Source organism: Balaenoptera acutorostrata, chromosome 10 (assembly GCF_949987535.1).
Source record: "Balaenoptera acutorostrata chromosome 10, mBalAcu1.1, whole genome shotgun sequence".
In the NCBI taxonomy this organism is placed as follows: Eukaryota; Metazoa; Chordata; class Mammalia; order Artiodactyla; family Balaenopteridae; genus Balaenoptera; species Balaenoptera acutorostrata.
Window position 1 is genome coordinate 40,607,957 of NC_080073.1, and position 256,615 is coordinate 40,864,571.

The window sequence follows — 256,615 nt, forward strand, 5'->3', positions numbered from 1 at the left end:
TTCCATCCAGTTTTGTAATCCACACTCCACTCCCCACAATTAATTGTTTACAAGGATTTTTAAATTGAGATTGATGGATACCTAATGGGGCCATGAATAGGCTTCTGAAGTCCATGAAACCCCAGTGAAATTCTATGTGAAATTATGGATGCAAACACACAGACATTTTGAGGGGAAGAAGATTCATAGTTTTCATCAGATTAACTAATCATGTTTTATTTTCACTAAACCACCATAATTGCCCTTCTCAAGGTCACCAATGCCCTCCATTGTTGCTAAATCCAATGGTCATTTCTCAGTTCTCATTTTATTTGACTGCTTTTAGTATGTAATACATATCATAACTTTCTTTTTTTTTAATTAATTAATTTATTTTTGGCTGCATTGGGTCTTTGTTGTTGGGTCTTCGTTGCAGTGCACGGGCTTCTCATTGCAGTGGCTTCTCTTGCTGTGGAGCATGGGCTCTAGACACGCAGGCTTCAGTAGTTGTGGCACGCAGGCTTCAGTAGTTGTGGCTCGTGGGCTCTAGAGCACAGACTCAGTAGTTGTGGCACACGGGCTTAGTTGCTCCGCGGCATGTGGGATCTTCTCAGACCAGGTCTCGAACCCGTGTCCCCTGCATTGGCAGGCAGATTCTCAACCACTGCGCCACCAGGGAAGTCCCCTCATAACTTTCTTTTCCTTGAAATTTTCTTATCTCTGCTTCCACAACACCATATTAATCTGATTTTCCTGATTTTTCCCTGGCCACTCCTCTTTTTTTTTTTAAGCATCTTTTCATCTTTATGACCATGAAATATTGGAAAGCCCTACGGACTTAATTTCTTTTCTATCTGCATTCAGACATAGAATCTCATGGCTATAAATATCTTCTCATCAAGCAACAAGCATCCTTTGCTATCCAAAAATAAGTGTCCTTTGATAGCCAAATCACTTAAATTCCGAATTTGAACAGTGAAATTTCAGATAGTGAGGGGTGCCATTGTTATCCAACATCATTTTGGTTTCTGAGTCTTGAAAAATAAGTGGGAATCTCTTCAGTTCCTGTGTTTGGGTTTCAGGAGTTGGGATGGTGAGGACACTCAGATACATTCGTGATTACCACATTTTTATGTCAAGCCTGGACCTCTCTTTTTTTTTTTTTTTAAATAAATCTTTTATTTATTTTATTTATTTATTTTTGGCTGTGCTGGGTCTTCGTTGCCGCACGCGGGCTTTCTCTAGTTGCAGTGAGCGGGGGCTACTCTTTGTTGCCATGCGCGGGCTTCTCATTGTGGTGGCTTCTCTTGTTGCAGAGCACAGGCTCTAGGTGCGCGGGCCTCAGTAGCTGTGGCTCGCGGGCTCTAGAGCACAGACTCAGTAGTTGTGGCGCACGGGCTTAGTTGCTCCGCGGCATGTGGGATCTTCCCGGACCAGGGCTTGAACCCGTGTCCCTTGCATTGACAGACGGATTCTTAACCACTGCGCCACCAAGGAAGTCCCCGGACCTCTCTTTAACTCTACACTCATCTGTCTAACTAACTGACATTTACATTTGGATGCTTAATAGACATCTCAGGCTTACATGGCCATTGTCAAGCTCCTGATATTCTCCCCTCACCAGCAACATCACCAATCTTCCCTCTTCCAACTTCTCAAGGCAAAAATGCTGGTGTCATAAGTAGCTCACCCTTTTATACCCCATGGCCAACTTGTTAGGAATTCTGTCAGCAACACCTACCATTTCCTGAATTTGATCATTTCTCAATCAATCTTCCCAAGCTACCACTATGTTGGTCCAATCAACTCTCCAAAAAGGTACTCCTGCTGGGGGCCCCCTGAAGTCAGTTCTCAGTTCAGCAGTCAATCAGCCCGTGATACTCCAACACTCTGGTGGCTTACCACCCTACACAGAATGAACAGCCTAGTCCTTACCACGACCTACCAGTCCTCATAAACTGGGTCCTATCACTTCCGTGTCCTCATCTCCTTCCACTGCCCCCCCTCATGCTTGCTGCTCCAGCACATTGGCCTCTATTCTGTTTCTTGAACTTTTCAGATGTGTTCTCCTCTCACTGCCTTTGCACTCGCTTTGCGCTTGGTGTGGAATGGTCTTCCCCAGGGCATTTGCTTGCTTCCTCAACTTCTCCAAGATTTTCTTCAAAAATCTTATATAAAATTTGTACCCCCCAACACCTGATGCCATTTTCCATGCATCATATTCTCCCCCTTAAACTTATCACTATCTAACATACTGTGTGTATATTTTACTACAATGCACTGGCTTGCTCCATAAGGACAGGGATTTTGATCTGTTTTGTTCCCTACTTTATTTCCATCACCTAGAACAGTGTCTAGTACATACTAAGCCCTCCATAGATTTTATTTTATTTATTAATTTTAATTTTATTTATTTATTTATTTATTTATTTATTTATTTATTTATTTATGTCTGCATTGGGTCTTTGTTGCTGCGCGTGGGCTTTCTCTAGTTGTGGCGAGCGGGGGCTACTCTTCGTTGTGGTGTGCGGGCTTCTCATTGAAGTGGCTTCTCTTATTGCGGAGCACGGGCTCTAGGCACGCAGGCTTCAGTAGTTGTGGCTCGTGGACTCTAGAGCACACGCTCAGTAGTTGTGGCACACGGGCTTAGTTGCTCCGCGGCATGTGGGATCTTCCTGGGCCAGGGATGGAACCTGTGTCCCCTGCATTGGCAGGCAGATTCTTAACCACTGTGCCACCAGGGAAGCCCCCTCCATAGATTTTAGATATTCTTCTGTTATTAATTTATTACAGGAGAAGAAAGTCCAACTTACTATGGCTAATCCATAAAGCAGACAGTTGAAGCTACAGTTGAGAGTGATGAGCAGCTTTGAACTCAGCATCTTCAACACTTGTCATCAGCGCACATTATTTCCTCTTCGTCCATCTATGTTGAGCAGAGCACTTTTCAAAAAGCCATGTAGGGGGAAGTCCCTGGAGGTCCAGTGGTTAGGACTCCATGCGTCTGTTGCAGGGCGCGAGGGTTTGATCCCTGCTTGGGGAACTAAGATCCTGCAAGCCGTGCAGTGCGGCCAGAAAAAAAAAAAAAAAAGCCATGTAGGAATGGCAACCTCAGGATACTTGTAAGGGTCACTTCCTGAACTTAATGGAGGTATGAACTTCATAAGTGTGCAGTAGGATATATCATGAGTGTCATGCCTCTTTAGTGCATTGCCAAAAGTCCTGGTTGTTGGCAGGAAGGTTGGAGGGTGATCATTTCCACGTGGATTACAGTTCCTAAACATTTTGTGTATAGAAGATAATGTCATGGAATCACCTCAGAAGAAATGGAGTGACCTATGGTTTCACTATGATATGTTTAGGTATGGCTTTTTTATTTCCTTGTTGGGGTACTTGGTCTCCTTGATTCTGAGGATTATTGTTGGAAATAAAGCAAAAATTATCAGTCATTATTTCTTCATATATTACTTCTGCTACATTCTCTTTCTTCTCTCCTTCTGGAAATCTAATTAAATACATGTTGGACCTTTACAGCCTCTATGTGCCTTACCCTGTACTCTTTATCTTTTCTTTTCTTCTTATTTCTCCGTGCTTCTTTCTAGATATTTCTTTTGATTTTCCAGTTTACCCAGCTGTGTCTAATTTGCTATTAAAACTACCCATCAACTTATCAATTTCAATTACCCGTAATGTGTTTTTCTTTTTTCTTTGTATTTTATTTATTTATTTATTTTTTAACATCTTTATTGGAGTATAATTGCTTTACAAGGGTGTGTTAGTTTCTGCTTTATAAAAAAGTGAATCAGCTATACGTACACATACATCCCCATATCTCCTCCCTCTTGCATCTCCCTCCCACCCTCCCTATCCCACCCCTCTAGGTGGACACAAAGCACCGAGCTGACCTCCCTGTGCTATGCAGCTGCTTCCCACTAGCTATCTATTTTACATTTGGTAGTGTATATATGTCCATGCCACTCTCTCACTTTGTCCCAGCTTACCCTTCCCCCTCCCCGTGTCCTCAAATCCATTCTCTACGTCTGCGTCTTTATTCCTGTCCTGCCCCTAGGTTCTTCAGAACCATTTTTCCTTTTTTTTAGATTCTGTATATGTGTGTTAGCATACAGTATTTATTTTTCGCTTTCTGACTCACTTCACTCTGTATGACAGTCTCTAGGTCCATCCACCTCACTACAAATAACTCAATTTCGTTTCTTTTTATGGCTGAGTAATATTCCATTGTATATATGTGCCACATCTTCTTTATCCATTCATCTGTCGATGGACACTTAGGTTGCTTCCATGTCCTGGCCATTGTAAATAAGCTGCGATGAACATTGTGGTACATGTGTTTTTCAATTTTAGAATTTCTATGTGCTTCTTTTCAAATCTGTTATGCTCTTTTTTGCTTAATAGTTTCTAGTTCTTTCCTGAAATTTTATTCTTTTTTTTTTTTTTTTGTCGTGCCACATGGCACGCAGGACCTTAGTTCCCCAACCAGGGATGTAACCTGTGCCCCCTGCAGTGGAAGCACGGAGTCTTAACCACTGGACTGCCAGGGAAGTCCCTCTTTCCTGAAATTTTAAATCTTGTCTCTCATGTCTTTAAATGAGTTAGATAGTTAATTTTAGGCTATATTTGACATCACATTATCTACAGCCCCTGAAGGTCTGTTAAAAAACCCCTCATGGGCTTCCCTGGTGACGCAGTGGTTAAGAATACTCCTGCCAATGCAGGGGACACAAGTTCGAGCCCTGGTCTGGGAAGATCCCACATGCCGTGGAGCAACTAAGCCCGTGTGCCACAACTACTGAGCCTGTGCTCTAGAGCTCATGAGCCACAACTACCGAGCCCGTGTGCCACAACTACTGAAGCCCGCATGCCTAGAGCCCATGCTCCACAACAAGAGAAGCCACCTCAATGAGAAGCCTGCGCACCACGATGAAGAGTAACCCCTGCTCGCTGCAACCAGAGAAAAGCCTGCACGCAGCAATGAAGACCCAATGCAGCCAAAAATAAAAAAATGAATGAAATAAAATAAATAAATTTATTAAAAAAAAGAAAAGAAAAAAACCCTCAGGCTCTGACACCTCAAGCCAGGCTGCTCTCTCTGTGGAGAGGCTTTTCTCACCTGTCTCAGGCTCTGATCAAACATGCCAGGCAGCTCTCCCATGTGAAATCCCTTCTCACTCCACCTAGGCGCTGATACCTCATGCCACGTTGCTCCTCTGTGTCCTGAGCACTCTCCTTACCACATTTGGGACCTGACATCCTGTGCTGGGTTGCCCCCACATGGATGCCCTCCTAACTATTCTTGGACTGCGACATCTCAGAAGGGACAGCCCCTCAATCACCGTGTGGATGCCCTTCTCACCAGGCTCAGACTATGACACCCCAATCTGGGCTGCCATAGCCTCCTTCCCTGTGCAAACAGATGCTCACAATAGCTTTTGGAATAAGTTGTTCAGGATAGGAAGGGAAGAGGAAGGAGAGAAAGAGAAATATTTAGTTTTTAAAAATCCAATCTGAAATGTTTGCATTTTAAGTGAAGCCTTTTGGTTCTAATAATTTTAATGCAATTACTGATAAATTTTGGGCATGAGCTACCATTCCGTTTTCTATTTTTCATTTGTCCCTATACTCAATTCCACTCTTTTATTGCCTGTTATTTTCTAACTCTACTATTATGGATGACATACAAGTCTCTACTCTTCTACTGGTTCACTAGAAATTAAACGTGCATCATTAATTTTCAAATATTAATGTTAATCAGTATCTTTACCTTCCTTCTTAGAATACTACCATTTCTCCACTCACAACTTATGTACTATTTTTGTTAAATATTTAAATTCTACGTTTTAAAACCCCACAAGACACACTTTGTTTTATGCAGTAAATATTGAGTTACCCACTGTTTACCACTTTCTTTGCCCTTCATTCCTTTTTGCGGGAATCATTTTTCTTCTGATGTACATCTTTTAGAATTTCTGCGGTTATACTAAAAGAATCTAATAGAGAATCACTTTTTATTTATCATGCTTGGGATTAGTTAGGCTTCTTGAATCTATGAATATCTGTAGTCATTTTTAGGTAACTCTCAATCATTATTTGGTTATCGCCTCTACTCTCTCTCTCATCCTCTGTGACTCCAGTTCCATGTATATTAGAACTTCTCACTGTATCTTCTTTCTTACCCTGTCCCCCTTGCCCCCTGCCTTCCATTTTTTGGTCTTTCTGAACTTCAAGACTTATTTCGTCTGACTTATCTCCCTAGTTCGCTGATTCTTTTGCTATGTCCAATCTACTGCTCAATATGTCCAGTGAGCTTATAATTTCATTTATTATATTTTCTCTTTGGCTCTTTTTCAAACCTATCACTTCTAACAGTTTTCCAATTATTGGATGAAAGTTTCAAACTTATATTTTATTTCTTAAAAATAAGCATATTAGAGAAGCCACCACAATGAGAAGCCCACGCACCGCAACGAAGAGTAGCCCCCGCTCGTTGCAACTAGAGAAAGCATGCGTGCAGCAATGAAGACCCAACACAGCCAAAAATAAATAAATAAAATAAATTAAAAAAAAAAAAGCATAGTACACCTTAAACTAATACATTTTATATGTCAATTATATCTCAATAAAGCTGAGAGAAAAAAGAAAAAAACCATAGTAGTTTTATGGATTATATCTAATAAATTCAATATTTGAAGTCCCTGTTTGTCTCATCTCTTTTTTTCCAAATTTTTAATTGTGGTAAAATACACATAAAATTTACAATGTTAACCATTTTTAAAATTTTTAATTGAGATATAATTGACATATAACATTATATTAATTTCAGGTGTACAACTTAATTCAATATTTGTATACACTGCAAAATGATCACCACAATAAGTCCAATTAATATTCATCAACTTACATAGTTACAAAAATTTTTTTCTTGTTATGACAAATTTTAAGGTCTACTCTCTTAGCAACTTTTAAATATGCAATACAGTATTATTAACTATAGTCACCATCCTGTACAGTACATCACCATGACTTATTTATTTTATAACTCAAAGTTTGTGCCTTTTGACCCTCTCCACCCATTTCTCCAACCCCTCACCCTCCACCTCTAGCAACCACCAATCTCTGTCCTCTGTATCTGTGAACTTGTATATGTTTTTGTTTTTGTTTTTAGACTCTGCATGTAAGGGCAATCCTGCGGTATTTGTCTTTTTCTGACTTATCTCACTTCACCATCTTAATCATTTAAAAAAAATTTTTAAAAATATTTAATTAATTAATTAATTTATTTTTCGCTGTGTTGGGTCTTTGTTGCTGTGCATGGGCTTTCTCTAGTTGCAGCGAGCGGGAGCTACTCTTCGTTGCAGTGCACAGGCTTCTCACTGCAGTGGCTTCTCTTGTTGTGGAGCACAGGTTCTAGGCACTCGGACTTCAGCTGTTGTGACGCGTGGTCCCAGTAGTAGTGGCTCGCAGGCTCTAGACTGCAGGCTCAGTAGTTGTGATGCACGGGCTTAGTTGCTCCGCGGCATGTGGGATCTTCCCAGACGAAGGCCCAAACCCGTGTCCCCTGCATTGGCAGGCAGATTCTTAATCACTGCGCCACTAGGGAAGTCCCATCTTAATCACTTTTAAGTGTACAATTCAGTGATATTAAATACATTCATCATGTTGTACAACCATTACCCCATCCATCTCCATATCTCTTTTCATCTTGTAAAATTGAAACTCTGTACTCATTAAGCAATAACTCCTCATTTTCTCCTCTCCCTTGTCACTGGCAATCACCATTCTACTGTCTGTGTTTATGATTTGACTACTCTAAGTGCCTCATATAAGTGGAATCATACACTATTTGTCTTTTTGTGACTGTTATTTTATTTAGTATAATATCCTCAAAGTTTATCCATGTTGTAGCATATGTCAGAATCACCTTCCTTTTTAAAACTGAATAATATTCCATTGTATGTATCATATTTTGCTTATCCATCCATCTGTGGATGGATACTTGGCTTTTGGCTACTGTGAATAATGCTATTATGAATGTGGTTGTACACATATTTCTTCAAGACCCTGCTTTTATTTTATTTTATTTTTATTTATTTTTTTTAAGACCCTGCTTTTAATTTTTTGGGTATATATCAAGAAGTAGAATTGCTGGATCACATGGTAATTCTATTCTTAATTTTCTGAGGAATCATCCACAGTGAGTGTAATATTTTACATTCTCACCAACAGTGCACAAGCATTCCAATTTCTCCACATCCTTGTCCATACTTATGATTTTCTGGGTTTTTTTAATAGTGGTCATCTTAATGGATGTAAGGTGGTACATCATTATACTTTTGATTTGCATTTCTCTGATGACTAAAGATGTTGACTGCCTTTTCATGTGCTTATTGTCCATTTGCATATCTTCCTTGGAGAACTGTCTAATCAAATCCTTTGCCAATTTTTGAATTTTTTTGTTCTTGCTGAGTTTTAGGAGTTCACAATGTATTCTGGATATAAATCCTTCATTATATGATTTGCAAATATTTCTCCCTCTCTCTGGGTTGCCTTTTTACTCTGTTGATATTCTTTTCTTAAAAAATATTTATTGGGGCTTCCCTGGTGGCACAGTGGTTGAGAATCTGCCTGCCAATGCAGGGAACATGGGTTCGAGCCCTGGTCTGGGAAGATCCCACATGCCGCGAAGCAACTGGGCCCGTGAGCCACAACTACTGAGCCTGCGCATCTGGAGCCTGTGCTCCGCAACAAGAGAGGCCACGACAGTGAGAGGCCCGCGCACCGCGATGAAGAGTGGCCCCCGCTTGCCACAACTAGAGAAAGCCCTCGCACAGAAATGAAGACCCAACACAGCCAAAAATAAATATAAAAAATAAAAATTAAAAAATATTTATTTATTTATTTGGGTGCACTGTGACTTTAGTTGCGGCACGTGGGATCTTTGGTTGGGGCATGAGGGATCTTTTAGTTGTAGCATGCGGGCTCTTAGGTGCGGCATGCAAGATCTAGTTCCCCGACTAGGGATTGAACTCAGGCCCCCTGCACTGGGATCCCAGAGTCTTAACCTCTGGACCACCAGGGAAGTCCCTGTTGATATTCTTTTGATGCAAAATTTTTAAAATTTTCATTAAGTCCAATTTGTCTACTTTTTCTTTTGTTGCCTGCACCTCTGATATCACATCCAATAAATCATTGTCTTGGGTGTCATATCCAAGGAATCATTGTCAAATCCAATGTCATGAAGCTTTTGCCCTATGTTTTCTCCCAAGAATTTTATAGTTTTATCTCTTATGTTGAGGTTTTTGATCCATTGTGAATTAATTTTTGTATACAGTGTGAGGTAAGGGTCCAACTTCATTCTTTTGCACGTAGTTATCTAGTTTAACCAGCACCAGTTGTTGAAAAGATTGTCCTTTCCCCATTGCACGGTCTTGGCACCCTTGTCAAAAAAATCATTTGACCATACACACAAAGTTTGTTCCTGGGCTCTCTATCCTTTCCATTGATCTATATGTCTGTCTTTATGCCAGTACCACACTGTTTTGATGAGTTTTGAAGTCAGGAAGTTGAGTTCTCCAAATTTATTGTTTTTTTTAACTTTTTTGTTTTGTTTTGTTTGTTTATTTTAGATTCTACATGAAGTTTAGGATGGGTTTTTCTATTTCTGCAAAAAACATCCCTGGGATTTTGATAGAGTTTGCATTGAATCTGTAGATTTCTTTGCGTATTGTAGACATTTTAAAATTATTAGGTTTTCCATACATGAACAGGGATATGTTTCCATTCATTTATGTCTTGTTTAATTTCTTTCATTGATGTTTTATAGTTTTCATTGTACAATTATTTTACCTTCTTGGTTACTTCCTAAGTGTTTTATTGTTTTTGATGCTATTGTAAATGAAATTGCTGTAATTTCCTTTTCAGATTGCTCATTATTAATATATAGACATGCAACTGATTTTTGTGTGTTGACTTTACATCCTGCTACTTTGCTGAAATCATGTATTAGTCATACAAGTTTTGTTGTAGAATCTTTAGGGCTTTCTATGTATAAGATCATATCATCTGCAAACAGATATCTTACTTCTTCCTTCAATTTGGATGCTTTTTATTTTTTTTCCTTGCCTAATTGTTCTGGCTAGAACTTCCAGTACTATGTTGAACAGAAGTGGTGAAAGCAGGCATCTCTGCCTTGCTCTTGATCTGAGAGGAAAACTTTGTCATTCACCATTGAGTATGATGTTCATTGTGGGTTTTTCTTACATGGCTGTTATTATAGTGAGATAGTTTCCTTCTATTCCTAGTTTGTTGAGTTTTTTTTTTTTTTAGATCATGGAAATGTGTTCAATTATGTCAAATTATTCTTCTGCATCAATTGAGATGATCATGTGTTTTTTCCCTTTATTTTCTTAATGTGGTATACTACACTGACTTCTGTATGCTGAACCACCTTGCATTCCAGGAATAAATCTCTTTTGGTGTAAAATCCTTGTAATATACTGCTGAATTTGGTTTGCTAGTATTTTGTTGAGGATTTTTTATCAGTATTCATAAGTGATATTTCTTGTAGTGACTTTGTCTGGTTTTGGGATCAGGGTAATGCTGGATTCATGGAAAGAGTCTAGAGTTGTTCCCTCCCTTCAGTTTTTTGGGAAAAGTTTGAGAAGGGTTGATATTAGTTCTTCTTTAAATGTTTGGTAGAATTCACCATTGAAGCCATCAAGTCTAGGCTTTTCTTTGTTGGGAAGTTTTTTTTGAATTTTATTTAATTTATTTTTTTACACAGCAGGTTCTTATTAGTTATTTATTTTATACATATTAGTGTATATATGTCAATCCCAATCTCTGTTGGGAGGTTTTTGATAACTGATTTAATAAGTGTATTATCTTGTTTTTTATGATTTATAAAAATGGATACATTGTTTTAGATCTAAATCATTTCAATTTTTTTTTTTAAGGAATTCCTTTATTTTTAAATTATTTATTTATTTATTTTTGTCTGTGTTGGGTCTTCGTTTCTGTGCAAGGGCTTTCTCTAGTTGCGGCAAGCGGGGGCCACTCTTCATCGTGGTGCGCGGGCCTCTCACTATCGCGGCCTCTCTTGTTGCGGAGCACAGGCTCCAGACACGCAGGCTTAGTAGTTGTGGCTCACGGGTCCTGTTGCTCCGCGGCATATGGGATCCTCCCAGACCAGGGCCCAAACCCATGTCCCCCGCATTGGCAGGCAGATTCTCAACCACTGCGCCACCAGGGAAGCCCTAAATCATTTCAATCTTGACCAGACTGCTTTTAATAATCATCTAATAAAATGTTATGTAATCTATTCCTCCGCAGCTTTGATATTATTCCTTGACTTAAATATTAACACTTTCATTTGAATTGAAAAATGAAGTAAGACTTTTTCTGACAAAAACAAATTTTTTGCTGATTTGACAATAATGACTGGCTTTGTCAATTAGGTTATATGACAGACATTTTCCATAAATTGAATAAGCTAAATGTTTGGCTCTAAGGTCTAGATGAAAATATACCTAATCCTTGTGATAAAAGTATTTTACCAAAAATATTGTAAAAGTTCAATGAAATAAGCAATATTGTGATTTTCTCAAGCAGATCTGAGTAAATTGATTTAAACAAGATGCTTCTAAGTTAAAGGTAATAGGTATAATAGTCTTTGTCAGGAGTCAACAAACTATAGCACAGGCCCAATCTGGCCTGCCACATATGCTTTTTTTTTTGTGGTAAAAAATATATAATAATATTTACCAATTTAACCACTTTTAAGTGCACAATTCAGTGACATTAAGTACAGTCACAATCTTGTGCAATCATTACTACTATCCATCTCTTAAACATTTTCATCATCCCAAACAAAAACTGTCTGCCTCCTGTTTTGTTTTTGTTTTTTTGGCTGTGTTGGATCTTCATTGCTGAGCGGGGGCTACTCTTCGTTGCAGTGCGCGGAATTCTCATTGCAGTGACTTCTCTTGTTGCGGAGCACGGGCTCTAGGTGTGTGGGCTTCAGTAGTTGTGGTGCATGGGCTCAGTAGTCGTGGCTTGCGGGCTCTAGAGAGCAGGCTCAGTAGTTGTGGCGCCCGGGCTTAGTTGCTCCGCGGCATGTGGGATCTTCCTGGACCAGGGCTCGAACCTGTGTCCCCTACATTGGCAGGCGGATTCTTAACCACTGCGCCACTGGGAAGCCCCTGCTACCTGTTTTTGTAAATAAAATTTTACTGGGAACACAGCCATGCTCACTCATTTATGTATTGTCTACAGCTGCTTTTGTGCTACAATGGTAGGGCTGAGTAGTTGTGACAGAGAACATATGGCCTGCAAGCCTAAAACATTTGCTATCTGACACTTTACAGAAAATATTTGCTAAACACTAGTCTTTGATACATTTTAGAGAAGCCTTTTGGTATCCTTCCCAGAAACTGAGAAAGCTAATGACTGTAACAACTGGCATCAATCATACAGTTTCCAATTCTTTTCTTTTCCTCAAAATTGAAGAAACCTAATCAACTCTTCACCTATTGAGCAATAAAAATACTTTTTGATAGATTGCTATGTGAATTTAGCTTGCAGTTTGGAGAGCTGTGTGAAAGGTACAGTTCACCGTTAAACACTTTAGCATGCATATTTTGAATGAGTTTAGTATTTGTTTAGTGTTCTTTTCTTTTGAGGGGAAATTTATAGTAAAATGCATAAATTTTCTTTACCATTCCATAATTGGTATACATCTGTGTAATACAAATCTATTTCAAACTACAACTTATTATCACCCCAGGAAATACCCTCATGTCCCTCCTTCCCCTCCACTCCCCAGAGGGAACCATACTTTAGAGTTTAGCCTGTTCTATAACTTCATATATATTGAATCATACTATATATATCCCTTTGGGTAAGATTTATTTCACTCAGTATAATATCTGTGAGATTCATCCATGATGTTGCATGTACCAAGTTTATTCCATTTGGTTGTTAGTTAATTTGTCAAATGGGTTCTTGCTCTTTTCATTATTGAGTTGTAAGAGTTCTTTCTATATTCTGGGTATGTCTCTTATCAGGTATATAATTTGCAAATATTTTCTCTCGTTCAGTGGGTTTTTTCATTTTCTTGTCGGTATACTTTGAAGCACAAAAGATTTTAATTTTGATGAAGTCCAATTTATTTTTTCTTTTGTTGTCCATGCATTTTTGTCCAGCCTTTCCTCCTCTACTCTATCATTCACAGTGCTGCAGTAGCTACTTCCTAATCGATAAATCTGGTCCTGTCATTCTCTCTGTTCAAGCTGGTTTTCTAATGCTTACAGGATATTCAAAACTCACTGCCACCCCAAATAACATCTCTGCTTCCACTCCATGGGCTTAAGGAGTTTCGCCAAGTATGCTTTCACACTTTAAAGACTTTGTTCCAGTTTTTTCACGTGTTTGAAATCTCCTTTCCTCCCTGATCACAGTGTCTTCATTCTTAAAAGTTGGTCTTAAAAACTCACAAGCAATTAGTCACTTGCTGTTCAGGGGTTAGATAGCATTAAGTTCAAAACCCCATAATGGCCAATCATATTTCGTTAATAATTTAAAATTATTTGCCTTCTGCCTCCCTGTAGGTCATTCACTCATTCATCAAATATTTATTGAACATCTGTTAGGTAACAGGCACTGTTCCCAGCACTGAAGGTACACCTGCGAACAAGTCAAGACTAGGGTCTCATGCAATTTATATGTAAAGTATTCAATAAGAAAATAAGTAAAATGCCAGGTCACGGTGAGTGTTACGCCGACAATGTCGAGTGAGAATGATTGTTCAAGATTGCATGGTCAGGGATCACTTTTCTGAAGTACCTTTAAGCTATGATTTGAAAGCGCCTGAGTGACAATCAGAGGGGAACAGCTGTTGCAAAGGGTGGCGGTCCCAAATAGGTGTTTACAAAGGACGACAGGGTCACTAGGTGCAGAAGGTCTGAGGTCAAGCAGGGCAGGCGCAGATTCCCATCCGGCGTGTGGGTTCCTCCGCCAGCACGCGACACCCTAAACGGGTTCTCCTCTCGGAGAATCTCACGCCAGCCCCTTTCTCCCCGGCGGTGGCGGACGATGACACAGAACCTCCGTGCAGTAGTAGATTGCATAACGATTCGACGCAGGTATCCGGGAAACAGCCACACACTCAGAAGCCGAAGCTGGGGGGCGGGAACTGTGCGCTGTCCTACAGCCTGGCGGAAGAGGCGGGGGAGGAGCTCGCCCTAGGCCCGCCCGGAGAGAGTGCTGCGCATGCGTATGCGTGTGCCCTCGTCAGGCGCCGGTCCCGAGAAGGGGTGGGGCCGGGCCTCCGTGCCGGAAGGGGGCTGACTGGGCGGGGCCGGGAGGCGGAGGTGGCGGCTGCGCGCGCGCGTGCGAACGAGGAACGCCGCGAGGGCCGGGGCGGGGCGGGCTGGGCGGTGGGGACGACGTACGGCGACGATGGCCGCGGCGGCGGGCGGCGGCGGGCTGGGGGCGACGGCGGGCGCCGCGGGTCTGGGAGGCGCGGCGGCGGCCGCGGGCCTGGCAGTTTATCGGCGGAAGGACGGGGGCCCGACCAGCAAGTTTTGGGAGAGCCCGGAGACGGTGTCCCAGCTGGATTCGGTGCGGGTCTGGCTGGGCAAGCACTACAAGAAGGTGGGTTCGCGCGCTCGTAGGGTCCGGGAGGCCACGCGACGGGGGCCGGGGGCGGCTCCTGGCCTCGCGGGCTTCTGGCCGCCCCTCCCCCCGCGCGCCACGAGGGACAACAAAGGCAGGCGCAGGGCCCGCCACGCCCCCGCGGTGCGCTCTCGGCGTCCGCGCGCCCGGGACTCCACTGGCCCTCGGAGCTCCGCTCTTGGGAGCCCATGCACCCCGGGCGAAAGCCCCTGCCTGCTCCTGCAGGAGCAGGTCGAGCTCAGCGACCCGGAGGGTGTGAATCTTACTCTTGTTGGCTGCTTTAGGTGTGTGAACAATGATTATTAAAACTGTCTGAGCCAGAGGTGTAAAAGCGGCAAGTTTTGTTTAGAGACTAGTCTTCAAAGTCAAGTGAGGTGATTAAGGTTTTACTACCTGCTGTTGGTATGCTAAAGACGGACTATGGACGATTGTACTCGGACGTTGGTTACAGCAGGTTAATATAATTACAATATTCATGAGAACTAATATTAAAAAATGACGGTTTTTACTTAACTACTTCTGGTTATGTATAGTGGGGGTGCAAGAGTTAATGTTCACTTGTGGCTAATGTGAGGCCTTCCCTGAGAACCCCATTCATGTTAGATCACCCCGCTTCATATCACCTTTGTTTTCTTCATACCACTTTTTGAGATTATTTTCATTTACCTGTTTGCTCTACCTTTGGAATGTAAGTTCCGCTGAGTCAGTGGTATTAAAAGTTGTAAGTTAGTCTCTTGTTTATAACAAATATTTTTTTAGCTTCCCCTTTATGTAACTACTTAGGAATGACTCCCTTAGAAGGTGTAAGGACGCGGACTGCCAAAAATACTCTCTTTGCCCCCAAATTTCCGGAACACCCTTTTCAGTTCTCTACTTCCCCCGTTGTGGACCATAGCCCTGGGGCAAGGACCTTGTTAGGCCTGTTCACTACAACGTGTCCCGGAACATGTTTGATCCTCATTGTCTCGCCTTTAGTAGTTGCTTAGTAAATATTTGTTGGAATGAATGAAAAGATAGTCTAGGAACCTACTCATTTGGGGTGTACAGCGCAGTGGAGCCTATCAGCTTTTGGAAGTTGTTAGGCATGGGCAGGGATCTTGGGTTCTTTTGCGTTCCATTGTGGTACTTTAATAAATGACCATTTCTTATCTGAGGTTTTAGGAAGTGAGAGGTGATATATATTTTTAGTTACAGTATATTTTTTGATTCTTTGACTTTTTCCCCCCTGAAATTTTGCAGTCACATTTGGGATTGTAGCTTTTTCTCATTTACATGTAGGTAGACAAGAATATTGTTTTCCCTTGTACAATGGTAAATTGGTCACTTTTTTGGTGTTGGCAATAGAGCTTCTGGTAGTAGCTAAGGGAATTGAGTATATTTATATTATTAAAGTATTGTTTATCATGTGCCCTTCAGCCAATACTTTGGATCTTAAGTTAATATACCTTAATGTATTTATTCCCCCCAGTCTGGATTTTTTACCCCAGTTTTATTGAGATATAATTGACATATAATATTGTATTACTTTATCAATGTAGCTTTAACAAAGAGAAATAGGCGGAATATTCCTTTGGATAGCAAGGAAGGGAAAAGAAAAAGGGAAATACAGTAATAGTAATTTCTACCTCTCCAAACTCTGTGCATTTCTTTGCGCCCAATTTTAAGAGGGCAGCTTTAGGCTTGGATAATCTTTAAAAGATTTGTTTGGGTGGGTGAGGAAGTGGCTGTGAGGCTGATTGCAGGATTTGTCCCAAAGTGTTGAAGACAGTAGGCTAGTGTTGGCTCAGTGTGCCTGAGGCCTTAAAGACAAAGTTAAAGTTAGGTTTGACCTCTCAGTGTTTCATAAAGCTAGAGTGTGTTTCTTGGGCCTACGCAGATTAAGAATTGTATATCCCTTGGGCCTGACAGTCAGAATCCTATCAGCCTCTGAGAGTGGTGTTGGTGTGGTGAAAATATTTACCAGAAGGTTCTTTGCTTCCTCTGTACAGGATATATCTCTACCTGGTATACACATTGATAGGTTTTAACTAAACTTTTCTGTTGCATTTAATAGTGTGTTTTCAAATTCATAAATCTCAGCAAATAAATGAAATAAACATGACGTTGATAGTAGCATTTTTATTGATGGGTTTATGTATGCACTCAGTGAACAACTGAGCATCCATCTTACCCAGGCATTTAAAACATAAGTTACTTAAATCCTCACAGCAGTTCTGAATGATAAGATATTATTTACTTCATTTTCCACATGAGAGACACCTGAGGGTGGAGATTTAAGTAACTTCTCTAAGAATTACAGTTAGGAGTGGCAAATTTGGAATTCAAAGGTCTGCCTGGCTCCAAACCCCCCCCCCCCCTTTTTTTTTGGCTGCACATAATCCCTCTCTTTAAGGAACTGACAGTGTTGTGGAAAAGATAGACATAGGCACCTACTTATAAAACCCAAGTGATTTCAAATTAAAAGAGAACTTCCTTGTATCGTTTTTGTCTTCTGAATGCCTATAGGAGGTGCTCAGTAAATATTTGTTCCATGAATGAACAGATTAACTAGTATAGAAATCTGTTTATTTAGGCTTTGTTGATACATTTGGCTTAGCAGTACAGAAAGGAGAGTGAATACTTTTTGACTGGGATGAGCTTCAGCTAGCCAAAGGAGTCCAGAGGAGGTGACCACTTCAGGTACGCGGAAGCTGAAGCACAGAGAGGTTAACTGTTTGCCTGAGGTTGCATTTTCAGTCCACTAGCAGTGCGGAAGCTTGTTTATCTACCTAAGCTGCCTGCTTTGTATTACTGGGTGCATATCTTTCATCCTAACTTTTAAAGATATGTTTCTATCCATAGTTCAGAGTGATTTTCAGATGATAAAACCTTGTGAAGGTGAAGTATATCTATAAGCCATTAAGTTCCCAGGTAAGTTTCTTCCCGAAGTTTGGCTTGCCCCTGAAACAAGATTTAAGATTTTAGGATGATTTAAATAAAGATGCTTTGGATTTAACAAAGATTTCTAAAATAGAGTAGATTGCCCAAGGAAGGCATTTCAGTGCCCTTTACCTAAAGTATTTAACAGTTTAAGACTTTTTTTTTCCCAGATGGGACATCTGCTACAATAGAATTGTTTATGGATAAGTTAAACTTTTGATACTATATTAATGTCACAGGGAATATAAAGCAGATTTATTGATAACAACTTTCTAAACATATCCTCCTAACTTTCTTAATCAGAATACTTTGAGACTAAAAAATTTTTTGTTGTCTTAAGTAAAACATTCTGTTGAACTTTTTTTTGATCAAAAGATAAAATTTTTATGACTGAAGTAGTCTATATAATTATTAATTTTTTTTCCCTTTAATCAGGATTCATTATTTTGAAAGCTATTAAGAACTTTTTATGTTTAGGTGAGATTTTTGGAAGCAGTTGAAATGAACTTATGTCTGTATGGGATAGTGGAATGAGCATTACGTTAGGTTGGAAGACGTGAGTTCAGTACTCTTGGCTGCTAATTGGTGTCATTGAGCAGGTGACTTGATTTCCATGTTTTAATTTTTCATTTGTAAGTTGGGAGTAAGACTGTGACTCCCATAGACAGTTGTTCGAATCAAATGAGATAGTCCTCGAAGGTAGGATTATATAAATTTGAGGTGGTAGTGATACTTTTGCCATGTATCATTGGGTCCCCCTGCTTCATTCTTATTCGTTAAATAGAATGTTACTCTTTGAAATTTTTATAAGTCGATTTAAAATCTTATAGTCGTACATTGACTGCCTTTTGAGAGGGTATGAATCTGACATTAATTTATTAATGTCAGATTAATTTATTAGTTAAAAGTGTCATCTCTTGCATACATTTTAATGTTTGATCATTTTTGTGGGTGATTTGGAGAAAGTAAATGGAGTTAAAAATGTTTTATAGTTTAAAAATTGGATCTTAAAATACCTAATATAATCATTTTGATTGGGCTTTGCACCTGGCCATCTTTATTCTGAAACTGTAGGGTTGTCCACATGAAATCTTTCTCATTCTGAATGACAATAAATGAAGTGTGTAGATAGTAGTGAAGTTTAGAATATATACAAAGCTATGTATGTAAGTCATTAAAAATTACTTTTTGCCTGGAGGGTTGGTTTGTTTTTCTCCGAACAACCTTCCTCCAAATGGTGTCTTTCAGGTTTAGGATTTGGCGCTGTTCAGTTGTCTGCAGGTATATGAAAAATAAAAAGTTACGGTTATTAATTTTTCACGTTGCTTTACCATGTGCGGAAAAACTTGCAGTACATTATGTGATTCTTTTGAGAAGCTTGTACTTATTAAAGATTATAAAGTTATCTTGTGGGTATGTACAACATACTTTGCCAGTTCTGTGGGTTAGACTTGAAGAGTTTATTCCTTATTAAAGATTATACTATGTTGAGTATCACTGATTACTTTCAAAATTGAGTGTTACTTATTAAAGATTTACTATGTTGAGTAAATTGGAAAAAAAATCTGATGTTTTAAGTTTTCACTTGAAAGTTTATAGTCCTCAGAAAAGTAAACTTGGTTTTTATGGGAATTGGCATTGTAGGAAAGGGGAATTGTAAGAAGTTTTTAACATTTAAAAATTGCTTACCTGGTTTTTAACTTCTAAATTATAATAAAATTTGTTCTTTAACTGAGATATATGATAATATTTGAAGTGGATTTTTGAAAAAAAGTCCAGTGGTTCTTAAAGTGTAGTTCCCAGTCACGTAGTGTCATGTGGGAACTTGTTAGAAATGCAGATTCTTGGGCCCGACTTATTGAATTAGTAAGTGGGGCTAAAACTTGAGAACCATTATTTTAGACTAAGAGAATTGACATCTTACGTGCTTAATTGTATGAAACTTGTTTCCAGTTATTGGCTCGTGTCTGATATACTTGTTTCACTTTGTGGCCTTAAGGAAATGTGTTTTTACAGGACACCTTTAAATTAAATAAAAGGAAGCTATCTGTAAGGACAAAAAGGAGTAGTCTACAACAGGGATAGGCAGACTTTTTCTGTCAAGGGCAAGAGTAAATATTGAGGCTTTGCGGGCCATGCAGTCTCAGCTGCAACTGCTCAACTCTGCTCTTGCAGGAAAGCAGCCATAGACAATGTGCAAATGAATGAGTGTGCTGTGTTTTGATAAAACTTTATTTATGGACACTGACATTTGAATTTTATGTAATATTCATGTGTCATGAAATATTATTTTTCTTTTAATTTTTTCCCAGCCATTTAAAAAATGTAAAAACCATTCTTAGCTTGTGGGCCACACAGAAACAGGCAGTAGACTGGGTTTTACCAACCTTTGGTCTTGGGGATTTCATGTAAAATAAAGCATTCCGGACTTCCCTGGTGGTGCAGTGGTTAAGAATCCGCCTGCCAATGCAGGGGACACGGGTTCGAGCCCTGGTCTGGGAAGATCCCACATGCCGCAGAGCAACTAAGCCCATGTGCCACAACTACTGAGCCTGTGCTCTAGAGCCCGTGAGCCACAACTACTGAGCCCGCGTGCCTGGAGCCTGTGCTCCGCAACAAGAGAAGCCACGACAATGAGAAGCCCCACTCACCGCAACTAGAGAAAGCCTGCACGCAGCAACGAAGACCCAATGCAGCCAAAAATAAATAAAATTAAAAAAAAAAAAAAGCATTCCAGCAAAATACCAGTCTTCAGCAAAGTTAACCAGTCTTCAGCAAAGTTAACTGCATGCTGGTTGTTCTGTTTAGAGTGGAAAGCTAACATACCTGAACAAATAAAAATTTGCGAGGATACTAAGCTCTAAGAAGAATTGCCCTTTTATATTATGCTCTGTTTTTGATTGACAGTAGCACATCTTGAGAGCCAGTCAACTTAAGGCATAGTAATTAATGGTAGACTGTGTAGCTCATATTTTGCTGTATATGTATCCCTTAGACTTTATTTATTGCAATAGAAACATTATCTTGAAATGTTGGGTGGTACTGGGAAAGAGGTTTTTTCCAGGAAGAAAACTTTTAGTTTTTTTATGGAAGGAAGTATAGATGTTTTTTCCTGCTCAAAATTGGAGGTTAGAAGAAAAAAAAATGATGGCTTTTCAAAGTGATAGTGAATGCTTAATACTAAGTTAAATTTTTGCATTTAATTGAACTCAGTAATTTATGCTTTCCCTGTCACGTACCCTTTATCTTTCCTTGCTGTAATGCTTGCTTGCTGTCTACCACGAATTTGGCCTTCTTGACGTTATTCACATTAGCATGGATAACTTTTCATGTACGTTTGTTTTAAAAAAATTTTATTGTGGTAAAAAACTTACAAAATTTACCATCCTAACCATTTTTAAGTGCCTACACATGTATTTTTTTTAATGCATAAAAGCAACCATTTTATTATGCTTAGAGTTCCTGTGTGTCTGGAATTTGGATGGGCACAGTAAGGCCAATTGTCTCTGCTCAGTGGTGTCTGGGGCCTTGACTGGGGATGTTTGATGATTGGGGGTGACCTGACAGCTGGGGGCCACAATCACCTGGAATCATCTTTACTCATGTGTCTGGTGGTTGTGCTGTCAGTCTTCTGAACAGCAGCTGGGGCCTCTCCATGTGGCCTCTCAGTGTAGCCTGGGCTTCCTCAGTATGGTGATGTCAGGGTGGTTGGACTTCATTGTTGTTCAGGGCTCCAAAGGTGGGTGTCCCAAAAGAACTATATGGAAGCTGCATGATTTTTTTTTGATTTATCTTCAGAAGTCACACAGTATCACTTCTGTTGCATTTTAATGGTTTTAAGCGAGTCACTAAGGATGGTCCTGATTCAATAGAGGAGGGCCATAGATCCCCACCTCTTGTTGAGAGGAGTCAAAGAATTTGTGGACTTGTTTGAAAAACTGTAACACAGTTGGCTCTCTGGCCACATGCGAAATATAGTGGCCAGTATGTCTCATTCCATTATATTAGGTTGGCCAGAAAGTTCGTTCGGGTTTTTCTGTTACATCTTATGGAAAAACCTGAACAAACTTTTAGGCCAATTCAGTAGCATCAGGCTCAAGTTTGAGGTCCAGGATCTCACCATCTAATTTAGGTCCAGGTGCAGATGAGATGACACTTGGGTTTGGTTTCTTGGGCATAGTATTTCTCATTCTTAAGATCTGTTAACTGAAAGGATATGTTATCTGTCCCTCCCCACGGCTCCCAGTATTTGTTTATGTAAGTGTCTCAGACACTTAAAAATCTGCCACCAGGCCGGTACTTAGGTACTGGGAAGTAAGCTAACATTGTCTTCTGCACAGTTGTCCCAGTTTTTGAGTTTCTGTCTTTATCTTGCAGTATGTTCACGCGGATGCTCCTACCAATAAAGCACTGGCTGGGCTGGTGGTACAGCTTCTCCAGTTCCAGGAAGATGCCTTTGGGAAACATGTCACCAACCCGGCCTTCACCAAACTCCCTGTAAGTACATCAGCTTATCACACTGGAACATCTTCAGTTTCTGTACTCTTGGGTGCAGCCTACAGCTCTTTATTTTGATGTTGCTATCCTATAGAATAGGAAAAAGGAGGAATCGCTACAGAATTTTAGCTATAGGACATTATTGCTTTTGAACTGTAGGAAACATCTCTTTCAGGAGTCATTTAAAATTTGCATTAAACATCACAACAATTATTACCTAGACTTAACTGTTAACATTTTACTATGTTGTAGTTTCTTTATTGTCTTACTGTACTAAGTCTTTTCCATTTTTTTCTCCTGATTCAGTTCTTGTGGCTAGAATGTTGTTTCTTGGAATTTTTTTATATTTTGTAGGTGGGATTCTTCTGAGCTTATGTGAGAATATGATTCTGCTCTCCTTGCAGTTGGTATTTTGACTGAAAGTTTGGCTTGGTATAGAAATAGTGGGTTATGCCTTATTTCCTTTTGTAATTTGAAGGTTTTGTTCTTCTCTTAACATTTGATTTTGTACAGAAAAATCTGATACTACTTGTTGATTTTCCCCCTTTTTTTAATTTTTGAAATTTTATTTATTTATTTATTTATTTATGGCTGCATTGGGTCTTTGTTGCTACGCATGGGCTTTCTCTAGTTGCGGCGAGTGGGGGCCACTCTTTGTCGTGGTGCGCAGGCTTCTCATTGCAGTGGCTTCTCGCTGCGGAGCACGGGCTCTGGGTGTGCGGGCCTCAGTAGTCGTGGCATGCGGGCTCAGTAGTTATGGCTCGCCGGCTCTAGAGCGCAGGCTCAGTAGTTGTGGTGCACGGGCTTAGGTGCTCCGCGGCATGTGGGATCTTCCCGGACTGGGGCTCGAACCCATGTCCCCTACACTGGCAGGCGGATTCTTAACCACTGCGCCACCAGGGAAGTCCCTGATTTCCCCTTTTTTAATACTGATTTTTAAAATTCATAAATATGTCTAGTTGTTATAAGTCATGATCTGAAGACTCAGTTTTGTTTCTTTGGCTCAGGGAACATTCAGTCTGTTAGCCTTCTCTGCCATCCTGTATTTCTTTATATTTTTGAACTCTGATTGTACAGATATTAGATTTCCGGGAACTACCTGTGCTATGTTTTCCCATAATTTTTGTCTTTCATTTCTCTGATTCGGATTTTTGTAGTTTCCAGTCTGCTGTTTGTTGCCTCTACTGAATTTATTATTGGTAGACCTTTTATAAATCTCAAAAGCTTTTGATTTGTGTGTGCTTATTTCATCTCTAAACTTTTTGTTTTAATAACTCACTGATTTCTCAGATATAATTGAGAATAAAAAATATGGTTTTACTGATATTGCAGTAAATCTGTTCATTTCACTTATGGTATTTTTGCTCTCCAGACATTTATTTTCATTAAGTCAAATATATGGACGTTATTTTGTTGAATCACGTTGGGAAGTTTTCTCCACTTGTAGGTGATAAAGGATTCCAGCCATGTGTTGTTCTAGTATTTGTAGAAGAACAAATTTCTACACTATTTGTAGGTATCATTTTTTACATGTAACTCTGTTATCCATCAAGAATTTATCTTGATATTCATTGTGAGCAGTGGATCCAGTGCTCACAAAAAAAAAGAAAAGCAGTTTTATCTTTTTTCCATATGATTATCTGGTTAACCCAACAACATTTATTAAAGGGTGCTGCTTTTCTGCACTGATTTTTTTAAGATTTTTTTTGATGTGGATCTTTTTTTGTTAAATTTATTTTATTTTTGGCTGTGTTGGGTCTTCGTTGCTGTGTGCAAGCTTTTCTCTAGTTGGGGCGAGCAGGGGCTACTCTTCGTTGCGGAGCACAGGCTCTAGGCGTGTGGGCTTCAGTAGTTGTGGCACGGGCTCAGTATTTGTGGCGCATGGGCTTAGTTGCTCCGTGGCATGTGGGATCTTCCCAGACCAGGGCTCGAACCTGTGTCCCCTGCATTGACAGGCAGATTCTTAACCACTGTGCCACCAGGGAAGCCCTGATGTGGACCGTTTGTCTTTATTGAATTTGTTACAGTATTACTTCTGTTTTATATTTTGTTTTTTTGGCCGTGAGGCATGTGGGATCTTAGCTCCCTGACCAGGGATTGAACTAACACCCTCTGCATTGGAAGGTGAAGTTTGTTTTCTTTTCTTTTTTTTTTTAAATAATGTTTGTTTTTATACTGCTTTTATTTTATTTTAAAAAATATTTATTTATTTATTTATTTATTTATTTTTGACTTAGTTGGGTCTTAGTTGCAGCACGTGGACTCTTCCTTGTGGTGCGGGGGCTTCTCTCTAGTTGTGGCATGTGGGCTCAGTAGTTGCAGCACACGGGCTTAGTTGCCCCGTGGCATGTGGGATCTTAGTTCCCCAACCAGGGGTTGAACCCACGTCCCCTGCATTGGAAGGTGGATTCTTAACCACTGGACCTCCAGGGAAGTCCCTTCCTCACTGATTTGAGTTCAGCAAATATTTAGCATTTGATTATGTGCCAAGTTCTAAGAATTCAAGGAGTAATACAGTGTATTGTTGGTCTTCAGGGGACTTACTTACCCTCTGGTGACCTATATGAATAGAGCCTTTGACTTTCCTCATCTCAGGAAATGTTTTCCAAAGGAAAGGACATTTGAACTGAGTCCTGAAAGTAGAGTATGAGTTCTTTAGGGACATGCTGGAAGATCGGATTTTCAGGCAGTGATAGCAACATATAAAAGCCTAAAGGCTTTTTTTTTTTTTTTTTTCCACACACACACACTGTATTTTATTTTTACAAGAGATAAATAGACTGACACCAAGCATTGTACATGGATGACCACAACAAAAGCAACAATGATTGCAATTACCAAACATGAAACACACTCATACTATGTCATAATATTGACATTCAGTCCAGTAATCCTCCACTGTAACAGCTCCTTTACTTTGCAGTGAAACTTGATTTGTATATTCTTTGCCTCTGAGTCCTTGTGGGATTTTTTTTTTTAATTCAGACAGAAAGTCACAAAAATTATACTCATCCTCATCAGTTCACTCAGTCCCATGTAATTAATTTTTTTTTCATCTTGATCTTTTGTTAGCACTTTTATGAGTTCATCAGTTTTTCATTAGAGTTCTGAAAATGCTTATTCATTCAGTTCAGCAGTACAGTCAGTTACCAGAAACCTGTACTTGTCAGAGTCTTTTCCATGAATTTCTTGAAGATGAAACTCTTTTATAGGAACATATTTGCAGAATCGTCAGAGTACACCCAGAACTGTCTGTAAATGACAAAAGACTTAAAAATGACCATGGTTAAAGATTTGATGAAAGTTCATAATAATGCAGTTGACAAGAAAATTAGTTATTTCTGAGATATACATTTTAAAGTAATAACTAGGATTATTACTTATAACAATATACCAGAACATATAAGATTTTTAGAAGTTTCCTGTAATGTCTGAAACATTTGTATTAACATATTTCCATACATATTTCCATACAAATACAAATATAAGATTTTTAGAAATTTCATGTAATGTCTGAAACATTTATATTAACATATTTCCATACATATTTCCATACAAATACAAATATAAGATTTTTAGAAGCCTAAAGGCTTTTAATGTAGTTGCAAATAGTTCAACAGGGTTAGAACTGAGGACAGTAGGCAGAGATATGGGCCAGAATCAGTCATAAAATGACAGGTTTACTGTGTTAGAAGTGTGGCTTTTATCTTGAAAGTGATTGGGAAGCACAGCAAGGGGGTAGAACTTAGTGATTTTTTTTTTTTTTTTTGTCTGTATGGTGGGTGGGTTGTGGGGCTGAAATAAGAAAGAATTGACTGGGATGACTACACTGAGCAGATTCCTTTCTCACTAAGGTGGAAGCCAGAGTATAAAAGCAGGTTTCTGGAGAAAGGTACTCAGTTTAGTCTGTGTTGAGGTTGGCTCTCCTGTAGGTACCTCAGGTTTAGAAATCCTATAGGTAGTTGGAAATGAGATCTGGAGTTCTAGAAAACAGGTTGAATTAGAGGAAGAGATTAGGGAATTACCGGGTACTGGTTGAATTCACATTTGCAGAGCAAGATCATTCCTTTTATTTTAATTATTTTTTAGCTAATGCTTTCAAAATACCTATTTTTTTAAAAAAAATAATTAGTTTATTTATTTTTGGCTGTGTTGGGTCCTCGTTTCTGTGTGTGGGCTTTCTCTAGTTGTGGCGAGCGGGGGCCACTCCTCATCGCGGTGCGCGGGCTTCTCATTGTCGTGGCTTCTCCTGTTGCGGAGCGCAGGCTCTAGACGCGCAGGCTCAGTAGTTGTGGCCCACGGGCCCAGTTGCTCCGCAGCATGTGGGATCCTCCCAGACCAGGGCTCGAACCTCTGTCCCCTGCATTGGCAGGCAGATTCTTAACCACTGCGCCACCAGGGAAGCCCCAAAATACCTATTTCTTAATATGTGATTTAAGTTATATGTATGTGTAGTATATTAGCATTATAGTAAGTACATGCATATAGTTTATAAATACATTGTTAGATATTGAGGTACTTGCTCATTTTTTAACAAATGGGAACTACTCCACTGGATAATCAGCATATTTCATTTTCTGAACTATGTGACCAATTGAGGTTTTTGGGTAACTTAAAATTAATTGAAAGTAAAAATTTGCAAGAATAGTATAAAGAACTTTCACTTTCATTTAGAATCACGAAGTTTTAGCATTTAACCACATTTGCTTTAGCATTGTCTTTTTCTCTATGTCTTTGGGCATATTATTCTGAATCATTTGAAAGCTCCATGTTCCTTTACCTCCAAATACTTGAGTGTTTATTTTGTGTTCTCTTATATTATCAACTGGATTAGAGTTATCAAATCAGGAAGTGGTTGAAGTTTTCATCATTTAAAACACTGTAATATAATACTTATAGATTACATTTTATCAAGTATAAAATCATTTAGAATAAAATTTACATGTAGCTTTATATGAAGTATTATATGTAAGGTGATTCACATTGTGTTTTTGGTATTTCTAATTAGGATTGTATGAGTGTCTTAAAAAATAGTATTTACAAGGGACTTTATTTGTGGAATATTTAACTCCAGGGAAGTAAACCATTATTGTTTTTCCAGATTTTAAAGATTAGAGAAGAATATTTTTAGGAATAAACCAAAATTAAAAATAATTCATGACTTAGTGCCAGTGGGACCAGATATACTTCTTTTTCTCTCAGAATAGTGTTTAGCTTTTTTCCAAATGAAAGGGATTGATAAAATGTGTAATGGTGTAAAACAAAAATCGAGGAGAGAGACAATAAAGCAGAGAATGTTTTAGTGAAACATGTAAGCTATTTACATAAAAAGCTTTTTTTCCTGAATAAATTGGACTGGTGTAGGAGTTCACTCTTTGGGCTGTTTTTTTTGAAAATCAAAATGGAACTTTATGTACTAACTTCCTAAGTCATACTGGATATTAAACAGCTGGCTCAACATAGGGTAGGTTCTATCTAGTGCTGAGAAGTTAGAAAGATTTAGGGGGAAAAAGTACTTTGTAAGGCTAAAAATATATTGCATAGGTAAACATAATATGAATTGAAATATTTTTTACCTCCACAAGTAAAAATTCTTGTTATTCCATAATCCCTTCAAGGCTTAGTACATTTGCATGCATAGCACAAACATAATTGTAACTACAGGCTAGACAATTTTGTATTCTACTTTTTATATTTTTATTTTATTTATTTACTAAAAAATTTTTATTAAGAGTATAGTTGATTTATAATGTTGTGTTAGTTTCAGCTGTACAGCATAGTGATTCAGTTATATATATACATATATCCATTCTTTTTCAGATTCTTTTCCCATGTAGGTTATTATAGAAAATTGAGTGGAGTTCCCTCTGCTATACAGTAGGTCCTTGTTGGTTATCTATTTTAAGTTCATTTATATCATTTTAAAATTTTATTTTATTTTATTTTATTTATTTATTTATTCATTTTGGTTGCCCTAGGTCTTAGCTGCGGCATACAGGATCTTCATTGCGGCATGTGGGATCTTTAGTTGCGGCATGCGGACTTCTTAGTTGCAGCATGAGAACTCTTAGTTGTGGCATACATGTGGGATCTTGTTCCCCAGCCAGGGATCGAACCTGGGCCCCCTGCACTGGGAGCACAGGGTCTTAGCCACTGGACCACCAGGGAAGTCCCTATATCATTTTTTTAAATTAGATTGCACATATGAGTGATATCATATGATATTTGTCTTTCTCTGTCTGACTTACTTCACTTAGTATGAAAATCTCTAGGTCCATCCATGTTGCTGCAAATGGCATGATTTCATTCTTTTTTTATAGGTGAGTAATATTCCATTGTATATATATACCACATTTTCTTTATCCATCCACCTGTCAATGGATATAAAGTTGCTTCCATGTCTTGGTTATTGTAAATAGTGCTGCAGTGAACATTGGGGTGCATATATCTTTTTGAATTATGGTTTTCTTCAGATATATACACAGGAGTGGGATTGCTGGATCATGTGGTAGTTCTAATTTTAGATTTTTAAGGAACCTCCATGCTGTTCTCCATAGTGGCTGTACCAATTTACATTCCCACCAACAGTGTAGGAGGGTTCTCTTTTCTCCACACCCTCTCTGGTATTTATTGTTTGTAGACTTTTTTGTTTTTTTTTTTAAATGGCTGTGTTGGGTCTTCGTTTCTGTGCGAGGGCTTTCTCTAGTTGTGGCAAGTGGGGGCCACTCTTCATCGCAGTGCGCGGGCCTCTCACTCTCGCGGCCTCTGTTATTGCGGAGCACAGGCTCCAGACGTGCAGGCTCAGTAATTGTGGCTCATGGGCCCAGTTGCTCCATGGCATGTGGGATCCTCCCAGACCAGGGCTCGAACCCGTGTCCCCTGCATTGGCAGGCAGATTCTCAACCACTGCGCCACCAGAGAAGCCCTGATTGTAGACTTTTTGATGATGGCCGTCCTGACTGGGGTGAGGTAATACGTCATGGCAGTTTTGATCTGCATATCTCTGATAATTAGTGTGTATCCTTGCCTCCTTCGTCATGTGTTAATTGACCATAGGTGCGTGGGTCGTATTCTATCTTTTAAAATAGATCATAAGGGGACTTCCCTGGTGGCGCAGTGGTTAAGAATCCGCCTGCCAATGCAGGGGACACGGGTTTGAGCCCTGGTCCGGGAAGATCCCACATGCCGCGGAGCAACTAAGCCTGTGCGCCACAACTACTGAGCCTGCGCACCACAACTACTGAAGCCCGAGCGCCTAGAGCCCATGCTCTGCAACAAGAGAAGCCACTGCAGTGAGAAGCCCGTGCACCACAATGAAGAGTAGCTCCCACTGGAAGCAACTAGAGTAAGCCCACATGCAACAACAAAGACCCAATGCAGCCAAAAATAAATAAAATTAAATCTTAAAAAAAATAATAAAATAGATCATAAGGACCTATGTTTAAAAACAGCAAAGCTCTAAGATCTAGAAGACTACTAGAAGATCAAATCAGAGTCTAAAGAAGTTGAAGATTTTAATTTTAAATACGTTGATGTTTATAAATATGTTCAAGATTTGCAACTTGTCAACACTTAAAAAATTAATTATCAGGACTTCACTTATGGTCCAGTGGGTAAGACTCTGTGCTCCCTATGCAGGGGACCCAGGTTCAGTCCCTGGTTGGGGAACCAGATCCTGCATGCATGCCGCAACTAAGAGGTCACATGCCGCAACTAAGAAGTCCGCATGCCACACACAACTAAGAAGCCTGAGTGCTGCAACTAAGACCCGGCACAGCCAAAATAAATAAATAAATATTAAAAACGTTTTTAAAAATTATCATTTAATTTGCAACTGTGACTCTGCCATTCGCTAAATTTCAGAGTGGAGAGTCTGTCTTTTGGAACATGGGACTATAAAGAAGAATATGAGTATTGTCTATGTATGGGAAGTTAGCCCTTTAACTTTGTAGCTTAGAACTCTGATGAAAGTGGAATACAGGCAGACATTTAAGTGAATCGCATGGGACAGTTACTTCGTGGAGCAAGCACTTAGTTTCCTTCTTTTAAACTTATTTTAAAGTATAACATACAGAAAATGAATAAAGCAGATGTTGACATAAATAATTCCAAAGAGAACACCCATTTAACCACAACCCGGGTTAGAAATAGAACATTAACACCAATCCAGAAATTCTTATGTATTCCTTCCCCAATTAGAAACCCTTTTTTCCCCGAGTTGTAGTCTTTTCTTTGCTGTCCTTTGTATGTATTACTGTGTTTGTATGTGTCTCTGAACAAGATAGTGTAGTTTTGCTTGTCTTTGAGTCTTTCTTTTTGTTTATTTATTTATTTATTTTTGGGCTGCGTTGGGTCTTTGTTGCTGCGCACAGGCTTTCTCTAGTTGAGGTGAGCGGGCGCTACTCTTCGTTGCGGTGCTTGGACTTCTCATTGCAGTGGCTTCTCTTGTTGCGGAGCACGGGCTTTAGTCACGTGGGCTTCAGTAGTTGTGGCTCACGGGCTCCAGAGAGCAGGCACAGTAGTTGTGGTGCACGGGCTTAGTTGCTCTGCGTCATGTGGGATCTTCCCAGACCAGGGCTCCAACCCGTGTCCCCTGCATTGGCAGGCGGATTCGTAACCAGTGCACCACCCAGGAAGTCCCTTGTCTTTGAATCTTACGTGAATGGAATCATATGTATTCTTTTGTGCTGTGAGCCTTAGTGGAAGTATTTGCAAACATGAAAAAAGAAATTGAGCCAAAATGGGATAGTCCAGCGAAATGCTCAGTCATAATCCTGTAGATAAAACAAATTACTGTAGAAAAAAAAATAAGTCTCTGAAAAGTGTAATTAGGTAGCTTCTGGCTCTTGTCATTCACTGCCAGCAAGGGCAGTGAGCCTAAACGATCTAGCATGATCAGTTAGAGGTTGGTGGACTGCAAGGTATGGGCTGTTGTGTTGCAAGCCTGGACCTGTATGCCAGGCAGAGGACACGCTGGGCCAGGTGTTGACCAGGGCTCCAGAAAACTATCAGTATATGACTAGTGTTAATGGCAGGCCTGTAGTCCCGTCCATACCATGTGGATTCAGTAGTAGAAACCTTAGTTCACTGATATCATATTTCTCATTCATTTGGGTGATGTTTTATTTATTTATTTATTTAAACTTATTTCTTACTTTTTTTCATTTCCCTTTTTCTTTTCCCATAACGTTTCCCTCTCCAGCTGTGCCGAGGTATGATTGATGCACAGTAAATGTACATACTTAATATATAATGAGTTCAGATAATGAACATTTCCATCAACCCCAACAGTTTCTTCATAATCCATCTCCTTTCTACTTGTCTCGAGGCAATCACTGACATACAGATTCATTTACAGTATCATGAAATATATGTTAATGGATCCCACAGTATATATCCTTTTTTTCTTGCCTTGCTTCTTTCACTCAGCATACAGATTTTGAGATACGTATCATCTGTGTTGTTCTATTTATTGATAGTTTGTTCCTTTTTATTGTTGATTAGTATTCCATTGTAAGGTTAAACTACTATTTATTTATCCTTTCACTCTTTAATGGAATTTGGGTTTCCAGCTTTATAAGTAAAGCTCCTGTCAGTGTTACTGTCCAAGTCTTTCTGTGGACATGGTTTCATTTCTCCTGAGTAAATAGGTAGGAGTGGAATGTTTGGGTCATATGGTTGGTAACATTGAACTTTTTAAGAAACTGTCAAACTCTTTTCTGAAGTGGTTGTATCATTTTAGATACCATCCAGCAGTGTATGAGTTCCAAGTTCCTTTGCATTTTTTCCAACAGTTGTTATAATTAGTCTTTAAAATTTTATGTAAAGCATTAGATTCCACTACATATCCATGGAATTTGCATAATGACTAATGATGTTAAACATCTTTTTATGTGCTTGTTGACCATTTGTACATCTTCTTTTGTGTGTTGCCTATTTAAATAACTTTTTTTTTGATCCTCGAGACCACCCCCCACATTTAGCGAGTTGCTAGAAGGACTCATAGAACTCAGCATATAGTTACATTCAAAACTAAGATTTGGTACAGTAATGTAGTAAGTATACATAGCCTGATTACAAGGGAAAAAGACACAGGTGTAGTCTGCAGGAATCCATGCTGCAGGCTTCATTATGCTCTCCCTCATATGAGGGGGTCACATAGAGTGCACTCTTCCCCCAGCAGTGAAAATGTGGCAGCACGTATGCAGTGTTTCTGTCCATGGAAACCTTTTGCCTAGCACATACTACAGTTCCAGACTCCCAGAAGGAAACCAGATATCACAAACCTCATTGCTTGCATGAATAGTCTAGGCACAGTGAACCACTCTTCTTATTAGTTAACTGTTGACTAGTAATACTCTGAGAATCAATTCGTAGGTGCCAGCCGAAGACCAACTAGCAAGCAGGCATTACTGAGGATAGAAATCTCAGGCCTGCTGTGTTCTTTTCTGCACAGTTCTTTTTTTTTAAATAAATTTTTTTAAATTTGTATTTTTATAAATATAAGAATATAAATATATTTTTATTCTGGATACAGGTTCTTTATGATATATATATTGCAAAATTTCCTCTCAGTTTGTGATTTGACTTTTTGTTTCTTACCAGTATCTTTGTAAGAGCAAAAGTTTTAAATTTTGATAAAGCCCAATTTATCGATTGTTATGATTTGTGTTTTTTGTGTTCTAAGAAACCTTTGTATACCCCAAAGTTGCAGATTATTTCCTTTATTTCCTTCTAGAAATTTTATAGATTTAGGTTTTATATATATTGGGTTAATTTTTATGTTTAGTGTGAAGTAAGGGCTGAGGTTTTCTTTCCAGTGTGGATATCCAGTTATTTTATTTTATTTTATTTAAAAAATTTTTTACATTTAATTTTATTTATTTTTTTATACAGCAGGTTATCCAGTTATTTTAGAGCCACCGTTTGTGTTGAATTGCCTTGGCACATTGGTTGAAAATCAGTTTACCAGATGTGTTTGGGTCTGTATCTGGATTCCATTTTCTCCTGTTGATCTAAATGTCCATCTTTTTGCTCATACTAACTTTTTGATTACTATAACTTTATAATATTTCTTTTTTTCCTGATCTTTATGCTTTCTGTTTCTTTTTCTTGTGTCACTGCATTGGTTAGCACCTCTGACTCATTGAATAGAAATGGTTAAGGCAGGAATTCACACCTTATTCTAGTTCTTAGTGGAAAAACATTGTTTTGTACTGTTAAGTACAATGTTAACTGTAGGTTTTTCAAGTATGATCTTAATTTAGGTTGTGGAAATTGTCTACTATTCCTAGTTTGCTGAGAGCTTTTATTGTGAATGACTGTTGAATTTTGTCTTGTGCTTTCTGCATCTTTTGAGATGATCAGAAAGTTTTTCTCCTTTATTTTGTTAATATGGTGAATTTCAGTCATTCATTGATTTTCAGTTAGCCTGGTATTCCAAAATAAACTCTGTTTGATTATGATATATTATCCTTTTTATATATTACCAGGTTTGATTTGCTGGTATAAAAGTTTTCTTAAGATTGATTTACTTCTTCCTTGAATATTTCATAGAATTCACTAGTGAAATCATTTGGGCCTAGAGTTTTCTTTGTGGGAAGATTCTAATAACCAATTCAGTTTCTTTAACATATAGGATTAGATTCTGTTTCTTGTGTCAGTTTTGGTGAGTTGGATTTTTCAAGAAATTTGTTAGTTTCATTTAAATTAAAGTTAACGTAAATTTCATACCATTCTCTTACCTTTTTTATAGCAGTTGTAGCTTCACAGCAAAATGGAGTAGAAGGTATGGAGATTTCCCATATACCCCCTGCCCTCACATATGGGACATGGCCCTCCCCCATTATCAAAATCTGGCTTCAGCGTGTACATTTGTTACAGTTGATTGAACTTAACATTGACACATCATTATCATCCGACATCATAATTTACTTTAGGGTTCACTCTTTTTATTTTATTTTTATTTTTGGCTGTTTTGGGTCTTCATTGCTGTGCGCGGGCTTTCTGTAGTTGGCGGCGAGCGGGGCTACTTTTCGTTGCGGTGTGCGGGCTTCTCATTGAGTTGGCTTCTCTTGTTGTGGAGTGCGGGCTCTAGGCACGCAGGCTTTAGTATTTGTGGCATGCGGGCTCAGTAGTTGTGGCTCGCAGCCTCTAGAGCGCAGGCTCAGTAGTTGTGGCGCATGGATTTAGTTGCTCCGTGGCATATGGGATCTTCCCAGACCAGGGCTCGAACCCATGTCCCCTGTGTTAGCAGGTGGATTTTTTTTTTTTTTATAATTTTGGTATGTTGCTATTTTTTTAAAAAAAATTATTTATTTATTTATTTATTTTTGGCTGTGTTGGGTCTTCGTTTCTGTGCGAGGGCTTTCTCTAGTTGCGGCAAGTGGGGCCACTCTTCATCGCGGTGCGCGGGCCTCTCACTATCGCGGCCTCTCTTGTCGTGGAGCACAAGCTCCAGTCGCGCAGGCTCAGTAGTTGTGGCTCACGGGCCTAGTTGCTCCGCGGCATGTGGGATCCTCCCAGACCAAGGCTCGAACCCGTGTCACCTGCATTGGCAGGCAGATTCTCAACCCCTGCGCCATCAGGGAAGCCCCTAGCAGGCGGATTCTTAACCACTGCGCCACCTAGGAAGCCCCTTGGGGTTCACTCTTGGGGTAGGGCATTCTACAGGTTTTGACAAATGTATAAATGTCATGTACCTACCATTACAGTATCACACAGGATAGTTTCACTGCCCTAAAAGTCCTTTTCCTGTTCATCCCTTCTTCTCCCACTAACCCCTGACAACCACAGATCCTTTCACTATTTCCATAGTTGTGCCTTTCCAGAGTGTCATATAATTGGAATATATAGTATATAATCTTTTCAGGTTGGCTGTTCTCAGTAATTTGCATCTAAAGTTCCTCAGTGTCCTTTCATTGCTTGCTAGCTGTTTTCTTTTTAGCACTTAATAATATTCCATTCCTCTCCAGCATTGGGTTTTCTCAGTGTTCTGGGTTTGGGCCATTCTAATCAGTGTGTAGCTGTATCTCATTATTTCAGTTTGCATTTCCCTGATGGCATATAATGTGGAGCATCTTTTCATCTCCTGCATTTTTGAAGAACAGTTTTTCAGGACACAGACTTTTTGATTGACAGTTTTTCTTTGAGCATTTTATTTTATTTTATTTTTTAATTAATTTATTTATTTTTGGCAGCTTTGGGTCTTTGTGCAGCACACGGGCTTTCTCTAGTTGCATCGAGCGGGGGCTACTCTTCCTTTCAGTGCGCAGGCTTCTCATTGCCATGGCTTCTCTTGTTGCGGAGCACGGGCTCTAGACGCACGGGCTTCAGTAGTTGTGGCTCCCGGGCTCTAGAGCTCAGGCTCAGTAGTTGTGGTGCACAGGTTTAGTTGCTCCGCGGCATGTGGGATCTTCCTGGACCAGGGCTCGAACCCATGTCCCCTGCATTGGCAGGTGGATTCTTAACCACTGCGCCACCAGGGAAGTCTCTCTTTCAGCATTTTAAATAGCTCCTCTTGTTGCTTTCTGGCCTCCATGGTGTCTGAGTAGAAATTGGCTGTTAATCTTATTGACAGTTTCTTACATATGGTGGGTCATTTCTTTCTTGCTGCTTTTAAGAGTTTCTCTCTTTTTTTTTTTTTATAATGATAGTTCCCTATTTCTTTTTTTTTTTTTTTTTTAATTTTATAGCTACTTTATTTATTTATTTCTTTATTTTTGGCTGTGTTGGGTCTTCGGTTCGTGCGAGGGCTTTCTCTAGTTACGGCAAGTGGGGGCCACTCTTCATCGCAGTGCAGGGACCGCTCTTCATCGCGGCGCGCGGGCCTCTCACTATCGCGGCCCCTCCCGTTGCGGGGCACAGGCTCCAGACGCGCAGGCTCAGTAGTTGTGGCTCACGGGCCCAGCTGCTCCGTGGCATGTGGGATCTTCCCAGACCAGGGCTCGAACCCGTGTCCCCTGCATTAGCAGGCAGATTCTCAACCACTGCGCCACCAGGGAAGCCCAAGAGTTTCTCTTTGTCTTCTGAAATTTTGATTATAATATGTCTTGGTGTGGATCATTTTGAGTTTATTCTGCTTCAAGTCTGTTGAATTTCATGGATGTGTAAGTACATGTCTTTCATCAAATTTGGGAAGTTTTGGCCATAATTTCTACATGAATTTTTTGTTCTTTTCTCTCTTCATGTGTATATTGGTAAATTTGATGGTGTCCCACTGGACTGCCAGGGAATTCTCCATTCCTCTTTTACTTTTATTAGAAGATGTAGTGTGTATTTTTACCCAGCGTTTTTAGTTCTTTTCAGCTGGAAGGTTGGTCTGGATACTTAGCTCAGCATGTTTTCTATAGCTTTTTTTTTTTTTTTTTAATAAGAATAAAATTTTGGGCTTCCCTGGTGGCGCAGTGGTTGAGAATCCGCCTGCCAATGCAGGAGACACAGGTTTGAGCCCTGGTCCAGGAGGATCCCACATGCCGTGGAGCAACTAAGCCCGTGCGCCACAACTACCGAGCCTGCACTCTAGAGCCTGTGAGCCACAACTACTGAGGCTGCGTGCTGCAGCTGTTGAAGCCCGTGTGCCTAGAGCCTGTGCTCCACAAGAGAAGCCACCACGATGAGAAGCCTGCACATCGCAACAAAGAGTAGCCCCCGCTCACTGCAACTAGAGAAAGCCTGTGCGCAGCAACGAAGACCCAACACAGCCAAAATAAATAAATAAATAAAATAAATACATTTAAAAAAAAGAATAAAATTTCATTTTACTTTATTTTTTTTATTGAAGTATAGTTGATTTATGCTGTGTTAATTACTGCTGTACAACAAAGTGATTCAGTTATACATATATACTTTTTTTATATTCTTTTCTGTTATGACTTATCCTGGGATATTGAATATAGTTCTCTGTGCTGCTGAGTATAGTTCTCTGACCTTGTTGTTTATCCATTTTATATATAAAAGCTTACATCTGCTAACCCCCCCAAAATATGGAACACTTCACAAATTGCGAGTCATCCTTGTACAGGGGTCATGCTAATCTTCTCTGTATTGTTCCGATTTTAGTATGTGCTGCCACAGCAAGCACTCCTGTAATTTTTTTTAAAGCATTATTTTAGGTTTTGGAGATCAGCACTAAAATATGGTTGTCTTTAATCTGACTTCAGTCAGAAGTCTTGATAGACTTTAAAACCAGTTGATTTTGCCTAAAATAAAGCTCATTCATTTCTTTTTTTAAAAAATTAACTATTTTTTGGGCTGCGTTGGGTCTTAGTTGCGGCACGCGGGATCTCTACTTGAGGCGCGGGCTCAGTAGTTGTGGTGCACGGGCTTAGTTGCCCTGTGGCATGTGGGATCTTAGTTCCCCGAGCAGGGATTGAACCCACATCCCCTGCATTGGAAGGTGAATTTTTAATTACTGGACCACCAAGGAGGTCCTTCATTCATTTTTTAAAAAATTTAATTTAATTTATTTATTTTTGGTTGCATTGGGTCTTTGTCAGTGTATGTGGGCTTTCTCTAGTTGCGGCGAGCAGGGGCTACTCTTCATTGCAGTGCGTGGGCTTCTCATTGTGGTGGCTTCTCTTCATTGCAGAGCATGGGCTCTAGGTGCACGGGCTTCAGTAGTTGTGACATGTGGGCTCAGTAGTTGTGGCTTTTGGGCTCTAGAGTGCACGCTCAGTAATTGTGGCGCATGGGCTTAGTTGCTCCACAGCATGTGGGATCTTCCCAGACCAGGGCTCGAACCCGCATCCCCTGCATTGGCAGCTGGATTCTTAACCACTGTGCCACCAGGGAAGCCCCCTCATTCATTTTTTTCTTTTTTTTTTTTAATAAATGTATTTTATTTGTTTATCTTTGGCTATGTTGGGTCTTCATTGCTGCGCACGGGCTTTGTCTAGTTGTGGCAAGTAGGGGCTACTCTTCGTTGAGGTGCTCAAGCTTCTCATTGCAGTGGCTTCTCTTGTTGGCGGAGCACAGGCTCTAGGAGTGCGGACTTCAGTATTTGTGGCACACGGGCTCAGTAGTTGTGGCTTGCGGGCTCTAGAGTGCAGGCTCAGTGGTTGTGGTGCATGGGCTTAGTTGCTCCACGGCATGTGGGATCTTCCCAGACCAAGGATTGAACCTGTGTCCCCTGCATTGGCAGGCGGATTCTTAACCACTGCACCACCAGGGAAGCCCTCATTCATTTCTTAAATTGAAATAATGTAAGATACCGAATCTCCACCAAATAGTTTCTTGAACCAGGTGTTATGGGAAGAGCCCTGAGCTTAGGAATTAAATAGCCATATCCTACCACTCTGCAACCTTGTGTGAAGGCACTTCGACCTGTAGTACCATTTCTGGGAACGTGTTCCTTGCCCTGCTGATCCCATGGCATAGTTATTAGAATCATATGATGTGTGATAATAAAAGCTCTTTGAGAAATTAGAAGTAGTATGTAGTACTTTAAGACATAAAAAGTAGATTGCTGACTTGTCTAGCAAAAGTGTTTTTGGTAAAAGTAAAAATGTAGATGTAAGGCATACATATTATTTAAACATTTATTATGCTAGTTTGCTATCAACTCCAGCTCTTAAGGAAGGCCCCAAAGAGCCACGTCTTCTTGTTTCTCTTCAACTTATGTTCCAGAGATAGTGTATTTTGTGTAAATGAGCTGTGAACCTGAGAACTAACAGAATGCTGTAGTGCCCTTTGAATTAAAGCCAGATTTTTCAGTTGAACATTGATAAGACTTGCTTTATCTTCTTACTCACTGCAGGTGTTTAGTATGTATTTATTGGTTGATGTACCTTTGCTGTGTTGTTAGTAACTGTCTCAAAGACAGGGAGAGTGGAAGGCTCTTTAAAAAAATAAGCTAGAGAACCGAACCGTATTTACTTTCTGAAATTGAGCTTTTCTTAAAATATCTACAAAAATGTAAAGCTCAGTACGGACTGATTTTAAAGCAACTATCAGAACTCAGTGAAATGATTATTACTCTTCAAAAGGAAATATGTTGAGATTGGTACACATAGTTTCAAGGGACTATCATTAAAATATTTGGAATTGATTTTCAAATTGTCATAGGAACTTATATAGGGTTTTTATATCTATCTTTGGTGGAATGTAATGAATACTTTAAGGGTAAAATTTGTTGTCAAAGCCAGTTCTAACAAATAAGGTCATGTGATTGAACTGTGTAGTACTATTTTGGGACATTTTAAACAAGTCACAGTCTGTAGGCTCTCTCTCACTGATACTTTGGAATTTCTACCCATTAAGTGTGACTGACTTCATGGCAGGAATTCTCATGAACTTGGTCAGTCTGGTGTAGAGGAAAGGATGGGAGTTTGAGGACTGTCACTTCAATGATCTGTTTCCTTTGTTTGAGTCAATAAACCATGCTTTGTGCTAAATAAATTTTAGGGAAGGGCTTCCCTGGTGGCGCAGTGGTTGAGAATCTGCCTGCCAATGCAGGGGACACAGGTTCGAGCCCTGGTCTGGGAAGATCCCACATGCTGTGGAGCAACTAGGCCCGTGAGCCGCAATTACTGAGCCTGCGCGTCTGGAGCCTGTGCTCGGCAACAAGAGAGGCCGCGATAGTGAGAGGTCCGCGCACCGCGATGAAGAGTGGCCCCCACTTGCCGCAAGTAGAGGAAGCCCTCGCACAGAAACGAAGACCCAACACAGCCATAAATAAATAAATAAATAAATAAAATTAAAAAAAAAATTTTAGGGAAAAGGAAGTTAATAAGAAAAGGCTTAGAGTCGTCAGAAAAAGGAGTTGGATCTGATCCTTGGTTTTATAATTGTTCCCTTCAGAGTACCTGAGTGGCAGGAATAAATGGGTAGGTCTAAGAGGAATCTGTTGTCTTCAAATTTTTCACTTTGAACAGTTTTTCCTGATAGACTTCTTTTTGAGCTTTCTGCTCCTGAAAGTGTTCTGTGGCAAAGAAGCATTAGAAAACTAGGAATCAGTGAACATTATGGTCCCTACAGGTTTAAGTATTTTATTACCTGTATCTGAGAATGGTATTGTTTTGCCAAGATCATGCTAAATTCTAGGACTTTCGGAATGGGGGGAGGAAAAGACCAAGATTAGCATGTAAGTCTGAGAAGCAAGAACAAAAGTGCTTCTGGAGACAAATCACTCATCTTAGTCACCACAGGAGTGATACTACACTCTTGGAGTGACTGGAGAAGTTCCTGATGTCCATGGGGTCCAATCTAGCAGGGAGGGCAAAACTGTAGAGCCTTCAGACTGCCGCCTGGATCTCCTTAGAACAAGGACATTGTCTTACAAATACAGTTATCAAATTTAGGAAATTTAACATTGACACAACACCATTATCTACTATATAATCCGTCTTCACATTTCACCAATTATCTCAGAAATGTTTCTTATAAGAGCTAAACCAAGATCCCACATTTTAGTTATATCTCTTTAGTCTTGATTAATTTGAAATAGTTCAGCCTGTGTCTTTGTCATTCATGACTTAAATTTTTAACCACTGGACCACCTGTTCTTCATGACTTAAATTTTTGAAGCACACAGACAAATGTTAGATTTGTAAAATTCTTCCATGTTATTACATGTAGTTTGTTCATTCTGGTTATTGTTTAAGGGTTTGGCAAATTTTTTCTTAAAGGGACAAATGGTAAATATTTTAGGCTTGCAGGTATATGGACTCTGTCACAACTACCCAACTCTGTTGTAGCATAAAAAGCAGCCAAAGGCAATACCTACATGAGTAGGTGTGACTATGTTCAAATGAAAATTTTAAAAATGGGCAACTTGGTCATAATTTGGCATCCCTTGCTGCATAGTATTTCACTGTGGGCATATTGCACAATTTATTTATCCATTCTACCATTGATGGGTTTTTGGGGTTATTTCCAGTTTAGGGCTATTGCAAATAGTGCTGCTGTGAATATTTTTGCATATGTCTTCTGGTAATCATAGGTATTTATGTCAGTTACACTCCCACATGTGGAATTGCTGGGTCACAGGGGGTGCATGTTCAGCTTTAGCAGATATGGCCAGTTTTCCAGAACGCTTGTGCCAATTTATACTCCCACATGCAGTGTACAGTGTATAAGGGTTCTAATACTCTACTTTCTCACCAATGCTTGTAAGTTGTCTTTTTAATTTCAGTTTTTTGGCGGATTTGTGGTGATACACATTGTTTTGTAGTTGCTGATAACTAATGAAGTTGAGCACCCTTTTATATTTTGTACCATTGGGCTGTTCTCTTTTGTTTTCTACCAGTTTTTTAAAAAAATTAATTATTTTTGACTGCGTTGGGTGTTTGTTGCTGTGCGCGGGCTTTCTCTAGTTGTGGCAAGCGGGGGCTACTCTTCGTTGCAGTGCGTGGGCTTTTCATATCAGTGGCTTCTCTTGTTGCAGAGCACGGGCTCTAGGTGCACGGGCTCCAGTAGTTGTGGCACGCAGGCTCGGTAGTTGTGGCTCGCGGGCTCTAGAGCGCGGGCTCAGTAGTTGTGGTGCACGGGCTTAGTTGCTCTGCGGCATGTGGGATCTTCTCGGATCAGGGCTTGAACCTGTGTCCCCTGCATTGACAAGCGGATTCTTAACCACTGCACCACCAGGGAAGCCCCTGATGTGTTTCTCGAAGCTGAGGATTTATATCCTTTAAAATTTCTAGGAAACTTTAGCTTTTATTCTTCTGTGTCTAGTTGTCTAATTTTCTGTCAGCTGTGCTTTTACTTTCATTGGATGTTATTTGTTCTATGGGTTACATATATATATTTCTCAAGTCTTTCTGTCTTTTTAGTGTCGTTAATCACTTTATGTGTTCTAATTTTACAAGCCCTGTAGTGTTTTTTCTATTATCTGAAAATGTTAGGATTCTAATCTTGCTGTTAGCTTTGTTTGTTGACTTAAAAACACTTAATTATGTTTGAATTGTGGCCTGTCCTCTTTCAGTGGAAGTTTATTTGGGAATCCTGTTGATCTGGGTTGAGAATTTGCTCATTAAGAAGGCACTTCAGGGCTTCCCTGGTGGCGCCGTGGTTGAGAATCTGCCTGCTAATGCAGGGGACACGGGTTCGAGCCCTGGTCTGGGAGGATCCCACATGCCGCGGAGCGGCTGGGCCCGTGAGCCACAATTACTGAGCCTGCGCGTCTGGAGCCTGTTCTCCGCAACAAGAGAGGCTGTGACAGTGAGAGGCCCGCGCACCGTGATGAAGAGTGGCCCCTGCTTGCCACAACTGGAGAAAGCCCTAGCACAGAAACGAAGACCCAACATAGCAATCAATCAATCAATTAATAAAAAAAAAATAAAATAAAAAAAAAAAAAAAAGGCACTTCAGAGGACCCGCCAACTTTAGGACCAATTCTTTTTTTTTTTTTGGCCGCACCGTGCAGTATGCGGGATCTTAGTTCCCTTATTAGGGATGCAACGTGTGCCCCGTGCATTGGGAGTGCACAGTCTTAACCACTGGACCACCAGGGAAGTCCCTAGGACCAATTCTTTTGTTAATTTGGCATGGGGTTCCTAGACTAAGTATTGATAGTGTACATCTCCAACTCAAATTATCTTGAGGTGGAAGCTTGTTTTCCTTCTTAGTTTTTAGCTGGCAGATATTTTTTCCAGCTTATCCTTTCCCTAATGGTGCAACCTCTTGATACCCCTGGTGTTATGTGTGTATGTGTGTGATAGGTGATTGTCTTAGTTCTAATGTCCTCACTTGCATAGGTCTGTAGTCTTACTTCCTGACCCTGTAGAGAAACTCAAACCCTAGCATTTAGGTTATCAAGGTTGATGATATTACTTACCTATTTAATCCCATTATCCTCAGCCTCCTGTCACCCTAGAATTTTAGTTTTTAACTCAACAAGATTGCCACTTTGACTTTTAGTTTGAATTTTTTTTTTCTTCTTTTATTTTTGTCCCTGGGGATTTGTTCTCCTTCTAATTCAGCTACACATTTAAAATAATGTCTGTATTTTTTATCAAACATATATTTTTAGTGGTAGAGTTTTCTGGTTATTTAGTCTGCCATATTGCTAGAGCCAGCAACACCTTTTCATCTGTAAAATGGGGTGAAGACAGTGAACTTGTGAGGAGTAAATGAGGTAATATATATAAAGTGCCTCATGGTAAATTCTCAGTAATTGGTAGTAATTATAATACTTTTTGTTCTCCTCAAGAATAAGAATACTACACCAGTGATTACCTATGATTAGAGGTGATAATTATAACACTATTATCATTTCTTTTATTAATAAACTTGGGAAATGTTTCTAGAAAGCATTATTTTAACTCAAAGCAGTTAAAATACGTAAAGAAACTTATGGAATGTTTACTGTCATTGTACTTTGTGAGGTAAAAGGATTCTGGACTCTAAGTGATAGGATTTTTCCCCCATAACTGTTCTCAATTTATGAAGATGACTGTGATTTTCTGTGAACATTCTTGGTTTCTGGCTCATGTTCAGTTTCTGCTCCTTTATTCACTTCCTCACATCCGCCTTCTGGCACAGTCATTCATTGATAAACAGACCCAAACATGGCATTATAAATGTGTATATTCTAGTCACACAAACGTATACCATTGTCGTCCTTTTTACTGCACGTTGGCACTACCTTGTCTTTAATGAATAAGTCAAAAAATAAAGAAATAAGGACACTACGGCACAAATTTAAAGCACTTTTAAGTATTGCAGTTAGGTTTATCTTTTTTAAGGTTTACTCAGCTCAGCAGAATTTTAAATGGGCTGTATAAATAGGTAGGATGAGACCACTTTATATACATCCAGAATAAGATTAGATTAAATTTCCAATTTAGTCAGAGATGTAACAGCTTATCAAAAGGAGTGTGGTCACACAACTGGGAATAGAAGCAGCCTGTTAGAGCTGTCCCTGACCCCCAGAGTCTCTAATTGGGGTATGCAGCTGCTTAGATAACTCACGAAAGGCAGGCTGCCTTTGCTGGCTCTGGAAGGCTCAAGTTTCGGTACCCTATTATTCTTTAGGTTTTTCAGTACTAATCAAGAGGAATTTATTCTTAACCATCTGGCTTCTTTAGAGAATGTTTAAGAACTTGAGCTCTAATATTTGAGCCACATCCAGCGGCAGCTTGAGCAGGCCCTCTTCAGGGTGAGGGTAGTTGGGATGAGGATTGAATGAGGAAGTACAGTCAGGGGCCAGTGGGTGTCCCTGAGAAGTCTCTTGTCTCTGCCTCCAGCTTTCCATCTCCTGACTCTGGTCTACTACACTTTTATGTGGGTGATTCTGATACTGAGCTTGTCAGGAGGACCAGAATCCCAAATCCATTTCCATGCAAGCTCTAAGAATCCTTGATGTATGACAAGGTCCCTATTTGTTCTTTTGTTTCTTCTGCCACATCTTTAAGAATGTTTTTCTTATTGCACTTTATTACTGGAACTAGTACCCTTGACAGGTTTGTGAGTCTCCCTCTTTCCGTTTATTCAGATCTTACCATTAGAAAATTGAAGGTCTCAGTTTTCTACCTCTTCATTCATCACTTGTCCCTATAGTTGTTGATAGAAGTTATTTTGTCTGTCTTAAGCCTATATCTGATAATATTTTAATTTCTCAAATTAATCTGTTTAGAAATTGACTGTCACCTTAAATTACATGTAGAGATGTTTTATTGTGATCTGCTCAATATATATTTCTCAGTAGTTTGGATCTGAATTTTTAAATGATTTTAGTACAGTAAAACTGTTGAGAAAATTTTTATGGATTACCTACATTGTCAGGTACTCCGCTGAATATTGATGTTAAAGATTTGAATAAGACACTATTTCTGTCCTCAAGGAGTTCGAATAACAGATCTATAAACCAGTCATTTCTGTATTACGCTGCGAGTGGTGTGCATGTGTGCAACAGTGATATGCCCATGTGGTTGGCAAGAACATTTTAGCTCAATCTCTGGGCGGTTCAGAGAAGGATTAGTAGGAGAACTAAGTCTCATTCTACTCTAGTAGATACCTTAGCACATCATTCTAGTTTAAGTGCCAACACTACAAAATTTTAATATACATTTTCTCAGATAAATAACAAGTTGTCAATGATAAGACTTGCACCCAGATGCTTTTGTTTAGAATATGTAATGCAGCTTTTGGGATGTACCAGGAATAGTGTTGGGCAAAAAATTAGGAACTCAGAAACCCATGTAATGTTTAAAAAGCAATGAGATAACCAGACTGATCTGTGAGGCTTACTTGTCTGTTTAATTTGGAAGAGCTCATCTTAATGATTCTTAATATTTCTTATTTTAAAACATACTATTTATTTATTTTTAATTATAAAATAAACATAACAAAATTTACCATTTTAGTCATTTTTAAGTGTATAGTTCAGTGGCATTAAGTACATTTATGTTGTTGTGTGACTGTTACTACTATCCATCACCAGAACTTTGTCATTTTCCTAAATTGAAAACTCTGTACCCGTGAAACAATAACTTCCATTCCTCTCTCTCTCCAGATCCTACCAACCACCATTCTGTTTTTGTCTCTCTTAATATTTGATATCATATGTTTTTTTCATTATATTATTTTGTAATAATAGTTTTCAAAGGAAAAAATGAATGGTATATTTTTAACACTTCATCTTTTTTTTTTTTTTTACTGTTTTATATTTATTTTATTTATTTATTTTCTTTATCTTTTTGGCTGTCGGGTCTTAGTTGTGGCATGCGGGATCTTTGTTGCAGCATGCAGGATCTTTCATTGCGGTGTGGGCTCTTCTTTGTGGTGTGTGGGCTTCTCTCTGGTTGTGGTGCGTGGTTTCTAGAGCGCGTGGGCTCTGTAGTTTGTGGCATGTGGGCTCTCTCTTTGAGGCACATGCGCTCAGTAGTTGTGGCATGTGGGCTTAGTTGCCCCGTGGCACGTGGGATCTTAGTTCCCCGACAAGGGATCGAACGAACCCACGTCCCCTGCATTGGAAGGTGGATTCTTAACCACTGGACCACCAGGGAAGTCCCTAACACTTTATCTTATTAGCCTATTTGATGATCACATTTATATTAAATTTTTACTTCCAAAATATGGAAGTTATTCAGCATTTGATTTATTTGAGCTCTGCTTTTATAATCCATAAAGTGCAAATCTTTTTAAAATTGTTGCACAGATTTTAGCTATAACTTAAATGCATAGTTAAATATAGTTATACCATGTTTCAGTGGTCATTAAAATATTTTAAGAGTTCAGTTATAATTTTTCTAAAATTTAATGTCAGGAACCTAAATTGGAAAAAAAACCTAATGTATACTAATATTTCTTATTCAACAGGAGAACCATATTGGAAATTGTGTGTTACTGGAATTTTCCACATTTTGAAAATCAAATTTTAAATTTACCAGTAGAGTTTTGTAGTATATCAGTATTTTGTCCATTAGAGTTTTTTCTTTTTTTTCTTTTATTGAAGTATAGTTGATTACAGTGTTTCAGGTGTACAGCGAAGTGATTCAGTTATACATATGTACATATATATATATTTTTCAGATTCTTTTCCATTATAGGTTATTACAAGATATTGAATATGATTCCCTGTGCTATATAGTAGGTCCTTGTTGTTTACCTATTTTACACATCGTACTGTGTAGCTGTTAATCCCAAATTTTCAATTCATCCTTCCCCTTTGGTAACCATATGTTTGTTTTCTGTGTCTGTGAGTCTGTTTCTGTTTTGTGAATAAGTTCATTTGTATCTTTTTTTAAAAATGATTTTTATTTTTATTTTTTTTTTAATTTTTCTTTAATTTTTTGGCTGCACCACGTGGCATGCAGGATCTTAATTCCCCGACCAGGGATCGAACCCATGCCCCCTGCAGTGGAAGCTCAGAGTCCTAACCACTGGACCACTAGGGCATTCCCCATTTGTATCATTTTTTTTTTTTTTTTTTAGAGATTTTTTTTTATTTTATTTATTTATTTATTTATTTTAAATTTATTTATTTAATTAATTAATTTATTTATTTTTGGCTATGCTGGGTCTTCGGTTCGTGCGAGGGCTTTCTCTAGTTGCGGCAAGTGGGGGCCACTCTTCATCGCGGTGCGGGGACCGCTCTTCATCGCGGTGCGCGGGCCTTTCACTATCGCGGCCCCTCCCGTTGCGGGGCACAGGCTCCAGACGCGCAGGCTCAGCAGCTGTGGCTCACGGGCCCAGCCGCTCCGTGGCATGTGGGATCTTCCCAGACCAGGGCTCGAACCCGTGTCTCCTGCATTAGCAGGCAGATTCTCAACCACTGCGCCACCAGGGAAGCCCATGTATCATTTTTTTAAGATTCCACCTATGTGATATCATACGACATTTGTCTTTCTCAGTGTGACTTATTTCACTTAGTATGATAATCTCTAGGTCCATCCATGTAGCTCCAAATGGCATTATTTCATTCTTCTTTCTGGCTGAGTATTATCCAGTTTTGTGTGTGTTTGTGTGTGTATACACCACATCTTCTTTATCCATTCAACTGTTGATGGACATTTAGGTTGCTTCCATGTCTTGGCTATTGTAAATACTGCTGCTGTGAACATTGGGGTGCATGTATCTTTTCAAATTAGAGTTTTTCTCTGGCTATGTGCCCAGTAGTGGGATTGTTAGATCATATGGTAGTTCTATTTTTAATTTTTTAAGGAACCTCCTTACTATTCTCAGTAGTGGCTGCCCTGATTTATATTCCCACGAACAGCGTAGGAAGGTTCCCTTTTCTCCACACCCTCTCCAGCATTTATTGTTTGTAGACTTCTTTTTTCTTTTCTTTTTAAAATAAATTTATTTATTTATTATTTATTTTTGGCTGCATTGGGTATTTGTTGCTGCGCATGGGCTTTCTCTAGGTGTGGTGAGCTGGGGGCTACTCTTCGTTGTGGTGTGTGGGCTTCTTATTGCAGTGGCTTCTCTTCACAGGCTCTAGGCACACAGGCTTCGGTAGTTGCAGCACGCGGGCTCAGTACTTGCGGCTCGTGGGCTCTAGAGCACAGGCTCAGTAATTGTGACACACAGGCTTAGTTGCTCCGCGGCATGTAGGATCTTCCTGGACCAGGGATCGAACCCGTGTCCCCTGCATTGGCAGGCTGATTCTTAACCACTGCGCCACCAGGGAAGTCCCTCTTTGTAGACCTTTTTTTTTTTTTTTTAAGTATTTATTTATTTATTTATGGCTGTGTTGGGTCTTCGTTTCTGTGCGAGGGCTTTCTGTAGTTGTGGAAAGCGGGGGCCACTCTTCATCGCGGTGCGCGGGCCTCTCACTATTGCGGCCTCTCTTGTTGCCGAGCACAGGCTCCAGACGTGCAGGCTCAGTAATTGTGGCTCACGGGCCCAGCTGCTCCGCGGCACGTGGGATCTTCCCAGACCAGGGCTCGAACCCGTGTCCCCTGCATCGGCAGGCAGATTCTCAACCACTGCGCCACCAGGGAAGCCCTCTTTGTAGACTTTTTGATGATGGCCATTCAGACTGGTATGAGGTGATAGCTCATTTTAGTTTTGATTTGCATTTCTCTAATAATTTGTGATGTTGAGCATCTTTTCATATGCTTGTTGGCCATGTGTATGTATTCTTTTGAGATTCTCTACCCATTTTTTGATTGGGTTGTTTGAGCTGCATAAGCTGTTTTATATTCTGGAAATTAATCCCTTGCTTGAGTCACATTGTTTGCAAATATTTTCTCCCATTCCATAGGTTGTCTTTTCATTTTGTTTACGGTTTCCTCTGCTGTGCAAAAGCTTTTAAGTTTAATTAGGTCCCATTTGTTTATTGTTGCTTTTGTTTCCATTACTCTAGGAGATGGATCCAAAAAAATATTGCTGTGATTTAAATCAAAGAGTGTTCTGCCTATGTTTTCCTTTAGGCGTTTTATAGCATCTGGTGTTACATTTAGGTCTTTAATCCATTTTGAGTTTATTTTTGTATGTGGTGTTATAGAATGTTCTAATTTCATTCTTTTACATGTAGCTATCCGGTTTTCCCAGCACCACTTATTGAGACTGTCTTTTCTCCATTGTATATTCTTGCCTCCTTTGTCATAGATTAATTGACCATAAGTGCGTGAGTTTATTTCTGGGCTTTCTGTCCTGTTCCATTGATCTATGTGTCTGTTTTTGTGTCAGTACCATACTGTTTTGATTATTGTAGCATTGTAGTATAATCTGAAGTCAGGAAGTGTGATTCTTCCAGCTCCATTCTTCTTTCTCAAGATTGTTTTGGCTATTTAGGGTCTTCTGTGTTTCCATGCAAATAAAAAAGTTTTTTGTTTCAGTTCTGTGAAAAATGTCATTGGTAATTTGATAGGGATTGCATTGAAACTGTAGATTGCCTTGTATGGTCATTTTGACAATATTGATTTTTCCAATCCGGGAACACGGTATATCTTTCCATCTGCTTGTGTTATCTTCAGTTTCTTTCATTAGCATCTTACAATTTTCAGAGTATGGGTCTTTTGCCTCTTTAGGTAGGTTTATTCTTAGGTATTTTTACTCTTTTTGATGCGATGGTAAATAGGGTTGTTCCCTTAATTTCTCTTTCTGATCTTTTGTTGTTAATGTATAGAAATGCAACAGGTTTCTGTATATTAATTTTGTATTCTGCAACTTTACCGAATTCATTGATTAGCTCTAGTAGTTTTCTGGTAGTGTCTTTAGGATTTTTTTATGTATAGTACTATGTCATCTGCAAACAGTGACAGTTTTACTTCTTCCTTTCCAATTTGGATTCCTTTTATTTCTTTTACTTCTCTGATTGCTGTGTCTAGGACTTCCAAAACTATGTTGCAGAAAAGTGGTGAGAGTGGGCATCCTTGTCTCGTTCCTGATCTTAGAGGGAATGCTTTCAGCTTTTCACCATTGAGTATGATGTTAGCTATGGTCTGTCATATATGGCCTTTGTTATGTTGAGATATATTACCTCTATGCCCACTTTCTGGAGGGTTTTTATCAGAAATGGATGTTGAATTTTATCATAAGCTTTTTCTTCATCTGTTGTGGTGATCATATGGTTTTTATCCTTCAGTTTGTTATTGTGGTGTATCACGTTGATTGATTGCGGATATTGAAAAGTCCTTGCGTTTCTGGGATAAATCCCACTTGATCATGGCGTATGATCCTTTTAATGTACTGTTGGATTCGGTTTGCTAGTATTTTGTTGAGGATTTTTACATCTATGTTCATCAGTTATGTTGGCCTAAATTTTTTTTTAATAAATTTATTTATTTTATTTTTGGCTGCTTTGGGTCTTTGTTACTGTGCGCAGGCTTTCTCTAGTTGCGGCAAGTGGGGGGCTACTCTTTGTTGCGGCGCACAGGCTTCTCATTGCAGTGGCTTCTCTTGTTGCGGAGCACGGGCTCTAGGCTCGTGGGCTTGGTAGTTGTGGCTCGTGGGCTCTAGAGCGCAGGCTCAGTAGTTGTGGCTCGTGGGCTTAGTTGCTCCATGGCATGTGGGATCTTCCCAGACCAGGGCTCAAACCCATGTCCCCTGCATTGACAGGCAGATTCTTAACCACTGCGCCACCAGGGAAGCCCGGCCTAATATTTCTTATTGTACATTTTAAAAATCAGATCTTAAATTTACCAATGGAGTTGGTGGTATATCAGTATTTTGTACATTTAATGTTTTCTGCTGAAACAGTTTGATGTATATTTTGTAAATCTTGTTTTTCATAGACTGTTTACTTAAAGAAAGTTTTCTAAAGAAAATAGAAAAATTTCTTTTTACCTCAGTTTGTTCCAGAAGTATTTAAGGTTATTAAATTAGAAGTTGTTTATAACTTTGAGTTTATTAAGCTTAGAATTCAGACATGAGTAATTTTGTCAGAACTTTGATTTTTCTCATGTGAAACTTGTATCATTTTTTAGGCAAAATGTTTCATGGATTTCAAAGCTGGAGGCACCTTGTGTCACATTCTTGGGGCTGCTTACAAATATAAAAATGAACAGGGATGGTAAGTTTTTGTATTTATTTGCATGTTTTGCTGTGATATTGAAGTTTTTCAGTGTTAAACCTGTTCCTCCTTTGTATGGTGTTAGAGATTCTATAAGCACGTTATGATTAATATCCAGAGTATGTTGTCTTTTATCTAGAGCCCTAATTTACTTTTTGCCTACATCCAAGAAAAATATCAAACAAATGTTGCAGTTATTATGCGAGTTATTTTTCATATATGGCTGTATGTAGATAGTAGATGGATGTGCATTATTAGCAAATGGGAAGGTAGGCTCACTGTGAAATACATAAATGTGTATTATAATGTGCTGAAAGACACATTATGTATTGTTTTATTGATTAAATGAGCATGAGAGTTTGTTGTTATGAGAGGGTAGCCTTCTGTTTTTCAGTTCTGTTTTCAGCTCTGCTGTTGCAGCTCTTGCCAGAGTATTCCCTGATCTAGGATTGACAACATGTCTGGGTACTCTCATATGGTTTATACCCTCGCTCTGGTTTCCCAGTTGGAACTCTTCTCTTTACTGGTTTTCTTGTTCAGCTTGTATCTCTTCCAAGTCTGACCTGGACTCTTGAGGACAGAGTGTCAAAGTGAAATGTCTTTTCCTAAGTCATTGTGTAACTCGCTTTGTGTGCCAGTACAGTGAAATATTTTTATCTGAAAAGATTTAAGATGGTTTAGAAGGATATGTAAAATAAATCATCTTTAAATTAAAAATGGGGCCAAGAAAGAAGTAAAGGATAGAGTTAGAGACTTTAAGAGGAATGAGGAGTAAGAATTTTTCTAAGTCTTCTTCTCAGATTATACCAGAATTATCCTCTTTCCAATATAATTATACACCAGTTGCAGTACACACCTTCCCCCATCTCCTGTGACTTACACACTTGCAGTGAGTGGATCACTTATGTTCCAACAGTGCATGTTTTAGTAACTGCCCACCCATTTGGACATCTGAACAGTGGGCTATCATCTTGCTACTGCTTCTGACTTGCCCCACGCCCAACATACTGTTCTGAACCCTTGTTCTCCAGTCGAACCTCACAGTGTAGCTCCAAAGTTTGTTGATTTCCTCATTATGGCCATTCTCTTTTCCCGTTGTTTCTTTTTGTTTCTGCTTTCTTACTTACTTCCTGCTTCCTCTTAGCTTCCAGTTATGTCAGGGTGGAATGTCACGTATATGAGGTTGAGTGGGAACACATGAGGTTGAGTGGGAACACCTGGTAATTATTGGTATATTTGTGAATAGACTGTACAGATTAAGAGTCCAGAATTAGAGGGATTCCCCTGGTGGCACAGTGGTTAAGAATCAGCCTGCCAGTGCAGGGGACACAGGTTCAAACTCTGGTCTGGGAAGGTCCCACATGCCGCGGAGCAGCCAAACCCATGCGCTGCAACTACTGAGCCTGCACTCTAGAGCCCACGAGGCACAACTTCTGAGCCCGCGAGCCACAAGTACTGAGCCCACATGCCACAGCTACTGAAGCCTGCACGCCTAGAGCCCGTACTCTGCAACAAGAGAAGCCACCATAGTGAGAAGTCCATGTACTGCAACGAAGAGTAGCCCCCGCTTGCCGCGACTAGAGAAAGCCCCCCGTGCAGGAACAAAGACCCAATGCAGCCAAAAGTAAATAAATAAATTTATTTAAAAAAAAAAAGATTCTAAAATTAGTGTGTTTGAGTTTGATCTTTCTGGATATCTCTAAATAGTGTTAAAAAAAAAAAAAGGAACGTCTTACTTGTAGTGGTTTTTTTTTTCTTTTCTTTTTTAATAAATTTATTTATTTTATTTATTTATTTTTGGCTGTGTCGGGTCTTCGTTGTTGCCCGCACGCTTTTCTCTAGTTGAGGTGACTGGAGGCTACTCTTCGTTGCGGTGTGCGGGCTTCTCATTTGGGTGGCTTCTCTTGTTGCAGAGCACGGGCTCTAGGCATGCGGGCTTCAGTAGTTGTGGCTCACGGGCTCTAGAGTGCAGGCTCAGTAGTCGTGGTGCACGGGCTTCGTTGCTGTGTGGCATGTGGGATCTTCCCAAATCAGGGCTCGAGCCCGTGTCCACTGCATTGGCAGGCGGATTCTTAACTACTGCGCCACCAGGGAAGCCCTTATTTGTAGTTTTTCAAGTATAGTTATATATAACTGAGGGACAACAAGAAGGATGGTTTTGACATACTGTGGAAATCCAAAAACATTTCCTGAAGAAGAGATTAAATGCAACCAAGTTCAGCCCAGTAACAGAAAAGTAAATGTCAGTGCCCTCTTGTAGAGTGATTAGGACCTTGTTTATTCTCTTACAGTTCTAAACAGGTTGCTATATGTTGTAATCATAGTTAATGCCTTTCAAAGAGATTATTGAATGAAAATATTTTGTATTTTATTAGTTTTGCTTGGCAGTGGTAAACTAGGTTCAATGAACATAAAGTTTAGGATTAGTCTTTTTTTTTTAAAAATATTTATTTATTTATTTTGGCTGCACTGGGTCTTAGTTGTGGCACACGGGATCTTCGTTGCGGTATGTGGGATCTTTAGTTATGGCATGCGGACTTCTTAGTTGCAGCATGTGGACTTCATAGTCGCGGCATGCATGTGGGATCTAGTTACCTGCCCAGGGATCGAACCCAGGCCCCCTGCATTGGGAGCATGGATTCTTACTCACTGGACCACCAGGGAAGTCCCTAGGATTTGTCTTAACATGAGAAGTAACCTTTTATTTTTCCCTATGACACTATTTGCTACTGACATTTATTTCTTACAGACAAGGTCAGACCTTTTTGTTTAAGTTAGAATGATAATACTTTTCTTTCTACCTTAAGACTTGATTGTTCAACTTTTATTTCCTTCTTCAAAGTCTCCTTCAGATTAAAATATTTTGTTTCAGTTTTTACCACAGAAAGTCTCTGGTAGTGGCTTTCAACTTCTAGGCATCACTTGGAGTCCTTGTTAAAAATATAAATTACTGGGCTTTATGAACATAGAGTGTCATCTACTAAGCTTGGCATGAAAACAGAATCTGCATTTTCAAAAAGCACTCTAGATGATCCTAAGACCACACATTGAGAAATGCTGGTTAGTCAGGTTGTCATTTAAATGAAAATGTGGTTTAGACCTTTTAACTTGTGAAGAATTATCCATTTTGATAGTAGTTTAAAACACTGTTTTCTGTTAGTCATCTAGCTTTTTAATTAAAACACACACACACACACACACACACACACACACACACACACACACACACACACACACACACACACACACACACACACACACACAGCGAGCAAGCACCCCACGCAAGGGTTCAAACCAATTTCGTTATCCTCAAAGTCACATACCTAGTGGGATATAATTTTTTAGTCTACTTTTGTATAGTGGATCTCCCTCTTCTTCCCATATGTGCCTACCTATTTCCAGTCTCTATATCTAGGCTGTGTGCCATTCTTTTGGGATGCAGCATACTGGACCTCTTACTGGTGATGGTCTTCAGGCTTTTATAGCTTAGCCTCATTAAACAAAGCCCCTTACACTCGAGGCCCACTTTGGTCACTTCCCGTACAACTGTTTGCTGTACTGTTGCTATTTGCTTTGCTCCCAGCTCAGTGCATTTTTGTTTTGCCTTTTATTTTTATTTAAAAAAAAAATTTTTTTTTTTAAGTACATATTTTTTTTTAAATTAATTAATTTATTTTTGGCTGTGTTGGGTCTTCGCTTCTGTGTGAGGGCTTTCTCTAGTTGTGGCAAGTGGGGGCCACTCTTCATCGCGGTGCGCGGGCCTCTTACTATCGCGGCCTCTCTTGTTGCGGAGCACAGGCTTCACACGCGCAGGCTCAGTAATTGTGGCTCACGGGCCCAGTCGCTCCGCGGCGTGTGGGATCTTCCCAGACCAGGGCTCGAACCCGTGTGCCCTGCATTGGCAGGCAGATTCTCAACCACTGCGCCACCAGGGAAGCCCCTGTTTTGCCTTTTAGAAGTTTGCTTCTGAGGCCCTTTACACCACTTTCCCAGGAGTTAAACTCATTCGCTAGGATTCATTATTGATTAGTTTTATTCAGACTTTTTTATGCATGGCTGAGGATAAGAGAACATCTCTAACTATATTAACAAGAAGTAGCGAATTTAGAGTAATACAGCTAATAAGGCCTTTTTGACAGACAGTAGGTATTGTCTTAGATTGAAAGGCTGCTGCAAGACATTGCCTAGCAGATTCCCAGAGGAAAATAAAGCAGAAGACTCATTAATTAATAAACCCTCAATGGAGAGCTTATATTTACAGCCTAAATGGCCCAAAGTTTTAAGTTAGAAAGAAAGAAAATGTGTTCATATGTAGTCTTTCTCTATAGGTCTTAGGGTAATAATATCTCTTTCAATTTTTTTTTTCCCTTTTCTAGAGCCCTCCTATGAGGCCTGCCCAGTGCTAGCTTCACTCTGAAATTGTCAGATGGAAGCATAATTGTATTATGTTTCTTGTTATTTCAACTCAAGTTGAAATAACAAGAAACATAATACAGTTGCCAAATCATCTGCAAACAGAATTGTGCTGATTTATTGTCCTACCAAAATGTATTGAGAGTGTACTTTTTCCCTGGCCAATAGTTGTATTTATTTGTATTACCTCACCTTTTGATCTTGGCAGTCTGTGATAGAGTCAGAAAAAAGGTTTTACAGTTTTAGTTTAATTTGCATTTCCCTTTTGGGCAGGTTTGAGCATCTTTCCATATTATAAAAAGTAAAGTTTATTTATTTATTTATTTTTTTAATAAATATGTGCTTTTTTTTTTTTTTTTTTGTATAGCTACTTTATTTATTTATTTATTTATTTTTGGCTGTGTTGGGTCTTCGGTTCGTGCGAGGGCTTTCTCTAGTTGCGGCAAGTGGGGGCCACTCTTCATCGCGGTGCGGGGACCGCTCTTCATCGCGGTGCGCGGGCCTTTCACTATCGCGGCCCCTCCCGTTGCGGGGCACAGGCTCCAGACGCGCAGGCTCAGTAGTTGTGGCTCACGGGCCCAGCTGCTCCGTGGCATGTGGGATCTTCCCAGACCAGGGCTCGAACCCGTGTCCCCTGCATTAGCAGGCAGATTCTCAACCACTGCGCCACCAGGGAAGCCCAGTAAAGTTTATTTGAATACCCTTGGTAATTTCAGAATAAGTCAAATAAAATCTTTCAACTAAAGGTTATACTGTATTTACCTGATTTCTTTATTTCAAGTTTTCTTAATATTCATATATGTACTTTTGCTTACCTCGCATACTGCAGATTGAGGAAAACTTTAATGTGTCATGTTATCAAATCATTGTTTGGGAAACCATTTTAGTTTATTATTATGGAAAATATAAACTATACATAAAAGAAGAGAATAATATAATGAGCTGCCATGTCTAATCATGCATCTTCAGCTTAATAGAATTTCATCTGTAAATACTTCTCTGTGTATTTAGTTCTAAAATTAGATTTTAAAAAAGCATATTAGGGCTTCCCTGGTGACGCAGTGGTTGAGAGTCTGCCTGCCAATGCAGGGGACACGGGTCCGAGCCCTGGTCTGGGAAGATCCCACATGCCGCGGAGCAGCTGGGCCCGTGAGCCACAGCTGCTGAGCCTGCGCGTCTGGAGCCTGTGCTCCGCAACAAGAGAGGCCACGATAGTGAGAGGCCCGTGCACCGCGATGAAGAGTGGCCCCCGCTTGCCGCAACTGGAGAAAGCCCTCACACAGAAACGAAGACCCAACACAGCCATGAATAAATAAATAAAAAAAAAAAAAAAAAAAAAGGAATGCCCCATGTAGTAAACAGAAATCTATTAAAAAAAAAAAAAAAGGGCTTCCCTGGTGGCACAGTGGTTGAGAATCTGCCTGCCAATGCAGGGGACATGGGTTCGAGCCCTGGTCTGGGAAGATCCCACATGCCGTGGAGCAACTAGGCCCGTGAGCCACAATTACTGAGCCTATGTGTCTGGAGCCTGTGCTCCACAACAGGAGAGGCCGCGATAGTGAGAGGCCCGCGCACCGCGATGAAGAGTGGCCCCCCACTTGCCACAACTAGAGAAAGCCCTCACACAGAAACGAAGACCCAACACAGCCAAAAATAAATAATAAATAAATAATAAATAAATTAAAAAAAATTTGTTTAAAAAAAAAAAAGCATAGTAACAGTACCATTATCATAACCAAGAAAATTATCAATAAGTTTTCAATGTTATTTTTTTTTTAATTTTTATTTATTTATTTATTTATTTATGGGGGGCTGTGTTGGGTCTTCGTTTCTGTGCGAGGGCTTTCTCCAGCTGCAGCGAGTGGGGGCCACTCTTCATCGCGGTGCGCGGGCCTCTCACTGTCGCGGCCTCTCTTGTTGCGGAGCACAGGCTCCAGATGCACAGGCTCAGTAGTTGTGGCTCACGGGCCTAGTTGCTCCGTGGCATGTGGGATCTTCCCAGAACGGGGCTCGAACCCATGTCCCCTGCATTGGCAGGCAGATTCTCAACCACTGCGCCACCAGGGAAGCCCTCAATGTTATTAAATATCTACTTAGTGTTCAAGTTTCCCTTATTATCTCGTGAACATTTTTTATATTTTGTTTGAGTCAGTATCCAAACAAGATTCATACGTTGCAGTTGGTTCATATGACTCTTAAATCTCTGTTTAAAAATTTCTGATTTTCCTTCTCACTCTTCCTTCTTTTCCTCGAAAATAATTATTATTATTTTTTACAAAAACAGGTTGTCTTGTAGAATTGTATTATGTCCTAGATTTTGCTGATACATCCCCAAGAAGATCATTTACCGTAGTCTTAATTTCTAGTAAAGTGATAATTAGATCTGGAGGTGTGGTCTGATTCAGTTTCATTTTTTTTAGCAGTAACATAGACAGTGTTTTGTTTCTCCATCTGGAGGCATGTAATGTCTGGTTGTTTCTCTTTTTGTAATGGATAGTTGATGTTCAATGCCTAGAGTCATCTTATCTTTAAAGTTGTAAAACTTACCAGGTGGCAGTATTCTAATTTTGAAAAAGATTAGAATGTAGATATTCTAATGTGAAGGTATAGATCCTTACTGTTATTCAGATTATTCCTTGTTAGAGACTGTTTTTCTGTCATTCCTTCTTTATTTATTAGCTGGAATACTTTTCTAAAGAGAAACTTTTCTCTTCAGCAATTGGAAAGGCAGAATGAATTCTTGGTTCTTTCTCTGTTAACAGATTCATTTAGTTTTTTTTTTTTTTTTTTTTTTTTTAAAGGATTTTCTTATTTATTTATTTATTTTTTATTTTTGGCTGTGTTGGGTCTTCGGTTCGTGCGAGGGCTTTCTCCAGTTGCGGCAAGCGGGGGCCACTCCTCATCGCGGTGCGGGGACCGCCCTTCATCGCGGTGCGCGGGCCTTTCTCTATCGCGGCCCCTCCCGTCGCGGGGCACAGGCTCCAGACGCGCAGGCTCAGCAATTGTGGCTCACGGGCCCAGCTGCTCCGTGGCATGTGGGATCTTCCCAGACCAGGGCTCGAACCCGTGTCCCCTGCATTAGCAGGCAGATTCTCAACCACTGCGCCACCAGGGAAGCCCTCATTTAGTTTTTAATCTCCATTTGCAGACAAATCCACGCAGCCCTATTTTAATTTGTTTAATGGTTGCTTTCAAACTATTTCTCAGATTTCTAATAGAGATAATTCTTTTCAGCTCCAGTATCTGAATCATTTGTTAAGGAAGCAGTTTCTCTATGAATAATAAGTAAACTCTTTAAGTAAGCAGTTCTGTAAGTGATGCATTCCTGGATCTAGTCCTGTACTATCAGAAGCCCGTGAAAGAGCAACCCCTTCTTTAGAAAGGGGAGACACTCAAATGTCTCTACTTTTATTGTGCTGAAAGAACCAATGGAAAGCTGTCAGCTGTAATAGGGTTGTCCTGGTTAGTTGGTTGCTAATCTGTTGTCTTGCCACTTAATGCAGACTGCTTGGAATTTCTGACCTACTCCTTCCTCAAAAGAGGTTAGGGAAGAAGGATACTCAAAAACTTAAAAAAAAAAAAAAAATGGTGGGGTGAGCTTTAAGGAAAAGTTCTGTGTACCAAGGATAAATCAAGGTACAGTTATCTGGGATGGAGGTCCCTCTTATCTATAAATGTTATTTTAAAATCTAACTAGTTCTATTCTAAATTACCTATTTCTGGGCTTTAGTGGACACTTTGCTTAATTTCTTAATTGACATTACTTTAGGAAATGTTTCAGTCTTAGCACAGTAATGAAAAAGTCCTAATAAACAAATATTAGACCTCAGTCAGAATAAAGCCACACATTCCATTATCTACAGGGCTGTAAAGGTCAGAAAACCTGGTCCTTGTCCTCAAGGCATCTAATGCAATGTCTTATCAGCAAAATGACTGTGGCTGTAACAGCAGGGGCACATGATGTATTATATTAGTAACATGTAGGAAGACAGCAGTAGCTTCATAGAGGAAGAGACTTGAGGACTGATTCTGGAAGTGATAGTATCAAGCCCATTGAGTGGGTGGTGACATTCTAGAAAGGCTGCAGTTAGAAAGAAATGTTGGAGGTGTGGGGAGCATCTGCAGGATAAAACAGGATGACCTGAGGATTAAGAGCATGAGCTCTGGACTCAAACTGCTTAATCCTAGTTAGTGCATGGTAGTGATGATTTAAAAAAAAATTATAACCATGATTAACATTTATTGATCACTTACTAACAGATTAAGCATAAGCACTCTGCTAAGCTCTTAACATATATACTTCATTTAACCTTCACAAAAACCCTTAGGGCCCACTGTACTCGTGAAGAAATTGATCCTTGTATTAGTAGATCACTCAAGACTACATAAAGATGGGATCAGGATTAGAACCCATAGCAGTTTGACTCCACAGCCAACACTCTCAATCACTAAGCTATACTCCTCTCCCTGGAATTAAAATGGAACAAAAGCAAAGTAAATGTTGAATAAAAGATAATGAGGAAAGAAGCATTCAGATTTGTAAAGATTTAACCCTATGGAAATGACTAAGAATAGGCCAAGACAACACCCCCATGTTATGCTTGGGTACTTAGATAAAGAGACATTGGGGAAGGATTTCAAGTAAAGGTAAATAGACGGATTTTACCACATTTGGGACAATAGTAGGCTCTAAGAGAATTACAGGCATTGTTGAATTTGAACAGATGACTTTTAAGCATATGTAAAGTAGATAGACTTTCCATGTACTTGAAGAATGGTATAGTAGTTCACTGTCTTTGGATCTGTGGACTACTGTGTGATGTAAAATATCTTAGGTTTAAGGAAAACAGGGGATGCTTCTTGGAACTGGTAGATCATTTTAACTGGAGTAGATCTTAATGTCATAAAATTTAATGTTTTATGAAGGTGTTGACACTGATTTCTTATACTGCTGAGAGAATATCATACATTTTGTAGAGTGCTATTTTAATTTCCAAATATTTCCAACTCATTTGCACTGAATACTAAAACCAAGTTTTCACTTTTGTTTAAGGTGGGAGACAAATTAACTGATGATCTTCTTCTCTTACAGGCGGAGGTTTGATCTACAGAATCCATCGCGAATGGATCGTAATGTTGAAATGTTTATGAACATTGAAAAAACATTGGTGCAGGTAACTCAGAAAGTTAGATTATTAAAATTTTTTTCCTTTAGTATACTTTCAGTTCTAAGATTGGCTTTATTAGATTGCCAAAAGATCAAAGGAAGAAAAGTTTTCTGAAATCTATTGTTGTATTATTTTTATGGGTTTTTGGGGATTAGAGCTACAAAGAATGACTAAAACTTGTCATTTATAGAATATTTTTTCTTAAACTTTTGGTAAAATAATCTATGATATTTTTCTTTATTAATTTCACCTAATCCATTATTTGAATCTTTCACATTTAATATAAGTATTCTTTCATCCTACTAGTCCCTTGTGTATACAGTCATTTTCTTTGGATTTGTTTCATGGTTGTGCCATAAATATAAATCTTATTTCCCCAACTAGATTATAACCTGGAGAAGAGAACACTTAATTTTCTTCTTTTCTTTCTTAGTGTTTTTATTGATAGGTAATTTTTAGTGATCACTGAATTAACCTTCCTGGGGAGAGGCAGCTGGCAATTCTGCTAGGTATTATCATTAACTTAATGCCTGAAACTTCTCTCACAGACTATTAACTTGGAGAAATAACTGAGTGGTTTTTATTTTTTGGTTGATTTTTGGTGATAGTTTGGGGAGTTAATATGCATGTTTTAATCATTGCTACTTATAAGATTAGAAATGGGGGGAAAGAGCTATAATCCACAGTTTCGATATTTTAAGTAACTTAGATGATGAGCCAAAATGGGCATCCCTCCCCGTGTATTCTCCCCCAACCCCCACCTCCCAGGTTAGGTGAAAATGCTGCATTAGACTTAGACTGTTAAGGTAAGTTCAGGTAAATTGACTATGAGGATTAATTTATCAGTATGGTACCTTAATGAAAAAGATAATGAATTTCTCTAGGTCACAAGTCTCAGCAGTGTTTTGTGCAGGTGTACCTAGCTGCAGAGAAGGGATCTGGGAATGGCATTAAGTGGCCTGCTGAACACCTAGGTTTTATATTGAAATAAGACTTTTACATTCTCTACCAAAGTACATCTTCCTATTTTAAGCAGTATGGCTTTGAGTGCCAACTTTTGCCATTAGGGTAAATGCATAAATAATGTGACATTATTTCAAAACCAAAAGAATTTCAAAATCTGTTCTTTTATCCTCAGAGCAATTGTCTGACCAGACCCAACATCTACCTCATTCCAGACATTGATCTGAAGTTGGCTAACAAATTGAAAGATATAATCAAACGACATCAGGTAATATACATGATCACTTCAGAAGCATTGTGTAGTATAAAATTCTTATGAATCTCAGCTATAATACCTTTTGATATCTGTATATATATACATTAAGTGAAAGTTTTCTCTCTTTTGGTTCTTACAGTACCAAGTTTTCTTCTCTCTCCACTTACCTCCAGTTCTTAGCCTAGAATAGCATTTTCCCCCTAGCATTATTGAGATATAATTGACACATAACATGGGGTAAATTTAAGGTATAGAGTGTGATGATTTGATACATGTATGTATCCTAGAGTAGCATTTAATAAAGTCATTGGTATGGATTCATCATAGTCTTACTATGAAATATGTTTATGTAGAGTTAAAGAGACCAGCATACTGTGCATCACCATAATTATAAAGTCAAACAGAGTGAGAGCTGGTGACACAGTTGTTGGTAGGAGATCAGATACTACCTCAGGTAAACCTGCCTCCCCCCATTATATGTATTGTATTTATATTTGTAGCTTTGAAAAACTGGAAAATTCTGTTTTCCCCGTAAGCTTACCTTGTCTTGGTTTACATGTACCAGTGCTATATTCTGTCATCTTCACTTCCTTTCTCTAACTTCATTTTAGGTGAAGACCTTGCATATTTATGCATGTGTAGGTCTGTGACTACATATGTGGCTAAACTGTAAGCAGACTTTTGTCATGGTAAAGTAGCTGAGGATACTCAGAAGATAATTTTTTGAAATATAATCATTTGAATGACAGTTTTACCAATTCTTAGAATTAGTTGAGAAGCCTCATGAAATATCTGTCTTTTTTCTGCTGCAAGAGAAATTGCTGGTTAAATTATGTTTTAGCATCTAGTAAAATATCTTCCAAGTTCTCAAAGCAAATATTTCTAATATTGGGTTGGTCAATAAGTTCATTCGGGTTTTTGGTAAGATGGTACGGAAAAACCCGAACGAACTTTTTGGCCAACCCAGTACTTCTTAAAATTGGAGATTTAGTACAGTCTTTTTCCTACATATAACATCTGTACCAAAGAGAAGGGTAATAGGATTGTGCCTTCAGTTCAAGCAATCTGAAGTCCACTTCCTTTTTTTACTAGCATATGAATTTGAACAAATCACTTAACCTTTTCTCTTTTAGACTATCTATTGGAGTGACTGTCAAGTATAGCTTAATTACAGGTGGAATGTTAGAGGGCATAAGTGGAACAAGTTAACCAGCTGGTTGTTGATTTCAAGCTGAAATTATATACTCTTATTGCTACCAAATCATCCTGGGAAAAGTTTATGTGTTTTCCTACAATTTATACTGAACATTTATTGCTGTCATATTTCTTAAGAAATCTGACTTAGTGATTATTTTCTAGGGGTAACCTCCAGTGAGATATAAAGATCTTCCCGGTTTCATAGAATGTTAGGGAAGAGATCCTAAAAGCTAATAATAATACCATTATTGAATACTGATGATCAGGCGTTTGCATTTAAAATGCATTAATAACTCCATTGAGCACTTACAGTGTGCCTGTCACTGTTATTAGCTCATTGTGTCTATTAACTTAGTCCTAACAAAATTCTTGTGAAATAGGTTTTATTGTTACCAGTCTATTTCACAGAAGACACTGAAGCACAAAAAAATTAGATACTTGCCCATGTCATGTTAAGTAGTATATGGTGGAGCTAAGGTGCAAACCCAGGCCTGTCTGATGGACTCCAGAGGCCAAAGTCCTCAACAGTGTGCTCTTCTGACTGTTGCCTTGCACATTAGATGTCGACATCCCCTTTTCAGCCTCTCCTCTGGCTGTTAAAAGTGTACTCAAACACTTCTAGTGATTAAGAATTCCTTGCCTTATTTGGTACCTACTTCATCTTTATTTATTTTTTTTCTTAATCTTTAGATAGCCCTAAATATAAGAAGCTTAGAGTTTTCCTGCAGCTGAAAATAGCATTATTATATTTTTCTAATTATAGTATTTAGTAAATATTCATTGTCAAAGACAAAAATTAGGTAATATGTTAATGTGCTACTTACACCTGATTTTAAGACTTCTCATCATTCTTATGGTCTCTAGAATGAGCACTTTTGTGTCTGAATGACTTCCAAGTCATATTCTAGACTGTATGTAGTATTATTGCTGTGGCCTAGCTAGAACTTGACTTTAGCATTCTAACATTGACTTAAAACAACAGACACATACATACATGCTAGAGTGAAGTCAAATGTCTATCCTGTATGTATGTAGCCTTAGGTTATGTCTCATGGCCATAAACTTGCATTGATTTACTTCAAGTAATATTGATAATTTGTGATGACTTTGGAGTAACTTTCAGAATTAGTTGGAGGTATTCAAATTACTGATAAGGTTAGCCAGAGAGAGAGAGAGATTCAAAGAGAATTAGCTGGGGACTTCCCTGGCCGTCCAGTGGTTGAGACTTTGCCTTCTGTGCAGGGGGTATGGGTTCGATGCCTGGTTCCGGGAGCTAAGGTCCCACATGCCTCATGGCCAAAAAACCAAAACATAAAAAGCAGAAGCAATATTGTAAAAAATTCAATAAAAATTTAAAAAAAAATGGTCCACATCAAAAAAAGTCTTTAAAAAAAAAGCAACAAAGAAAATTAGCTAAGAGGTATTTGTATTATTTTCCTATTCAACGATGTAAACTGTGTCTATGGATAATTTATTTTTGTTTTTTCTTGTTAATCACCATCCCTTTCCTTGACTAAAAATAATGAAAATATTATAGTTTTAAAATACTGCTCTCAAAAAAGTATAAAGTAGAATAATGCCTTTATAATTCTTAGGCAGTTTGCATCTGGCGAGACGTCTCATAGTTTGTTTGCTATATGTTTTATTTTTACATTACTTCTTCATTTGCTTTCCAGGGGACATTTACTGATGAGAAGTCAAAAGCTTCCCACCACATTTATCCATATCCTTCCTCACAAGAGGATGGTAAGTTAGTTTTTGGTTATGAACTGATAAACTGATACTTTACTAGATTTTAAATTATATTAGCAGAGGTTTAAACAATATAACCAGCTTTAAAAAAATAAGAGACTTTCAAATATTAAATAAATATCATAGATGATTTAAATTTATAGTTTTTTTTTTTTTTGCTGAGTTAGGCTTAGCAAACTAATTCTGTGATGTCCAGTTTTCTGATCATTAGACTTATTTCTTTGTTGGTAATCATTATCTGGGTGTTAAGTCTAGGCAAGCATTATACATTATATGTTAACTATGTTAATGTTTGCTGTATCTCTTGTGTTCTGAAAATTAAGAGAAATTGCAAGACAGAAGAACATTTCTTGGGAAGATTGGCTTACTGACTGTCTAAACAGGGCCCCTCAGCAATATTTTTTAATTAATTAATTAATTAATACTATTTATTTATTTTTTATTGGTCTCAGGCAGCCAGCTCTTGGTTTCATTGAATTTCTCTAATGCTTTGCTCTTTTCTATTTGATTGATTGCCACTCTGATCTTTTATTTCCTTTCTGCTGCCTACTTTGGATTTAATTGTTGTTCTTTTTTTTAAATTAATTAATTTATTTTTGGCTGTGTTGGGTCTTCGTTGCTGTGCGCGGGCTTTCTCTAGTTGCAGAGAGGGGGAGCTACTCTTCTTTGAGGTGTGTGGGCTTCTCATTGCGGTGGCTACTCTTGTTGCGGAGCACAGGCTCTAGATGCGTGGGCTTCAGTAGTTGTGGCGTGTAGGCTCAGTAGTTGTGGCTCATGGGCTCTAGAGCACAGGCTTAGCAGTTGTGGTGCATGGGCTTAGTTGCTCCATGGCATGTGGGATCTTCCCGGACCAGGGCTCGAGCCCATGTCCGCTGCATTGGCAGACGGATTCTTAACCACTGCGCCACTAGGGAAGCCCTCAGCAATATTTTAATTTGGTGAATTTATAATGGTTCAGATTCTGATCTTCAACTCTGCTATCATAAAAGTTGATTTTGTCATTGGCCAGAGTTCATTAGATCTATGGAAACTGATTTGTGCTAACCATTCTTTCAAGGGTTGGAAAGTTGGGAAACAAACTATGAATTAACTAACACAGTTAATTAATTTAGATTGAGAAATAGATCTCTTATAGGGATCAAGTCTTCTTGTAAGCACAACATATCCATGTAGGACATCTATATAAGAAGCCAAATTATATCAGATTTGAATGGCTAATTGCCTGATGCTGAGTGTTTTTTCCTGACCAGTGCAGTTTTGCTAGAAGTTAATAACAAAAAGATTACAAGATTATCCCTGATGCTTGAAAATTAAGAAATATATTGCCATATAATCCTTGGGTCAAAGAAGAAATTACAAGGAAATAGAATATCTTTGGAGCTGAATAATTATGAAGTGAATAATAAAGTACAAGAACATTAAATTTTGTAGGATGCCGCTGAAGCTGTGCCCAGAGGGAAATTTATATCTTTAAATGCATATATTAGGAAAAAAGAAAGACTGAAAAATCAATGGTCCATAAGAAATTTATCTCAAGAAATTAGAAAACAACAGCAAGTTAAACCTAAAGGAAGAAGGAAATAAATAGTAAAGATAAGTGCAAAACTTTATGAAGTAGAAAATAATACAATAGCAAGGTGATCAGCAGTCTCAGAAATGGTTCTTAGAAAAAACTAATAAGGCTGTTAAAGTCATGCTGCAAATAAGCGAGAAAAAGAGAAAGAATAATGTCAAGAATGGAAGGGGGACATCACTACAGATCCAACAGATATTACAAACAGTTGTAAGAAGTTAGGTTGGTGCTTGCTTGCTTGCTTGCTTGTGTGTTTGGTGTCAAATCTAAGAAACTATTGCCTAATCCAGTGTCATGAAGTTTTACAACTGTCTTTTCTTCTAAGAGTTTTATAGTTTTAGCTGTGACATTTAAGTCTTTTCATAATCAGTTTTGTTGCTGAAAGCTTGGTTTTATTTGTAACAGTCACAATTTTAGCTCTGTGATTATGATGCTTTTATAAAGTGTGAAACTTCACTCTGCCTTCAGTGTTTAATTGGTAGTTTCTCAGATTTTATCCTGTTAGGTAATAGCAGTTGGTTTCCACTAGATGGAGGTGGTGAATAGCTGTTTATGATAGCCTTCTGTTGCTGGCTGACTCTTTTTCACTAATAAGGCTGTTATAAAACATCTAGGTTGTGAACTTTTTGGAAAAAAAATTGCCTTTTAACAAAAGATGTGAACTGTAATTGTTATATTTAGATACTTAATGATTCCTTATTCATGCTGGTTTTGTTTTTCTCCTTTGTTGAAGTACAGCCTCGATTACTATATAGTAATGCTTGCTTGGTATTGCTATCAGTAGTAATTATTAGGAGATGGCATTTAAATTTTAATTTTAATATATTGGAAGTTATTTTTTAATGTAAAATGTGATTCTTCACACTATAGGATTTACCTTAGAATAACTGGCTGTCAAGTAAATGCTGACTCTCAACGAAGCTTTGTTGGGCTACAGGTACTGTTTTAGATGAGTGTGCAGATGATAACAGTACCAGCCACAACACATTACAGACCATGTTGTAAAACCCTTGCAGATGCGGTATACCTTTTATGAAGATTAGTTAAGTTTAAAATAAAAGGTGACATTTAAGATATTAGTAATATTTTGAGTATGGCATGCTAGAAGGGGGTACAAATTAAGCAAAAGCATAGAGGCAGTAAACTATGAAATTTGAGGAAAAGCAAATGGCAAAGTTTGGCTGTGTGTCTTAGATAGTGGGAAATAAGTGGGTAGGTGAGAGGACCTGAGTCTGCTTTAAAGAGGCTTGTTTTTATTTGGTGGATGAGGGAGAGGGTAGACAAATTTTGATGATTTTGGTGAAGAGAAGCGTGCAACTATGGCTGTAGTAGGAAAATTTTCCTGGGAGCTGATTTCTGGGATACCAGATACAAGGAGACTGGTTAGAGAACAGGACCCATTGGGAAGCTCTGAATTAAATTGCTGAGTGAGGAGGTATGTTAATCATTGGATGGGATAAATTCATATATCAGGAGAGCAAAGGAGATAGGTGGCAAACCAGGATGGTCCATATCTTAATAGTCAAGGGAAAATAAGGAAAGGAAAGCATTTCCGAACAAATGAGGTGGGCATTGGAATTTTTCTACAAAGAAATCAAAGTGAAGCCTAAGACAGGGCATTTGGTCAGTCAGGAAATAATTTGGGAATGAAATTTCAGTAACTTGGAAATGAGAGCAAGTTGTAGAGTTGGTGGAATATCGCTGGTTTCCCAGGATGTATGGCAGGGAAAAGAAAGTGGAGGATGGCACCCACCAGACGGTTTGGGTTTTGTCTTTCAGTGGTGGCTTTACAGTGTATTTCTGGGCAGAGCAAAAGTAAATTGAAGCACATAGTTGAGTTGAGACCTGGTAGGGATAAAGGGCTTGGTTTAAGAACATAGGTTGAATTACTGGTTTTAGCAGAAGGAATATGTAGTTCCTCAGAGAAGAAAATAAGTGAAGAGAATTCTTAAAAATTGACATACTGTTTAGAAGAGGAAAACAGACTAAATCTTGTTCAAAATAAATTATTTAGATGGACAGATAAGTCCCTTCGGTTTTCTTATCTGTTCTTAGTTCTGTTTTCTTTTTGTTCATCTGACTTGATAATTTTAAATGGCCAGGTTTTTAAAAATTTTTATTTTATATTGGAGTATAGGTGATTAACAATGTTGTGTTAGTTTCAGGTATACAGAAAAGTGATTCAGTTATACATATACATGTATCTTCAAATGACCAGTGTTTGTGTTTGCTGTTTATTTCATCTGATTGGCCAGGTCTGATGTTGAACCCCTCTAGAGAATTTTTCAGTTTTGATATTATATTCTTCAACTCCAGAATTTCTGTTTGGTTCTTTTTTATAGTTTCAGTCTCTTTGTTGATGTTCTTAATATTGTTCATATATTGTTTTCCTAATTTTGTTTAGTTGTTTAACTGTGTTCTCTTGTAGTACCTTGAGCCTCTTTAAAATGGTTATTTTGAATTTGTCAGGTAATCCATAGATCTTTGTTTTTTTAGGGTTGGCTTTTGAGATTCATTTTATTCCTTTGATTGGGCCATTTTCCCTTTCTGTTTCTGTGTCTTGTTATTTTCTGCTGTGTTTATTTATTTATTTGTTTGTTGGCTGCATTGGGTCTTCGTTGAGGTGCATGGGCTTCTCGCTGTGGTGGCTTCTCTTGTTGCGGAGCACGGCTCTAGGTGCACGAACTTCAGTGTTTGTGGCATGCGGGCTCAGTAGTTGTGGCTCGTGGGCTCTAGAGCGCAGCCTCAGTAGTTGTAGTGCACGGGCTTAACTGCTCCATGGCATGTGGGATCTTCCTGGACCAGGGCTCGAACCCGTGTTCCCTGCATTGGCAGGTGGATTCTTTTTTTTTAAATTATTTATTTATTTATTTTATTTTTGGCTGTGTTGGGTCTTCGTTTCTGTGCGAGGGCCTTCTCTAGTTGTGGCAAGCGGGGGCACTCTTCATCGCGGTGCGCGGACCTCTCACTGTCGCGGTCTCTCTTGTTGCGGAGCACAGGCTCCAGACGCACAGGCTCAGCAGTTGTAGCTCATGGGCCCAGTTGCTCCGCGGCATGTGGGATCTTCCCAGACCAGGGCTCGAACCCGTGTCCCCTGCATTGGCAGGCGGATTCTCAACCACTGCACCACCAGGGAAGCCCGGCAGGCGGATTCTTAACCACTGCACCACCATGGAAGTCCCTTCTGCTGTGTTTGTTTTGTGCGTTCGAAAAAACAGCCACATCTCCCAGTCTTTATGGTCTGGCTTTGTACAGGGGAAGACCTTCACCAATCAGCTCAGCTTGAGATCCTGGCATCCCTCAAACAATTTCTGGGCTTGAGTATGTAATTTCTCAGTTAGAGAGGTTTGCTGTTTCCTCTTTCAGGAACTTATAATCTCTTGCTCTCTGTAGTGTCTGGCTGCTGTACCACAAGTTTGCTGTTGCTGCAACAAGCCACTGAGTGAACCCTCTTTGATCTCTGGGGTGCCCAGGCTTCCAGAGTATGCTGGTTCCCCATCAGCACTCTGAGTTAGTTAAGACAGAAACCTGTCCCTTGGGCAGCCCACCTAAAAGCCAGAACACTGGATATTTATTCCCTCTAATTTTTCCCTACCAAGGAAGAAGTTGGGTTCTGTGTGCTTTCTCCTGATCACAGCAAGCTGAGCCAGCCATCTGTGGCACTGTGGTTCTCTGGTGCTACAGTAAACCTCTGAGCTCTTTTTTCTTCTCTGTGACCACCACACATCCAAAATATGCCAGTTCCATTAGTGTTCCAAGTCAGGTGAGACAGACTAGTCCCTTGGCAGCCCCCTGAAAAGTAGGAACGTTGAACACACAACCGCTCTTCTTTTCAGCCCAAGGGAGAAGCTGAGAGCTGAGCTTTTCCTCCTGATCCTGCTGAGCTCTGCTGGCTTGGGGGAATTGTAATTGTGGTTGATATGAAATGACTTTTCTTACTGTTTCAATGCAGCTGTTCTCGACTTTGAGCTTACCTGGGGTAGTGCGACTTCTTAATTGGTTTCCAGGCTTTTTGGATGGTATATTGTTAAGTCGTCTCTGGTGGAACAAAGTCTGAGCCTTCCTATCTGTCACTTTGCTGACATCACTTCCTGTGTGTTATTCCCTTTTATGGTCAAATAACATTCCATTGTATGAATATACTACCTTTTGTTTAGTCAATGGAAAGTTGATGGACATTTATTTATAATAATAATGCCATTATGTTTATTTATGCACAAGTTATTGCGTGGACTTACGTTTCCAATTCTCTTATGTTTATACCTAGACAATGAATTGCTGAGTCATACTGGCAACTCTATGTTAAACATTTTGAGATACTGCCAACCTGTTTCCCAAAGTGGTTGTACCATTTTACAGTCCCATCAGCATTGTATGAAGATACCAATTTTGCTACATCCTCATCAACACTTTTTATTTCCTGGTTTTTAATATTAGCCTTTCTAGTGAGTGTCAGACAGTATCTTTTTGTGATTTTGATTTGCATTTCTCTAATTGTTAATGAGTTCGAAGTATCTTTGCATGTGCTTTTTGGACATTTGTATATCTTCTTTGGAGAAATGTCTATTCAGGTCCTTTGCCTATTTTTTGTTGGATTATTTGTCTTTTTATTGTTAGTTGCAAGAGCTGTTTATATATTCTGAGTTTGGACTAAATTTTACTTGAAAATTAAGGTTTTTTAAACTGATTCTGTGTAACTTATTGTCATCTCCGGGAATAGTGTGAATTCACATCTCTAACTTTTAGTTATTTCTGCTACTGGGAAAATTTTCAAAGACAGTCAGTCAGTGTCACAATCTTTATAAAAGTCAGCTGTAGAAAGGATAGATATCCTTTTTTCTTTACCTCCTAAAGCTGCACAACCTTTGAGATAGATTTTGTATTCTATGTAAAAGACAGCTCTTACTAGAGAGTCTCAGTATATTTTATTTATACAGAGCGAGTTCTGAAAGGCCCACTGGCCTTTTCACTTATTCCTTGGCCACCTTGGGATATCAGGTTAAGGAACAGGGCCTGATTTCTTTCAAGATAGTAAGGTGAGCAGTTGGATACTTAAAAAAGGGCATAGGCGTGTGGGCTTCATGGCTTCAGTCAGTGAAGGTGGGGCTATTTCATGTTGAAATTGGCAATGAGAAGCCAATTTTACTTGGCTGATTTCACTTAGTTTTTCTATTTTGCTATTATGTGAGCTTCAAGGGGCTTACCTCATCATTTCCCTTTTAGTACTAGAAACAAGTTTTCTAAGCTAAATTTAGACTCAAAGGAATCATAAGTACTGAAATGGAGATGTGATTCAACTGTGATTAAATCAACAAGAATCATGTGATTATATAAATTTGCACCTATCTTTGGTAAGGAAACTTGAAATCAGAATATCTACATTATGTGATCATATTGTTCACACTCTTGTTGGGAGGACTATATTAACACATAGGAAGTCATTAAAGAATAATAAAAATAGTATTACTGTTAAAACCTTTGATGTAGCACTATAAAGTGCTATAGGACACCAGAGAAAGTGGATCTGGAGGAAAAAGAGTAGTTGGTAAAACTTTCATCAAGGAGATGAAGCATGACTTACACCTTGAACAATGCGTAGTAATTGCAAAGCTTCACAGAAAAAGGGAGGAGAGGTTCTGTATGGGAAATGAGGCAGTAAAGAATATAGTGATATTGATTTGGATGGATCTGGAGACAAATAGGCAGGTGGATGGGAGGGGAGAGTATTTTAAATACTAAAGTAGACAGTTGGTTTTGTCAAGAGCGATGGATAATAGGCCTAGAATCTAGTAAGTCTGAATACACGGCTGAAAAACTTCCCCTTAGTATGGCGGATAACATTCAATTAGGAGGAAAGATTTTTGGGAGGAGCTTACTAGCAAACCAAAAACTCTAGGTAAAAGTTAAATCTAAGTAATAGTTTATTCATTTGTTTTGTCAGATTGACTAAAGTTTTTTCTTTTTCCTTTTCAGAAGAGTGGTTGAGACCTGTGATGAGAAAAGACAAGCAGGTGTTAGTGCATTGGGGGTTTTACCCAGACAGGTAATGTTGATATGTCCTTACATCTGGTATAAAGAGTTTTGTCAGTGCAAGCCAGAGTTATTTATATATAGTTTCGCTTTCTGAATAGGGACAATTTTGTTGATTTGTTTTAGTCATTGAACTCCCTTCTTTTGAGTATTCTCTTACTGACTTTCTTATTTATTAAGTTATAGAGTTCAATGAAGTCACAGGCTTTATTTATCTTAAACTGATATGTTTGCTGTGTTTGCCAAAACAGTCCTTCAGTACGGTATTAGACTGCTAATTTAGATTTGTTTCCTTTAAGAAATGAATTTTTCTTCCAGGTATTTTATGACTGGTTAGTTTTATTTTATTTATTGATTGATTTTTAAATACTTATGCCATTCTATTACGGATGAAATTATGTCTAAAATGAAGTATATATCATAACTCATACCGTGTTTTAGTATCTAAATGTGAATAAAGAATATTATAAACAAGAACAAATGTCAGTGAAAATGGTGGTTCTTGTTTAATTAAACTTATGCCTGCATAGGGGGCATTTAGGAATAAGGATAACCTTTCATGTACTTCATCTTCTTAAACCTACAGTAGAGCTGTTTAAGTGTTCATTTCACTATTTTCAAGTGGAGAGACTCTCCGTTGTGGGTTTTTCATGTCAGACCAGTCTTCTTTCATCTGTATCCACATCCACTTCTAGCCATACCATATTATTGGAAGCAAATCCCAAACATATCATTTCAATATTTCAGTAATAAGTATTTCAGTATGTATTTCTGAAAGATAAGGACTCATTAAAAAAAAAAAAAGCACAATACCACTGTCAAACCTAAAAAATTTAACAGAATTCCTTAATGTCAAATATCAAGTAATTGTTGTCATATGATATATTTGATTGATTGATAAGATTGATATTTGTTGGAATTAGAATTTAAACACATCTTGTGATTAGTTGATATGTTTCTTAAGTATTTTTCAGTTTATAGGTTCTCCCTGTGGGGAAGCCCACCCCTCCTTACAGTGTATTACTTAAGAAACCAGGTTGTTTGTCCTGCAGAGTTTACCACAGTGTGGAATTTTTTATGGCATCACTGTGGTGTATTTGAACATGTTTCTCCATTCTCTGGAGTTGATCAGAATCTATTTCAGTTTAGGGAAGGAACAAGACTTGCATAGGTGTGTGTTCTTCATCAGGAGACATATAATGTCTGGTTATGTGTTGTTTTGAAGTTAATCTATTTGAGTGACTTTATTTTACTTATAAATATATTTTTTGAGGAAGAAATACGTCTTTAGATATCTTCAAGTTTTTAAGAATATATTCACAGTTTTCATACAAGTTGACTTAATTAGAACCAAATCAAGTCAGCTTGCTTATCAACCTTTTTTGAACCATAATTGACCACTTTACATGAACTAACATTTTTTTTTAATTAATAATATTTAAGTAAATACTTTCTAGAGAACATTTCTTATCTCAAGGCTTTAGGTATTCATGGCACTATTAAAACAAACTTTTCAGTATCATAGAAACTATTACAGGAACTCAGCTTGCCTTTGAAACACTTCGGTGGAAACTCAAATTTATGACAAACTACATAAAGTATAGGATTGAAATGAATTTTATAGTAACACATTATAAGACATGTTAGCTTGTTTGCTAGCCTTTTGTTTATGTATCAAATAAACTATAATGGCTAGCTCATGTCCTGCCTTCTCAAGGGGCCTTGTTAGTTCACTTTCTTAACTATAGTTTGTGCCCTCACTTCTTATTGTAACATTTTCTTGTCAAGACTTAAAGAATATAAGGTTTTTAATTGTTTTACTCACCATTGCAGTCTTTACCTGGGTAGTTAATTAATTGGCAAAGGAACTTTTTTTCACCAGCTCATGTTTAGTTGTTCCTAGAAAACTTACCAGAGTACTGTTAATAGGTCTGTTGAGCTATACTTGTTCCAAATGCTTTTCAGCTGACTTCTGAGAAGTGGCTAAAGGAAGCCAATGCTTGTTACTGTACTTATATTTCATTTAGATATCACTTAGCTTTATAATAATTTATTGGCCAGTATAGGAGCGTTGATAAAGTTTTAATTTGGTAGGTAATTTTATGCTTATTTCAAAATTGTGGAGTAGGGGGAGTGATTTATATCAGTGAGTTGGATTTCACTGATAAGAGAACCATTGAGCAAAGACATGTGAAGATAGGAGGGAGTGAGCTAGATGGATATCTGGGTAATGAGGAGCATATGTAAAGGGCATGATGTGGCCACCGTCTGATATTCAAAGCATACCACTAAAGCCCATGTGGGTCGAATATAACATGAGTGAGGGGAGAGTACTAGGAGATGAGGTCATAGGACCAGACCATGAAGCCTTGGCAAACCACTGTACGGATTTTGACTTTAACTCTGAGTTCGGTGGGAGCTGGCAGGTTTTGAACAGTGAGTGATGTGGACTGACTTAGTTTTTAAAAGGATTGCTCTGGTTGCTGTGTGAAAAATGGACTCCCAGGGGCTTTGGGTCAACATGGAAGGGTGAGAAGTTATATAGATCCTAGACATATTTTGAAGGTGGAAGTGGTAGAAGTTGTTGATAGTTTGATTGTAGGATGTAATTGAGAGTGAAGTCAAGGATATCTTGCAAGGATTTTGGCCAGAACAACTGGAAAAGTGGAATTGGCATTTCCTGAGAGGAGGATGATTGGCTAGATCACATTGTTGGAGTTGGGATGGCATTATATGTTGAATTTTGAGTGTATCAGTATTAGGTTTGAAAGCTTTATTAGACACGTAATGAGAGATGTGGAATTGGCAGTTGAATTTATGAGTGCAGAATTCAGAGAATAGGGCAGGTATGAGATTTCAAGTCATCAGTATATGTTTGAAGGCATAGAACTGCATGAGATGATCATCAAGAGAATGAATAAGTAAGAGGATTGTTCCAAAAACTGAAACTTGGGGCCTTCCAGTGTTGAAGAGGTTTGGGAGGAGAGGAGAAACTGGCAGTGGAGACTGAAGAGAGAGGCTTGTGACTAGAAGGAATGCCAGATGATAGTACTGTCTTAGAGGACAAATAAGGGAAATGCTTTGAGGAGTGATCAACATGTTGAAATTCTGTGGACTGAGGCTTTTAAACTTTGGGTTTTATGATGTGAAGGTTACTGTAGACCTCTGCAGAAGAGTTTTCTTGTCAGAGTGTTAGAGATAAAAAGTATGTGATAATTTGCTATTACTGGATCCTAATAGTATTTCTAAAATGTATTTTTACCTCTTGATCAAAGTCTTTTTAGTGAATGAATTTGGGTTCTAATTTGTTTTTCCTTTTTTCATTTTCTTTACAGCTATGATACTTGGGTCCATAGTAATGATGTTGATGCGGAAATTGAAGATCCACCAATTCCAGAAAAGCCATGGAAGGTGAAAGATCCTTTTTAAAACAAAATTTATTCTTACATAACTTAATAGCCCTTCTTAGCTGTTCTCAACAACAATGTTTTAAAGAGATAGAATGATGATTCTTCCTTTCTTGTCATCCTATTAAGAGATACCTATGGTCATGAAGACCTCATTATCCAGGTCTTAGATCATATATCTGCAGTGATGTTTGAGGAGACCCCAAAGGAAAGTTAGATTGTGGTTTGAGATAGTTGAGAGTGTTAGGAGTGGAGATGGACATCGTTGATGATGTCATTTAGGAAGGCTGGAAGCAGTGCCTGCGTGGCTTTTATTATGATACAGACTTCTCTTACTAATCATTTCTATTATAATGGTTTCAACTTTTAACGTGGAAATAATTTTGAAAGTGCAGGACTAATACAAAACAAAGTACTGTTTTATACTCTTATTCCAGATTCCCGTTGTTAATTATTATTTTAAAAAAATATTTATATATTCATTTTTATTTGGTTGCGCCAGGTCTTAGTTGTGGCTCGTGGGCTCCTTAGTTACAGCACTCGGGGTCCTTAGTTGCAGCAGGTGGGCTCCTCATTTGTGGCCTGTGGGCTCCTTAGTTGCGGCATGTGAGCTCCTTAGTTGTGGAATGCTAACTCTTAGCGGCATGCGTGTGGGATCTAGTTTCCTGACCAGGTATCGAAACCAGGTCCCCTGCATTGGGAGCGCAGAGTCTTAACCACTGCACCACCAGGGAAGTACCCCCTGTTGTTAATTATTGAAATAATTTATTACCTGATAAAGGGCCCATACTCCATTTTCACCAATTGTCCCACTGATATAATAAGCTTTATACTTAGTTTTTCCCCTGATCCAAGATCCAGTTCAGGATCACACACTGCATTTAGTTGTCACATCTCTTTAGTCTACTTTAATCTGAAACTTTCAGCCCTTCTTTTTTCTTCTATGATATTGGCATTTTTGAAATACATAGGTCAGTTGTTGTTTTAGAATGTCCCTGAATTTTAGTTCATGTATTTCCTTCTTATTATATTCACGCTATGTATTTTTGGCTGCAGTACTCCATAACTAATATTGTGTCCTTCTCAGTGCATCATATTGGCAGCCTCATTTGTCCATTTGTCCATTTTTCCCATTATGGCTCATAGTTTGATCATTTGTGAAGGTACTGTCTGCCTGGTTTTCCCACTGTAACATTACCATTTTTCTCACTGACATTTAAAATATTTTATAGGGAAATACTTTGAGACTACATAAATATATTTTCTTCATTGAATTTGTGTCTGAAGGTTTGCTCATCCATTAATAATTTCTGTGACTGAATTAAGTTATTACTGGTGCTTTTCTAGTTCTATCCATTCCATCTGTGCTTGCAGTTGGCATTTTGCAGCAGGGACAAGCTTTCCCTTCTCCCTTTATGTGTGTCTGTGGTCTATGCATTCACAAAGCAGTGACATTACTACCATTCTTCATTTTGATGAATTATCTAAATTTGGCCAGTGGGAACGCCTTTAAGCCACCTCCTGTGACCTTTTGGCATTATTTGATGCATTTTTGCATACCTCCTACCTTCTGGGACAAAAAGATGTTCCAAACTCCTTTTTTTTTTTTTTTTAAATTAATTTATTTAATTTTTGTTTATTTTTGGCTGCGTTGGATCTTTGTTGCTGCGCTCAGGCTTTCTCTAGTTGCGGTGAGCGGGGGCTACTCTTTGTTTCAGTGTGTGGGCTTCTCCTCGGGCTCCAGGTGCACGGGCTTCAGCAGTTGTGGCTCACGGGCTCTAGAGCGCAGGCTCAGTAGTTGTGGTTCACGGGCTTAGTTGCTCCACAGCATGTGGGATCTTCCCGGACCAGGGCTTGAACCCGTGTCCCTTGCATTGGCAGGCAGATTCTTAACCACTGCGCCACCAGGGAAGCCCCCCAAACTCCTTTGTAATTTTCCCATGCCAGTCCCAGAATCAGTATTTTTACAGCGAGCTCTGCTCCTTTCCATGGGTGATTTTACATGATTTTTATTGACTTTTATATTGTGTAAGGAGCATTTAAATTGGATCAAAATGTTAGATTTTAGACCTGGTTCAACCTATTTCTAATTGTGTGACTTTCAGAAAGACAGCCTTTGAGCTTTAGATTCCATATGAGGAAAATGGGATTAACCAAAATTAGTCTTTTTTTTTTTTTTAAGACACTTTTTATTTGGAAATAACTTCAAACTTACAGAAAAGTTGCAAGAAAAAGAATAGTACATGGCACACCTGTATACCCTTTATCCAGATTTGCCTGTTAACATTTTACTCCCATTTTGATTTATCATTTATAGTCTGTATCTGTTTATAAATATGTTTTTTCTGAATCATTTGAAATAAAGATGCATATATAATGGGCCTTTACTCCAGTAAGTGTGCGTTTACTAGGAATAAGAAATTCTCATACATAAGCACAGTAATCAAGTTCATTAAATTTAACATTGATACAATATTTTAGTCTACTATCCATATTCCAGTGTTGCCACTTGACCCAGTAATTTTTTTTAAATTAATTTTTATTGGAGTATTGTTGATTTACAATGTTGTGTTAGTTTCTGCTGTACAGCAAAGTGAATCAGTTATACATAGACATATATCTACTCTTTTTAGACTCTCTTCCCGTATAGGTCATTACAGAGTATTGAGTAAAGTTCCCTGTGCTATACAGTAGGTCCTTATTAGTTTTCTGTTTTATATATATAGTAGTGTGTATATGTCAATCCCAATCTCCCAATTTGTACCCCCCGCTTTCCCCTTGGTAACTATAGTTTGTTTTCTACATCTGTGACTCTATTTCTATTTTCTAAATAGGTTCATTTGTACCATTTTTTTAGATTCCACATATAAGTGATATCATATGATATGTTTGTCTTTCTCTCTCTGACTTACTTCACTCAGTATGACAATCTCTAGATCCATCCATGTTGCTGTGAATGGCATTATTTCATTCTTTTTTATGGCTGAGTAGTATTGCATTGTATGTATGTACCACATCTTCTTTATCCATTTCTCCGTCAATGGACATTTCATTGCTTCCATGTCCTGGCTGTTGTGAATAGTGCTGCAATGAACATTGGGGTACATATATCTTTTCGAATTATGGTTTTCTCTGGATATATGCCCAGGAGTGGGATTGCTAGATCATATGGTAGTTCTATTTTTAGTTTTTTAAGGAACCTCCATACTGTTCTCTATAGTGGCTGTACCAATTTACATTCCCACCCACCATGTAGGAGGGTTCCCTTTTCTCCACATCCTCTCCAGCATTTATTGTTTGTAGATTTTTTGATGATGGCCTTTCTGACTCGTGTGAGGTGATGCCTCATTATAGCTTTGATTTGCATTTCTCTGATAATTAGTGATGTTGAACATCTTTTCATGTGCTTTTTGTCCATCTGAATGTCTTCTTTGGAGAAATGTCTATTTAGATCTTCTGTCCATTTGGGGGGCTTTTTTTTTTTGACGTAGAGCTACATGAGCTGTTTGTATATTTTGGAGATTAATCCCTTGTCGGTCACTTCGCTTGCAGATTTTTTTCTCCCATTCTGTGGGTTGTCTTTTCGTTTTGCTTATGGTTTCCTTCACTATGAAAAAGTTTTTAAGTTTAATTAGGTCCCATTTGTTTAATTTTGTTTTCGCTTTCATTACTCAAGGAGATGGATCCAAAAAGATCTTGTTGCAATTTATATTGGAGAGTTTTTCTGCCTATGTTTTCCTCTAAGAGTTTTATAGTACCCAGTCTTACATTTAAGTCTTTAATCCATTTTGATTAAAATGTTTTTTATAACATTTTTTGGGGAATTCCTTGGCAGTCCAGTGGTTAGGACTTGGCGCTTTCAATGCTGGGGCCACGTTCAAGCCCTGATTGGGGAACTAAGATCCCACGTGCTGCGCAGCCAAAACAAAACAAAAAAACCCATTTTTTTCCTATTACATAATTCTGTCTGATACCAGGTATTGAATTCCTCTGTCATGTCACTTTAGTTTCCTTTAATCTGTAACATTACCACAGTGTTTCCTTGCCTTTTACCATGTTTTTGAATTTCAGAAGAATACTTCTCATTTGGAATTTCTGATCTTTCCTTGTGGTTGATTCAGTCTCTGCAGTCTACTTAGAATGCTGCATGAGTGATGTGTCCTTCTCAGGGCATCATATTGGCAGGCATGCTGTGTCCATCTGCTCCTCACTGGTGATCTTTTTTTAAAAAAAAATATTTATTTATTTGGCTGTGCCAGGTCTTAGTTGCAGCACGTGGGATCTTCGTTGTGTCATGTGGGATATTTAGTTGTGGCGTGTGAACTCTTAGCTGCGGCATGTGGGATTTAGTTCCCTGACCAGGGATCAAACCCAGGCCCTGTACATTGGGAGCATGGAGTCTTAACCACTGGACCACCAGGGAAGTCCCTCCTCACTGGTGATCTTAATCACCCAGTTAAGGTGTTCTGTGATGGCTCCACTGTATGGTTACTTTTCCCCTCCATTTGCAACTTATAACCAATTTGTGAAAGATTCTTTAGACCATGGAGATATCCTCCTTCTCATCAAAATCCTCCATCACCCAGGTTTAGCATCCACTTGGAATTCTTGCCTGAACCAGTCTTTTCTTTGATGATTACACAGCGATACTTTTCCACTCCAGCCCTTCCCTACACATTTACCAGTTGGCTTTCAGAGTTCTCCTGTAAGCAAGAACCCTTCCTTTTCCCTCTTTTACGTATTTATTTATCTGTCTGTTGTCAGTGTGAATTCATGGAATTGTAATTTTTCAGTGGTCAGTAATTCATTACTTCATTATTTTGTGCTGAAGTTGTTTCATAGTTGGCTACTGGGAGCCCCTTCAGGCTGGCTTGTCATCCTTGTTTTTTTTTTTAAGATTTTTTGATGTGGACCATTTTTAAAGTCTTTATTGAATTTGTTACAGTATTGCTTCTGTTTTATGTTTTGGTGTTTTTGGCCATGAGGCATGTGGGATCTTAGCTCCCCGACCAGGGATCGAACCCGCGCCCCCTGCATTGGAAGGCGAAGTTTTAACCGCTTGACTGCCAAGGAAGTCCTTGGCTTGTCATCCTTGTGATGCACTTGTCATTTTTGAGCACCTCCTTTAGCGCATAGCAGGATGTTCCAGGTTCATTTAGTATCTTCCATTCCTCATGCCTAGAATCAGCTGTTTCTCTGAGGAGCTCTCATTTCTTTCAGTAGGAAAAGATATTAGAGACCACCATCTGGGTACAGGTATGCTCAGTGCTACTGAAGTATCTTTGCTTCTAGGTCCTTTCTATTCAGAGCTATTATGTATCTGTAAACTCAAATGCAAACAGTAGTTGAGTACACATATACGTGCATATACACATAATATATATATTTTAGAAATAATGAGGCCATAATGATACCTCCAGTTCTAATCTGTCCCCACAGTGTTCCTTTTTGCCCTCCCCTACTCCATATTTATATGTCTCTTCTTCCGAGAGTAAGAATCTTGGCTCCCAGCATCAACACATTTACCCGGTTCATGGATACGTTCAAATTAGTTTCAGAATTGCTTTGCCCCTGCCACTATCATAAACAAAAATACTAAAAGAGTTCAAGATATGTTTGTGGTTCTCCTGCTCCCCTAGCCCTCCCCAAGACTGAGGGTGTATTATATATTGGCAAATAGTGTGTTCATGAGTTACCTGGATGAACCTTTTTTCCCCTCCCTTCAGTGCGGTTGTTACTTATTTGAAGTATTGTTAGGTTTATTTCTTTCAGTTTGATTTCAGTTTTGGTGTTTCCTCTCCCTCTTCCCATCCAAGCTGGTTTAATTTTATATATATTTATTTTTTAAGATTTATTTATTATTTATTTAACTTATTTATTTTTGCCTGCGGCAGGTCTTAGTTGCCGCACGCAGGGTCATCATTGCAGTGCACAGGCTCTTCGTTGTGGTGTGCGGGCTTCTCTCTAGTGGCGTGTGGGTTTTTTCTCTTCTCTAGTTGTGGCATGCAGGCTCCACGGCACGTGGGCCCTGTAGTTGTGGTGTGTGGGTCCCAGAGCGCATGGACTCTGTAATTTGCAGCACACGGACTCTAGTTGAGGCATGTGAGCTCAGTAGTTGTGGCACGCGGGCTTAGTTGCCCCACGACATGTGGGATCTTAGTTTCCTGACCAGTGATCAAACCCACGTCACCTGCATTGTAAGTCAGATTCTTTACCACTGGACCACCAGGGATCTCCCTAGTTTTATGTTTTGAATATGTAGAATTCTAATGTGCTTTCAAAAAATGTATGCTTCCAAAAAATGTATACTTCCCCATGAGTTCGTTCTATTCCCATCTCCCCATTCCTTGTAGAATAAACTTACTATTTTCTGGCTTATCCTTCCTGTGTTTCTTTTTGCCAAAATATGTAGGTGTTTGCATATTTTTTTATTTCCCTCTTTTATACTTTGCCTTTTCTGCTTAATCTTTCCTGGAAACTCTTGGTGGTCATACCTTCACAGTGCTCCATTATACTTGGAAATGTGAATAGTTGCCATTATTTTAGAATTACAGACAAAGCTGCAATAAATAACCTTGTGCCGTATGTATTGTCTTATTTCTTTAAGGTGTATGGTCAAGGTAAATTTCTAGAATTAGAGTTGCTGTGTTGAGGAGTAAATGAAAATACATAGTTGTGTTAGATTCGTGCCTCTACCATGGGAGTCTGCACCATTTTGAATTCTTGTAAACAGTGAAGCCAGAGTGCCTCTTCCCTCATAGCCTCACCAAGAGAGTGTATGTTGTCAAGCATTTGAATTTTTGCAAATCCTGATATGTGAGAAATGGTATCTATGTTAATCTTAATTTGGTATCTCTTTTTGTGAGTGAAGTTGAACATCTTTTTGTATTTTCAAGGGTGTTTTTTAATGTTTTTTTTAAATTTTTTTCATCATTTTTGGGTAAGTTTTTTCTGTTGTCTCCTAGAGTAATAAAAGTTCTTTAAATGTTTAGAGTATATTGTAAATATTTAGTTGTATTTTTTAATTTAGTTATGGTGGGGTTTTTTTGTAGTTTTGTTTTGAATTGAAGTATAGTTGATTTACAGTGTTGTGCCAATCTCTGCTGTACAGCAGAGGGACCCAGTTATATACATAGAGACATTCTTTTCTTTTTTTAAAAATTTATTTATTTTTGGCTATGTTGGGTCTCCATTGCTGCACGCGGGCTTTCTCTAGTTGAGGCGAGCAGGGGATACTCTTCGTTGCGGTGTGTGGGCTTCTCATTGCGGTGGCTTCTCTTGTTGTGGAGCACAGGCTCTAGGCGCACAGGCTCAGTATTTGTGGCTTGCGGGCTCAGTAGTTGTGGCACGCGGGCTGTAGAGCGCAGGCTCAGTAGTTGCGGTGCACAAGCTTAGTTGCTTTGCGGCATGTGGGATCTTCCCAGACCAGGGCTCGAACCCGTGTCCCCTACATTGGCAGGCAGGTTCTTAACCGCTGTGCCACCAGGGAAGTCCGGGAAATGTTAAACTTTTAAAATCTGGCCTTTCTTTGTTAGAAATAAACTTTTTTACTTGACGTGTAGACTACAGAAAAATTTTTAACCATTTCTTTTTGTGTCTCCATGTATGGGTTACAAATAAGTGCTGAATCCTCATTTAGAGTGCCAGTGCAACAGTTGTTCCCTTGTGTGATGTTTCTGTGATTTTCACACCCACTCTCCCCCTGATTCCTGGGTATAATTTATTGGAATGACAAATTCTTATAAGGAATGAGGCAGCTGATAGCATTTCTTTGTCTTGTTTTTAGGAAAATAGAATGACTTTAAAAAAAACTATTTATTTATTTGGCTGCATTGGGTCTTCGTTGCTGCGCGCGGGCATTCTCTAGTTGTGGCGAGCGGGGGCCACTGTTCGTTGCAGTGTGCGTTCTTCTCATTGCAGTGGCTTCTCTTGTTGGGGAGCATGGGCTCCAGGCGAGCAGGCTTCAGTAGTTGTGGCGCATGGGCTCAGTAGTTGTGGCTCGTGGGCTCTAGGGCACAGGCTCAGTAGTTGTGGTGCACGGGCTTAGCTGCTCCACGGCATGTGGGATCTTCCCAGACCAGGGCTAGAACCCGTGTCCCCTGCATTGGCAGGCGGATTCTTAACCATGGGTCACCAAGGAAGTCCCTAGAATGACTTTTAAAGGGAAATGCAATAGCTAAAGAATGCCCACCCTGCAATAAAAGCAATTACAAATACTTTAAATCAGTGGTTTTCAAACTTTGTTGATCATGTATGTCCAAGAAAGCAAAATTAGGAACTACTTACTTTAAAAATATATATATATATATATATTTATTTATTTTATTTTTGGTTTTGTCGGGTCTTAGTTTTGGCATGTGGCATCTGTATTGCAACGTGTGGGATCTTTTGTTGCGACATGCGGGCTTCTCTCTAGTTGTGGCTCGCAAGCTCCAGAGCGCGTGGGTTCTGTAGTTGCGGCCTGCTGGCTCTCTAGTTGTGGCTCGCATGCTCAGTAGTTGCAGCGCACGGGGTTAGTTGCCCTGCAGCATGTAGGATCTTAGTTCCCTGACCAGGGATTGAACCCACATTCCCTGCATTGGAAGGTGGATTTTTAACCACTGGACCACCAGGGAAGTCCCCTACTTCGTTTTACGTTTGTTAAACATATAAAATTTTTCACTAGAAATTTAAATAGTTACTGAGTACATGGAATCTTTCATGTTTATTTATTTTTTTGCTTTTATGTTTGTATTTACAAACTAAATTTTAAAAATTTTTTTAACTTTTTAGTTTATATTGGAGTATAGCTGATTAACAATGTTGTGGTAGTTTCAGGTGCACAGCAAATGAGACTTAGCCATACATATATACATGTATTCATTCTCCCCCAGACTCCCCTCCCATCCAGGCTGCCACATAATATTGAGCAGAGTTCCCTGTGCTATACAATAGGTCCTTGTTGGTTATCCTTTTAAAATTAATTTATCATATTTAAATACTTTTTCTTAATGTATCCTATGAAGTCTAAATTCCAATTTGTGCTCACTGTTATCCATTTTAAGAATAAATGCATATGCTTTTCGTTAAAAGTCAAGTGTGTTATATACTTTATTTTTCTTCTTGAACCTGCATTTTTATTTTACCTTCAAGAGAATATAATCCTAGTATAATACTTTTTAATGCTTGAAGATCTTATCCCTGAAATCTAGAGAAAAGGAACTAACTAAGCATGTCTTTAGTCAGAATATTTGAACTGGAATTTTATTTTCTCTGTTATTGTATAAAACAATGCTTATGTATTGTTTTGTTGCTCTAGAGGAAATGTGATTGCTATGAGAAAGTTAGCACTTAATTTAAAATGTTAAATTGTGGATATTATTATTTATTAAATATGAATAATAAAACCAGATCACAGTTTTAAAAAACACCTGTGTACTTGCCACTCTCAAAAAAGAACATTACCATTACGTTTGAAACATTCCATGTTCATCCTTTGGCCTGCCCACTCAGAGCTAACCATTATTCTAAATGTTTGGCTTGTCTTTTTTATGTAGTTTTACCACACACACACACACACACACACACACACACACAAAACTACACAAATCCTGTTTTAGTTTTCACATTTAAAAAGCTTTAATATCAGTGTAATCATATTGTGTACTGTGGAGCGGCTAACCCCGTGTGCCACAACTACTGAGCCTGCGCTCTAGCGCCTGCGAGCCACAACTGCTGAGCCCACGTGCCACAACTACTGAAGCCCGCGTGCCTAGAGCCCGTGCTCCGCAACAAGAGAAGCCACTGCAATGAGAAACCCGCACACGGCAATGAAGAGTAGCCCCCGCTTGTCACAACTAGAGAAAGCCCCCACGCACAGCAACGAAGACCCAACTCAGCCAAAAATAAAAAATAAAATCAAATAAATAAATTTATTACAAAATAAAAATTAAAAAAATAGGTTTTCCTAGTAGCTTACCTTTTTGTTTTCTATCCCAAGGTCATCACGATATTGTCTTAAATCATCTTTAAAAATTCTTTAGTTTTGCCTTTCATATATAAAGATCTTTAATTTACCGGGAATTAATTTTTAAGCATGTTATGATGTAGGGAAAAAAAATTTTCCCCATATTCTGTTAGATCAGCTATAGTTTCAAGGTGGAAAAATATTGAAGCTGGATTTCTCTCCCCACTGATCCATGCCGTTTCTGTTAAAAGTAAATTTTTATGTATGTTGTGATTTGTTTCTTGGCTCTGTTATAAAGTTTTATTAGTTATTTGTTCTGACTTGAGTACTCCCACTTTTTTCTTCTTCAGGAGTCTTTTGGGTCTTTGCTGTTTTGTGTAAAGTTTAGAATCAGCTTGTTAAGGTCCATGTTAAACGAACTCATTGGGATTTTGATTGGAATTAAATTTAATCTGTAGAACAACTTGGAGAAAACTGACATCTTTACAATACTGAGCCTCTCAATTTGTGGAGGCAATTTATCTCCCAATTTATTTAGGTCTTTTATATCTTTCAGTAAAGTTGTATAATTTTCTTCACATTTCATTGATCATCTCAGAATAATCATATAGTAATTAAAGTATATTTTTGGAAAATTTTTTCTCTATTAAACCTCATATATGGAGTGTCAGTTGGGTAAAACTACTTTTCCTTTTACAGGGGTTGGCAAATTATAGCCACCTGTTTTTGTATATAAAATTGTATTAGATCACCACCAAACCCATTCATTTATGTATTTTCTGTGGCTGATTGCACACTATAGCAGCAGAGTTGAGTAGAGACAGAGAACATATGGCTTGCAAGCCTAAAATATTTAGTATCTGACCCCTTACCCGCCCCCCCCCCCCCCCAGTAAAAAGCATACCAATTCCTCCTATATTTGTGTTGTCCCTTTATGTTCAGGGAAGATGATTTTAAACAACAACAACAAAAACTACCTTTAAATGTAATCTGAGAGGTTATAACCAAACTATTCTCATTGAAAACTTGAAAAAAATGTGAACTGTGCTCTCTAATGTTAGAACTACTCAGTCTCCAGCATTGTCTAGCAGTTTCAAACATATATCTTTGTGTGTAGTCAAATCTAGACATCTGTCTAGTCAGAGTTAAGTTGTTACGTGGAAAAAAATGTTGATTAAAGGGATAAACTATATGACTTGTGAGCCATATAACATTGTAAAGTATTACGGAAGGAGTTTTAGAAACATACTGTGTTGAAGATCATAGTTGTCAGAAGTTTAGGACTGGGCTTGATAGCAGAGTTCACCATCGTATCATTTCATAGGTAAGGAAACTGGGTTACAGAACTTAGATAACTTTGCTGAAGGTTGCATAACCTATTATATTATTCTGACCCTAAGGTGTTTTTATGAGACAGGTAATAGAGCATAGTGGCATAAGAGCTTAGGCAGAACTCCGTGCAAAGCTTTGCCTCTTGGTAGGTAAGTAACTGGGCAGCTTGCTGACACTGTGTGCCCCAGTTTGCTGATTTGGAAAACTGGAGAGACTAACCTGCCTTGCTTAGCGGGATTAAACAAGATCATATTATATGTAAGGTGTTCAGCAGAGTGCCTGGCACAAATGATCATTAGTTGTCCATACTGTCCTAACATACTTTCTCAAGAGAATTCTCTCAAGGTCTTCTGGATAGTAAAGAATGTACAGTGTGAATATTCAGCTCTACTTTTAAAATATATACATACTTAGGAATAATTTGGAAAAGACTATTATGTTTTCGAATGCTGTGACATAAATTTTTCTGAATTAATTACTGAATTAAATTTTTCTGTAATTAATTACATCACTGAATTAATTTACCCTTTTCTTGAACATAGTCATGCCTTTAAATAGATTTTTTCTCTAATTAGCTTAAGGTTTCTCATGTGCTCTATTTATATCCTATTCTCATAATTTATACATATAGAAGTCTTTTCGAGTTACATTATTTAAGGTCTTGTATTCTCCTTGACGGGTATTAATTTTGTGTTTGTGTGTGTTACTGTGTAGCCCTAGTTTTGGGAGGAAAAGAGGCATGTAGTCAGGTCGATGTCATTCTTAAAGCAGTATATGATTCAGGCAATATCCTTAACAACCAATGTAGTAACGTTTCCTTTTTTTAGAATACAAGGGGGGAGCAGTGGGGAGCTTAGATTGACAAAATATTTTTATTGGCAAGTCCATATAGTCTCTTAGTGATTGCCATGTTGTAGGTTTTTACTTCTTGAAGACTTCATAGCTGTAGTTTCTGCTCTCTTTTGCTCTCTTTGCTCTCATGTTAGTATTTTAATGATTCTTGACTGGGCATGTTAATTGCAACACGCACACTGCAACACACACACACACTGCAACACACACACACACCACCCATGACTGAACAGCAGTCCCACACAGGAAAGAAGTCTAGTCCCCAATTCCAATTGTGCTCTCTTTGAGAAATACTGTTGAATAAATAGAAGTATTATATAGGCTAGGCCTGTGGTTTAAATATCTATATATATCTGTATCTACATGTGTATCTGTATAACATCCAGAGAACCCTTCCTTTTATTCTTAGAAACGTTAACAAAAAAAACACCAAAAATGAAAGAAGTGGCCATGTAAAGGACTGGAAAGAACCCCAAATCTGACTCTCACTTCTCCACCCTATCCCAACCTTGGCTGTCCCTGAAAGGCCTCTTTAGAGCACCATGTGTACTTGACAGGGCTGGGCAACATGTCAGTAAATGTCCTCTTTCATCATTTCTTAGAATGTTATCGAATGTATAAACCTAGAGACATTCCTTATGCCTAAAGCAATGATTTACTTTGGCCTTTTGCCTTTGAATGTTTCTGTCACTGATTTTTGTGAAGATGAAGATGCCATGATTAGTGAAATAAGCCAAATAGAGAAATACAAGTACTGCATGGTACCACTTATATGTGGAATCTTAAAGGAAAAAAAAAAAAAAGTCAAACTCCTAGAAACTGTAGAAAAGTGGTTGCCAGGGATTGGGGGGTAGGAGAAATAGGAAGCGGTTGGTAAAAGGTACCAATTTTCAGCTATAAGATAAATTAGGTCTGAGGAGCTAATGTCAAATGTGACAAAAGTTGATAACACTGTACTGTAAAGTTGAAATTTGCTAAGAGAGTAGACTTAAGTGTTCTCATGTGCACGCGCATGCACACGCACGCAAGATAAATATGTGAGGGGATGGATGTATTAACTCGCTGGGGGGGGGGTGAATCCTTTCACAATGTTTATGTATATCAAATCACAACGTACACCTTAAATATCTTACAGTTTTATTTTTCACTTACACCTAAATAAAGCTGAAATAAAGAAAAAAGATGACATGATTATCAAATTTCAGGGTCTTGGTTATCAAAGCCTCAGTCTACACAAAACCAGTCATGCTTTTTTTACTGTTTACTCAGTAAAAGACATGGAATAAAAATTAAAATAAGTTAAGTTGCCACTCATATGTCACTAATAGTCATATTTTTAAACTGTTCTATGCAGTTGAGGCTTTGAGTGTAATAAATCAGCTACTTTCATTTTGAATACTTTAAAAACTGTAGTGATTTATTATTTATGTAGATATTCATGCTTTGATGTGATTTTAGGTTCATGCAAAATGGATTTTGGACACTGATGTTTTCAATGAATGGATGAATGAGGAGGATTATGAGGTGGATGAGAACAGGAAGCCCGTGAGTTTGCGTCAGCGAATTTCAACAAAGAATGAAGAGGTATTTGGTTTGACACCATTTTTCTCACTTGGTGTTTTCTTCTTTCTTGGCCTGAATGTTATCAAATCTTCATTAATAAACTCTCAGCCATCAAGTGTATATAAAAGTTACAAAATGGCCATAACAACCATCTCAGGAGCTGGCATCCCCCAAAAAGGGGCATGAGAATCTCAGAGGGTCATTAAGATTTAAAGTGGCCCATGCAGTGTGCAAGGTAGTACAACTGATTTTGTTCTCTAGATCTGAGTATTAATTTTGTGAACTAAATGTCATTACAGGGTAATTTTAACTCTTTTTTCATTGGGGACACTTAAGATTTTTGCTTTTTGTTTTGTATTTTAGTTTTTGAAAAAATCTTTGAGACATATACTTTTAACCAATAATTTAGAAAGTGTAGTTCTTTCATACCTATTTTCAGCCCCGAGACTTTCTTACAAAAGTCTGTCACACACCATATATTCTTTATCTTTAAGAAAAAAATATTTAAAAACTGAGTCTTTTTCATGTCTTTTTATTTTTAGTTCATCCCTATTTGCTTTGGATATATTTTTTTTTTTTTTGCCTGCGTTGGGTCTTCGTTGCTGTGTGTGGGCTTTCTCTCATTGCGGCGAGTGGGGGCTATGCTTCATTGCAGCGCACAGGCTTCTCATTGTGGTGGCTTCTCTTGTTGCAGAGCACAGGCTCTAGGTGCGCTGGCTTCAGTAGTTGCAGTACACGGGCTCAGTAGTTGCGGCGCTCGGGCTGTAGAGTGCAGGCTCAGTAGTTGTGGCACACGAGCTTAATTGCTCCGCGGCATGTGGGATCTTCCTGGACCAGGCCTTGAACCCGTGTCCCTTGCATTGGCAGGCGGATTCTTAACCACGGCGCCACCAGGGAAGTCCCAATCATTAATTTTTTTTTTTTTAATAATATGTCTGGTTTTTTTTTTGGTTTTTTGTTTTTTAATTTATTATTTATTTATTTATTTATGGCTGTGTTGGGTCTTCGTTTCTGTGCGAGGGCTTTCTCTAGTTGCAGCAAGTAGGGGCCACTCTTCATCGCGGTGCGCGGGCCTCTCACTATTGAGGCCTCTCTTGTTGCGGAGCACAGGCTCCAGACGCGCAGGCTCAGTAATTATGGCTCACGGGCCCAGTTGCTCCGCGGCATGTGGGATCTTCCCAGACCAGGTCTCGAACCCGTGTCCCCTGCATTGGCAGGCAGATTCTCAACCACTGCGCCACCAGGGAAGCCCCCCAATCATTAATGTTTAATTGATGTTTTAATCTCTGATTCGTTTTTCAACCTCAGGTGCAATACTTTGGATCATTTTAGGTGTATTTTCTTTATTATGGTCTGTTTTATTAAATTGGTATTAAATTTATTATCTACAGGCTGACTTTTGTATATTGATGTATGGCCTGCAACTATGCTGAGCTCGTTTGTTAGCTCTAATAGTTTTTTTTGTGGATTCCTTGGGATTATCCATATATAAAATCATGTCATCTGCAAATAGGGATAGTTTTACGCCTGTGGGTTGACTTTTAAATCATAAATTGCAATCTTGTAAAATTTTACCTCTTTTGAGTCATTTTCTCTTATATTCCTTTTAATGATGAACTAGGAGTAGTTTCTGGTACATTTTCACAAGATCATTCAGCCAGTCTTTGTATTTCATTAATTTAATAGCATGTGTTTCATATTTTTCCAGTGGTTATTGAAAATGCTTTTCCCACCTGGGAACACAGAATTTGAACAGGAACAGTTTTTAGTTGTGAGGGGTTTGGGCATGTTTGTTTTATAGCATAGTTTGAATACCTGTGGGATGGTTCTAATATACCCATTGATGGTGCATCACTTGGAAGGTCAGGGAAAGTCTCCTGACTGCTTATGGTCCAGGATGCTTAATGTTGTGCCTTTCATTTCCTCTGAGCCATTGTTTTTGGTATTATCTTTGTGAAAACTCATCTTTGGACAAGGGTTTGTAGAAACTGAGGAGTCAGCAAAGCTAGCTGATATTTACTTCCATTTACTTCTTCCTAGCCAGTCAGAAGTCCAGAGAGAAGAGATAGAAAAGCATCAGCTAATGCTCGAAAGAGGAAACATTCACCTTCCCCTCCACCTCCCACACCGACAGAATCCCGGAAGAAGAGTGGGAAGAAAGGGTAAGAACTGCAACATGATTCAGAAGGCACTGAAACAGACTAAAGAACTTTGCAGATTTTTACATTTACATTGGATGTTTGTCTTACTTTGACTTGGTTGGAAGTCTTTGCTTTGATAGCTCATCTTGTTATGGGATGTTATCTGATGGGCATCTTATGTCATTTTTATACATTTCTATCTCCGAATAGAACGTTTTTTCTGTATCAATGTATGTATTGAGAAGTGTGACTGGTAAGGAATTTAAGAAATTATATTCACCAGAGTTACTGTCTTTCTCCAGTTTTACCACCTGTCCCATACATGATCCAAATGACTTATAGAGGAGTTGAACCTCTGTCTGCTCCATATTCTGCAAATTGCAGCAGTGTAGTGCCTTATTCAGTAAGTCACATTTGTACTTAGTGAATCTTGCTTGAGTGGAGATTTTGGTTTCTATTGAATAGGTTGTTGTGGGGATTAAGTGAGACTTTAAAGACCTTGCACAGTGCCTGGCCTGAAGTAGATACTTATAAATGGTAGACAATACATAATAATTTTATGATTATGTACTAAGTAGATAATTTCAGGGTTGTCTAGCTCAAAACATATTTTAGACTTTTTTTTTTTGATGTGGACCATTTTTAACGTCTTTATTGAATTTGTTACAATATTGCTTCTGTTTTATGTCTTTGGTTTTTTTGGCGGGGAGGCATGTGGGATCCTAGCTCCCCTACTAGGGATCGAACCCACACTCCCTGCATTGGAAGGCGAAGTCTTAACCACTGGACCACCAGGAAAGTCCCTCAAAATACATTTTAAGCAGTTTTTCAGAGGTTATAGTTTAGTTTTAGAAAATGACAGTTTGCAAAATTTATTCTTTTCATGTGGTAGTAAATTTCTCGATTTTCTGACTGTTATCAAGTAGATCTTTACAGTGCAGTCATCTTCTGTCTATCAGCTTCCTTTTGTGACTTTCTTCTCTCGCCAAATTTGCCTTTTGTTGCCCAGAACATGCCTTGAATCACGTTATTTCTTGAAGGTTAAGGTTACTTGAAGCATTCTTAACCATGCATAGAAGCTTTTAGGGAAGTTAAGAAACTCTTATTTAGTTTTATAAATAATATTAATGAGTCAGTTACAGTTATAAAAAGATTTTTGTTATTTTATCAAGTCACATGTACTGTGACATAAAAATTAAAACAACAAAATAGGTTTTTCTTGGGGATTATTGAGGGTAACCTTATCTCTTAAACTTGTATTCTGAAACTTACTGTTGATGTTTAGAGATTTCAGAGCTACCTGAGATCCTTGTAAAGAATATCATAACAACTTTTCCAAATGTTTCTGGGCCTGAAATAGATGCGCTACTCTCCCCTTTATGGGCTAAGATGGGCTGCCAGGACATGAGTTGTCCCAGAACCAAAATGTGATGTCTGGGATGCTCGCATTGGTGGCATTTAGCCTCTACTCTGAGTATAAACCCCACCAAATTTAGTTTCCCAAAATAAATGTGTGCGCGTCCTTTAATTGAATGCATCTGCCTTCTAATGAGCAGGACTTTGCTCATTTAAGTCTTCCCTTAGAATAGTCTATTTAACTAAAACATCTTGAAACCTGTTTTCCTAACGTTTGTTTTATTCATCTTCCTGCATCTTTTCTTCATTTTGAAGTATTTTACCTCCTTGCCACCTTTAGTTTCATAGGCTTAAAAAAAAATTGTCATGTAATTTTTATTAAACAAATTTTTTTACTTTGTATACCTTATTCTAACCTATGCCAACGTGTTGTCCCTCTAAAAAGAGAACTTGGAGCATTCTCTCAGCAGTGTGAGGACTCAGCAAGCTCTTCCTCCATTCTGCCTTCCTTGTCGGTGTATTCTAGATTACTACCCCAAAACGGGAAATTTTTTTTCTTAAGCTTTTATGCTTTTACTCATCATCCTGAAACACTGCCAACGTTTTAGTAAATTGTTACAGTTCTCTTTCTCTGAGTTGTATTTTTGTGGTCCTTGTATTCATTTCTTTGTATTGGTACACATCACATTATATGAGGTAGTTAATGATTTCTGTCTTGTATTCCCTGTAATTCCTCAAGGTAAGGAGTCATTCCATTCTTGTTTGAACTTTAATATGCTTTCTGGCATATGTTAGTTTTAAAAATAAATGTTGATTTGATTGAATTGGTGGTGAAAGAACAATGGCAATTTTTACAAAATACAAAAGTTAGTACCGTCCTAAGTGATTTTACTTTGCAGTTCCTGATGTTTGGATGATACAAAGAGCCAGGAAAATACGGAAAACCACAAAAAACCAAAAAGCAGTTATTTGTATGTATCTTTGAGAAAATTTCTTATGTAAGTGATTCTTTATGATCTGAGATAAAATATGTGCTGTATTTCCGTAGCAGATATTTTTTTTATTACACTAAGCACCTTTTAGGATACTGTCTGCAAATTTGTATTGCAGAATTTCTGTGGTCATTTCTTGTACCCTATAAGTTTCCTTTTCCTTTTGACTGGTTAGATGTAATTTGGGGAATGTATCTAATTTTTTTGATTTCTGTTTGTCCTTTAAGTGATTCTGAGCGTAGATTCTCTAACAGTGTAGTTAAAGCCTCTGAAATTGTTTGCTGTAAGTAGCTATCGTCAGTCTTGTTTGTGATTATGTATCTTTTATGTTTTAGCCAAGCTAGTCTTTATGGGAAGCGGAGAAGTCAGAAAGAGGAAGATGAGCAAGAAGATCTTACCAAGGACATGGAAGACCCAACACCTGTACCCAACATAGAGGAGGTGGTTCTTCCAAAAAATGGTTTGTATCCTTCTGCCTAGACTATGAGAGTGTTAGATGTGATTTAATTATTCTCAGCGGTGCCATGGGATGATTCACTTCTTGCTCTGTGTCTCCAGTTCTTAACTTTCAAATATTAATAGATTCCCCTTTTAAGGTTAACGTATGTGAAATTCCCTCTTTTCCTGTCTTTTGGTATACTTTTGCTATTTATCGGGAAAACACACTGTGATCAAAAAGTTCTCGAAATTTAGTAATGCTTTAAAGTTAATGGTTTTAAAATCCCAACAGAATCAATATACATATGAAAAAATGGAGTACGTATCTATGTACAATTTAACCTAATTAAATCAGTTATTGGGAGGCAGATGTTAGACGTTTTTAACTGTGATTGTGGATTTGTCTGTTTGTCCCTTTATTCCTGTTAAATTTTTTTCTTCCTGTATTTTCTTGTACTTTGAAGCTCTGCTGTTTAAGGGCATATACATCTAGATCATCGTGTTCTTCTGATGAATTGAGGCTTGTATCATGTCTCTAGGTGCCATAATAGTGCTTGTCTTGAAATCTAAGTTCTCTGATAATAATAAAGCCTCATCTCACCACATTCTTTTCATTAAATTTCTATGTTTTATTAGTCCCCACTGTACTTAAGACTTCAGCAGTCCTATAAATTTTTTCTTACATTTTATGTTTTCAATTTGTACCTCTCTGGCATTCTTTTACTTTCACCTTAATTATGTAAAGCATTGCTTTTAAACATCAATTTGTGGAGACTTAGTTCTTTCCCCCAATGTACACATTTTCTGTTTTTAATTGGAGTATGTATGTAGTCCACTTAAATGTAACATAATTATCTATATGTTTGGGTTTAAGTCTACAATCATGCTTTTTTCCCATTTGTCCCTCTCATTTCCTCTTTAGCTTTTAATGTTCTATTCTAGCCCCTCTATTTTCTTTTCTTTTCGAACTTATATGGTTTCTTTTATATATAGCATAGTTTTGTTTTTTTGGGGTTTTTTTGGCCATGCAGCATGGCATGTGGGATCCCAGTTCCCCAACCAGGGATCGAACCCATGCCCCCTGCATTGGAAGAGCAGTCTTAACCACTGGACTGCCAGGGAAGTCCCTATATATAGCATAGTTTTAAACTTCACAGAGCGTAAAAGTCACCATTTTAAAGTGTATTTTAATCACTCCAGTGGTTTTTAGTAAACTCACTATGTTGTGCAGTCATCACCACTGTCTTAATTCCAGATGTTTTCATCCCTGTGAAAAGAAACCCTATACTTATTAGGAGTTAGTCCAAATTATTCCCTTTCCCCATGTGTTGGCAACCACTATTCTACTTCCTGTCTGTATGGATTTTCTTATTCTCTATTTGCTTTTTAGCTATATTTTTCTTAGTGGTTGCTCTAAGGATTACAGTATATAATATATCCTTAATTTATCAAATCGATTTAGAATCATTGTTGTCTAGTTGAGATAAAAATGTATGAAATTTACCATAATATAATTTAACCTATGCCCTCTCCTGTCTTGTAATGTTTTCATGTATTTTACTTTGATGTGTGTTGTAATCCCTACAACATTTTTCTTTTTTGTTCTTTTTTAAGTAGTCATTTGTATTTTTAAGAAATGAAAAATATAGTCATCTATAATGTTAACATGAGTTTCTAAAAATCACTGTGTTATACAAAATTGGACAATAAAAACCACACAAATGGGCTTCCCTGGTGGCACAGTGGTTGAGAATCTGCCTGCCAATGCAGGGGACACGGGTTCGAGCCCTGGTCTGGGAAGATCCCACATGCCACGGAGCAACTAGGCCCGTGAGCCACAGCTACTGAGCCTGTGCGTCTGGAGCCTGTGCTCCGCAATGGGAGAGGCCGCGATAGTGAGAGGCCCGCGCACCGCGATGAAGAGTGGCCCCCACTCGCCACAACTAGAGAAAGCCCTCGCACAGAAACGAAGACCCAACACAGCCAAAAATAAAAATAAATAAAAAAAAAACCACACAAATATATTTTAAAGATCATATAGAAGAGAAAATTCACAAAGCCAATCAAAAGAATAATTTTAAATAAAAACTATGAAGGTGGTGATAGTCCTAAGAGATAACCATCTAAAACTGGGAAGCTATAATAATTAATGTAGTATGGTTTAGACACAAAAATGGCTGCATTCATCAGTGGAATAGAATGGCCAATTCAGGGACTTCTCTGGTGATCCAGTGGTAAAGAATCCACCTTCCAATGCAGGGGGCACGGGTTCTATCCCTTGTTGGGGAACTAAGATCCCACATGCTGCGGGGCAACTGAGCCCGTGCACCTCAACTAGAGAGCCCCAGTGCTGCAAACTACAGAGCCCATGCGTCCTGGAGCTTAAGCACAATTACAGAGCCCATGCACCCTGGAGCCAGCACACCACAACTAGAGAGAAGCCCTCGTGCCGCAACAAAGAGCCTTTGCACCCGCAACGAAAGATCCTGCATGCCGCAACAAAGACCCAACACAGCCAAAAAAAGAAAAAATAGAATGGGCAATTCAAACATAGATCCATATTTGTGAATAAATTAAAATTATTATGAATTTAGCAACACAAATAAATGGGAAAAGATCAAACTGTTCCACACGTCCTGTAAATTTTAGTATTCTTCATATATAAGAATTTAAACTTCAGGTGGATTAAAGTGCTCAATTTAAAAACAAAACTGTAGAGACTTCCCTGGTTGCGCAGTGGTTAAGAATCCACCTGCCAATGCAGGGGACACGGGTTTGAGCCCTGGTCCGGGAAGATCCCACATGCCGCGGAGCAGCTAAGCCCATGCGCCACAACTACTGAGCCTGCACTCTAGAGCCTGTGAGCCACAACTACTGAGCCTGCGTGCCACAACGTCTGAAGCCTGCGTGCCTAGAGCCTGTGCTCTGCAACAAGAGAAGCCACTGCAATGAGAAGCCCGCACACTGCAATGAAGAGTAGCCCCCACTCGCCGCAATTAGAGAAAGCCCGCGCGCAGCAACAAAGACCCAGCCTGGCCCCCAACACAGCCAAAAAATAAATAAATTAATTAATTTAAAAAAATAAAATAAAAACAAAACTGTAAAAGTAAATTTCCAAATACTAATGTACTTTAAACAAGTGTTAGTCTTAGAGAAAATATTCATTACCCATTTAACAAACAGAGAATTAAAACCCTAAATATGTATAAAGATTCTTAAACCTTACAGAATAAAGGACAAAGTATTATGTACTGGTAATTTTATTAAAAAACCTAGGATCAAAAAACGTATGAAAAGATGCTTAATCTCATATAACCAAGGATATGTAAATCATTAAAGTAACTTTTCATCCATGTGATTTTCAAAACTTAGAAAGTAGATGATTCCCAAAGTACAACTGTTTTGAGGAAGTGAGTACTCTCAGATGCTATTGATTGAAGTATAAATTGGTGAAGGCACTTAACACAATTTGCCTGTATCTATTAAATTTAAAAAACTGTACAATAACAGTTTTAATTTCATAATCCATATTAAGTAATTACATGCATGCATAAAGATAAGTATAAAAGAATGTTGATTACACAGTAATGAAAAATTGAAAATAAAGTTTCCATTGATATAGGGCTAGTTACCTCATGATCCACTCATGGACACAGAGTGTCTATTAAAAATGAAAGAGACGTAACTAAAAATACATGGGAAGATCACACAGGTGCACTGTTACAAAAGTAGAAAACTAAGTACAAAAGTAGAAAAGTAGAGTACTAAGGAAAAAAGCACAGTATGATAACTTTATATCTGTAAGATTTAAAAACCCTCAGAATGTTTTGAAGTCTACATAGATGTATAAAAGGTATTGGTTCTCCCTCAATTTGTCTGTCTTAATGAATGGCACAGAAATGGGAATCCACAAGTGCACAAAAAAACACAAAAAATACTTTTGGTAAAGGGGTTGAAAGGTTCTTTTCAGGGTTTACTCTCTGTATTTCTGTATTATTTGCTTTTATGATGAAAAAGATTGCTGCTTGTTTAATTAATTACAGAATATTGTCTGTTACATTAAGTGTTAATGTTTCTCAGCTGGGCTTGCGGTTTTTACATGAAGGTGAGTAGGTTTTGCACAAAGGTAAGTACTGAATGATGGTGGAGATGCAGTGAGAGTCGTGTAATTTTTAATCTCTATTCTGTTTTCTTAAAAACAAGTAGAACTTTCCCCCTAAAACATAATTTTTTTTTTCTTTCTAGTAAACCCAAAGAAAGATAGTGAAAATACACCTGTTAAAGGAGGAACTGTAGCAGATCTAGGTAAAAATCAGAAAATCTATACAGTTTTGTCTCTTGAATATGTCAGCTCCCTTGATAATCCTTTCTTTACTGAGAGATTTCAGTTGCTATGCTTTCTAGCACAGATATTATCTATGGCTATGTTAGTACCATTGTTGTTTAGTTTGCTACCATATTAGGAAATTTAATTTCTTATGATCCATTCTCTCCATTCTTACTGATCTGCCTCTCTCAGAGCGTAATGTTTTCCTGCAGACTAGCAAAGGTGGTAATATTATATCTAAATCAGAATATCTGAGTTTTAAAGAAACAGTTATAATTAGAGCACTTTCTATAACCTGCCTGAAGTATTTGTTTCACAACGTGTGCAGATTGATTTTGTGTCTTCAGAACAAAAATCTGTTGACTGTTAATACTTTGTAAGCAAACAGAAACTTTCCTTGGGACTTCCCTAATGGTCCAGTGGTTAAGACTCTGCTGTGCTCCCAATGCAGGGGGCCTGGGTTTGATCCCTGGTCAGGGAACTAGTTCCCACATGCATGCCGCAACTAAGAGTTCGCATACTGCAGCTAAGAGCCCACATGCCGCAACTAAGACCCGGTGCAGCCAAATAAATAAATATTTTAAAAAAGAGAAAATTTCCTTAACAGGATAAAATGAGAGTCACATCATCCTTTTACTCTATTTTCCAGTTATAGAGTACACTTTCACAAGTAAGGTCTAATTCTTGGATGTGCTTTGAGGGTAGTCACTTGTTCCAGTTTTTAAAAGTAAGGATAGTTTTAAACATCTTTGTTCCTGAAAGTTATATATATAATGATCTCACTTACTTTCTTCATTTGTAAAAATCAAAGGGGATCCTCGTGTTTTCAGTATATATTAAATTTATGAATTGATGGGATTTTAGACCTAATAGGGATTTTCAAGATCTCCTTATGTGGAAAATGAGACTTGTATTTCACTATGTCCTAGTCAAGTGAATTCTGTATTTCAGATAAACTGCTGTGATTCTTTTTTTTTTTTTTTTTTTTTCTGCTCTGATTCTTGATGGCAGACATGAGTGGGTGTTTGGAAGAGTTTGTCTACTTCATTTCACTAAATACATCCTGCTTTTTCTGGCATAAAGCCTGTCATTGTACATCAGTGGATGATTCTATTTTTGGTTATGTTGAAAGTAAAGCAGAAAATTGTCTTGATGACAGTTTATATAAAGGTGTTATTAGGTCAACAAAATAAACAATAAAAAGAGATACTGTCAAAATCCTATCGTAATTGTTTTTAACATTATTAATAGAATATGGATCTTTAATAACTAGTAGTAATTTTCATTTTCCATAAGTTTATATCACCTATTCTACAGCCATCACTTACCCACTGAATCAAAGGCCAAGAAAGCAAAAACTAACTATAAACAGTCTTTTGTTTTATATTCTTAATAATGTGAAAGGTAAAATATTGTTAAGACTTGAATACTCTTCACTGGGACAATTTGTTAAATAGAATGATAGTTTAAAGTTATATCCCGAAAAAGAATAATTCTGTAGTTTTAAGGGAGTGGACAATTGTCTTTTTAAAAGTGATGTGACTATTAGAGTATTTTTGTCGTAGATTTTATCAGAGGAGTCAAATTGAAGCCAATTTTAGGAAAAGGATGGGGTTCCAACTGGATTAAAAGTTTTAGTGCTGGGTATAGGAGATCTTCCCGTTGTATTTGTGAACAAGTTGAGGTCTCAATCAGGAGTGCTGTGGCTGTGGATGCTGCTGACCATAGCTGGAGAGTTTGGCTCTTTGCAATTTGAAATTGTTGTCCTGGCCTTTCATCCAGGGACCAACAGGCTTCCCATGTATCATGTAAGCATCTGACTTTCTGCGTTGGCTATAACCTGAACCATGCCAAGGGTGACTGATCCATCAACTGAGAATTATTGTTCAGAGTTGTTTGTTTTTTTAACTGATCCATATTTTGCCTTATATGCCACTGAGCCAAGTATACCCAGTCATTTCTTTCTTTTGTGAGATCTCTGGAAGGTCAAGATTCAGGGGCTGAGGTGAGAGTGTATTTGCCCATATCTAGAAGGAGGAAGAGAACATTTATTGAGTATTACCATCTAGGAGTCAGTATGAAGGGTGCCCCTCCTACTTTTGGATTATCAGAAGTCTATTTCCATTGGGTACCAAGCTCCTTCAGGGATGAAAATGTGTTAAACTAAAATGAAATAGTATAATTTGACCAGAGAGAGTGCAATCATTATATTGTACTACCACCATTTAGTGAGAAGTTGATTATCCTTTGGTTTACCAAGACCCAAAGGACAAAAAGTTCATTTTTGACGGCCTTACCCAGAATTCTTTCTGTTAGTCACTTCCTGAGAAAAAAATAGTCCCTCTGCAGAGTTGGATGACTCAGTGTTGGTAGTGCTGTAATTTACCGCACGTCTGCTTTTAGCGGATGTTTGTCTCTAACTTACAAATCAAGGAACGGTGTCCATCTTTATGTTATGTGAGTACCTGTCAGGTGTCATTCTACCTGTTTACGTTTCTCCATAAAACCGTGTTAGCCCCGATTCACTGATTAGGAAATAGAGACTGGAGGGTTTCAGTAACGTTCCTAAGTGTACAGCTATTAAGTGAGAGAGCACAGATTCAGATCTACGACAGTCTATCTGTAGTGCTAATGCTTTGTATCATTGCACTCTGCTCTTGTGTCCCGCTCATTTCTCTCAGCTTCTATTCATGCTCATAGTTTTGTGAAGTCATGGGGTACATCCGCACCTGAGGTTCTTTGATTTGGCTTCTTCCTCTCTGTGGAATGCTTGCTTTGTCCTTCTCTCAGGTTGCAGCTTAAATGTCACCTTTTCAGAGAGGCTTCCCTCTGTATTTGCTGTGAAGGGTCCACCCACCCAATTCCTCTCTGAAATATATTATTTTGTTTTTAGACTCTGTATAGCAGTTGTTGTTTTTTTAACATCTTTATTGGAGTATAATTGCTTTACAATGGTGTGTTAGCTTCTGCCTCGTAACAAAGTGAATCAGCTATACATACACACACATCCCCATATCCCCTCCCTCTTGCGTCTCCCACCCTCCCCATCCCACCACTCCAGGCGGTCACAAAGCACCAAGCTGATCTCCCTGTGCCATGCAGCCGCCCCCCACCAGCTATCTGTTTTACATTTGGTAGTGTATATATGTCCATGCCACTCTCCCACCTCGTCTAAGCCGACCCATCCCCCTCCCCATATCCCCAAGTCCACTCTCTAGTACGTCTGCGTCTCCATTCCCGTCTTGCCCCCAGGCTCTTCATGACCACCCTTTTTCCCTTTCTTAGATTACATACATATGTGTTAGCACATGCCATTTGTTTTTCTCTCTCTGACTTACTTCACTCTGTATGACAGACTCCAGGCCCATCCATCTCACCACAAACAACTCAATTTCGTGTCTTTTTATGGCCGAGCAATAATCTACGGTATATATGTGCCACATCCCCTCCATCCATTCATCTGTCGATGGACACCCGGTTGCCTTCATGTCCTGGCTACCGTAAATAGAGCTGCAGTGAACACTGTGGTACACGGCTCCCTTTGAACCATGGTTTTCTCAGGTATATGCCCAGTAGTGGGACCGCTGGGTCATATGGTAGCTCTATTTTTAGTTTTTTAAGGAACCTCCATACTGTTCTCCATAGTGGCTGCATCAATTGACATTCCCACCAACAGTGCAAGAGGGTTCCCTTTTCTCCACACCCTCTCCAGTATTCATTGTTTGTAGATTTTTTGATGATGGCCACTCTGACAGGTGTGAGATGGTATCTCATTGTAGTTTTGATTTGCATTTCTCTAATGATTAATGATGTTGAGCATTCTTTCATGTGTTTGTTGGCAATCTGCATATCTTCTTTGGAGAAATGTCTACCCAGGTCTTCTGTCCATTTTTGGATTGGGTTTGCCTTTTTGATATTGAGCTGCATGAGCTGCTTGTAAATTTCGGAGATTAATCCTTTGTCAGTTGCTTCATTTGCAAATATTTTCTCCCATTTTGAGGGTTGCCTTTTTGTCCTGTCTATGGTTTCCTTTGCTGTGCAAAAGCTTCTAAGCTTCATTAGGTCCCATTTGTTTATTTTTGTTTTTATTTCCGTCTCTCTAGGAGGTGGGTCAAAAAGGATCCAGCTGTGATCCATGTCACGGAGTGTTCCGCCTATGCCTTCCTCCAAGAGTTTAACAGTGTCTGGCCTTACATTTAGGTCTTCAATCCATTCGGAGTTTATTTTTGTGTATGGTGTTAGGGAGTGTTCCAATTTAATTCCTCCACGTGTAGCTGTCTAGTTTTCCCAGCACCACTCACCAAAGAGGCTGTCTTTTCGCCACTGTACACTCCCGCTTCCTTTATCAAAGATAAGGTGACCATATGTGCGTGGCTTTACCTCTGGGCCCTCCATCCTGCTCCACCGATCTACACCTCTGTCTTTGTGCCACCACCACACTGCCTCGATCACCGTAGCTCTGCAGCACAGTCTGAAGTCAGGGAGCCCGACTCCCCCAGCTCCACCTTTCTTTCTCAAGATTGCTTTGGCTATTCGGGGTCTCCTGTGCCTCCATACAAACCGTGAGATCCTTTGCTCCAGTTCTGTGAAAAACGCCAGTGGTAGTTTGATAGGTACTGCACCGAATCTGTAGATTGCCCTGGGCAGTATATTCACCCTCACAATGTTGATTCTTCCAATCCAAGAACATGGTATATCTCTCCATCTACCTGCATCATCTCCAGTTTCTCTCATCAGTGTCCCATAATTTTCTGCATACAGGTCCTTCGTCTCCCAAGGTAGGCTTACTCCCAGATATATCATTCTTTTTGTTGCAGTGGTAAATGGGAGTGTTTTCTCAATTTCACCTTCAGATTCCCCATCATTAGTGTATAGGAATGCAAGAGACTTTTGTGCATCAATTCTGCATCCTGCTACTTTACCAAATTCACCGATAAGCTCCAGTAGTTTTCTGGTAGCATCTCCAGGATTCTCTATGTATAGTATCATGTCATCTGCAAACAGCGACAGCTTCACTTCTTCTTTTCAAACTTGGATTCCTTTTATTTCTTTTTCTTCTCTGATTGCTGTGGCTAAAACCTCCAAAACTATGTTGAATAATAGTGGTGAGAGTGGGCAGCCTTGTCGTGTTCCTGATCTTAGTGGAAATGGTTTCAGTTTTTCACCATTGAGGACGTTGTTGGCTGTGGGTTTGTCACACATGGCCTTTATTATGTTGAGGTAGGTTCCCTCTATGCCCACTTTCTGGAGAGGTTCTATCCTAAATGGGTGCTGAAATTTGTCAAAAGCTTTTTCTGCATCTATTGAGATGATCATATGGTTTTTATTCTTCAGTTTGTTAATATGGTGTATCACATTGATTGATTTGCGTATATTGAAGAATCCTTGCATTCCTGGGATAAACCCCACCTGATCATGGTGTATGATCCTTTTAATGTGCTGTTGGATTCTGTTTGCTAGTATTTTGTTGAGGATTTTTGCATCTATGTTCATCAGTGATATTGGCCTGTAGTTTTCTTTCTTTGTGACATCCTTGTCTGGTTTTGGTATCAGGGTGATGGTGGCCTCATAGAATGAGCTCAGGAGTGTTCCTCCCTCTGTGTATAGCAGTTTTCAACATTTGATATCTTTTTGTTTGTTTATTTTCTCTTCCATCTCCTGCCACTCTTAACTGGAATATAAACTCCATAAAGACAGGGACTTTTTCTTGTTCATCATTGTGTCTTTAGCATTTTTAAAAAAAATAAATTTATTTGTTTATTTTATTTTATTTATTTTTGGCTGCACTGGGTCTTCATTGCTGCACGCGGGCTTTTCTCTAGTTGCAGCAAGCAGGGGCTACTCTTTGTTGTGTGCAGGCTTATTGCTGTGGCTTCTCTTGTTGCGGAGCATGGGCTATAGGTGCATGGTCTTCAGTAGTTGTGGCTCGCAGGCTGTAGAGCACAGGCTCAGTAGTTGTGACGCACGGGCTTAGTTGCTCTGCGACATGTGGGATCTTCCTGGACCAGGGCTCAAACCCATGTCTTCTGCATTGGCAGGCAGATTCTTAACCACTGGACCACCAGGGAAGCCCGTGTCCTTAGCACTTGGACGGTGGCTGGTGCATAAAATTTAGTTAAATGTTTGAAGGCTGGTTCCTTATAACCTGTTAAAATACTACTCATCTTCTTATATCCTCTAAAGTAGGGGTTGGCAAACTTTTCTAAAAAGGGCCAGATAGTAAATATTTTAGGCATTTTGGGCTATAAGGTCTAAGTTACAGCTAGTCAGCTTTGCCATTGTAATGCAGATACAGCCATTCATAATATATAAACAAATGATCACGGTTTATTCCAATAAAACTTTTATTTATAGACACTGAAATTTGAATTTCAATTAATTTTTGATATGTCATGATATATTTATTCTTCTATTGATTTTCTCTTTAACCATTTAAAAATAAAAAAATCATTCTTCACTTACAGGTGTGATAGGAATCCCCAAGACCATCCCCAGGTTTGGAGATTCTCTAGAAGGACTGATGGAACTCAGCATATAGTTGTACTTATGGCTGACACATATCACAGCAACATAGGAAGCATAAACAGATCATAAGGGGAAATAACACAGGCAGAGTCTGGGTGCAGGCTTCCTTACGCTCTCTCCCTTACGTGAGGGATCGCACAGAGTGCGCTCTTCCCACAGCAACACACATGCAGTGTTTCCACCTAGGGAAGCTTGTTTGAGATCAGTGTTTCTACTGGTAATGTAGGGTACCCTCTGCCTAACACATACCAGAATTTCAGGCTGCAGAAGTTTATCATAAGCTGCGTTGTGCACAGTCTAGGCACAGCGAACCACCCTTCTTATCAGTTAACTGTTGACTAGGAACACACTAAGAGTCAATTTCCCAGATTCCATACAAAAACAGGCAGTGGGCCTGATTTAGCTTGTAGGCTATAGATCCTGACCCCTGTCTAAGCAGTTTATTTAGTGCTTTTCAAATAGCAGATTCTTGGAAATATTTGTTTGAAGGAATAATGGAAAAAAATGGCTTCCTTGTGTTCTCTTTAAACTTTACAGTGCCTTAGTCACTGCCAAGGGTCATAATAATTATATAAAAAATAAAATGTTACAGGAACTTAACCATGTAATTATTTGTGCTGTAACCTCTTACCTTTTCCACTGTGGAACTTTTACTTTTCACTATGGAAGTCAGCTGCCTAGTTTAAATTATACATGGATTTGCCTTTGTTCTTTTGCAAGACTAACATTTAGGTCCTGTAGTCCCCTATCCTCAGAAGGTATTAACACTCTTGGCAGGACTTTGTCTGTAGGGATTGATTATCACCTCCTTCTTTACTCCTCATTCTTTACTCATTTCCTCTGGGATCCGAAATGTCATTACTTTGTTTCACTAAACCTCTGGAGGCAAGAGCCCAAACCAAGTTCCTTAACTATTATTAAGTAAGATCATGACTAAGATTGTAGCCCAAGTAGTATTTAATTATAAGTTCCCTATTGTTGGAGAATTTTAATGATTTGTGCTTTGAATTTTTACTCACCTCTATGCTTCTGTGTACAATTCTAATTTACTGAATTATTCAAGGTAAATTAGCTTTAATAATGCTGTTTCTTTCCTTTTCTCTGTCCAGTATCATTCCTTAAACCTTAAGGTTTCCAGGTAATCGAGAGAGCATTTACCTGTTAAATGAATTACGTGTTTTGATTTTGCAGATGAGCAGGATGAAGAAACAGTCACAACAGGAGGAAAGGTAATGATTTAGCTAGGCCTGGTGCAACAGTAACTCTAAGGGTCCTGTGTATCAAGCAGTAGAAACACTGATTTGGAAGTTTCCTTAGAAATATTCCATTTTGAGGTCCTTCTGATTTTTTAATTTCTTTTTAACACACCCCCAAAATAGTGTGTCTTTCTTGACCCACCCCCCAAATTTTATCAAGAGGAATTTGCCATTTTCCCAGGTAGTATTCCTCATATGCTATAGTTTCTGGTTCCATTACTCTCCTGGTTGCAAGTTAATAATCAGAGCTGCACAGTATTCCAGATGAGCAGGGACCGTGCCTCGCTTTGATTTTCTCACTCCCGTTTCTATTAGTGCAGCCCCAGCCCACAACTGATGTAGCCTTTGGTCATACTCTTCACCTTTTTTGAGCCTTAAAGTCAGCTACTTCCTGTTTCATCAGTTTTGCTGCGGAGACATGTCAATAATTAGGCTGTAGGATGGTGTTGGATTTTAGGCAAGGTTTTATTTCTCTTTAAATAAATGGCACCTTGTTTATTCAGGTTGTCATTTCTAACTGTGTTAAGATGTGTAACTAATTCTTCATCTCCTTGAAATAACTTCCTTAATGCTGAAAATGGTTAGTTCTTTTTTTTCTTTTTCAGTGAGTCAGAGAACTTCCCCCACAGTGACACTTATTGTTGTTTTTTACACAGTCATGAAATGAAAATATTCATGACCGGATTTCAAGGAAAAGTATTTCAAGAAACTCTTCTACAGATGGCTCTTCAGCTGAACTGTTCTTATGATTTTTTTCTTTAAAATCAAACTTCTTTATTCAAAGAGCTACTCATAAACATTTATGAATATTACATTTGTAAAAAGATATCATCTTTTAGAGTAGAAAGTATTGGGTGGCAATAAAGGAGGCCAAAATAGAAAACCAAAGAATTATGCCCCCCCCCCTTTTTTTTATGCCAAAGGTGGGAGTACTTTTGAAACTATGGACAAGTCTGTTATGTAACGTAAACCTAAGATGGTTAGAGGTGGTTACTCTAACACCAGTCCCATGATGTCATCCTGCTTCTTTCCTCACTGAGATGACTAAACTGTAGACTGTCAGCCTTTATTCATTTCAATACCAGCCTCTCCCTGGTTTTCCTGAATAAAGAAAATTTTCTGAATTGAATCACATTGAATTTGTAGAACCTATGCCACAAAAACAAATTAACCATGAGCATAGATTTTGCTAGCTTCCCTTGTTTGGGAAATAAAATTCCTTACCTTTGTCATCAATATTAACACATTTGTTTCAATATCATTTAAGTAACAACCAGAATTTCCTTGATGATTTCATGCATTAAATTTTTTTTTTTGGTATTCACTGATCTTAAGGAAACTACTGTCTTAAGTTTCTAGCAGTAACTGGATCCTCACCTAAAATAACACAGGAAATTTAGGTTGATTTAAGTTAAAGGTAGAAATTAAACTATGGAACCATTGTAAAAGAATATGATGCAAAATTTGACTGGTTTCTTAACAGAAAAGAATTTTATAAGATTAAAAACAGTAAAAACACCACAGATAAAAGGTTGATAGATAGAACTCTACACAGTTTGAAAATATCTGAATGTTAATAAGCTTATTTCCTGTAGTATTCTTTGTAAAAATGTTTAATCTGAAGTTAATTATGAAGAATCATTGTGATAAATAGAGATTGGTAGATGCTATACAAGCTGTCTGGTCTGGATTCTTCAAGAATTTTAATGTCATAAAATCTCCGCCAAAAAGGAGTCAGGGGTTAAAGGAGACATGAATATCATATATAATATGGACTCCTTGATCAGGTTTTGTATTGAGGAGAAAAATCTGTAAAGGACATTTATGGGACACTTGGATCCCCTTGAATATAAAGAGTATGTTAGATAATATTATTTGAAAGTAATTATTACTGGGGGAATTCCCTGGTGGTCCAGTGGTTCGGACTCCATGCTTTCACTGCTGTGGGCCTCGGTCGGGGAACTAAGATCCCACATGCAGCCAAAGAAAAAAAAGTAATTATTACTGTTTACTGGTAGCGTAAAAAATGTTCTTGTGTTTTGACCTAAAGCAATGCTTTTTGAAATTATTGTATTAGCAAAACCAGGTTTTTAGGTGGAATCATTTGCAAAACCTACATAAATGTGATAAAAGTCAGAACCAATTTTCATCAGTAAGAGTGGTTAAGAGTGTAGGCCCTCTAGCTGGGCTTTCTGGAGTTTTATCCTGTTTATGTCTTGTTAGCTCTGTGCATCATTTTCTCATCCACAAAAGAGATGATAAACAGTACCTGCTGTTATTGTGAGGAATAAGTGAGATATTGCACATATCGCTGTTGGCAGATACTTAGTACTCAGTCTTTGGGATTGGGGAAACCTTATCCTTATGTCTCAGTGTCCTTGTGTTACCTCCTTATAAATAAATTGAGAACTAGTAATTTAGATTTGTGATTCTAGGATTAGGTAAAACTAGACAAATAAGTAGCAAGCTATTGTGGAAAAAGTTTTGGGCTTTCTGAGTTGATTCCCTCATCTGTAAAAAGGAGGAATAAAATACGCTATCTCATCTGGACATCTTGTGAAGGTACCTTAAAAACTGTGAAAGGCTATTTTTACTTGAAATTTGTTCTCCTGGTCCTTGAAATTGGATCAGCTAGCTGCATTTTCTGTAACCTGCTACTAAAAGTTTGAAAGCTCTTCCATATCTCTCTGTAGTTCTCTTTCTCTGAACTTTGGCTTCTTTTCTATAGGAAGATGAAGATCCTGGCAAAGGTGATCAGAGTCGGTCAGTTGACCCTGGTGAAGATAATGTGACAGAGCAGACCAATCACATTATTATTCCTAGCTATGCATCGTGGTTTGATTATAACTGGTGAGTAGGTCGCTTACATCTGTGAACATGGTAATTAGGAGTGGGAAAACTTTCCTTGAAATTATATTGTGCTCAGAACTTCCCTGGTGGTGCAGTGGTTAAGGATCCGCCTGCCAGTGCAGGGGACACGGGTTCGATCCCTGGTCTGGGAAGATCCCACATGCCGTGGAGCAGCTAAGCCCGTGCACCACAACTACTGAGCCTGCGCTCTAGAGCCCACGAGCCACAACTACTGAGCCCACGCGTTGCAGCTACTGAAGCCTGCGTGCCTAGAGCCTGTGCTCCACAACAAGAGAAGCCACCTCAATGAGAAGCCCGTGCACCACAATGAAGAGTAGCCCCTGCTCTCCACAACTAGAGAAAGCCTGCACGCAGCAACGAAGACCCAGTGCAACCAAAAATAAATAAATAAATTTATTATTATTATTTTTTTTAAATTGTGCTCTTCTGCCCAGGTCCCCTCATCAGTAATCACTGTCACACTGGATGAAGGGGGATGGAAAGTTATTTTATTTTAACTTTGGAATGTGTTCTTTTGGTTGTTTTACTTGGGGATAGAAACTATTGTGTTGTAACTTAGGGTTATAAAATTTTGTAAACTTGAACCTGGCTCATTTGGAGTCAGTTTTAGTTCAGACAGGCAAATGCTTGAGTATTTAATAATTATAAAATATTGATGTTCATTATATGATTTTTAAACATTATGGAAATATATAAAGAAAAATTCATCTTAGTACCCAATAATGGCTTCATGTTAATTGGAAACAGCCCTTTCTTGTATAAACCGTGGCATGTAAGAGAGTTGAGGAAAACAACCTCTTCAACACCCTCCCTGTCATTTACCACAGCCACTGTGGCACCCTTGGAACATGGCTGGAAATAAATGGAGATGTACATATCTTACCTATTGATTACTTATGAAATGTAACTCTTTCACGTCAGGCTGATTTTTGTTGGACAGTTTTTTATTTTTAAATATATGTACCAGAACTCCAAATAGATGTTAGTTTCTTTAAGGTACTTTCATTGGAAGGCTGTATACTTAGTCTAGTGATGCTGCCCTTACAATCTCGTGGTCTTGTGCTTATATATATATCTCTTTTAAAACCAACTTAAAAGAATAGGGTGGATGGTCCATTTGAGTCATACCTCATTTTTGTCCAAAACCACAAGGTATGGCCTCTACTACTGAGACTTTTCAGCATACTTTTAAAAACTAACTCTGAATGCTGTTCCTCATTGTTTTGAATAAGTAGAAGCTGAAACAGAATAAGATATCGCTTTTCTTTGAAGGTCAGTCTTCATTACATTGATTATTATGTTAAATTACTTTCAAATTTGGAAGTTTCATTATTGTTATTTGTAATTACAGATTAAGATTCAGAATGGCTTGAGAAACTAGCATTTTCCCCTCAAAAAAGGGGAAAGTCATAACAGTACATAGTTTTTTAGGTTTTTATAGGTTACAGAAACACTTCCATTTGCATGATGATCTTTGCATGTCACAAAGTGTGCTGTTAGATGGACAGTAGAGGTATTAGTTATATCCCTATTTTATAGATAACTACAGCCTCAGTTGAAGTGGTGCAAAATTGCAGAGTTGCTAATTGGAAGAACTCAGGTTTTCTGATTCCGAATATCCCACTCCTTCTACTACTTGACTCATTCTCAGAACGTAAGGAATCAGCTGCCAGTACTTCAAACATAGATTTTTGAAAAAGAAAGTGCTTGCGATTAAACATTCTTGTGTGTTTTGTTCTTGGTGAAATTGTTTTTGTGGCCTCTCCCTAACCTGTAACATAACAATGAGAGGTATATTAGGACCAGTTTATAATTAATTGCTTACAGTTATTCTCCTTATAATAAAACTTGGAAATTCATTATACATATATCTATGGAACATAAATTCATCTTAGAAATTATCTTCCTGTAAGTTTCCAGGTGATTCATTTTATTTATAGTATTTGGTAGTATCCAATTCAAACAATTTAAACGTTACCAAATAATGAAAGAGTGAATGCTTTTATTTGTGTTCACAGACTGTTGATTTGCTCTTTCCCATGTAATCTCTGTACGTGTTGCATATCTGGAAAGGCACTGAGAAACTAAAATGTGTCATCAGGAAAAATATTGATTAGCATTAATGTCAAAACCTTTGTGCTAAAGGTACAGTTGGTTTCATTTGTAGAGTGTTTTAGGCCTGATCATTTCACATGGTCTCTACAGTGCTTATCACCTGTAACATTTTATAAAATTATCAGTGCTTTTTATGTGAATGTTAAAAATTAGTTCTGTGATCTTTTTAAAAGCAGTAAATCACTGAACTATTTTTAAAAATTCAGTTCACCACAAAGTTTCTGAATGCTGGATGAAAAGGTGCATTAATGTTGAGCCTAAGAAACCGATTACAGTCAGTTTTGTTGTCTTTTGGTCGATCATTCATTTCACCAATTTGTTGCCATGCCAACTACTATGATTTTTGTCAGCCAATTTCCAAAGAACTTTTCCTAATTTGTGGCTCATCATCTAGTTACGGTGTGTTATGACAAGAACATGAAATCTGAAGCCTTCAGTGTGTTTATAGAACTTTTTGAGTTTGGTTATGGGAATAGAAGAACTACACTAAGTATTGGAGGTGAGAAAGGGAAAGCTTTCTTTAGCTCTATATATTATATATAACTTTATAAATATATATTACATATATTCTTTAATTTTATTATTACATACTGTTAATACATAGGAACTTGTGTAAGCCAGTTAAATTTTGCAAGTAGTGCTCAGTTTTTGGTTTTATCAGTTTCACTTTGAAAATTAAACAAGCTTAGCTCAAATTTCAGGATTTTATTTTTCAAAGAGGACTCCTAATTGTCTTTTTCCCCTTCAGTATTCATGTGATTGAACGGCGTGCTCTTCCTGAGTTTTTCAATGGAAAAAACAAATCCAAGACTCCAGAGATGTGAGTGAAATGTAAAGATGTAATCCTGATACTGTTACATATTTTAGTGGAACCAGTATTAAGAAAAATTAATATTTGGATGTGTTTGGCAGGGGGTTCTTAAAGCACCCTTCTGAGTTAATCTTTGCTATTGTCTGAAAGTTTACAAATATCTTACTCTGTTCAGAACAGTGTTCATATCTCAGCTACACATCACTCGTTGCTTCAAAGGAAATTGTTTCAAATTTTTTCTTCCTCAATCTTGAACTGTTGATACATACGCATCAGCTTTTGCAGCTAACGATTGAATTCAGTAACAGATACTCACTAAACTGAGTTCAGTTTTCTCCCTAACTCACCTTGTGAGTACCTGTTTGTTATTGATTATATATAATCTAGGAGAAAATGAACCTTTATCTTATTTTCCTGATGAATGACTTTTAATTAAAAGAATGCCAAGGGCTTCCATGGCAGTCCAGTGGTTAAGACTCCGTGCTTCTACTGCAGAAGGCACGGGTTTGATCCCTACTCGGGGAACTAAGATCCCACATGCCACGGGTTGCGGCCAAAAAAATTTAAAATAAATAAATAAATAAGAGAATGCCAAGTATGATGATAATAGCTGCATATAAATTGATCTTAATTACATAAAGCATTGTTGTGCTTTTGCATTGGAAGCAGAATTATTAGAAGGAAGAAGTTCATTAGGAAGTATTTTTATCTTTGCCTGGTGACCCTTAATTATAGACTTCCAGAAATCCTTGCCCCCTAAAATAAATCCGTTATCTGTCACACTATAATTACCTTTCCGTGTCTTATCTTCATAGTGTTAATCTGTTTTCTGTTATACACATGTGACTGCGCAAATAGATGTCTCTTGTTTAAATTGTTTAGGGAAGGATGCTTTTACACACAAATCACGTGGGTGTAATACAGAAAATCTAATAATAAATATTTTGTCATGGTAAATTATCCATGATAGTTTGAGATTCTAAGCTTAGGTGTCAAAGCTAATTTCAGCTTTTCATAACAAAGCTGTAAGGAGTCATTTAAAACCAGAATCAAAGATTTGGCATAAGAAGCCCAGTCAGGTTTTTTCACCTATTTAGACATGGTATATTCTTCTGGCTAATTTGCCTATTGCCACCAAATTGCAAATTGCCAGTATTTATAAATACTTACAGTTCTTGGCAGTCTGCTATTTAAAAGCACAACTTAGCCCATTTAAACTTGTAAATTCACCTTTCAATCTTTGTTTCTCCAGCTGTACTTGTACAGGACTCTTTGAATAGTATACCTTTTTTACTCTGACGTAGCTAACTTCAAGCTGCTAGTCTTTTGCTTTACTTTCGTGGTAAGAAGTTTCGCTAGGTCTCTACCTTCTTTACACACTTGTTTTAAGTATTTTATGGCAGAAATGCTTGGGTACACTGTGGATGTGGAATCTGCTATGACTCAGAATCTCAGTTTTTCTCTCCTTTTTTATATGGCTTGTCTTACCTCTGAGTTTGGCTTCATAGGTTCTACTTGTTGCATAGCTGGGATCTCTAAAAAACTGATAGTCAGGAAGTATGTAACCATTGTCAGAGCCAGAGCCACCACACTTTGCTGAATTCTAGCTCCACCACTTAACCAGCCTTTTGGTCTGGGACAAATTCTAGTTGTGTGTATGTGTGTGTGTGTTTTGTTTGTAATTTTCTTGGCCACTGTGCCTCACGACATGTGGGATCTTAGCTCTCTGTTCTAGTTGTGTGTGAGTGTGTGTGTGTGTGTGTGTGCATTTTGTTTGTAATTTTCTTGGCCACTGTGCCTCATGGCATGTGGGATCTTAGCTCCCTGACCAGGGATCAAACCTGCGCAGCTTGCGTTGGAAGTACAGAGTCTTAACCACTCGACCGCCCGGGAAGTCCCATAGGACAAATTCTTTAACCCTAATCTATAAATAGAATAATAATAGATCCTACCTTATAGAGAGATTGTGAGTATTAAATGCATTACCACACAGAAAGTCCTTAGACCTATGGCGGGCACACAGTAAATGCTAGGTACATAGTAGTGTAGTTAGGGAGACAGCCTGAGTAACCAAGTGTTATTTGCAAATTCTGCAGGCAACTAAGGATTATTGATTGACCTCTGTGACCAAGGTTGTACTTATTTTACTTCACACTATCGTCATCAGATTACTCTATTGTGCTTATTATATGTTAGTTGTTTTGCATTTTAGGGATTCTTACTCTGAGTTACACTTATGACTGTAAATACTCAGTACATTATCACTATTGTTTGTTGGACTGTTGTCTTAACTTTTTGGTGTATTTGGTTGGGGAATATGGAACCATTTGGCTCTATGAGTTACCGTTTCTGAAAGGATGTGTGTTCACCTTATGAATTTTGCCATTACTTTTTAGATACTTGGCATATCGAAATTTTATGATCGACACATACCGCCTAAATCCCCAGGAATATTTAACCAGCACTGCTTGTCGGAGGAACTTGACTGGAGATGTATGTGCTGTGATGAGGTAAAAATGTCTTGACTTTTTCTCAGATATTTCACTGCAGGTGGTTACTGATACATTGCTAATGTTAGGTTGACTAAACTGGATGTTTTCTTGGTTAATAAAATACCTAAAGCATCCTTTTTTTTTTTTTAATTTTACATTTTACATCTTTTATTGTATGGTCTAATCATAAACTGACCGTAGATGGAGAGTGGGTTAGGGTGGGGAGTGGATAAGCTCTGTGCCCTAAATCTGTCTAAAGAAAAAACCAAAATGTAGGTCTCCTCCTGTGAGTTTGGTTTATGTGTGAGCTCTTTGACCATGGACCTACATGAACATTTGTTCCCTCATTTCTGTGATTGAAATAATTAGGCTTTATACTAGGTTTGGGGGTGCTATGTTCAACATTATTTTGAGTTTGTAGAAATTGCCCCTCAAACCAAAATTGTCAGTTACTTTGTGATGGTTCATAGCCTACAAGAGAACACGTTTACTTAGGGTTTTTTTTTCTTTTGTTTTTTAATGAAATGTAATGATGCTTATGAAGATGATGAGGTACATTCTCTAGATTTTAACTTTAAGAGCTTTATCCTTCAGGGTTCATGCCTTTTTAGAGCAGTGGGGGCTTGTTAATTACCAAGTGGATCCAGAAAGTCGACCCATGGCAATGGGACCTCCTCCGACTCCTCATTTCAATGTATTAGCTGATACCCCCTCTGGGCTTGTACCTCTACATCTTCGATCACCTCAGGTAAATTAGTGCAGCCTTTTTTTCAGGTCTGGGTGGTAATAGACAACCACTTCTAGCATTTATATTCAGGCATTACTATTATAGTCATATAAAAGTGCTGTTCCTTAGCTGATAGGTTATGTTTGTTTGTATGTTGTAAATGTTTGAGTCCATAAGAATATTTAGTTGTTTAGGATAATGCTCTCCCATTAATGCCAAGAGTCAATGCTTTATCCTGTTATAGATTTGCTTTCATAACTCATGGCTCCTTTATCACTTCTGCCATCAAAGACACTAGTAAAGAAGCAGACTGTATAAATGTGTTAAATTGTTTAGAACTTCTTCCCCTTCCTAACATTTGGAAAGTGGACATCTATGCACATGTTCTTTTTTTTTTTTTTAATCTCTTCTATAGAACTTTTTAAAAAATTTATTTAATTTATTTATTTTTGGCCGCATTGGGTCTTCGTTGCTGTGCTCTGGCTTTCTCTAGTTGCGGCGAGCGGGGGCTACTCTTTATTGAGGTGCATGGGCTTCTCATCGCTTTGGCTTCTCTTGTTGCGCAGCACGGGCTCTAGGCACGCGGGCTTCAGTAGTTGTGGCTAACAGGCTCTAGAGCACAAGCTCATTAGTTGTGGTGCACGGGCTTAGTTGCTCCGCGGCATGTGAGATCTTCCCAGACCAGGGCTCGAACCCGTGTCCTCTGCACTGGCAGGTGGATTCTTAACCAGGGCACCACCAGGGAAGTCCCTTGAAAAGATTATTATGTCTCAATCGGATTATGTATACCATTCAGTTGGAATAACACGAATCTAACCTATAAATTGCCCTCCACTGTGAAATATTAAAGAAGACTTGTCTATTTTCTCTGTGACTTAAGAGAGGCAAAAAAAAAAAATGTTTCTTAAATGTTGAATTTTTGTTAGAAGTGTAGTATAAGGTGTAGGTATTTATTTTTTTGTAGAATCTCTAGTGGTTTAAGTGCCAATATTAAACATCCTTAAAAGCCTCTGTCCCCTTTACTTTGTAGAGGTTAATACAGCCATTTATCATTTATTTGACTCATAGGTTCCTGCTGCTCAGCAGATGTTAAATTTTCCTGAGAAGAACAAGGAAAAACCAATTGATTTGCAGAACTTTGGTCTTCGTACTGACATTTACTCCAGGAAAACCTTAGCAAAGGTAAGGATTTTTCTATAGGGACATACGGACTACAAGCTAGCATGTGCTCTTTGTCCTTCTTCCTTCTAAGAAGCATCATTTTCCGTAAGAAACTTGTTTTACTTTCTGTAGGGTAAGGAGGTGCTTTCTACTTAAATCTGATGACATTTTGTAAAAGTCACTTACCTTAGTACGGTTAGAAGATAGGTATTTAAAAATAACTGTGATTAATGTGTTAAAATGAGGGGGAAAATGGAGAATTTCAACAGAGAATGGGAATATATAAAAAGAATCAAATACCTATTGAACAATTGAAAATATACTGAAATTAACCCATTGGATAGGTTTAACAGCAGGCTGGACACAGCAGAAGACAGGATTAGTGAACTCAGGTTAATAGATACGTTGAAACTGAAACAGGAGAAAAAGAAATTGGTTGAAGTTGAGGGGACAGGACAAAGAGAAAAGAGTACAGAGACACATGAGATACAGTCAAAGGAATTAATATTTATCATTAGAGACCTATGAGAAGAGAAAGAATGGTGCAGAAGCAATACTTGAAGATGTAAGGCCTAAAAATTTTCCATAACTAATGAAAAGATACCAACTCACAGAATAAGAGAGACCGAACATATCCAAGTTTGGATATAGAGAAAACCATACTCAGGCACATGGTGCTTAAACTCTTTTTTTTTTTTTTTTTTAATTTATTTATTTTTGGCTGCGTTGGGTCTTCGTTGCTGCGGGCAGGCTTTCTCTAGTTGAGGTGAGCGGGGGCTACTTTTTGTTGCGGTGCGTGGGCTTCTCATTGTGGTGGCTTCTCTTGTCGCGGAGCAGGGGCTGTAGGCACGTGGGCTTCAGTAGTTGTGGCACATGGGCTCAGTAGTTGTGGCACATGGGCTCAGTAGTTGTGGCTCGCGGCTCTAGAGCAGAGGCTCAGTAGTTGTGGCACATTGACTTAGTTGCTCCGCGGCATGTGGGATCTTCCCAGACCAGGGCTCAAACCCATGTCCCCTGCGTTGGCAGGTGGATTCTTAACCACTGCACCACCAGGGAAGTCCCGGTGCTTAAACTCTTAAAGCTAACATCTTAAAGCAGCCAAGGAGCGGGGGGGTGGGGAAGGACACATTAAATTCAGAGGCACAATGATAAAACTGATGTCTGACTTTTCAACAGAAATGATAGAAGCCAGAGGACAGTGTAATAATATTTTTAAATGCTGAAAGGAAAATTGTCACTGTGAAATTCTGTATCTAGTAGAAATACCTTTCAAAATAGAAAGTGCAATAAAGGCGTTCACAGACATTCAAAAGGTGGAGCAGTTATCACTAGTTCACAATGTAAGGACACTAAAGGAAGTTCTTCAGGATGAAGGGTAATGATTCCAAATGGAAGCACATGATGCTAGAGAAAGAATAAAGAGCATGGAGAAGTGTAAATAAGTAGTTAAATATAAAGGAATGTAGACTTTTTAAACAACGAACATTTTGGGGGTTTGTAACATGTAGAAATGACAAAAATAGAAAGACAGAAGAAGAATAAATTGAGTTAAACTGTTGTAAAGTTCTGAAATTGTTGAGAAAGATTGATTATAGGGGAAACTAATAATTTGATAAAGCATTTTGGGAGGGGACTGGATCTACGTGGAAGAATAAAGAGTGCCAGAAGAGGTCAGCATATGGGTCAGTATTAAAGACACTTCCCTTTTATTTTTAATTGTTTAAAAGGATAATAGACTGTTTAAACCAAAAATAACAATATGTATTTAGGTTCACAGCATATTGATGTTAAGGACCAAACATCACTCAAAGGACAGGAAAAGGAATTGGAAGTATACTCTATTAAAGTTCTTACACTATATGTGACAGTGCTAAAATATTATTTGAGAGTACACTGTGACAGTGTAGAGATGGATATTGTAAATCTTAGATTAACTATTTAAAGATGCATAACTAATAAGCTAATAATGGAATAAAAACAGCATAATACTTCACAAAAATGTTACTTCACAAGAGGGAAGGAAACAAGAAAACAAGGAACAGATGGGAAGAATAGAAAATAGCAAGATGGAAGATTTACATCTGACCATAGGGATAGTAGTATTGAATTGAACATTAATGGTTTTAATATTCCAATTCAGCAGCAGAGATTGTCAAATTGGATAAAAAAAATCAAGGACAAACGTATTGTCTACAAGAAACCCACTTTAAATACAAACACACAGACTAAAAGAAAATGAGTGGAAAAAGACATACCTTCTAAACAAAAGGAAGCCAGAATCACTGTATTAATATTTATAAAAGTAGTAGACATCAGAACAACTTATTTTACCGGAAGTAGAGGCATTTCACAATGATAAGGGGATTGATTAATCAAGAGGACACAATCATCCTAAATACGTACGTACCTAATTAAAGAGCTTCGAAGTACATATAAAGCAAAAACTGACAGAACAGAAAGGAGTAATAGGCAGACACTCAAGTATAGTTGGAGATTTCAACGATCCTTTCTCGGTAATTGATAGAACAAATAGACAAAGTCAGCAAGAGTATAAAAGACCTACAACACCACTATCAACCGATAAGACCTATTGGTATTTATAGAAGATTCTGCAGAATAGCAGAAACACATTGTTTTAAAGTTCTCGGGGGGACTTCCCTGGTGGTTCAGTGGTTAAGACTCCATGCTTCCACTGGAGGGGGCATGGGTTCAATCCCTGGTCAGGGAACAAAGATCCCACGTGCTGTGCAGTGCAGCCAAAAAGTAAAAAAAAGAATAATAATCATAATAAAATTCATGGGGAATACTCAACAAAATGTACACAATTCTGAGCAATAAAATTAGTATCATAAGTTTTAAAGGATTGAAATTATACAGTGTGGTTGTATGATTTTATACATATGGAATGAATGTGGTTGACTCACCACAGCAAAATTAAACTAGAAACCAAAAATAGGAAAACAATAGAGAAGATTAATAAAATAAGATGGTTATTTGAAGAGATCAATCAATTTGTTAAACCTCTAGCCAGAGTGATCAAGAAGAAAAGAGAAAACACAAATCCCTGATCAGGAATGAAAGAATACATCACTGTTGATTCTACTTATATATAAAGGCAATAAAGAATATGCTTAACAACTTCATGGTAATATTTGACACTTTGATGAAATGGGCAAATCCCTTGAAAGCAACAAAATATAAAAGTTGGGACTTCCCTGGTGGTGCAGTGGTTAAGACTCCGTGTTCCCGATGCAGGGGGCCCAGGTTCAATCCCTGGTCAGGGAACTAGATCACACATGCATGCTGCAGCCAAGAGTTCGCATGCCACAACTAAGGAGCCTGTGTGCTGCAACTTAGGAGCCTGCAAGCCACTACTAAGAAGCCCGCCTGCCACAACTAAGACCCAGCACAACCAAATAAATAAATATATTTTTTTGAAAAACCAAGATATAAAAGTCTTCCCAGGATAGAGATAACTTGACATATTAGGTTAAAAATAATGTCCTCCGAAGATATCAGGTCCTCATGTCTGTAACTTGTAAATATTACCTTATATGGAAAAAGATTCTTTGCAGATGCGATTAAGTTAAAGATTTTTAAGATGAGATAATCCCGTATTATTCTGGTGGGCTCTGAGTACCATCACATTTGTCCTTATAAGAGAAAAGTATAGAGATTTTACAGACAGGAGGAGGCTGTAAAATCCATGTGACCTTGGATGCAGATACTGGAATGAGGTGGCTACAAACCAAAGAATTCTGGGGCAGCCACCAGAAGAAGGAAGAGACAAAGAATTTATTCTCCCCTAGAGCTTCCAGAGGGAGCATTGCCCTAACACCTTGATTTTGGTCCAGTCATAATGATTTTGAACTTCTAGCCTCCTGAGCTGTGAGAGGATAAATTTTTGTTATTTTAAGCCACCAAGTTTGTGATAATTTTTTAGAGCAGCCACTAGAAATTATACACTTGAACCACCTTATTAAAGTGTATAATTTATACACTGTTATACAATATCTATATGTAGTTAAACATCTTCTTAAAAACAAAACTCTATGCCCAGATGATTCTGCTGATGAATTTGTACCAAGCACTTAAGGAAGAAATAATACCAATCTACACAAGCTCTTCCAGAAAGTAAAAGTGTAGAGAACACGATTATAGCTAAACATATATGTACCCCATTATCCAACTTCTGGCTATATAGACCAGATAAATGGGTTTATAAAAGAATGTGCGAGGAAGGTATAACAATTGTAAATATTTATGCACCCAACATAGGAGCACCTCAATACATAAGGCAAATACTAACAGCCATAAAAGGGGAAATCGACAGCAACACAATCATAGTAGGGGACTTTAACACCCCACTTTCGCCAATAGACAGATCATCCAAAATGAAAATAAATAAGGAAACACAAGCTTTAAATGATACATTAAACAAGATGGACTTAATTGATATTTATAGGACATTCCACCCAAAAACAACAGAATACACATTTTTCTCAAGTGCTCATGGAACATTCTCCAGGATAGATCATATCTTGGGTCACAAATCAAGCCTTGGTAAATTTAAGAAAATTGAAATCGTATCAAGTATCTTTTCCGACCACAACGCTATGAGACTAGATATCAATTACAGGGAAAGATCTGTAAAAAATACAAACACATGGAGGCCACACAATACATTACTTAATAACGAAGTGATTACTGAAGAAATCAAAGGGGAAATCAAAAAATACCTAGAAACAAATGACAATGGAGATACGACGACCCAAAACCTATGGGACGCAGCAAAAGCAGTGCTAAGAGGGAAGTTTATAGCAATACAAGCCTACCTCAAGAAACAGGAAACATCTCGAATAAACAACCTAACCTTGCACCTAAAGCAATTAGAGAAAGAAGAACAAAAAAACCCCAAAGCCAGCAGAAGGAAAGAAATTATAAAGATCAGGTCAGAAATAAATGAAAAAGAAATGAAGGAAACAATAGCAAAAATCAATGAAACTAAAAGCTGGTTCTTTGAGAAGATAAACAAAATTGATAAACCATTAGCCAGACTCATCAAGAGAAAAAGGGAGAAGACTCAGATCAATAGAATTAGAAATGAAAAAGGAGAAGTAACCACTGACACTGCAGAAATACGAAAGATCATGAGAGATTACTACAAGCAACTCTATGCCAATAAAATGGACAACCTGGAAGAAATGGACAGATTCTTAGAAATGCACAAACTGCCGAGACTGAACCAGGAAGAAATAGAAAATATGAACAGACCAATCACAAGCACTGAAATTGAAACTGTGATTAAAAACCTTCCAACAAACAAAAGCCCAGGACCAGATGGCTTCACAGGTGAATTCTATCAAACATTTAGAGAAGAGCTAACACCTATCCTTCTCAAACTCTTCCAAAATATTGCAGAGGGAGGAACACTCCCAAACTCATTCTACGAGGCCACCATCACCCTGATACCAAAACCAGACAAAGATGTCACAAAGAAAGAAAACTACAGGCCAATATCACTGATGAACATAGATGCAAAAATCCTCAACAAAATACTAGCAAACAGAATCCAACAGCACATTAAAAGGATCATACACCATGATCAAGTGGGGTTTATCCCAGGAATGCAAGGATTCTTCAGTATACGCAAATCAATCAATGTGATACACCATATTAACAAATTGAAGGAGAAAAACCATATGATCATCTCAATAGATGCAGAGAAAGCTTTCGACAAAATTCAACACCCATTTATGATAAAAGCCCTGCAGAAAGTAGGCACAGAGGGAACTTTCCTCAACATAATAAAGGCCATATATGACAAACCCACAGCCAACATTGTCCTCAATGGTGAAAAACTGAAACCATTTCCACTAAGATCAGGAACAAGACAAGGTTGCCCACTCTCACCACTATTATTCAACATAGTTTTGGAAGTGTTAGCCACAGCAATCAGAGAAGACAAAGAAATAAAAGGAATCCAAATCGGAAAAGAAGAAGTGAAGCTGTCGCTGTTTGCAGATGACATGATACTATACATAGAGAATCCTAAAGATGCTACCAGAAAACTCCTAGAGCTAATCAATGAATTTGGTAAAGTAGCAGGATACAAAATTAATGCACAGAAATCTCTTGTATTTCTATACACTAATGACGAAAAATCTGAAAGTGAAATTAAGAAAACACTCCCATTTACCATTGCAACAAAAAGAATAAAATATCTAGGAATAAACCTACCTAAGGAGACAAAAGACCTGTATGCAGAAAATTATAAGACACTGATGAAAGAAATTAAAGATGATACAAATAGATGGAGAGATATACCATGTTCCTGGATTGGAAGAATCAACATTGTGAAAATGACTCTACTACCCAAAGCAATCTACAGATTCAATGCAATCCCTATCAAACTACCACTGGCATTTTTCACAGAACTAGAACAAAAAATTTCACAATTTGTATGGAAACACAAAAGAGCCCGAATAGCCAAAGCAATCTTGAGAACGAAAAATGGAGCTGGGGGAATCAGGCTCCCTGACTTCAGACTATATTACAAAGCTTCAGTAATCAAGACAGTTTGGTACTGGCACAAAAACAGAAATATAGATCAATGGAACAGGATAGAAAGCCCAGAGATAAACCCACACACATATGGTCGACTTATCTTTGATAAAGGAGGCAAGCATATACAGTGGAGAAAAGACAGCCTCTTCAATAAGTGGTGCTGGGAAAATTGGACAGGAACATGTAAAAGTATGAAATTAGAACACTCCCTGACACCATGCACAAAAATAAACTCAAAATGGATTAAAGACCTAAGTGTAAGGGCAGACACTATCAAACTCTTAGAGGAAAAAAACATAGGCAGAACACTCTATGACATACATCACAGCAAGATTCTTTTTGACCCAGCTCCCAGAGAAATGGAAATAAGAACACAAATAAACAAATGGGACCTAATGAAACTTAAAAGCTTTTGCACAGCAAAGGAAACCATAAACAAGACCAAAAGACAGCCCTCAGAATGGGAGAAAATATTTGCAAATGAAGCAACTGACAAAGGATTAATCTCCAAGATTTACAAGCAGCTCATGCAGCTCAATAACAAAAAAACGAACAACCCAATCCAAAAATGGGCAGAAGACCTAAATAGACATTTCTCCAAAGAAGATATACAGATGGCCTACAGACACATGAAAGAATGCTCAACATCATTAATCATTAGAGAAATGCAAATCAAAACTACAATGAGATATCTCACACCGGTCAGAATGGCCATCATCAAAAAATCTAGAAACAATAAATGCTGGAGAGGGTGTGGAGGAAAGGGAACACTCTTGCACTGTTGGTGGGAATGTAAATTGATACAGCCACTATGGAGAACAGTATGGAGGTTCCTTAAAAAACTACAAATAGAACTACCATACGACCCAGCAATCCCACTACTGGGCATATACCCTGAGAAAACCATAGGTCAAAAAGAGTCATGTACCAAAATGTTCATTGCAGCTCTATTTACAATAGCCAGGACATGGAAGCAACCTAAATGTCCATCGACAGATGAATGGATAAAGAAGATGTGGCACATATATACAATGGAATATTACTCAGCCATAAAAAGAAATGAAATGGAGGTATTTGTAATGAGGTGGATGGAGTTAGAGTCTGTCATACAGAGTGAAGTAAGTCAGAAAGAGAAAAACAAATACAGTATGCTAACACATACATACGGAATCTAAGGGAAAAAAAAAAAAAAGGCCATGAAGAACCTAGTGGCAAGAAGGGAATAAAGACACAGACCTACTAGAGAATGGACTTGAGGATATGGGGAGGGGGTGGGGTGAGATGTGACAGGGTAAGAGAGTGTCATGGACATATATACACTACCAAATGTAAAATAGATAACTAGTGGGAAGCAGCCGCATAGCACAGGGAGATCAGCTCGTTGCTTTGTGACCACCTAGAGGGGTGGGATGGGGAGGGTGGGAGGGAGGGAGATGCAAAAGGGAAGAGAAATGGGAACATATTGTATATGTATAACTGATTCACTTTGTTATAAAGCAGAAGCTAACACACCATTGTAAGGCAATTATACTTCAATAAAGATGTTTAAAAAAAAAAAAAAAAGAATGTGCGAGAACATCCATAGCAGCCTTACCCAGGATAGCCAAAAACTGTAAATAATATAATGGGTAAATTGTGGTTTATTTAAACAATGTAATGCTACACAGAGATGAAATGTTTCACTTCTTCATATAACAATGAGGTTGAATCTACTTACCATAATATTGGACAAGAAGCCAGACCCATAAACTACATACTGAATGGTTTTGTTAATATAAAATTCAGATCCACAGAAACTAGCCTACGATTGTAGAATTCAGAAGAGTGTGTATCAATACTTTTGTGGTTTGTTAACAACTGGAGGTTAAAGGGGGGGGGCCTTTTGAGTATTGATTTGAGTGTTGTTACGTGGGTGTATAAGTAGAATTGTAGTCACACTGTACACATAGGATTTTGTTGTACATATATTTTACCTCAATAAATACAAAAGAAAGAAATTCTAAAATCATGTAGAAACCCTGGCCCTGATGAAGTTACTCAAGTTGTAATCAAGAGGAGAAACATTAACTGACTTAAGCCAGTAGGAATGGGGAAAATCCTTTCTGTGCTTTGTGGCTGAGAAGTGGGGAAATGGTTGCTGTGGACCTACCCAGTAAATGTCATTCGTGTCTAGGTTATACAGATCTGCCCTATATTTGGGTCTTCTTTTTCAGAATTTAGATAAAATATTGATGAATTTTGTTCCACTCAGGGCTCCATATCTGATTGATGGTCACTTCTGATGGTTGTTCATTAAGAGTAGCCTTTGGGGGAATTCCCTGGCGGTCAAGTGGTTAGCACTCCGTGCTCTCACTGCCAAGGGCCTGGGTTCCTGGTCGGGGAACTAAGATCCCACATGCTGCCAAAAACAAAATAAAAAAGAGTAGCCTTTGGTTCTCTTAAAGTAATCCTCAAGGAGTCTGAGCAGTGTATTGGGAGTTAAAGCTACATCTTTTCTTCCTCACTAAGGCATACTTTAGGCTTTTAATCCTGCAATTCTTAGATTCCTCTTCTTATTCTGTATTTAAAGACTAGTTATTTGTAGTACATTTTTTGCAAATGAACAAATATTTCATAATGATATGGATTGAATATTATGGAGACCTAATAAATCATAATTTTTACCTGCAGTGTATAGCACAATCGTGCAGAAAGGTTGAGTCAAATGAATTGAGAAACTTTATTGACACAAAGAAATCATGGACTATAGAAGTTTTCTCTTCATTTCTTAAATTGTAATCTCCCAAAATAGAATTTTCAGAGAAGGGATAATATGTTAGAATGTGTATTTTGAATTAGTAACATATGCAGCTGAAGAATAATGTCAAGTATACTACACAGCCAGTCCTCTCCATGAATGGAGTAGAAATCTGCAAATCAAGAAGTATGAATCAATTGATTTGGTTTTACACAACACAGCCTTGGTTTTCTTATAAATAATAGAAATAAGTGGTCTAAGTAATCCATGTCTAATGTCTAAGTAGTCCATGAGTCCTTGGTAGATAGCAAGAAATCTTTGAAATAAGCCAGCCTTTCTGTTGGGAGTTTTGGTTCCTTATGTGTTTTATTCTTGTTACTCAGGGACTTATTTTGGTGGTTTGCAGAAAACAGTCTGCAGAACTTAGAAGGGAATCCTGATGAGCTCCATATTCAACCTTTAGGAATGAGTAAATAATTTCTGAATTTTTTTCTTTAGAGTAAAGGTGCTAGTGCTGGAAGAGAATGGACTGAACAGGAGACACTTCTACTACTGGAGGTAAGCAGATTAGTGATGGAGCCCCTTTATTCATATGAGATGGGTGCTAAGTTTCTGTGACTAGCATTTTAAATATACCTTTGGAATTTATCCTGAAAATTTTCAATCCATGTAATGAGTTTTATTTAAATATCACACTGGAGGTGATGTGCTAGCTGTCAGTAGGGGAGATCAAGCCTGGATATGTGTTATTTTGGCTCAGGTTGGGTTCTTTTTGTTTTAAATCTGTTGCCAACAATTAAATATTGCAGATTTGCCAAAACAGTCTAGATATCTAACTCTTCCTCCAAAATTAGAAGATCTGGCAACTCTGGGCCCTTATTCTCCGATAGCAATAATTAGCTGGCTGGCCTTGGGTAGCAGATGTTCCTTTGAAATGGGGCATTTCTTCATAGTCCAAATTTTCTTAACTTAGCCCACCTCAGTCATTGTAGATTAGTTCCCTAGTACTTGTATGCATTTGAGTGTACAACCTCCATATTTCCCAAAAGGATTTCTGAGAAGTGGATGAAGATACCTGCCATTGAAAAAATTATCTTAATTATGAAAGCAGAAGACTGATAAGCCCGTGATTATGCATCGTGTCTCTGTCAGTCAGCATATTGAATGCTTTTTTAATTTCATTATGTCTTTAGAGATTCTTGCAAATTCTTACAGAACTAGATCTCAGAATTATTTCTACCCTGAAGGGTAGGAAAAAGAGAGTATTTGGTTTCATATTTATCAACCATTTCCGAAGAAGGGACCATTTCTCTTTAGTTATAGAACAACAATTGTTGGGGTAAAATGGAGACTTCATTACACTACTTAGTATTTGTGGATAGTATGTGTGGGAGCTGAATTAGGACCAAATGAGGAAGTTTATTGTTAAATATGTTAGGAATGCTTTTGCCTACATGGAACAGAAAATCTGATGAGCAATACATTAAACCAAAAGAACTTTGGTTTTTTGTTCAACTAGATTTCTTCAGAATGGCAATTCCAAGATTCTTTCCACTGTTCAGTTATATCATCAGGTCCCTAGTTTTTCTGTTGTTTTGTTCTGCCTTCCTTAGCTGTCCACGTTCTGTCTCTTTGTGTTCTGGTCACAGGAAGGCTGGTAGTTAGTTCCAGACTTCTCATCCCTATTTAAAACAGGAAGAGAATTGGAAAAGGCACCTGGGGACTTCTCTTCCTGGGCTCTTCTTGTGAGGAAAAGCTTTCCTAGAAGCCCCTCATCAGTGTTTCCTTTCTATCTCACTGATCAAATGGGTCTCATAAACACCTAGTACTGCATGTGATCCTGGAAAAACAAATACATGGCTTTCTACTTTCAATAGTGGGGTCAACCTGGAAGAAGTTGATGATTGCTACTGGTAATTTACTGGCAGCATCTACACCAATTATAACTGTAACATTAGAGCAGTGAATTTATGGAGGAAGAGAGCTCCCTTTCACTGGAGTACTGCATCTGATTGAAACTTGTATATCGTATAAAATATGCAATTCAGAAATCAAGTGTCAAATAAAAGATTAGACTAGGTCAGCAGTTCTCAAACTTTCTGGGCTCAAGAAGCACTTGTACTCTCAAAATTTTGTTTGCGGACTCCAAAGAGTTTTAATTTATGTGACTTTATCAGTATTTTTTAAATTAAAAATTAAAACTGAGAAAAATATTTAATTCACTTAAAATAACAATGAACCCCTTTTGAGTTAACATAATTAACATTATGAAAAATAGCTTTTGAAAAAAGATATTAGTGAAAAGTGCAGCATTTATATATTTTAGCAAATCTATAATGTTTGGCTTACTAGAATACAGCTGGATTTTCATATTTGCTTCTCTACCAGGTATGTTGTTTTAGTTTAAGTATATTAGGAAAGTCTGGTATCACCTGGATATGTAGTTGGAAGCAGGAGAAGTATCTTAATGGCCTTTTCAGGTAATTATGAATATTCTTCTTTGATACAGGCATCTCCCTCCTTTTTTTTTTTAAACAAATTGAAGGTTTGTGGAAACCCTGCATTAAGCAAGTCGGTTGGTGCCATTTTTCCAACAGTATTTGCTCACCTTGTGTCTCTGTGTCACAGTTTGGTAATCCTCACAATATTGCAAACTTTCTTTTGTTATTATATTTGTTACAGTGATCTGTGATCACTGGTCTTGAATGTTACTGTTGCAAAAAGATTACACACTGAAGGCTCAGATGATGGTTAGCATTTTTTAGCAACAAAGTATTTTAAAATTAAGGTACATACAGTGTTCTTCTTAAGACATATAATACTATTGCACACTTAGTAGACAACAGTATAGTGTAAACATAACTTTTATATGCGCTGGAAAACCAAAATACCCATGTGACTTGCTTTATTGCAGTATTCGCTTTATCTCAGTGGTCCAGAACTGAACCCGCAGTATCTCTGAGGTATGCTTGTGTTACATTGAAACTTGACCACTGATAGTTTCTTAAAGGTTAGTTGCAGCATGGAATCCATTGATCTCTCTTGCCCTAGTAATGGATCTTTTATCCATGTATGATTGCATAATGTCTTTCATTGATAAATTGGAAAATATTGGTTTACTGAATTATGCAGATCTTCCAAATATTGATGCAGTTCATTATACAATATGAAAACATCTAATTTGATAATACTGTGACCAGTCTCATTAGAAAAGTCTTTTAAAAAGTAGAACAAGCGGGACTTCCCTGGTGGCGCAGTGGTTAAGAATCTGCCTGCCAATGCAGGGGACACGGATTCGAGCCCTGGTCTGGGAAGATCCCACAATGCCGCGGAGCAACTAAGTCCGTGCGCCACAACTACTACTGAGCCTGTGCTCTAGAGCCCGCGAGGCACAACTACTGAAGCCTGCGTGCCTAGAGCCCGTGCTCCACAACGAGAAGCCACCGCAATGAGAAGCCTGCACACCACAATGAAGAGTAGCCCCCGCTCGCCACAACCAGAGAAAAGCCCGCGTGCGGCAACGAAGACCCAATGCAGCCATAAATAAAAAAATTTAAAAAAAAAAAAAAGTAGAACGAGCTTTCATGGCGGATAAGTGTTTTTCACAATTGTAATTTTTTTTTTAATGTCTGAAACATTTATATTAACATATTTCCATACAAATAACCCAATGAAAGTTTAGTATTAGTTGTTTTGTTTGTTTTTTTATACTGCAGGTTCTTATTAGGCATCAATTTTATACACATCTGCTGTATAACAAAGTGAATCAGTTATACATATACATATGTCCCCATATCTCTTCCCTCTTGCGTCTCCCTCCCTCCCACCCTCCCTATCCCACCCCTCTAGGTGGTCACAAAGCACCGAGCTGATCTCCCTGTGCTATGCGGCTGCTTCCCACTAGCTATCTATTTTATATTTGGTAGTGTATATATGTCCATGCCACTCTCTCACTTTGTCCCAGCTTACCCTTCTCCCTCCCCGTATCCTCAAGTCCATTCTCTAGTAGGTCTGCGTCTTTATTCCCATCTTGCCCCTAGGTTCTTCATGACCTTTTTTTTTTTTTTTTTTTAGATTCCATATATATGTGTTAGCATACGGTATTTGTTTTTCTCTTTCTGACTCGCTTCACTCTGTATGACAGTCTCTAGGTCCATCCACCTCACTACAAATAACTCAATTTCGTTTCTTTTTATAGCTGAGTAATATTCCATTGTATATATGTGCCACATCTTCTTTATCCATTCATCTGTTGATGGACACTTAGGTTGCTTCCATGTCTTGGCTATTGTAAATAGAGCTGCAGTGGACATTTTAGTACATGACTCTTTTTGAATTATGGTTTTCTCAGGGTATATGCCCAGTAGTGGGATTGCTGGGTCGTATGGTAGTTCTATTTTTAGTTTTTTAAGGAACCTCCATACTGTTCTCCATAGTGGCTGTATCAGTTTACATTCCCACCAACAGTACAAGAGGGAGACCACCACTTTTATTTAAAAATACTTTATTTGATATGGTTTCTTATCAAAGCACAGTTATTGTATGGAATGCTGCAGGTTATTGGGTTTTTTTTTTTTAATTTATTATTTTTATTTATTTATTTTTGGCTGTGTTGGGTCTTTGTTTCTGTGCAAGGGCTTTCTCCAGTTGCGGCGAGCGGGGGCCACTCTTCATCGTGGTGTGCGGGCCTCTTACTGTCATGGCCTCTCCCGTTGGGAGTCGGATCTTAGTTCCCTGACCAGGGATTGAACCCAGGTCCCTGGCAGTGGAAGTGAAGAGTCCTAACCACTGGACCGCCAGGGAGTTCGCCAGGTTGTTTTTTTGATGCTTGGAGCCATGCAAAAGTCAGCTTCCTTTCCTGCTTTAGTCCAGTTACCTGTGGTTAAATTGAGCACATTTTATTGGGTACTGTGTTTCAGGCACTGTGGTAGACGCTGTAGATTGAGATGGCTAGGCCATAGTCTCTACAGTTAAGGAATTCATAGTCTAGTCTGTGACTGAAACCGATTAAAACACAATTAGAGGTATGACTGGAGCATGAGAGGTACAGAGGAGTGGCTGCGCAACTGGGCTGGGTGGATGAGATATAATGGACAGCTTCCTGGAGTGGGGTGCTGGTGTTGGTTCTAGTACATGATATTTCCAGTGCAGAACAAACTGTACATAGGCACAGTACTTAGGAACAGTGTTGTGGGATCTGGGTATTCCTGGAACATTAAAGAGTACGGAGGTGAGGTGGAAGAAGTAGCAGAGCCCTGGTCATGTTTGGCCTTAATTCCGTAAGATAATGATGAACACTGAAATAGTTTCAGGCAGGAGAGAGACAGTGTCCTGTGTCAAACATACTTCACTCTAGCAACAGGAAGAAGGATGAATTTAAGGGTAGAGAGACAGGCAATTCTAAGAATCCAAGTAAGCGGTGGTGAAGACCCCAGTGATGACAGGAGGAATGAAAGTGTTTTGTAGTGTAAAATGTCTCCTAATAACTTTTCTCTATATGTCACCCTTCTCCTCCTTCCCGGCCAGTTGGTCACCATGTTGTTTTGAAAACATCTCTTCAGTCTGCCCCTCTTATGTAATGCCAGTGTCCAGGCTCAGAACTTCACTGTTTCTCAGCCTTTGCTCTGGCTTGAATTTTGCATGACAGTTCCTTAGCTTTATTCTGGAAAAAACCTTCCTGAACTTTTCTTATCTTTCTCTGGCTGAAGGAAAATGAATAAAGAAAGAAACTTTAAAAAATAAGTTTGTTTGAAAAGGTTACGCTAGAACATGTCAAGAAAATCTCTACCCATGATCAGAAACTGACGACAGTCTCAGTTATATGTTTCTGGCCCCACGGACCCTAATGAGATAGATTGATTTTTGTTTTTTGTTACAATCTGCGTCTTTTTTCTAAGTAATTCCTTTTAGAACTACCCAAAGCCACAGACTGTCCACAGGATACCCAGAATTAGCCTTGTTTTTCAAGGGATTTAATGAGTAAGGTGATTTGCTGGCTTGGGTTTTTGAGGAGTCCTGTACCACTCCAGTGAGAAAGAAAGCCTGGAGCAGCAGTTGGAATCCAGATTTAAGAATTCACTGAGGTGGGACTTCCCTGGCAGTCCAGTTGTTAAGACTCCATACTTCCAATGCAGGGGGTGTGGGTTCGATCCCTGTTCAAGGAACTAAGATCCCACATGCCTCGTGGCATGGCCAAAAAATAAAATTAAAATAAAAAATTAAAAAAGAATTCACTGAGGCAATAAACATGGAGAGAATCATCATCATGGTGAACTCATCTTAACACGGTATTAGCAAATCAGGCTCTACAGTAGGGTTTTTAGCCACGCCACTATTAACATTTTGGGCCAGATAGCTTTTTTGTTGCGGGGTCTCTTATGTGCACTGTAGAATTTTTAACAGCATCCACGGCCTCTACCCACTAGATGCCAGTAGCACCTCTCCAATTATATCAGCCCAGAATGTCTCCAGCCACTGCCAAATGTCCCTAAGGAGACACAGTTGCCCCTGGTGGAGAGTCATGGCTGTAGAGAGAACCATGTAAGAGTAGTAACTTTGGTAGCTATGGTAGCTCCCCAAGAGATTCTTTTACCCAATTCATTCCTTGACTTTCTCAGCACCACCTATTTGTGGCTTCCTTCATACTGTTCTATCCCTCTCCCCCTTGGAGACTGCTTTTACTGTTTTGTTGGAGTTTTTCAGCATTTTCTCTGAAAACTTAAAAATTTTTAAACTAGAAATGTGTGTACTCTATGAATTTTAGCATGAGTTTCGTAATTTTTAACAAAAAAGTTTGAATGGGGTTGCGTTGAATCTGTAGTTCAATTTGGAGAGAATTGACATCTTAACAATATTGAGACTTCTCATGAATGAACACAGCATATCTCTTCATTTATTTAGGTCTTTGATTTCTCAGCATGTTTTATTTTTTCCAGCATATTGGTCTTACACATTCTTCATTGTATTTTTCCCTAAGTATTTCATTTTTGTGCTATTTTAAATACTTTTTTCCAATTAAAAAATTTTCATTGCTAGTATATATAGAAATATAATAATTGAGTTTTTCTATTATCCTTTTAACTGGTGACCTTGCTAAACTTTTTAGTTTAATACCTTTTTTGTAGATTCTGTAGGATTTCCTATATAAACAATCGTGTGTATTAATAAAAATCAGTTGTTCTTCCTTTGTAATATGCATGCCTTTTATTTATTTTTCTTGACTGATTGAGAATTTAATATAATAATGAAAACAATCACAGCTACCTATTTTCTTATGAACAGTATAATCATTTTCGTTACTGTTTTTAAAGTCTATCTAAAGAACAGTCACAGGCTTCTGATGTCATTAAATACTTCCTTGTTACCTGATATTAAAGCTCCTGTTTTTTTCCGTTATAGGCTCTGGAGATGTATAAGGATGATTGGAACAAAGTGTCAGAACACGTTGGAAGTCGCACTCAGGATGAATGCATCCTCCACTTTTTGAGACTTCCCATTGAGGACCCATACCTTGAGAATTCTGATGCTTCCCTGGGGCCCCTGGCCTACCAGCCTGTCCCCTTCAGTCAGTCAGGAAACCCAGTCATGAGCACTGTTGCTTTTTTGGCGTCTGTGGTGGATCCTCGTGTGGCATCTGCTGCAGCCAGAGCGGCTTTGGGTATGGACTTCCTTAAGCCATCTCGCCAGAGTAACAATTTCAGATAATGGTTTAATAAAAATAATAAATATAAATAATAAATAATAATAATAAAATAATGAAATAATAATAATAAAAATAATAAAAAATATTTACTTTTATGCTAATTTTATCTCAAATTTAAGTGTTATCAGCTGTTACATTCATTTCAGTTATGTAAATAACAAAAAAAAAATCAGATACTACCCCTTGAAGATACCATGTTGTATTTGAAGTATTATAACATTTTAAACTAAAACACTTAAAATATAATAATTTTCAAACTAAGAGCATTTATTAAGAATTTAGAGGGACAAAACAGGTTTTTTGTTTGTTTGTTTGTTTGTTTTTTTATTTTTGGCTGTGTTGGGTCTTCGTCTCTGCGAGAGGGCCCTCTCTAGCTGCGGCAAGCGGGAGCCACTCTTCATCACGGTGCGCGGGCCTCTCACTATCGCGGCCTCTCTTGTTGCGGAGCACAGGCTCCAGACGCGAAGGCTCAGTAATTGTGGCTCATGGGCCCAGCCGCTCCGCGGCATGTGGGATCTTCCCAGACCAGGGCTCGAACCCGTGTCCCCTGCATTGGCAGGCAGACTCCCAACCACTGCGCCACCAGGGAAGCCCCAAAACAGGTTTTTAATGGTATGTTTTGTGATTCATTTAGAATTTGATATAATTGGCAAAAAGGAGTCATTTAACATTCTTGGATTACATTAATTCTAATTAGAATTTTCTCATACCATAGAACTCTTTCTTGACTTTCTGGTTATTTTATCCTTATTATTGTCTTGATTAAAATCTAGCCAGCAGAGTTACATGAAATTTGGGCAGCAATTTTTTATTCTTTTGTATTATTTTAAAAATATTTATTTAGTTTTGGCCGCACCTTGCAGCATGCGGGATCTTAGTTCCCCGACCAGGGATCGAACTGAGGCCCCCTGCAGTGGAAGCATGGAGTCTTAACCACTGGACCGCCAGGGAAGTCCCTGGATAGCAGTTTTGATTGTTACTAATAGAAATTTAAAGATCTCCTGTTTATATAGTAAGACACTGTGTCATGTAGGGTAAAACGTAGAGTCATAGAATTCCATTACTGTACATGTTTATCTCCTTTGGCCCCCTTGATTTGCTGGGGTAGATCAGATCGAGTCTCCAGAAAGGTCACTAGGTTACACACGATACACTAATGTTGTGTCAGATTACCTAGTTTACATTGAAGCAAATATTTATGCAAAACCAGATCACTGTTCCATTTTATTCTTAAACAGAAGAGTTTTCTCGAGTCCGGGAGGAGGTGCCACTGGAATTGGTGGAAGCTCACGTCAAGAAAGTACAAGAAGCAGCACGAGCCTCTGGGAAAGTGGATCCCACCTATGGTTTGGAGAGCAGCTGCATTGCAGGCACAGGGCCAGATGAGCCAGAGAAGCTTGGTAAGCCACTGCTGCCCCCAAGGACAGAGATAATAGGTGTTGTATTTTCCTATCAGCTTGCTAGAATAATTGGGTCTGCTTGCACTTAGGAGTGAGTACAATGATCAATAGAAACTTGCATCATAAAAAATTAATGTATGATTTTTTTATCTCTTCCTTTTATGATAGAATTTTAAAAATTGTCTGATAACTGTTTTTGTTTTATTTTTGGCTGTGTTGGGTCTTCGTTGCTGCGTGCAGGCTTTCTCTAGTTGTGGCGAGCGGAGGCTACTCTTCATTGTGGTGTGCGGGCTTCTCATTGCGGTGGCTTCTCTTGTTGCGGAGCATGGGCTCTAGGTGCACGGGCTTCAGTAGTTGCAGCACGCAGACCCTAGAGCATGTGGGGCTCAGTAGTTGTGCCTTGCGGGCTCTAGAATGCAGGCTCAGTAGTTGTGGTGCACGGGCTTAGTTGCTCCACGGCATGTGGCCTTTTCCCGGACCAGGGATCGAACCCATGTCCCCTGCATTAGCAGACGGATTCTTAACCACTGTGCCACCAGGGAAGTCCCCTCATAACTGTTAATAATATCACAGTTGGGCTTCCTTGGTGGCACAGTGGTTGGGAATCTGCCTGCCAATGCAGGGGACACGGGTTCGAGCCCTGGTCTGGGAGGATCCCACATGCCGCGGAACAACTAGGCCTGTGAGCCACAACTACTGAGCCTGCGCGTCTGGAGCCTGTGCTCCGCAACAAGAGAGGCCGCGATAGGGAGAGGCCCGCGCACCGCGAGGAAGAGTGGTCCCTGCTTGCCGCAACTAGAGAAAGCCCTCGCACAGAAACAAAGACCCAACGCAGCCAAAAATAAATAAATAAATAATTTTTAAAAACTTAAAAAAAAATACTGGACAAAAAAATAATAATAATAATAATATCACAGTTGTGAGGTATCTGATGCCTGTTTTTAGATCTAGGTTTTGAGCATATAGACATAAGAATTCTGAAAGGACTTTTGTGGTTAATTTATACGCTGCTGAGTAGGTTTAAGTTTATTGTTGTTTTGGGTGATTTTTAAATTGAAATAAAATTCATATAAAATTCTTCATTTTAATCACTTTAAATGTATACAATCCAGTGGCTTCTAGTAAATTCACAGTATTGTTCATTCATCACCACTATCTAATTCCAGAACATTTTTGTCACCCCAAAAGAAAAACCCCGTACCAGTTAAGCAGTCACTTCCTATTTTTTCTCTCCTTAGCTCTGTTGACCATTACTCTGCTTTCTGTCTCTATGGATTTGCCTATTCTGGATATTTCCTATAAATGAAATCATACTATGTGTGGCCTTTTGTGTCTGACTTCTTTCAGGTAGCATAGTGTTTTCAAAGTTCATCCATGTTATAGTGTAATTCAGTACTATGCTGAATAATATACTTGGGTGGATATACCACATTTTACTAATCTATTAATCAGTTCATGGATATTTGTATTGTTTCCACTTTTTCATTCTTTTGAATAATGCTGCTATGAACATTCATGTACAGGTTACTTGGTGATTTTCTGCTTCTTGGGTATGTAGGAGTGGAACTACTGGATCATGTGGTAATTCTTTTTTTGTTTGTTTGTTTTGTTGTTGTTGTCTGGTAATTCTTTAACTTTTTGAGGAACTATCCAGCTGTTTTCACAGTGGTTTTACCATTTTGTTTCCACTAGGAATGTATGAAGGTTCCGATTTCTCCACATCCTTGCCAACACTTGTTTTCCCCTTCCCTTTTTAAAAAAATACCCAGCCTAGGTGTGTGTGAAGTGGTATCTTATTGTGATTTTTATTTGCATTCAGTTTGGGGAGTATTGCCATCTCAACAGTGTTAAGTCTTTCAAGCAATGAACATCGGATGTCTTTCCATTTATTTTAGGTCTTTAATTTCTTTAAACAATGTTTTGAAGTTTTTAGTCTTGTATTTCCTTTGTTAAATCTTTTCCTTTGTATTTTATTCTTTTGAATGTTGTAAATGAAATTGTTTTTCTGATCTTAGGGGGAAAGCTTTTAGCATTTTATCATTAGTATGATGTTATATGTTCGATTTTCATAGATGCCTTTTATCAACTTTAGAAAGTTCCCTTCTGTTTCTATTTTGTTGAGTGTTTTTATCATGGAAGGATTTTGGATTTCATCAGATGCTGGGGTTTTGTTGTTGCTGCACACACGGTATGCGGGATCTTAGTTCCCTGACCAGGGATTGAACCCGTGCCCCTTGCAGTGGAAGCGCAGAGTCTTAACCAGTGGACCACCAGGGAAGTTCTCATCAGCTGCTTTTAATGTATCAATTGAGATGATTGTGTGGTATTTTTACTTTATTCCATAAGTAAATATTTATGTGTCACATATTAACTGAGTCTCACCTGTTGAACCACCTTTGCATTTCTGAGATAAATCCCACTTGATCAATGTGACTAATCCATTTAATATTGTATTAGATTAGGTTTGCTAGTATTATGTTAAAGATTTTTGTATCTGTAGTCATAAGGGATATTGGTTTGTACTTTTTATTTCTTGTGATATCGTTGTCTGGTTTTGGTATCAGGGTAATACTAACTTCTAAGAATGCTTTAGAAATTGTTCTAACTTTTGGAAGAGTTAAAGAAGTATTGGTGTTTGTTCTTTAAATGTTTGATAGAACTTGTATGTGAATCCTTCAAGTCCTATGCTCTTTTTTAATGTTTTTTTAAATTGAAGTATAGTTGATTTACAATGTTGTGTTATTTTCTGCTGTACAGCAAAGTGATTCCATTATACATATATTTTTTTAATATTCTTTTCCATTATGATGTATCATAGGATATTGAACGTAGTTCTCTGTGCTATACAGTAGGACCCTGTTGTTTATCCATTCTGTATATAATAGCTTACACCTGCTAACCCCAACCTCCCCCTCCATCCCTCCCCCAATTCCCTCCCCCTTGGCAACCACAAGTGTGTTCCCTGTGTCCATGAATCTGTTGGTTTCATAGATAAAGTTCATTTGTGTCATATTTTAGATTCCACATATAAGTGATATCATATGGTATTTGTCTTTTTCTGACTTACTTCACTTAGTGTGATAATCTCTAGGTCCATCCATGTTGCTGCAAACGGCATTACTTCATTCTTTTTTTTACAGCTGAGTAGTATTTCATTGTGTATATGTATCACGTCTTCTTTATCCATTCATCTGTCAGTGGACATTTAAGTTGTTTTCATGTCTTGGCTATTGTAAATAGTGATGCAGTGAACGTTGGGGTGCATGTGTCTTTTCGAATTACAGTTTTCTCTGGATATATGCCCGGGAGTGGGATTGCTGGATCATATGGTAATTCTATTTTTAGTTTTCTGAGGAACCGCCATACTGTTTTCTTTAGTGGCTGTATTTAAAATGTTTTTTGACTACTGATAGAAAATCTGTTTACTTGCTATAGAAAGTCTATTCTTTTTCTTCTTGAAACAGTTTTGGTAGTTGTGTTTTTCTAGGAATTTGTAGATTATCAAGTTTGTTCACCACACACACACAAAAAATCATAAAACCCTAAGTAGAAACAACTCAGATATCCATCAACTGTATGGATAAGCAAAATGTGGTATACAATGGAATATTATTTGACCATAAAATGGAATGAAGTGTTAACATATGCCACATCATGGAGGAACCTTGTAAACATGTGGTAGGTGAAAGAGGCCAGTAAAAAGAGACAATATAGTATGTAATTCCAATTATATCAAATGTCCTGAATAGGTAAATCTATAGAGACAGAAAGTATATTAATGATTGCTTAGGGTTGGGAGGAACAGGGGTAAAGGGGGATGATAGCTAAAGGGTATGGGGTTTCTCTTTGAGGTGATGAAAATGTTCTGAAATTTACTGTGGTGATTGTTGTACATATCTGGGAAGATACTAAAATTCATTGAATTGTACTCATTTTAGTGGGCTGATCATATGGTGTATGAATTATATCTTGGTAAAGCTGTTTTTTTAAAAGTACATAATGTTCTTTTACATTCCTTTAAAAAATTTTTTTTAATTATTTTTTTTTTGGCTGTGTTGGGTTTTCGTTGCTGCACGTGGGCTTTCTCTAGTTGTGGTGAGTGGGGGCTACTTTTTGTTGTGGTGCATGGGCTTCTCATTGTGGTGGCTTCTCTTGTTATAGAGCACGGGCTCTAGGCTTGCAGGCTTCAGTCGTTGTGGTGTGCGGGCTCAGTAGTTGTGGCTCGCAGGCTCTAGAGCGCAGGCTCAGTAGTTGTGGCACACAGGCTTAGTTGCTCTGTGGCATGTGGGATCTTCCTGAACCAGGGCTCAAACCAGTGTCCCCTGCATTGGCAGGTGGATTCTTAATCACTGCGCCACCAGGGAAGGCCCTATATTCCTTTTTATTTCTGTGAGGTTGGTAGTGTTTCCATTTTCATTCCTGATAGTAGTAATTTGGTCCAGTTTTTTTTTTTTTCCTTCATCAGTCTAGAAAAAGGCTTGTCAATTTAATCTTTTCAAAGAACCAACTTTTGATTTCAGTGGTTCTCTGTATTGTTTTTCTTTTCTCTTAATTTATCATCACTCTGATCTTTATTATTTCCTTCCTTCTCTTGCTTTTGGTTAAGTTTGCTCTTCTTTTAATAGTGCCTTAAGTTGGAAGATGGGATATTGATTTGAGATCTTTCTTCTTTATTAATGTAGATAATGTAGACTTTCATAGCTATATAAATATCCCTCTTTTTGCTGCATTCCGTAAGTTTTCATATGTTTTGTTTTTGTTTTCGTTCTCAAAATATTTTGCAGTTTCCCTGGTGATTTCTTCTTTGACCCATTGGTTGTTTAAGAGTATGTTTTTTAAACCACTCAGTGGTCTTAAGCTATTCTTCCACAAACTCTTAAAATGGAAAGAGGTTGATAGAAAATAGTTTCTTAAAAAAAATAAAACAGCATGTTGTTTACTTGTACCAATTTGTGAATTTTTTAGATTTCCTTCTGTTATTAATTTCTAGTTTCATTCCATTTTATTCACAGAAGATAATTTGTGTGATTTCTGTTTTTTAAATTTTATTGAGACTTGTTTTGTTGCTTAACATATTGTCTGTCCTGGTGAAAATATTCATTTTGTATTTTGCTATCATTGAATCGTGTCTTCTGTGTATGTTTGGTGTGGCTGGTTTATAGTGTTGTTCAAGTTATCTGCTTCTTTATCTTTTTTCCTAGTTGTTCCATCCTTTTTGAAATGTCTTGAAATCTCCAACTATAGTGGGTGGACTGTATTCCTTTCAATTCTGTCTGGTTTTGCTTCATATATTTTGAGACTCTGTTGTTAGTTGCATGTATGTTTATAATTGTTATATCTTTTTGATGAGTTGACCCTTTTATCATTATGTAATATCTTTCTTTTTCTCTTGTAACATTTTTTGTTTAGAAGTCTGTTTTATCTGATGTTAACATACCACTCCAGCTGTCTTTTGGTTGCTGTGTTTTCATGGAATTTCTTTTTTCTTTAATTTACTTGCAGTTTATTTGTGTCTTTGGATGTAAACTGGTTGTTTTACAGACAGCATATTGTTTGTTGGATTTTAGGATTTTACAGACATGGTTCTACCTTTGGTTCTGCCCTGTATAGTCACAGGACTTTAAAAAGCTCTGAGTTCATTACCTCTGAGTTCTCTTCTCATCTGTAATAAGAAAGAGATGGTTAGATACTCTCTATAACGTGTCATTTAGCTGTGCCAGTCTGTGATATTGGACAAATGATATTTTTGCTAGTAAGGACTTCTATCTGTTTTTGTTTAATTGATCTTGAAGAGGAGTAGAATTTTAATAAAGTAGCTTCATAAGCAATACTTGACTTCTCAAACAAGAAGTGTTCCTATATGTTATAAGAGGGTAATTTTCACACTAAAATACAGTAAAAATACTGTTTTATATACAATTATCAGTAGTGTATTTCCAACGTTTCTTATGTTCGTTAATTTTTTTCATTCATCATGAAACAATTTCTGAAGAATAACTCAAGCTAAAGATTTATTGCTGTCGTCTTGCCTAATAGTTCTGAGTTTGTATCAGTTGTATGAAATTTATACAACCTATGCTTCAGCTGCAGTGATTTTGTCTTTTTCATTTATTCTTATAGAATAAAGATAATATGAAGTTAAAAATATAAATTGTCAGCCAGTATGCCACAGATGATACCATCTGAACTCCTGGTGCTCTATTCTAGGTGGTTTGAGTAGGTACCAGTAAGGTCTCTTCTAGCCTAAAATCTTAGGGTTTCCATGAGTTTGCATAGGGCCTACCCCCTGTTGTTTTCTCTACTTTCTTGAAAGTGTCAATCTAGCAGTTTCATTTTGCAGATAATGGAAACAGATTTTCAGATTAATCAAACCTCTCACTCTAGTCTTCAGAACAAATTATTGACCTAACTGTTGTTAATATTGGTTACTAATCCAGAGTACCAAGGCTTTGAGTTAAGTAATTTACAGTATCCACAGTATTTCTTAGTTTGAAAACTCACTTATTTTCCTTTCTCTTAGATGGAGACTGAAATTAGCAAACCAAGCCACATCTCTGTTGCTCTTTGTTGATTCTGCACCATGAGGCAGTGCCCAGCTCATGCCAGGAAAACCTGGGTCTATTGAATGCCTGGGAAAGGTCTTACTTTCCTCAACTTTTTTTGTGTGTTTTTGGTTCATTTGTAGGGTCTTTTGGTTCCCTGTGGTCATGGAATTGAAAAGGGTTGGCAAAGCCTTCTTATTTGAGTCAAAGAAGTTTCTGTACTTTGCAAAATCCGGGACATGGTTTTACATGTAAATCTGTTTTAAAAATTTTGGTAGATGATACCATAAAGGATTAGTGGTTAAGAAACAGGTTGCAAAGTTGGCCATTTCTAGTTTAGTGGGATTTAAAAGAGGACTAAAAAAAAAAAAAAATCTAGCAACCTTAGTCCTGTGGGGCTAGATTTTCCCGATTCATTAGTGAATGTATGATTTGTAAAGCTTGGATCAGACTGCTGCAGGAAGCACTGGAGACTACAAAGGGTGATTCTTTGAATGGCATGAACAGTAAACTTCATTTGCAGTACCTGGAGGTGGCCTATCAGGTAATCTTTCTGAAGTGCAGTGTATACTCACTAGTTGCAGCAATAGAATTTGGGTCCTTTTACCATTTAAAAAGGGTTAAGGAAAATACCAGGCTAATATGAATATTTCTAAATGAGTTGTAGACAGAATTCTATAACTAATGCTGGCCTATTACAGTTAAAGTGCTTTATATTGGGCTGTGACTAATAGAATAAATTAGGAAACAACAAATGGTGCTCCCTGTAGAACTGGCTCAGCAAAGTTGTAGTGGGGAGTCAGTAGTATATCTCCTATCTTTCTGAACCACATTACAAGTTGAGTTCAAAGAAAGGAAGTATCAAATTTACATTTAAACTTACACTTTATATAACAAAATAGTGCCTTATTACATAGCACACAGATTTGAGATAGAATGATGTAGGTTTCCTTATCAAGGTTATATTGTGCCTAGGTGGTAGACTAATCACACTTTTTATTGTGATACTTAATTTACAGTTACACTAGTAACTTTTATGTATTAATGATGGTAAAATGATAATATGGGAAAAAATAAATAAGTTTCCTTATGAAATACAAGACTGGATTTCTCTCATTAGCCTATCTAACTTTTTATTGTGGATTTGGGGGGAAGTATTTGGTGAAATAAAAGTTAAGATAGGTGAACACTAGGTCTGAAACACCTTATTTTTCATTTATTAGGAGACTTCTCATGGGAATTATTTAGGGAAGTAAGTTATCAAAAGGAGTTTCTTTTTTTTTTTTTTTTTAATTGTTTTCCAATGCTGGTGCTGCCTTTTTTTTTTTTATAATTTTTGGCTGCATTGGGTCTTCATTGCTGCGCGTGGGCTTTCTCTAGTTGCGGCAAGCAGGGGCTACTCTTCGTTGTGGTGCGTGGGCTTCTCATTGCGGTGGCTTCTCTTGTTATGGAGCACCGGCTCTGGGTGCGCGGGCTTCAGTAGTTGCAACGTGTGGGCTCAGTAGTTGTGGCTTGCAGGCTCTAGAGCACAGGCTCTGTAGTTAATGGTGCTCGGCTTAGTTGCTCCACGGCATGTGGGATCTTCCTGGACCAGGACTCGAACCCATGTCCCCTGCATTGGCAGGCGGGTGCTTAACCACTGCACCACCAGGGAAGTCCCAGGAGTTTCTTTAGTTCAGCGTCTTTTAACACTGTAATCATTGATGAGTATCTACTGATTTCTCTAAGTTTGTATGGTTTTTTGTTTGACCAGAGACCATTCTAGGAATAGAAAAAATAATACTGATATTTGAAACCTTTTTTATTTAACCTAAAAATATTATGAGATTTTATTTGCTTTCAGTTATAGGGGAAGATGAGAGAAGTTAAGACCAAAGAAATGAAGAGAAGTTTTAAACATTGCTTAGAAGTCATCAGAAACCAACATTTCTTTCTCAGTACCCATGTTTGTCACACATTATATAGGGGTTTTCTGTGTCGTCATTTAGGGTTCTTTTCAGGACAACCCTTTGGAGAAAGTGGCATTGTTATTAAGTAGAAGCAAGGAAACTAAGGTGTTGGCAGGTTACATTGGCATGCTTGTTAAGAATGGGGTAAAATTTGAACCTAAATGTCTCTGACCCCAAAGCTCAACCTCTCTTCCCTGTTAGCATGCTGCCAGAAGTAAAATATGTAGGTATGTTTGTGTATTTTTCATTCATTGAACAAGGATCATTAAAGGTCTAATAGCTCCATTGTATGTATTACGTTATATACTATGGCAAATGCAATAGGAAAAGACCGGCCCTCCTGAAAACCTAGGCTCTGCATAAAGAGACAGGCAAGAGTGACTGTGGATGTTTCATCTATACAAGATTAAGTGCTGAGAAACTCACAGCAGAATTCAGTGTATGAGCCCATACCACATAACCATTCTTAGATGGGATATCAGTTTTTTTGTTTGTTTGTTTTAAATTATTAGCACCTTTAATTATTATTTATTTATTTATATTTTTGGCTGTGTTGGGTCTTCGTTTCTGTGTGAGGGCTTCCTCTAGTTGCGCAAGCGGGGGCCACTCTTCATTGTGGTGCGTGGGCCTCTCACTATCGTGGCCTCTCGTTGCGGAGCACAGGCTCCAGACGCGCAGGCTCAGCAGTTGTGGCTCACGGGCCCAGTTGCTCCGCGGCATGTGGGATCTTCCCAGACCAGGGCTCGAACCCGTGTCCCCTGCATTAGCAGGCAGATTCTCAACCACTGTGCCACCAGGGAAGGCCTGGGATATCAGTTTTAAGCTAAACTTTTTTTCCCCTTTTAACTCAGAGATAAATAAGACTGTAAATATGTTGTGTTACCATGGCGTCTCATTGTGTTCTAGGTGCTAGGGTACTGGTAAACAAAGCCAACCAAAATTCCTGCCCTTGTGGACTTTATATTTTATAGGTGGAAGATGGACAGGCGTCTAATATGTAAAGCTTTAGAATGTATACATTAAATGTAAATATGTAGAAAGAGTGTGTTGGCTGGTAAGTGGCATGGTGAAAATAGAGCAGGGACCTGTCAATAAGAGTGAAGTGTGGGGAATTGCAGTTTTAAATGGTCAGGGAATGAATGTCTCACCAAGAAAGTGACATTTGAGCAAAGATGTAAGTGGAAGGCAAGGAAGGGGGAACCGTGTAGACATCTAAGGTCAAAGGGTTCCAAGCATTGGGAGCAGCCAGTGTACAGGCCGCTGGACAGGAGCTGCCTGGCATAGTTGAGGAATAGCAAGGAGAATCATGGGCAGGTAGCTGAATTGCAGGGTAGAGGAGGTCAAAGGAGATTATGAGGGGCCTTGTGGGCCATTGTAACATTTTAATGTTTACTCTGAGGTGGAGCCAAATGAGGGGTTTGAACGGAAGAGTGTCAGGGTCTGACCTATGTTTTTAAGTTTTATTCTACTAGGTTGAGAATAGACCCCATCTAGGAATTGTTAAATTGATTTGTTTTTCAAATAATGTACGTAATATGTTTGAATATTAAAGATTTTTTTTTACTTTATCACTAAGCCTTTTATTAAAGAGCTTCATTAATTTTTTTTTTTAATTTGACCTGGAGACTAAACAAAATAGCCTTTCTGATAACCTGTTTACTTGTAGCCAAACATACTGAAATGTTAATAGGATAACACAGTGAAATCTCGTATGCCTACCAGTTAGGTTCAATTTTGCCATTTTTATCTATCTAGGAATCTAATAAATAATTTTTATTTTATTATTATTTTGGTGAATTATTTCAAAGTAAGTTGTAGACATCATGACTCTTTGTACCCCCTAAATAATTCAGCATGTGTCTCCTAAGAATAAGAACATTTTCCTAAATAAATATCATAACGGAATGATTCTCAGCCCCTTTTAGGTCATCAGCCCTTCTCCCTAGAGAGTTGGAATGTATATGTATATTTAAGAACCTGTCAAGAGTCTGTCAGATACTTACTATTGTACCCTCCATTTGTATTTCCTAGCCTCAAGTATTGGTTTTATTTTATTTATTTATTTATTTTTGCTACTGAGTAGATTTACCGTCTGTATCTTAATTCTGGTTTAGAGGAATTTGAAAGATTAAGTTCATTGATGCTTTTTCCTTATAATTGACTATGCTTTTAGGGAAATTGAATCACAAGTAGAACGTTCAGAGAAGATTCTTCTGTATCAGTGAGTGGATTAACACCTTATGGAATACAGGACTCCAAGGAGTGTATCTTGAATAATGTGTCACAGCTCTGTGCAGAAGAACCCAACTCATTACTCCTAGTTTTCGAGAAGGTTAAGAACTAGTCTGGAGTCCATCAGGAGATTAAGAAGAGCATCCTGATAATAATAATGTTGAAAAGGTCACTTTCTAGGAACATAAAGCCCAGAAGTGACTGTTACAATTCTTGCCTCAGATACTATTCACAGCATATAAATAGCCTCATTCTTCTCATCCTGAGGATTCCCATAACATCTTTAAAGTCAGGCAGTTCTAAAACACCAATGTGTGAAAACATGCTAGGCTAGTGAACCTCAGGAAAAAGTAGATCAGTATTTGATCTTTGACTACGTCATGTGGAGTGGGCTTCTCTCTTCTGTTTGTCACTGTTTTATTTGAAGGGCTCTTTCAGATCTATTTCAAGAGGCATTGAAATAGAAATTCAAACTTCTGAGCAGCTCACAATAGGACATTTAACCTCTAAGGACTAGCTAGGATTTAAGTGACTTGCCTAATGAATCATATTTATTAGATGGTAGGATAAGAATTTTTAGGAAGAAATTGGCTTCCCTTATGTAATACAATTGTCTGCCTTTGGTGACTTTTTTTTTTTTTTTGGTCAAATCAGGTATAACCATATCAGTTACTTGATGTAGCTCTCTTGCTGTGGGGCAGTTATGTAAGACACACGAAATACCCTCTAATAATTGGGGCTATTTTTTGTGATGAGTTACATATACATGGAAAAATAATTCAGTGTTGGAGGATTGGAGATAGAATGAAGTATATAGTATTAATTGTTCAAGGAGGACTGTAGATAGGAAGTGCTGTAAGAATGAACACAATGGGACGTGTAATTTTAGGCTAGAGAAGACTTCACAAAGAAAGTAGGATTTGAGCTGAATGTTGAAAAAAGAAGTTTACAATGTCACTGAGCCTGGTTGGAGCAAGTACAGTATTCAGTTCTGTAGAACAATGTGAACAAAGGCACAGAGATGGAAATGGAAGGTTGTTCAAATGGCAGGAAGTAAACCAGGTTGGCCACAATACAAAGTTCAAATAAGGATGTAGAAAGAGAGCAGCTTACAGAGGTAGGTTGGAGCTAGGTTATAGAGAGTTTGATACAAGGCTCGCGAGCCTGGTTAGACTGTATATTGCCAGCTTTATGGAACGTTTGAACTTTAATACAGGGAATGACGTGATTAGTCTCCCAGAAGTGTTGAATGAGTTCCTACCATTCTCTCCTTCCCTGGGAAGACAAAAATTATTGGACTCACATTTCTAAAATGTTTTGGTCTCAGGACTTCTTTGCCTTTTTAAAATATCAAGGAACCCAAAATGCTTCTTCAGTTTATTTGTATTATATCTGTTGACATTTACTATATTAAAAATTGATTGTGGGAGGGCTTCCCAGGTGGCACAGTGGTTAAGAATCCGCCTGCCAGTGCAGGGGACATGGGTTCCATCCCTGGCCCGGGAAGATCCCACATGCCGCGGAGGAGCCAAGCTCATGCGCCACAACTACTGAGGCTGCGCTCTAGAGCCTGTGAGCCACAGCTACTGAAGCCTGCGCGCCTAGAACCCGTGCTCAGCAACAGGAGAAGCCACCGCAGTGAGAAGCATGCGCACTGCAACAAAGAGTAGCCCCCGCTCACTGCAACTAGGGAAAGCCCGCGTGCACAGCAACGGAGACCTAACACAGCCAAAAATTTTTAAAAAACAAATAAATAAATAAATTTATTTTTTTTAAAAAGTTTAAAAATTGGTACTGGGAAACTTTTAAAAAATAATACATAGGTGCACATTTCTATAGCTGACTTCATCATGCAGCCTCTGGAAAGCCATACGCCACACTTGTGTGAGATGAGAGTGAAAAGGCAAGTAACATCTTTGTGTTGCTATGAAAATAGTTTTGACCTTGGGAACCCCCAAGGTACCTAGACCACACTTTGTGAATCACTGAATTAAATAATCACCCTGTCCTTGAAGAATATTTATGGTGGGGGAGGGGATATCATTATAAAAAGGAAATACAGCTATAGGTAGAGGCACATGTGGAGGAAACACGATTATTTATGCTTGGGTCAGTTAGGGAAGGCTGCACCAAGGACATGACCTTTTAAACAATAATGAAGAAGGAAGAAGGAATGAACATAGGTGGCATATTCTGAAAATAGTACAAAGAAGTCTGTGGGGAGCAGGTACTGTGGCCAAGGGCAGCTTTGTAGGTGTGGGGCTGATTTTGAAGGGCTTTTACCTTGTAGACTTTGAGAAGATGCCAGAGAGTAGAAGTAACGTGGTTTTGTCTGTTTTAGGAAGTAACTGCTGGCAGTTTACAGATGATGTGTAGGAAATGGAGAGTAATCTCACCAAATAATCATAATTCTTTCTAAAGAGCATCATTACTTATTCATAACATACTTTATTAAAGGCAGGTATTTTGCAAGCATTTAATTCTCTCCTCAAAGCTAACTTTTCCAGTTCCCTCAACTCTTTAGGGAATGGTTTCTCTCTCTCCTCATTTTGGTTTTGCTAACCATATTATTACTAGACTGAAAACCACCCTGCACTGCAGAAGCTAGGAGAAAGGGGTGGTGACTGGAAACGAAATAGTCTGGTGGATGAGACCATTTTCTATTTGTAGTCTCTGAAGACATTGTTAATCATGGATGCTAGATAATTTGCTTCTCACCCTCGGTTGAGGTTCATTCAAAAGCTTAGGAGGTATAGTGGTTATCTATTGCTGCATAACAAATTACCACAAAATTAGTGGCTTAAAACAAGATATATTTATTATCTCATAGTTTCTGTGAGTCAGAAGTCTATGCACAGCCTAACTTGTCCTCTGCATAGGATCTCAAAAGGCTACCATCAAGGTGGCTGGACTACGTTCTCATCTGTTGAAGAATCCACCCCCAAGGTCACTCCTGTTCTCAGAATTCATTTACTTCCAGTTGTAGAATGGAAAGCCTCAATTTCTTGCTAGCTGGAAGCTTCCCTCAGCTCCTAGGGCCACCCAGGGTTCTTTGCCATTTAGGCTTCCCCAGCATGGCAGCTTACTTCATCAAGCCAGCAAGGAGGGTCTCCAGAGCAAGTAACAGCACAGGGTCTTATATAAACTAACATCCTGTCACCTTTGCTATATTCTGTTGTGGCTAGAAACAAATCACAGATGCTACTCACACTCAAGAGAAGGGGTTCATACAAGGACATGAAAACCTTGAGGCAGGTGTCGCATGAGGCCACCCTCGCGTCTCACCACCAGTGTCCCTCAATTTCCAACATTAAAGTTGAGACCTTCAGAGTCCGACAGTGTCTCTGAAGATAGTGTCTTCAGACAGTGTCTCAAAGATACAGTGTCCAGAGTATCTTTGTTCATAAGCAGGACTATCATATTAGCATGTATTTTCTATCACAGAGGTTAACAACCTTTTTCTATAAAGGGCCAAATGGTAAAAACTTTAGGCTTTTGCAGACCAGATGGTCTCTGTCGCAACTACTCAGTTCTACCTTTGTGGTGCAAAAGCATCCATAGACAATACTTAAATAAATGAGCTCGGCTGTGTTCTGATAAAATTTTATTTACAAAAGCTGCCCTCGTTTGCTGACCCCTTGTCGCTCAGATTGGTCAGGTATCGCTGACCCATTAGTAACATTTTAAGAGAATGGGACATGGGCAGGTCATTTTATAAAACCAACTGGTCCTTTGCAGAAAAGATCACATGGGGAGGGTAAGTCAGATAATAAACTAGATTGGGAAGGATCTTTGGCAGTCCAGGGAAGAATGAGAGCCCTTTGTTGTCCCTGAAGCAGTGCCAAAGGCCACGGAAAGGGCTCATGTTAATAGAGAGATAGGGCCTGGGTCCAGCCAACTGAACTTTCTGATAATATTAATAATTGTCATTGAGCACTCACTATGAACCAGACAGTTATTGCATTTTACATGAAATAATTAACTTAATCCTTAGCACTACCCTTGTGAAGGAAATAATAATTATTCTCCTTTTGTACCTAAGCAAACTGAAGCCGCTGTCAACTAAGGAGCTTGCCCAGGGTCACTTGAGCTGGTAAATTGTGGGGACAGGATTCGTACTTAGTCTGTATCCAGAACTCATCCTATTTTTCTAGAGCAGGGGTTAGCAAATTTTGGTTCTTGGGCCAAATCCAAGTTGCCACCTATTTTTATTTAGCCCACAATATATGAGAATGGATTTTACATTTTTAAATGTTTGGATAAAACCAAAAGAATAGTATTTTGTGATATGCAAAATTATATGACGTTTAGATTTCAGTGTCCATGAAGTTTTATTGGAACACAGCCACACCCATTCATTTCCAAGCGGCTTTTGTGGCTGATTTTGTGCTACTATGGCAGAGTTGAGTAGATGCAACTAGGACTGTGGGGCCTGCAAAGCTGAAAAGAGTTACTATCTCACCCTTTACAGAAAATGTTTACCAACCCGTTCTACAGCATGAAGAGCTAATTGTAAACTGTGATGTTGGTATTTTCCCCTGGCTGACAAGGCATTAATTACCTGGTCAGAGGATTTTTTTTTTTTACTTTCTCTTTCTTTTTGTCTTTGGCATGTCGCTCACTAGTTTATGTTATGTGTTTCTAAGTTGGGGATTTCATTTTATTCATTCTAGTATCTTCTTTCATTAACTCTGCAGACATGGGTCAGGCCATATATTTGTAGGGAAAGAGTCTCAACCTTCTAATTTATTGACACCAACAAGGTGACATTAAGGGAGGGGAATTCCCTGGTGGCACAGTGGTTAAGACTCCACACTCCCATTGCAGGGGTCCCAGGTTCGATCCGTGGTCAGGGAACTAGATCCCGTATGCCACAATTAAGGAGCCCACCTGCCGCAACTAAGACCCAGTGCAACCATATAAATAAAATAAATAATAAATAAAATAAATATTTAAAAAATATGACATTAAGGGATATGTGAGCGGCTGCAACCTCTTCAGGGTTTACAGTTCTAATCAGAATTCAGACCAAAGACAAGCGTGCATGCGCGCACCCTCTCTCCTTCCCTCCCTCTCTTTCTCTCTCTCTCCCCAAGAATATGTCTAATAGCAGCTTTAAAAAAAATGTTGATAGAAGACACTTTACATACTCTTGCACGTAGCATTTTGAGAAATACACAACTCATAATTAAACTCTTAATAGACATCTCCTTAAAAGTCTGAGATTTTCCCCCTTACAGAGGGTCTGTCTCTAACTGCACCATCATTATATGAATGGATATTAATATTATGTAACTCTTCATCTTGGAATCATAGCTAATTAAAGAGTTGATATCAAATTTGGCTTGCCTTACAATAGAGAGAGAGTGTTATCTTTTTAGAATGCAGAGCTATAGGTTGTGGTTAGTTATTTCAAATGTAGATTATTTTTATAAAAAAAAATACTGCATTTCTCCCACATAATACTTATTCAGTGTGTAATTGTTGACTCAGCAAAGGTGGCCTAATGCACATTCAGTTAAGAGTAACTTGTGAGGGGAGATCAGCTCAGTGCTTTGTGACCACTTAGAAGGGTGGGATAAGGAGGGAGGGAGGGATACGCCAGAGGGAGAAGATATGGGGATATATGTATATGTATAGCTGATTCACTTTGTTATACAGCAGAAACTAACACACCATTGTAAAGCAGTAATACTCCAATAAAGATGTTAAAAATAAATTTAAAAAACACCTGTATGATTCTCAAAAAAAAAGAGTAACTTGTGAGGTTTGGGGGCTTAAAAAAACTCCATCTGCATTTGGTTTTTTTGTTCAAGTCATTTTATTGTTATATTTTAATGTGTCTTAATGCATGTTACATATTTCATCTGAACTAATTAGAACATTACCAGTGATTTCTCTCTGTTTCCCTCTTACCTCATCTTTTCACCTTCCCACTCCCAGCCTTAAGAATCCTGAATTTTTTAATATTGTTCAGCTACGTTTTAAGCAATTTTTTTTAAATATTTATTTATTTTATTTATTTATTTTTTGGCTGTGTTGGGTCTTTGTTGCTCCACATGGGCTTTCTCTAGTTGCGGCGAGCAGGGGCTACTCTTCGTTGCGGTGCGTGGGCTTCTCATTGCGGTGGCTTCTCTTGTTGCGGAGCATGGGCTCTAGGCGCACGAGCTCAGTAGTTGTGGCACGTGGACTCAGTAGTTGTGGCACGTGGGCTCAGTAGTTGTGGCTCACGGGCTCAGTGGTTGTGGCATGCAGGCTCAGTAGTTGTGGCACGCAGGCTCAGTAGTTGTGGCTTGCGGGCTTTAGAGCGCAGGCGAAGTAGCTGTGGTGCACGGGCTTAGTTGCTCCGCCGCATGTGGGATCTTCCCAGACCAGGGCTCGAACCCATGTCCCCTGCATTGGCAGGTGGATTCTTAACCACTGGGCCACCAGGGAAGCCCATAAGCAATTTTTAATCACAAAGATGTACTTAATATATGTTGGTTATAATTTTGTTTGTTTTTAAGCCTTAGAAAACATGGTAGATTTATACTTCTAAGACTTTTATTTTTAACTCAGTATTATATTTTCAATATTTATTCATGAAGTTGCATTATCCATGTAACCATAGTTAATTTATTTCCACTGCTGTAAGATATTCTGGTATGTGATTATAACTCATTTTAATTATCCCTTCTCTTATTGTTGAACAGACAGTTTGGGTTGTTTCCTGTTTTTCTATTTCAAACATGCATGTACATACAGTCTTGTACATGCCTCACAGTGTACACATATAGGGTTTTGCTTAGATGCAGTGCTCCTTGAAGTGTGGTTGGTGGACCAGTTGCCACACTGAGTTAAGAAGTATGCATCACTAAGCTCTCTTTAATTCAGTTGTCATTTTTTCATAAAGTAGATTTCTTAATAAAGGAAAGGAGAAAAGAGCATTGAACATTCTGGAACATTGAACCTTGAACATGAGCAACACTGTTTTAGGAAACTCCAAGTTTTTTCCCAAAGTTGACCAGTAACACTTGATCCAACACCTTCCTAGTGTTAGACTCTGCTGATGTAGCAGGTGTAAAATGATGTTCTTTTATGGTTTTAAATTACATTTTTCTTATAACTAATTTGAGTATCTTAAATTTACTGGTCATATGTCATTCTGTAAAATAACTGTTCTTGTCTTTTACTTACTTTTCTATTGTATTTATGTTTTTCTTTATAAATCTGATGTACTAATCTTCTAGTTGCTGTGCTACATGTGTTTTCTCTTATTTTGTTACTTGTTCTTTTTGTCATCTCAATGAAAAGAAGTCCTTGATATTAATAGAGTTTTGTCTTCTGTTTTATGGTTGGCACTTTTTGTGTTGTGATTAGGAGATGATTCAAGTTTTTTTTTTTATGTGTCTTTATCTAGAATTGATTTTTGTTAGCATATCGAAATGCAGTTGATTTTGCATGTTAATTTTATAGCTAACTGCCTTGCAACGCTGTCATTATTTCTAATAACTTTTCTGCGGATTCTTCTAGGTACATAGTTTTATTCTCTGCAAATCATAAGTATTTTCTTGTTTCCTTTCCAGCCCTCTTTAATTTCTTTTTCTTTATTGACTACCTAGACCAAGATTTCTATGGCAGTATCAAAGGAAAGTAGTAATACTGGTATCCATGTCTTGCTCTTGATTTTAAAGGGAATACTATAGGCATCTCTCCATGAAGAATGACATTTATTGTAGGATTATCAGTAACAATCTTTGGGGAGCACAGGAACTTTCCTTTTAGCCCTTGTCATGAAAGCTAGCTTGTCATGGAAGATACTCAGTTTTATTACTTTTTATGTGTGTGAGCAAATAAGTTGATAGACATATTAATGTTATATCACTCTTCTGTTACTGTCATATTATTTTGTAATAATATATTGCCTTTTTTTATATACTACTGTTTTCTGTCTTTAGATATTTTGTTTAGAAGTTTTTCATTTGTGATTATGAATGAGATTTAGTCTAGTGTCCTCTAATATTCCTTATCTGTTGTCCATATCTGATTTGTGAATCAAGGTTATACTGGCCTCATAGAATGAGTTAGAAGGTATTCCCTTTTCTGTGTTCTCCGGAAAAGTTTATGAAGATTATAATCATCTTTTCCCTAAAAGTTTGGTAGAGGGCTTCCCTGGTGGCACAGTGGTTAAGAACCTGCCTGCCAACGCAGGGAACACGAGTTTGAGCCCTGGTCCAGGAAGATCCCACATGCCGCGGAGTAACTAAGCCCATGAGCCACAACTGCTGAGCCTGTGCTCTAGAGCCCATGAGCCACAACTGCTGAAATCTGCACGCCTAGAGCCTGTGCTCCGCAACAAGAGAAGCCACCGCAGTGAGAAGCTTGAGCACCTCAACGAAGAGTAGCCCCTGCTCGCTGCAACTAGAGAAAGCCTGCGCGCAGCAATGAAGACCCAATGCAGCCAAAAATAAAAAAATAAAATAAATTTATTTAAAAAAAAAAAGTAGAATTCCCCAGTAAAAACATCTGAACCTGTGGTGTTTTTGTTTTTTTTAAACTATTTCAGTTTTTCTGTTAGTATACTTCTTTTTCTTCCCAAATCTGTTTAGTAAATAAATTTTCTAATAATTTGTTCATTTAATCTAATTTTCCTATTTTATTTGGCCTGAAGTTTTTCAGAACAGTTTGTCACTTCCACTTTTTTATTAAAGTGTAGTTGATTTACAATATTATATTAGTTTCAGATGTACAACATAGTGATTCAATATTTTTATAGCTTATACTACATTTATAGTTATTATAAAATATTGGCTATATTCCCTGTACTATAAAATATGTCCTTGTTGCTTATTTATTTTATACCTAATAGTTTGTACCTCTTAATCCCCTACCCCTGTCTTGCCGCTCTCCCCTTCACTCTCCTCACTGGTAACCACTAATTTATTCTCTATATCTGTGAGTCTTTCTGTTTTGTTATGTTAGTTTGTTTTATTTTTTATATTCCTCATATAAGTGATAACATAGAGTAGTTGTCTTTCTCTGTCTGATTTATTTCACTAAGCATGGTACCCTCCAAGTCCACCCATGTTGTTGCACATGGCAAAATTCCATTGTTTTTTATGGCTGAGTAATATTCCTGTGTGTGTGTGTGTGTGTGTGTGTGTGTGTGTGTTCCACATCTTCTTTATCCATTCATCCTTTGGTGTATACTTAAGTTGTATCCATATCTTGGCCACTGTTAAGTAACTGCTGCTACAAACATTGGGTTGCTTGTATCTTTTTGAATTAGTGTCTTCATTTCTTTGAATATATATCCAGGAGTGGAATTGCTAGATCATATGGAAGTTTTATTTTTAGTTTTTTGAGGAACCTCCATACTGTTTTTCCATAATGGCTGCACCGATTTACATTCCCACCAACTGTGTACTACGGTTCCCTTTTCTCCACTTCCTTGCCAGCATGTGTTATTTGTGGTCTTTTCATTGAGAGCCATTTTGAAAGGTGTGAGGTGATACCTCATAGGGTTTTGATTTGCATTTCTCTGATGATTAACAACTTTGAGCATCTTTTCGTGTGCCTATTGGCCATCTGTATGTCTTCTTTGGAAAATGTTTATTCAGGTTTTCTGCCCATTTTCTAATTGGATTTTGTTTTATATTGAGTGAGCTGTTTATATATTTTGGATATTAACCCTTTATCAGTCATATTATTTGCAAATATTTTCGCCTCTTCAGTAGGTTGTTGTCAACTTCCTTTTTGACCTTTGCTTTTTTATCAATAGTTACGGCCTTTCTTCCATTCCTAATATTATTAATTTGTGCCTTTCATCTCTTTTCTTGATCTGTCACGGAAGAGATATATGATTCTGTTATATATTTAAACTCTCTTTTTTAAATTTCTTTGATTTTTTTTCCACTCTTGTAATTTTTTTCTCCCTACCTCCTATATTCTGTTTTTCTTTTCTATTTTCTTAAAAAGGATGTACAGCTTGTAGACTTTGAACCTTTATTTCTTTTCTAAGGTAAAAATAAGAAGGCTTATTTCACATTTACATTTCCTCCTAAGTGCTATTTTTACTGATTCTCAAAATTATATTTCCAAGCACAGAGAAATTTATATTTTAAACTTATAATTTCATTGCATTGTGGTGAGAGAACTTAGTCTGTATACCATTGACTTTTTGAAATTTGTGAAAAGTAGCTTTATGGCTTAATATGTGATAAGTATTTTTTTTTTTTAGAATGGATTAAACTTTTTATTGATTTGTGTGTGTGTGTGTGCTATAAGATGTGATCAGTATTTTTTTTTAATGTTCCATGTAAGCTTGAAATTAATATGTATATATTCTCTAATTGTTAGGTGTAGAATTCTACATGTATATGTTAGAACCATCCACTGTATGTCTTAATTGAGACAAGTCTGTTTAAATTCCCTACCATGATGTACATTTTCATTTTCTCTTTGCCATTCAGTCAGTTTTTGCTTTATATAGTTTGACACTCTTATTAGGTTCCTAAAAGTATAAAAAATTAACAATTTTTTGGTGAATTAAACCTTTTTCATCATTATGTTTTACCATCTACTTCTAATAATACTCTATTCTTAATGTCTATATTGACTTACAGTACCACAGAAAGGCTACTGCCATTCCTTGGATTTGGTTTTGCCTGGCATATCTTTTTCCATGTTTCCATATTCCCCATTGTCCCGTTCTATATATGGATCGTTTCTTTAGATATGTTTTACAGTTTTGTAATTCTCTCTTCACCTGATTTAATCTGTTTACCCTGACTTCATTTCTAGGAAATATTTTTATCTTTTGGGTTTTTTTTTTTTTAATTTCTGATAATCGCTAATACTCTCACGTTGATTGGAGATCTTTGTGATTCTCTACATATTGCATCCATGGCTACACTAGATTGAGGGTCTGACAGATCTCATATTGGCAATCCTCAGGTTCTGAATCTGTTTGATTAATGTTTCTGTTCAGTCTTAGTGGCTTTCTTTCTTGATGTTTGCTCTTTGTTGAGCTTATTACTCTGATGTCTTTTTGGCTAAAATTGGAATTGGAAAAACTATCTGCAGAGGATGCTTCTGCTGCTTTTTCAGGTAGCCAGGGGTTGCCACTGGCTTGAGATCACATTGGCCATCCTTGTGGCTGGCTCTCTGTGCACGAATCCTAGGCTTCCTTTCCTGCCCTGCAGTTGGCTAGTCCATGGGCTCAACTTCCTGATGGTGAGGTATTAGAAGCAGATATGTCTAGGCAACCTTTCCCTTTCAGATTCCCAAATAATCAGAACCTGGTCCCACTACTTCCACACTCTGGTCCCACTTCTGGTTCTGTACGCCTTGGGCATTTTGGGGAAGGTGGTGATCTTTAAAAGCTCTTCTACCTGATATGAGATTCATGATGTCTTAAAATATCATGTCCTTTGGAGCTCCTATTCAGCTGTAATTCTGGAAGCAAGAAGATCTCATTATATTCTTAAGAATTGGAAAAATAGAGATTTTCCTATTTAGTAACTTTAACACTGTTAGTTTTAAACATCTTTGTTTAATATGTTTAAATATTCTCATTGAGTATAAATGCTATTAGCCTTATAATTTATGAGGACAATATAAAAATTTAAGCTATAGGATATTTGAATGTTTTTATTTAAAACCACAACAAACCCTCATTATGTTTGAAACATTTGTTTATGTATAAAGTTCTAAAACCAGAAATATTTATCTGATTGTATCATGTTTTTGTTTTTAAGTCTTTGTTAACTTTTTATCTACAGGATGTAGTTAAGGCCTCCTTAGCACAACATTCAGGTCTCTTCATTATACAGCCCCTATCAGCATTATCTCCCTCTTTTTGATCTCTCTTCTCTTTTCTAGTTGTCACCACAACTTAAATTTCCCCTACGCCCTTGAGTCTTTTTGCCTCCTTTCCTTGAAATGTCCTTCTCTATACAAGTACTACCACTGCCCCCGCCCCCCACCCACCAGCCCTGTCTGCCTCGAAAATTCTCATGCAATTATTATCCTTCCCTGACTGAGATAGCCATACCCTCTGTGCTTCCCACAGCGTTTCATCTGTACACAAACACAGTGGGCTTGTTGGCTTATGTCCTCCCCAGCCAGAGTGTGATGCTCTTGAGGTTCAGTGAATCGCTAGCTCTGCACTGTTTCTCTAGTGTCCGACTGACTCAAAATATATACTTGTTAAGTATCTTTAAAAATAAATTATTTTTATTTTTGCCTTTTTTTACTTAAAAGGTGTTTTTGAACTTTAATTTTTATGCATACAGAAAAATGAAAACCCTCAGTGGGCAGTTCAGTGCATTTTCACAAATTAAACACAGTCATGTAAGCAGCCCCAAGATCAAGAAACAGATCATTACCAGCACCCCAAGCCACTCTTGAACCCACCCCTTTCCTGGCTAACCACTGTCCTGATTTCTAACACCACGGATTACTTTCATCTGTTTTTGAACTTTAAATTAGTAGAATCATAAAGTATGTGTTATTTTATGTCAGCCTTATGGTTGTGAGATTTGTCCGTTTTACTGTGTGTAGTTGTATTTCAGATACTTTCACAGCATAGCTTTTACTTTTCCCCCACATTGTACTACTACTTGTTTTTATTCCTTTGCTTGTAGAAGGAGCTGAAGAGGAAAAAATGGAAACAGATACTGATGGTCAGCAGCCTGAAAAGGTAAAAAATCAGTCTGTCTGAATTCTCCCACAGCAGGCAAGCCAGAGAGCACTACCTTTCACAGCATAAGAGTTTGGGTTTATTTTGATCTTTTGGGTCCCTCTCAGAGGACTATAAGTGATTCTGTCAGCCATTTGGACTTTGCTGGTTTAAGGTATAGTTCTCTTAAGGCATAATACAGGATATTTTTCATTTATTTATTTATTTAGCAAAGATTTATCTACTCCCTAACTTCTGCTTTGGTACCCCTTTCAGGCACAGTTGGGAATATGAATACAAAAGTTATGGTCCTTAAGAATATTGAATTGTAGGGTTTGGGTTCTGTCCTTGTGCCAGAAGAGAATTGTAAAATATTAAGGAATTTTCTAGGAGAATTAACTGTCAGCAGAAAAATATTTGGAAAACTTAATGAGAAGGTGACATTTGAAGTAGGTTTTAAAGAGCAAGTAAAATTACAAAGATTGAAATGGAGGATGGGGAATCGAATATTCCAACCAGCAGTGGAGGGGGAGACACTAAAGGCAGTGTGCAGAGGGCATCCAAGTGCCTAGTATGTTTGTGTCCTGATCCTTGTCACGTAGAGGCTGTAAACGTGAGGGGAGACAAGAAGAATAGAACTGTACAAGATCGGGCCTCTTCAAGATCGGGATACATGATAATCAGTCAGTCACTGTTTGAGTGACTATATACAAGCAGGGATTTAAGATTTTGATTATATTCGGTGCTTTAAAATTGTATATAGATAAGGAGAGGAAGGGGAAAATAGTAAAATTAATTACAGTTTTTACAATGTTCTAAATACTGTGCTTTGTAATTTACATTTATGAATTTATTGAGTTCTTAAAACAGGTTCATCAAGTCAATAATGGTCTCTTCATTTTATAGACGATGTTATACAATTTGTCAAAGGTCACAGGGATTTCAAAATCAGCAAATGATACCAAATCCTGACCACAGAGGAATTGAAGTTTTCAGTCCCCAGAACATGAATGATTGCTCTAGTGTGGCTCTTCCTAAAAACCATTGCAAATGGCTGTATTGAAGAGCTTTGTCAACTTTTAATTTTGGCAGCATTTCATCTTGCTTCTTGGTTGATACTGTGCATTTTATTTATTTATTTTTTAATTGAAGTGTAGTTGATTTACAATGCTGTGTTAATTACTGCTGTACAGCAAAATGATTCACTTATACATGTGTATATATACATTCTTTTTTTATATTCTTTTCCATTACGGTTTATTATAGGATACTGAATATAGTTCTCTGTGCTATACAGTAGGACCTTGTTGTTTAAACAATACTGTGCATTTTAAATGCTCTTAGTCCTTCTAGCCAACTAACCATTTATTTATTTGTTTGTTTAGTTATTTAGTATTTAACCAGTAAATAATGAAAATGAGTCCCACTGACATTCCTTTGGACACTGTATCCCTAGCCTTATAGCAGAGAGGGTGGGAACTTTGTGCTTCGGAGACTTAAAGTCTCGTGAGCACTCAGGAGTTGAGGGTAGTGAAAGGTATTTCTCTGAATTTATTAATTTCTTTTCCAGTTTTTCTCTCCAAGACCTTTCTGAACCTAGTCCATTTCTTCCCCAAAATAGTGGAACCTTTTGTTATTCTAAGATAATATCACTTGTAAAAGGACAATTTTTTTCTCATTCTCTATCCTCTTCTTTTGTAACCCTTTCAGGCAGAAAACAAAGGGGAGAATGAAATGGATGAAGGTGATAAAGCTCAAGATGGAGAAAATGAAAAAAATAGTGAGAAAGAACAGGATAGTGAAGTTAGTGAAGATATCAAATCAGGTAATTTGAGGAAACTCTTTGGACTTTATTATATAAAACAGTAAAAGCACTGGAGAAATGTAGGCAGTTAAATTGTGTAGAAATATTCCCTCATTTATTATGTGTTTCTTAACATAACAGTAAGTATGCATTTGAGTTTTATTTTGCACTTAGGTACCAGTGCTGATGCTAGTGGCTACATTGTTTTCAGTGATATATAGACAAACAAGTTGTTCAGCTGTGCCTGAAGTCACCACACAGACCTGCCATTTTATTTCCAGTCCGTTGCTGGCGTGTCCCATCCTGCCTGACTCGAAAGACTTGCACAAGTACTCTGTTCTCAGCTTCTGATTTTCTCCAGACCCTTGGGTTTCCCAGAGCATTTCATTGACTGATGAACAAACATATTGGTCTTAGGGCTTAGTTCCCCTGAATTTTCCTTTATATTCAAGGGAACTACACAGAGAGCTTAGAGAAATAAAGAGAAGACAAAGTGTACTATTTAGAACATCCATCTCAAATAGAAGCAGACTTACATGCATGGAATGGTTCAGTAGAAATCTTAAGAAGCAAAAGGCACTGAGATCTCTTTGTAGCATCAGTCTTAGTTCATCATGCGGCAGAGGTGAGAAGTAAGATGGCCTATTGAGACTGGGCACACTGGTAATAAAGCTTTCTGGTTTGGTTTTTTTTCCCCCCAGAAGAAAAGGAGACTGAAGAGAACAAGGAACTCACTGATACTTGTAAAGAAAGAGAAAGTGATATTGGGAAGAAGAAAGTAGAACATGAAATTTCTGAAGGAAATGTAGCCACAGCCGCAGCAGCTGCTCTTGCCTCAGCTGCAACCAAAGCCAAGGTTTGCCCTTGACAGCTCTTTTCCTAGTGCTCTCTTAAGCCGTGAATGGCTGTATTGTTTTGAGGTTCTTGGGAACATTTAGTATAAAGAGCCTTGCACCCCATAGGAGATGACTATTTGCTTGAGTGACATTTCTCGGTTAGGAATTCTACAGGCAGGAGAATGGTGGAAATAGCAGACCTGATCCTAAAAGGTGGCTGCCTTCAATTTATTCATTGTGTCCTTCAGTTTTGTGAAGACTGCAGTGATTGAAGGCAGAATTTAAAGTCCCTCTAATGTGCCTGCAGAACGTGTCTTGGACTATAGTTCCAATAATTTCTACCAGATTGAAGTATTTGTAATTTTTAAGACAAAAATCTGTTTCCCTGTATAAATACTTCACCCTCCTCTTACAGACTGAAAGAGAGGGAACCTAAATAGCTCTTTTTCTTCTTGAATTTGCCAGCTTTCCTGGGGGTGGTTTTCTCTATTTATAACATAGTATTGGCTTCCCAACATATTTAAGAAGAAAAGAGAATGTCATTTTCCCTGCTTTGTTTTAATTTAGCACTTCAAAGCATTCCAGGCATGAATATGTCAAGTTTAAAAAAATCTATTTACCCCTTTTCTATTTTACCCTCAAAAGTAGTTTCCTGACATTATAGGTCACCACATTTCAAGCAGTGGTTACTAGAACATAGCTAATCGTTTTATCTTGAGCTGTTCTTGATCCATTGGTAAAGATGTTTTTCATGGTCTTTAATTCCCCCAGACTGTTTAGCTGCTGTGAACTACTTCTCCAGGAGTTTAATCTGTGTAGCATGATTTATAACAGATCCATAGATGACCCAGTTCAAACCATAAGACTACTGTTTTGAGAGCCTACCCGTCTGACGTAGGTGCAGACGGTGTGGGGGAGGGGTGTTTACAGGTCACAGTCTTGCTGAGTCAGTTCAGACAGATACCCCAGCTGAATGTTACTTCACAGTAGATCGAGGTTCTGCATATTCGTACTAGCCAGTCTCTTCCAAAGATGCCTCCTGATCTTCATGGTTCTTAAGTACAATTTTAGGTCTTCTCTATCCTCTACCACCCCCAACCTCTAGGAATTTGTGAGGGTGTACTCTTGTTTAAATGAATACCGATGTAGACACCAGTTTGACTGTTGTTTCACATTTGTTTGGTTTTGTTCTTCCTTCATTGGAAGCATTTTTTTTACTCTCTTGTCTTCTGCCAGGTTGGACTCCTGGCTATCTCATTGTCTCTAAGCTATCCAAGTTCTTACTGTTCATACTGTCATCAAGGATCTCAGAGACCTTAAGGATTGTCTTGGGCATGTTTTCTCATTTTATAAATGAGGAGCTGGAAGCCAGGAGGGCTTTCCTCCTGTATGCCTTTTATCAGGGCATAGCACAACCATCCACCCAGTCTTCACTCAAGTCACTTTTGACTCCTCTCATTCTTTCATTTTCCATAGCTGTTCAGCCACCAGATCCTTCCTGGTGCTCTAGTTCATCCGATAATGCCCAGGCCCCCCCCGCCCCACACCCATCATATATTGCCTATTTCCTTCATCCCATTCTCTGTCCCTCAGCCAGAGTAATCTTTTTTGTTTTTCAATTGTTCATTGAAGTATGACTTATATACAAATAAGTAGATATATATGTCTACAACTAGTGAATGTTTTCACAGGCTGAACCCACCTATAGACTCACAAACAGCACCCATATCAAGCAACATAACCTTACCAGCTCACCAGAAGCTTCCTCACGTCCCTTCCAGTTACTGTGATTCCCTTCAGGAGTAGATGCTAGCCTGTCTCCTAACACCATGACTTAATATGAAAGGAATCACATGTAGAAGAATCTTTAAACAAACAAATATCAGCATGATACTTTCTTAAATAACCTCCCTGTCTCTCTCAGGCTCGAACTCCTTAGGGAATTTGGGAGTCTTTTCATGATCGGGACCCTTCTCACTTCTCAAGTGTCATTTCTTGCCTGTCTGTCCTGAACTGTTTCTTGAAATTCTACCAGACAAACTGCCCCCCTCTCCCATCTCCAGCTGGGCTTTTTTGGATACCCGCCCCTCTCACAGAGCGTGCCTCTCTCACTGTTCCTTCCCATTATTTCTCCTCTCTGTATTACTATGTGTGCTTCACGGTAAGTTGCCAAAGAAGGAACTAAAATGGTAGATTACCATAAAAAGTTTTACGAATGCTTCATGATGTTTTCATAGCTGTTAATATGTGCAGCTTTGGGCACAAAAGTTTGTATACTGTGTACCACTGACCACTTTGCCACAGCTGTTTGACTCCTTCACTGCAGAGAAACTGCTTTTATGGATCAGTTGCCCTGGCCCTTGGATAGTCCATACAAGGTTTAGAAGAGTGTCCAAAGAACATTTTCTTTCCAGGTCACTGAATTTCTACTCCCTCATCATCACTCACTCTTATTTCTAATAACTGGGAACTTGGGTCTTCGTTCTCAGAACACCTGTGTCTTCCACTGATTTGTGAAACTGTTCACGTGCTCATGCTACATGACTTGGCACACATGAATTGTTCAGTGCCACTTATAGCTGGATCTGATACATTTCACAGCACACATAATCATTTTTGTGCTACATGGTAATTAAGGGGTAAGGAATTCACTTAAATTACTGTAATTAGTACAACTTATCTAGCCTATCCACGTTATCTCTTATTCTCTTTTTGTTCTTCTGAGTTTATAAACAGCTTTGTTATTAAGAGTTTTCCTTGATACATTTTAATTGTTTGTCACTCTCTGACATGGAGTGGTAATTAGAGGTTCTAGATCTAGCTCCAAAACAGATAGGGTGGGCATGCTTTCTGGCTTTCCCCACCCTTGCCATATGAGGAGCTCTTGGGTATCACCTCCACTTTTTCATTCCAGCTACTGACGAGCTGTCGACTAACCCACCTGAATAGTGGTATGTGGGTGTGAAAAGGAGCACTGTTGGCTGGGTGCTCTCCATCCCTTCCATCTAGGTTTAGCTGGAAGTAAGAATACAGAACTACTGCTGGAATAAACTTAGAAACTCCAGAAAGTAGAAGAGGTCCTCTTTTATCAGCAGCAGTAGGATTCAATTCTTTCAAGGTAGCAGAAATCACATTTTTTCAAGGCCACACAGACATTTCCTTCAGATTTTTTCTACTACCACCCCATGTCCACATACTTTAAAAACGAGATTTGTCTTTATGGTAACTGGGTGTTAGTTCCGGAGCAACAGGAAGATTTTTTTCTTACCTCTCAGAAATACCTCATAACTTGCTCCCTTATGCCTAAACTTCTTTCTTGAGATAGGAAAATTTTCATTGTACATTTTAGTCACAACGGTTTACCAGATAAACATTGATTGAATTGATTTGCATTATATGTATTGATCATAGATGCCATCTCTCTTTACTTGATGGTACTGCGGAGAGGAGACAGAAGGAAAAATTGACCTATTTGATCATTTTGCCTGCAGTTAGCCCTGTTCACTTCCATCCTTACATGACTAAATAGAAACTACTTCTGTTCTACCAGCTAGAAGCCGTGATTTTTTATGTAAAGTTCACATAGCTGTCCCGATAGAGTTACTTTTTACCGTTAATTGTTTTTTAGGTTGTTTCTCCCACATTCCATACGTCATCTGTGTCACACTCCCAGACCATCTTATTCTTCTTAGGTTCTATAAAGCCATTATGTGAAGAGTTGGGGCTGTCTCTATAGCCCTGTTTTTGGAAGGCCTTGGTCATCACTGTTGCCACATCTGTCAAGAATCCATAGCGTGAGCATTAGCAGTATTCCTGCTCCAGTTATCCATGGCTATGTAACTACCACGAAACTTAGTGGCTTAAAATCATAATCATTTTATGCTTTCGCATGATTTTTATGAGTGAGAAATTCTGGCAGACTCAGCTAGAAAAATTCTGCCCTGTGTGGCATTGGCTAGTTTACTGTGTATTCATCTCATGCCTGGGCTATTATGGAGAGCCTGAGATGGCTTCACTCACACCCCTGATGCCTAGGCTGGGGTGGCTGTACCACCTGGAGGCTGGCTGGCATCACTGTCTACACACAGCCTCTCTAAGAACTTATCCTGGGCTTCTTCATACTAGGGTGGTATCAAAGCATTGGACTTTTTTATGTGGCAGCTTGAAACTTTAAGAGAAAAGTGTGCCGGATGATAAGGGAAACCTGCCAATGTCTTGTGGCTTGGGCCCATACTTGGCACTGTGTAACTTCTACCCAGCTCTACCGGTCAAACATTCTGTCCAGATTCAGGGTGATGAGGGGATATAGAGGCCAACATAGAAAACAAGTAAGTTTTCAACAAACATTTCAGGTCACTGGTATCAACCAGGCAGACAACAAAAGGAGAATCAGTTGTTCTTGAGAAGTGGTAGAGCTTCAGCTCAGAAATTGCAGAAAAAGTCAGGTGTTCCAACATACATGTAATGAGAGTCCCAGAAGGAAACAAAAAAGATGCAGGGAAATTAAAAAAAAAAAAGAAAAGAAATTGTGGCTGATTGAAAACTTGCCAAATTTGATGGAATGCATTAACTTATAGATCCAAGAAGCTCAATGAAAAAATATAGGACACCTGCTGTTAAAGATACTTAGAGGCCCTCCTGTCTAGCAGAGGCATACCCTTAACGATTCTTAGAAACCCTGCTATGCACTCCCTTCAAAAGGTCTAACAGCCAGGCACACCTGGAGCTATTTACTCTGAGTTCATATTTTACTGTAGTGCTCTGGATTTGATCTTTGTCCTAAAGCCATTTCTAGTTTCAAATTCTTGCTGGGAGTGACCAGTGATGAGAAACAATTTTATTTTCAAACCGTGCTCTGTTTCGTCTAAATTGTACCTGAAAACTGAATTCTTCCTTCTTTGGTTCCTCTCTTTTCTTATATAAAATACAAAAAGAATGTTTACATTTTGCCTGGAAATCACTCCAGCCAGATCCACAAATTTATTAATTACCCTATTTTCCACATCACTAGTGTGACAGTGTTTCCAAACTTTGTGCTTCCATATAGCAAAGATCTACTTCTGTTCAATCTACAGTAATATTTCCCTCTCTTTTAATCTCTCACCAGTGGTTTTCTTGAGAATGCACTCACCACATGATCCCACGGCCAAAGTCACACTTTAGGTTTTTGTTCAAATAGCGCCCTATTTCCAGGTACCACATTTTTTTTCCAATAGCAAAACTTAGTGGTTTAAAAAAACAAACCATTTTATTATATCTCATGATTTTGTGAAATTTGAGCACCGAACAGCTGGGTGATTCTGCTCCATGCTTTATCTGTTGAGTCATTTAGTGGTATTCACCTTACAGGTAGGTTCATCTGGAAGGGTCCAAGGTAACTTCCTTAAGTCCTAGTCCTTGGCAGGGGTAGCTGGGTCCAGTTTCTTCCCCATGTAGTCTCCAGATCTCTTCCTGTGGTCGCTTCAGCACAATGATCATATACTTCTCATATGGCAGCTTGGGACTCCCAGAAAGAACATTGCAAGAGACAAGACATGGGAGTTCCCAATCTGGGACCCAGAAAATATCACCACTGTTTTCTGTAGAGCAAGGCAGTTAGAGAGGAGGGGTCGTAGACCCTCTCTCTCCAGTGGAAGAAAGGCCAGTGAGTTTATGGCCGTCTTTAAACTACCACAAGTCCCTTCTAAGAATTCCCCAGGAAAGTAGCCAGTAAAATATCAATTGTTAATTGTTAATAATAGACATTGGGTGATAACTAAAATCCTTTGGATTTAGACTTTAAAATTTTAGTTCGAGCTTTGCTGTTTATTAATCCCTTAGGCAGCTAACATAACTTTTCTGAACCTACATCATGTTTTTTTAATCAGCGGTCCTTTCTGATCTGCCTTTCTGACCAGATTATCGATGAGAATCAGTCAAATTTATGTATAAAAAAGCATTCTGGGGAATTCCCTGGCGGTCCAATGGTTAGGACTCTGCGCTTGCACTGCAGGGGGCCCGGGTTCGATCCCTATTCAGGGAACTAAGATCCTGCTGCAAGCCATATGGCACTGGCGTGGCTCCCCAAAAAAAGCAGTCTGTAAGATGGAAAGTGCCATACTTCGATTATTCAGTATTTGAGTGCCCTTTATATGCCAAACACTGTACTACAACACTAGGTTTATTTTGATGCCTAAAATAGATATGAATAGTCCCTGCCTCTTAGGAACTTAAAATCAGTCATTAACCTTGAACCTCACAGTCATCTGAGTGGAGACATTAGACTAGACATTTTAGTGTAAAGGAAAAGAAAAAAACTAAAGAATAAAATGTTGGAAATGTAACCTTGAGGAGTGACTCTATTAGGTGAAATCTAATTAGGGATTATATACTATTCAAAATTTCTTGGAATGAAACTCTTTTTCTCTCTCACACATAGACACAACACATAAATTTATTCTACTTTTGCACAATGATTTTCATACAGGTTTTGTTTATAAATGGATTACTGTCTGATAGATACTTAAAAGCCCTAACAACGAACGTTTCATGTGTGTTATCACACAATGATTTTAGAATTTATTGAACTTTTTCATCTCATTGATGTAGAAACAGATCCATAGAAATGAATGATAGGGGCTTCCCTGGTGCGCAGTGGTTAAGAATCCACCTGCCAACGCGGGGGACACGGGCTCAAGCCCTGGTCCGGGAAGATCCCATATGCCACGGAGCAACTAAGCCCGTGCGCCACAAATACTGAAGCCCATGCGCATAGAGCCCATACTCCACAACAAGACAAGCCACCGCAATGAGAAGCTCGTGCACCGCAATGAAGAGTAGCCCCCACTCACCACAGCTAGAGAAAGCCTGCGCATAACAACGAAGACCCAATGCAGCCAAAAATAAGTAAATAAAATAAATAATTTTTTTTTAAAAAGTGAATGATGGGCCTAAAATTATGTAACTAGTGTAACTAGTTATGGGCCGAACTAGTACCAAAACCCAGATCTCCAGACTTAGAGTTTTGTGACCCCAACCAACCCAGAAACATAATCTGATAAAAATTCTTCATTCCAAGGAAAATGTTTTCAAACATTTTACAATTAAAAACCCAACAGCTAGCTTAAAAAAGTGTCCATCTTTTTTTTTCTTTGTTTAGCACCTCTGCTATACTAATTATGATTTGAGTTCTAATTTTTAGGGACCCCACCCCCAAAAAAATAAGGAAAGAAGGAAACATTTACACAGTACTGTCAGTTCCTCCCTGTCTCTCTGTGTCACCTTTCTTACTGCCCAGCTTTGCTTCTAGGCTCTCATCAGAACTGAATTCAATTCCCAGTTGATTTAACTGCAACCTTTGGCAAGATATTTAACTTCTCTAAGCTGCAGTTTCATTCTATATAAAATGGAGATAACATGTTTCTTGGTAGGTTATTATTAGAAGTAGCGTGAAAATACCTACCAGGGTGTGTAGTATGACATATTTCACCCTACTCCCATAATGCATTCCAACAGTTAACTCTCACTTTTACCATCTTTTTTTCTTCTTAAAACAGACAAATTTGGATCCGATCCATTAGCAACTTCTGTCCAATGCTTAGTAACATTTGTCTAATCACTTCAAGCCCCTGTGAAGTCTTTTTAATTCCCTTCAGAATCTACTTCTTAAGCCTTTTTGACTTCTGGTGACTTCTTGGATGGTACATATATATCACCAAATCCATAAATTAGCAGAATTTCTTAGAATCTTTAATAGCAGGAAGCATGCTGTTTCATGAAGGAAATTTCTTGTCTTCTTCCAGATCAGAATCTCTTACCAATAAAAATATGAATAGTCATGGAGGTTAAATCAACAAAAAGAATCTAGTAATGTAGGCAATCTAGAAATGTAGGAGATAGAGAAATGGCACATTAATAAGTCCATTAGGGTTCAGTCAGTAAAATTCAGAAAGTGAGACTACATAGGAACAGGCCAGTTCTTTCAGAGAAATCTGTTTTATCTCTCCTCTTATAAATAGGGATTGCAAGATGGAGGAAGATGAGAAGATGCAGTGATTTGTTTTAAGTAATTCTATAAAGAGAATCAGCGTTTATATTAATCTTTATTTTTATTTTATTTATTTATTTTTTGGCTGCATTGGGTCTTCGTTGCAGCATTCAGGCTTTCTCTAGTTGCAGTGAGTGAGCTTCTCATTGCAGTGGCTTCACTTGTTGTGGAGCATGGGCTCTAGGCTCATGGACTTCAGTAGTTGTGGCTTACGGGCTCTAGAGTGCAGGCTCTGTAACTGTGGCGCACGGGCATGTGGGATCTTCCCAGACCAGGGCTCAAACCCGTGTCCCCTGTATTGGCAGCTGGATTCTTAACCACTGCGCCACCTCTTCTAAGAATGTTTTAGTGTTAGCTCTTACATGTACATCTATGATCTACTGAGTTAATTTTTGTGTATTATGTGAGGTAGGGGTCCAAATTTATCATTTTGTTTCTGGATATCCAGTTGTCCCAGCACCGTCTATTGACCCACCTTCTGCCCTTTTTAAAAATTTATTATGCAACTATTGGAATATATACAGAAGTAGACAAAATAGTGTAATGACTCTGTACCCCTCACCCAGCTTTGGTTATCAGTATATTGCCAGTCTTCTTTCATTTGTCCCTATTTGCTTTTGGCCTGTTTGTGCCACCCTGTTAACTTAGGACTTCTTTCTTAGGTTGAGTCTGTGATGTCCAGATCTCATGTCTTTTATCGTTCTCTCAGTTTACACGAAGTTAACTGGAGCACGTCCTTCAAAAACATGTGTAGGAAAAAAAAAAAAAAACATGTGTAGGATTTTGAGTCCTTGATTTTGGAAATTTGTCTTTATTCTGCACCTAATTGGTTTAAGTTGTTGTACTTGAAATTCTAGACTGAAATTTATTATCCCTCACAATTTAGAAGGCATTTTTACCTTTGTTTTCAAAAACCTAGTTTTGCTTTTGAGAAGTCTGTGACAGTCTGAATTTTTTTTTGTAACCTTTTTTTTTTATATCTCATTAGAAATATAAAATTGCATAACACGATCAATGATAACAGGCTTAGAATCATGTAATCTTTATTTAAACTTTTGGTGTTATTGATGCAGCTTAATGTAGTTAGGGAGGCAAACATGACCATTAATAGCTGTAGATTCTTTCATAAAATCTTTTGCTTACACTTCTGAATCTTCCTGCAGATGGGTCTCTATAGGTATAAAATTATATTTTTCTTTATCAACTATAAAAGAGTGAAAAATAAGGCTCTTATTTAAGTGTTCTCTACCAGTTTAGTTCCCAAAAGCCTATATTAAACTCCTCCTGTATGTTCACTCCTTCTAGAGTCTATAAGAAACACAGATCAGTAAGTCAGCCACTCCATGTTACTTCTCAAAACCTTGTGTAGAAGCAAGATAAGCACATAAATTCAGTAGATGTAATAGTACAAAATAGTGTTGGGAGTTTGTTGGTATAAGCTTTTGGATGGTGTCTGGAGAAAGTGGTATTGATCCTTTGCACGTAGTCAGGACATTGGCCAAATGTGGGATCCTCATCCTCTCTGAGTAATGTGGCATCTTCCTCTGTGTGCTGCTGATTTGACAGGAAGCATGAGGAGGACTCATCAGTCCTGTACAGGGGAGTGAGTGGTACATTCTTCCAGAATAACCTCCTGTCTTATACCCTATCCCCAAACTAGGGGTGGAATATTGTTCACCCCCTCCTCTCTGTTCACAGTAGACACTCACTAGGGGCTTTGCATCTGAGTGTTGGTTGCTGAGGGAGAGCACTGCTTTCCTGCTCTGGGACAGTTCATAAGGAGGGAAAGACAGAGTTACAGAGTGAGGGTGGGAGGTAAGTGGGTGGTAGGTGGGGACATACCTTCCAGGCCATGGTGTCCTCCTCTTTGCCTTTCAAGGCCCTGATTCAACCTTTCCTCCTTGGTGGGCTCTTTGAAGAGAGTAGATTAGCATGGGAGAAGTTTCCTTTTAATCCTTAATTTCTGTTATTTATAGATTTATATCTGTAAGTACCAGAAATTCAGGCATGGATAGTTGTTGTTTTATTTATTTTTTATTTTTTAAAAAAAATTATTTATTTATCTGTTTATTTTTGGCTGCATCGGGTCTTCGTTGCTGTGCATGGGCTTTCTCTAGTTGCAGCGAGCAGGGGCTACTCTTCGTTGCGGTACGCGGGCTTCTCATTGTGGGGCTCGTCTTTGTTGCAGAGCACGGGCTCTGGGTTGCGAGGGCTTCTGTAGTTGTGGCATGCGGGCTCAGTAGTTGTGGCACATGGGCTTAGTTGCTCCACAGCACGTGGGACCTTCCCGGACTAGGGGTCGAACCCGTGTCCCTGCATTGGCAGGCGGATTCTTAAACACTGTGCCACCAGGGAAGTCCCTGTTATTTTAAATTGAAATAAATAGTAGAAAACATGCAAAGGGGGCATCTAAGGCACCATTCTTAATTCCATAATTCCCACTTCCAATAGCAATTTCAGCATTTTCTTACTGTTTTTTAAGCAAATGTTTACCTAAATACTTTGAATGATTTTTTTGCCCTTAGCACTTGGCTGCCGTGGAAGAGAGAAAGATCAAGTCTCTGGTAGCTCTCCTGGTTGAGACACAAATGAAGAAACTGGAGATCAAACTTAGACATTTTGAGGAACTGGAAACCATCATGGACAGAGAGAAAGAAGCTGTAAGTAAGGGGAATTTTATAGTGGCTTTTTCACAATTAAACTCTGACCACCTTTCATAAAATACGAGAAATAGAAATAGAGAAAATACAGTAACGTAATTTGTTGGTCTCCGTGGCTGTCGTCTAACCTTTTTTCTGTGTTTGCTTTGCCCTTTCAAAAGGATTATCAGCCAGTGGTGATAAATAAAAGAAACTCTGAAAATAATTATCTAAACCTCAGCTTCTTATACCTTTTGGCTTTCCAGATACATGATGGTATCAAATTCTCCCTTCTGTAATAGTCGGATCTTAGACTTAGCTTTATTACCTATTTGTTACCTTCCCTCTCCTGTATGGGGAAGAGCAAGTGGAACCAGGCCTAGCAGAGTACTGGTAAGCAGCATTTTCTCTGGCATACACTTGATATAAGGACGTGGCCCAAACAGGACAAAAAGAATTATGAAAAAGGCCAAGAATGAGGAAGGAAGCCACAAAAAGTAAGAAACATATAATCAGGGGAACATTTGGTTATTTCAAGGGATTTTTTGGAGAGACAGGGATGAAGTTCTCTGGAGAAATTTGTTTTTTAATGAGCTGACCAGGAAAGGAATTAATGCCTTTCTAAACAGTGGGCTAAATTTGAGGATTTAGTTAGGACTTTTTCTGATTTTCTGATTGTTTTGACTTTTTTATCAGCATACCAGATACTGGTATCTCTAAATGGGAGAACCTTAAGATTAAACCATTCCAGAAGAGTTTTAATTTTAAGGATCCATTTGCATTTGTTAGACTCTTTCTTAGTGGTTAATCCAAGCAGGTCCTCTGGCAGATTCTTCATGATGAGTAGCTCAGTAACTATCACAATAGCCCGTTTTCATTTTGTCCTAAGACCTGTTCTTCCACTTACATTCTGGCCCCATGAGGAAGAGGCTGCTTCAGTAACTATCCTACCCACACCCTATGCTACCTCATCCCCACTTCCCTAATCCTATAAGTATCTCTCACATCACCAGCCCTCTCCTGCCCCAGGAGCAACAGGCCACCCCAGTCTCATCTCCACTGCTCTCTGTGCACCAGCCATGTCACAGCACGCCACATGCAGGCTTCCCTCATGGCCGTGTGTATTCTCTGCCACCTGAGTGCATCCTGCTCTTCCACCAGCAAGGCCTTTTTTCCTACTCTTTGCCAGCCTCCTGCATCCCTCAGCCCTGAACCTGTGAGTGACATGCCCTCCCCATTTGCTTCTGTAGCAGCCTAACAGAGCACTTACTATATTGTAAATGCTAGTTCATGCGTCCGCTTCCCATACCAGCGTATATTCTCTTTGAGGGCAGAGTTTGTTAAGTGTCTTTGTTCACACACAACTGGCACATCATAGGCCCTTGTTTACGTGTCTGTTGAATGGGTGTATGCCAGCATCAGTGTCAGAAGCTGGGAAAGTGGAAAGGAAAGTTTACCCTAGGGGACCTTACTTCAGTTTAACAGGGAAGACAGGAAGACGAATGACAGTATCGTGTGTTCAGTTCTTAAGGGAACATACGTGGAAGATGCGGAGAAGGAGAGGGTATTAGAGAAAACTTCCTAGAGGTGAGCTAGAGCTTTGAAGAGTGAGTGTTTGTGTTTATCTTACCCTAATAAGCTGCCTTTTTGTCATTTGATAGCCTTTTTTAGGGTACTTGGGATAACAGGGGGCTACATAATGGATTATTGGCACATGCAGAATTCAAGTGATCATTGTGTAGTTCCCACTGGCAACCAGACGCCTTGCTGTCATTCATGAAGCAGAACTGATGTTGTTAGCCTGGAAGATTGACATGACCCTCTCTGGGCACTTAATGCAACTATGTCTAGATTGTCAAGGGGCTCTTTTCTCAGCTCTAAATTGCTTTATCTTCAGAGGGTGAACTTGTGGATTCCTCACTCTTTTAAACCCCCCTAGTGGAACTGTCCCCTGCAATAGCAGAGTCCTCAGTCCCTTCCCAGTTCTCTCCACTGATTCGCAGACATCCTTGTGCTCTGGATTTCTAATAGTTATTTATCTCAAATTAATCTGAGTCCACTGGGTTTTTCTTACTTGAATCTATTTTTTTATCTTAAATTCTAATTGAGCACATAAAACATTTTACAGAATAGTCTCTGAATAAAACAGCACAACCGAAAATGTGGGAAAACATTCTACTGAATCTTTTTCACCACACAAGGTTGATCTTCTCAAGTCCTTTGGTGGTCGGCCTGTTTTTTCTTAATCAGCATTTGGGGCAGTAAAATTCATTGTATAAGACAGTCCCTAGCCCTAGCCACTGAATGTCAGTAGCATACCTGTATTAGTTATTGCTATGTAAAAAACTACCCCAAAGCAGTGACTGAAAACAGTATCTCACACATTTCCTGAGGGTTAGGAATCTGAGAGCAGCTTTCCTGAGTGGATCAGGGTCAGGGTCTCTGTTTAGGATGCAGTCTTCATAAGATTCAGCTGGGGCTGGAGGATACCCCTCCAAGCGTATTCGTGTGGCTATTGGCAGGAGGCTTCAGTTCCTTGCCACGTGGGCCTTTCCATAGTACTCCTCATGAAGTGGCTTCCCCCAGAGCAAGTGACTGAAAAGAGCAAGAACGTGAGAGAGCACCCCAAGTGGAAGCCACCATATCTTTTATAACCTAAACTTGGCAGTCACTTTCCTGTGCTCCTGCTATATTCTCTCAGTCCCACAGCCCAACCTTGATTCTGGGGTTGGGTGGGGCTGTGGGTTGGCAGGGCTCAGTGGGGAAGGCCTAAGTATTAGGAAGCGGGATCACTGGGGGCAACCTTGGAGACTCACTATCACAACAACCAAAAAATCCTGCAAACTTTAAAATGGCTTCCATTCATTTCAATTACAGTAAGACATAATCTATTTTTCTCCTTCCCAGCACTAGTTATCCTGTCCTTCCCTGTGGGCGAGCAAAGCCGTGGCTATTTTCCTACTGATGATTTCCTCTCCTCACAGGACTGTTGTGGGGATTAAATGAGAGAACTATGGCATGTGCCTGGCACACTGCCTAGAACACAGAGTAAGTGTTCAGTAAATATTTCTATGCCTCCCTTTATGCAAACCAATAATCAAAAATTATATATTAAATCCTTAATATTTATAAGTCTTTGTTGGCTTTATGAACATTTAGAATCCAGCAATGATGCTGGGTGGGAACATGAGGCCATTTCTTTGTTAACCATTCTCATAGACGAAGAGTCTAGAGCTTAAACAAGGTACACTTCATGTATCTCAGATCACACCGTTCATAAATAACAGAGCTGGGTCTCAAACCTGTGTTTGTTCAGCTCTGTGTTTTTATCTAGTACTTCAAAATTTATAAAGAAATGAGCCATTCTTAACGCATTTTTACCTAGAGACTCTGAGATATGCAAGGTTTTGATACCCTTTGTTATGACTTATGAAAGTTGAAATTGTGGAAAGGGGTCAGGTCAGCCAGGAGCAGCACGTTCTAACCCACTGCCTAGTGCTCTGCCTACCACACTCCTCAGTTCACTGTAGGTGAGGTCCTGCTCATCTTTACCTAGTAAGCAGTAGCTTCAGGGCATGCTTTTTGGAATTAAACATTTGGTTTTCTTTATATAGCAATAGATTTCAAGAATCTTTTAGTACACTTTCAGAATCAGATATGAAGTTTCTTTCTCTAATGACGTAAAATCAGATGTTCTCTGGAGTCTTAATTATTTAGAAATTAAGAATAAGGATATAACAATTTAATATCTTTTATAGATATTATGTATACAGCTATAATTAGAGCTCAGTAGCTTTTGTTACAGTCCTCTCATAAAGTACTGATATTGGAGGAAGTCAGTTATGGAATATACAGAGTCTGTCCAGGAATTGACATGATAAAGACTATTTTTTTAAAAATTTATTTATTTTTATTTATTTATTTTTGGCTGCGTTGGGTCTTCATTGCTGTGTGCGTGGGCTTTCTCTAGTTGCGGTGAGTGGGGGCTACTCTTTGTTGTGGTGCACGGGCTTCTCATTGTGGTGGCTTCTCTTGTTGCGGAGCACGGGCTCTAGGCGCGCGGGCTTCAGTAGTTGTGGCGTGTAGGTTCAGTAGTTGTGGCTCGCGGGCTCTAGAGTGCAGGCTCAGTAGTTGTGGCACACGGGCTTAGTTGCTCCGCGGCATGTGGGATCTTCCCGGAACAGGGCTCAAACCCATGTTCCCTGCATTGGCAGGCAGATTCTTAACCACTGTGCCACCAGGGAAGCCCGATAAAGACTACTGACCCCAGTTGAGGTGAGGATGCTAAGCTGGCCCTGGGTTCGAAACTGAGAGGGTCTGCCCAAGTGTGCAGCCTTCCGTGCCAAGCACATGGCACACATCACTCAAGAGAACAGGTGTCAGACATGGGCTATGCTGGGGACTGAAGAGAACTGGAAGGCCTGGGTCCTACCTAAAGCATTCTTATTTAGATTAAAGGGGGGAAAAAAAATACTTTTTTTCCAGTGAGAGACCAGTGAGAATCTCTGTGTTGATCTCATTTATAGCTTCTGGACTTAATGCTCTCATTTGACTAGGTATAGAAATTGTGTACCTTTGAAAAGAGAGACATGGTAGGAAACTCAAAGCTGTGAGAAACCTGGACCCTGTCCTTAAGGAGGTGAGAGGGTAGATGAGAAACTGACACAAAGATACCATGAGGTAGTGAGGCTATGGAGAGTCAGAGGAGGGGAGGCCGTGATTGGCTCAGATTATCAAGGAAGGCTTCCTGGTAAAGGAAGGACTGATCTGAGTTGTAGAAAAGGTCCAAATCCAAAACTGTGAAGAGAAAGGTATGATTGCTGAGGAGACTGAAGAGTCAGCCTGCCCAGAGCTGATGGCTTTCACATCATAGATGATGGATTAAGTTCATTTTTTCGTTTGACAAATGTTTATTGAGCACCTACTTTGTTCTAGGCGTATTAAGTACTGGAGATACACTGGTGAATAGAACCCAACAAAACTCTTTGCCTTGGTAGAACTTAAATAATTAATGAAGGATGTTAAATGTTATGTGCTTTGTATGTGTATGCATGCATATATACTGTGTATGTATACATACCTGTATGTTTCAGGCTGGGTAGGTGAGATTGGGCGGGGCAAGGGAAGGATTTCAGTTCTAAGTGGTGTCATCGGTGTAAGCCCTATTGAGAAACTGACAGTTGGGCGAATGTCTCTAAGCCCTAGAAACAGCCAGCATTAGAGACTCTGAGGCAGGAACGTGACTGACATGTTTGGGAACTAAGGAGTAGGTGGGGTGGGCTGGGGCATGAATGAGTAGGGAGAGGTAAGATGGTGAAGGCAGAGATAATGGTGCCCTAATCACAGAAGTCCCTGTAAACCATCCAGAGGCCTTTCATTTTACTGTGATTAAAATGTGGAATAATTGCAGGGCTTATTTTATTTATTCCATAAAAATGTGGAATACATGCAGAAAACTGGCATAATCTTCTTTACAGTTAAGTGACGATCAGTCTCTCTGCTGTCTGTAGAGAATATAGAGTGACAAGTTTAGAAAAGGGGAGACTGGTGAGGAGGCTGTTGGGAAGTCCACGTGAGGTGGTGGTGGGCTGTGGAAGTGAGGAGAAACGGTCAAGTTCTGGATGGATTTAAAGGTATTACTAATGGGACGTCCTCACACACAGGGTGTAGGGTTAGAAAAGTTTGTGGTACTCTGTGATGAATTAAGGAAAAAAGAACAAAAAGTTAATTTTATACTGCCCCAGGAGAATTGTATTTAACTTTGTTTTCTGTGTATTTGTAGTAATTCATCTCTGTACTGCCTGTCATATAATTGAAACTGTTATTAGACATGCACCGTGACATTGTGGATAGTTTTATTTGAGATTAAGAAAGCTGTACTTAGGACTGAGCAGGTTTACTTCTGATTCAAAAAAAGTCGTAGGGCCTCAGGCAGCAAGCACTTTACAAGGACAGAATGACAGTCACAGCAGTGGTACCGTGTCCCCCTTTGGATTTCTGCCTCCAGTGGAGCAGAAAGATGCAGTTGTGTTGTTTTGTTTTTCCAGAGGTGTAAGAAGGAATGAGTATGTCTGGTTTTCTCTTAAGTGGATGTCTGGTTACTGATACCAAAACTTTCAAAGGTACTTCAGTTCTGAGGCCAAGTAGTCAGAGGCTTCAAGTCTCGGCTGATATTTCGACCCTTAGCAGTGTAGATGGATTTTTGAGGCCCCCACCTTCTTTTACTCTTTCCCACCCCGCCTCCCTGTTCTATGCAAATGAAGTTGGGAGAAGAGCTCTGTGTGAACTTCAGCTGCACTTGCAGCTGTGTGTGTGTGTTTGGGGTCTTGGTGTAGAAAAGTGCTCTGTTATGTTCCGGTTCCACTTGGATTCGGCTGCTTTATACATACACAGTGTAGGAATGAAGGGGGAGAGGAAGGCAGGGTTTGAATGCAGTGGGGGTGGGAATGTCTTCAGATCAGGGCCACAGGCAGCCGAGCCAGATCGGAGTCTTGAAAGAAAGTGAACAGATTCATTAGCGCCCTATTTACATGAGTAATTTACACTATCCGGTTTAGCTATTGGGGCTTTATCTATAGTCCTTGGAAATAGAAAAGGGAGAGAAGAAAATCAAGTTATCTGAAGCATGTAACTTGGGTAATTTTAGTATTTTGTTTTGTGATTACAAAAATAGGTGTGATGAAAATTTTTTCAAATAATAAAGAAATGAATAAATTAAAAAGTGTCTTCTACCCTCAGTTTCATTCCTAGGAATAATCACTGTTAATAGTTTAGTGTCTTCAGAACATTTTCAGTGTGTATGTAATGTTTATACAGGGACACAAAGGTTTTTTTTTTTTTTAAATATAATTGACATAAATATTGTTGTTGCAACTTCCTTTTTTTTTTATTCAGTGCATCTCAGACATAAATGTACATCAAAAATAGTACTTTAATGACTGTCCTTATACTATATATACATACAGATTTCTAGGACAGATTTCCAGATGTAGAATCACTGGGTCTTTGGTTATGTGAATTTAAAACTTGCTCAGGGGCTTCTCTGGTGGCGCAATGGTTGAGAATCTGCCTGCCAATGCAGGGGACACGGGTTCAAGCCCTGGTCTGGGAAGATCCCACATGGCGCGGAGCAACTAGGCCTGTGAGCCACAATTACTGAGCCTGCACGTCTGGAGCCTGAGCTCCGTAACAAGAGAAGCCGTGATAATGAGAGGCCCGCGCACCGCGATGAAGAGTGGCCCCCACTTGCCGCAACTAGAGAAAGCCCTCACACAGAAACGAAGACCCAACACAGCCATAAATAAATAAATAAACCCAAAGTTTAATAAAATAAAATAAAATTTGCTCAGTCAGTACTGTCAAACTCTCCTCAAAGATTCCCACATTTCATTGCCACAAAAGTGAATGCAGTCTTCAATTGGATTCAATAACAGTAAGATATCTATAACAAGAGAGGTATTTCTTTTGGATGGTGGGGCCAGTATGTGTCCATAAGCTCTGTTGCATGTGCCCTAGAACAGAGGTGGCCCTCTGGAGCCAACTGGTAGCCTGCTGTCTGGACGTTGCTCTCACTTCAGAGGACCTGTTCATTCCACGTTGGATCTAAAGCTTAAACTGTGTTCTTTTCAGGGATGTGTGTGTGTGTGTTAGTCATGTCCTTTTTAATTCTTCTAATTACCTTTTAATTACCTTCTATGTTTTGAAATGACAGATGAAGCTCAGGAAAAAATAGTATAATTGAGGTTAGTTCATTTGTAAACTAGGAAGATTGGGCAAATTTTTCTTTCCAAGATTAATACTTCGATACTAAGGTCAGTTCCCAAAGTAAGGCTGGTTCAGTTAAAAAAAAAAAAAAACCCACTGAGATAGGTAAGGCAGAGACTAAAATTTCCCTTCAGAGACACAAAGTCTTCATCCAGTAACAGTTCAGCTTTTTATAAAGCAGATCTTGACCTATATTCTGGAGTTCTTACGTAACTGCTGGGCTTCAGCCGACTTGTCCAGACCAATAGTGGCTCAACAAAAACATAGGTTGAGGTCCTCTTCTGGCAACCTCTTAAGTCTAACCTCAGCAAAGTGCTAAATTTCCTGGGAAGAATGGTTAGAAGAAAGCAAAACCTTTCTGAGCATAGCACTTATGGTCAGAATCTTTAGATTCTGTTTTTTTGGTCTGCCTTTTACTTACATTATCTCACTGATTAGTCATCTTGCAGAGCTGGACTTCCAGAGGATTCTCTTGCTGTTTACACCTTGCAACTCCCTTCTGATTATGAGAAGAAGGATATGTTAAACTGAGCCAGGCTTCAGCCTCTTCGGGTACCCTTAGAAAATGAAGAGCCCGCACCAGCCTGTTAGGCCATGGTAGCACCATGTTTCCTCCCTCCTGATAACCCTCAACCACTCACAAAATCGTTCGTTTCAGATCTTCTCCCAAGGGAGACTCTCTACAAGCCAGCTAACCAACACCGGGGATATAAGCGTTACCATCTGTTCTTTCCTTTTCTTCTCCTCATCTGGCCATGCCGCTTGTCTTCATGCTGTGTCCACGGCCTGTCTTCCAGCACCCCATCCGTCTGTGGACATTCCCTACTTGCTACTCCTGATAGCCAGTGAGGCTTCTCACTAGGTTCCACGGGGACTTTTCCCCAAGCTACTCTCTGCTAAGCCCAGATTCATAAGCTAATTCTCATGGGTATTCCACTTAGATTTTGCTAATGATAGTATGTAGTATTTATAAAACTGACTATTCCTGAAAGCTAAAATGTTACATTTCCTTAACTTATCGAATGCCTTGGAGTAGTGCTCTCCTACAGAAATACATGAGCCATATATGTAATTTAAAATTTTCTAGTAGCCACGTTAAAAAAAAAATTATAATTTTGTTTTGTTTTGTTTTGTTTGGCTGTGTTGGGTCTTCGTTGCTGCGCACGAGCTTTCTCTAGTTGCGTCAAGCGGGGGCTACTCTTTGCTGTGGTGCACAGGCTTCTCATTGAAGTGGCTTCTCTTGTTGCAGAGCACGTGCTCTAGGCGTGCAGACTTCAGTAGTTGTGGCACTCGGGCTCAGTAGTTGTGGCACGTGGGCTCAGTAGTTGTGGCTCGTGGGCTGTAGAGCGCAGGCTCAGTAGTTGTGGCACGCGGGCTCGTAGTTGTGGCTCGTGGGCTGTAGAGCGCAGGCTCAGTAGTTGTGGCACATGGGCTTAGCTGCTCTGCGGCATGTGGGATCTTCCCGGGCCAGGGATAGAACCCGTGTCTCGTTCATTGGCAGGCTATTTTTTTTTTTTTAATCAGTCATCAATTTTATACACATCACTTTATACATGTCAGTCCCAATCGCCCAATTCAGCACACCACCATCCCCACCCCACCGCAGTTTTCCCCCCTTGGTGTCCATACGTTTGTTCTCTACATCTGTGTCTCAACTTCTGCCCTGCAACCCAGTTCATCTGTACCATTTTTCTAGGTTCCACATACATGCGTTAATATACGATATTTGTCTTTCTCTTTCTGACTTACTTCACTCTGTATGACAGTCTCTAGATCCATCCACGTCTCAACAAATGACTCAATTTCGTTCCTTTTTATGGCTGAGTAATATTCCATTGTATATATGTACCATAATTTCTTTATCCATTCATCTGTCGATGGGCATTTAGGTTGCTTCCATGACCTGGCTATTGTAAATAGTGCTGCAATGAACATTCGGGTGCATGTGTCTTTTTGAATTATGGTTTTCTCTGGGTATATGCCCGGTAGTGGGATTGCTGGGTCATATGGTAATTCTATTTTTAGTTTTTTAAGGAACCGCCATACTGTTCTCCATAGTGGCTGTATCAATTTACATTCCCACCAACAGTGCAAGAGGGTTCCCTTTTCTCCACACCCTCTCCAGCATTTGTTGTTTGTAGATTTTCTGATGATGCCCATTCTAACTGGTGTGAGGTGATACCTCATTGTAGTTTTGATTTGCATTTCTCTAATAATTAGTGATGTTGAGCATCTTTTCATGTGCTTCGTGGCCATCTGTATGTCTTCTTTGGAGAAATGTCTATTTAGGTCTCCTGCCCATTTTTGGATTGGGTTGTTTGTTTCTTTAATATTGAGCTGAATGAGCTGTTTATGTATTTTGGAGATTAATCCTTTGTCCGTTTATTCGTTTGCAAATATTTTCTCCCATTCTGAGGGTTGTCTTTTCGTCTTGTTTATGGTTTCCTTTGCTGTGCAAAAGCTTTGAAGTTTCATTAGGTCCCATTTGTTTATTTTTGTTTTTATTTCCATTACTCTAGGAGGTGGATCAAAAAAGATCTTGCTGTGATTTATGTCAAAGAGTGTTCTTCCTATGTTTTCCTCTAAGAGTTTTATAGTGTCCGGTCTTACATTTAGGTCTCTAATCCATTTTGAGTTTATTTTTGTGTATGGTGTTAGGAAGTGTTCTAATTTCATTCTTTTACATGTAGCTGTCCAGTTTTCCCAGCACCACTTATTGAAGAGACTGTCTTTTCTCCATTGTATATCTTTGCCTCCTTTGTCATAGATTAGTTGACCATAGGTGCATGGATTTATCTCTGGGCTTTCTGTCTTGTTCCATTGATCTATGTTTCTGTTTTTGTGCCAGTACCATATTGTCTTGATTACTGTAGCTTTGTAGTATAGTCTTAAGTCAGGGAGTCTGATTCCTGCAGCTCCGTTTTTTTCCCTCAAGACTGCTTTGGCTATTCGGGGTCTTTTGTGTCTCCATACAAATTTTAAGATGATTTGTTCTAGTTCCGTAAAAAATGCCATTGGTAATTTGATAGGGATTGCATTGAATCTGTAGATTGCTTTGGGTAGTATAGTCATTTTCACAATGTTGATTCTTCCAATCCAAGAACATGGTATATCTCTCCATCTGTTGGTATCATCTTTAATTTCTTTCATCAGTGTCTTATAGTTTTCTGCAAAGAGGTCTTTTGTCTCCCTAGGTAGGTTTATTCCCAGGTATTTTATTCTTTTTGTTGCAGTGGTAAATGGGAGTGTTTCCATAATTTCTCTTTCAGATTTTTCATCATTAGTGTATAGGAATGCAAGAGATTTCTGTGCATTAATTTTGTATCCTGCAGCTTTACCAAATTCATTAATTAGCTCTAGCAGTTTTCTGGTGGCAGTTTTAGGATTTTCTATGTATAGTATCATGTCATCCGCAAACAGTGACAGTTTTACTTCTTCTTTTCCAATTTGTATTCCTTTTATTTCTTTTTCTTCTCTGATTGCCGTGGCTAGGACTTCCAGAACTATGTTGAATAATAGTGGTGAGAGTGGACATCCTTGTCTCGTTCCTGATCTTAGAGGAAATGCTTTCAGTTTTTCACCATTGAGAATGATGTTTGCTGTGGGTTTGTCATATATGGCCTTTATTATGTTGAGGTAGGTTCCCTCTATGCCCACTTTCTGGAGAGTTTTTATCATAAATGGGTGTTGAATTTTGTCAAAAGCTTTTTCTGCATCTATTGAGATGATCATATGGTTTGAATTCTTCAATTTGTTAATATGGTGTATCACATTGATTGATTTGCATATATTGAAGGCTCCTTGCATCCCTGGGATAAATCCCACTTGATCATGGTGTATGATCCTTTTAATGTGTTGTTGGATTCTGTTTGCTAGTATTTTGTTGAGGATTTTTGCATCTATATTCATCAGTGATATTGGTCTGTAATTTTCTTTTTTTTGTAGTGTCTTTGTCTGGTTTTGGTATCAGGGTGATGGTGGCCTCATAGAATGAGTTTGGGAGTGTTCCTTCCTCTGCAATTTTTTGGACGAGTTTGAGAAGGATAGGTGTTAGTTCTTCTCTAAATGTTTGATAGAATTCACCTGTGAAGCCATCTGGTCCTGGACTTTTGTTTGTTATAAGATTTTTAATCAGATTCAATTTCATTACTTGTGATTGGTCTGTTCATATTTTCTGCTTCTTCCTGGTTCAGTCTTGGAAGGTTATACCTTTCTAAGAATTTGTCCATTTCTTCCAGGTTGTCCATTTTATTGGCATAGAGTTGCTTGTAGTAGTCTCTTAGGATGCTTTGTATTTCTGCAGTGTCTGTTGTAACTTCTCCTTTTTCATTTCTGATTTTATTGATTTGAGTCCTCTCCCTCTTTTTCTTGATGAGTCTGGCTAATGGCTTATCAATTTTGTTTATCTTCTCAAAGAACCAGCTTTTAGTTTTATTGATCTTTGCTATTGTTTTCTTTGTTTCTATTTCATTTATTTCCACTCTGATCTTTATGATTTCTTTCCTTCTGCTAACTTTGGGTTTTGTTTGTTCTTCTTTCTCTAGTTTCTTTAGGTGTAAGGTTAGATTGTTTACTTGAGATTTTTCTTGTTTCTTTAGGTAGGCTTGTATAGCTATAAACTTCCCTCTTAGAACTGCTTTTGCTGCATCCCATAGGTTTTGGGTCGTCATGTTTTCATTGTCATTTGTCTCTAGGTATTTTTTGATTTCCTCTTTGATTTCTTCAGTGATCTCTTGGTTATTTAGTAACGTATTGTTTAGCCTCCATGTGTTTGTGTTTTTTACGTTTTTGTCCCTGTAATTCATTTCTAATCTCATAGCGTTGTGGTCAGAAAACATGCTTGATATTATTTCAATTTTCTTAAATTTACTGAGGCTTGATTTGTGACCCAAGATGTGATCTATCCTGGAGAATGTTCTGTGCGCGCTTGAGAAGAAAGTGTAATGTGTTGTTTTTGGATGGAATGTCCTATGAATATCAATTAAATCTATCTGGTCTATTGTGTCATTTAAAGCTTCTGTTTCCTTATTTATTTTCATTTTGGATGATCTGTCCATTGGTGTAAGTGAGGTGTTAAAGTCCCCCACTATTATTGTGTTACTGTCAATTTCCTCTTTTATAGCTGTTAGCAGTTGCCTTATGTATTGAGGTGCTCCTATGTTGGGTGCATATATATTTATAATTGTTATATCTTCTTCTTGGATTGATCCCTTGATCATTATGTAGTGTCCTTCCTTGTCTCTTGTAACATTCTTTATTTTAAAGTCTATTTTATCTGATACGAGTATAGCTACTCCAGCTTTCTTTTGATTTCCATTTGCATGGAATATCTTTTTCCATCCCCTCACTTTCAGTCTGTATGTGTCCCTAGGTCTCAAGTGGGTCTCTTGTAGACAGCATATATATGGGTCTTGTTTTTGTATCCATTCAGCAAGCCTGTGTCTTTTGGTTGGAGCATTTAATCCATTCACGTTTAAGGTAATTATCGATATGTATGTTCCTATGACCATTTTCTTAATTGTTTTGGGTTTGCTTTTGTAGGTCCTTTTCTTCTCTTGTGTTTCCCACTTAGAGAAGTTCCTTTAGCATTTGTTGTAGAGCTGGTTTGGTGGTGCTGAATTCTCTTAGCTTTTGCTTGTCTGTAAAGCTTTTGATTTCTCCATCAAATCTGAATGAGATCCTTGCCGGGTAGAGTAATCTTGGTTGTAGGTTCTTCCCTTTCATCACTTTAAATATATGGTGCCACTCCCTTCTGGCTTGTAGAGTTTCTGCTGAGAAATCAGCTGTTAACCTTATGGGAGTTCCCTTGTATGTTATTTGTCATTTTTCCCTTGCTGCTTTCAATAATTTTTCTTTGTCTTTAATTTTTGCCACTTTGATTACTATGTGTCTCGGCGTGTTTCTCCTTGGGTTTATCCTGTATGGGACTCTCTGCGCTTCCTGGACTTGGGTGGCTATTTCCTTTCCCATGTTAGGGAAGTTTTCGACTATAATCTCTTCAAATATTTTCTCTGGTCCTTTCTCTCTCTCTTCTCCTTCTGGGACCCCTATAATGCGAATGTTGTTGCATTTAATGTTGTCCCAGAGGTCTCTTAGGCTGTCTTCATTTCTTTTCATTCTTTTTTCTTTAGTCTGTTCCGCAGCAGTGAATTCCACCATTCTGTCTTCCAGGTCAGTTATCCGTTCTTCTGCCTCAGTTATTCTGCTATTGATTCCTTCTAGTGTAGTTTTCATTTCAGTTATTGTATTGGTCATCTCTGTTTGTCTGTTCTTTAATTCTTCTAGGTCTTTGTTAATCATTTCTTGCATCTTCTCGATCTTTGACTCCATTCTTATTCCGAGATCCTGGATCATCTTTACTATCATTATTCTGAATTCTTTTTCTGGAAGGTTGCCTATCTCCACTTCATTTAGTTGTTTTTCTGGGGTTTTTCCTTGTTCCTTCATCTGGTATATAGCCCTCTGCCTTTTCATCTTGTCTATCTTTCTGTAAATGTGGTTTTTGTTCCACAGGCTGCAGGATTGTAGTTTTTCTTGCTTCTGCTGTCTGCCCTCTGGTGGTTGAGGCTATCTAAGAGGCTTGATGGGAGGCTCTGGTGGTGGGTAGAGCTGACTGTTGCTGTGGCGGTCAGAGCTCCTTAAAACTTTAATCCACTTGACTGTTGATGGGTCGGGCTGGGTTCCCTCCCTGTTGGTTGTTTTGCCTGAGGCAACCCAACACTGGAGCCTACCTGGGCTCTTTGGTGGGGCTAATGGCAGACTCTGGGAGGGCTCACGCCAAGGAGTACTTCCCAGAACCTCCGACGCCAGTGTCCTTGTCCCCACGGTGAAACAGAGCCAGCCCCCGCCTCTGCAGGAGACCCTCCAACACCAGCATTTAGGTCTGGTTCAGTCTCCCCCGGGGTCACTGCTCCTTCCCCTGGGTCCTGATGCGCACACTATTCCGTGTGCGCCCTCCAAGAGTGGGGTCTCTGTTTCCCCCAGTCCTGTCGAAGTCCTGCAATCAATTCCCACTAGGCTTCAAAGTCTGATTCTCTATGAATTCCTCCTCCCGTTGCCGGACCCCCAGGTTGGGAAGCCTGACGTGGGGCTCAGAACCTTCACTCCAGTGGGTGGACTTCTGTGGTATAAGTGTTCGCCAGTCTGTGAGTCACCCACCCAGCAGTTATAGGATTTGATTTTACTCTGATTGCGCCCCTCCTACTGTCTCACTGTGGCTTCTCCTCTGTCCTTGGACGTGGGGTATCCTCCTTGGTGAAGTCCAGTGTCTTCCTGTCGATGATTGTCCAGCAGCCAGTTGTGATTCTGGTGTTCTCGCAAGAGGGAGTGAGAGCACATCCTTCTACTCCGCCATCTTGGTTCTATCGGCAGGCGTTTTCTTAACCACTGCGCCACCAGGGAAGCCCCCAGAAAGATTATCTTGAATATTGAAATGCTTATTTTCTTCAAACCACGATTCACGTAAGTTTTTATTTAGGCTTCTAAAATATGCTGTGAAAGTGTCACCCAGTATAATTTTGGGTACTTGGAAGCTAAGATTTACAATGGTACCGTCAAAGTTCCATATAGAAAATGTGTATCTTTGCAGCTAAGGTCACGTCCACTCATCCAGAGGATATTTAACTCTGGTGTCACATTCTAAAATAGTAACCAAAAGGCTCACATGCAGAAGAGAGCACCTGGAAATGTTGGTTGGACTTGAAATACTAGTATCTAAGGAAGTATTAAGAGGACAGGAGAGGCTTGTTTCACCTGGGGAAGAGTAAGGCAGTCATGGAAACTGTTTTTTAAATCTGAAGGCCTGCCAAACAGAGGGAATTACAAGTTTCCTGAGTACAATAGCCCCCCACCGGGTGAAGGTTCCAGGGAAAGGCAGACCTTATACTTAACATAGAGAAGAACTTGACTTCATTCTACTCAGGAAATAATGCCTTTTCTCTCACTGTGGTTGTTTCAGGAGAGGAGGTGACTGTGTAACTGTGATGAGGTATTGGGAGCTTAGGCATCATGTAGATATCCTGTGTTGGCATCCAGTCCTGAAAGCCTCTCCTGGTTTCATTTCTCTTCCCCTTCCTTTTCTTAACAGTTAGAACAACAGAGGCAGCAGTTGCTTACTGAACGCCAGAACTTCCACATGGAACAGCTGAAATACGCTGAGTTGCGAGCCCGACAGCAAATGGAACAGCAGCAGCATGGGCAGAACCCTCAACAGGCACACCAGCACTCAGGAGGACCTGGCCTGGCACCACTGGGAGCAGCAGGGCACCCTGGCATGATGCCTCATCAGCAGCCCCCTCCCTACCCTCTGATGCACCACCAGATGCCGCCGCCTCATCCACCCCAGCCAGGTGAGAGGAAGGCTCTGCTCACCACTCAGTCTGGGGTCATCCCTGTGGCACAGAGCATCAGAGGGGCAACCCACACTGTTGGTGATTTCTGACTAAAACTGTTCAGAATGTCCATTATCATCTAGGATATTACACAAGTGAATCTGGTTTTATAGCCATCACCACATAATGCCTGCCATGTTCTCTTTCCAGGGTCCTCTTGGCATTATGCCTTTTTCTTGGGTGGGTCGGCAATATATCCCAGAGATCCTTAAAAATTCATCCTTGGATTGTCTACATTTTTTTTTTTAATTTATAGACATTTTCAAAGATAGACACACACAAAAAGAATAGCACAATGAACTCTTATGATAGGGATCATCACCTTTCTGCCATTCTTAACTTTTTGTTATAGAAATCTTCTACTGTAGACAAAAGTAGAGAGAATAGCATAATAATCCCCCAAATACCTATTGCACAGCTTCAAAATTATCAGCATTTTATCTCTTCCTCCTCACTTTGGTATTAGAGAGAGACTTCAAAACGTATCTCTAACCAATGGAAATCTTATTCTTTAACATAACCTACTATATTACACCCAACAAAAGTAACCATAATTCCTAATAACATAAATTAAATGTCTTTGAATGGTTCATTTGTTTGAATTCGCTAATAGTTCTCTTAAATCTATTTTAACGTGTTAACAATTCACCCTCCCTTTTTTTCTTCTTTTTTAAAATGCCCTTCATGTGTTGAAGACATCAGGGTCTTCCGCCCATGGCTGTGCCCGATCGTGCACTCAAAGTGCATGGTGTCATTTCACATATCCTTCCCCCTCCTTTCCTCCCTCCCACACGTCTCCCATAAATAAACCACAGGGTGGCGCTGGATATTTTAGCAGGTTCAAGTTCACTTTGGCGGTGCAGGCATTTTTCCTGTAATGTTGGTTCTTTCTTGGTGGCGTTCAGATTGGTCAGTGGTTCTGGTGTTCCAGAGTTCCCCATTAGACTCAGTTAAGATTTTACCTGCCATTGAGAGTTGCTTCCAGATCAGTTATTTTATCAAGTGTTACAAAATGGTAAGATTTCTAAATTTATTATTCCATCTGCATTTATTTATATTTCTTCTACATTTATTAGCAGTGATTCTTTTATTTAAAAAGCTTTTCTTCACCAATCATTTAGTTACCCTGAAAATCAGTCCTTACAGGAAAGGCTGGATAAATGCTTGATCCTTTCCCTTTATTTATCAGTTACATTAATAATGAGTTCAACCCCTCTGCCAAGTCACCCCCCACACACACAGTCTCCAAAGGTTACCAATAAGGGTTTTTTTTCTGTTGTGTGTGTATGTTTTTAGTATTGTGAATTTATGTATTTTTATGAGTTTCAATCTATTATGGACCTTACTCATTTTCATGCTCAAACTGTCCCATCTTTTAGCTCACAGGTTCCCCTTCAGGTTGGCAACTATTCACCACATTTTAACAACCTTGAAAGTCAAGCTCACGATTCTTTCAAACTTAACTACTGACATCATTAAACCTAAAATATACCTTTAATTTCAGCATTCCCCCCCTCAACCCCCTGCAATATTCCTTCCCTTCCTAGAGGGTAATATGTATGGCTGTGTGCTGTGTATTATATTGCTTTGGTAACAGTCTTCCTGTAAGATTTTTATAGGTACTTTATAATCATGTGTCAAGTGCCTGCCAGAGCCAGAATTTGTGCTTTCTGGGGAGGGATGCAAGTTCTCTGGCCAGGGCGTGTAGAGATGAGCTGAAATAAAAATAGAAAGACCCTTGGAGGCCTGAGAAGATTCCCAACATGACTAATGTCAGTTGCCCTGACTTCCTCAAATGACAGAATTTCTAAATCTCATGGAAATAACCAGGCATGTTTGCCTGAGGAAGCCATGACAGAAAAAACTATGATCTGACAACTTGTGTTACCAACATGAATTTTTAATTTACAACCCCAAACATGTTTAGATATTAGTTCTTATTGCCTTGACCCAAAAATGGGGCTAGGTTGACTTTGGGAAGCATTCATTTTCATACACACGCTCACACACACACACACACACACACACACACACACACACACACTCTCACACACACTATTAAATTGCAGTTGTGGAATTTGCTACCATCATCCGACTTGCCACTTGATCTAAATGACATTTGTGGAGATAGTTTTAGAAGTCTGCCAGGCTCATGACACAGGATACTTTATTTCTCAGTTTTCCTGTCTGTCTGCTTGAGTGGATCTTAAAACCTCTCTGTGAGATCTAATTTTCTTCCAAGTTAAAAGATATGAATGCTTAACAGAGTGATGATCACAAAGTGATTTTTCAAAAACAGTTATTTTAAAAATTTAATTCCTAAAACTCTCGGGATAAATGTTTAGGAGGGGGTTCGCTGTGGCTCCTTGGTATTTGGTTCTTAATGGTGCTAAAGCATCATCATCCACAGTAACTGTTCACAGAGAACTTCTCAGGAGTTCCACCATCTGCATTTAGAAAAGATACCCTTCTACCTTTTTTTCTAAATTACATCCTGGTGAGAACAGGTGTTTGTATGCCAGGCCCTTCACCCCCAGTATTTTTGCTTACTTCTTATTGTCCTGCCTTTACAGTTGAAGAGCTGGTGCATGCCAAGGCCACGTCGCCTTGCTGCATGGTGGAGCCAGGATTCATACTGGGCTCCTTCTATTCCAAAATGATGTCACGATGCCACCTCCCATGATGGAGGACCAAGGGGGTTTAGAGCAGACTCAGTTACAGCTCTTTTAGGGAGATAGTGGTAAAAAACTAGGGTTCATAAAATAGCCTTTAGAATAAAAATAGGTTTTGTTTCTCTTTTTACTTTCTCACAGAGATAGGCTTTTCTTAAGTGAATTTTAAAGAAAATGCTCATTGTGTGTATGATGAGAGTGTTTTTTAAAATCTATTTTAAAGAACTATTCTTCCTTCCTCCCTCCCTTCCTCCTTCCCTCCCTCCCTCCCTCCCTCCCTTTTTTTTTGGCCACGCCGTGCGGTGGTGTGGGATTTTAGTCCCCCCAACCAGGGATCGAACCTGCGCCCCCTGCAGTGGAAGCGCGGAGTCTTAATCACTGGACCTCCAGAGAAGTCCTTCTTTTCTTAAACATTTTTTATTGAAATGTAATGTACATATGGAAAAATACACAAGCCATAAGTATTTTGCTTGATGATTTTTAACAAAGAGACTATACCTGTGTAACCAGTACCCAGAAGCCCCCTCATGCCCATCTCAGTCTCCTCCCTGCCCTTGGGTAACAACTGTCCCGATGTCTAACATCATACACTAGTTGGGCTGGGGTTTTGGGGGGGTTTTTTTTTGGTTTCTTGTGGGGGCTGCGTTGGGTCTTCGTTGCTGCGCGTGGGCCTTCTCTAATTGTGGCAAGTGGGGGCTACTCTTCATTGCGGCACGCGGGCTTCTCATTGCAGTGGCTTCCCTTGTTGCAGAGCACAGGCTCTAGGCGCGTGGGCTTCAGTAGTTGCGGCGTGTGGGCTCAGTAGTTGTGGCGTGCGGGCTCTAGGGCGTGAGGGCTTCAGTAGTTGTGGCATGCGGGGTCTAGAGTGCAGGCTCAGTAGTTGTGGTGCACGGTCTTAGTTGCTCCTCAGCATGTGGGATCTTCCTGGACCAGGGATCGAACCTGTGTCCCCTGCATTGGCAGGCAGATTCTTAACCACTGCACCACCAGGGAAGTCCCTGGGCTGGTTTTGAATGTTATCTGGATGGAATCACATACTGCTCTTTGTTTGTTTGCCTTCTTTCACTCAACACTGTGTGAGCTGCATCTGCATTGTTGTGACTGGTCATAGATTTATTCTTTCTTCTTGCTGTACGTGTCTACTATGGGGCTCTACCATGATTTATTAATCCGTTCTCCTTTGATGGACATTTGATTCATTTCCATTTTAGTTATTACAAATAGTAACTCCTGCTGTGAACATGCATGTGCACATGTCTTTTGGAGACATAGGTATACATTTCTGTTGCGTGCGCCCCTAAGTGGTGGAATTTGTTATGTGCCTAGAATGGGTCTTAGGATATCCATGTATTCACATTAGTTGATGCTGCCAAAATTTTGCCAAAATGGTAATGCCAGTTTATATTCTCTCTAGCAGTGTATGAGAGTTCCAGCAGCTCAAGGTAATCATTTTTCATAGTCTCCCCTTTTGTGAGATTGTTTTGGAGTTTGAATGTAAAAATCAGGTGTGTTGGAAAGTAAAATGAAGAAAAATAAATTGAACCCACTAATTAAAAGCTTTCTTAATATCGACAGATCAGAAAAGGCTGATTGTATTGTAACAGCTGAGTCTTGTACACCATATTTTAGAAATTGGCTAAAGAGGCCTTATATATCAAAGCAAGTGAGGGAGTCTGTAGTGTTTTAGGTGGAGAAGAGCTTTAGTCTCTTATTTGCCACAGGTGTAAGTTAATAAATGTGAGCATGGTCCTTCCAACTAATATTTCCTAGGTTCTAGAAAAGTTAGAGGGCCACAGCATTTATGTTAGGAGCTGAGAGTAATTATCCAGGTCAGTTTGCTAGGTTTTGGTGTTTGGTCAGAATTTTTGGTGTGTGAAGGAAGGAGAAAGATCAGCCTCTGAAAGCCAGCAAGGTTGGGGAAGTGGTGAGAAGAAGGTTAAGACAGATTTGTTACTGAGTGGTGAATTTGTCCAGCTCTCTGACTTCGTAGAATTTAAATAATTTTGTAGGTAAATCACATGTAATCTTTCTCCACATAACTGGCCATCAGTTAGTGGTAGAGCCCATTAAAATATGGCTCATTGTTGTGAATCTGCCAGACTGTCAAACACGTATGGGCCCAGGCACCAGCGGGGCTAGTATAAACTGACACCTGTACATATTCCATTTAGTTTGTACCTCTGCAGTCTTCCCCTCCACCCCTCTAATTCATTCAAATGCTTAGAATTTTTGTATAGAGAGTACCATCTGTATGCTGCTCTCTTCCTGGGCTTTTATTATTTGGTCCGACTCCTAACTCACCTGGGAGCTCCAGCTTTTTGTAGGTTTTGTTCTTATCTGTGATAAAGTGTCCCAAGTTGATTTGTTTCCACCAAACAGATAGTCAAAGGAAGAATCTATAGTATAAAGTTGGCAAATGGAAACTGGAGGTGGCCATAGCCATCCTTATACCACCCTTAGGTTTTGTTGATCTTCATAAAATACACAGCACTACATGTCGTCTTTTCATTTAAATTGAAAAACAGTTGATTTCATGAAGTTATTCCTAAATTAAAGGCTTACTAATTCTTCCTGTAAGACTGCCATTCTAAATGGCACAAGGTGAATAGTCATGACAGCCATCAGTTCTTGAGCACATGCATGATATCCCTTGCCCACACCCTGGACCATTGTATTCATGACAGCACATGGGGAACCAAGGAGAGCGGCCTGGGTAGTGGCTGCTGTTTCCTGAGATGTTCTTGATTGTGAGCAAGGAGAACACTTCTGACTGCAGGGGGTACCCTCCAGGGGCCTTGGCACCTACAGTCATCCCTCAGTATCCACCAGGGATTGGTTCCAGGAGCCCCATTGGGGGAATGCATGAGTATCCATGGATTCTCAAGTCTCTTATATAAAATGGCACTGTACAGTGAATTCAGTCGGCCCTCTATATCCATGGATGCAGATCCCATGGATACGGAGGAACAGAGGGCCAGGTGTATTTACAGGAAGATTACCTAAAAATCTAGTATGTAAGTGCAGTGTAAGCTCTGCCCTCCCCTTGGGCTTTTGAACCTAGTTGCAGGGCAGGAATAAAGAGGTAGACATAGAGAATGGACTTGATGACGTGGGGTGGGAGGGCGAAGCTGGGGCAAAGTGATAGTAGCATCCACGTATATACACTACCGAATGTACAATAGTTGGCTGGTGGGAAGCAACAGCATAGCACAGGGAGATCAGCTTGGTGCTTTGCGATGACCTAGAGGGGTGGGATAGGGAGGATGGGAGGGAGGCTTAAGAGGGAGGGGGTATGGGGACATGTGTATGCATATGGCTGATTCGCTTTGTTGTACAACAGAAACTAACCCAGTATTGTGAAGCAATTATACTCCAATAAAGTTCTATTAAAAAAAATAGTAAATGAGGCACTCTTGAGTATTCATGCCTCATGGATCTGCAGTGAGCCACCTGCATTGGGGAAGCCTTTGTTATGTGTCTCTGTGTGTGAAAAGCAGAGAGAAAAGGACATGTTGGTTTAAATATCTTTATGGTTTCCTCATTAATAATATAAGAATTTTTAGAAGTGCCTAAGAAAAATCAGAGTAGGAATTGATCTGATTTGATGAGAAATCAGGGATGGTAGAGATGTTTTAATAATAAAACTAGAATATTTTGCATCAGTTAGTAAATATTGGTTGTTCAAGGAAATTTCAAGCAAGGCATTAGGCACTTGACTTTTAAGCCCCCAAGTTAGACCCACTTACAGAACCCTCCCCGTGGGAAATACTACTTAGGAAAGGATTACAACCACTCATCACTTCCCAACCTCCCCTCTCCACCCAACTCAGAGCCCCACACTGAAAAGGGAAAAGGACTAGCTCGTCACATAGCCAAGTCTTTATTATCTGCAGTGCCTTTGGTCCTGCTTGCATGATGTGATAACAAGGCTGCTGTGCCACTTTCCGGAGTAGCAGGTTATCCTCACAGAGAGAACAGTGAGGACACAGTCTTCAACAAAGAGCGTCTGTGCCCCCCGGAAGCTGCTGCAGGAGGAGCAATCTCCGAGGAGCCTGGGCTTCCCCTCGCTTGGACCCGATTGTTATTTCTGTTCTCTGGGGGACTCAGCCAGAGAGTGTGCCATGGATGGTTAGAAACAGCAATGAAATGTGCTTAAGATTGGAAATTCATAGGTTCCCTTTCCTAGTTTTCTGTTCCTTACCCACCTGCCTCTCCCATCCCAAAGAATAAAAATAAAATCCTTAATATTCTATTAGGCATGGTGGCCGTAACGCTTTAGTATAAGATCTAATAAACCTGAGAGTGTGAGGGATTTTTCCACTAGGCAAAGCCTAATTTTAGCAAACCTTTCCATTTTTCAGGCTTTCAGATGCCTGCTGTTTAAAAAAAAAAAAAAAAAAGCTTCTATGTAGGTCAGACTCCCACCAGTATGTGCTTTGATACTGCTGTTCTGAAGCCACATCTCTCTATCTCTCACCTTCCTCTACTGGAAGAGGAAACACCTGATTTTTTTTTTTTTCATGGAAAGTACATATACACACCCTTTATTTTGTTTGGTAAGGCCTGCTCTGTTTCATTTTAGGTACCTGTAGGTCAGACTTCTTCATGTTTATTAAGAGTTAATGGAAATGCCTTCAGACATTGTCATCCATTTAAAAGTGGTGAGGTGCTTCCCTGGTGGTACAGTGGTTAAGAATCTGCCTGCCAATGCAGGGGACATGGGTTCAAGCCCTGGTCTGGGAAGATCCCACATGCCGTGGAGCAGCTAAGCCCGTGCGCCACAACTACTGAGCCTGCACTCTAGAGCCCGCGAGCCACAACTACTGAGCCCACACGCCACGACTACTGAAGCCTGCGTACCTAGAGCCCGTGCTCCGCAACAAGAGAAGCCACCCCAATGAGAAGCCCGCATACTGCAATGAAGAGTAGCCCGCGCTTGGCACAACTAGAGAAAGCCTGCATGCAGCAACGAAGACCCAACACAGCCAAAAATAAATAAATAAAAATAAATAAATTAAAAAAAAAAAGTGGTGAGACCTATATCAGAAACCAGAAAACCCAAGGACATTTAGATTTCAAAAGGACAGGGGTTGGGTTTCCCTGGTGGCGCAGTGGTTAAGAATCCACCTGCCAGTGCAGGGGACACGGGTTCAAGCCCTGGTCCAGGAAGATCCCACATGCCGCGGAGCAACTGAGCCCGTGCACCACAACTGCTGAGCCTGCGCTCTAGAGCCCGTGAGCCACAACTACTGAGCCTGCGTGTCACAACTACAGAGCCCATGCACCGCATCAAGAGAAGCCACTGCAATGAGAAGCCCACACACCGCAACAAAGAGTAGCCCCCACATGCCACAACTAGAGAAAACCCGCGCGCAGCAACGAAGACCCAACACAGTCAAAAACAAAATAAATACATTTATTTTAAAAAAAGAGAGAAATCGGCTTTTCCACAGAAAGAAATACCCTTTTAAGGCAGGGTGGTGTAAAGGAAAGGAGAATGAGCCTCACGGTCAGACAGCTCAGTCTCTTGTTCCTTGTGACTTTCAACCAAATTCCGTAGCCTCTCTGAGACTTAGTTTCCTTATCTTGAAACTGGGCCCTTAACTTCAGTCTTCCTAACAACCTGAAGGATTCCATGAGACAACTGTCTTTGCCTGGAAAGTGACAGGCCGCAGCTCAGAGCAACATTCTGTCCCCTCCTTGTCCTCTAAATCCACTGCCATAGGCACACCAGCACCTCTGGATGGCACAGGGACATTGCCTCACTCTTGGTGCTTCTTGCTTTCCTGAGAAATGTTTGTGCAAGATCCCACAGTGGAAGTAAACTGTTTTTCTTCTAGTTCTTCCTTTTTGCTTCCACCTTTCCCAAGGAGCCATTGTCCTCTCATACCTTAAATACCCATACCCCAGTGGCTTTATGGCTCTGTTTTTGACAGGAGGATAGAAGAACGTTGTTTTACAGAAAGCTTCAGGACTTATAGCAAGAGAAAGGAAAGGTTTTTTCCAGCTGTTGGGCAAATAGCCTTGGAAAACCCTAAAGCTACTCTATCCCAGCTTGTTGCCATAAAGATATAGGGAAATAGGTAAATGGGCCACTGCCGCTGAGCAGGTAGCTTTGGAAACAGCACTGATGGGCCTGACAGCCGAGCCTGCAGGTTATCCCAGTGTGTTTTGGTAGGTATCACCTTGTGAGCCTGTGTCCATGTGCCACTGATTCCTCTTTGCCAGATTGTTTCTGGAGCTAGGTGTGGGTTGAATAACTGACCCATCACTTTATTGGCAGCAGGGTTTGTATCACATAGTCTGCTGGAAGACAGATGGGCCCCCCTCCTCCAGACCTTCATGCTCAGAGTGCACTGTATTGCAAACACCAGATCTGAAGCCAGAGTACCCAGGTCAGAGCTGGGCTCCCCTATTTATACACTTTATGACATTGGGTGAGCTGCTCAGTCTTTGTTTTCCCCTTTCATAAACGTGGTAACTTAGAACAACAGAAATGTAGGTCTCACAATTCTGGGAGCTGCTAGAGCAAGGTCATGTTCCCTCCAGGGGCCCTAGGGGAGAGTCTGTTCATTGCATCTTCCAGCTTCTGGTGGCTGGTAGCATTCCTTGGCTTGTGGCCACATCTCGCTTTACTCCATCTTTACCTTCCTTCTCCTCTGTGTCTTTTCCTCCATGTGTCCCTTATAAGAACACTTGTCATTGGATTTAGGGCCCACCAGGATAATCTAGAATGATCTCAACTCAAGGTCCTTAACTTAAATCTGCAAAGATGCTTTTTCCGAATACGGTTACATTTACAGGTTCCAGGTATTAGAACGTGTGCGTTATCTGTTTGGGGGCCACCATCCAACCCACTGCAAGGTGCTGGAAAGTATATTTGATAAAATTATTTATTGCAGGAAGCAGAGCAGTTTCCTTATTGTTGATATAGTAAAGAAGAAAACATGGTGTTTGGAATTAAAGTTTACATCTTAGATTTTTTTTTTTTAATGCTGACTGTTATATTAAGTCCTTTCACAGGAACTGTTTCATTTGAGCACAGAATAGTGTGGTAGAAAGAGAATTGGATTTAGAATCAGAAGACTTGGATCTCATTCCTCTTACAAGTTCTATGACCATAAAGAAGTCTTAACTTTTCTGAGCTTCTGTTTACTGTCTATAAAATGAGAATATTTGCCCTGCCTCTCATCAGGCAGAGCCAGTGACATAATAAGGCACCATAAGAAATAAAGTTTCCCTGATCATACAGAGAGAGTACAGCAGATATTTAGCATCACTTTTATAATAATCTCAGGAAACTGAGGCTCAGGGCGTCCTAAATGACTTGTCCAAGGCCACTCATCTGGGTCGGCGTGAAGTGGAAGTGAGATCGCACTGTTCAGCTTCCAGTCACGTTCATCTTCCCTTTCCCTGTTGAGAATGGTATTGGGTGGCTCTCTGACTGGGATGCTCACTGATCAGCCAGGAGTTTGGACAACCCACACCTTGCTCTAGACATCAAAGTATAAAAACTCGGTCAGACTGTTGTGGATGAGATTGGTTAGGACTGAACAGTTGTGTGTCTTATCACTTAGCGCACACCTAGTCTATGCTTTTCCTTCTTTCTCCCTTACTCAGTACTCTTTCTGGCCTTTTTGTAAAGGCATTCTTCAGTGTTCTGCTGTCGGTTTTCTGGAGAGAGAGACCTTAGACGGGCTGGCAAAATGTTCTTCCTGACTTGCTCAAGGCCTCTTGTCCAGGTTGAACTGGGTAGAAGGAGGCAATCTGTACCCATTGATAAACACGGGCCGTATTATCTGTTCTAGTGAATGGCTTCCATTCATCACAGCAAGTCCATTGAAAGTGTTCTTTCATCTCTAGGTTGGGATTCTGTAAGTCTGGACTTCATACTAGGCCTCCTGCCCCCAACAGTAGCAAAAGTATCTCCTCTTGCCCTGTCTCACCACCTGGAATACCATCAGAGAATCATTAGTAGAGACTCAGAGAGTGGGAAACAAAGCATTGTGTTTAGTAATGGCCTCACAGGTGTTTGTTAGGAAGGAAGCTGAGAGAGTTACAGAGGACAGACCCTGATTCTTAGAATAATAAGGCTCTGTGTGTGCTACTTATTGCCCATTGGAAACTTTGAGAGTTCTGTATCTTCCCTTCACCCCATCTCTGTGTTCCACTGGAATGACAGCCAATTCCGCACCTCCTGTTCCCAAAGCAAAAGTCCTTCCCCATTCTCTACACTTCACATGCCAGTTAGGTGCCAAACCCGAATTCTTTCTCATTCTCAGCTTCATACTCACCCCTCCTCCTCATTCTCTTACCCATCCCCAGGAAGCCTGTAGGGTGCTGTTCTCAACTCTTTTTTTTTTTTAAACATCTTTATTGAAGTATAATTGCTTTACAATGGTGTGTTAGTTTCTGCTTTATAACAAAGTGAATCAGTTATACATATACATATGTTCCCATATCTCTTCCCTCTTGCATCTCCCTCCCTCCCACCCTCCCCATCCCACCCCTCTAGGTGGTCACAAAGCACCGAGCTGATCTCCCTGTGCTATGCGGCTGCTTCCCACTAGCTATCTATTTTACATTTGGTAGTGTATATATGTCCGTGACACTCTCTCACCCTGTCACATCTCACCCCTCCCCCTCCCCATATCCTCAAGTCCATTCTCTAGTAGGTCTGTGTCTTTATTCCCGTCTTGCCACTAGGTTCTTCATGGCCTTTTTTTTTTTTTGCTTAGATTCCATATATATGTGTTAGCATACTGTATTTGTTTTTCTCTTTCTGACTTACTTCACTCTGTATGACAGACTCTAACTCCATCCACCTCATTACAAATACCTCCATTTCATTTCTTTTTATGGCTGAGTAATATTCCATTGTATATATGTGCCACATCTTCTTTATCCATTCATCCGATGATGGACACTTAGGCTCAACTCTTATCTACTTATCCTGCCCTCATGCAGCCCCTATTTCTCTGCAAAAGCTCTCTTCCTCTGCTCTAGGCTCAGACTCCTCTGCATCCCTTCTTAAAGCTTTCCATCACACAGAAAATCAGGCCCATGTTCCTCGTTTCTCCAAAACCTTTCACCCAGTCCCCTGTAGCCTTACCGGCCAAGTCCCTCACCCCATTCTGTGTGTATGACTCATCCGGTCCCCTTTGCTTTGATTCATGTCAGACAAACCAAGCGTGGACAACTTGGCTATGTAACCTGGGCACTTTTTTTAATAACCTTTTGAGCTTGTTACGCCTCGGTGAAATGCAGGTGATAGATAATAAGGTGATGCAGTTACCTCAGAGGGGATGGCGAGTATGAAGGTGCTACGTATAAATGGAACAATATTCATATTATTTTCTGATTGTGTAAATCAGTCTAGGCCTTGTACTTAGGATAGTCTGCTGTTATCCTGTTCCTAATTCCCCTCCTTCACTTTATATACACATTATCCAAAGTCCCAAGTCATTCACAAGTTGGTGTTGGTTAACCAGAAAGTATTGTTTTCTTTTACTTGCTTCTTCCATAGTTTTCCCTTGATTTGCCTGCCACACCTTCATGTGTACTCATCCTTCGTATGGCTTATAATATACTTGGCATTTGTTTTTTTATCTCTTGTGTCATTCCCTACGTGGATAGACTCTTCAGCACGGCCTAAATCCATCCTAGCACTGTGGCACAGGCACCCAGCTTTAATTACTGAAGTTCAGTGGTGTAGGAGTAGTGGTAGTGTCAGCCCAGCACCTGCTCTTGCTTTCTCTGAGGTGATTTGATCAAGTTGTCCTCCAGCAGATGGGCCTCTGGGGCTCCTCTGCTGCACTTTTGCATGATTGCATTATAGAGCACAGGAAGGTGGGCCAGAGGACCCAAAACTTGCTGTTCTTCTCATTCTGAGGCATAAGGTTGATGCCTCCCTATGCTTTTAAAAAATAGTCCCCCAAAGACAGTGGACCACTTCTCTTCCTGACTCTTGTATCTCACTGGGGTTCTCTTCATTGACACCCTGTAGTGAAAGGCTCCGCTCTTTGAGTCCTGGCTCATGGAACAGACACTGGAAATAGATGGTGTGAGGCTTGAAGCTTTGTGTGTCTTTCTTAAGACAGGCCTTTTTCTAAGCACTGACAGAGGATTCTTCACTTGAGTTATCTCCAGTACTGCTCTATATATTTTAGTTGCCAGTTAGCTGTCTGGTAGTCCCATCTTCCAAGCTTGAACCTCAAGTGTTCTTATTTCCAGCTGTCTCAGGACTATGCCTAGAAGCCTGTATTCAGTTTCATATAGTTGACCTTACATAGGTGTGTTAATGTCCCTAGATTAAAAAAAGAAAGAAAGAAAAAACTATAATAGATTCTCTTTCCTTATTCTGTAGAGATTATAATTTGTCCTTATATATAGCTTCAGCCTTGGTTTGTGCCCATTAAACAATTCTCCTTTGTTTGTGGCTCTTTAAAGCCAAGCCCAGGAGCCAGACCACTGAGTTGAAGAATTAATACATATCCACCACCATATCTAAGGGAGGATTGGCTAACTGCAACCAAATCTGGCCTATCTCCTATTTTTGTAGAGGCCATAGGCTAAGAATGGTTTTTACAGTTTAAGTGGTTGGGGAAAACTCGAAAGAATGTTTATGTCACATGAAAATTATGTGAAATTCACATTTCAGAGTCCATAAATAAAGATGTTTAGGTAACCTATTTGTTACATATTGTCTGACTGCCTTCATACTACAGTAGCAAAGTTAAATAGTTGTGACAGAGGCCATATGGCCTGCCAAGTCCAAATACTTACTATCTGGCTCTTTACAGAAAAAGTTTGCTGAAAGTTCTAAAGACTCAGTGTGAAACTGAATGCAGGAAGTGTTTCACTGTCCTTATGTCTAGCGTCTCCCATTATGCACATCAAAGCAATAGGAAGAGATGAAGGAGTTGCCTGTCTCCCGTGTGTCTCCCCCACCATGGTTCTCCAGAGCCAGTGCTTCCTGGTTGGGGAGAGAGGGAGAGATTTTTTTGTGAACAGGACTTTAGAATTCCAATTAGAATCCCTTTTTAATTGTGATTTCACAGTAGTGATCAATACTCTTTCAGGCATACACATTCCCACATAGCCTGTGCGTGAAGCTCAATCTGGACTGAGCTTCAGTCCTTGGACTGTGCACTGACTTGCTGTTAAAGTCCTTCTCTCCGCTCCCTGTGGGTCTTTGCTCGGCATTTTGTGTCCTCAGGAAGATATTGGACAATCCATGTTCACCCAAACTAACCAGAATGAATGCTTTCTTTTAAGGATGTTTGGTAACTGCTTCTTACAGCTACTACCTACTTATAGCAGGGTTTAGGGTAATCATTCACTTCACAGATCTGCCCCATTATCCCTCTGTCCCCCCACCCCACCCCAAATTAAAAGCTGGACAGAGAGATTATTACAGATTATTGCTCTGTTGATCTTTCTAATTGTTTTGGAGGGTTAGGTATTTGTCTGTATTTAGCAGTCTCGGGCAGTGAGTTGATTCCTTTTTTTTCCTAGTACATTTACCTCAGTACTTTAAATCTCCCTCCACAGGTCAGATACCAGGTCCAGGTTCCATGATGCCTGGGCAGCCCATGCCAGGCCGCATGATGTCCACCGTTGCAGCCAACATCCACCCCCCTGGGAGTGGCCCTACCCCTCCTGGTATGCCTCCAATCCCAGGAAACATCTTAGGACCCCGGGTACCCCTCACGGCACCTAACGGCATGTGTAAGTAGCAAGGTGGGAGATGCATTACCCCCGTGTCTTTTAGGGAGGGCTGTACACAGGGAGGCAGGCTTTTTGTTCTCTCTGGGGTTTGACAGGTCCATGGACAGTATGACCTGTGAGAGTGGGTTCCAAAAGACTGGTTTTTTAGTCATTACTCTTCAGCACCCCTGATGGACAGGTACCCAGGTGATGAGTGCAAAGTGCTCCCAGTTAGTCAGGCTCTTATGCCATACATAGCCTTCGTGTCATGCACTCGTGACTCCAGGGTCTGTTGGGAGGCCAGGGGCATGCCTTGCCCACGCCTGTTTAAGCCTATGTAATTTGAATCTTGGAAGACATACAGAGCTACTGGTAGTTATTTTCCCTATAGGAGCCTTTTATGGATTCAGGGTTTAAAAGTGGTAGGTGTAAAGAAAAGAATAGGATCTGGTTTAGGGCAGGAATAACAAGTAAGTTTCTTGTAGCCATTTTGATATATTCGTAGTGGCTGCTTAGACTAAGGAAGGAGTGTTCGGGGCTGTGTTGAGAAGGAATTTGAGGTCTTAGCAGGCTCCATGGAGAAGGCTCAGATGCTGCTGAACGATGTCTGCCTGGTGGTATGTGCAAAGCCAGCTAGCTCATTTCTGCCATGGAGCCCTTGTTCTGCTCCAATCCTGGCTTCCAGAGGATTGCATCAGAGCCTGGCCTGCCCTTTATTCCTGTAGACCAGGAGTAATGATCCCAAAATGCAGCCGATAGTGGCCATGTTCCCAGCCACATGTGTGATCCCAGGTCCATTTAGAAGTCACGTATGTGAGGAGGAGTTAGCTCCTGTTCACAATACAGAGAGCTAGGACGCATAGGAATTCCTGGCCTCCAGGAGCTTTAGTTGGGAAAATACGAAATGAACAAGTGGATAGTAGTATAGGGTTTACCATAATTTACGCGAGGCTGTGAAGTGACTTGAGTTCACTGTAGTTCTCTGGGAGACTTCCTAGGGCCAGGAGGCAGGGACTATCGACAGAGGTACATCTTCTTTCTCATTGGACCCACAGGGGCAAGGACAAAGTAGGTGCACAGAAGAAAGACAGCAATTGAGCTGGGTCAATATAGGATCACAGCAATAGAAAAAGGTATCTCTGTTGAGTCAGTGATCAGAGGCCGTAGTCTAGTGGGTACCTCTTTTCCTTGGCAAGAAAATCCTTGCCTTGCCGCCTTACAGGCAATATACAAATGTGCTGGCTGATAAGGAGGTTTGACCAGTTTGCCCATCCCCGTTGCAGAGATAATGTCATTGGTCTTTACCACTGTCATGTCCTGCTGATAACCCGCAATTTGTGTACAGGATTCCATCCTAAAGGGCCCTCAGTGGAGCACCTTGAGAATGTGGAAGGTTTGCTCCCGATCACTTCCTGCCACAAGTGAATTTCAGGGATTCTGAACCGCTGACTTGGCTCCAGGGCACTGGGCAGGCCTCATCAGGCGAGTCGCTTCCCGTCGTCAGGCCCTGGTTTTCTCCACTGCAAGATGACACAAAGGATTAGATCAGTGGGCTTCAAAATGCTTTGAAGAGCCTTAGCAGTTTGGTGGAAACCTCCTAGGGGGAAAATTGGGTGAATTGACTGGTAAGGAAGGCTGCAGTTTAATTATTTGTTTCATATGTTTTCATTTCCGGCAAAATCTAGTTTAAAAATCCCTGGATTAAATTGTATCCAGGGTTCCTTTGAAAAGCAGCTAAAATTGAAACAGGAAAGAGCCCCAGACACTCATACTAATTGTTCCCTTCAGGACCTGACCTAGTTTTGGCCAAAAATCCAAGGACTGCAGTTCAGGAGCTGTGGGGCCTCCCAGGACTGTCCAACTTGTCAGCAGCTGCCTCAAGTGAAGCTTTCTGGCCCTGCTGGAGATAGTTAATATCAGCAAGAAGTTTCTGATAATCTATTTTGTGCCCAGGCTAGGCACTATGAGAGAAAGAAAAGAAGACGCAGAACTTGCCCAGGAAGGAGCTTATCATTTAACTGAAGAAATAAAATTAGCAGTGAGAACCATTAAAATACAATAAAATCAAAATATAATTAAGTTCTGAAAAGGTCTGGAGTGATTCTTGGAAGGGGTGGGCCTTGAAGGAGATTGGGGCAGATTCAGACACCTCCCCACTCCCCCAACCTCATGGGTCAGGGGAAGCAACATGAGCAGTGACCTGGAGGTCCAGATGGACCTGCGCCATGTAGATCGCAGCGGCAGCAGTGCCTCACAGGCGATAAAGAAACCTCCTCCTTAAGTCATTTTTCTCTGAATGGGCTCTTTCCCGAGCCCCTGTGTTTCCAGCAATGATGAGTTACTTCTGGATGTGTTTGCAGATCCCCCTCCGCCGCAGCAGCAGCCACCTCCTCCACCACCTGCAGATGGAGTCCCTCCGCCTCCCGCTCCAGGCCCACCAGCCTCGGCTGCGCCCTAGCCTGGAAGATGCAGGGGACGTCCACGCCCAGCGCCACCAGCTGGAGTGGGGATGACGGGACTTGTGTTCCTCAGCTTCCTTGGGTTTCTTTCAGGATTTTTCTTCTTGCAGCCCCAAGCACACATCCTATATTTCCCCATTTCTCTTGCCACCCCTGTCCATGCTCTGACATGTCTTGTGTTAGGTCCTCCTCCAACACTCAGGGGGAAGCCTGTGGTGACAGTGTGCCCTGGTCATCCTAAAAATACCCAGCATCTCCCTGTCCTGGTACGGGGTATGCTGACAGTTTATCTGCAGGTCCTGTCAACATTAGTATTTCTATGTCTGTCATTTTTGCTCTCCTGCAGGTTTTTTGCTTTGTCTTATGCTTTTATGGATAATGCTTTATAATCATTATCTTTTTCTTTTTTTGGGGGGGGGGTGTCATTATTTCTTTAAAGGAGAGCATTCTAAGTTAATAGGAACCAAAAAATAGTGATGGGCAGAGGGGATAGCCAGAAGGGATAAACCTTAAGGCATTATAAGTGACCTTATTTCTGCTTATCTGAACTAAGAATGGTGCTGATGGTGAAGGTTCATGAGACTTTTGCCACACATGGATGCACCAGAATTAAAAGAGATGGGGAAAGGGATCCCACTGATTTCATCCCTAGTGAGGACTGTGAGAGCCTCCAGCCTGCCTGGCAGAACATCCCCCTTTAGTCCTTGGTAGGGGAGAGCACAAGCATTAGAACAGATCCACTTCTTCCCCAGGCCCACTGGTTCTGGTTTTCTATGCAGATGGTTTGTTAGATTCTGGGGGTGGGGTGGGGGGGGTTGTTTTTCTGAGGGCAGTGTGAGCTTTGAGGGCTGCATTTGGGAGGCATTCCTTAGTTCCCTAGACTAGCCAGGAAAGTTCTGGGTGTCTAGGGCAACGGCCACCCAATGAATCTAGCCCACTATTCACTGCTTTGTATGCATTCTTTTTTTCTCCCTCTTTTAAAAAAAAAAAAACCTTAAAAAAAAAAAAGTAAGTAGATAGTGCTGATAAACATTTTAGCTCATGGAACTTGGTTAGGTTGGCTGTGGGTACAAGTCCCCAAACTACCTCTTGCAGTAGCCAGGGTGAAGGATTTAGTGAAGCGGTACTTTAGGTTTGGGGTGGGATTGGAGAAGTGGGGCAGGATCAACAGCCTCTCATCCCTTCTCCCTTCCCTGTCTGAGATCTCACATTCCATCTATCACAGGGTTGTCAAGGAGATGCTGTGGGTACCAAGGAACTCACTTGGCAATCAGAGCATCATGCTTTGAGGGTGAGGTGCTCGGGCTAGGAGAGTGGAATACCATTCCAGAGGAAGAGCCACAAAAATGCCTTAATATGAGCCCATTTCTACCCCTGCTGATGAGTGACTTAAGAGTTCTTGGTTTTCTCTTCTTGTCCTTCTTCCCTCCCCTCTGTCTTTCCATGGGTGGGGAAAGGGTGTTTTGAGTAGAGCTTGATTTCCAAAGCACCTGGCTTCTTCACAGTCTCAAGTGGCAGTTTCATTTAGAATGCAAAGTGGAACATCTTTTGGATACCTTTTCTATATATTCTATAAAGCTTTACATATGTGAGAGTGTGGGAAGGTGTTTATAAAACACCCTAGAACTTTCTTCCTTAATATCAGAAAGCAAAAAAAGAAAAAATTAAACCACAATTGAGATTTGCCTTTCAAACCCTCAGGTGTTACCTCTAACCAGGTGGCCCTGGTCACCATCAGAGTACTGGAACCAAGGAGACCTTGTTCCTTTTTTGAGTTTATTCTGGACTCTTGGAGTGGAAATGAGCTTGTTCCTACTGGAGTTTAATTCCATTGCTTTTGACTCCAGAAAGACCCCCGTGCCTTTTGACAATGGCCAGGGTTTTATTTTCACACCAGTCTTTCCCAAAGGAAACTCATTCCAAATACTTACCTTTTACACTGAGGTCTTAGAAGGAAAATGGAATTCTGGTTCATACTGTGGTCTCTTGTAACCTCAGGTCTTTAATGTGATCACTTTCAAATTTAAAAGATCCAGGTGGAAGTATTTTTACTATGCTGATAATCTACAGAATACCTGAATTCTTAACACTGCTGTGTTTCAGTATAAGTGGTGATATTTTCTCTTTATGTCTGATCTGGTTTCATTCCTGTAATACAGCCACCCGATTTTGTGAGGGGGGGAATAATATGTGGTTTTTGTACAAACATGTTTCTCAATGTGTTATTTTGGAAAAGTGAAGAGAGGGAGTTTTGGGAGATTGGAAGAAGTTCATCAAGAAGGCCTAATCTCCCTCTTTTTCAGTGAATAAATGGAACATCATTTCTGGATTCTAGTCCCATTCTCTGCGTTCATGTACCAGTTTCTTCATGTGTCCCAAGAAGAGTCTAAATATTCAGCCTCACCTGGTCTTGGTCATCAATTAATGTTCAGTGGTGCAGGTTTCCTGACTGGCTGACCACCTTCTCACCTTCATGAGGCTTAAGGAACATATGGTTGATGTGCCTTGCCCACTTTTTATTTCCATGGTCAAAGTGGAGAAAGATGAGTGGAAGTTCTCCAGGAAGGGTGGCCAACATCCTGGCACCTCCAAGAGAGGAGTAGTTCTGCTTGGTGCAGTAGAGAATGTTTGTCAGGTTGCAGTTTAGACAGCCTCAAGTTGGAGGCAGGCATTGAGGGCAGATGATTCTGTGAACTTTGATACGCTCTCATGGACAGCCTTTGAGCACCCACGGGTGCACGCCCTGTGCAGAAAACAGAAACCAATGCTTTCAAGATGCTTGTGAACCCAATGGAGCAAAAGAAGCGGATTCTGTGTCTGCCAGGAGGTGAAAACTTGGCTCTTCATGGAAGTGTGCCACCTGATGGTGCTGTGCTTTCTGACCTGTTCGACTCTTCCCTCTAGTAAAGAGTGCTAGAGCCAGCTGGGTCTCACAGGACTCCTACACTTCCCTCAAGGTTATGAGGAAAGTTAATCCTTGATTCAATCTGAAGACTGGTTTATAAACCTGAGTGTGAATTCTTTTTAGAGCACACCAAGACATGTACAATTAACCAGGTTTCCACAGGTTCCTCAGATCCTTCCTGTGGAATGATTCCCCCAAATGCGATTAAGAACAGCAGTTTTCCAACTTCAGTGCAGGTCAGGATCACCTGTAAGTTTAACATACAGCTTCTGGGCCCTATCCTCAAAGCTTCTGATTCAGCAGGTTTGGGGTGTGTTCTGAAATTTTGCCTTTTTAACAGATTCCCAGGACATCCTGATGCAGCTAGTCATGGGACCACTCTTTGAGAACTACTGGTTAAGAAGATTGTATGGTAGAGCAATCTCTCTGCAGTTCCTGACAGTCATTCTGTGAGCCCGTTAGTCTAGTAAACATTTGAGAGCCTACTGTGTGGCAGGCACTAGAACTTGGATGCAGTCATTATTACGAATAAGGTAAGGCAAGGCCCCTGTACTCCAGGCCGCTTACATTTTTGTAGAAAAATGGGGGATAAGGTATATGGTCTGGAGGATACCAGACCATAAATAGTTTAGATAGTGCTAAGTGTTCATGAAGTAAAAGGAAGAGTCTATTCAGTTGTTTTCTGGGGGACAGTGTATATTAGTCTGTGAATTGGATGTTCTTCCATGATTTCTGTCCTGCGAGGTTTGGTAACCTGAGGGTTGACTTTCATTCCTGAAAACCTCCATCTGAATAATCAGACAACTCTTTCATCTGGATACCCAATGCCAACTAACCCCTGTTCTTTCTGCAAACCTCTGCCTGTGATTTTTATTATAAAGCCCCTGCTTTCTACAGTTCCAAGAGCATAGCTGTTATTCAGTTGCTCCACTATTGAAGGGGGACTTCTTCCTGGGAACAATGTGAAAGCACCTTGATCCCCTGTTAATGGATTATCTCCACTTAAGTCATCTTTCAGAAAGAGATGGAAAGATACATTCTTGAAGGAAATGCTGCCTGCCTTCAAGCCCAGGACGCTTGACGTTGGACCTCCTTGTGAACAGCTCCCCTGAACTTCATTTCCCTGTGGCTCGCTTTAGCCCTGCTACTACTCTTGTCATTAGGAAGCACCTTTGATCCTGAACTCCTTAATACAGAGCTGAGACAGGACTGCCATACCCAAAGGGTGACTAAAAGGGTAGAAGGAGAGAGTTCTATAAATCAACCTAGACAAAGTTTCCAAAATTAATTATAGCTACTTCTCTCGGACCACCCATCCCTATTCCAGCTCTCATGGGACCCCAGCGGAAGAGAGCCTTGTCTTGTCCCCCGTCTTCTTGCTCCTGGCCTGCCCTGTAGAACTGGAGCCATCTTTACTCCTTACTGCCCCCAGAGGCCTTTCCAGGCCCCTCCAAACCCATGAGGAGCAGCCAGGTGACTGATTTCTGGCAGCCACCTTACACCACCACCTACCCCTAGGGTACGGCCTTTGCAGGCCTCAGCAAAATCACCATGCCTGAATACAGTACAGTCACCACTGCTGTCAAACAGCTGTGACACGAAGGAAAACACCTCCCACTCTGGTTCTGTGGCTGTCTTCCCTCACTATCAGGTGGTCCTGAAGGGCTTAGGAAGTGGGCGGGGCTCTTGATTTCTTTGGCTGGTTTGGCCCTGACACTAATGGATTTCCCACGGCCATCCAAATTGACTGTGGCATTCCTTGTTCCAGTCTGCATATTCTGCGGTAGCGGTGGGGTTCCCGAGAAGCACTTAGGTTGCCTGCTGAGGCAGCAGGACTCTTCTGCAAGAAGACAAGCCTGGTTGCTCCACGTCTGAGGCTGTGTTGACATGTGCTGTGTGGCTTTCTCCCAGCTGACTTGGCTTTGGGGTAATGAAGTTCAGGGGACTTGCCAATTTTGTAGCAGACCCACTCCCCAAACAAGATGACCGCTTCCAGGTTGTAATGTCTTTTTCTAAGATGAGAGCACTTGTGCAAGTTGAGAATCCAGAGCTTCGAGAGAGAGGAGGTGGTGGTCAGCACAAAGAACTCAGGCCCCTGCCCCTTGGCTCTTCCCTTCTTCTGGTAAAGGTGCAAGAAGGACCATTCCCAGCAGCCCATCACTAAAAATGTCAGAGCTGACTGCCCTGCAGCCCAGAACCCGGTATCTCTATGCAGCACATTGGCAGGAAAGAAGCCATGCTAGATGCCCCTTTCTGACTGATACAGGACGTAAGTCTGGACTGCTGTGTTGTACTCTGTTAAGAGAACACAGCATTAACTTTTAAACACCCCGGTGGAAGTGGTGGGCAGGGAGAGAGGCTGGACTTCCATTCTGCCAAGTGAGGCCCTACCTCTGCATCCTGATTCCTCTTCTGAAATTAAGAAGCAAGAATGAAAAGCCTCCATATTAAAATGAAAAGATTTGAAATTAAGATCTTAGTTCAAATCCTAGCCTTACCACTTAATTAGCATGATCTCAGCGTCCATTTGCAAGTGTGTAAAATGACCAGTAAAACATTAATAGTATGGTTGTGCAGAATAAGACAAATTAGAGCACTAGGAAAACTAAAAACTCAGAAAAATGGTAGTGGTTACTACTGAGGACTTAAAGCCAGGAACTGTGCTACTTCCTGTTGAGACTGAAGTATGCCCCCAGCCACAGCAACAGGAGCAGCTATGCCCTGGACAGCAGCCCCCTGGCGAAGTCAGTGGCTTTCTATGCACAGGGCGGCAGGCTGTAGCCATGGCAATGGGCCTTGTGCCTTCCTTGGTACTGCCAAACCCAGTGGGAACTTCAGAGGCATGCAGAAGCCATTGCCTCAAAGCATCCCTGATGCCCAAATGCATGAGACTTGAATGTGGGGACATGGGTGTAAGCTCTAGAGAGAGGTCAATTTCCCTTTCACTCTCCAGTTTCTATGCCTACCCTAGTAGCCCTTGTGCCCAGAAAAAAAAAAAAAATCACATTCATTTGACACTGTATGGTTACCGCTTTCACACATGAGACAGGATACTGACTCTCCCAAGGTCACACAGATCTGATGCCGAATCCTGCTGTTGCAGTCACACTCCACTGCCTTGACGAGCTTCTGCTGTCTGTCTTGTGGAGGTGCCACCTAACCAGGTGTGCTGTGCTCGGTCCTGAAACTGCTGGTGAGATCTGCTAGGGAGGATCAGAATGAAACTGAATGGCAACAGTTGAGTTAAAATCCCCAAATGAAGAAAGTAGTAACAGAATCTGTCTCCAGGGAAGGGAAGATGGTCATTGAGGAAGGAGATAGTTCATATTTTAACTTTATTTTATACCATGTGCTTGTTTTACTTAATTCAAAAATTGAATTTAAAAGGATATACTTAAATATTTAACAAAGTATATTAAAATGAGCTAATAAACTGGGGTAGGTAGAGCTTTAACAGAGGGTTGGGAAAAGGGCCCCCATCCAGACCTTTCTTATGAAAAACACAGGAGTGGTTGTCATGCTCTAGGCACCAAAGGACCCATCTGTGAGGCTTCCTTCCCACAAAGACTGGCCTCAGGAAGGAGGAGGTAGGCATGTACACCAAGGTCCTCCACTCTGACAGCCATCACCCAAGAGTCAAGGAGACACAGAGAAGAAGAGCAACACAGAGACTTGTACATAAGGCCAAAAAAAAAAAAGCTACAGGAAAGCAGAGATGGTGTTGGAGGGTGCATTAGTGCCTCTGTGGCAACAGGCAAGTGCAAAGTCCTGCCAGGCCCTCTGCTCAGAAAAGGTTGTATTTCAAACTGGTATTTACTCTCCCAGTGGCAACATGAAGCCATGGAAAGAGCCTCAGCAAGTCCGCCCCTTTGCAGGAAGCTCCAGACCCACGGTTCTGGGGTGGGAGTATGATGGTTGCCATTCATTCATTTATGCCTCCTCCCCACCTTAGGGAGCCTCCCTCTGCACGAGGAGCTGTACACTCAAGTGTCTTGCAGTCCAATAGAGAATTGCTGTAGACAATGAGATCAGGGCCAAAGTGTCTAACTACTTGGGTCAGGCTGAGAAGGCTTCAGGGATGGGAAGGTGATAGGAACTGAGCTTTCTGAGTTAAGGAGTTTGCCAGGCAGACCTGGAGAGGAGGGAACAACCAGCACAAGCAAGTAGACTGCAGCAGATCTAGTTCCAGTGAGAGAAACGAGGTTTGAATCAAGGCAACCCCATCCAGAGACATGTACGAGAAAGAGATGAGGAAAATCTCCATCTTGGTCACTTACGTGATTCCCTAGTGACAGAAATGAGAGTTTCTCAAATACCAGAGTTGCCACATCTCGAGCAGTGACCCCAGATATCATTTGGGTTACCAGAAGATCAAGAGGCAGACAGTCGGTTTGGTGGACAAATTAGGTGACTCCCCAGCAAGCAGGGATCCAGAGATGAGTGGTTTTGGACGGCAGAGTGAGCTTTGGACAGGGCCCACAGACTTTAACACGTGGCCTGGCGTCCGCGTGTCCCCAGGCCGTGATCCAGGCCGCTAGCGACTACCCACCAACCTGAGCTTTGGTGGCCCGGGACACATGGTGGGGGGGGGGGGGGCAATGTATCCTGGAGAGGGAGGAAGGAACCGGCATTAAAGGCCGAGAGGGAAGGCATTGTAGCCACAGTTCCAGGAAGGTCTTGCCCCCTGCCCCCGGGATGCGTTCCGTCCGGCCTGGCTGTGCAAGGTCGGGGGCTTTGGCTGCAGACGGATTAGGTCTGATCCGATTAGGGCCTGGGAGGTCCACTTCGCCCCCTTGCCTGGCGCTGTCAGCGCCCGTCCCGCCCTCGTGGGGACTCGGAGACCTCCCGGAGACCCTTCTCCGCCCCGAACACAGGGTTGGCGCAGAAATCCGAGAGGCTCCGTGCCCCCCAGGTTTGGCTCACTGCTACACCGCGGGCTCGGGCTTCCGCCCCCTGCGGCCCTTCCGAGCCCCGCCCCGAGCCTGCGGGTGTCTGCGCCCCCGCCTCCTTACTTGTCGCTTGGCGGGTGGGTTCCTCGCGGGTGGGGGCCCCGTGCCAGCCCTCCACGGGGAGGGCGGGACCGCGGCCCCGCCCCGCAGGTCTCCCGCCAGTGCACCTGGCAGCTAACGCCACCCGCGGCGCTGTGCGCCAGCACCCGCGCTACCCAACGTCCGTTTGTCTCCGCATCCGGAGCCGGGGGTCTGTCTGTCCCCCTGGCAGGCGGACTGAGCAGGGCAGGCGTCAGAGCTACGTGCGGCGGGGCGGGCGGGGTGGGGGCGGCGCTGAACGCGGCAGCCGCGGCGAGGGAGGCGGGGAGGCGCGGCGCGCCGGGGACAGCGGCGGACGGCGGTGGCGGCATGCGGCTTCTCCCGTTGCCCATCGTGGGCTGATACGTCCGCAGCACCGGCGGGAGGCGCGGCGGCCGGCGAGCCGAGGGCGCAGCCAGCCGGGCAGACCGCGGACAGCGGTCGGGACGCCGCGCCATGGGTCGAGCCGAGGGCGGGGGCCCGGGTCGGGGGCCGCCGCCGCTGCTGCTGCTTCTGGGGGCCACGCTGGTCCTCGCCACTGGGGCCGCACCGGGTAGGTACCGACAGCGACCGGGACCCCAGCAGCTCTCGCGCCCCACCCTGAGCCAGGGTCCCACTGGCTTCGGGTACAGGCGGAGTCCGCGAGCTGTGGCAAGGGGGCGGGGCAGCGCCTTGCCTGCAGCCCGGGCGGGGGAAGGGGCCCACGAGGAGATGGGGGACTTGGGGGAGGCCGAGTGGTGGGTGGCGGCCCCGACTCTGGTGTGCGGACCCAGGTGTTGGCTGGGGGAGGGGCCTGGTGGGCGGAGCCTGAGGGTGAGACTTCGGGGCGGGACCTGGAGGTGATGGGTGGGCAAGAGGATGCGAGTTCAGGGCGGGGCCCTAAGGGTGCGACTTCTGGGCGGAGCCTGAAGGGGGAGTGGAGCCCCGAGGGTAAGACTTATGCCAGTAGCTGGAGTCGGGGGCCTCCCTGGTTAGACTGCGGGTGGTGTAGGGGGCGGGGCCTTACGCTTGGGGGCGGGGCCTGAGCGAGGAAACGTTTGGCTGGGTGTGTTCCCTGGCTTATGGGGCGGGCTCGGGGCGGGACTTAAAGATGGGGCGTGGCCTTGGGAAATCTTGAAGCTGAGGCTTAGGGCTGGCGGGGGTCTGGGAGAGCAGCCGCGGAGGGGCGGGGCGCAACCCAAGGCCCTACCACGCCCGCTGCCCTGACGCCAGGCCCCTCTCCCTCCCGCCCACAGTGCGTGAGGCGGGCAGAGCCGTCGAGGCAGACAGGCAGGTGAAGAGAGTCCTGGCATGGGAGCCGCGTGCTAACGACACGCGGGAGAAGGCCGGCCCACCAGCAGCTGGGGAAGATGAGACCTCTCGGACTGCGCCAGGCGGCGAGCATGCCGTGGTGGGCCCTGGGGTCGGGCCAGAGGAGGCTCTGGAGGCATCGGCGGCGGTGACGGACACAGCCTGGCTGGAGGTGGACAGCCCAGGCCTGGGCGGAGTGACGGCAGAGGCGGGCAGCGGCGACACCCAGGCCCTTCCAGCCACGCTCCCCGCTCCTGGCGAGGCCCTCGGGCAGTCATCGACGGCCCTCGGGCAGTCATCGACGCCCCCCGCCACCCCCGAGGCTACAGAGGCCAGCGGGCCACCCTCACCCACCCCTGGCGACAAGCTGAGCCCAGACCCTGAACTCCCCAAGGAGAGCCCCTTGGAGGTTTGGCTGAACCTGGGAGGCAGCACACCTGACCCTCATGGGCCAGAGCCCACGTACCCCTTTCAGGGCACACTGGAGCCCCACACGGCGTCAGATATAATTGACATCGACTACTTCGAAGGATTGGATGGTGAGGGCCGTGGCGCCGACCTGGGGAGCTTCCCCGGGTCTCCAGGTATCTCAGAGCACCACCCTGATCCTGGGGGAGAGACCCCTTCCTGGAGCCTGCTTGACTTATACGATGACTTCACCCCGTTTGATGAGTCTGATTTCTACCCTACCACATCCTTCTATGATGATTTGGATGAAGAAGAGGAGGAAGAGGAAGGTGACAAGGACGCAGCAGGAGGCAGAGACCTGGAAGATGAAAATGATCTTCTAGTGCCCACTGAGAAACCTGGTCTGGGGCCCGGGACAGGGCAGCCCACTGGTCGGTGGCATGCTGTCCCTCCACAGCATACTCTGGGGATGGTCCCCGGCAGCAGCATCGCCCTCAGGCCCCACCCAGGAGAGCCAGGCAAGGACCTGGCCCCAAGCGAGAATGGCACTGAGTGCCGCAGTGGCTTTGTGCGACATAACGGCTCCTGCCGGTCAGTGTGCGACCTCTTCCCAAGTTACTGTCACAATGGCGGCCAGTGCTACCTGGTGGAGAACATAGGGGCCTTCTGCAGGTAAGGGTGTGACAGGCAGGTTCCCCGGGGGCTTGTCAGAGAACTCCTGGAGAGGGCATGGGAGGCTGCCTCAGCAGAGAGGGGAATGTGACAGGCACAGTTTCCCAGAGCTTGTGCATTCACGGAAGTCCCAGGTCAAGGGATAGTCACAGCAAATATTCTATAGAATTACATCTTACATGCACTTCCTGTGATCTCATCACTAGGAGAGTTTCCTCAGAAATAAGATTGTGTATTTCCTCTAAGTGTTGTGTCCTTTACCAAACCAGTAAACTATAGAGGCAAAACGAAGAGGTTTTGGGAAAGGCCTTTGCTGGCCTGAGGGCAAGTTCTTGTTGGCGAGTTCTGACTAAACTAGAGGAAGGAGTAGGCCCATAAACGTACTGGGAGGAGAGATAACTGCTGACCACTCCCTCTGAGCCATGTGTGTGGCAGGAGGAAGGCCCTGTGACCCTGTGGGGCACGTGCCTGGGGTGGCACGTAAAGTCACAGTGAAGACCTTCTTGTTGGGAGCAGACCCAGAGAGCAGCCACTCAAACAGGTCAAGTCAAGCAGAGTGTCTTTCCTGGCATAGCAGATGTGGTGGGGTTTCTTGACTTTGGGTAGTGGCTTTGCCCCTCCTACCTTGATTGTTGTCTTCCTGGGGACACCCAATCCAGCATATTTTAAAGACCCAGAGAGTTTAGTGTCAGAGTAAAGATATTGTCTGCAACCACCATCCCATGCCTCATCAGTAATTACCCCATACACCTGCCGTCACAGCAAGGTAGTTAACCTGCTGGAGAGCTCACTGGCTTATTCTGGAAGAAGCACAAGTCCGGGGTGAGCTGGGTGGTTTGCTTGTCTCCATCCTTTACAGGCCCTAGAAGTGGCATGGACGCCTCAGATTCTTCCTGGGACTTGTTTCCACTGGTCCTAGGAGAAGGATTTCTGTAATCTGGGTGTCTCTTTTTAAAGTGTCATTCCTGATGTTTCTTTTTCTTGGTCTCTTTGGAGGTATGTGAAGAATTCAAATTTCTGTAGGTCTTAATGTTCTGGTAGAAGAATAACATACAGAATGCATGAATGCTGTGCCTTTGGCATTAAAGCTTAAGTTCCAGTTCCTTCCTATGAAGTTCTTCTTCCCTATAAATGATCATGACGTTAGCATCACTCATATAGGGTGTGTCCACACAGTTCTGATTGGAGTTGTCCAGCCATTGCCAAAAAGAGGAACTGTGATCAAGAAATTATGGCAACGAGACCTTGCTGGTTGGTTAAGGGCTACCAGGAATATGAGGAAACCCTGGGATTTTGCTCCTCAGCCTCTAGTTGGGGGGACTACAGTAATGATTTTAGCCTGGGAACTATGGAATCTCTGCAAAAATCGTTATCTTTCAACCTATCGGGGGCCTGAGTTTTCACCTTCAAAGTAAGCTCCCCATCAGAGTATGAAATTTGGAGCCCTTGCTGCCTCTGGAGAGCTAGACAGTTCCCAGAACCTCCTGGAGCTATCAGAGGACTCCCAAATGGAAGAGTAAGCGTGTCCTCACTGAGCAGCATGCCTGTACTGACCATGGATCCTCCAGTGGGTCCTGCCTCAGAAGGGCGTCACACAAGTCCACTCCAGCTCCCCTTGCACAGCTTCCATCCCAGGATCACACTGGGCCTCCCTACCAGAGATTCCTCCTCTGGTGGGTACACCCAGGCCCAGCCCTGGCTTGGAAACTGTTTTGCATTCCACTCACAGGAGGCTGCTGAGCCCTTGGTTGCAGACTGCAGCATGCCTTTGTCTCTGTCACACCGACCACTGCAGAGAAATGAGCAGAGCTATGGCAGAACTTCTCTAGAATGGTCGGTTAGAGGGATCTTCTTTCCCCGCCATCCTCCAACAGCCCCCCACGACTGCAAAGGGGCAGTTGGAAAAGAGAGAATTCCCTGCTAACCTCGTATCCCTGCCCTATTCTAGGTGTGGAGTAACTAATTCTTCCATGCAAAATTTCCCCATTTCTGGACCCCTTTCTCTTGTCTGTCATTCACCCTGAGGTTCATGTCCTCCCTCCTTTGCCTGCCTCTGTATCCTTCCACATTTTTCCTCTTTGAAGCAGCCTGGTTCCCATGGAAACAGCAATGTCACTGGAAGAGTTGGAGCCTGGGAATGTCCCAAGGGCAGGAGAAAGTCACTCAACGAAAGGACTGAAACCCACCCAGAGGGTTGATTCTCACTCTGCTTTCATGACAGTTCTCATGGTAATAGGACTGGAAGCTTTAGGGGCAGCACTTTGGGGGCTGCAGAGATAAGGGAGAATATACATCTGTCTTTGTGCTTGTCCTTGTCTGTCGCTTCCTTATTTTTCAGTGTCTGGTTAGCCACGTGAACTAGATGGGACTGCAATGCCACAAGATAGGTTTTTCACGTTGTGTAGGGCGGATCCTACTACTTTGTAGCTGTAGCTCCTGTTGGTCTTGTTTTCCATCTTTTTTTTTTCACCAGAGCCCAGGGGGGTTGGGGCGGTCTGGGGGGTCTGGGAGAATCCTGTGATTATTCTCACTGAGGTGGAAAATGAGGGTTCCCTTCCCTCCTCAAAACTGAGTTTGCTCAGTTTCTCAGCTCCCCGGTTACCTCATTTGTGTCATGAACCTCTTCATGGAATGGTTGTAAGGACAAGGCAACAATAGCAACCATAAGGTCTGCACAGATGGGGGCCCCAAAGTCCCACTAGGAGCAGGCTGTTGAGGGCAGTCCTGGGGTCAGGGGCCAGGACCTCACTGTGGCCACGGCTGCCAGCCCGTCGCCTCAGTCTCGCCCTGTCACCGCTGCAGGTGCAACACGCAGGACTACATCTGGCACAAGGGGATGCGCTGCGAGTCCATCATCACTGACTTCCAGGTGATGTGTGTGGCCGTAGGCTCGGCCGCCCTTGTGCTGCTCCTGCTCTTCATGATGACGGTGTTCTTCGCCAAGAAGCTCTACCTGCTCAAGACAGAGAACACCAAGCTGCGCAGGACCAGGTGAGTCTGTGACAGCCGACCCCACCCCATCTGATCCAGGGATGTGGTCCTGAGGGTTTCTGGCACCTGCTCTCCATCCCTGGTTGTGTTTTTCATACCAAAAATTCACCCAAGCGTAACCATTCCTACACAGAATGTGCTGGAATTGCAGCAGAGGTTAAGCCCCTGTGGCACACTGCAGCTGCCCAGCACCATTACACACACACACACACACACACACACACACACACACACACACACACACACACACACACACACACACACACACACACACACACACACACACACACACACACACACACACACACACACCGCCGTATAGAAGGTGCTTAGAAAAGGTAACCAGAGTATAGCAGCTCCCAACTCTGGTCAAGTAAGTTACTGTGCTCAGTGCCCCACCCCCACCTGACTGCACCTGCTTCCTGGGTCTCTGACAGCCCGTGGCCAGCGTGAGGATTTCGCTCACAAATCAGCATGAAGTGACTCCAGCTCCCTCAGATCTGCCATCACTCAATACCAGCTCCTCCTCAGTGAGAGGGTCTAGCACTGCAGTGCATTGCTTTCCAAACTTGTCAGCCCTTGGTCCAGGCAGAAGAGCAGAGGACTCAAGGAAGTCCTCTTTCCCCCTCCTAAGTAGAATGTGGGGGGTGGTGAGACCCCAGCCCTCACTTTCTCCACTGTGGATTCTAAGGGCCATGTGGGGATATGGAGTCTCATTTCAGCTCTTCTCTTAGCAGAGGAGTGACTGCTGTGCACATGTGAGAATCAGCATGCATTTACCCTTTAAGCCCATGCTTGAACACTCGAATGTGACCTTACACACTATGAGAGAATCACTGTGATCACTAAGCAAAGTAAAGAACCTTCTTAAATGTCACAGGAGTCACAGAAGGAGGAGACTGGAGTTCAGCTTCCTCGGGACCCAAGAGACAATTTATGCAGAACTGCCGCCCACCCCCCCTTTCAGCCTGTTGTCCAAGTAATCCCCTCCCCCTGACCCGAGACTCCCTCCAGAGAACGTGACCGAAGGACTTGCCCCAGGTCCTGGGAAAAGGACAAAACGCCATCTGTTGCTCCTTTGCTGGGTGAACTCGTGAGATGTGCAGATGCCAGCAGCTCTCTGCAGCCTTTCAGCTAACCGTTGTGGGCCTGCAAGGGCCTCTCCATTGTGCCTGTGCATTGAGGCAGGGCTGTATCTGTGCATGTGATCACAAGCCAAGACCCTTGGCTCCTCACGCTGACACCAGGGGGTTGGAGTGGTGGGGAGGGTCAGGGTGGGGATGGGACCACCGATCAGGGCTGCTGCTGATAGGAGAGAAGAAGCAGCTGCCAGGCGAGTGGAGAAGCAAGAGCTGAAGCCCAGGGAAGGGCCTCCTTCTAGGTCGTCCTCCTGTAGCTGGTTATGTGTTTTGTGCAAAACATGGCTCCCGCAGCCCTTCAGCTCAAATGCCAACTCCCTTTTTTCCCTCTGCATACCTTCTTTCTTTCCCAAGCCTGGTTACTGCTCTGAAAATGCTACGTGTACCCAGTGCACTACAGATACTGCTGCAGTTTATTGATTCTAAGATACACTTTTTTTTTCACACATTAACATCTCAGAAACTGGATTGTATCTTACAGTCGCTGGCGTCTTATAACCACTGTTGGCCTGATGGCAGTCATGATGTAGTTGTAATTGTCTAGCATACACAAACGTGGTCATAGCTGTTCATATCATTGTCAGTTCTTTATCTAAAGTCTAAATGAGCCCCTTAAAGTGTGTAATAAAAACTCTAGGTGATAAGAAAGCATTGGATCATGGTTTAAATGGTAGAAGATTTTTCTTAGTGGTGCATCTGTGGCATTTGATGAAATACAGTACCTGACCCATGAAGCTTCTATCAGATTTCGCTGTGATCATTTCACTTACATTTTTCCCTTCTGTCTTCTGTCCTAACCAGCAAATTCCGGACCCCATCTGAGCTCCACAATGATAACTTCTCCCTCTCCACCATTGCCGAGGGCTCTCACCCAAATGTAAGGAAACTTTGCAACGCTCCCCATACCTGCTCCCCCCTATGCCTGTGCCTTGGCTCTCTATGATAATGTTATCTGTCAGGTAACTTGTCTTCTTCACATCTGTCCTTGTGCAGGCTCCAGCCCCTGGCCACATCTCTGGTCCACTTCAGAGTGTGGAGCCACTCTTCAGAGCTCTGAGGATCAGGATAGGGCAGGCAGTTGGGGCCGTGAAAGTGAGAATAAGGGCGTGATGGTGTACCACTTCCGGGACAAGCAAAGTTATACAAAGTACAGAAGATCTGTTTCTAGGATGACACATGATTTTTAGCTTCATCTAGGCTTTAGAAGTCTGATTTTTGTCTTTCTATTTTCTATATCAAGGAGAAAGGCTCAGCTTTCATTGCTAGGGAATTTCCTGCTGGTCATTGAAGCAAATGGTGGTTGCTCTTTGGGATGAGTGGGAAAACCTCTGGGATGGCTGGAAAAACAGTGTCTTTGACACTGTTTTGAGGACCCTAAAAATGAGCAGGCTTATACACATTGGTTACGGCTGAGGTAAGCACAAAACACTTATGGTGAGGTGGAAGCATAAGTCTAGGGGTAAATCTGTCCTTAGGAGGATAGGCTCATAAATATAAGTTGAAACCCAATAAAAGGTCCCAACAGACCATTTTCTAAAGACACTGGCCCAGTGTGTTATCTGGACCAGACTAACCAGTCAAATACTGGGTACTGTCAGAATTTCAGAAATTAAGCAGAAACCATCCAAGCCGCAAATCATATCAGATCCAAACACAAGAATTCTGCACATGACACAGGCTCCATACCTCCAGGTAAATGCATCATTACACAGATAACGGAGTGAAACTAAGACTTTTCAGATGGAAACAGTGGAGTTTAAGAGGAAATTTTGAAGAAGTTCTTTGAAATAATGGGCCATAGAGTATAAGAGCTCACAGGGGCCTTCACAGTCTAGGCCAGTGCTGTCCAGAGGGACTTTCTGTGAGATAGAAAAGTTGTGTGTCTGTACTGTCCACTACAGCAGCCATCAGCTACCTGTGGCTTCAGAACTCTCAGAATGTGGCTAGTGCCACCGTATTGGACAGCACAGATCTAGACCACTGTCTTCTTTTTATAGGTGGGGAAAGTGTAGCCCCAGAAGGGGAAAGAGAGAATAATAGTACATGAGACCTTGATCACCAAATCCCAGAAAAGAAAAGCTTGGCCTGGTGGAGGAGGAGCAAAGGGGTCTATTTAAAATAAGAAATGAAAGAGGCCAATTCAGGATAATTTTTTAAAGTCTTTGATATAAAGGGTAGAGAAAGAACATACTTGGTATGCACCAAGATATTAATAAGTTCAAGATGGACATAATAACCAAGAGAACAACATGTCCTGTAATTGCTGAGATTGGTAACCACTTTAATCAACCCACAAGGATATAGGATGAGCCTTATCTTGGGACACCCTATCCCTACCTTACCAGGCCCCTTGCAGTGATGTGCATTTAGTTGTCAGTTATGGACTACTAGTGAATGATGGCCTGCCACGGGGTCTCTCAGGTCCACTGTCTGATCTGCCGTCTCGTACATGTGGGACAGCAGGCCTGACGCATACAGTGGTGCCTGCAGTCAGGGTGTTTGTTGTCCATGGAGTGCGAGGGTCCTTAGCAAAGTTTCTGACGCATGCATTTCTGGCACCCTTGTTATGTCCACCTTTCCTCTTCACAAAGATGGAGGGGAAAGAAACAGCTCCTCTTGGAGGCCTTGGTTGCATGAGCCAATACAAAGGTTTCTAGTTCTTCTTGTCTGAGCCAACTTTGTGAAAGCAAGGCATTTATCCATGAAAGCTGCCACTGACCTTGAGTTCAGAATATGGCAAAACAGAGGGGCTTCCCTGGTGGTGCAGTGGTTAAGAACCCGCCTGCCAACGCAGGAGACACAGGTTCGAGCCCTGGTCCAGAAAGATCCCACACGCCACGGAGCAACTAAGCCCATGCGCCACAACCACTGAGCCTGCGCTCTAGAGCCCGCGAGCCACAACTACTGAGCCCGTGTTCCACAACTACTGAAGCCCACCCGCCTAGAGCCCGTGCTCCCAACAAAAGAATCCACCACAATGAGAAGCCCAAGCACTGCAACGAAGAGTAGCCCCCATGCGCCGCAACTAGAGAAAAAAGCACGTACGAAGACCCAGTGCAGCCAAAAATAAATAGATAAATAAATAAATTTTAGAAAAAAGAATATGGCAAAACAAAACTGGGATGGAGCAGGGTGGTCAGCCATGGTAGACTCCGCCTGAGAAGGGCCATGGGGTTGTCTGGGCAGCACTCGGGGCATCCGTCAGCGAAGTCGTGCCCTCTGGCTCCTCTTGGATCTTGAGGGCCATTTCCACCTGGCATCCTTCCCTCAGCTTGTGCCCCAGGACACATCCTGTCCTCTCTGCCAAAGCTCTGAGCATGTGAGGGGGTGACTCTCCTGTCCAGCAGGTGGATTTTCTACAAACTCCATCTCGAATTCCCTCCACCCAGCCCAGAAGTCAGACTCGGTCATAGTCAAGATCTTGTGGGCATTGACAGTTAAGACAGTTGCCACTTTATGATGTGGAGCCCTAGCCCTTGCTTCAGCCACCCCAGTGATTGCTTACAAGTGATGCGAGCAGCAGGATGAAAGTGAGAAAACCTGCAGGTGAGCTAGGAGCTGAAACGAGGGCACCTGAGTCAAGGCTGCTCATTTAGTCTCCCCATCCCTCTCCCTTCACCCCTCAAATTTCCTTGTTGGTTTTGGCATCTCCTAAAATTTTGGAGAGTTTTATTTATCTTAGTAGAGGGGTTATTTCTTTTACATAAGTCAAGGAGATTGAATGGGTCATTTTCCTACCCAGTTTCAGTAATCTCTATAAGCCACACTCTGAAAAGATTTCAAACAAACAAACAAAAAAACCCGTGCTGCTTTGGGTCTGGTGGGGGAAGCGTCCATGGCTGGTGTCTGTGTAGGGGGCACGTCCCTTTCCTCTGCTACATGCATCGCTCTGTGCTGCTCCTCGCCTGGGCCCTCTGGACTGACCTGGGGCCCTGTGGCTGGTGAGCCAGCGGCCGAGTGCGTGTGAGTCTTCTGGAGCTGAGCAGCCAGCCTAGGAAAGGAACTTCGGGAGGAAAAGGAAAAGCCCGAAGCTCCTCAGCCCCTGCTGTGGAGGTTTGCCGTTTTCCAGGAGGAATGGTGAGTGTGTAGGAAGCCGGGCGCTCTCCAGCTGCACAGCGTGAGTGAAGTCACCTGAACTCCATGGGCAAACTGCCCAAGTGCTGAGAGCCGCCCTGTTGGTTCTCACAGCTGTGCTGTTAGAGCAATGCCATGGCTGTAACTTGGTCCTCCTGCGATTTGACAGACCTTCCAAGATGTCCCTTAGTGTTTCCCACCGCCATCCCACCCCCCAATTTAAACCTTTCTTACTTCCCAGTCTCTGTTTCTTCCATGTATTTGGTAAAACACTGACTGCCCGCCCCATTTTGATAGAGGCTTGTTTCTGGACAAGTAGGCGTCCAAGCCTGAACCCCTGGCTGAAGGATGCCCATGCGGCTGGGGCAGAATGCCAGAAATAGTTCCCAGGACACAGCCCAGAGGGAAGTCCAGTTCCCTCTGGATGAGGGACTTCCACCAAATCAAAGGCACATAATCCTTCTGCTGAGGGATTCAGCAACCCTAGGCTTAAGAGGATGGAGTTCTGAGGGAAACACTTGGACTAGGATAGCTCCGTCTTGGTCTAGACACGCCCTCACCCGTTCTACATGTTGAAGGTACTTAGCTCATCTCATAGCATTGTCTGGATACCTGTGTTCCTTATTTTTAGGATCTACTTCTTCCTCCCATTGACCCAGAAGGCAGCTTTCTCATCTGTCCAAATCCCATAAGCCCTCACGGTGCCAGTTTTAATTTGGGTCCCCACCTTCATGGCATCACAGTTTTGATGCCCAGGTCTATAAGACTCACTAAATCCACTTTTTTCACATTATGAGAATATCCCTGTGCCCCTGTATCCCCCCAAGGTGTGTGTGATGGGGCGGGAGCAGGGGCAGTTATCTTGAAAAACATGAAAGTGAGTTCCATGCTTGTAAGAGGAGAGGTGAGTACAGGCCATCCTGTTTTGCTTCAAGTTTTGCTGTGATCCAAAGTCCATTCTACTCAGGGTCTCAAGCGATCATGCCCAGCGTCTCCCGCCACACAATACAGAAGTTCTGCCTCATTCTGCTTCCCTCTCTATAAAAAACCTGTGTGTGTGTGTGTGTGTGTTGTGTGTGTGTGTGTGTGTGTGTGTGTGTACAAAATACACAATATATCAGGGCAATCTTTCCATCTCGGCACATATACATTTATGCCATTGAACAGTTTTTCTAAACCTCTGCAAGCAGTGGTAGAAAATATCAAGCGCCTATGCGTGCTGTGCGCAGCTGCCTTGCCTGAAACCTGCCTCAGCACAGAATGAAGTTCATTTCCTCTTGAGCTTGTCTCACTGGAAATGGGGAACATGTGTTCCGCTGTTGTCTGTAAATTACTCCTGAGGTCTTTGAAACTCTATCAAATTGTTCTGTTCAAGCCGGTCTTCTGGGAAAGTGCTAAGTGAGGCTGGAGCAAGGGGCAGGTAACAGTGATTTCTACACGCACAGTACGTTTAAACACCCGTAGCATCCGATGTAGGCCTGGAGCCTTTCCCTACTTTCCAACTAGTCACTTGCCTGACCTAGTGCCATTATGGGTCAAACTCAGTAGCAGGGAGCATGGACAAGAGCTCACAGTTTTTTGGGTTTTTTAAAATTTATTTTATTTATTTGTTTATTTTTGGCTGCATTGGGTCTTCGTTGCTGTGCGCGGTCTTTCTCTAGTTGCGGTGAGCAGGGGCTTGTCTTTGTTGGGGTGTGCGGGCTTCTCATTTTGGTGGCTTCTCTTGTTGCAGAGCCTGGGCTCTGGGTGCACAGGCTCAGTAGTTGTAGCTCGCGGGCTCTAGAGCGCAGGCTCAGTAGTTGTGGCGCACGGGCTTAGTTGCTCCGTGGCATGTGGGATCTTCCCAGACCAGGGCTCGAACCCGTGTCCCCTTCATTGGCAGGCGGATTCTTAACCACTGCGCCACCAGGGAAGCCCAAGCTCACAGTTTTGTGGAGAATGCCCTGGTCCTTAAGCATGATGAGTACCTTGAATTTTGGTTAAAGCAAGAAAGGTCTGAGCTAGCTGATCAGATAGGGACGTTTCCCTTCTTGCCATCCATGAACCTTCCTGGGTAGCTACACGACCTCTTTGATCAGCACAGTTCCAAGCACTTGAGAAAGAACTGAGGCCCACTGAGTCGCACAGGGTAAAATCCCCTCAGGCGGTCCTAAAGGAAAAGAGTAGTGGGAAGGCAGGTGTTGCTGTAAGAGCTCTCTGAATGCAGAGCCGGAGCACTGTGTACTGGTGTGGGTTTCCTGAAAACCTTTAACAAATTCAGTTCAGGTTCAGGAGCTTGTCATAGGGCTGCAGGCAGCACACTTGGATAGGCAGGAGGGCACGGGTACCAGTCAGAGATGGGTTGCGAACCAGCAGCACAGGGCTTGGATTGAGGAAACACCTTGTAAGTTAGCATCTTTTGGTAGATAAATTCTGATAGGAAGAGGCTCACACTTCTCCAGCCTCTAGTCAGAGAACATATATTTGCTGTGGGGAGAGAGGCCCTAATTTTGCCAGGAACAGCTCTGCACCTGACCACAGTCCAGTTTGTGCCCCACTGAATACACCGACAAGTCATGTTCCTGATCAAGACCTTTTTGTGAAAGCAGAACTCAACAAGATGGAGGGCCGTGTGAAGAGGGGCCAGGCAGAGCTCACCAACAGGTGAGGCTTTAGAGGGACCAGGCCAAGTATTAAAAGGGATTGTTTCTCCCCAGTCTCTGCCAAAGAGAAAACCTCAGACTGGCCTAAGTTAAAGGTATTTGTAATGCAATTACCTGTCAAGTTTTCATCTATATCTGGCCAGTGTTTTTGAGAATGATGTTCCTAAAAAGTAGCTGCTAATGAGTCTCTTTGGTTCATTCATGTCTCAGAGCTTTCTTCCTTTTTTCAGTTATGATTCTTTCAGCCAAATTGGAAAATCTGAGATGTTATTTGATCCCTCTACCCACTGTCTCCTTCCCAACCCTCCCTCACCTTTTTTTTCCTCTTTCAGGATGATTCTAATGCTCCCCATAAAATCCAGGAAGCTCTCAAGTCCTGCCTGAAAGAGGAGGAGCCATTTAACATTCAGAACTCCATGTCGCCCAAACTCGAGGGTGGCAAAGGTGACCAGGCCGACTTGGAGGTGAATTGTCTTCAGAACAACTTAACCTAAAGCAGAGCAAGAAGAGAGGAAATGGGAGCGGGGGCGGGGGGGGGGGGCAGGGGAAGAAGAATTATCTCCTCTTGTACAGAGTATTTCTTGTAACCATTTGTTAAACTCCTTTCTTTTTTCTGATCTCATGGCATGCTTTGGTGTATTTTGTACAGGAGGGAAAAAAACACAAAATATGAAAAGAACCTAAAGAGAATTGCATACATTGGATTGTTTTGTCTGTGCTGTCTGTACATTGCTTCTGCTGCTGTGATTTCTAAACCTATGCTGTTATTCAACTGACTTTTTTTTTGTACTTTGACCCACCTTTTTTTGAAATACCAGTAAAAAACAAAGTTCTTGAAATAAAACTTTTTAAAAAGCCATTTTCCTGATGTAATTTTTTCTACTCCCTACCCCTTCTTGTCAGTTTGAGTTGAATTCTTCCCTTCATTAAAGATGTGTATTTATACATGTTTGAAATCCCAGAAATGGTCTATGTATTAGTCTGCTTGAGCTGCCATAACAAAATACTACAGACTGGGAGTCTTAAACAACAGACATTTATTTTCTGAGAGTTCTGGAGACTGGAAGTCCAAGTTCAAAGTGCCAACAGAGTTGGTTTCTGGTGAGGCCTCTCTTTCTGGCTTGCAAACAGCCACCTTCTTGCTGTGTCCAAACATGGCCTTTTCTCTGTGTGCATATGGAGAGAGAGAGAGCTCTCTGGTAGCTGTTCCTCTTTTTATAAGGACACCAGTCCTATTGGATTAGGGCCCTACTCTGATGACCTCATTTAACCTTAATTACCTTATCTCCAAATACAGTCACATTAGGGGTTAGGGCTTCAACATGTGATATTTGGGGGGACACAATTCAGTCCATAACAGTCTGTAACACTTATTGTTAAGAATACTCTTTCCTTCTTTTTTCTTTTTTTTAAAAATTATTTACTTTATTTATTTTATTTTTGGCTGCGTTGGTCTTCGTTGCTGTGCGCAGGCTTTCTCTAGTTGCAGCGAGTGCGGGCTACTCTTCGTTGCGGTGCGCAGGCTTCTCACTGTTGTGGCTTCTCTTGTTGCGGAGCACGGGCTCTAGGCACGCAGGCTTCAGTAATTGTGGCACGCGGGCTCAGTAGCTGTGACTTGTGGGCTCTAGAGCGCAGGCTCAGCAGTTGTGGCGCATGGGCTTAGCTGCCCCGCGGCATGTGGAATCTTCCCGGACCAGGGCTCGAACCCGTGAACCCTGCATTGGCAGGCGGATTCTTAACCACTGTGCCACCAGGTAAGCCCTATCTTTCCTTCTTTCATAAATATTTATTCAGCACATAGTCAGCCAGGTGTTATGCTAGATGCCAGGAACTCTAGATGAATAAGATAGACCCTAACCTCAAGAAGTTAATGGTGTACTTGAGAAACAGTCTTATAAAAAAATAATTATAATACAGTGTGTCAATACTTAATAGAGGTATATACAAAGCTGTGAGAGTTGGAGTTATGAATTCAGAAAGGCTTCAAGGAGAGAGGTTTAAATTGGACTTTGAAGGATGAGGGGGCATTTTTCAGGAAGATGCAGGAGAAGACATTCAAGGCAGAGGGAGAATACTCACAGGAAAGCCGTTCTATGTGACTAGAGATTGTGAGAGAGAGAGGTCTTAGGTGATGAGGTTGGAAAGGGCAATTTAGGACAGATTGCCAAGGTAGACGATGGTAAAGGCAGAGAGAATGGGGATTGTAGCAATCCAGGCAACATATGAGGGTGGATTAGAGAGAGTGTTAAGAGTTCAAATAGCCAGAATTACTGACTACTGGTGGGGAGAGTTTTCTAGAACTTTGCCTGTGTTCAATCTGTGATAATTCCAATAACTGGAAGTCCCGTGAGTATGTCTCTTTTGCCTAATTTCTGCTGATTCCCCCTGATTTGTCTCCTCTTGTGCCTCATTATTTTTTATTTTGTGCTGGACATTGTATTTGAAAAATTGTTTATTGAGATTTTCAGACCTAGGATGACTCTTCTTTTAGAGGGGGTTTGTTTGCTTCTGTCACATGGCCGGGGCACTAGAATTCTGAGATCACATTATTCCAGATTCAAAGTTGGAGATTTCCTGGCCACTGAAGGCAGACTGTGGACCTATCAGATTGTGCAAAGGCTGGTTTGCTTTTGGTTCATCCTTACCCCTTAGGGCACAATCGTCTGGGGTCTCAGCCCAAAACAGGCAGTGGTTTATCAGTGTCCCACCTTTGGAGGACCCTGAACTCCAACACCCGCCGACCCCCAACCCTGCAAGACTATCAGAAACACACAGCTCGTTCTCTTAGTCACCTCTTCCAAATGGGCAAGTGCCTCCAGGGAAAAGTGACCCTGAATGCTGGGCCTACCTGTCTGGATTCCTGTCCTCTCGGGGATGTCAGCCTAGCAATTCTTTAGAATCTTGTTTGCTTGTTGATGCTTTTAAGATGTTTGTACAGCCTTTTGATTGTCCTTAGTGGAAGGGTTGGTCCAATTCACCTAGTCTCCCATTTACTGACAACAGAAGTCCTCTGTTTTCATCTTGGGACTCTTGCCCAGATGGCATTCCACTGGTGCCATGAGTTCAGTCTGCTCCTTGCCATTCGATAGGGCTGCATATTGGGATTGTTGGCCTGTGTGTATTATGGTTTCGTAACCTGACCCATATCCACTTTGGGAGGTTGGCATGGTTCTGCTTAGGACTTCCTGTAATCTCTGATTTAGGGGACAGACCTGTGTTTCATGGATAAGCACCTCTGGATCGTTCACAAGGAGGCCCAATCAAGAGGGATTGTATGTGAAAGCCCTTTGAAAATTCTAAATCCCATCCAGACACAAGGGTTTGTTAGTATTGTGTTTGTTTTGTTTTTCCCACAAGAACATTATGAAATGCAGATCAAAGCCCTTGGCCCTATCCTACCTTCATAGCACATGCAGGAGGGATAGGAAAACTCAGATCAGAAGGCAACAGGAGATAGTGCAGGCCTAATGAATAGACTTACCTCGTGTTGCCAAGAGTCTTTGACCCAAAGAAGGGGCTGACGTGTTGGAATAGGGTATATTGATGTGTATCTGTGCCGGCCCTCTTTCCTGCCTTGTGCTTGTGCTTCTCGGTGCTTATGCTCCATGGGGCCGGCAAGCATCCTCTCTGGGGACCTCCAGCTCTGCTGTTCCCTCCCTCATCTGCGCCCACAGTAACTGCCTAGCACTGAGACATCCCCCTTCAGCATCCCCCTTGGTGCTTTTTATTTTTTAGAGGATAGTCCCTGGAGACCTTCTTTGTGCTTTTTCCACCCCACTCCACAGCTTGCCCTGTGTCCTTCTCGCTAAAGAAAGGACAAACTGAAAATGTGGGTAACTTAGGCAGCATGGAAGGAAAATCATTAGTCTGGGGAGCCTTTCAGCACTGATGGGTCGTTTCACTTGGGAGAAGTGTACGTGCGATGCTGAACCATCCGTTGGTACAAGGTGTATCCTTTACACACATGGCACACCTGTGTTAGTTTCCTGGGGCTGCCATAACAAATTACCACAAACTGAATGGCTTCAAACAGCAGAAACGTAGTATTCTCTCACTGTTCTGAAGGCTAGAAGTCTGAAATCAAGGTGTCAGCAGGACTATGCTCCCTCAGACACCTCCAGGGAAGAATCCTTCGTTGCCTCTTCCTAGCTTCTGGTGGTTGCCAGTAATCCTTGGCATTCTTTGGCCTGTAGTTACTCCAGTTTCTGCCTCTGCCTTCACATGGTTGTCTTCCCTCTGTGTGTGTCTTTGTCTCTGTGTCTTCACAAGGCCTTCTTTTTTTTTTTTTTTAGAAGTGGTCCCTGATCAGATTCAAGGCCAGTTGCTTCTCGGAATGTTTGGTGATATTCTTTTTAAAGTTTATTATTTATTTATTTATTTATTTATGGCTGTGTTGGGTCTTCGTTTCTGTGTGAGGGCTTTCTCTAGTTGTGGCAAGTGGGGGCCACTCTTCATCGCGGTGCGCAGGCCTCTCATTATCGCGGCCTCTCTTGTTGCGGAGCATGGGCTCCAGACGCGCAGGCTCAGTAATTGTGGCTCACGGGCCTAGTTGCTCCGTGGCATGTGGGATCTTCCCAGACCAGGGCTCGAACCCGTGTCCCCTGCATTGGCAGTCGGATTCTTAACCACTGCGCCACCAGGGAAGCCCCACAAGGGCTTCTTATAAGGACACAAGTCATTGGATTTAAGGCCCACCCTAATCCAGTATGATCTTGTCTTAACTTGATTACAAATGCAGAGTCCCTATTTCCAAATAAGGTTACACTCACAGGTACTGGGAGTTAAGCCTTCAACATACCTTTTTGGGGGGGACACATTTCAACCCACAAACACACCTTACTATTTACAGCACACTTTCAGATTCGTGTTCTCATCACATCCTCACCAGAGCCTGGAGACCAGGCCTTAGGACAGGCAAGCATCAGCGACAGTATTAGAAACCAGACCTTGAACTTTTTCAGTCCTTTCCTCTGTATGACATCACACTGTAGACACTATATTTACAGTTCCTTGTCCTTTCTCATATCATTTATAGAAATAAAAAAGTTATCCTGTACTCCAAAAAACAACACTACACACCAGACTCAGGGCTAGAAGATCTCTCCATTTAGGAGCCAAGTGATCTCTCTGAACCTCAAGTTCTTCACCTGTAAAATCCCTATCTTTTAACAGGACTACCTGGGCATCAGGGATAGAGCAATGACCAAAACGGACAAAAAGCCCTGCCTGGTGGAGCTTACTTCCCACGTCACGGGGTCATACGAGGTAAAGTATGTGGAGGGATTCTGAGACACAGAAGGGGCTATACAAAACCACCTTCAGGCCCAAGGGAAAGGGTGAGTCCCTGCAGGGGGATGAAGGCGGCTTTACTGAGATGTGTAAGTACCACCACTGCTGAGAACTGTAGCAGAGGCTCTTCCCTCAGCACAGGTACCGGAGAGGCTTGGGGGAAGAATGTGGGGCTCCGCTAAAGCAAACTTGGAAGTAATTTTGTCTCCTGAGTGTTTTACAATGAGATTCTGCAAAGTACATGGGAGCAAAGATATGCATAGGTACCCGAAGAGATCAGATGGCCAGCCAGACTCAGCAGTACTCTGGCCGAAGGTTTATCAAAGCCAAGGAAGAATGTGTCCATCCGAGGGGTTAGCCTCCTGGTACACGTGTCCTGCAATTCTGAGGTGTATACCTAGGAGCAGAATTGCTAGGATGGAATTTAGCCTGTCTTTACCTTAACAAGATAATGTCAAAAGTGCTTGTTATCAACTAATACCTCCCATCAACAGTGGAGGAGAGTTGCTTTGCTCCACATCCTTGCCAAAACTTGATATTGTCACACATTTTCAATTTTAGCCATTTTTATAGGCTCCCTCATGGTGTGTAATTGTGATTTTAATTTGCATTCCCTAATTATTAATGAAATGGCACCCCTTTTCATATGTTTATTCATCATCTATATTTCTGCTTTTGTGAAGCACCTGTTTAACTCTTTAGCCAATTTATCTGTTAGATTATCTCTTCCTTACTGATTCCCGGGTATTCTTTTTTCTTAATTTTATTGAAGTATAGATGATTTACAATGTTGTGTTATTTTCTTCTGTACAGCAACATGACTCAGTTATACATATATATTCTTTTCCATATTCTTTTCCATTATGGTTTGCCACATGATATTGAATACAGTTCCCTGTGCTATACAGTAGGACCTTATCTCCATTCTATATATAATAGTTTGACAGGCATTCTATATATATCCCATTTATGAGCTTTTTATTGGTCCTGTGTGTTGCAAATATCTTTTCCCACTCTGTGTCTTGCAGTTTCATACTCTTCATGTTAACTAAGTTAATATTAAAGTTAATTTTTAAATTTTTTTTTTTTTTTTTTTTTTGGCCACGCTGCATGGCTTGCAGGATCTTAGTTCCCCAACCAGGGATTGAACCCATGCCCCCTGCAGGGGAAGTGCAGAGTCCTAACAACTGGACCACCAGGCAATTCCCTTAAAGTTAATTTTTATGAAGTCAAATTTACCAGTCATCCTTTCTGGTTACAAAATCATTCCTGAAGAGTTGCTTCCACCTAGGATACTGAAAGTCACATGAGAACATCACTCACACCCTAACAGCAAGAAAAAAGTCAGATAACCTACACAGTCACAACTTCGTGAGCCCAATCAGAGAGCTAAGGTCACAAAGCAGCTAGATAATTTGAATTCCAAAGGGTGATAAACCCCTTCAAAGAGACACAGAGCACATGTACTTCATCCATGGCAGAGCCCAGGAGGAAGAGGTAGTACCACAAAAGTAGGAAAGAAGACAGCTAAAATGTCAATGAATTCATAAAGGCAGAGTGTGAGCTAGCCTGACAGTTCAGAATCCCAGCTCCAGAGCTCCAGACATAAGGGTTGTCTACAGCCATTCACAAGCTCTTTTCCACAAGCCTCAATTGGGTGCTCACAAGAAAAACAGGAGGGAAGTGGCAGAAGACCTGAGAGCACCCTAGTTACTGGTGCACAGGAACAAAACACCACCCGCTTCCTAGACGTCTATCAATCAAAGCAAAAGCCTTAAGCTGCTAGAAATCTTCATGTTCCCATGACCAGGAAAAATGAAAGGGGTAAAAGCAAAGCTGTCTGCCTCTGAGAAGGGACAGGAAGCTTCTCTCCCCACTATAAGCCTTGCTTCGAAAACTCTCCGGGGGACTTCCCTGGTGGTCTGGTGGTAAAGAATCGCCTTCCAATGCAGGGGATGCGGGTTCGATCCCTGATCAGGGAACTAAGATCCCACATGCTGCAGGGCAACTAAGCCTGCGCGCCACAACTACTGAGCTCACACGCCTCAACTAAAGAGCCTGCGTGCCACAAACTACAGAGCCCATGCGCCCTGGAGCCTGCGCACTGCAACAAAAGATCCCGCATGCCTCAACGATGATCCTGTGTGCTGCAACTAAGACCTAACGCAGCCAATAAATAAATAAAAATTTTTAAAAATTTTTTAAAAACTCTCGGGTGTGGGGGGAGAGCAAGAATCCTTCTGCCATCAGTTCCAAGCAAAAGTATGGGGGAGGGTAAAAGTAAACCCATACAACCCTGGGGGAGGGGTGGGGCCAGACCCTGCACTGATGCAAAGGTCTGCTACCACTGCAGGAGGATCTGAAATCTTGCTCCCACCTAAGACTCCTCTCAGATACAAATCTGTTTGGCTGGCAAGGAAGGGAAGGGCAAGAAAGTTAAGAAACCCCACCTTGAGACTCAGGTGCACAAGGCCTGCCTCAGACTGAAGCTAGACCAGGAAAGCTGAGAAAAGCTGCCCTCACCACAGGCCTCACCCTGATGAACAAGCAACAACAGTTTACTGCTGGGGAGTGGAAAAAGCATGAAGAAATTTCCCCTTCTCTGAGGTTCAAGAATACAGGGCCTGCTGAAACAGGAATGCAGAAACAGAAAAACACTCCAGCGTCCCAGGCCTCCCATTAATCCAAAGGCAGCAGTAGCCCACCATTGGAGGAATTACAGCAACAAAAAACTCACGCTCGGACTTCCCTGGTGGCACAGTGGTTAAGAATCCGCCTGCAAATGCAGGGGACACGGGTTCGAGCCCTGGTCTGTGCAGATCCCACATGCCACGGAGCAACTAAGCCCGTGTGCCACAACTACTGAGCCTGTGCTCTAAGAGAGCCCATGAGCCACAACTACTGAATCCTGTGTGCCTAGAGCCCATGCTCCGCAACAAGAGAAACCACCACAGTGAGAAGCCTGTGCACCGCAACGAAGAGTAGCCCCCACTCGCCGCAACGAGAGAAGGCCTGCACGCAGCAACAGACCCAATGCAGCCAAAAATAAATAAATAAATTTATTAAAAAAAAAAACAACTCATGCTCAACCCTACTACCAACTTGACTGACTCAATCCCTATACTGAGAACCTAACAGAAAAAGAGGCATGCCCAACTCTGGACATAAATACTATTTACCTGTCTCTACTGTTCTTTTACACACAACATCTAGCATTCATTAAAAACTCAGAGACAAAAAAGAAAAGAAGAACAAACCACTGTCAAATGATAAAATGGTCAAAACAACCAGACCCAGAGATGACCCAGATAATGAACCTATCAGACAGAGACTGATCAGTATGTTAAAGGATCTAGTAGAAAAAATAACAGCATGCATAAACAGATGGGGAATTTGAGTAGAAACATGGAAATTACAAGAAAAGTAATGAAAATGCTAGAAATAACACCAAAAAGATCAACACAAAATGGGAAATTAAAAAATCCTTCAACTACATTAATAACATACAAAAGACTTCAAAACAAGGAGCATTACAGGGATAAAGAGGATTATTACATAATGATAAACAAGTTCATCAAGAATACATAAAAAAAAAGAATACATGATAATTCTAAAAATGTATATACCTAATGACAGCTTCAAAATATATATATTAAAAATTAGGGCTTCCCTGGTGGCGCAGTGGTTGAGAGTCTGCCTGCTGATGCAGGGGACACGGGTTCGAGCCCTGGTCTGGGAGGATCCCACATGCCGCGGAGCGGCTGGGCCCGTGAGCCACAATTACTGAGCATGCGCGTCTGGAGCCTGTGCTCCACAACGGGAGAGGCCGCGGTAGTGAGAGGCCCGCGCACCGTGATGAAGAGTGGCCCCCGCTTGCCACAACTGGAGAAAGCCCTAGCACAGAAACGAAGACCCAACATAGCAATCAATCAATCAATCAATTAATCAATCAATAAATAAATAAATAAAATCTTTAAAAAAAAAAAAAAATTATATCCTTTTATTGAAATAAAAGGATAAATAGCTAAACTACACTTATAGTTGGTGTTTTCAACACTCCTCCCTCAGTATATGGAAACCAAAAACCATTAAAGATATGGAAGACATGAATAACACTATCATCCAACTTAATCTAATTGACCTTTCTAGAACATTCCTCCCTACAACAGCAAAATACAAACTATTTTCAAGTACGCATAGAACTTCTGTCAAGACAGATGATATTCTGGACCATAAAATAAATCTCAAAATCTTAAATGTATTGAAATCATACAAAGCATGTTCTCCGATTACAATATAATTAAATTAGAAATCAATAACAAAGATATCTAGAAACCCTCACCTCCAAGCATTTAGCAATTAAACAACACATTTTTGACCCATGGTTCAAAGACTAAATCACAAGAGAAATAAGAAAATATTTTGAACTGATTGAAAATGAAAGCACATCAAAATTTGGGGAATATAACTAAAGCAGTGCTTGGAAAGAGATTTATAGCATTAAATGCTCTTATTAGAAAAGAAGATTTCAAATAAATGATTTAAGCTTCCATCTTAATAAGCTAGAAAAAAATGAACCCAAAGCAAGCAGAATGAAGGAAATAATAAAGATCAGTGCTGACATCAATGATACAGAAAACCAGAAAACAACAGAGAACATAAATGAAACAAAAACTAAATCTTTGAAACAATTAATAAAATTTATAATCTCTAGCCAAGACTGATCAAGAAAAACAAAAGAGAAGACACCAAGTACATAATAATCAAGAATGAAGAATGGAAAAAAAAATAAAGAATGAAGAAAGGATCATGCAGCACTGCAAGTACTACAAACATTAAAATAATAATGAAGGAACTCTGTGAACAATTTAATTGCCAATACCTTTGTTAATCTCAATTAAAGAGACAAATTCCTTCAAAGGCAAATAGTACTAAAGCTCAATCAAAAAGAAATACATAGCCATAATAACCCTATATTTATTAAAGTAATTTGTAGTTAAATTGAACTTGATAAAATTTTTATAGCATTTTTAATTTTGATAAAAATTGAGACTTTCTGTCCTTTGAAAAACATTGTTAAGAAAGTGAAATGAAAAGAAAAAGAAGATGAGCCAGAGAGGGGAGAAAATATTTGCAAAACACATATCTGATAAAGGACTTGTACTCAAAATATATAAAGAATTCTTACAGTTCACTTATAAGAAGACAACCCAATATTTTAAATGAGCAAGGATTTGAACAGACATGTCAACATAAAAGATGTGGGTAGCAAATAAGCTACCAAAGATACATGTATATCATGGAGAGATATACAACATTGTTTAGTCTTTAGGGAAAAGCAAATTAGAACTATAGTAAGATACCATTACATACCTAGTAGAATTGCTAAAATTAATAAGACTGACAATACCAAGTGCTGGTGAGGATGTGGAGCCACTGGAACTCTCAAACATTGTTTCTGGGAAAGCAAATTGGTATAGCCACTCTGGAAAATACTTTGGTATTTTCTTATAAAGATAAACATACACGCAACACAGTAATCACACTCCTAGATATTTACTCAGAAATAAACTATATGTTTATACAAAGACCTGTATATGTATGTATATAGCAGCTTTATTCATAATCACCAAAAAAAGAAAACAACCCAAATGTACATAAACTGTGAATGGATAAATAAACCATGGTACAGCCGTATGATGGACTACTATTCAGCAACAAAAGGGAATGAATTACTCATACACACTGCAACATGGATGAATGTCAAAAACATGAGGCTGGGTGAAAGAAACCAGAATCACAAAGCTTCATCCTGTATGAATCCATTTATTTTGCATCCTGGGAAAGGCAACACTATAGTGACAGAGAATAGATCAGTAGTTGCCAGGGGCTGAAGGTGGATGCAGAGAATTGATTGCAAAGATGCATAAGGAAACTTGTAGTGATGGAAATGTTCTATAATTTGCTTGCGATGATGGCTACACAAATATACATATTTGTCAAAATTCATGAAACCGTACACTTTAAAAAGATGAATTTTATACCTTGTGTCAGGACTCCACAAGATCATTCCCAGCTTTAATGATTCACTAGTAGGATTTATACAACTGGGCATGTGGCCAGACTCACAGCTAAGATCTATTACAGTGAAAGGATACAAAGCAAAATCAGCAAATCAAAAAGGCACACAGGGAAAAGTCCAGAGAAAACCAGGAGCTTATGGCAGATTCAACACAGGACACGCTTAATTCCTCCAGCAATGAATTGTGACAACACATTTGAAATGGTCTCTATCAGGGAAGCTCATAGGAGACACAGAGTTTTTACTGGGGAGTGGTTATGTAGGCACCCACTGCTTAGCACGTACGAAAATTCCAGTCTCCCAGAAAGAAGGCGGTGTTCAGCGTAAACTGCATTGTTTGCAGAACAGTTTAGGCACAGTGGATAGTACCTAAACTCTTACCACTTAGGGAACAGTGAGATCCCTTCCAAAATCTTAAGTTCCCAGATGCTAACCAAGGGCCAATCTTGTAAGCAGGTCTTTCTAAGGACAGAATGCTCAGGCCTGCTATGTTAACTCTTTTCTCCATATACCTCAAGAAACTTACCCAGAAAAGAAAAGAAATTGTTCCCTATCTTGAGATCATGAAAGTATTTTCCTAAATAATCTTTTTTTCATAATAAACTTTCAAAGTTGAAGAATAATTCCATATTTAAAAAAAAAACAACTGTTTGCCTTTCACATTCAGGTCTAAAATCAGTGGTGCATTAGAGGTGACTCATACTGGCTCATGAGAAAGTTGTTAAATTTTCATGCATTTTGTGAGCCAGTTGTTAAACGTAGTAATTATTAAAACTTAACCTGTATAAACTTACAATAAACAAAAATATTAAAAACAAAGGTAAGGGGAGACTTACCTGGTGGTACAGTGGGTAAGACTCCGCACTCCCAAAGCAGGGAGCTTGGGTTTGATCCCTGGTCAGGGAACTAGATCCTGCGTGCTGCAACTAAGACCAGGCGCAGCCAATAAATAAATATTAAAAAACAAAACAACAACAAAAAAACAAAGGTAAGGGAATTCCCTAGTGGTCCAGGGGTTAGGACTCTGCGCTTCCACTGCAGGAGGCACGGGTTGGATCCCTGGTTGGGGAACTAGGATCCCGCAAGCAGCGGGGCACGAACAAAACAAACAAACAAACAAACCCAAAGGTAATAAATAGTCAAAATTCATCACTTCCTTCTCTTCATGTCAATTGAATCTGTATGTTGGAAATACCGTCTATGTAGTGCTTCTGTGGATTTTTTCCCCTACTCTGCTTTCTATGACCTTACGCTAGTTACTTGGAATAAGCCATGGTAGGAGTATTTGTAATGTGGAACTCAGTAAACACTGAAAGTCAGGGATTGTTTCCTTTGGGGAATTAGTGGTTAAACATTCATCAGCACACTGCTGTCTGTAATCCACCTGCAATTGATTTTTATAAATGATATTAGGTAGGGATCCCAATTCTTTCTTTCTTTTTTTTCTTTTGCAAGTAGATATCCTGTTGGCCCAGCATCATTTATTGAAAAGGCTACCATTTCTCATTTTCCCACTTCTCTGAAGTGTCACTTTTGCATTATTCAAATGTGTGCATATGAATGGGTCTGTCTCTGAGTTCTTTACTTTATTCCTTTGGTCTACTTATCTACCTCTGCACCACAATCACACTGTGTTTCTAGGTTCATAGTAAGCCTTGATATCCAGTAGTCCAAGTCCTCCCACTTTCTTTTTCAAAGTGTCTTGGCAGTGTTGAGTCCTTTGCATTTCTACATACATTTTAGTACCAGCTTGTCAGTTTCCACCAAAACAAACAAAAACATAGATAAAAATCTTTGACATTTTATTTGGAACTGGATAGAATCTATAGGCCAATCTGGAGAGAATGGATCTTTACAATATTGTTGTCCAGTCAATGAACATGGTCTATCTCTCCATTTATTTGGGTCTTCTAGAATTTCTCTAAAGTTGTTCTACGGTTTTCTGCATGAAACATGTCTGCTGGATTTCTTTCTAGGTACTTTTTTTTTTTACGGTATTGTAAATGATGTCTTTTCAGAGTTTTTCATTTTCTGGTTTCTATTATATTTTATACAGAAACAATTATTTGTAACATTGATTTGATATTCAGCAACCTTGATAAACACTCTTATAAGAATTTATATGTAGATTGTTTTAGATTTTCTATGTATGTATATAATCATATAATCTGCAAAGAAAAATAGTTTTAATTCTTCCTTTACAATTATTACACATTTTAATTCTCTTTTTTGGTTTATTGCACTAGCTAGGACATGTCAGTACATTACGAATAGATAGGGTGAGAGCAGGCATCCTTGTGTCATTGCCAGTCTCAAAAGGAAAGCCTTCAAACTTTAATCATTAAAAGTAATGTTTGCTGTAGGTTTTTTTGCAGATACCGTTCATCAAATTAGTTTCCTTCTATTCATAGTTTGCTAAATGTTTTTACTTTGAATAGATGTTAAATTCTATCAAAAGCTTTTCTGCATCTCTTGAGATAATCATGTAATTTTCCTCTTTTATCCTCTTAATACATAAAATTACATTGATTTTTCAAATGTTAAACCAATCTTGCAATTTTGGAATAAATGTAACTTGGTTGGATACATTAACCTTTCACTTTATTGCTATGCTAAATTTGATAGCATGTATTTTTAGAAATTTTGCATATACGTTCCTGAGTGAGGTTGGCCTGTAACTTTCCTTTCTTGTTAGGTGTTTGGAATCAAGGTTATGATAACCTTATAAAAAGTATTGGGTAGTATACTCTTTTTTATACTCTTTGGAAAAGTGCCTAATATTGGCACCATTTCTTCTGGTGAAACCATCTGGGCCTGGAGTTTTCTTTGTGGAACGTTTTCTTAGCCGTGGATTTAACTTCCTTAACAGTTACAAGATTGTTAAAATTTTCTACATTTGTGTCACTTTATTTTATTTTATTTTTTTAAAATTTTTATTTATTATTTATTTATTATGTTTATTTTTGGCTGTGTTGGGTCTTCGTTTCTGTGTGAGGGCTTTCTCCAGTTGCGGCGAGTGGGGGCCACTCTTCATCGCGGTGCGCGGGCCTGTCACTATTGCGGCCTCTCTTGTTGCGGAGCAGAGGCTCCAGACGCTCAGGCTCAGTAGTTGTGGCTCACGGGCCCAGTTGCTCCGCGGCATGTGGGATCTTCCCAGAACAGGGCTCGAACCCGTGTCCCCTGCATTGGCAGGCAGATTCTCAACCACTGCGCCACCAGGGAAGCCCTACATTTGTGTCACTTTAAAAAAAAAATTTGTTTATTTACTTGTTTATTTGGCTGCGCAGGGTCTTAGTTGAGGCGTGCAGGATCTTGGCTGCCATGTGCGAGATCTTCGTTGCGAGATGTGGGATCTTTTTTTTAGTTGCGACATGCGGGCTCTTAGTTGCGGCGTGCATGTGGGATCTAGTTCCCTGACCAGAGAGGGATCGAACCCGGGCCCCCTGCATTGGTAGTGCAGAGTCTTAACTGCTGGAGCACGAGGGAAGTCCCTTATGTCACATTTGATGACATATTTTTCTAGAAATTTGTCCATTTCATCTAGAATGTCAAAAATTTTTAGCATAATATTGTTTTCAGTATCCTCTTGTAATTTTAATGTCTACAGGATCTATAGTTGTGTCCCATCTGTATTCCAGATATTGGTTATTTGTGCCTTCTCTCTTTTTCTTCATTAGACACAGGAGGTTTATCAGTTGTGTCCTTTCAAAAAACCAACTTCTTGGGTTTTTGTTGTTCATCTCTGTTGTACATTTGTTTTCTATTTCCTTATTTCCTGATTTTATTTTTATTATTGCCATTCTTTAACTTTCTTTGACTTTATTTTGCTGTTCTTTTTCTAACCTCTTTATGGATGCTTGGCTCATTATTTTTCAGTCCTTCTTCTAGTATACCCATATTAAGACTATGAATTTTACTCTGTTTTGCTTTACTCAGTAGTCTTTTTTTTAAGACTATTTTTTAAAGAGAAGTTTTAGGTTTACAACAAAATTTAGAGGAAGGTACAGAGATTTCACATATACCCACTGCCCTGACACATACACAGCCTCCCTAATTATCAGCATCACTCACCAGAATGGTACATTTCTTTACCAGGACACATTGGTAACCTACACTGACACATCAGAATCACCCGAAGTCTATAATTTACCTATGGCTCACTCTTGGTATTGTACAGTCTATGGGTTTGGACAAATATATAATGACCGTTATAATATCATACAGAATAGTTTCACTGCCCTAAAAATCCTGTGTTCTGCCTATTCATCTCCCCCCTCCAACTGATCTTTTTATTGTCTCCAAGATTTTGCTTTTTCCAGAATGTCACATAGTTGCAGCCTTTTCAGTATGTAGCCTTTTCAGATTGGTTTCCTCTCAGTGAGTAACATGCATTTAAGTTTCCTCCATGTCTTTTCTTATTTATTTATTTATTTGTTTGTTTGTTTGTTTTTGGCTGCACTGGGTCTTTTAGTTGCACGCTTCCCAGACCAAGGGCTCAAACCCGTGTCTCCTGCATTGGCAAGCGGATTCTTAACCACTGCACCACCAGGGAGGCCCCTTCATGTCTTTTCTATGGCTCGATAGCTCATTTCTTTTTAGTGTTGAGCAATTTTCCATTGTCTGGATGGACAGCTTATTTATTGATTCACCTGTTGAAGAACATCTTGGTTGCTTCCAAGTTTTGGCAATTATGAATAAAGCTGCTATATACATCCTTGTGCGGATTTTTGTGTGCATATATTCTTCGACTCCTTTGGGTAAAGATCAAGGAGCATGATTGCTGGGTCATATGGTAAGAGTATGTTTAGTCTGGTAAGAAACCGTCAAACTATCTTCAAAGTGACTGTGCTATTTTACGTTCCCACCATCCCACCAGCAATGTATCAGAGTTCTTGTTGCTCCACATCCTTGTCAGCATGTGGTGTTGTCAGTGCTCTGGATTTTGGCCATTCTAACAGATGTGTAGTGGTATCTCATTGCTGTTTTAATTTGCATTTCCCTGATGACATGTGTTATGGACTGTCTTTTCATATGCTTATTTGTCTTTGGTGAGGTCTCTGTTAAGGTTTTTGGCTTATTTTTTAATCAGGTTGGTTTTTTAAATTATTGAGTTTTTAAGAGTTCCTTGTATATTTTGGATAATAGTCCTTTATCAGATGTGTGTTTTGCAAATAATTTCTCCAAGTCTGAGGCTTGTCTCCTAATTCTCTTGATATTGTCTACTGTAGAGCAAAAGTTTTCATTGTAGTGAAACCCAGCTTATCAATTATTTCTTTCATAGATAGTGTTTTTAGTATTGTATCTAAATGGGCATCACCATAGCCAAGGCCATCTAAGTTTTCACTTATGTTCTCCCCTAGGAGTTTTATAGTTTTGCGTTTTACATTTACATCTATGATTCATTTTGAGTTAAATTTTGTGAAGCATGTAAGATCCATATCTAGATTCATTTTTTTGCATGTGGATGTCCAGTTGTTCCAGCACCATTTGTTAGAGAGATTATCTTTGCTCTCTTGTATTGTCTTTGCACCTTTGTCAAAGATCAGTTGACTATATTTATATGGGTCTATTTCTGGTTTTCTATTCTGTTCCATTGATTTATTTATCTGTTCTTTTGTTTATAGTATTTCTTTATTATCTATTTAATTTCCATGGGATCTGTAGTGATGTCCTCTCTTTAATTTCTGATATTAGTAATTTATCTTCTTTTTGTCATAGTTAGCCTGACTAGAGGCTTATTGATTTTATTGATCTTTTAAAAAAAACAGCTTTTGGTTTCATTGATTTTCTCTATTGTTTTCCTGTTTCCAATTTCAATTATTTCTGCTCTAATTCCTATTTCTTTTCTTCCGCTTATTTTGGATTTAATTTGCATTTCTTTTTCTAGTTTCCTAAGGTAGAAACTTAGATGATTGATTTTACACCATTTATCATTTATCATTTATGTTATCATTTTACACCACCTCCCCCTGTTCAGTCCATTTTACAGGCACTTTGGTCTTCCTTCTGTTCCTTGAAAAGCAAGCTCATAGTTGTGTGGATGGCTCCTTCTCATCCCTGGTCAAATGGATATCCTTAATGAGACCTTGCCTTACACTCTGTTGCAGAATTTGTTAATTGCCTACACCACTACCATATGGTGTCCCAGTCCTAAGAACCTTGTTCTTGTTTCATTATTATGCCTCCTCTGAAAGACCCCATGTTCAAAGTAGATCCTGATTAGTAACCCAGTCAAGGTGATCCCTGCTACCTTGCCAGTGATTGGTTTTAATCTTGAGCATGTGATGCTGCTCTGGTACATGAGGTGGGAAGGAAAGTTCGCTAGAGGAATTCTGGGGAAATTTTCCTATCACCAGAAAGAGCCAATCTCTTCAGTGAATATGTCATGCATGAATGCAATGCCTGGCACTGCAGCAGCCATCTTGAGACTCTGAGGGGCACTAGCCTGAGGGCAAGGCTAAGGATAACAAAACAGAGAGATAAAAAGTGCCTGGTTCTTCAAAGATATTTAGCACCAGAACTGGCTAGTTCTGGAGCTGCCCAGCCTCCAGGTTTCTTGTTACTTGAAACCAAAAGCATTTCAACTTTCACCTCCTCTAATGTGCTCCCCCCCACCCAACACACACATCTTCCCCAGTAGGGTCCTCATAATATTTATTGTTACCTGACGCTGTTTTTATTTTTTATTTGACAAATATTTACCGGTATTTACTATATGCCAGACACAGTTTGAAGTACTTTACAATTATTAACTCATTTAATCTTTATAACTACCCTGTGCAATGAATACTTTTATTATCCCCACTTTCCAGAGAAGGAAGCTGAGGCACAGAGGTTAAATAGCTTCCTCCTGGTCAGAAGCTAGAGTTGGAGCTGGGATTTGAACCCAGGCCTTCTGACTCCAGAGTCAGTGTTCACAACCACTCTGTTGCCTCTCTGGTTTTTCATTATTGGGTTATTGTTTTCTGTCTGACTTCCATATTGCTTATTGAGAGCGGAGATCCTGACGGTCTTGTTCACAGCCATGGCCCCAGGGTTTGGTAGATAGGCAGCAGTTTTGTTGAATGGATGAATGAATGAATGAATGGTAGACTCTGGTTCCTTGAGAACAGGGCAGTTTCTTGTTTGCATCCATGGCCCCCAGGGCTGGAATAGGACTGAGCTTTCCTCAGGGTGTACTGACTGGGGCCTGTGGAGTGAACCCATCTCTGGATCCACATGATACCCATCTTTGGGGCCCCCAGGGGAGGCCTGTGCAGAGGTCCCAGGAGGCCTCAAAAGCGTAGCCCTTTGTTTGGCTTTGCCCTCTTGTAGCTGGGTGCTCTCACACCGGCTCCCTTTCACCCCTTCCCTGCAGAAGAAAGGGAGCTGGCCTGCTTCCCCCTTGGCGCTAATGTGCTCATTTGAAGTTCCTGAGGCTAGGCCCAGTGGGCGGCCGGGGCTGCCACCGTTGATCACACTGCCTGCTACTGCCTGCCCACGCGGCCGGCTTTGAGGGCTGGCCAGAGACTCTGGTGGGAACTGCTCACTGGCCTAATTGGGCCTCTCTTGGGAGGCGGCAGGCCCTGCTTCTCACTTGTCTTTGCTCTGGCTGCTGCTTCGCCCTCTCAAGGAGAACAGCACGCTTCCTGATCCGGCTGGCTCTGTGGCCAGCCAGGGCAGGAGTTCACCCTTGTTTTACAGATGGAGAAACAGAAACCCTGGGGTAGACTGGGTCCCTGCGCTAGGCCACAGCAAGGCCAGGCAAGGTTGCCAGGAGTAACCACTAGAAAGCCAAGTGACATGGCTCTGTTCCTCACTCTGCTGGCAACTGGAATGAGTTCCCACAGGAAAAAACCTCCTTTTGGTTCCTATGGCCACCCGGGTACTGCCAAGCACCAGGCATAGGACTCTGGCTTCTGGCATTCATGAAGATGTGTCCATGTGAGAATTGTCACACCCCCCAGAGACCCTGCCAAACCCACAAAAAGGCAGACGAAAACATGGCCAATAAAAGTAGAGGGCAGATCCCATCGGAAGCATCACGGGGAAAGCTGGGCAGCCAGGCCCTCCTGTGACTTCTCTGCTCTGTGCCTCCGTTTACCCTTCCTGGAAAATGGAAAGAGTTTTCAGATACGTGATGGCAGGCCCGGGGGGACCTTGTCTGTGAGAGGCTTGCAACATGACTTACACTAGTCACACTCACAGAGCCTCTCAGGTAGGGAAGAGCTTAATTATCAGCTGGTCCTGGTCCTCTAGCTGTGGCTTAAATCAACTCTAGGAGATCCCCACAGATCCTGAGCCAGCACAGCTGGCCTTCCTTCAGCAAGAAGGTGCTCACTTCCTCCCACCATTGTCCATTCTTTTTTTTTTTTTTTTTCCTTCTGCCACCTTCCCTGCCTTCTTGTTAAACGGGTCATTTTTCTTCCCTGAGTCACCGCCAGCTCCTGGTTCTACTCTGGGTGCACTTAGAATGAATCAGTCTCTTTTTCCCTTTGATGATCTTTTCAGGACCAAAAGACAACCAGAATGCTGTGCCTGAACCTTCTCTCCTCCTGGCTGAAGGTCTTCAGTCCCTTCAGCCATCTTCATGTGACAGCTCTATTGGCTGATGCCCGGGTGCTCTTCTCAGAGCATCCTGGTAGGTCCAGAAGGGGTCTCTGTACCCCAGGTGTGAACCCAGAGGCGCCACTTGCCCCAGGTCAACCCAGACATTCACAGGGCTGGGGCAGATCTGTGTCTGAAAATTCACAAGTTATGATTCAAGCTAACCATTCAATGAGCAAACCTCAGCTTTGACCTTCATACCTTCCCAATGACTTGGAAGGCTAAGCTTGAACTTAGGGTTCTTGGACTCAAGAGTTCTGCCCCAGAATGTGGTGGGGCGGTGAGAACAGCTCTGCTGCCCCCAGCCTGGTCCCCTTCCCTCTTACCCCTGGCTCCACCTTCCACGTGAGATATTTCAAGAACACACATGGGGACACCTCAGTTAACATGTCCCATCTTTGTTCACACCACTTGGCCTCTCAGACACCATCCTAGGGAAGAGGGCCAGGCAAGTAGGCTTGGAGCCATTTGGGCAAGAGATTCTGGGGTCCCAGGTAACAAGTGTGGTCTGGAGGGGAGAGTATGTGCCCTGAGCAGGCATGTCCCTTGGCCCCGAGGACCCCTTGCCCCATGAGGACAGTCAGGGCCCTCCTTACCTGGGTTTGAGGGCCTCACTGACTGGCCCTGTTCCCACAACGAGCATCACACATCCCTCTGTTGAGTCATCCTGAGCTGATACCCATACAATTGCTGATGTCATTTTCCTGAGGGAGGTGATGACTCTATTTGTTCAACTGGGTTTGGGGGCCCATGTGCTGGATGGGGCCTTATGAAAACTGAGTTTCCTATTTCTAACCTGTTAGGACTGTTTCAAGCCCCAGTTCTGTCCTCCAGGAACCACAGAGGAGCTAACTACTCATGTCTCTGCCACCTGTACATTTGCTGGATGTGCCACTCACACCCCAGCCAAGCCCCTCATAAGTCATCACCCAGCCCCAGAACCTGGCTCTTTCACCTGGTGTTCCTTCATCTCCGGCTGCGCTGGTCCCAGGATGTAGGCTTAGTGATGCTGAAAGCCAGCTCATGATGCAGGGGAGGGTGAACAGCACTGTGTAAACTGTAAAGCTCCTGCTGTGCGGCTGCTTCCTGGGTGGCTAGTTGACTTTCTGGGCCCATCAGCTGGGCTCTAGGTGGCAGATTGCCCAACGCGGCACTTCAGGCTGTGATGGCTCACAGGCCCCACCTCCCAAGCGCTGCTCCGGATCCGGCTGGTCAGGGTCCAGCCCCAGGCCAAGCTTCCCTGTCAGTCATCCCCCACCACCCAGTTCCTGTCATCTCTTCCCTCCCCTCCACATGGCCTGGTTCCGTCCCTCCAGCCCATCTCCGCCATGTGCCCACCCAGATCCCCCCAAGAGTGTGATCAGCAAGCCAGTCCCTTGGGCACTGTCCCAGCTGCACAGATCCACCTTTCCTGAGGTCACCCCCTTCCCAGGATGGCCCACATCCAATGACTGATCCAAGTGGGGGTAAAAAGCTGGCCATCTTGACCCAATGCCAGACAACCCTGATGGCCCATTTTGGCTCCAGACCTCCCTGTGTGGTCGGCCGAGGCTGCCGCTGGCCTGCATCATATCTTGACTTCTCTGGCATATTTGCAGACAGGAGTGTGTCAGTGACAGCAGCTTGATGACAAAACTTGAAAGGTTTCTCCTTTACCCTTGGATGACCAGCATATTCCTTCACAGAAACCCTCAATTATTCAAGCTTTATTGAACTGTGATTAGTAAACTTCATAATAGCTACCAGGTATTATGCAACATACTCAACAGCATAATTTCATTTCATTCTCATGACAACCTTCAGATGTATGTAGGCATTGCCTTTTCTGTTAGTTTGTTTTTTTTTAATTTTAGTTGATATACAATATTATGTTAGTTTCAGGTGTACCACGTAATGATTTGATGTTCAAATACATTACAAAATCATCACCACGATAAAGTCTAGTAACCATCTGTCATCATACAAAGTTATTACAGTATTATTGACTACATTCTTTACACTGTACATTACATCCTTGTGACTTATTTATTCCCTTACCTATTTCCCCATCCCCCTCTCCTCTTAAAACCACCAGTTTCTTCTCTGTATCTATGAATCTGTTTTGTTTTTTAGATTCTACATATAAGTAAGATCATATGGTATTTGTCTTTCTCTATCTGACTTATTTCGCTCTAGCATAATACCCTCTAGGTCCATCCACGTTGTAACAAATGGCAGGATTTCCTTCTTTTTTTAATTTAATTTAATTTTTTTTTTTTTTTTTTGGGCCGCTCCGCACGGCATGCAGGATCCCAGTTCCCTGACCAGGGATTGAACCCGTGACCCCTACAGTGGAAGCTCAAAGTCTTAATCACTGGACTGCCAGGGAAGTCCCAGGATTTCCTTCTTTTTTATGCTGAGTAGGAGGAACCTGAAGGTCAGTGAAATTAATCAAGGGTGCACTGCTGGGAAGTGACTATTTCACTCAAGATGTCACACTTCAGACCAGCATTTCATATTTTCCACTGCTTTTGATGTTTATACAAACTGTACATTTTTTCTTAAGAAAAAAACATGAACTTAGTCACGTTATTCCCAAGTACACAGTTGCAATAATGTCACATATCCCTATATGATTTTCTTATTTATTTTACTTTTTTTTACAAAGTGTACAGAGAGAGGGACCTATGATATTTAATAGGGTATTTCTATAGGGTTTTTTTTTTCCCCCCCAGACCGGTATTTCTTATCTCTTAACCTTCCTGTTTGTTCAAATATCTTTACCCAGGCAGAATCTTTATGCTTTTATTAATCCTTTAGGGAAAAATATTTTGAAATTTCTTTTTTAAAAAATCTATCCTTTGGGCACAGTGCTTATTTTCTGGTTTCTCAGTGAAGTCTTCCTCGGTGCATTTCCCACGGGGCCCGGGAGAAGTGAATCCACGTGGGTCGAATGAGTGACGATGAATGAATGAATGGTTGGATCAACAGGGGTGTGAAGTGCTGTGATGGTGTGCGATGAGTGTCAAGTACAGTGAGAAATCTTTGGAGAGCTATTTTAACCTTTCTGCTCTAAGCCACACCGTGGTTACTGTGTAAGACCCAGGCACACCACGTGGCAGCTGTGTTTGGAGCACAGGATGCGTGTTGAGCAGGGTCCCAGCAGCGCATCAAGGCTGTGAGGGTAGGAGGAAGGAGGGGGCGCTGTTCTTTTTCTGATGCCAAACACAGAGCCCTCCACACTGGCTGTAATTATTTTAAAAGCAGAAGCCACTGCGGGCTCCAAGCCTGTGCCCTGGGGTCCACCATGGTGAGGAGGTCTGGGGAAAGAGGAGGAACCCGCAAAGGGAGTGGAAAAGGAGCAGTCAGGGAGGTAGGAGGATCACCAGGCGAGTGAGCCAAAGAACCGTGTCGAGGAGTGAGGGTCTGTGTGATGTGTTGCCGCGGCTGCTGCTGAACTGAGATGATGGCAGTGGGACCTGATGGTGGGTTAGCAACGTGGAGGTCGCTGGTGACCTTGAACGAGCAGGTCCATGGGGTTGGTGAGGTTGGAAGTGTGATTAGAGCAGGCTCAGGAGGGGGTAGGAGTGTGCCGGGAGCCCATTGCCTGGGGTTCTTTGTGTGGAGGCTGTGAGGCCCCATGTTTTGGGCCCCATGGGTCTCCAGCACAGACATTTTGCAGTGTCTTGTGCGACCATGGCCAGCTGTTCTCACCAAACCCTTGGGAAGCCATTCTCAGGGCTGCGGCTCCTTCCTCCTGAGAGGGGCTGTCTTCTCCTCTTCTCCCAGCCCGATTCCAGCCACCTGCCCATCTCCTGTTCGCTCATCAAAGTCCGAACAGCCTTGCCCAGCCTCCCTGGGGGTCGGGCAGGTTGGGTGCGCCCTCCCATGGCCACACTGGTGCTGTGGTGCTTCTGGCTTCATGGGAAGTGTCTGTCCCTTCACTCCTCGGAGACCCTGGGTGGGTGTCCCATCGCCCACCTCTTCAGGGCCCTGTCAGCCTCAGCTGAGAGCTGGGCTCAGTCTATGCTTCCTGAAGGAATGGGTGAGCCCAGAGAGACCCTGTGACTACCCAGTCGAGGCCCCCCTTATTGCTTGAGGAAAAGTCTGGGCTCCCAGGGGAGGGAGGCAGACCCCTGCGCCAGTTCACACTGGGCGGACTTGGGTCTCTGAACTGGCCTGTAGATCTTGGGCGGGCAGGTGCTCAGACTTTCCTGGGCCATCCAGCCCCGATAGATCCCTTCATCATGGTCTGATCCCTTCATCATCAGAGGCCCAAGTGGCGGTTACATTCAGCTGTGCAGTGAGTTGGCCGGGGCACCGGCCCTTTGTGATGGGACTGGGCTGGCACAACCGTGTGGGGCGAGGGACGGCTGGCAGGGAAATCAGAGCATCCCTCTGCCACCAGCTCCGGCTTTCCGCTGGCGATATGATACATAAGAGGATTAGGGCTCAGAACTCAGGACAAGGGGCTTTTATTCTCAGCACTGCATTTTCATTGGCTTGCAAAGCCTTAGAAACAGGAAAAAAAGTTGAGAAGGGACCGCCAGATCTCTCACCCTCCAAGCCCTGTGCTTTAGGGAGGCACGGGGAGCCCCAGCCCCACAAGTGGGATGGTTGACACCCAGCCCAGTCCAGGTCTGCCTGAGGTCGGATCTCCAGGGCCTGGGGGCACATCCTCCCCTGCTGCAGAGGCCTGAGCCACCTGCGGGCTGCACAGGAATCCCAGGATCCTGGAGTGTCAGGATGGAAGGAAGCATACAGCCACATGTTCCAGCCTCCACTGAAATTCCCATGGGGGAAACTGAGCCCCAGAGAGAGGCCATGACTTGCCCAGGGTCACTCATTGAGGGAGGGCCTGGGCTGGGCCTGGAGGGAGGAATGTGAAGGACAGGGGCTGCTGGGCCGGCCTGGGAGCCAGGCCTCGTCCTCCAGGACCGCACTGAGGCTGATTTCTTTCCACCATTGGTTGGGTTTGCCTGCTTTAGAATGTCTTAAAAACATAATCATAAAGTACGTACTCCTTTGGATAAGACTTCTTTCTCTCAGTATAATGATTTTGGATGTCAAATGGATCAGTACTTTGTTCCTTTTTATTGCTGAGTATATTCCACAACTTATCTATTCACCAACTGACGGACATTTGATTTATTCCCACTTTTTTGTCTATTACAAAGGAAGCTGTTATGAACATTCATGTACAAATTGTATTTTTATCAAAAAAATTTTATGATGGGGAGTATAGAGAATAATGTAGCAAACACACTCTTTAATCAAGTATAAACATCTTGCCGTATTTGCTTTTTTCTTTCAAGAAGAAAACACATATAGTTAAAACCTCTGATATATGCTTTCTCTTCCTCCCTCCCCAGAGATAACCCCATTCAGACTCCAGTGTTTATTATTCTCATGTATGCGGTTGGCAGTTTTACTGGGTAGAGTCACTCATTCCATTCAACAAATACTGAGCACCTACTATGTGCAAAGCACTGGTCTAGGCACTGGGGGTACAGCAATGAACCTGACAGGAAAAAAATCCCTGTTCTTGGTGGGATGACATACTAGTATGGCGATATTAAATAATTAAATCTATACTGTGTCAGGCAGTGGTATATGCTGGGGAGAAAAATAAAGCAGATAAGGGAAACAAGGAATGATAAGGTGGGAGAGTGGCTTGAAATTTTAAATAGGGTAGTCAGAGAAGGCCTCACTGAGAAACTGTTCCAGTTTCTATGGCTGTGTAAGAAATAATTCAAAGCAAGTGGCTTCAACACAAGAATCATTTATTACCTCCCATGGTTTCTGTGGGTCAGGAATTTGGGAGCATCTCAGCTGGGTGTTTCTGACTTGGGGTGTCTCATGAGGTTTCAGTCAGAGGGGGGATGGGCTGGGATCACCACCTCAAAGTCTCCTTCACTCACATGTCCGGTGTCTGGCCTGGGTTAAGACCAAAAAGCTGGAGACTAGCCCAGCTGGGGCTCCCTGGGCATCTCCCTCTGTCTCTCTGTGGTCTTCCCACTTGGACTCTCCAGTAGAGCAACTCTAAGGCAGCCAGACTTTTTTTTTCTTTTAATTTATTTTTGGCTGCGTTGAGTCTTTGTTGCTGCACGCAGGGCTTTCTCTAGTTGCAGCGAGCGGGGGCTACTCTTCATTGCCGTGCCCAGGCTTCTCATCGCGGTGGCTTCCCTTGTTGCAGAGCACGGGCTCTAGGTGCGCGGGCTTCAGTAGTTGTGGCACACCCCCTCAGCCAGGTCTGCCTGAGGTACACCCACAGTCATTCTGGGATATCAGTAGTTTTGGCAGGATTCTCTTTCACTGTCTCTTTCCCTGACCACACCTGGCTGTTAAGCTCCACTAATTGCAAGCTGATTGCTCCACTGTTTTCAATACTCCCCTGGGGTATAAATTGTTCCACAGGCTAATCCAATTAAATTCGGGCTCCTTTGAAGGGATATCTCTTAAGGTCAGTGTTTGAGATTTGTTCTGACCCCAAGGTAGCTCTTCTTAGTTATATCTTTCCCTGGTTCTCTCTGGTAAACCAACCAAGCTACCTACAGTTTTGCTTATATCTCTAGTGAATATACCAATCTTTTAATTGCTTTTCACTTACAACCTCCATTGTTTTTGAAAGCACCTCTAGGCTTGAACTTCTGTTGCAAATGAAGTCAATCCTTTTGGGAAGAACTTTGGGACTCCCTACCTTCTCCTCACCCGGGGCAAAATCTCTGAGCTGTGGCTCTGGACAATGGCTGGGACAAGGCACACCTCCAGGAGCTGGTCACTCTGTGGAGGTGGGGAAGTAACTTCAACTCTTCTTGGCTTATCTGCACCTTATGAACCAGGTTGAGGACAATCAGGACCCTGGTATTCTCAGTGGCACTGCACCCAAGCTAGAGCCTCCGTCTCACCAGCGGAAACTGGGTGGGCTAAGGGAGCCACCACCTGAGTCGCACTCACCCAGAACTTAGCCTCAGCAACAGGTAACAGGATGAAAAATGCTGGCATCCTGTCCCTAGGGTGAAGATGGTTCTCCAACTGGGAGCTGGGGGGAGAGGAAGCCCTAGTGTTCTTGGCTGCACAGTCTGGAGTGAAGTTTCCATCTTGCTGAACTAGGGCGGGAGGGGGTGGGAATGGGACTGGTTCAAATGCCATAGCTTTCATTTTTCTTACCCAGTAGATTTTTTGAATAAATGTTTCTTCATTTGCTGAATGCCCTTAGGACAATTTCCAGGGACTTTAAATGGCTGGGTTTCTTTTTATAATTGTCACCAGTTTGACTGGGGAGTGGGAATGCAGGGCTTCTCACATTGTTATGCCAGAGGTGGAAAACCGATGGACAATTAAGAGTGCCAGGATTTTGGTTTGGATATTGCAAGACGTCAAATCACCAGGTGACTGTCATAGGCAATGCAGTAACATTTATATTTTCTGCATCTCTGTAGTTCTTTCCTGTAAAAAGACTTTGAGGGTATGCAGAACAGAAAGCATAAGACAACACCCCCCGCCCCCGTTTTCACCCATTTTTTGGGTCTTCTCGCCCATCTTGGCACACAGTGCACTGGGTAAGACAATGGAGCAGCAGCAGGTAGAACGCAGGGCCCAAGACTGGTGAGCACATGTGGCCAGGTGTCCCCCTCAGGCATCTCCTCTGAGAGCAACTAGACTTTGAGAAGGAAAAAAAGTTGATGGGCATATGAAGATGGTCTGGCTGAAAGAGCACAGGAACTGGGGCCTCGAACACCTCTGGCTGAAACTCATCCTGACCCCCTCCTCCTCCTCTTGTGCTGCCAGTGATGCCTCCCTCCTACTCTTAGCCCTTCACCCCCTCCCCCAGGGTCTTCTCACTTCTCCAGCCTGCACAGGTTTTGTTTTGTTTTAATTAATTTGTTTATTTATTTTTGGCTGCATTGGGTCTTCGTTGCTGCGCGCAAGCTTTCTCCAGTTGTGGCGAGCGGGGGCTACTCTTCATTGTGGTGCGCGGGCTTCTCCTTGCAGTGGCTTCTCTTGTTGCAGAGCACGGGCTCTAGATGCGTGGGCTCAGTAGCTGTGGCTCGTGGCTCTAGGGCAGAGGCTCAGTAGTTGTGGCTCACGGGCTTAGTTGCTCGGCGGCATGTGGGATCTTCCCGGCCCAGGGCTCAAACCCGTGTCCCCTGCATTGGCAGGTGGATTCCCAACCACTGCGCCACCAGGGAAGTCCCCTGCACCGGTTTTTAAGATTTCTCCCCTCCCCACCAAACAGCTAGGCCCAGTTCAGCCCCTCCTGGCCTCCTGCCCCACCCCTTCTAATGCAGCCGGTGCTGTGGCTTCTGTGCCCCGTCTAAACTCTCAGCTCCTCGTCAGCACGGCACCAACGCCCCGCCGTCCTCCCTCCATGGTTGCAGCCCCTCACAGACTCTCCTCTAACATCAGCTCTGACTCCCCCTGTGTGCTCTTGCTCTCACCCCAAGCACAGTCTCATGTGCCCTGAAGCTCCTCCGACAAGAGGGGCAGGCTCAGCAGACCACTTGGGGCACGGGCAACCCACACTCCCGGGCAGACCCTCGGTCAGCAGGGAGGAAGCTGAAAGAAAAGTAAGTGTTCCAGTCACCTGTCCTGCAGGCGCACCGTTCTGGGGGGCTCTCTGCATGCTCTTCCCAGACCCCAGCTCGACAACACACCTCCGCCCAGGCCTCTCCAACTTCTGTCTCCCTCTCTGCTCTGGGGTTCCCTTCCCAGTAAGTGACATCATCTCAGCTCAGCCTTTTGGGGAGGCCAGGCTAAGAACTCTCCTCTCTCATCTTCTGCAACCTTCTCAAAAGCACACATCCTCCCGCTTTATCAGAACAACCACAGGTCCATGTCCCCTTCACTCATTCATTCATCACACTTATTTAGCACCTACTGTGTCACAGGCCCTCTTTTAGGTGCTTCGTTAATAAAGAGACAGAATCCCTGCCCTCACCCAGCTTACATTCTAGTGAGGAGAGGCACTGGGTAGCAAACTGAATTGTGAGTTAGACGATAAGTTCTACAGAGAAAAATAATGCAGGGTGGGAGGTGGGGAGTGCTAGGGATCACACTAGCTGAAGCACATGCTCAGGTGGATTTCGGGGTCAATGCCTGTGAAAGAAAGGGGGAGGAAACAGGACTGGGCAGAGGGAGAACCTGAACAGTGACACAAGTCCAACAAGACCCCGCTAGGGCGTTCTGGAGCAAGTATCCTCTGCCAGAGCGCGGCTCCCCAGCCCCGGGGCGGAAACCACCAGGCCGCAAGCCCCAGGCCCCGCACTTCTCTCGGTCAGCAGACGAGGGCGCTCTGTGAAGCCTAGGTGGACTCTGGCAGAACTGGCAGCTGTAGGTTGTATGGCCATGGCTCCTGCCTGCAGATCCTTCTGGAAAGGGGGTCTGGGTGGTGTGACTCCATGTCTACTACATGGGACGTGCTCAGGGAAGGCCTCAGGGAGCAAAGCCTTGAAGGAGTTCGGGGAAGGAGCCCCGGAGACCCGTGGAGGAAGAGTCTTACAGGCAGAGGGAACAAAAGCGCGAGGCTCTGAGTGTGGTTGCGTCTGAGGCCTCGAGAAGCAGCAGGGAGGCCAGTGGGCCTGGAGCGCGTGAGCAGCGGGCAAGGAGTCCAGAGCAGGAGCGGGCCAGCCCTGGGAGGTCAGGTGAGGACTCCCGCCTTTGAGCGGGAGTGAGCCATGGCGGGGTGAGGGGTCAGGGCGGTGGGGACACTACTGGGGAACAGGAGAGCCCATGAAAAGTCCACTGCTGGGCTTCCGGATTGGGGAGGTAAGGACGCCAGTGATCCGGGACCCTGGTCAAAGGCCTGCGAATCAACTGTGCAATGAACGCTCGGGGTTTGTTAGCCCGGCAGCTTTAGCCGGTGTCTGCTGCCCTCTGGTGGACATGCTTAGGATTACCCAAGCCTGCTTTCAGCTTTGCTTTTCTACTTTTGCCTGCAGTCTGTGGGTTTTGCAGGTTCACCTACAACTTGGTGCTATAAAAACTGTTTTGTCACAGACGGTGGAGGTGTCAGGCACTTGGAGGAAACAGTTCATCAGCTTAGAGACAGGACGGCAAGGGGAAGCTATGATGTAGATGCAGCAGTGGCTGGAGCAGGGCTGGGGCAGGGCCATGTGGTGTTTTCTAGCAGCAATGGTCAGCAGCATCCAGAAGCAGGGAGGTGGGGCTGGAGGATGCACCCAGGGCAAGGAGCTGTACAGCAGGTGCTGTAGAGAGGAGAACAAGGTGAAGACACTGAGGGTGATTGCCAGAGAGCTCTGAAGTCCAGGGCACAGTCCCTGATGGGGAGGAAAGGGAATGCCGCTGGGAAGGCCCAGCTAATGGAAAGAAAATGGACACGTTGAAGACCTGTAGGTCAAAACGGATCTGGAGATCTGGTGGAGTGAGGGTGTGAGAAGACTGGACAAAGAGGGAGTGGCGGGAGCCATGGAGCCACTGGAAGCATTGCTGATGTTGGAACCCAGGAGCCTGCACTCCGGCTGCTGCTGCAACTCTCTACCACCGCCGCAGCCCACGGTCACCTGCTGCTGCTGCTGCTGCTGTCATAAGAGTCACCAGCTACTGCTGCTGTCATAAGAGTCACCAGCAGCAGGAAAAAAATGGCTTCTTCCAGTTGGCAAAACAGTCTGGAGGATGTAGTTTTCAGGCTTCCAGCCCCTTCCATACAGAGGAGGGCGCTGCAGCCCAGGGGCAGTACCAGCTTCTTAACTGCTATGTAAAACCCCCTTCTTCCTTTTGTTCCTCCAGTTCCTTCCAACACCCTTTGACCCAATTTCCTGCATCAGATCCT

The 256,615-nt window shown here is 40.8% G+C and overlaps 2 protein-coding genes and 1 non-coding gene across 7 annotated transcripts; 2 read left to right on the top strand and 1 right to left on the bottom strand.

Annotated features, from left to right (window-relative positions):
* Positions 1 to 14,400: 14,400 nt before the first annotated feature.
* Positions 14,401 to 207,068, top strand: SMARCC1 (SWI/SNF related, matrix associated, actin dependent regulator of chromatin subfamily c member 1). 5 transcript variants are annotated; one of them, XR_009009515.1, is made up of 29 exons: positions 14,402 to 14,649; positions 21,967 to 22,086; positions 50,901 to 50,986; positions 60,492 to 60,573; positions 61,706 to 61,798; positions 64,660 to 64,729; positions 72,282 to 72,351; positions 75,674 to 75,749; positions 89,334 to 89,459; positions 91,479 to 91,600; positions 94,263 to 94,387; positions 98,611 to 98,670; positions 106,409 to 106,446; positions 109,202 to 109,323; positions 112,208 to 112,279; positions 114,667 to 114,780; positions 115,357 to 115,510; positions 116,558 to 116,671; positions 126,453 to 126,512; positions 133,353 to 133,611; positions 134,895 to 135,056; positions 158,406 to 158,461; positions 160,151 to 160,265; positions 160,946 to 161,100; positions 171,632 to 171,766; positions 187,596 to 187,857; positions 202,125 to 202,301; positions 203,626 to 203,905; positions 204,069 to 204,359. XR_009009515.1 is itself a non-coding variant. In XM_057554908.1 (28 exons), the coding sequence occupies exons 1-28, from the start codon at positions 14,455 to 14,457 to the stop codon at positions 204,736 to 204,738; spliced, it is 3,315 nt and encodes a 1,104-aa protein (XP_057410891.1). In that variant the 5' UTR covers positions 14,401 to 14,454; the 3' UTR covers positions 204,739 to 207,068. The 5 variants fall into 5 exon arrangements, 4 of the variants coding, with proteins under 4 accessions (XP_057410891.1, XP_057410890.1, XP_057410892.1 ...); XM_057554908.1 differs by lacking the exons at positions 203,626 to 203,905; positions 204,069 to 204,359 and adding an exon at positions 204,641 to 207,068 and having other exon boundaries at positions 14,401 to 14,649; positions 160,949 to 161,100; XM_057554907.1 differs by lacking the exons at positions 203,626 to 203,905; positions 204,069 to 204,359 and adding an exon at positions 204,641 to 207,068.
* Positions 37,065 to 37,166, bottom strand: LOC114236175 (U6 spliceosomal RNA). The gene has a single exon (XR_003622181.1). It is a non-coding gene; the product is annotated as a U6 spliceosomal RNA (small nuclear RNA).
* Positions 207,069 to 212,954: 5,886 nt separating the features above from the next.
* On the top strand, positions 212,955 to 226,403 carry CSPG5 (chondroitin sulfate proteoglycan 5). Its single transcript, XM_057554015.1, has 5 exons — positions 212,955 to 213,224; positions 213,907 to 215,041; positions 217,844 to 218,032; positions 219,973 to 220,048; positions 226,220 to 226,403. Exons 1-5 carry the CDS (start codon positions 213,128 to 213,130, stop codon positions 226,379 to 226,381), a joined length of 1,659 nt encoding a protein of 552 aa, XP_057409998.1. The 5' UTR covers positions 212,955 to 213,127; the 3' UTR covers positions 226,382 to 226,403.
* Positions 226,404 to 256,615: the final 30,212 nt, after the last annotated feature.

Excerpts from the sequence above, each read along its gene's own strand:
- SMARCC1 (XM_057554907.1), top strand. The coding sequence starts at position 14,455 with ATGGCCGCGGCGGCGGGCGGCGGCGGGCTGGGGGCGACGGCGGGCGCC. Across the intron at positions 89,460-91,478 it reads TTTCAACAAAGAATGAAGAG|CCAGTCAGAAGTCCAGAGAG; the intron begins GTATTTGGTTTG and ends ACTTCTTCCTAG. Across the intron at positions 98,671-106,408 it reads AGGAACTGTAGCAGATCTAG|ATGAGCAGGATGAAGAAACA; the intron begins GTAAAAATCAGA and ends TTGATTTTGCAG.
- CSPG5 (XM_057554015.1), top strand. The coding sequence starts at position 213,128 with ATGGGTCGAGCCGAGGGCGGGGGCCCGGGTCGGGGGCCGCCGCCGCTG. Across the intron at positions 215,042-217,843 it reads AACATAGGGGCCTTCTGCAG|GTGCAACACGCAGGACTACA; the intron begins GTAAGGGTGTGA and ends TCACCGCTGCAG. Across the intron at positions 220,049-226,219 it reads CCGAGGGCTCTCACCCAAAT|GATGATTCTAATGCTCCCCA; the intron begins GTAAGGAAACTT and ends TTCCTCTTTCAG.